Raw genomic sequence first — 288,358 nt, 5'->3', positions numbered from 1 at the left:
ACCTCTGCCGTCAGCTGGGGATACCTGAGGTATGCAGATGGACTCTCTGTCTGAACCTTCCCTCAGAAATGTCCCCATATTGAACACAATAAATAAATATTCATTAAGAGAGGGAGAGAAAGATAAACAGAAACAAAAGAAAACATGGTGCTACTGCAAGCAAGGGCTGCTGAGCAGGAGAGAGCTGAATGCCCCAAGAGGTCCTGCATGAGCAAATCTGTCATTAAAAAGCAGTGACAGCTCATTAGAGGTTGTGATCACCTCCTGATCTCACAGTTTCCAAGGTTCCCAGAATTCCCCATGAAGACATCTAGCAATGGTATGCAGGAACCCTTGCTTGGGAGTCAAGCACTGTTCACTAAGACACTAGAGAGATGCTGCACTGCAAAACCAACATTTACACCAAGGTTAGAGATGTCTCTCTGTGTGGCTGGCCTGAGGCTCAACTGATCCTGGTATTTTGGTAAGCAGTCCCCCATCTTCAAATTTCCAGTCCAAATGGCCAACACAGGTAGCTGACTGTAAGTGGCTCTTAACTGCAGTCTGCACCCAGGCTTGCACTCACATTTCCGGCCCCTCAGCAAGATGCCTCAACCATTCTGCCATTTAACTGGTAAAAAACAAATTATGTTAACTTCCAAATTATCATCTCCTTAGTGTTGTATGTTTATCTTATGCTTCTCCTTGTTTATGAATGTCAAGTCAAACATATGTGGTATTGCAGGATCAAGGCAATGCTGGATTCTCCCACTGTGTCCTCAGTTTGCAATTGCTTCTAGCGTTAGCACAGCGTAAATTAAAGCTCTCTGTCATACCGTCTGTGCACTTTTCATCCTTCTATGTGGCAAGAAAAATATTTGACCCCTGTATTGTAAAAGCCTTTTCTATGCTGTCAGTCTGCCCACCTTAGACACATACTACCTTAAAGGAAGGAAGCTTCATAGGGAAATCACAGATGCAAAATCTGCCTTAAGGAAATAAGTGGGTGGCAGCATGTAATTAATAGAAGAAACCCTCCAGAAAATACTTGCTACAGACAGAATCAGTCTTTGCAGGAGACAGCCGTGACAAAATCCAAACCATAATCTAATTTTTGTGGTATGCGCATCTGAAAATAAATAAACAAAAGCAGTCTTACGAATACCTCTCCCATTCAAGTCAGACTAGAACCTGATACAGCCATGGAACAAAGAGACTGCAAATTGCTTAGTTTTGATATGACAGATCTAGCTGAAAGTCCCAGCTGTCCTTGGCTGTACTAGCCAAAGGAGTATGAAGGATTTGGGATTGTTAGGTTTAGGCTGACTCGGACGTGGTATGTGACCTGGGCTGTTTCATGGTGTTTTGTGTTGGTCAGCTTGTAGACTTCAATAGCTCCATCAACTTTCATACACACATCAAAGGAGCCAAGGAACCACCAAGAGAATACGAAGTGTAAGAAGACCGAATGCAAGGAGCTAGGGGAGAGGTGCACTGGGGGAAGGCAAAATACAGAACTGGGAATGATAAAACTCCACAAAGAGAATGGGACAGCAGTTGACCCTCAGCAAACATCAGCCATTTGGCAGGTCGCTGAGAGGTGTGTATGTGCGGAACTGCTCTGAGCTCCTGGGTCTGGGCACACTCTCCAGCCACATCCTGATTCCAAAAGCGTTAAAACATGGGTGCACACTGGCTCCTGGCTGCTCATGCAGCCCCAGGGGCAACCTAGCAGAGCTCAGTGTGAGAGACCACACAGTCTGAACTGTAACTGCCCCCCAGCAGGGAGAGTTAAGTATTGAGGATCAGACCCCAGTGACTTTACTGAATGCACAGCTAGTGATCCTGAGAGCTTTGCCCTCGAGCTGTCCGTTAAAGGCCATGACCAGGTGAGATCAATATTTAAAGAACTCTACTAAATGTATCTTACATATATGGAAAGCTGAGTACTTCCAATGAGCACCCTGTCCCACAGAGTGATCCTATGCTGAGAGGCAAAGCCCTTGTGTCTTAGGTTCATGAAAATACACAGCAACAGGCACTCATGTCTTTAAGTGGAGCCTGAACCCAGCTAGTAATAGTATAGACAGTGGTCATCCTTGGATTAATAGTAGCTGTGTTGCAGCCACAGATCCAGTGGGCAGCTCAGAAGCCTGGTGGTGAGGGCACATGGGCTGCCTTCTCCAGCTTCTTCAAGGAGGACAAAGTGTAAGACTGGTGACAGAAGATGGCTGGTGCTTGGGTCTGTCCCTGCAACAACAAAAGATCAGAGCACAGAACGGTACAAGTCCCACAAAGCGCTGCCCTTCTGAAATGTCTGGGCACTGCTTTATCCACCCTGTCCTTTGTCTTCTGTCTTCTTCTCCCACTCATTTAGAGCCCTCAAGAGCGCAAATGTAGGCATTTTCCGGATGAGGTAGGATTGTTTATAACCTAACAAAATGTAACAATATGGCCTGAAATGTTACAGATGTCTATCAATATCCTGCAGGGTATTCTTTTTATTGCGCTGCTATTTCTGAAATGATTTTTGTGCATTTTGGCATGTAAAACAATTCTTAAGCTTCTTGCTGTTAAACAGCCCTGGGTTCCCATGTTTTCTAGTCAGTCCTTAGAAGCCCAGCAATGATGGCAAACCTAGTTCTGTGCCTTTCCCTGCCCCTATGAAAATCTACCCAAATTCAGGAAATCAAAAAAAATTGAAAATGTAAGGTCTGCACCTGCTCAGAGGTTTGTCTGAGCAGGTGTTTTAGCCTGCTTACACTAAAATCCTACAGCGTCACTGAACATACTTGAGTTTCCTACAAGTTCCTACATGTGACTGTGCTGCACAAACATGGTCCCAGGCACAGCATGCAAGTCTGGGCAGGTATCTGCTTCTAGATCACCTGTGCAGGACGCTGGTCTCACTGTGGATGTAAAATCGAGTTCTTGGCTCACACTCTGGTCAACACTATGTCCAAGGCATTTGGCATCAGACCTTAAAAGACCAGGCTATAAGATCCTTTTCAGACCAGAGGTGGAAGCATGGCCCATGTAGACCCAAGCACTAAGTGTCCCCACAAAGCAACTGAGTTAAAGGATAGCAGGCTTTCTTTGTGACTTGGGGGCTGATATCAATGTTTTAGAGTGGAAAAGGATCATGTACAAGAACCAAGAGCAAGAAACTTGTCTCTCCTGCAACCTGTAGGAGATCGCTGCTGGAACCAAGGCAGCGGGAAAAAGAAGCAGGGATGTGGTTTGACAAGTGAGATGATAAAAGTCAGATCAGAGGGTGAGAATGGGATCCTCTGGGAAGAGAAGTTTGTGAGATGGTCCCAAAGCAGGGAACAGAAACCGAGGCTGGCTGGGTGTGGAGACAGGGAGTGATGACTGAATATGGAAAATTGGACTGGGGCCTCGGACTAGAGAGCCAGCTAGCTGAGAAAGAGCGGCTACATCTGTACTTACTTGCTCTGCAGCATATCTTAGGGCTCCCATTTCCTGGTCATCTGAATTGTCAGGCCTGTTGGGGCACGCTGCAGCTCTCATCCAGCACATATGTCCAGGTTTCCATCCCAGCATGGAGCTGGGGCATGACTACACATCCAAACACGGAAACTGGGAAGAATTCTTGAGTCCAATGGTGTAAACACAGACAGCAAGTCTAGATAAGGAGCTTGAGAAAGAGGAATAAAATAACTACACGATCATGGTTTGCTAATGGATATGAGCAGTTTGGGCATGAGGGAAGACTGGGCAGGATATGAAAAGACAATGAGATGAAGTGTTGGAGCTGGAGAATTCTTGAAGCAAAACCTTGGTAATGGGAAGCAGGCCTGGGGGGACCATGGGGGTGGAGTGGACATGGCGTAGTGGGCTGGAAAGACCATGGGCTGGGCTTCAGGGCAGACCATCTGACAAGGCCAAGAAGTTGGAGCAGTGTGACCAGGCTGGGTTGTAGCAAGTTCTGGCAAAGGGCTGGGACCAGCTATGCAGGGAATCAGACATCAAGTGAGAGGCTGGATGCAACTGGTGCCTACTTCTGACATTATCCACTGCCTGTTTAATCCTGTTGTTTAATCCTTGCCCAACTTGTGACACACATTTGGATGCACCCTGTCCAGTAAAAAGATACTTGACATGCTTGATGATCTGCCTGGTTGTGATACCTTCTAAGAAGAACTTTGTTGCTAAATTAATGTATGCCTTTGCATCCATCTTAATTATGATTATTGGGGTTAGGGAGCCTGTTTTATTTCTAGTTCTAACCTGAAATACTGAATACAGATTCTCTCACTTCTTTCTTACGTATCAAAAAACACAGGTCAAGTCTTTACAGATTTCTCTATTTGTCTAAAGCCAGTCTCTTGCACCTTTCTTAGATCACTTTCTGCTGCTCACATTATTCTTTAAAACACTTATAACACTTTCAGGCTCATTCTCTTGACCACTTAAACCAAAATCCTATTAGTCCTAAGAGCTTCTTTTAACACTGATAATAGAAACTGGAAATAGACTTTCCCAGAAACATTATGCTGAAAGCCTCGGCTCCTTTTTGTGGAATTACATCCTTATATACAGCAGTCACACTGCATATTTTGTCTCAGACAGATTTTGCAATAAAATTGCAATGTAAATAACCTACCTCTGGACTTTATTCCACCGCATTTTTTCACAGGTGCTCTAGAGAGTCTATCTGCTTCACAAGTCTCATTCAGGCTAGCATCCAGTTTGGAATTCTTATATTTGTAACTGAAAAAAAAATATTGTTTCCCAGCAAGATGCTTGCCAGGCCCCTTTTAGCAGTGGCCATAAGTAGTTTATGATCAGTTTCAACTAGCAAAGATTCCAATAAAGCTTTTTTACACCTCATGGCCTGAGACCAAATCTTTCTTCTCTATTTGAGTGCTGTGACATTTCATTTCTATAAGTACCCATGACACATGATCCACTGTATTGCTATCTGGCTGGTATCCAATCAGCCACACCAGTTTTGCTGTGCGTTGTTAGCTGCTGGTGAAACAATTTAATCCTGGGTATTCCTTATGTGAGGGGATTGAGGTACTAGTGTGGTAGGAGAGAGCAGAGGGAATGCAGTGGGTCTGATGCAGTGAGGAAGAAGAGGCTGAGTCTTTCTTTTGATGTCTTTTTACCTGGAAGCAGGGTGGTGAGATGACGTCAGTTAGGGCAGATATCCCACCATGCCACCAGTCAGACTGTGCCTAGGGACGCTGTGATCACAGCTCCGACTGGTAGGAGAAAGGAAGGAGGAAAAGGCAGGCCATGAATGAACAGGATAATCTGGTGCTAGGAGTGGGAGATAAGGGGGGAGGATGAGGGAAAGAGGGTGATTCAGAGCAAGGGAGGTGATGGTTTTTGAGGTCACTGCGGAGGTGAAGAGAGATCCATCAGGACTAGATAAAGACATCTTTGCTGAAGGCCCAGGAGACTTGAAGTTCTTGGTCATTTTAGCGCTGAGGGGTGCATGGCTCTGAGACAGTCTAGCTTTCAGATAGGGAAACAGGCTTATGCCTCTAGATTGCTAATTTGGTTTTTTTAGTTTTGTTTTTTGGTTTTTTTTTTTCTTCTTTTTTTTTTTATTTCAAAGATTGCAACCTTATCTTCAAATTCAGTCACGTTGTTGGAAGAGGTCTGAGACAGTCCTGTCTGTCCACAGAGATGTCTGTAGACAAATTAATTTTGCATTTAAAGTCAACATCTAGATTTTGGATGTCTACTTTATTTCTATGCACCATAACAGTCACTGGCTTCTGAATTAGTTAGCTGACACAAATTCAGTTTTCCCTTCATACAGTCTTCCTTTCCAAGGACTTCTTGTACCCTTCCTCATATACCTGGGCAAGGCTACTAGGGATGCCATACTAGGATGACCTCAACAGTGACCTAATGTAAAATGTCTTGTGGACTTTTGAGTCCTTGGGAAAGTAGTCCTCCCACGAGCCTTTTTTACAAAAGCTGGCTACCCCACTGTCATTATTGCTAATAATCAAAAAGATCACTGGTTTTAGGCTGATCAAAGCAGAAAATGGAGAAGGTTGAAAACCAGAAGGAACCAAGGCAGTAGAAGGGGTGACCAACTTGGCAGACCCATCAAGAACAAAGGGAAGGGGCTGCCTCTGCCCATGAGACAATGAAGTGCTGAACCACTCTGCCTCAAGCACAGTCAACCAGGAGATTTAGGAGGAAGGACAAAGGTTGGGAAAACACATGGATGCTGCTGGGAAAAGATGCCTTTATCACGGTGTCTTTCTGTACCATGTTGACTATTAAGCTCACCCCTTCTTTGGGGTATTCTTATTTCAAGGGTTGCCAGTAAATGGGCAACAATGTTGCTTGATGGGGCTCCTAAAGGACTGCAAGCCTCAGCATAATCTGAGGGATGTGTTCTGTCATTGTCAGCCTGGTTGGGTGCTAGTCAATGCAAAGGTATCACTATGGCCACACTCAGGTATTAGAAATATCCTCTCATTCCCAAAGAAGCCAGGTTAGTTTTTTTCAGCTCTCACCTGTCCAATGGTTTATAGATTCCCAAGGTCAGGAGCAATAAAATATTAACATCTAATCTGTCACACCACCAATGAAAACTATAATCTGGCCCATGACCTCACGTGAGTACCAGGTTGTTAACTAAAGAAAGGAATCAAATCTTCCTCTAATAAATACTCCAGACTGTGACAGGTAAAATTCAGGTCATACGTCTCCTTTGAAGTTTTAATGGCCACTCCAATTTTATGATAAAGCCACTCACCTTATGTTTGTAGTAATTTTGCAAAGCCCGAAGCGGCTCTAGTCATCTTTGGTGCACAGTTCCCAAGGACAAAGCTCTCATAAAACTGCAAGCTTCAAAGGGATTAGACCTCTTCTTTTCTCTTCTTCTCTCTCGTCTTTTTTCTTTTTTTTTTTTTTTTTTTAAATAAGGAACATTTCTGAACATTTCCTCTCCTGTTTTACACATAGCTTCCTGATGAGCCTCCCAGTTGAGCCCCCCAACTAGACTTCTTCCTCAAGCTCTGCCACTCACTACAATAAAATAAAACAAAAAGCCTTTTCCCTTTTCTTAATAGTAAGGCAATTTTCTGGGTCATTTCTGCTTTTTGTCATTATTCTATTGTCAGTGTGGAGTAATTTGAAGCAAATCAATAGAGCCTGTGTATTTGCATATTTCTCAGGCTCTAAGAAGGACCACATGCAGCAGAACTGCTCCCCTGAATGCCACTTTTTTCTGTTTGTTTGTTTCCCTCCTTTTAAAGTCAGGGGGAAGCCGAGCTGAATCTGCCAAAGCTCGAACTCCAAAGCTAATGTCCATCTTGGTAAATGAAACAGTGTCGGGGAATGTTCCCAGGCACTGGAAGGCAATTGTCTGTGCAGTTTAATTGTTAGCACAGTGCCTGGCACAGTGGAGCCGGGGCCAACTTTCCCAAACAATTCCCAAGCGCGGGCCAACAGCTGGCATGGGCTGGGGCCGCGCTCAACAGGAGGTTTGTGTGCCGGGCACAGAGGGGAGGGGAGACCAGAAGTATAGATGCGGCCGTTTCCACCTCCATCAAACTCAGCACCAGGGAATCGTCCTGATCACGCTTAATTTACTAGTACAGACACAGCCGTGGTTGCTAAAATTTAATGCTTGTACAACTATGCCATTGCAAGGAGAAAGCCGCTTATCCAACTTCCTGGCATAAACATATATATTTGCTTGTAGACTGATTTTATGCATTGCCTTGGCTGTAGGATTGATTTGTTTCCATTAATTGCTAAGGGTGTTTTTTTCAGATGTTTATGCTTAAATGCCAAGGATGAGACACTTGGGGGGAAAAAACCAAACATTTGTCCATTTTGTTAATTCCCCAGGTGGCATTAAGAAGTAAAAGTCTGAGAGGGAGCAGATGGGAACTTTCTGCACTTATACTGGAAAACGATTCAACTCAGGTGTCTGTCCAGGCATGGGCCAAACCATCCCAAACCACAGTTGCGCAAATAGCATACAGTTCAAGTTTACCCAGTTTTATCAGCAAATGCAGCAGTCCCAGATGTTTTTCCAGGCATGGTAAGATGCACCAACCGATGCACCTTATGGCAGTGGTGGCTGGTGGTGTTTGCATGAAAAGAATACTTGCTTGGAATCAAGTTGAAGACTGGTCAGATGGTTCTTCTCCTTTCAGCCATCAAACCTCAACTAACACCCTGTTTCTCACTTGGGGACAAAGTGAGTAACAGTGAGAAGAAACAGCTGGAGGTGCCTCTAAGGGACTATCACAAAACAGCAATGTCAGCCACAAGCAAATGAGGGAACATCTACCAGCCCCTATATGCAAGCTAAATAATGTAAATACACAAAATAATCTCATAAAGATGGTAAAAGAGGAACATGTGGGTCCCCTGAGCCTAATTTTTCTGCAGATGGTACATGTCAGAAATAGCTGGTATTCAGAACTGTCTTTTCAGGGCATGCTTCTTTAAGGTTACTGAAAAGTTCCTTTATTCAAGAAATTAGCCTAAATGTCCTAAGGCACACTATGTACTCTGAAAATACTCACATTTCATTTGATTGCTGTTGTTAATGTTTCAGAAATGAAGTAAGTTTTCCCCTGGGGACATTTAGCCTGGCTTACCCATTTGTCTGAGCTTCTTCAAAGGAGGAATAATTCTTAGTTCTAGCCTGATAACAGCACAGGAGAAAAACCAAATGCAGCATTAGGAAAACAGTAATTTATTAATTTTTGGGGTGGAGGGGAAGCCACGGGTAAATTTAGTAATAGCATGTAAGTATTTGTATAAGAAAACTGCTGCTATTTCATTATTTAGCTGAGAACACTGAGAATAAAAAGCCAAGCCAATACAATTTCACCTTCAAGTGTATCTGAACACATTACTATTGCTTTTTCTTACCAACGCTTTTTGAATTTGAGCGTTCATTTAAGGGATTCAACAGAGATGGGCTGAGGGGAAAGGTTTGGACCATGTAAGGTTCTGACTGATAATGGGCAACAGAGGAAATGGTGTTAATCTGGCAAGAATTCTGTCATCTTCTGCAGCAGAAAGCTTACAAATTTTGCTCTTGGGAGATCACTGTATTTGAACAAAACTGGAAAATAAACCTCTTCTGAAGGATCAAATGTGGACCTGGCCCCAGGAGAGACTGCAGATTAAAAGACTGGAATCCAGAAAATTTGTTGCGAAAACTCCCTGAGAGAATACACTCAGACTTTGGGTCTTCTTTTGTGTCACACTTAAGTACAGCAGTTTTTTGAATTAAATCCTATTTCACTATATCATTTCAATCAGCAATGGAGGTTCCCAGTCCAGCCTGAACTGTACAAGGTGGTGGCAGTGCTCTGTGCCTGCTCTGCACCTTTACTACCAAGGGAGAAGGTTGCTTCTACAAACCCAGACCTCAAGTACGGCTCTGGTGCCAAAGCAGCCTGCAGTAACAGATTTCTCAAGCCTTCTCCAGTCATATGAGTTACTGAAGCTGCACATTGCTGCTTCTCACTGAAGCAAAACATCAAGTTTGATCCACCTAAAAGGGATTTAGCACCTAAGGTGTGGTGTAATGTAAGCACATAATCCAGAAAACCTTCGTACTGCTAGTGTTTAACCCTACAGGTTAAATTCTGTGTGCCAATAAATTTATGAGTGTAAAATTCCTTATGGTCCCAGAGCTGTGCTTGTGCAGATACGCAGCAAAGCCTCAGGCTTCGTGCTGTTAGGGACTCAGGTCATGCTCATCTCTGGTCAAGATTCAGAAACAAGGTATTGCCCTGCCTAAATCCTCTGGGGGTTTTAATGTCAAAGGCACTCTTCTGGCTCACTTTCTGTATGTGTACAGGATGAAGCTTCTCACAAGCCGTCGCTGCTTTGTTTTTGCAAAGCCACTGGCTTGAAGGAATTTGGTGATGGCGTCCCTCTTTGATAGACTAACCTGTGAAGCAGAATAATCCTCCGGTGGCCAGGAGATGCGGTGCCAACTCCTCCTGGGCCTGAGAAAGCCAAAAGCCAATGTCCTCAACTTCCCAAGAGACCCACCAGGCTATGGGCTATTCAGAGGCACAGAGAGGGCTCACTGTGTTCACTTTTGTCCTCCTCAAGGCCAGGCCAGTGAGCAGCCAAGAGTGTTGGATTTGTGGGACTGGAAAAAGAGAGCCATGAGTCTGCAACCTCATAGCACAGGTACTGACCTGGGAGACTGGGACTCTGATCCCTCTGAGGGTGCCTGCATCCTTTTTTTTTGGTCTAGTGATCCATCCCAATGGGTTGGAAATAATGACAAACCACAATAACAATAGCCAGCTAAACAAAACTAGTATAAACAGAAACAACAACTGAGGCTGGGAAGAGAAATGGCCTTTGGGGATATTATTTAGAAGAGACTTCAGACTTTGATTTCCCAGGCAGAAGAGATGGCAAATCAACCAATGTGACTCCTTGGTTCTTGAGAAAGAGGCAAACCACATTTTCCTAAAGCTTCCTGTAGCTGAAGCTGTTGAACTGACTCTACTACAGTAAAAAAACAGTAAGACAGGAAAATGGGGAGGTCAGCACAAAACACAACGTTGGAAACCCTATGACTCCATGCTGAACAGCTAAACGTTTCTGAGTTGCTGCCTCAGAAGTGTGAGAATCCCCCTTGGCATCACGTGCCTTTGCTTGGTCCCATGGGAAGAAGGCTCTATTCAGCCCTGTGAGGAAAACAGATCACACTGGGTGCAAAAGTCATTATGCATATAGCAATAGCATGTCCTATGTATTGACACAAGCACTGTACATAAAGAAAAAAAAGGAAGTTTGCCCCGATAATACAATACAACACAGGGAGACTGGCACAAAGTAAACAAGCCACACTGCTATTCTTTATGCCATGAGTTAAAACCTGAGCTAGGTGAGCCGTGTGCCCCAGCCAGGATCAGCGCAGCAGTAGAGCACATGCAGGATGAAGCAGGGGCAGGGACCTCACTAGCCCAAGCCCATTATCAACAGCTGGCTGGTGGGGTTGGAAGGAGCAACAGCAGTAGCTGGAGCTGTGGGAGCAATGTGAAATAAGAATTAAGTCTGAGACTGATGGGCAGCAGAAGCAGGGCCAGGCAGAGACTGGGAAGGAAAAGCGGAGCTAAGGGAGGAGGAAGTCTGCTTTGACAAGCTAAACCTGAGACCTCATTTCAGGATGCTGTCTGCTGCCACCTGCACAGGTTCTCCTGCAGAAATAACTCATGTTTTTAACTTGCGTAGCTGAAGAGTTACTCTCTTTTTCAGTGTGAATTCGCTTTGTTTCTGCAAGATAATTGCCCTTCCCTCTCCCCACAGCTCTCTCTCTCAAAATTAGAAGACTTGAACATAAAGAAATAAACTACTCCTTGGAAACAGAAATTCATTGTTGCATTTCTTTCTCAGTACAGTACACATAGTAGGGAAAAGAGACCTTTGAATTCCAGTTGTTTGGAAATTTGTGGAAACACAGGAGCACCCATTTTCTCCTCACCCGTCTGCTCCTCAGCTAACCTGTGGAGATCGTTGCCGTGACACGTCGTCAAAAGCAAGTATTTGCCAGGATTTGGAATTTAACTGAATATGCAAATGAACACGCGTGCACATACACACGCGCCAATATATATTTGCATAAATATTTATATATAAACAGTAACTATTTTTAAAAAGCACAATAGCAACATCAAAGAAATCTCAGCAACCACAGCAACCTTCATTTGCCATAGACGGGCCTTTGCTCGCTGTAGACAGACTGGACTCTGCCTGGTCTGCCAGAAGCTTCTCCAGTGGCCTGTGTCAGCTCAGATCCCAAATCCCAAACAAGCAGCATTGGTGAGGGTGCTAGAAATGCAGTAGATGACAAGAACAACCTAATGGTTAGTAGTGGAGGAGAAGAGGAATAAGTAAACACAGCAAAGTATGCGAGTCACTTTATTAAAAGCATACCCATCAGGCTGCTTCTGCTACTTACAGTGGCCAATAAATTCCCTCTGTCCTAATACACTTGAAGTGCCAGGATGCATTATTCAGCATATGAGTAATTCACCACATTCTTTTGGCTAATAGTCAGTTGTTGAGCCGGACTCTCTCTTGTGAAGGTCAACAGCAACACCACTATCTAGTTGTAGAACATGGCAGAGCCTTGTGGCACCGTACCGACCAGATTAAAACAAGGATTCATGCAAGGATCCCGTGTAATGAAGGCCACAAGTTCCCATGTGGGCATAGAGGCACTTCTGTGGAGGATCAGGCCTTAAACTCACATGGAAAACCACAGGAAGGAACTCAGCACCCACTCAAGAGGAGGACTAGGTGATCACATGGCCACCAGAAAAGCCAGTTGGCCAACTGGAGTTTCCCTCTTCGTGTGGAATGATAATTCGGGTGCTGAAGGATAATTGGAGAGTTGAATTTGAGGGTGGCCTCAGTAGCCTGGGGGACTCTGCGCCAACTGCTTTAAACAAACCAAGCAGAGTTTATGGTGACACTCCTTTTTCTTGCAGGTTTTGATAGCAGCCATGCTGTTGAACTACTGTATAAACACCATGCATCGCGGACGTAGTGCTCGCCAGTGAAGAAAGCTCCTCTACTTCGGTTTTGTAATATATACTGGTGCACGGGTCTGCTGCGCCTGTCTCTGTTTGCATTAGGTTAAACGCAGCTGAAGTAGATGGGCCTAATTATGGCCTTTCATTCAAGATTAATGTGAAGCCATTAAGCTGGTTTATGCAACCAGGTAGCTGAGCAATAGAAACATCTAAAACAAGTATGAGGCAATGTTGGAGGCTGAAACCATGCAATCAGCGGGCTTTCGTTGTGAAGGCATGAGAAACGCAGCAGCAAGTGCCGCCTTCATCTACGGACTTGAGACAAAACACAGGATAAGATTCACTGTGAAGGACAAAAAGAGATACCAAACCCACTGCTGGTCCAACTCCAAAATGGCAGACTGAGCTAAACGGGAGTCTTGCAGCTCCGAACGCCCCACGACGCCATTGTGATTCACTTCACCCTGCACTCAGCAAAATAAGCTCTAGTAGCTCTCTTTCGCCGTGACAGCACACGAACGATTGCCCAATTCATTGCCAGCTTCCCCTCCAAGCAGAAACGCTCCAAAGAAACTTGGGCCTTTCTCTAACGGCTGGATGAGAACAGGGTAATTCTACAGCAAGCCTTCTGGGAGTTCTGTCTCCCTGTTCTCCAAAACATCGCTCTTACGTTTTCAGTTGTTCAGTTACGTGAGATGCAGGCACTTTCTTGGTAATGAACCAGGTCTTCAGTGATTTGTTTATGCTATCCTAGGTATTTTTTAAAAGGAGTGATTAGCTGACGTGTGGGAGAGGCTAATTAAAAGAGAAAACTCAATTAAGGAAAAATCAAAGTTACGTTGTAAGGAAAGAACAGAGAAATTCGAGAACGGATTTAGGAGACATAGTTCACGAGACAACAACTGAATTTTGAATAAATTGACAGTTGACTTAATTGGATGATTATAATTTGGGAGCAAATTATATTTAAACTGCCTCTTTTATTGGTTGCAAGATAAATTTCTTTTAAAAAGACGAGTGTGCCTGTTTTCTTTAAGCTTGCAGGAAAGGACGAGACAGACGTACCCCCCACCTCCCAGATCCGGCCATACACATCCACTTGAATTTTTCAATTGATCCATACTTCCATCTCCCAAGGGGAAAATACTGAAAAGGAGACACTGCTGTGGGGGGCACTGTGTAGCACGGCTATGGGACCTTCCTGTCTTTCTAGGGCATGAAAGGACCTTTTGGGGGAGAAACTTCTTTTGGGCAAGGCTGTAGGTGAGTGTGTGAATAGATTATACCAATTTTGAAAGTGGGAGAGAATTCGTATACTTCTTCTATGCACCCAACGGGTACCTTTAATTTACAATCACGCTACTGTGGATGGACAATTGCAACCATTTTCAGGCTACTGCACACTTCCTGTAAAGTTCTGATGGCAGAAAAGCACCATCTCTTATTCCTTCACATTTACTGTTTTCATCAGGGCAGGACGCAGAAGTGCCAGGTACTTTCCAAAGAGACCATCCACGCTATGAAGAACAGACGTTCTTGGCTTAATATTGCTGTGGTTTCCAGCTGCCAGTGCAAAAACACAGAACTGTCATTGTCAGGAGCTACAGAGAGCACACACGTACACACACACACATTAGGCACTTTGTTTTATTTTGCAAAAAAAAAAAAAAAAAAGAGTCTTTATATATAAACCATTTCATTCTCTCTCAAAACATTCTACAACTATACAGCTGTTTGCTCCATCATTTGCATAGGAAATACCACAATACAAAAATAAGGTAGGGGGGAGGCAAAAGAAGCAAAACAGCAACTGATTTATGCATGTTTCCACGTATAAACATTTGAAGCCTTACAAAATTATTTACATCGTTTGTCAACTATTTACAGTAAGAGCAACATTTCTAACTATAACAAACAAAACTATAATTTATCAAGTATATGTAAAATTGTCTTAAAAAAAAAAGAGTCTATCATATACCACAAATAAATAAAGACAAACAACAGTTTTAACAAAGCTAGGTTTTCCTGCAAGACCCTTTTTTTGGTATTTTGATTGTCTATTCTAGCCTTTGGTTGACAGCTTAATGTTACGGCTTGTGAAGTCCAGACACTTAATAGGTTTGTTTGGTTTTTCTCCTGTTGTCTGGCCAAATCCTACACGGTCTAACCTCGTCTTTGGCCCTTCATCTACTATTTCAAGGCTGAACACGGTGGATCAAAGTCATTAGCATAAAAGGGCACCACTTCATTGACTTCAGTGGAGTTTCAGCTACTTTTGTCAGCAGTAAATTTTCCCCGGCGTGTGTCAATCTGAACAGTGGATTAACTAAACTGCACTGTAATTTTAAACAAAATTACTGTATCCTTTACCTTCTAGGAAATTGCATGCAATATCCACATGAAACTAGATCATACTGGTGCTGAACCAGCTTAACATGTCTGCATATGAAAATTGCATCCTAAATCCTTCTTTTTAAAGTGATACTAAGTTTAGCTTATAGTAAGAGGTTTAACATTCTGTGTTCACTGTAACTATCCCCGTTATTTAAGCTTCCAACATTGACTTTACAGTTCATTCTACACGTTTTGCCCTTTTAAGCAATTTGAAAACAAAATCCTGCTTTGACTAGTCAGTGCACACCGTTTGAGTTACCAAAACATCTGAATGCTTAGATCATTTCTCTAAAGAAAAATGAAGCTAAGTTGGTACTGTTTTGAGAGGTATTTAAATAACTTTTTTTGTAAATGTGCCATGTTATCAAATGTAAAACAACTGCTTTTTTCAGATGCTTCTTAGAAAACTTTTGTATTAAACCTAAAAAGCTGATTTGCATATTTACAAAATCTTTGTCATAGCAAACATGCAACATACAGAACAAAATGTTTTGTTCTATGGCTGTTTATGAATTTTTCTATATGTACTTTATCTCCACAGCGACTTAACATTTAAAAAAACCCACAAGTACTAAATATGTCCAGTACAAACCTGACAGGTTACGATTCATGGCTTTTCCACTGTGTTCATTCATCTGCAGCCTCTCATTAACTCATTTACTAAACATAGTCACAATAATGACAGTGCTTTGGTCGAAACACCGCAAGAGAAAAAAAAAAAAAGTATAAAGCTGCAATGTGTCAAGACATAATACTTGTAAGGAGATGAAACCTGCTGACTAAAGCCATATACATCATGAGAGCAAACGAACAACCGAACACTCTGGTATCGTGATACAGTGTCTTCCCTTTTTCTGCATAAATATACAAAATGTACATTTCCAGTTTCTTTTGAGATTTCTTTTAAATGGATAACCCATACTCAAAAATCAAACTAATTTTAGTTGTATGTCGAGAGTCAATAGGAAATTGCATAGGTACAAAATAGCCTCAACAACAAGTCCAGCTTTTAGTTCTGATGCCTCTTCATGTGGAGAGCCAGGTGATCGGAGCGGGAGAAGCTGCGATTGCAGACAGCGCACTGGAAGGGCTTTGCCCCCGTGTGCTTCCTGTAGTGGCGCGTTAATTCATCCGAGCGAGCGAATCTCCAGTCGCAGCCTTCCCACGTGCACTTGTACGGTTTCTCACCTGAAAGAGAGCACAGAGAAATGAGACTGTCAGCTGTCACTCTGAGAGAAAGTTGATGCAAGATCACATTGAATGACATTGCTCTTCAATTTAAAGAAGAAATAAATGACAAAACAGGTGTTGATGTTTCCTAATTATTCACAGCTCTATTCATTAGGCCCCAAACTAACAGCCGCTTTGTTTTTTCAGCGAATTTTGCTCTTGAGTCTGTGATTTAGTACCTTGGTAAAACGTAAGAAACTTTCAGACATACAAATTGGAGACAGCTACGAAACAGAAATGCACAGAGGCAAAAAAAACTGCGTAAGACTGAAATACGCTGCCTTACACTCACCTCAATGTAAGAGGGAGTAGGAAAAAAAAGCAAGTCTCACATGACAATCCGGCCTAGTTTGTAACTTATGCTTGCAGCTCTTACAAATGGGTAAATTAACTTATACAGAGCTTTTTTTAAGAGGTCTGAAATGGGAAGGAAGATTTCTGTAAAGATTCTTTGTAGTGTGCAGATCTGTTCAAGAGCTTCTGATGTGTGAGGAAAGGGGCACAGCATGTTACAGACAGAACAGGGATAGTATTTTCTAAAACGTCAGGGGCAATAAAAACTTGCGGTATCCTGGTTTGGGCTAGCTATATATAGGAGTAAGCACCTAGAAGATCAAAGCACCTGTTTTCAGAATTACATCTACAGTCATGTGCTTAAATAGCCATATTTTAAAGGTGGTAAGTGCTTGCTGTCCCCATCAGTCTGTACTAAAGCAGGGGTAGCATGGTGTCTCTGAAAACTTCCCGTGTTACAGCAGCTCTGAATACAACTTCCAAGTATCCAGCTAGTCTTGAACACACCGGCCCAAGCACCTAAAATATTTGTGTTCATCCATTTTTGAACTATAAATGGGGTATTTTAAGCATGCCTATAATTGATAGGTGCTTGTTGAAATGGGAGAAATATGAAGCCACAAAGCCAAGATGACTTCTGTGTGAAACCAGAACTTTACGCGTGTACATACACCCGCTCAGAAGCTGGTATGGACATGATGTCACCATACAAGCAAGCTTCATATAAATAAAATTACCTATTTATAGGCTATTGCTTGATGTTGGTTGACAAAAACACCTTTCAGTTGGGAGAGTGGATTGCTATCTATATCCTTTATATTAATTCGACTCATTTGGCAAGAAGAGAAAGAAAACTGAGTTTATGAAAGCACTCAGAAGTAGCTTCATCTGGAGAGGAACCAGACCAAGGCTGAGCTTTCTGAAAAGTCCTTTCCAACACATCTTACAGATCTTCTCCCTATCCATTGGTCTCAGACCTTTACCCTCACAGTCTCACTCCTACAGCACTGTGGCGCAACTCCTAATTTTCCCTGTTATACCATCACATGAGCACGTGGAAGAAAGAGAGACGCCAGTATCCTGCAATCGGACTGTTTGTTCTGCACCAGTTACGCAAAGAACACCATTCGAGGAGCTCCAAAACATTATTTCAGAGCCACTAATTTACCAGTCAGATGAAATTATGAAACTGGTTTTGTATGGGAGTTTCTGTTGCTGCTTCTGTTCAACTAACTAGTTGATCAGTAACTTCCCATCTACCACTAAAGGCAGAACCAGCCCTTTGTTCACAATGGGGATGTGACTTCAAGTTGGCAGCACGGTCACAACCAGAACCAGATCTCCACAAGAGAAACTAACCACCCACCCAACCAACCACCTCTGCATAAACAGCAACCGGGATTTATTGAAATCACAGTGGAAACATATAATCCCTTGAGAAAAGCAAACCTAGAGCCTGGCATCACCTCATAGAGTTCAAAATTATTTGGTGGACAGCAAATCAGAACACAAAACGTTACAAATTTATGTCATAGCTGAATTTACTCTGTCTGATACTGATTGAAGACCAGAATGATCTATCACAAAGGACTCTTGTTTTCTCCATGCAACGTATACTGTAGGTTAAAATATAGATTTCATTCAAACCCACTGTGTAAAGCTTTTCTAACGTCAGAGAAGCCAGTTGAGATAACACCTTTGGTCTTCATGGCAGAATGACAGGAAATGTCTCTATCAGTGAGGGACCTTTTGCACTGTATACATCATCCTTAACATATTTCAACAGTCCAAACAAAACTGCTGTCCCCTGTTAAAACTTACTCTAACCTGCAAGCAGTATCAGCAGGCGGTATGAAGGCTCCTGGCACACAAACTGCCAGCAGTCAGGGCAGCAGCGAACCCTGTGCCTTGCTGGGTGCCACAGCTTCCAAGTCAACGCTCAATGCAGTGACCAGACCCCCATCAAACTCCAGGGGACACAGCTTCCCAGAGTCACTGTCTGTCATGGTCACTTCACCGCCTGCCACAGCCACGAATCCTCCTGGGCAACAGCGTTGCTCAGAGGAGAGGCTGGGCAGTGCCATGGAGAACAGCACCACTCCTCCTTGCCGGCTGACTTCTGCAGACCTGAGCTAAACCGAGCTGTGCTCAGGGGATGTGCAGAGGGAACGAGCTGGTGCCTTACACAGATTGTTTTAACAGTGTTACTTTTATGTACTGGGAATTAAAGCCAGAACGCTCCTTTTAACCCCTGCTTTGGCCAACAGTGAGAACTGGAAAATGTATTTTTAGCGCCAATGTAGAGGCCCAGATCATTTTGAATAAATCCTAGGAGTAAAATACTGAATATCTATGTTTGTAATGCTAGTTTCCGTTGGAAAGTTCTATTTAAGAACTGAATCAATTTCAAATGTTTTCCTTTTGGGCAAGGAGGAAGGGGGGCAAGAAAAAGAAGGTGGAGATTATTTTCACTCCTTTAGAGAAAGCAGAAGAACAACTAACTGGTAGTATTTGCTCTCTCTCAACCTATACACATGCTTTTTGTCATTTGGCAGAAATAAGAATTTGGTTTAAGTTCCTGCAGTAAGGGAAAAAGAGCCTCACATTACATATTTTCTGAAGTGATCCTACTTCTTTGCTATGCTGACTTTAAAGTGCTGAGAAATCTGGGGTTGAAGATTTATTTTTAAAAAAAGCAAGTATACACAACAAGGGACACTGAATCCTTTATCCACTGTTTTCATTGGCTACATAGTAATGTAAGATTTGTTTACTTTAATGATTGTGCGAAATACAGTAGCTGTAAAGTTTCAGAAATATTTGGTTTTTCTCCAGCAATTTAGAGCTTCTATAGGGTGTTAAACCAAGAATGCCACTGGTCATCAAATACGAAGGCAGTACAGCTCGGTTACTGGAACACGATCGTGGTATCAAACAGATATTTCACTGTAAAAGCAAGAAAACAGCTAACTCCTCCACTTCAGGGGAGCTTCCACGGGATTTGTTAGAATGTCAACACTGTTCAACTAAAACACCATGGAGGAAGCTGGTACCGATTTCCAGCCAAATAGCACACTCCAACCCTTTCTTCCCAAGCCAGAAATATTATACACAGCACTTCTGGGAAACAGAACTGCTTTCCTTTAAATTATACTTCAACAGGATAGGGATTTCATAAGTTTAATTGGATTTCTGCATAACCTTCTTCCAGTATCACTGATTTAAAATATTTTGCTAGGCTTATACATCACAAAATATATTTTTAAGTTCTTGAGCTGTTAATATGTATCCATTCTCCAGTTTAAAAAAAAATACATTTGTGGAGCATGAGAAACAGGCTTGTACTTGAGCACAGAAATTTTAAGCCCTAATATTTAGTTTGGAAGCTCTTTTACAGAAAGCACCTAGCAAGAGATAAGGGAGTTTAACCCGACAGGAGACTATTTTGCTTGCAATGTGTCTGTCTTTAAAAAAAAAAAAAAATATTTCTAATGTTCCAAGATTGCAAAGATGTCAAAAGATGTCTGGATATCCACATATAACATGCTAACCTAACCAGCCGCTTCAACAGATAAAGGAAGATCCCAAGGCTCAGGATCCTTGTCAACACCACAAGAGAACAGTCTGGACCCAGAGAGGCACACGGTGTTGGCTGCTCTCCCTTTAATTTATCTTCTTGGGATTTAATAGTGTCAAAATGCACTGATCGCTTTCCTAACACTAATTCTAGCCACTGGCTGTGACCATCATGGCCATGTTCATTTGGGTAAGGTACAGTGCCACCAGTGGGGGGGTGACAGTCATTTTGAAGACATCCTCTATCTTCAACACACAGCCTTTGTTCAAGATAATGTTTCTGTTCAAAATTGTTCAGAAAAAATGAGTCACTGAAAATCTATATTAGTGATTAATTTCCCCATTAGTAAGAAAATAAGCTTCCTTATTTCACGAAGGAGTTATGTGACTTTATTTCTGCAATTCACTGCTAGGATGGCTTTCTTTAAATATAAAGCTGCAAACAGCAAGGGCCGGATTTTCAAACCCAAAGTTAGGTAACTCTATTGGTATGCAGAAATCCAAATACAGGTACTCCACCAGCCAACGCCTGCAACTTCTCTTATTTCCTATCAGAAATTTCTGTCAAGAGTGGTGAGTTTGGAGCTTCCTTGAGGATAAAAAAGCAGCACGCTTTTCAAAGACACCAAAAAGACAACACCTGATTACAGTTCGTAAGGGTAAAAAGTATAAAGAAACACCCCCCACCATTCTTTCCATCATTTTAATATTGTGTTTATGATGGAATTATTTCTAGTGGCAAGCGTTTGGCCTTAAAAGACATTCAACTAGGTGTGATAAAAAGGCGGTAGGCAAAGCAGAAGCTTCTGCACCATAATTACACCAGTTATGAACATAACCTATATTATGTCCAGTTTTAAAACAGGTTATTACAAAGATTTACGCTGTCTCAGAGTTTTCTGGTGTTTTCTAATGTTTCACTTCTTAACAGTATTTGTCTTAGTTCCCTGACATGCCATAGCCTCAAATTTATAGAAAAAATAAGAACAAATGAAATGTTTTCCACGACTTTAGTTTGCCTGAAATAGCTTCCCTCTACCACAGTTTTAAACTCTGCTCTTCTCCAGGCTGACTGGAACTGAAAGTAGTTGCTTGGGTGTACATCTGCACTCTCATTCAAAAGAACTTTTTAGCTCCTCACATTTACCTAAAGTTAGACCTTCATTCTGCCATCAACTAAGTGCTGTAGTTGTTGTTAAAAGCAGCTTGTTGGCTGGGGTTTTGCCCTTTTTTAGGACAGGGTTGGTTTTTTTCTAGAGAAAGAGCAGATATCTGACATTTCAAAATAAAAAAATCCCTCAGGTGTTTAAAAGCTGTTTAGTGCACTGAAACTCTTGGTTGTTCAAGACGAGACGGATCAGAGGGCTGACAACACAAAAGGCACGTCCAGCTTATTTTGTGAGTGACAAAATAAATTTAGTCCTTAAAACATCCAGCCCACCAGTGATATGAATGCGTAACATACGCTGCACATTTTTAAATGTGATAAAGCCTCTGCCTAGTACAGTAGTGGCTAGAGGGTGACCATTAAGTAGTACTTCACCACAAAACAGCATTTTAAGGAATCCTGTAACAGAGAGCTGTTGTGCTTCCTAAGTCCGATCACTGATAAATCAAGCAGTATTTGATCTCTCTCTAGCGAAAGCAAGCACAGGAAAAAAAAAAGATAACTGATTGGCAAGCAAAGGGGATGTCAAAACAGTTGTGCATCATTCGCTTTCTGACTATAGAGGTGCAGAAAGCATTATCTCTTCACAACTCCCGCCAGCGCTTGAAGCACTCTTGTTTTGCTAAGTGTTGTCTTACGCAGTTCAAGGATTACTGGGGAATCTTGACCGGCCTGTGCAATGGTTTATTTTCTTTCTGGTGTAACATTCTGTTTTAACAGAGGTGGTCTCTCATCAAGGAGATATGCAAACAAAGAGAAAAGGAATTTTTTTTAAAAGGAGGTTTATAAGAAATCCATGCCATCTGGGGTGCACGGCTGCACCTACACGTCCCGTGCTGAAGTACGCATTTCCTCATTTATGTCTGCCGTGCAAGAACAGCTCTTTACTCTCACACCAAGAACACTGGCTCTCGTACAGTCAGATAAGAGGTGCTCTTAAAATGGAATTCATTAAACACGTACTGTAGACTTCCAGATTTCCATCTACCGTATGCAGTCACACCAAAAAGAAAAAATTGAAAGCAGTACATTAAAGCTATTTTAACTCAAAGCGAAGCACTGTACACTTGCCAAAATCAAAGGTTTTAATATGTCCTTAATCAGAGTTGTTAGAGATCATTGAATATAAATAATGCAGCCTGACAGGACAGGAATGCTGCTACCAAGATACTCAGACTAAACTAGGACATTACTTAAATGTTTCTAATCTTTCACCAATGGGAGGTGTAGGTCATCTAACAAACAACAAACAACTCACTACCCTGAAACCAAGAGTAAATCGTCCCAGTCAAGCTCAGAAATTAATTACAATAAGGAATGCTTAATCAAATAATGGAAAGTTCTAATCACCGGCAATTGCTGTGAATCTTGGGACTATATTAGCCTATGTAGGGCGGTTTCAAAATGAACTATATTTAAAGCCAGTCTCTTAGGTCAACAGTTTCCTTATCAGGAATCAAATATCCTGGAACTGAAGTTTAATCCTCTCAGGGAGCAATTGACAGAAACAACAGGTTTTTTAAGCTTTCATGCTTAGAGGGACTTTCTAGGCTCTTAATCAAAAAGAGAATATTAGGCTTTTCTTTTCAGTATCTAAAAGCTAACGGGAGTACCCCTCACCTGACACTTTGGAGTTTAATTCCTGCTTCATAAAAATTGCATGCTGGACACTGATGTGAATGACCAGTAATATTTAATTAAAATTTAGGTTTATGTTGCTACGATTTCACCCTCTTTTGAGCGACACATTCAAACATGTCTCATTTAGGTTATAACTACAGATAAAGAACCAGATCAATTAATCCCAAGGTCTGCAATCATTCACAAAAGTGTTCGAAAAAAAGTGCATTATTTTCCCTTAAACTGTGGTTTGCACAGGAAAATAATGTACTTCCATTTCTCACACAGGCAACTAATGGATTTAGCAGAATTCATAAATAAAAGATACGAACATATTCTCCAGCAGTGTCTAGCTACACTGCACTCTAATGCACTTTGTCAACAGTCTTATTTAACTCTCCTCCATTTTTCTTATTGTCTCCATCAACGATGGCATTTACTGACACCTCCTTAAAGTATAATCGGTGCAACTGACTCATCTAACAGGTTAAAGAAGCAGAAACTGAACATACTACTTAATAGCTACTTTCATGATGCAAAGATTTTTCCAGGATGAAGTTTGCTACGTACACAGAAGGCTGCAACCATAAGCAAGGCAGAGTCTTTTGGGGCCTCTGTTCCCCACTTGTATGCCATGAGTGAAATCCCTCACCTAAGTCTCAGGATGTGTTTCCAAGGTTTGTTTTTTTTTGGTTTGTTTTTTTTTTTTTTTCCAGCAGGAGTCCAACTACCATTAGTCTTCCCTTCTGAACAATGGGCATCCCGAATTCCCAGGCAATTCTATATGGTACTACCTTTAACAAGCATCTATTTCCAGCTATGGTAAACTCGGGGAGCACCAAGTCCTACGGACTGCTGTACTCTATTACACACTACCAGTTCCAATTCTGGATCTACTGAGGCAGAGATCTAAAATAAAATAAAACGTTTAACACCTTGAGGAACTGCACAAGGGAGCAGCTGTCCCATGCCTACATAAACATTTGGAATAACTAGGGATGGTGGAAGTATTTTGAGTGCATCTCATTTAGAGAAATGCCATTTCTCTTGAGTTATCTCGGCTTCCACTTCCCATCACCAAATACAAACTAGATCTATAGATAGAGATGAAATAGTTCTGCAGTTAATGCTAGAAACTATTAATGGCAAGCCCACCATGTGACCAGAGAACATGCCTGTACAAAGACTCTGTATACGGAAAACCAACGTGCAGCTGGAAAATGTCCTCAATGTGCGTGCCTTGATGTGTTCAAAACAATGACAGATTTTCCTCTTAAAACCACACACAATTCTGAAGTGCGCAGCTGTTCACAGAAATAATAAAAAAAAACCCACCCCGGAGCCAGTAGCTCTTCTGCAGTGTTACAGGTAGGGTGCAGGTAGGGTATTCCAGGTGCCTGTGTATCAAAGGCTCAACATCCACAGTCCAAATCTTTAACATACAAAATCTAACAGGATAAGTTATAGGACCACTGTTTCTAAAAGATTACTTTATGTAATTTTTACTTTAGTTGATGTATATACTCAGATGCCAGAAAAGGAACCAAACGAGGTTTTATCTACAACACACAAGTAAGTGCTTTTCACTGACGTTTGGCATGTTTTTAAGTTGGACATACAGCTGTTATGCCGGAGCCTTAAGGTGGTTTTACTGCTGGACAGCCTGCAATAAATTCATAACCCACTCCCCCATTATATACCATAGTTGCACAATGCCAGTTATGAAACAAAACTTGTTCCATGACTAACAGGTAAACTTATTTTAAAAGAAAATCCCTGCTGCAGAAGGTAAAAAAAAAAAAATCCAATCTGTTTTGAGAGATGTTCCAACAGGTACTTCGGCATACTGACTATCATTTTACCTGTTTCAGGAACAAATAGTATTGAACCAAGATACCATACTGAAGTGTTTTAAGGTATTAAAACGTACCAGACATGTCCTCCAGAACTGCATGGAGATAGATAAAAAAAATGTTCTGTTATCTTTGCAGCACGCAAATCTTTGTTCATGTTCAATTTTGGAGTTACCTGTTTACCAACAACTAAAATTCACTTCATAATTTACAAACACTAAAGCATTACCTAGAAAAAGAACAACGTATGCCTGCTTCTGTGCTTGTACAAATACATTAACGTTGCTTAGCTCTTTAAGTGAATACTGGATTCCTAATCAACAGCAAAAGTCCAGAGTAATTACATTAAATCAGAGTAACTATACCAGCTTATACCACCTGACTTGGTGTAAGGTAAACACCTCGGGAACACCCAAGAAGAAAAATGTGAGGGATTTTCCTCTTGCCCATTTCCTATAGTTTTATTTAAATGTAATTTATAAAGTCTGACAACGTGTTCATATCTGAATTGAAAAAAAGACTACAGTCTCCCTCCCACCTATCAAAAACAACATTTCCCTTAGGTTTGTTCTCAAACAAGGTCTACTAAACCCAGTGAAAGCCTTTCAGAAAGGAAAGGCTGCTAAATAAATACTGTGAAAACACTGAGACTTTCCAATACAAAAGGAAAACCATAAGGTCTGTCTTGACTTTTAATGGCAGACAAACTTTGCTGCAGGCTCTTTTATTTTAAGATGACAGATTTCTGAGAAGGGTGGGGACCAGTTGGGATGAGAGAGAGACTGCAGCCAATTTTAAAAGGTATTGTTAAGAAACTAAGAATAAGGAGAAAACAACTTCAGTGGTCCATGATTACTAAAGAACAGGTTTAGCCAGATAAACAGGTTTGCTATCCCTGAAGGGATTTGAAAGAATATCACACACAACTTTATTAAAATGGATTACGTGACACTTGCTTTAGACTTTGAAGGTAAAAGCTTCACAAAAGTACTTTAAAAAAAAAAAAAAAATCAAAGCTTAATGGTGCTGTATGAATTCAGAGTTCTGGGGGATGGGACACACAGAGGCACACACCCAAATTTAGCCCTCGGCATCAAGCCCTTCTCTTTGGAGATCAATAGCGAGATTCCCCTCCACTTCTGCGGAAGCTGTGCAATTTCACAGGTCTCCCTGAGTTTGCACTCATTTACTTTAACATTTAATTGATTTACGGTACTGGGTTAAGTCAGAGATCTTGCTGTTTTGTTGAAATACACATTTCAACATTTCATGTTAAGGCAGAGATCAGAATCAGTGCTGGAAATCTCAAGTATTAAGTGAATATTCAAGATAGTTAAACTAATGCAAACTCTGAAATAATGCAGGTAACAGGATACAGACTCACATTCTTGCATGTAATGCACGCTTTAGACAGTTTATCTCTTCATTCACCTCCCCAGAAGACCCTTTGTATTACAGACCTGCTTAAGTTCACTAGATTTTTATCTATAACAACATTCTTGTTTCCATGAATACATCAGCTCCTCTGACCTTTGCACATTTAGCCACTTTTCTAAGGTCAAATATCTATAGCTAAAAAAAGTGAAGACAACAGTAAACATTAATAACCCTAAGCAATATGTATTAGCTATGTGGGATTTATTTCTATGCACACAAATATTAACTTTAGAAACCCTGAAGTCATTACTACTCAAGGTACAAAAAAGATAAAATCTTTATTTAAAAAAGAAAAGCGTATGTTTCAAACACTGACTATGTAGTGTTCCATTTTAGACCAAAGCCTTGCTTTTATCTCTCTTCCTACTATACAATAGCGAAAGGGATATTTATTAGAGTAAAGGGATTATACTCTCTGACATTATTCATATTTATAGCCTCATGAAAATATTCCTTTCTTACTAAGTTCACTGCTAATGAGTGATTATATATATCAAAAGTATTTTTACCAGTGTTCTTGTTTAGTCTATTACTAATGCAAAGCAATAATCTTTGTACGGTTGCTTTTAATTTTTTTTCTGCGACTGCAACACAGATAACTCTTTCATTTATCAAAACAAAATTTCCATAGTAACATTTAGCCTGGAGATACTCAATTTCTTTACAATAATCCAACGATCCATTCAAAATAGCTGCTGAATAGAAGGCCTTGTTTCCATAGAGACAGTGAAACATTTTGTTAGATCATAGCTCATGCTAAGTTTTGTTTTGACTTTTGGTTTAAACCTAGGTGAAACCCCATCACTTGAACGGCACAGCCGTAGCGCTGACAGCCTGCTTCAATAAGCAAGTTGCTTGAACTGTGACTTGTGTTTTGCTCTGAATTGATGTCCAGGCACAAAAGAGCTGGGATTCACACTCAAGTTTTAAAAACAAGAGTTGCAGCCCTCTCGTTTTATTTCTTTGCTAAAGCAGTCGTGTGCTTTTCACTGAGGTAGCACGAGCAGTTCTGTATTAAGATCCCAGCAAAGAACTCTCCTAAATAGTTTCAGGCGTGCTGTTGGCGAGCTACATTTTTCTCCCTGTCTCCTTCTCTCCTCCTTCTCCCTGCCTCAGCAGGTGAACACTTAGGAAGAGCACCTAGGGCGGCTCCACCTCCCAGCTGCTGTCCTCAGCGTGCAGGGTTCCTGCGCCCACGCACGAGCACCACTGTCCCCAGCTCCGCTCCACACAGGCCCATGAACGGGGACTGCCTCTGTAGCTGCAGGCAGAATTTCATCAAGGTACAAAAAACAAGCGTGATGCACTGACACTTTTCATTTCCTCCATTTTGACATCATTCACTGACAAAGAACTGAAATTATGCCTTTAAAAAAAAAAAAAAAAGTAGAAACACTTCTCTTAAAAAAAAAAAAAAGCACACTTAAGATTAAGGACAAAGCAAATGGATATATCTCGGGATATTTTTCATGGCATTCCTGAAAAAGTCTAAGATTAAATAATTCTATCAGGTCAAAGAGAAAGCCCAAACCAGAAAATTCTATCCATTTAGATAAATCTTGAAAACTGTAACATGTTTACTATGCTTAATTTATTATTCAAGGGAGAAAAGTCCCTTTTTTTTTTTTCCACTTCACGGCATTTTTAGATTGAAAATGCAAGTTTCCATCTGTTTTATTCTTAGCTATTTTTAGTTCTGTATTATAAAAGGTTTAACAATGCTGCATTAAGAATAAAAGCAATTTTTCTTCTCATTGACCAAACCTTAAATTTTTCTTAACTGAGCTGCCAGCCTGAACCCACAACACTGTACGGAAAACAGGGAGAAGATGGCAGATCAACGTGCTTGCTTTCTCAGAAAACGTGTAAGCCATGAATAAACAAGAGACAGTGAGAGAGCGAGTACATACCGGTGTGAGTTCTCAGGTGCGCTTTTAAGTGAGAAGACTTTGTATAAACTTTCGTGCAGCCTAAAACGAAACAGAACAAGAAAGCAGAGAGGCATTTCAGTAGGGAGAACAGGTATGCTCCGCGTTACCTTTAAACTTCCTCACGCAGTGCTGGGGTACTATCTGGAAACATTTAAGTTTACTAACTTTTGGCACCATCATCATTTAGAAGTAAAATTTGATACAGAAAGCTCCGAGGGATATGTTGCTTTACATAGAAAAGAGAAAAATGCGTACATTTCTGGTAGACTTACCACCTTGTAACGTAGTATAACCACTAGCTGCTGCAATCTATGTAGAGTAACACCTGCTACATACGTTAACAACTCAGAGGAGGCCTTTAGTTTTTAAAAATTTCCTAGAGGATTTGATCAAGCCAGGCGCGGTGTCAACCCAGGGCTGAGCAGAACTCTTCCACTAGGCATTTCGCATACGGCACGCCAAACGAGCGATACACCGCTGAGAGTTATGTTGGCAAAGGGGGCGATCGACCACGAGCAGCAATTTCTCTTGGTGCTCGGATGGGTGTGAGCGTGTTGTATCTGGGATCACGTACTACATGGAGGCACAGTTTATAGTCAGGTCCCTCTTCCCCTTCAGCGTAGCAGAAGAGACTGGAAGGGAACCCATCTGTGGACAATTTTCAGAGGTAGCTTTAATGGACTTATGTGGGCAGCTGAATCCCCTGTTCATAACAGGGAAGATACAGCTACCAGGAGCTGAAATGCTTCTTTCAGTGCTGGTGGATTCAAACTGAGCTGTACTGTGTTGGACAAACTAAGCCTCCGCTCCATCACAGGTACCGCAAAAGTGAGAGCGGGAGCTGCACGGTCACATTGACTTACATTAGAGAAGGCTATCACTTTTTTTTTCCCCTATGGAGTACAAGTTTTGTAACATGACAAAACGAGCTCAGGTGTTTAAGAGAATTACAAGTGACATGAAGAAAAGGGTGTATATTATTTAAAGAATGTGAAAGTGCACAACACAAAATAAAACAATCAAGAAGAGAAATTCTACTTCGACAAGAAATTATTTGGTTCTCCCTAGGCGTAGACTACAGCTAAAGAAAACCACCTATACCCCATTCATGATTATTCTGCCTTTTTTTATCGCAAGAACTGGGATTTTCTGGCACAGATTGCTTACCGGGATAGTCACAGTAGTGGATACGTCTCTTCTCCAAATCTGGGTTACTTCTCCTGTTGTATCTGACTGGTTGGATGTTCTGGGGGGTTATGGGCAGAGTGGCTGGTAAATTCGGATTGTGAATTGCCAGCTTGGAAGCTATAGTTGCGGCGTACGATGGAGGAGGGGTTAAATTCTGTAGCATCTCTGCTTGTCTGTCTGGACTTCCAGGCTCTGAGCTTGGGGGCGAAGGAGGGAAGTAAGTGGCCTGCTGCTGCAGAAACTGGTTTGGCATGGTGTAGGGGCAGGGGGGGATGCCCTGGAACTGTTTCATCGCAGTCTGTGGAACAGCCGAGGAGAGCGTGTTAAGGCCCGCCATGGCTGACGGCACGGACACATTGTTAAGGGAGTCCATCACGGCTGCCTGAGTCGTAGTGTTGGGCATATCTAAATCCGGTGAGCTCAAGAGCTGATACAACTGGCCTTGCTGGGGCGTGACGGAAAGGTGAACATCTGGCGTAGGAAGCTCCTGCTTGATGAAAATGTTGTTCACATCGGGAGTTTGGTGGGAGCTGAAGATGCTGGTAAATTCGGGGAGGGCCTGAGTGGGGGCAGGGGCAGGGGGAGTAGTTTCGCTCTGGTGACTGAAGATGGTGACCGGCTCTGTCTTGATGTGGGTTACACAAGGTCGCTGAGATTTGTACAGGCCAGTTCTCAGGTGGCTGATGTCGGGGAGGAAGACGTTCATGTTGATGCTGTAAGGCAACCCTTCGCTGTCAGTGAAAAACTGGTCTACAACTGAGGCACTGTCTCTTCTGTATTTCTTATGTTCGGGGATGACAGGAACGGGCGGGAGCTGAGGTGCCAGGTATTTCTCCATTTCACATCTCGTCTACAAAAACAAAACAGACCATAATCCACATGATTTGTTATCAACTAAGAAAGATGATGGCATGCACATCGCGTGAGGCTTTGCAAATAAAAGGCAATACTGCTCAGCCAGCTGCAAGCTACCTACGGAGGAAGTTATAAACATTCACACTAATGGAAACCTGTCTTTTATAATTGGTGTGCTCATCGACATCATCAAGGACAAGGCGATAAAAGTCATAGCACAAGCCATTCAAGCAGAGCAAGCATTAAGATCGACTTGATGTTTCAGCGTACGACAAACTTTTCATCTTTTATGCCTACAAGACAGTGCGAGGCGCAGAAATGACAGGCACTGCGCCTAATCTGCAGATCTCCTGCTCTGGAATTCACTGCTCAAGCAGGGTGACTGCCTATCTTTTTCACTTGCTCCTCTTTGAAATGCTAACTCTTAAAAGCCACATCCTCAGCTGGCTTTTTGAATGCTAACACTTCAAATACTGTGTTTATATATATATTTTAAGTATGTATATATATACACATATGTATATATTTTCTCTACTTCCAGGATTTTTCATTCTTAAAAGAAAGGTATTTGACTAGAAATACGACACTGAAGGGTAAAGTTATGAATAATATCGAATAAAGAGAAGAGGGGCTGACTGCACCAGAGTACCCTTTGTGTAAAGTGTGTCCGTGACTACACTTAAAAAAAAAAAATCTATGCCATGCATAATTGGCTAACAGTGTGATAAACATGTCCCTATCCATGCCTCGGTCCTAGGAGAGCGCTTTAATTACTGGGAAATCATTCTCTTAGCGTAGTGGTGCGAGGGAATCCGTGGGTGGCTGGAGCCCGATACATTACTGGTACAGTCATCGGCAAAACATCTATCACGCACTCTCCAGTGGGCAAATGCTACATTCCCCCCTGCCCTGTCAAGAGAGCGCCCATACCAGACCCGTTTAGCACCCCGCAAGAGAAAGCAGCTGACAAACAGCAACTCTGCCCGAAAGTGGATTTTAGGGCCTTTCTTCAAAGACCCCGGTAAACACCACAAACAAACAGAGCCGCCTTCCCGTCCCTTTGATCTGGATCTGCTCCGACATGCCAGGCTACTTTTTCCAGCTCTTGTTTACGAGCCGAGGGCAGCTCGCTTTGAAGGCGGGAGTTATTTATTCGTTGGGGAAGACACCACCGAAACGCAGCGCCCGACAGACCGCTGCCGGGTCCCGGGAGGGCCCCGGGACCCCCCGTCCCACCGACCGCCGGGATTGGGGTCGCGGGCAACTCCCGCGCAGGCGGAGGCCGGTGCCTCACAGTGGCAACCGCCGCGGCACACCGGGCGCTGGGGGCCGCCTCACGCGAACACAGTCCGCGGGCTGAAGCCCGGCTGCGGTCGGCGCCTTCCCGCTTTTAGCTCCTCCAGCTGTTTGCCTGCGGATCCGCTCCCAAACAGCCTCCTGGGACAGGCAAAAAGTCCCGGGAAGTCCCCCCTCGCCCGGTGTGTCGTGTCTTCTCCCCCCCCCCCCCCCTCCCCGAACATGACTCCCTGCGTGGGCGAGGAGGACAGGCGGCCGCTCTAATTCTGCCGCCGGGCAAGTGCAAAGGCAGCAGCTGTAGCTTTCAATACACCCGCGGGGGCAGCCCTGCTCGCCCCCCCCCCCGCCCGCTTCCCGCGCCTCGGGACGGCCCGTCAGCCGCCGCCGGAGCCCGCGCCCCGCCTCAGCTCCAGCCGCCTCAGCCGCGCCCCGCGCCGCCTCACCGCGCTCCGCCGGCGGGAAGGCGGGAGCGCTCCCCGCTCCGCGGCCCTCCGCACGGGCGGGCTGGGCGGCGGGGGCCGCTCCCCCTCACACGCACACACCCCCTCGCCGCCGCCTCAGCCCCGCACCTCGGGGTCGGCTGCCCTCGCCCCGCAGCCCGGCCCCACCCAGTCCCGCCCGCCCGCTCCTCAGCTGCCGCTTTCCGCCCGGGCGGCCCCGCCGCGGGAGAGGGGCGATGGCCGGTGGGCTGTGAGGGGGGTGGCCGCCGCCTACCTGTACCATCTCCTCCGCCGGCAGGGTCGCGCCACCGCCCCCGCCGCCGCCCGCCGGGTGCTGCTGCTGCTGCTGCTGAGGCGGCGGGGGCGGCTGCTGCTGCTGCTGCTTCAGGTCGTCCCCGGGGAAGATCGCTGCCTCCCGGGCCCCCAGCACGGGCTTGAGCTGCGCGAACACCGGCTCCTCGGGCTGCTGTACAGGACCCAGGCGGGCGCTCATGGTCAGCACCCTGGTGGCCATGAGGCAGGCTGGCGGTGGCGGCGGGTGCGGCGCGGACGGGCTGCCCGCCCCGGCGCAGGGGGACTGGTCCGCGGGCGGCTCCGGGCGGGCGGTGGCTACTCGTGCACTCACTCCCCAGCAGCCCCAGCCCGAGAGCGCATCCACTCCAGTGTCGTCAATGCCTCCGCCTGTACCTGGCCACGGGTATCTACCCGGTGACACACGCCCGCCTCTATTTCACCCTACTCCACCCCCGGCCCCCCCTCTACACCCCACCCAGCCCGGCGAAGGGGGCCGGCCCTGCGGGCTGCCCTGCCTACGGGGAGCGCGGACGGCTCCGCCCCGCGGCGCAGCAGCGCTTGCCCTGCCCTGCCCTGCTCTGCCCCGCCGCGGCGTGCTCAGCCCCGCGGAGCGCGGCGGCGCCGGGTGGCGGGATATCGGCCGCAGCGGGACTGTAGCGCGGGGCCAGCAGCCGGGCTGCTCCGGGCGTTGTGCTGCCGGCCCAGCGCCCCGGGGAGAGGTGCCCGGCGCAGGGTCTGGTCGCTGCAGGCGTGCTGCCCGGTGCGCGGGCAGGAGCGGTGCGCGGGCAGGAGCGGTGCGCGGGCAGGGGCGGTGCGCGGGCAGGAGCGGTGCGCGGGCAGGGGCGCCCGGCGCGGTGCTGGCAGCGAAGTGAAAAGAGGGTTTGCAACAAGTGCGGCGGTCTGTTGAGGCCCCTCTCGTGCTTTAGTATTATTTATAGTCTTTTAAAGAAGCGCTGTTAATGTAGGCATTTTAAAACAACCGTCTCTTCTACCTTTCATCTTCAAAAGGGTTTTAAAGGCAGTCATTCACATTTATTATTTTTTGTCCGGAAGGCAACTCATACTCGAAACCTGCTGCTAATAAATTTCAGTGCTGCGATACACGTCTCCACCATACGCTGTGAAAATACTGTTGCAGAACTAGCTCAGAGGAGAAGGAAGAACGGGAGAGAAAAGAGAGAGCGACAATTGTCTCTTCTCTTTTTTCCCCCTCTCGGATGAGGCAAGTTTCTATTTACTTGTTTTGAGGTGTGGTTTCGACGCAAAGCGTATTTCCCCGTAGACACAGGACGGTGAGCTAAGCTGCTGCATGTTTCACTGAAGGAGGAGAAAAAGGAGGGACGCGGTCCTTTTGTGCAACACCAAAGGGCTCACGTTGTGTATTAAAAGCACAGCACATAGTGGAGCCTTGGAAAAAAACAAACTTTCTACCTTTCTCCTGGCCCTGCCAGCCCTGCACTCCCGGTTCACAGAGAGTGAATCTGTGAATCCGCAGACATGTTGGCAACCTCCCCCTCCCTGTATTTGTCCCCTTATCATTTACAGACAAGGCTCTTTTTTTAAACACAAAAAAGCATTTTCTGGTCAACCTGTCACTCCTCCCCTTTGCCTTCCAGTCCACGGCAAGTACGATGTCTCAGAGCCTGCATGCAGAAAGCTAATTACAGAACCAGGAAAGAGTTCAGCATAACATTTCTTTACACAAACTGTCTGTTTAGCAATATGTAGCCGCTTGATGCTTGTTATTACTAACATAGATCCGGCTACTCCCGTCAGCGCAGCATTTAAAGTCACGCAGGCTAATTTCCATCCAACACTAACACGTATTCACATTTATACAACATGCAGCTTCAGTGTCCTTATCTGAAGACTTGTTGCTGGCATTTCTTTCCCCATTCTAGCCTAGAAACAGGCGTTTTAATGAACAGATTTTAAAATCATATTTTGTTTTTGTGTGAATGCCCCTCGCATAACCCTAGTTTAAGCTTATACTTCAAACTACGTTTTTTGAATGCCTTTCATGTACCCTATTTCAACCCAGTTAGACTTTGAACTACACTTTTGACCCTCTGAAATGACAACTTTAGTATAAACTGCTCTGTAACAGCTTTAAAAATGCAATGCTGAACTATGCTGTATGGAAATTAATTTGGCTGTAATTCCGCTAGATAAGGCACAATATAGGGCTGGGCAGCATCTGATGTAGCTCATATAGTAGTAACTTTCAGAGATTTACGTACATTGTATAGCTGTAGTAACTGAAATGTTTCTGAGACTTGTGTAATTTAATTCTGTTTTACCTTCATCGAAATGATACACAGATAATTTCAAAGTTGCTTTTTTGTTTTGCTTTGTTTTATATTATGTACATGTGTAAAGGGCTTGCTCTGGCAAATGCTTTGGCAGGTTAATTAGAACGGTATCGTTGCATAAAGCTCTGTGTATACTTAAACATTTTCAGAAGCAGCTCTGAATGTGTTTTAATTTTTTTTAAAGGATATAATTAAGTCTGCATTGCAGGTAAATAAATCCAATCCCATCGCCATGTTTTTGTGTTTATGATGGGCCCGGTCCTACAGCCTTTTGTCAAGCAACAGCCAATGGAAGATTACTAAAGACTGTATAATTTTTAAAGGGTGATTTTTTTATTTTGGCATTTCTACTGCCACTGCCACAATCAAACAGGCAAGTCAGATCAACTCTTGTTCCTGCTCAGGTTCGCTGCTTATCTATCTGACCTACACAGTGTTGAACTATTTAGGTTACAAATGCATGCTTAGATCCAGACAGAAAAATTATTTGATAGCCAATTTTAAGAATTTCCATTGTTATTAGATTTTATACTTCTTTGAACAAATAATTTTTATTTACAAATTTAAAATCAGTAATACGCTGCCAACTAACAGCATTTCCTAAGTCAAATTGAAATGAGAGTTTGTTTAGAATTAATCATCAGGAAAAAAATATGAGTTTACAGTTATAGTAATTTTGGAACATTTCCGTTTCTTCACTGATTTTGCAGACAGAGTCAGAAGTGAGTTTACACCTTAACGGAAAAATTCACAGCAGAAAGCCAAGTAAACTCTTTTAAACCCAGCACAGTTCTGTTTGTGTAAGTATGACTTTCGGCAGATGCGTTCAGCAGTTACGGTAAGGGATCATTCCTCTGCAACACAGTTCCCTGAGCATCTTATAAAAATGACAACTCAAGACCTTTAGTTACTGTCCTGCAGAGCAAAAAAAGGAGAAATAAAACGTTGAGGTAAGCACCTAGAGCTGGATATGTGAAAGCACCTTTCAGTGTCTTTGGTCACTGATAAGAGAAGTGCAACGCTCTGCACTCGAAAGATCATTACCAGGTTCAATGAAAAAGGGTTAAACTTTCTAAAACTATGTAAATGCTGCAGGTTCTGAACGGGCAAGGATCCAAGCTTTCTGAATGAATGTAGACGCAATTACTTTGAACTCTCTTGTTCTGTGCATTCCTCTTCGCTTAGTAGTGCTGTACCCATTAGGGGAGACAGGAGAAAACAAGAACAAATGTCAAGTTCCAGGAGGTCGGGAGCTTGGCAGTGGTGGAGCACAGCACTGCCTTGTGGGAGAGGGGTTGGGAGCAAAGGTGTTCAGGATGGGTGGGAAAGGGGATGGGATGGAGACAGGCTCCCTGGTTTTCTAACTCATTGGCTCCGCCAGACTTACCTCTTAGGGAAGGTACTTGTGTTCCTCTGTCCTGGTGGATGTGTTGTTTGGAGGGGTAGGGAAGGAGTGAAAAGATGTGGACAAGTTGTTTCATAATGATGAGGTGAGGGAAACCTGGGGACCTCAGCTGAACTGAGCCAGACTGGAAGCCATAGGAGGATGTCTGACGATAATTTCAGGAGCTCTTATCACATTCAGAGGCCTGTTCTAAGTCATCAAATACCCACCTCATTTTTTCATGTAAGCTTACTAGAGAAGTGGAAATAAACTTTCTTCTTGCAAAATCAGTAGCCGTCTGTACTTTTGGCCACCCATTAGTCTCCATCTCCCCAAGGGAAGAAGTGGTTTCTCTTCTTACTTTTGGCTTTCAAAAGAGAGACAGTGTGATCCTTTTACCTCCAGGAGTCATTATTTTTCTCATTCTAACTTTCCACTGAAAACAGCATTGCACTAGCCACGAGGTACCATCTTAACTCATGACAGGCTTTGTGAATGCCACTCATGCTATATAATACAGCACCACCACAATGAGGAATGTAGCAGGGTGACTTTGTGTTAAAGTGAATGTGGAAAATCATGAAACGATAGTCTATTGCTGTGCACCTTTATCTGTTGCCATTTCAGGATTAGCTTACAGAGGTGTTCCCTTTGCTTATGCAAAGGCAAGCCCAGTTCCCGTTTTTCATTTTGCTTTACCAAAAACCCTAGAAAGAAAAGGATATTTTTCCTGAAATAACAAATGGCACTCCCTACTTAGTTCGGCATGGCATTTTGAGTAAAAATACACTTCATCTTGACTTCTTTCCCTTCTTACATTTCAGGAGTCATCTAGTTCCACCTTTCTGCTCTGGCATGCAAAGTCTTACAATCAGGAAAATACCTCTAGTTCCCCTTGGACAAGGCTCTGTTGTGAAGCAGGTACAGAAAGTGAGTTTTCATTTTGCTAACCCCCCTGTATATCTTAGGACAGTTGTGTAAAATCTTCCTGTTCCCAGTGGAATCCCTCAGGATTTCTTTGCCATGGTGCCAGGAGTGAAGGGTGTACCTTCCTGAACCAGCTTGGCATTTCTTCTTACTGGAAGCATCACACAGCATCCTCGCAGCTAAACTGAACGTGTGGTCTGAGTGTGGTCTGGATGATCGGGTAGTGAGGTGGATTGTGAATTGGTTGAAGGAAAGAAGTCAGAGAGTTGTGGTCAATGGGACAGAGTCTAGTTGGAGGCCTGTATCCGGTGGAGTCCCTCAGGGTCGGTACTGGGACGAGCACTATTCTATATATCCATCAATGACCTGGATGAGGGAACAGAGTGCCCTGTCAGCAAGTTTGCTGATGACGCAAAACTGGGAGGAGTGGCTGACACACCAGAGGGCTGTGCTGCCATTCAGCGAGACCTAGACAGGCTGGAGAGCTGAGTGGGGAGAAATTTACTGAAACACAAAGGCAAGTGTAGAGTCTTGCATCTGGGAAAGAACAACCCCATGTACCAGTATAGGTTGGGGACTGAGCTGTTGGAGAGTAGTGTAGGGGAAAGGGACCTGGGGGTCCTGGTGGACAGCAGGATGACCATGAGCCAGCAATGTGCCCTCATGGCCAAGAAGGCCAGTGGCATCCTGGGGTGTATTAGAAGGGGTGTGGTCAGTAGGTCGAGAGACGTTCTCCTCCCCCTCTACTCTGCCCCGGTGAGACCCCATCTGGAATGGTGTGTCCAGGTCTGGGCCCCTCAGTTCAAGAAGGACAGGGAACTGCTTGAAAGAGTCCAGCACAGAGCCATGAAGATGATCAAGGGGGTGGAACATCTCCCTTATGAGGAAAGGCTGAGGGAGCTGGGTCTCTTTAGCTTGGAGAAGGGGAGACTGAGGGGTGACCTCATCAATGTTTATAAATACGTAAAGGGTGAGTGTCAGGGGGATTGAGCCGGGCTCTTCTCGGTGATGGCCAGTGATGGGTCAAGGGGCAACGGGTGCAAGCTGGAGCATAGGAGGTTCCATATTAACATAAGGAAAAACTTTTTCACTGTGAGGGTGACAGAGCACTGGAACAGGCTGCCCAGAGAGGTTGTGGAGTCTCCTTCTCTGGAGACATTCAAAACCCGCCTGGATACATTCCTGTGTGACCTACTCTAGGTGGTCCTGCTCTGGCAGGGGTTTGGACTAGATGATCTTTCAAGGTTCCTTCCAACCCCTAACATTCTGTGATTGATTCTGTGAATTTAATTGGCACATCATGTCAGGCAGAAACCTTCTCAATAGAGTGACTCCAGCATCAGAGAACTGGATTTGACAATTTTTTTAGAGTATAAAGATACAAACACCACAAAACAATTGATTCCTCTATTCTACAGACCAAGGGAGAGCCAATCACCATTGCAAAGCTTGGTACTGACTGTCTACTTTAAAAAAAGTAGTGTATGCAAGCTTCTCTTTTGCACAGTTAAAAATGAGGCAAAACTTTTAAAGTTATGTTTGAAGTTTGCTAACATTATTAAAAGCACCTAGATACAGTTGTACTTATGGTTTGTTTTTATCCTTTAGCTAAACATATTTTTCTTCCACTGTAAGATGAGTAAGTTAGAATAGCAGTGAAGGTCTGTGACAACTAAGTGAAGGTATGTAAACTTACCCACAAATAACCTTTGAAATTATTTTTTGCAGCAACAGGTAGAGATCCTACTATGTCTGCATTTTCTATGTTTTGACCTGACTGAGTCAGTCCACACTGTATAAAGCCTAATTACAGGTTAATTATATAAATCTGTCTATGCAGAGATCTGTTCAAGTATTTTCCCTCAAGTTTAACTTGAGCATGTGTGTATACACTTGCATGCATCAGTCTGATTTGCTATTTATCAAGGCCAGTGCTGACTTGGCGGAACAGATGCTTCAAGATGGAAACTTCAACTGCTCATTACTTGAATTCTTGGATTGAGAATCATCAACCTCTCTGGAGGAAACAAGACATCTTACTCAGTAGCTGAACCCAATCTTTAACCAGACTATAAGGAGTCTTAATAATCTCAGGGAACACCTTCATATTTTTCGGTTTCAGGTACATCTTCAGCCCATCTGAGAAGAGGACGTACAGAAAAATCTTTTATTGTTTCCATTCCCATTATTTGACCTCCATAGGTTTAACGTGTATCTGAACTGGAGGCTGTTTATTACAACAGGCCTTTTTAAGAACGTGTCACTGACTCAGCTTTAGGAGATGAGTGTTTCCTGTATTTTCATGCATTGTCATACAGCTGCTCCGCTCTGACTTGTTGCACGGTAGGGCCAGAAACTACAGCAGCATGCTCCTTAAGCATGTAATTTAATTATTTATGTACTATTAGTGCAGATGAAAATCTGTACACGGGCGTAATTACACAAGATTAATTAAAATGTGTACTTAGAAAATAACATTCACAATTTTTGGAAAGGTGGTTTGCCTGTCACTTGGAAGTTTGGTGGGAGCCACCACCACTCTTTTCTTCCACCTCCCCTGTGCAACACAGGCTGCCCGCTTTATAAAAGCAAATGCTGTTGTCAACGTTTGTTAGCAATGGGTGGTCCTACGCTGATGTTTAACTGCTTGAATATATGAGACAAACCCACATTCTTTACTACTAAAGAAAGTATTTTTGGCTCCAGAGTGTTTATGCTGAAATTTTGTTAACAAACGCTAACTGTAAAACTGCCATACTTGCATGTTTTGGCTGAAATCTCCTGATTAGAGAAATAACGTAGAGTGGTTTGGGTTTTGTGAAACACTGGTCCGCCAGCTGGGAGATGGAGCCTTTATAGGCTCGGATGTGGCAGAGGGGATTTTCTGGCTGGACAAGCTAGGAGGGCATTAAAGCAATGACATGCTACTTGTTTAACAATCCCTAGGAGCATAATGAGGTAGTGCAGCAAATACTCATTTGGACCTAAATCCTGACGTTGAGAGCAAAAATAATTAAGGGATGTGGTCAGAAAAAATTCCTTCACCTCTTATGCTGCGTTTTTTCAAGCAGGGGAAGAAAGGATAAGCTCCTTAATCCACTGCCTACAATGTACAGAAAGAAGATCCTGGGGACTTCAGAGCATAGTATCTGCAGGGTACAGCGTGCTGCTTACTGCGATACTGGGAGCACTGCAGAGACCCTGACAGACCACTTTGCCTTTCCAGAGAAGCTAATGACCCTGTGTGGCTATGTTCCCTGTGATACCTGAACCGTCTTATTCAGAGAAAGGGTAGGAACCTCAATTTCAGTGTGTCCCATAGCTATACCCTTAGTGGTGAAGCAGGAGAGCTCATGCCATTTGTGCCGATGTCTTCATAATTTCTAAAATTAAGCTGTAGTCTCTGTACTCAAACAATCTTGCACCCAGCACAGGAGAATTCTGCACTACATGGGTTTATAATCATCAGACCTGATAACTGGTCGAAAGAGGGAAACTTTTGGTGGACATCCCAAAATCATTATTTAGTCATACTGTCTGTAATCAGCAGAAAGGACTGAAACAAAGAGGTATCAACTTTGTGATTTAAAAGGGCTAATTTGATAAAGCTTAAAAAAATACTAGCCTTAAGTATGGACCAGTGAATAATTAGGCAGAGTCTGAGTGAGGTGAGTACAGTCCTCAAAGTCTACAATCCCACAGAAGCTACTCAAAAAAACCCCAACCCTTCCTCAGAAGAGCAACTTCTTTCCTTCTGCCTCTTTAGAGGACATTTTGTAAAGCAGTTATAATTATAGATACTCAACAGCTGGGAAAAGAACTAGTAACAGCAAATATAACTTTGATGGCAGTGATTATGGAAAAATAACATGGAGGAAGAAAGATGCCTAAGAAGTCAATGACCCGCATTGAAAAGAACATCTAAAAAAGTCCATGAAATGTATTAAGAACTCTAACAATTGTCTGTTTTTAGATTACAGACGTAGAACTGTTGATAAGGTGAAAAAAGATGCTAAATATTCCTGTGCTGTATTTGGGAAAAGAGTAGGAAATGTATTTGTATCATATAATGACAAAATATTTTCCATTTCAACAGTAATTCAAGAGCATATTAAAACAGCTACTATTAATGGTCTTGGATGAGTACGTCTGGATAACTTCACACCAAGAACTTTAAAAGAGTTGGTCAGTGAGCTTTCAGGATTAATATTCAGTAATTGTTAGAATATTAGACATGCTCCAGAAGATTGTTAAGAAAGATAGAGTTAGAACCAATACTTAAAGAAAATGTAAATTAAATGATGCAGGTAATTATAAATTTGCATTGTGGCATCAATTTGAGCAGCTTAATGTGAATAGTCAATGTGAGGATTTATTAAAATAGAAAGATAATACAATTTATGCCACTCAGTATATACTTACGGAAAACATGACCTTGTTGAACTACCTTTGAATAAAGTTGGTCACAAAAAATAACGGGGTTTATGCAAAACACATTTTTGTAAAGTATATCACTTGATGCAGCTCAACATTTTCAACTAAAATTCCTAATTGACAAGTCTTTAACTTTTTTCAAATGGAATATTGCTGGGTTGGTGTATAGGTCTTGCAGTGATTAGTTTTTAACAACAAGCTCTTTACTTTTGTTTAAAGAAAACATAATAATTGATCAGTTTTACTAAGGAGATTAAGTGTGGCAGAGAAATAAATAATGAAGGTGGGAAATCTGTCTACTGAAACAACAAATCCCTATATTCCTTGGTACATTGGATGCTTCCAAACTATACATCTTCCAGTATAGATATATATGAAGACATTAAAAGGTTCTTGGCTTAATAATGGCTAGTTAGATCAAGATGACTCCTCAGGTGGCCAAGAAGGATGTAAATCTTAAATGCCTATACAGGTGAACCTCATGTTGAGCTGTTATACTGTTACTGGCACTGGTGAGGATGTTTTACTGAAATGCTCAATCTTTTTGAGCATCCACAGTTCAAGAGGGAGTGAAATCCACTCTCTCACACTTCGCTGTTGAGCCTGCACCCACCTGTAGTGTCTTAAGGAAACAGTCAGTGTATAGCCAATGGAGAGGGCTAGGCCTCCAGATGGAGGCAGACACTACTTCCCTCTGAAGGCCTTAATTCTGTATTGACCATTCAGTAAACCGAGGTGCTCATTTCAAGAATGCAGTTTTCAGTCTTTCCTACTAATGCCTCCCCGCTTTTTTTTTTTTTTTTTCCATTACAAATAAAAAAGCTTGTATAATGACTTTAAACTTATTACCAACAGGCTTGCTTTTCTCAGTTACCTCCTGAGGAGTCCTAGTAGTTCATGAGCACAAGCTCACAGACTAACAGCTGTTTAGGACCTTTTCAGTACACGCTTAAAACTTATGTGCAATATCAACACCTAAATAGAGCAAAAACTGTGCAAATGGATGCTTTGAGCTGTCATATAAAGATCTACTGAGGTTGGAGGTTGAATGGCTGAAGTTAAATCTAGACAATTTCAATGTTGATCAGTCTCCAAAAGTGAGGTTGCTTGAGTATCATTGTTTATGTTCTGATGGATCTTTCTTAGTATTTAAGCATCACTCTGAAGCAGCTTATAGAGCACTAATGGCATAAGCACTATAGCTCAGGAATTTCCAATTTATGTAAACTGGTGATGTGGTTTTGTTGCTTCATTTTTGCTGTTGCACACCGCACTTCTATGATCTGTTCAGAGAAGCCACCCCAACTTAAAGGAGCACAAAGAATTAGGTAGTGTCTCCTGTCTACCTAAACAGCATGCCCCTAGGGAAAAAAAAGAAAAACACAATAGGAAGGAACCAGCCCTTCTGCAATCAGCAACAGCTGCAGCAGAGCAAAAGGAGGATTTTCAGTCAGTCAGAGGATATTAAAATTACAGCATTCTCTCTTGCTTAATGATAAGGGTAATAACTCAGATGACCATTACATTTTTCAACATATCCTGGTAGCTTGATTGCCATTTTTTGAAAAAAAAGAGGAAGTTTAGGAATGAGCAAGTAATTTAAAAAAATGTCAATAGCAAGTACTGATTTTCCATGCATCTGCCTCAAGACTAAGTGAGGTTTGACCTCTACTGAACACACATTAAACATCTTTCAATAAGTGAACTGAATAACTGGATGTCACTTGTCAGGAGAGATAACAGCAAAGCAGAGATTACAAAAACCTACCTCAGGCTGCAGTAGAAGGATGAGCCAGGAGTCTGAAAGGTGCTTCCCATGAAAGCTTCTGAAGGTGTACTTGATCATCTCATCCAAATCACACCATAGAATAGGAATGCCATTTTGTGATGAGAGTGTTTAAAATCCTAATATTAATAAAAACTCCAGAAGTCAGAGAATGTATTTGGACTCACCGGTGAATCATATAATCACAGAATGGTAGGGGTTGGACAGGACCTCTAGAGATCAGCTAGTGCAACCCCCCTGCTAAAGCAGGTTCACCTAAAGCAGGTCGCACAGGACTGCATCCAGGTGGGTTTTGAGTATCTCCAGGGAAGGAGACTCCACAACCTCCCTGGGCAGCCTGTTCCAGTGCTCTGTCACCCTCACAGGGAAAAAGTTTTTTCTCATGTTCAGGTGGAACTTTATGTGTTCCAGTTTGTGCCTGGGCACCACTGAAGAGTTTCATCCCATCTTCTTGACACCCACCCTTTGGACATTTATAAGCATTGATAAGGTCCCCTCTCAGTCTTCTCTTCTCCAGGCTAAACAGACCCAGGTCTCTCAGCCTCTCCTTGTAAGAGAGATGCTCCAGTCACCTCATCATCTTTGTAGTGCTCTGCTGGACTTTCTCCAGTAGTTCCCTGTCTCTCTTGAGCTGGGGGCCCAGAACTTGACACAGTACTCCAGATGTGGCCTCACCAGGGCAGAGTAGAGGGGGAGGATCACCTCCCTCAACCTGCTGGCCACACTCTTCTTAATGCACCCCAGGATACCATTGGCCTTCTTGGCCACAAGGGCACATTGCTGGCTCATGGTTAACTTGCTTTCCACCAGGACTCCCAGGTCCTTCTCTGCAGAGTTGCTTTCCAGCAGATCAATCCCTAACCTGTACTGATGCATGGGGTTATTCCTCCCCAGGTGCAGGACCCTACACTTGCCCTTGTTGAACCTCATTAGGTTCCTCTCCACCCAGCTCTCCAGCCTGTCCAGATCTCCCTGAATGCCAGTACAGCCTTCCAGCGTGTCAGCCACTCCTCCCAGTTTTGTATCATCAGCGAACTTGCTGAGGGTGCACTCTGTCCCTTCATCCAGGTCATTGATGAATATGCTAAACAAGACTGGACCTAGTACTGATCCCTGGGGAACACTGCTAGCCACAGGCCTCCAATTGGACCCTGTGCCACTGATCACAACCCTCTGAACTCTGTCCTTCAGCCAGTTCTCAATCCACCTCACTGTCCACTCATCTAACCCACGTTTCCTAAGCTTACCTATCCATCACAGAAGACTATCAGATTGGTCAAGTATGTTTTCCCCTGGGTGAATCTATGCTGACTACTCCCGATAACATTATTTTCCTCCACATGCTTAGAGATGACATCCAGAATGAGCTGTTCCATCACCTTTCCAGGGATGGAGGTGAGGCTAGACTGGTCTGTAGTTCCCTGGTTCCTCTTTCTTGCCCTTTTTGAAGACTGACTGACAGTCCTCAGGTACCTCTTTCATAGATGATGGGGAGTGGCTTAGCAACATCTGCCAGCTTCCTCAGCACTCATGGGTACATTGCATTGGGGCCCACGGATTTGTGAGTGTCCAGTTTGCCTCCTAAATGATCTCTAAATCAATCCTCTTCAACCAAGGGAAAGTCTTCAGGGTCTGGGATTCCTGAGGAGCAGCCTTAGCAGTAAAGACTAAGGCAAAGAAGGCATTCAGTAACTCCACCTTCTCTATCCTCCATTACCAGGTTACACACTTCATTCAGCAATGGGCCCTCATTTTCCCTAGTTTTCCTTTTGCTACTGCTGTATTTGAAGAAGCCCTTCTTGTTGTCCTTGACATCCCTCACCAGATTTAACTCCAAGTGGGCCTTAGCCTTCCTCGTTGCATCCCTGCATACACTTGACAACGTTCCTATAGCTTCCAGTGAAGCTAAAAACTCAGCAGAACATCTGCTGCATTTAGTGACCATCACAAGTTGACTGATAAGATGATGAATGAACCAAATGCTACCAACTTTAGAAACTCCAGTCCTCCAGTAAGAAAGCTGCTCAGCTGTGGTGGTTTGGTGTCTGGTGGGGTTATGGCGACGTTTTGGTAGCGGGGGAGGAGGCTACAGAGGTGGCTCCTGTAAGAGGCTTCAAGAAGCTCCCCCGGCTCTAATTTCAGACCTGCCTCTGGCCAAGGCCAGACCAATAGCACCTCTGCGAATAACTAAGAGTGAAAGAAGCAGTTGATTGCGTCTCTTTGTCCTGTTTGTGTTGGTGAGCGAGGGGGGATGTGAGCCAAACAGCCCTGCGGACATCCAGGTCAGTGAGGAAGGAGAGGGGGAGGTGTGCCGGAGCAGAGGTTCCCCTGCGGCCCGTGGTGGGGTGGCGGCTGAGCCCCTGCAGCCCCTGGAGATCAGCGGTGGCCCAGAGGTTGGCCTGCAGCCCGCGGAGGGCCCCGGGCCGGAGGAGCAGGGACCGGGCCCGAAGCAGCCGTGACTCCGAGGCAGCCCGCGCTGGAGCCGCCCGTCGGTGGGAGGGCGGCAGCCCCGGGAGGGACCCGCGCTGGGGCGGTTCTGGGGAGCTGCGGCCCCGCGGGAAGGACTCCCGTTGGAGCAGTGGGTGGAGGGCTGTCTGCCGGGAGAGGGACCCCCCGGTGGGGCAGGGGAGGGCTGCGAGGGCCCCTCTCCCTGAGGAGGAAGGAGCAGCAGAGACACCTTGTGCCGGACGGACTGTAACCCCCATTCCCTGCCCCCTGCGCTGCTGGGGGGGAAGAGGGAGCAGAGCTGAGCCCGGGAAGACGGGAGGGGTGGGGGGAAGGTGTGTTGTATGTAAGACCTGGTTGTATTTCTCATTCTCCTTGATGGTGGTGGTTGTTTTGTATTAAATGTATGTTGTTATCCCCAAGAAGAGTCTGTCTTTTGCCCGTGACCATAACTGGTGAGTGAGCCCTCCCTGTCCTTTGTCTCGACCCTCAAGCCTTTTGGTTGCATTTTTTCCTCCCCATCCCTCAGGGGACAGGGTAGGGGTGAGCGAGCAGCTGTGTGGTGCTTTCGGAGCCAGCTGGGTAGGCTCAAACCATGAGATCAGCCTTGATAAAACGTGGCTGCACGTGAGTCCTATCTCCTGTTCACTTGGGGTCTTACAGAGTCGGTGACAGCATTCATCTTGCTGGATGGGGAAATGTCTGTATTTCTAACCACGTACTGTAATGAAAAGGCACAGGTGCATCCTTCATGGTTTCTATTTGCCTTATGATTAACTCCTCCCATCAAGGAAGCAACAGCGTCCACTCAGTTTGTCTAGTTTTATTTACTTAGGTAAGGCATAGTCAGAAAATGACCAATTTGCCAACACTGGAATAATCTAGAAATAAGAGAAAACTGACAGTGGTTATCAATGATGACTCAAATGTCTGTTCACAATAGGGCTTTAGATCTGACATGTATCAAAATGCATTCACACAGAAATGTCCCTCTTCTCAAATAAGTAACATAAGATGTCCATTAAAAAAAAAAAAAGTCAAATCAAATCTTACAGGAGGTGAAATGTCTAATGACCTAGGACAGTATTACAGATCTCACCTTAGTTTAACTGTGTTATTCTTATGAGCTGCAGAAGTATTCAAAGTCCTTTAGAATGTTTTTAATTTCAGTTCTCAGACATACATTAAGTAGTAGATTATGCTAAATAATATGCAACATATTTAAACAATTAATACAATGTTGCTTTTTTTCTCATTGTTTTCTGCCTTTCTGAAAATATTTAGAGCCTGATCAACAGAAGTAAATAATTTTTCAGTGAGAAAAACACAAAACAATTTGTTAACATATTGGTACTTGCAGCTTCAAGTGTTACATTATTTTCTACAAAACATGCTGGAAAAACATGCAACACAATATTCAGTAAGATATTAAATCCAGCTTTATTCTACACTTATTTTAAGGATGTTAATTTATTCAGGTAATTAAGGATACTATTTTCCAAAAAGAGAGATTTAAATGGCAGTCATCTATTACAACCAGCTTAGCTAGTTTCCACTTGTAATATACTATTGTTTAAAAGTTTTTTTTATAATTTTTTTGAAAATGCTTTTTGAAATATTAAAAAGAAAAGAAGAAACAAGACATTTACTTTCAGAACAAGAGACTAATAAAAAAACTTTTCTCCATTTTAATGATTTTTTTTTTCACTAGAGCAGCTCTAGATAAAAAATACTTATGTATTAGAATGTTCACATTTGACCCATAAGTATTCTTGTCGCTGGGTGACTTAATGAAAGCTTGATGTATGTCTATTGTGTTATGACATGGAAAACTGCAGTTCATGAATGTACAGCACATTTCAAATGCATTTACCTGACCGGTTCATGACATGCTTAGTTAAGCTATGGAGCCTGCTTACGCATGAACTCAGAACTAATGTGGCAAGTTGGATGAAGTAAGACTTTAACAACATGTCTTAATCCCTGTGCTGCTTGAAAGATATAAATAAGATAAAGGAGAGGAAAAGTTGATTCAATCTTTTAACAAAACAAGGCTTCTTTCTCTCTAGATTGCATATTGATAACTTTGTAGAGTAACAAAATACAAAGCTTTTTTTTTAGTGATTAGAAAACCTTGCTTCTGTGCAACTCAAGAGTAAGGCCTAATGGTTCATTAATCTGACACACAGTACTGGGTACAAATTGCCATAAAACACTACATAACTGCATGTAACCTGTGGGGGAAAAAAAAAAAAAAAGTATTTTATTGCACCAGAGAAACAAACTTAATATTAAAACATATATTTTGGCAGGACCAGGATAGAAATCACATCTTGTTCTACATGTTTTAAAGTGTTTCACCATTGGCATTAGTGTTTTTCGTATTTTAAGTTTTGTATTCAGATATGATTTCACTGAAGAGGAAAAGTGGAAGGGACATTGCCAGGTCACATGAACAGAGGTTGCAATTGCAGAAACTGTCTTTCATCAATACCACATCTGCATCCATCCCTGTTATTTTAAATCTTACATTAAAACAATCATTTGAACATACTGAAATTCACCTATGAGATAATTATTAATCACAGTAGGTTAGACCAGCTTGGTCCACTGTGCTCTATCAGCAGAAGCATTTTGCAGTGATCCATTGCAGCACTTCCAATCCAGGTGACATTATTTTTAGTATGAAGCAGTGGCAATAAGCTTTCCTGGTATCTAATTTAAGAACTAAAAAAGCTCTATGTTCTTTATCCCAAGGACATTGAGGTACCATTAAACTAGTCTCATGTCAGTGTTTCTTTCAAAAGTATGACACTGAGAGACAGTGTGATGCAGTGCCTGCTTTTCTCTACTCCAAATGCAGGAGCGAAAACAGTGCTCGTGGAAAGCTAATAGCCAAATAGTCAAAGAAGTTGCCTGTTCACACTGAAGTATGCAACTTAAGGAATTCCCCTCTACAAATACTTTGTTGAACATTAATGCACTATATTTTTAAATATCCACCCTCCATCAAATGCTATGGCCCCATTATTTGCTTTACTGGATGAAATCAACTCTTATTGGCAACCTAAAATTGAAAAATAAGTACTAACCTTTGCAAAGTTGAGTGTTGAAGTAATCATGGTATCCATACTCTCTAAGATTTGTCCAAGGTTCCTTATTATTTCATGAAGTCAGGTGCATAAGAATGGGATAAATAAAAACTAGAAAACTGGTATTTTTAAAGTAGACATCAGAAAATGAAGAAGGAAGAGACATATTAAATTCAGTACCCCGTCAGTACTTAGGAGCTTTAAAGATATGGACCTGCTCAAGTGGGTCCAGAGGAGGGCCACAAAGATGCTCAGATTGCTGAAGTGCCTCCCCTGTGAAGACAAGCTGAGAGAGCTGGTGTTGTTCAGCCTGGAGAAGAGAAGGCTTGGGGGAGACCTTATAGTGGCCTGCCAGTACTTCAAGGGGGCCTACAGGAAAGATGGGGAGGGACTCTTTGTCAGGGAGTGTAGTGATAGGATGAGGGGTAATGGTTTCAAACTGAAAGAGGTGAGATTTAGATTAGATATTAGGAAGAAATTCTGGGGTGGTGAGGCACTGGAACAGGTTGCCCAGAGAAGCTGTGGCTGGCCCCTCCCTGGAAGTGTTCAAGGCCAGGTTGGATGGGGCTTTGAGCAACCTGGTGTAGTGGAAGGTGTCCCTGCCCATGCCATTAGATGATCTTTAAGGTCTCTTCCAAATCATTTAATGATTCTATGTAGTCTGTAGAAGGTACTTCAAGCTAATAGACTGGAAGCTCTGAATTTTGTCTTGGCTGTTTCTTTCCAAAGCTGAAGGGCTGAAGGTCACTCCTTTCTTCAGAAATGCTCCCATCATTATCTTGCCCAAAGTTAACTTCTGTGGACACCCAACAGGGATAATCAGATTCAATCCTATCCACCACCTGAGGAAAACGACAACATACCGTTTCCCACGGAAGCAGTATTAACGACTATAGAGCACTGTGAAGCCTATAACCTTGCCAGTTCTGTTCAGACTGGGTTCCCAGTTTCTGGTCCAATAAATACATATTCAGGATCACACTTGTTCTTATTACCAAACCCAACAATTGGTATTTCATACAGAGTGAAGCACTGTTAGTACTGTCATCTCTCTATGTAGTAGGACTTGGCGTTGTCACGATGAGAACAAGTCTAGGTGGTCACTAAGAATGCTGGCATGACTGTACTTTTGGCACCTCCATGGCTGAGTAGCACCAAAGCAGTTTTAAGAACCTCACAGTTACATCTTTATGTTTTCAGAAATTAGACAGAAGTGATAAGAATAAAGAACACAAAAAAATCTCTTATATGAAAGAATAACAAAAGACATAGCTGAGAAGGTGGATCAGGTATTCCTGTTTCCAGAAACATCCATCGAATCAAAGCTTGCATATTAAATATACTGTATATCTTTATGAAAACTAGGGCTGTCATTCAAATCAGTAAATGTGGTGCTGTCCACTGTTGGCCCACGGGGAGTTTGCACCTTTCTGTCATGAACCTGACAATTCTTGGACAGGACAGTAGATCAGACAAGCTCATGAAGATGAGGCAGTACAGTAACCTTTATATTTTTAAATAAAATTAATTTCAAGATACTTTATTGGAAGTTCATTCATGACAAAAAGCACCTTAAACATGGATGTCCACATAAAAATATTTTGCTTTATATTAAAAATATAATTAAACCCAAATAATTTATGTTAAAAATGTATATGTGTGTATATATATATATAATTATTCAGTTTGCAACTACAAAATAATAATACTGAATTATCAAAGATTCTTAATGTTACCACAGCTGGAAACATAAGAACTTTACATAGTTTGTGTCTTTGTAATTTCACAGTCTAATTGATTGAAAACACTCTGTACTTGTTTTTAAGTCATTCAGCTATCTCAGAATTACCATCATGGTGTCAAACAAAGGTTTCAGTCTGTACAGATTTGAAATGGCACATCAGAACAAAAAAAACGCTGTATTTCATAGGATTGGGTATTTGGTTTTCATTGACAACAGATATAATCAGCTCACTTATGTTTCCCGAAGGGAGGTTTTAGACAGTCTCCATTGTGTAGGAGGGCACCCTAGCTGTGCATTGAGATTAGCCTGCAGAGATCTTACGGGGTTGAGAAAGAAAGGTAAGCTCCCTCCTGCTGTTGGTAAATACTATTATTGTTCTCCATTCCCTGCTGAATGGAACAAATGCAATTCTGCAAAGTTAATTACTGCAATAATGAAAGAAATGACACAAAATGACAAGAAATGCAGTAATTCAGTAAGACTGAAATCATTGACATATTAGTCCCTTTACAGCTTGTTGTTACTTTCAGGCACGTACTCCTTTACTCATAAATACTGAGTGGATTTTGGGGACTTAGTATTTAAGTAATAAATTAGTAAAATAAAGATTAATGTGTAAGAAGTGGTGCCTAATGATCTCTTAGGAATTGTCTGGTCAGTACCTGAGACCTGAACACAGAAGGTCTCTGGTGAAGTAGCTGAAAAAAAGGACTTAGCCATCCTTGCAGGGCTTGCAGCATGTTTCCTTTTCAATGTCCAAGAATGAAGACTCACTAGAATTTTATTTACATGCTGAAATAATTTAACCCCCAAGAAGGAAAAGGTGACAAGTGAATAGACTGCACCAACCAAAATATTTTATTTTTTTCCTTGCTTACACTTCCCACAGTATCACAGAGGACATGAGTGATATTAATTTTTGTGTGAACATCTTACACATAGCTCTGGATGACAACTTGTGAATGTCTGTTTACACGGCTCCACTGGCACTGGGAGCTGTGTGCTTGCAAACCATAGACCTATGAAACATAGAGTGACAAGTCTGTATGTGTGGCACTATACCAGCGACGGGGAGCACAAGAAAGCCTGGGCGTAGAAACGACCCTCTCTCAAGGCCTCGGAGAGAATTCGGTGGGAATATTTCCAACTCTTTCTTTTAGAAAGGACCACTGCACTTAGGGAACAATCCTGTTTAAAATGTATACATTCTAGATGACAACTCCCTTGTAGAAGTCAAGCACTACATTGCCAGGCTCTGACTAATAATACTGCACAAAGAAACAAATTCTTCTAAAGAACTGAATAAGAAAGCAAAGGAGAAAGCCTTGCATGCTGCAATATGTATCTCTAAAATCACGATGAAAAGGAGCGCTGGGAATTGCTAACAATTTCAGCTGCAACACTGAATAATCTAAGTAATCCTTCTTCTATTTAACCAAAAGGAAAAATGAAAAGACTTTCATTGAAATACAGTCATAAATTCCATCCATAAGACTTTTCCTGCAATTAAGTTACATTTACTGATCCACTACTCCTTAAAAGAAGCATTAACACAAAGACTTCAATTATTCATGGTCAAACAAAGTTGATTCTATTGCTTCAATCAAAGCGGCATTCTCTTTTACAGTGGTTATTTCTGTAGTATCTTCAAAAAGGGCACACAGTCTATGAAAACATGTAAGTTTCTGAGTAAAAGCTATTTCCATGATCAATCCTAACTTTTTGCATTTAATATTTCTGCCGTTTCCTGCTTTCATGGGGATGTAATTTGCTGGGGGTTTTTGTCCCCTTCTTTAAAGGGTAAGCTGATTAAAATTCACTGGTTTTTTTTGAACCTGGTTCCAAGGTCCTGAGAAAAAGGAGTCTCTCTCAAAAAGCCCCAAAACAACAACAACAGTTATTTACTGTTATGGAAAACTTAGCAGTGAGGAAAGAAACCCAGGGAACTGGGCAAAATGAATTCTGTGAACAAAGTTGGTGGTTCTTGTGCTGTCAGCAGAGGGCTTAAAGAGCTACAGAGGGTCTAACATCTGTGAAGAGCCATACCTACTTCTCCCACTGCTACAAGCTTCTGCAATACCTGCCACTCACTCACCCACTCATCCGCTAGCGATGCCATCCCCTAAGAGTTAGCACCTTGTACTGCTGCTGATTGCTGCCCAGCTTCAGTCTGAAATACCCTAAGCATAACTGCCTTAATTAAGCTACAGAAGTATGCATTTTAAAGGTCAAGAATTCCCAATCAATCCTAGGAATTTAAGAAGGGGATAATATTGCCCAAAGACACTAAGCAAAACTTGATCTTCTAGAGATACTTGTTTCATTTTCAAAGGTCGAGAATGAATATGGATTCTTGATATTCTTTGGTATAAGAAAATACCAAGGATACATTTCTTTGACTCAGTAAAGTCTGGCATGTGTTCTACTAAATGTAATGTTAACAGGGAGATAAATTCTTTCCTCAGTAGACTTCCCTAATAAGAGCAACCCTGAAAGATAACAGGCTGTTACAGATTGAAACCGTTGTGTATAAATCTGTTTTCATGTAAATCTTCAACAGACTGAGAACTGATTGAGATTTATATACATAGTAATATAAATACTTCTCTAAAAGGTAACAATTTGTTTCTAGAAAGTCATGTTCTTTGAGTTATGTTTTCCAAAGACATGGAAGTTGATGAATGCCTACCAGGAACAAAAGAATTCTACCTAACAGTCTTGAAGATGTCAGAGGTTTAGTAGAGCTAGTGTTCCTTTTTTGCTGGAAGTAGGTATCACACAAAAGGATAACTGAAACAGAAAATAACAGTAAAAGTCTATGAGGTAGCAAAAAGATATGGACAAATACTCAGACAACTAATATATAAATTTACAGTTGTTCCTCTTTTACAAGGTTTCATCACTGTTTTGTACAGAAAGTCTTGAAGGGGAGGAAGACCACAAATTCCAATGACGTATCGTTTCTTTGTATAGCAAAGATTTAGAAATTACAAGGCCAGTGAAGCATGACCACAGGATTCAGCAACAAGCCTTCAAAGTTTAGGTGCTTATTAAAAAAAGCAATTTCATGTTTTCAATTTTTTCCTCAAACAAGAGACTTCCTTGTTAGAGCTTCTTTCCTTGTAGAAAGGGATGGAAAGGTGAGAAAGCAATTACACTGTTAAGAAAATCCTAACCTGCCCTAAACCAACTGTGCTTCCTTCTTTCCTGTTCAACCCATATAGTTACGAAACTTACCACTTAAGCAACGCCAATTTAATGTACCCAGAAATGTCACAGTGGACAGAGATTTTTCTCTCTTTGCTCCCTTTGGTTTGAAAAAGAGGAACTGAGGATGATTATGTGGGTTGGACACTTCAGTCACAAGTTGCTTACATGCATGACTACCCACAGAAATTTATCTTTATTTCATTCTTTTTGACTCACACATCATTGACACAAGGCCTACTACAATGGGAGACTGCAAAGACCATGAAGACGAATTTTGGAATAATTCATTTGACAACTATGTTTGTGGGAACAAACATCAGTAAAAATGCTGTACAGGTAAAGCAACTGAACCTTTTCATTACTTAAAGAGCCAAAAGGTTCATTAATTTTTGCTGTAGGGCATTTCACATTTGAATAGTTATATTTAAGTGACATTCTAGCTTTCACATGAAAAGCTTAGAAGGTCTCCTCCCAGATAATTAATTATAGCCTTGGAGTCTAGTGAAGACACAGGAAAAATACAAAGACATCCCACTGGAAAAAAAAAAAATTACATACTGAGGAGATTTACACAAGGACTATGTGGATTACAAGAACTTACCAACAGCATTATTTGTTATCAGTATATGCTAACAAATAACTTTTAGTTTCGCAAATTTAATGATGGACCTTGTTAGTAATTTTCTAAATAAACCCACTTTGCCAGAATATGTCACTTTGTCATCTGAAGAACTGTTTACATGCCAATAAAATTTCACCACAAGTCAACCTAATTTTCTGTCAGCCTTCCTAGAAAATCAGGCTGCCTGGAGGACACAGAAATTTACAATGCACAGTTCATTCTGGAAACATCAAAATGTTCTGGTGTACTGATTTCCACAGAAGAATTAAACACTGTGTGTTCTTTGGATGGTAAGAAGTAAATTAATGTCACTATCTTATATTAGCGTATTTAGAAATATCACCATAGAGTAATTTAGGTTAGGCATGAATTCTGAAAATCACTCATCTAATCCATCTCAATGTTAGGTCCAACTATACCAGGTTGTCAGGACTTTGTCCAGTTGAGTTCTGAGTATCTCCAAGGATGAAGATTCCACCACACCTCTGAGCAACCTGTTCCAGTATTTGACCACCCTCACAGTAAAAACATTTTTCGTAATAGCTAATTGAGTTTTCTAGTGCTCCATCTTGTGTCCATTGCCTTCTACTCTATTGCTGTGCACCCCTGAGAGGAGCCTGGCTCTGTTGTCTCTGTACCATCCCATCACGTAGTTTGACTCTGCAACAAGTTCCTCCCCAAGTCCTCTATCCTTAAGGCTGAACAAGTTCAGTTCTTTCAGCCTCTTCTGTATTAGGTGCTTTAGCCCCTGACCATCTTGATGCATCTCTGCCGGACTCACTTCGATATGTCAGTGTCTTTCTTGACCAAGCCCAAAACTGGATGCAACACTCCAGATGAAGGGAAGGATCACTTTCCTCCATCTGCTGGCTATACTGTTGTTAATGCCACCCAGGATCATAGAATCATATAATGGTTTGGGTTGGAAGGGACCTCAAAGATCATCTAGTTCCAACCCCACGTCCCACTAGACCAGGTTGCTCAAGGCTCCATCCAACCTGGTCTTGAACACTTCCAGGGATGGAGCCTTCCTTAGGCAACCTGTTCCAGTGTCTCACCACCCTCAGGGTGAAGAACATCTTCCTTGTATCTAGTCTAAACCCGCTCTCTCCCAGCTTCCAACCATTACCCCTCATCCTATCACTGCAGGCCCTTGTAAAAAGCCCCCCCAGCCTTCTTGTAGGCCTCCTTCAGGTACTGGAAAGACACTATAAGGTGTCCCCGGAGCCTTCTCTTTTCCAGGCTGAACAAGCCCAACTCTCTCAGCCTGTCCTCGTAACAAAGGTGTTCCAACCCTCTGACCATCTTGGTAGCCCTCCTCTGGACTTGCTCCAGCAGCTCCATGTCTTTCTCGTGTTGGGGGCTTCAGAGCTGGACACAGTACTCCACATGGGGTCCCACCAGAGCACAGTAGAGGGGCAGAATCACCTCCCTCGACCTGCTGGCCACACATCTTTTGATGCAGCCCAGGATACGGTTGGCTTTCTGTTCTGCAAGCGCACACTGTCGGCTCATGTTCATCTTATCATCCACCAGCACGCCCAAGTCCTTCTCCCCAAGGCTGCTCTCAATCCACTCATTGCCCAGCCTGTATCTGTGCTTGAGATTGCCTTGACCCAGGTGCAGGACCTTACACTTGGCCTTGTTAAACTTCATGAAGTTGGCGTGGGCAGCTGGCTGGCACATTGCTGACTCATGTTCAATTTGTTGGACACTAGGACCTTTAGGTCTGTTTCTGCCAAGCTGCTTTCCAGCCAGTATTAGCACATGGAGTTATTCCATCCTAGATGTGGGACTGCAGTTGCTTTTGTTGGACTTCATAAGGTTCTTGTTGATCCAACTTCAAACCTGTTGAGGTTCCTCCGAGACCCTGCGCTCCTGTGTAGAGACTACTTCCGCAAATTTGGTATTGCCTATGAACTTGCTGAGGGATGCTACTGTTCACCAGTTGGACTTTGCATCGCTGATCACGTTTCCTTGAGCTTGATGTGTCAGCCAATTTTCCACCCACCTTATAGTCCATATCTCACCAATTTGTCTATAAGGATACTATAGGAGAACAAACCGTGAATACTTAAGATTCCAACTAGTATCCTGCCTAAAATAGCTCACAGTCCTTCTAGATAATACAATTTATTAATTATTGGGTGATAACAGATGAATAGAATAGTTTGGGTAGTTAAACTAGGGACTGTGAATCATATAAAATATGTTACAAACTACAAAATTAGTATCTGCATATAGGATTTGTTTCACATGAAAGAGACATTCATGTTTCTATTTACATGAAAATACAAGTTAGATAAAACCCTAGACTTCAGGAAACCAAAGTCTATTCAGGAATTTCTGTACAGATAGGTTTGTGAGCCCAAAAGTTTGTGTACTTTTTCCCCAGTGAACACCAATTAGTCTAATAAAAAATATTACCTCTGTCTACACACTTGGTCTCCCTCACTCACAGAATGATAATTTTAACCCTAAGATGTGCAATTGCTAGCATTTTTACCTCACTCTCTCAGAATTAGAAAAAAAAAATAAAGAAACTGAAGCTTACATGGAGCAGAGGTATTATTGCTGTGCTTCAAACTGCTGTTTGGAAAATGAAGAAAAGTGTATCTACAAATCATAAGCTTGATATAGCTCAGTATTATATAGTAAATAATTATTGTTCCTGTGCACGTAGGCACAATGAATGACTTAAAGAGGTATTGTCAAGGAAAAATGAGGTAAGAAAAAGAAGCTTCCTCTTAAATGAAATCTGAACAATATTTTTAGTATACAGTCACTTAAACAATATCATCTATATTTATGTTAATATGTATTGAAATATACCATATGCAGTCAAAATTGCTTTAAAGTTAAGAGACCTTTTCTATAGTCTGAATAGATGGTGGACTGGAATAATAAGCAGACTGTGTTCTTAGAAGATGGGGCTTATTTTCATACAATTAAATATGGCAAGTTTTCCATTTCACCATTACATGCTACAGTACTAACACATCATAGTTCTATTTTTATTATTACACTGCTATAACTAAACTAGAGCAAGTGTATCTAGCCCATTAAGTATCAGTGCTGATAATTAAGATGTATGTTATTGCTTCTTTGGAATATTTTTAATGCTTGTTTGGTAGAACAAATGACATCAAATGACAAACTATACAAACCAAGGCTGATAAGAAATTAATTTCCTTTCCACCTGACATGAATTTCCTTCATAGAAAGTAGGATATAGTCTGATGCTAACTCATGTATATTTTTTAAATTTCTATGAGCCAAAATAGTTGCAAGGAATGTGGCATGAAACACAGGGTCCAAGAAAAACAATATAAACCCCCTGAAACATGCATTAATTGGAACACTCTGAATAACATGTCCTTTAACTGCCCAGATTATAAAAGTGTACAATATGCTAGTGTTTATTTATCTTTTAAAATTCAAATATATGTTAGTAAAATCATTGCATGCATTATTTCCACACATTTTATTCACATCACAGAGCTTATGAAGCATAAGATCATTTGACAGGTATTTGTTTGCTTTTATGGTAAAAAGAGCATCATTATGGTGAAAATAACTTTCTTCAAAGAAAAGCTCCACAGAGGATTATTTTGAATAATTTTGGAAAAATGCTATGGCGATGCTTTCTTCTGCAGTTTCTTGTACCATACAGGTGCCTCTTTATTTGTCTGTAAAATAAAGAACATTTTAATTGTGAGACAGTGAAAGTCAGAAGAAAAACATGCAATCTTCACTAAATCTATTTTGTTCCTACATAGTTCACAGTGATAATTCAGTTCTTTGCTTAAATGCAAACAAATTAAAAACAAGACTACCCATTTAAGATTATTATTACATATCTGTATTAAACCCTCCCTATTTCTAGGTTACAAAAAGCAGATTATGCAGTAAGAAGTAAATGATTTGTTTTAAAGTATCTATCACAATGAAATCATGCATCGACTGTGCCATAAATAGGTTTCATTTGAAACAGCATCATCTGACCTTCCCAGTTGAGAAGGGGATGGAACTTAGAAAAAAAATCTTAGATGTGCCATAATTGACCAACACTTCATGCAGAAATATAGTTCTTAAAAAAATATAATTAAGAATAAAAGAATTCAGCAGTTCTCTGATAGTGTAGAAAGTTACAGAGAATTACGTGTGAGCAACTTTTCCTTGCCTTCATAATCCTATGGGCTCCTGCAACACGGTCAGGATTGCTTAACATTCTTGTGGCAAATTCAGTGGTGGTTTGTACACAGAAATAAAACTAAAGAAGTGGAGGAGGAACAAGGTAAGGACTATTCTGCTTTCAGGGTTGGGTATAATGTCTTGCATTAGTGAGTACTGTCTCTTTTGTCTATTGTCCCTAAACTTGTCTGTTTCTAGTTCTGTTTTCTGTGTGCTCTCTATTCGTTCTTTCCTCCAAGACTTAACAACCATTCAATTTAAAAATCGACTTTATTCAGCTGGCCTTGTGGTGAGGGTTCTCATCACATTTTAATCTCCATCTTTCTCTCATTTTGAACATTTTAGTTTAAAAAAAAAAAATCTGCTTTATTTGTGCAAGCTTTTAAAATTCTAGAAATTGACCTAAATTGGCAGGATTTTCACGGGACTACTAACTTCTTTCCCCATCTAAGAAGAAACACTGCCATCTGCCCATTTTTGATTCTCTACTCCAAAGTCTGAAAAGACTAGAATTTTTCAAAGAGAAATTGTTCACAATTTCTAAATGTAAAAACATTTTTTTTTTCTAGAATCTTACACCATTTCTATATCCCTAAGTAAGACAGGACAGATGAAACACTGAAACCCTGGATCATCTACACAACCTAATTGTTAGCTCACATTTTGGCTCTGTTTTGGATCACCGAATAGCTCCATCAAAGACAAAGTTTGGGCAGTATGATTTAGCACTACTGAAAGGATTGTGGATGAGACAACACTGGGTATGCCTGTGTTTAGCCTCATAACACTATCCAAGCAAATTTTGAACCCCTAAAATCCCCAAATGCCCTCACATCATGTCCAAGATATGCAATAATTTCCTACATTTTGTATTACAAAAATAGTATCTGATGTGCTGCAATACAATAAAGTCTCCACCAGGAAAAAAAAAAAAAAAGAAAAAAATATAGATGTGTATTTGGATCAAATTAGCACATGTGCAGTGTGGAGACAACCAATCTGCCCTATAGAAAAGTAGCCTCAAGAAGTTTAAATAACGACTGGTGATTCAGCATCCCAACTTGGCTCTCAGATTTATCAGTTCAGACACAGTCATAGAAACTCCTAAACTATTTTCATGAAGCTTTCAAATACTAGAAGTACTAAATCTGAAGCACAACACTTGAAGTATTAAATCCAAGCATTTAGTTTCTAAAGGAATAAAGCAGGGGTTTATAATTTCAGGTATCCTTAGTAACAGAAGTGACATCAATACTGGATATGTATTCTTTTATATATATTTAGATAAATACACACACATTAATGTACATATATACATGACTGTAAGTATACATAAATGCATGCACTTTCTCACTCCTGCTTCTCAATATATATCTATATAAACACACACTCAACTCATACATGATCAGGGTAGATTAAAAATTGTATACATAGCCTGTGGATCCTTTCGGCTACTAAAATTTTGCTAACCACTCTTAATACTGTAATATTATAATGGCATTTAAAAAAAAAAAATCTAGTTTGCTGTGAACTTAAGATGTAGAAACGACTGAATAGCTAAATAACATCATAAACTGTAATTTATCTCAACATCGACCATTCCCAATCAGAGCAGAAAGTATTCAGCTGAATTTATTACACATCTCCTTTAAGTATGAACCCACACTTTTCTTTCTAAAAAGTGAAGAGAATTATCAAAAAAGCTTATGGCATATACTCTTATCATAGTACTTACAAACAATGTTGGCTTAGGTGTAAATACATTTTCTTCTTCAAGTTCAGGCAGCAGTTTTACCGAAGGGTTTGATTTGTTTTTTGCAGTTGCACTTTTTACATCAATATGAGACTGAGCTAAGTTTTGTTCATAGTGTTTACCATGTAGACTAATTAGAATCTGTTTCATTGTGGCTAGTTCCTACAAAACCACAAAAGAACAATGCTAAGTTATTCAGTAAAATTACATTTGAACCAATTAAATAGTTGTTAATAATAAATTTATATTCCCCAAACTAAATGTTTAAGTGGATCAGTAAATCTAACATGCATAAACATATAGTTACCATAACTAATAAGGTTACTAATTGGACACTAGTAGATGTAAGAAAATAAAAAAGGCACATAGCATTTATACAACTCAAATTTTGATTTGCTTAAAGGCTGTAAAAGAGAACATTTAGTGTGTAGTAAGGAATCCACTCTCTCTTTTAACTTAAGCTCCCATTTAATTTAAAAGAATTATTTTGAATTTTTCAGGACAAGGGAGTTTACAAATCTAATTTGATTGATTGCGACAAATTGTACTTTCAAGGGCTAGGTCTTGCACAGAAGTCTTATAAATACATTAATGGAAAAAAATACGTGCCTTTATATCCAGAGCAGAAAAGAAAAAACAATGAAAAACATTAAGAGGGCCTACAACAAAAATGGGATCAGAGTGGAAAAGAAATTTTGTGAAAAATAAAAGTTCCAACATGGGAAAAGAAAAACAAAACCACACAGAAATGCAGTCTTTTTTCGGATGTTCTAAGAATTTGGATTTTTAAACAATTTGGATTAATTAAAAATAACTTTTTCTTACTACTTAGCTAAACAAAACACTATTCAAAATGTACATTAGAGTAAGAAAAAAAAATATATATTTTTTGACTTTAACTGGACATCTTTTGTCATCTTGCATCACCAGTGCCTAACATTCTCTCCCCTGACATGTAATGTGTGTAATTAATATAAAATAAGTTACAGAATTTAAAGCATTTAAAAATTATTATTATTATTAATTGTACTATTATTATTTAAAGCATTCATTATTGCAAACTAGAACAGCAAAGTCAGTAGAAAAGCGTTTCAAAGTAAATTTTAAGACAATTTTACATTTTTTAACTATTAATGTTTTTGTTGGCTTGTTTTTTTACAAATGTCTTCAAAAAGCAATACTATTAATGTACCAGCATTCTATATAATTAACATTTTATCTTATCTCTCAACCAGAACAGGGTAACTTATATTTATAGCTGAATGACAAACCTTTGTTATATCTCACCCATTTCTTACTACTTGCCAGAAAATTACATTGAAACACGTTCTGTTTTAATTGCATTATTAAGAGTTAAAAAATGCCCTTAGCCTTTTAAAACATTACTGCCATATACCTTCTCTGTGTCCACTTCTGCCTTTATTAAAGATACAAACTCAAAAGAATCATGTTGTTATGTTGTTGCCTTTAAATTGTCCAATGCTAACTCAGTTAATATGAATGGATGTTACACTCCACAGACCAGCTTTATTGAGTGTACAAATTGTTCTTGTATCTCAGTCATTTAATATTAACTATTTGCATAATTCAGCCATGTGTGGTGGCATGTTGAAACAGCGTGACTGCAGAGCAGCTGTTTAAAAGGACTGCATAGTTGATGCCAACATGTTTTTCAAAGTTGTAAACTCTGCAAAGATGTTGCCAAAGCGACACATAGACAGAATTTCTTGATGAAAATAACTCAAGCAAGTATACAGCAAATACATACACCATCACAGGAGATTAAATTGTAAATAAACAATGTTTTGACATTAACAAGTGCTGTTCCTATACTTAAACTGCGTTATTCTGTGGACCAAATAGTTCCATGTTTGAACGAGGCAAAATCCAAAAACCGTCACGCAAATTTATTTCAGAAACAGAGTTGAAACCCGTATGTGTAGGGTCAAATTCTCTTGTGACAAGATCCACTCAGCAGTCTAAGGTCTTCCCTACTTCACAAAATCTGTCCTGCACTTGACAGCCCTGTCTGTGTTCAGACTGGGAATAGCTCTGGAGAGTCAGCTCTCACACGAGCTTCCCCTGTGACAGGAGAATTCTCTAATGTGAAGCTATGCGAAGGAATGACAGGGAGTGGGGATGACAAATTAGCCCACAATGAATAAATTATTTTGGCATCACAGCCAAATTTATCATGAGAATTTAGCTAAAGTTGCCTTAATACTTGCTCTAAAATCCTTCCACATTTAGTGAGAAAGACTTTAACAAACTTGGCAAAATAGCACAGGAAACACTGAATCCAGTAGAATCCTTGGTATGTGTACTGCTAAACAAGAAAAGAAAATTGGCCCAACACATTTGCAAGAGATTTGCTGTTTTCAACCAAGGAAATACTGAAAACAAAGTTCTGTCTTGAACTGCAATAATTTTACCCATCTCTTTAGATTTCTCTGCTCCTGAAAACAATCTTAATTCTTAGCTTCACTTTTAAGTTCTCAACAAAAAACCATTAGCACTACCTGCTGCTGTTAGCATGCTATCATGATTCAATAATATTTTCCAATCCTAAAAACTGGCAAGTTGGTCTAGAAAGCTAGTAAGGAAAATAAGGCTCTGAGATTGTGCTTAGCAGAAATATGTGAACTTGTTCCAGTGTGAACAGGATCTTTAGAAAACAGGGGAAAGTAGGTATAGCATTCAAAATGGATGGAAAGAATCTTTTGTGTAAAGGGATATACATTTGTTTCAGGATAAGCTAAGCAAAGGAAGATGTGAAGAGAAATGGATGTTTAAAATTTTCATGCATTTTACTGTGTCAAGTCAACGGTCCTACATCCAGGCAGAGCTGTGGAAATTGTTTACTCACAGTATTCACTTCAGTTACTGACTGCACTGTAGAAACAGTGTTGCTAAAGCTCTGCATGTCCCAGTTTCTCTGTGGAGGAGGTATTTGGTCCTTGCCACGCTGGCTCCTGGATGTGTAAGCAAGTCATCCCATGCAAGCTGTGTGTTACTGTGTTGAGGCTTCCAGGTCTGAGAGCTTTGGCTTTGAAGAGCCAGACAGCAATCCTTCTTGGGAGGACTACGAGTACTAACACCTCTGAGTGGATTCACCTCTGAGTGTTCTGGCTTTACAGCTTTGGTCTCACTGTCCCAGACTTTGGGAACACTTTGGGAACTTTTGGGAACCCATTCCCAGCTTACACAATATTCCGTGGGGAAGTGGCAGTGCAGATACATGGAAAACAATGCAGTTAGCAAGACGATGGGTTAAGACAAAACAAGGGAAAAATTAAAGTATGCAGCTGGCACAAACCCACTGCTTATGTACAATGAGTGTCACCCATACAAGAAGTATCAGGGCAAGACTATTGTTAAATATTTTGAAAGTCTGTCCACAGAAACCTGATGAATTTTTGTTAAGGATGCTATCCTGCTTTGCCTACCAGCACAAATGCCAAAAAACAAAGTACTGAGCTGTGTGACACATTCAACTCAAGCTTGTAACACCTAAATTTATGTCTAAACTTAAGTATCTACAGATGAGCTAGGAATCTAATTTTCCATTACAGACAGCGCAGCTTGGAAAGTGATTCAACCAATTCAGAAGTAGACACCTATTGGCACGTTGGCTGAATTGTGCTGTAACAACACTAGCCGTATTGACTAGGCTGATATTTGCTATAATGCAAAGATGCCTACCTCACCACAGACACCTCCATTTAGATACTTAAATTTAGCTGTCATAAGCTGAATCCATTTCTCACCTTACTCTCCTTATCATTTACTTTTCTCAGCCTCACCTAAAACAGCTTGCATCCTGAGTAGCCAATATGCAATCATAATTCCCCTTGCACACATATTTGAAATATTGAATTGCTGTGTTAAAGAGAACTGCATTTGTAGAACAGACGTTCCCACCACAGATAGTCTATCATGTCAGTTTTCCTCAACATACATAGGTTCATACTTTAGAACAATCTAACATCCTGTATTCCACTTAACATATGCACCTTAATTCACATTTAAGATTACTTGAACTAGAAAAGAATCCTTGAAACTTTTGCATTCATAACCAGAAAATAGCTGGATTTCAAAATAAGTGATTAGAATGAATGGACTGAGAACAACGGGAGCAATGTAGCAGGAGGTGAGGTGAGGTAACATGTATTGCGTTGTAAATAGCATCAGAAGAACTTACTTGCTTATTTCTATTTATTTTTGGTACTGTGATGTCCAACAACCCTAGTTAAAAATAGCAAAAGCAATTTTGTGTGCCAATATACAAACAGAGAAGAAGATATTTAGGTACAAACAAAGGATAGGCACCAATCTTTTCCATGATGTTCATTAATTAAAATGTTTGCTGTTTTGGGATTTTTCCCTAATTCTACCTTGTTACTTTATTAGGCTGAATGCTATCAGTGCTGTTGTTGTGGAACTCTTACAGTCTGCAAAAACTTTATATCATACTAAAATCATTAAGCTTTAAAATAGTGTTAAAGGAACCAAACCAAAGAAGTGTCAATCATTTTTAGAAGGTTAAACCGGCAAAATAGTTGGATGCTATCTGCTCATATTACTTGTATTACAGAAAAATCTGAGATTTTTATGATGATGTTTGATCTTAAAGCAAGTAAAAATAAGTTATATTTTATTTAAAATTGTTTTTACCTGTTTATTATGGATAAGAGAAATAGTACCTAGAAAAATGAAGACTGAAGATCAGTTTGGGAATATGAAGGATAAAATTTGATTCCTTCAACTAGCAATGCAACTAGAAGATAGAGACAGGCAAATGCAGAAATAAGGCATGCAGCAACATAAAATATAAATGTATTTCAAGTTGTAGACACTATAAAGGGCTCTCTATTAACATTATTTCCGTTGTCCTTGATAGACACTCAAACATACATGTACCAGAAAAGCATCTTAAATTTTCCTAATTCAGTACTACAAAAATTAAAAATTAGTATAATATTAAATATATCAAATCATAACTTACATAATCAAAACAAAATGAAAAAGAATTGCCTGATATGGAAAATGATTGAGGCATAAAAAGAAATGCTGTTTTATCAAGTAAATAATTGATGGAGTATTCAAAAAAATTGCCTGCATTAAGCACAATAGATATTTATCAAGATAGCAATTCCATTTCTCTTTAGTGGATTGTCAACAAGTATAAAGATTTTTCTTCTTACTGTCTCTGTCATGTAACTATAATCAAAGAATCCTCTCTGTGCACTTAAAAGCTTGCAAAGGCACTTAACATCATGTATGTGTATCTATAATTATAATAAATAAGTAAATTTATATAAGCAGTTAAAATTATATATATTTATATACCATGCTCTGGAAGTACATGCAAAATAACATTCTCAAGAAAAAGCCACTGGCTTACAGGAATCAATTACATAAATGCCAGTTCTAATGTTCTTATGACAGGGATGTCTTGCACCTTCAAACAATCTCCACACAATGATCTTAAAAAGAAACTTTACATAGATCAAACTGAACAGTTGGAAATGCTCAGCAGGAAGAGACATCTACCTTTCTGGCCTGAAGATAATTAATTCTGATGGTAAATTTAATGTTTTTTTCATATCATCAAAATCATCACAGAAGAAGCCAATGGGTATCAGGTCCACCTGGCTCCTTCCTCGCTCAGTAAAGCCCACAGTTACTGCACTCAGATAAATGCCCTTTAAAGCAAAAGTGACCCAAACAATAGCATGTACAGTTAACTGAACCTTTACCAGGGCAAATGGTATTCTACTTTCAGCTTTACATACAAAATTTATGATTGCAAACTTCACCTTGGATTACAACTCCATTTTGAAGCAGAACTCCATTTTGTATTATGGAAGCTGAACAAGGAATTTCTGTCCTAGAAAATGTATCCGGTTCCAGCAGAACCACTGAATTTTGATGACTGGCAAGAGTTCCCAGAGAAGAAAGCATAAATTCCCAGTAAACGAAAGGAAACACAGAAATGGCACTAAATACTATGATCTTTAAACAAGAAAAACAATTTCACTGACAAAACCAGAAAAATCAGCTGAAGGAGGGATAAAAACAGAGGTTTGTCTCCCTCAAAGTTGCTGATCAAAACGTAAGGTCTCTCAGAATTTGTGAGTCAAACACTAAGATGATGATTTTAGATGTGTGCCCCCACCCCCAATCTGTAAGTCTTCTGTACTGTTTGAGTAAAGCATGTGTGTTCAGGACCTCCTTTGGAAAGCTTGTATTCCTCACTTTAACTGCCATATGGTCCCCATGTAGTTAAATTATAACTCAAAATAAAAGTATGTATTCCGTCTGGAGAAACTTGAGAGATATCAGTACTGTCTTTAGGTTCAAGAAGTAGCTGACTGTACAGCCCCCCTCACATAGAGGGGACCGGACAAAAAATTGCTTCATGAGAGTCTTAGTGCACTACACCTTGCGTCCAGAGACTGGACTCTTCCTGATATGGGAGACAAATAGTAGGTTTGAGTTTAGCAGTCTTGTGACTACTCTGGCTATATTAACTTCTAAAATAACAATAAAAACAATAGCTACAGTAGAACATGCAAGTGAGGAAAGACAGCCGCACTGAGATGAAAAACATGTTCGTGCTAAGTCAATGCAATCTGTCTTCACATGCACATATCCTCCCATTTAGGCAGCTGTTGTAGTCTTCAAACAACAAGTCAGCACAGGGAAAAGCAGAGTTCAGAAAATGAGGTTATGGGTATGTTAGAGAATATTGATTTGAGAAACCTAAACCAGCATTTAAAAATGCTACATCCATTTGGTAGTGTTTTGTAAAGAGCACATTTCAGAAATGATTTCTCAGTCTCTCAAGAATTAAAAGCTCATATTCAATAAAGTTCTTGGGAGGATTCAGACAAAAAAAAAAAATAGTTTTATACTTCCTTTAACTCCTTCTTGAGAGAAAGTGATCCCAATCTGGAAAAGGGTAGGACAGGTTCAGAACGACTGTCTTCACAGTTCTCTGTCTCAGCTGTTCAGTAGGGTCAAGCTTGATGGCCATATAAGGTGACGGTAGAGAAAATACTAAGGATATTGTCCTCTAGGAAGTCTGTGCATATTCTTACTCGGATCCCTCTTAGATTCCTACTGTGATTTTCTGTGAAAGTAAAGGTGTGTTAAAAATGAAGTTGTATCATTTAACAGCTGATACTAAGGTGGAGAGGGATCTTTGTGAGAACTCTGGTTGCAATTCAGCTTTGAAACATATGACTGGATACTTGGTTGGACTTCCTCACACTGACCTTTAAGCATCTTCAGTAATAATACCTAAACCTAGGCAAACTAGCTTGTCTGATTCCTCTATATAGTTGTTGGTGAGAAATCCATACGTTACAATTAATTTTGCTGATTTTAGCTGAGGATATCGTATACCATACCATAATAGTGCCTGTTTTTCCTGACTACAAAATCCTAGACATCTACACTACAAATTTTTAAAATCAGGCAAGATCCATCTCTACTACTTTGTCACTTGACTTGACAAATGACTCCTCAGATCATCTTTACAGTAGTAGTTCTCTTTAGTACCACTGGAGTTCACCAGTTAAAATGGAGGTAAACAGAGCCTTCTGTACAGGTTGTTGGCATAGAACATCAAGTCACTGACACATTTCTGGAGAACAACAGACCAGAGGACTGAAATAGAACCTGATTCCACCTTTCAACATATGCAATGACTTGCACACAGCACTTTGAAGAAAAAGTTCGAGTATGGCACTCTAACTTTGGAGTGCACTTAGAGAAAGGAGACATATATGTGTCATTATCAAGGAATGAGACTCTCGAGCAAAAGTAGTACCTAGAATGTCATCTCTTTAGAAGTACTGACAATTCACACAAAGTATTATTTTAGAACTGTTCTTCACAGGTTTTATTTCTGCCAAACAGCTACAGAGACACTGCAGAAGGGCTACAGCCTATAACCTGGAATGAATTATTTGCCTCCCTTTTTTGGCTGAAAGTGGAAAAAAGATCAACACTGTTAGCACAGAATTAACAACACTGGACATTAATATTAATGATGACAAAGTGTGAAATAGCAGAAAGACGGTACAGAACCTCCATTTTGACGTGACAGCAAAACGAAGCATATGTTAAGTCAGTCCATTCCACTAATTATGACTGCAGATGGACAAGATGCAGTGACATGAATGGTGCAAATTCAGCTTCAACAGAGGAATGCTCTGTGCTTGTGCTTTACTCTATCAAAGTACAACCTACATGCGTAACAGAGCTCAAAGAAGATTTTAACAACCATCTATGCAATTAAGAAAACATCACAAATCATGGTTTAATCCCTCATGTAAGGCAGTGTATTTGACATAGTTGCATCCTCAGTTGCAGCTGTACTGGAAATACGAGCAGTCAGCAAGAATTCTAGGGTGAGATTTCCACATATGGTCATCTTAGGCACATGGATACACATTGTAAAGCTGGAAACTGGAATACAGTATGAAATGTCCTGATCAAACAAATGAACCTGATAACTGGGTGGTGGAAAGATGCCAGACCATATGTAGGATGTTGATAACTTCTCTGCACTACACTTAATTCAAGAGTTCTCTATATCCCAGTGCATATAAAAACTTAAAATGAACTGACAGATCTGTGACTATATGGATCTACAAACTGCTTCCAGTTTTATAAGGCTGAATATATTAGGACTGTGGCAACAATAAAAATGGCCCAGTCATTGCAGTGAAGGGCTTCTGTCTTTTTAGATACATAAAAATCTCTGCTTATTCCAGTTGAATCCTTAATTTGTTCTTAACAGTTAAAGCTTTCTATCTTCTTAAGAAAACTAGGAAATAATTTGCCTCGTAATCCAGAACTTGCATATCAAATTCTGAAAGATTTTTCACTTTTTGTATTGAAAAACAGAAATATAGTTGCAATTATAACTAGGACTAAATCCCCAAATATTTTTTTTTAATCTGAGCCACTGTGACATTCATTTACTCAAATACAAGTTTAATAAAAAGTATGCTTTCTTGAGTAACTTCTACCTACAGGAAAGAGATGTTAAAAATGCTAATATGTCAAAACAGCCTTATTCGCATAAATTATTATGTAGATGTTCCTGTATTTTCTGAGACAGTAACATTTTCGTTTGATTCTCCCTGCCTTTGTTATTTCTTACAGAGTATTTAAATTCCCTTTCCACTTGGTAATATTCAAATGCTGCCATAAAGTGAACAAGAGTAAAATTTCTTACACAGCTGGATGAGCAGCAGACTGTGATGGAAATATTCATAGCCAATACAGGAAAACTGAATATAACAGAACATCAGTTAAATGTGCAGAAAAACTGAACAATTTCAGATTGTTCACAGCCAACAATTTCTTATTTAAATGTTTATCACTTTAACTGATTCTGGTTCCCTCAAAATCATGTAATTTAAAAGACACATGCCAATTCCATCCCATAATCCATAAATAAATTGCATTTTTATTATGAAACTTCCTATTTTTGAGGCAAAAAATGTATTTATATTTGACTTATATTAACTGACATTATTAATCCTGTGTTATTATCATGGTTTCTAAGATTCTAAAAAAAAATTATAAAAATCGCTGAGTAGAAATCACCACTTAGTACATAATTGTGTAGTGTATACCACTGAGAACGGAAAGATAATTCTTTAAAGAATATATATGAAAACTAGTAAGACATTCTAAATAACACAGCTCCAAGAAAAAAAAATGAATGTACCCAGCTGTTAAGTCCTTCCCCTTCCTAAATGCAGTACTATTTGGAATTCAAGTTTTATTAAAGCTTGACAGCAACAGAATAGATAACAAAAATGAGAAATACTGCTTAGGAGCATTTTTTCCTTGTAAAAAATGAGCCAGAACCTTCTCTACACTCGTTTAGCAATGTAAATGTCACTTTGTTTCTCCAAGCTTTAAGCTGAGAATAGCTCCAGGGCTTACTTGTGATGCAGAAATGTCCCTGTAATCTACTTAGAAAACATGCAGAACATTACTAGAAACTAGAATCTTGGAACATAAACGTAGCATAAGAAAAATGATAATTACTCTGTGGCTTAACATTTAAAAAGAGAGCTAAGCATTGTACATCAGCATTTTTTTATATATAAAACAAGTTGCAGCACATAGATGAGCAGGAAGTCTTTCACTTTAGAAACACAAATAATTTTGACATTATCATGTACAATCTTTTACACAGAAAAGGGGAAAGAGGCAGAGCTAGAGATTGCTTGAAGGCACCTGTTACCAATCACTTCTTTTCAGTCGTGTCTTCCCAACCCCTGCAGATACTCCTTCCTTCCCCTCTCCCCCAACAAAGCAGTTTTCTCCTTTTATCCACTAAGCTTCCATCCCTGATTAAACACGTACTGCCCTCCCCCTTATTGACTCCAAAGCTTTTTATGAGCCTCTGAACTTCTCTCTACCTCTGTTTTTTGCAGATGGCAGCTGTTGCTACTCTCCAGGTTCCTAAATCCAACACATTGGCTTTCCGTCCTATGTTACTTCTAGTCAATCTTCTGCACAACTTAATTACAGCTAAGGATAGCAGTATTAGCCATACTTTAAAGTATGACTAATAACGAAATGCTGAAAACTCACCTGGAATCCTCAAGGTCACTGCTGAGATTGTGAAACTGTGGACATCGAGAATTTAGCAGTGAGGGGCATTCCCCGAGGGGAATGCAAAAGTAAGAGAAATAATGGGATAACTACAGAGATAATGGGATAACTATTGAGAAGTAACAGGGATGCTGTGCAGGATACTGACATGATATGGGCATGTGCAAGCACAGAGACTACTAGATTCTCAGACACTGGAAACATTAAAATTTTGAAATAACGTCTCAGAACCACAAATGCTTCTGATAATTCAGGTGGCCATGTTTAAAGTCTACCATTCATCAAAATTTATATAAATCCTCGGGAACCTTAGCCTGATCATTTATAGAAGGTCTTTGAAAAACACTTAGAGCCATTAACAAACTATGCATATCCTAACAGGACTAATTAGTAGCTGTTCCTCCTGCTTGATCGAGGACTCTCTCTAATCTTACACATACTTGGAAAATACATTCAGCAACCATTTATTAAAAATCAATCAAGTCAGGTTTTCTACATTTTAAAGATAATGAAACAACTATTTTCTGTTTTTTAACTTCACCCTTCTCTCATTTGTTCTGTCTTTTTCTCTATTCTTACTTATTACCGATGCAAAGCTGCCTTATGTTTATCCCCTTGTCTTGCACCCCATCAGATCCTCTGAAGTTAATTTGTGTCTAGTTAGGAAAAATAAACACTAAGGAGATTTTCTTTTCCAGCTTTTGAACTGAAATATGTAAGAAGAATGGCTGTGATTAAGATACTGCATTAGGATGCACGAACTCTTAACCTCTACCACAAACTCTGGGGAGTTTTGGGCAAACCACCATTTCTTTCACTGTGGTTGTTGCTTCTGCAAAACGGGTTAATGATACTTTTCTGCTTTAAGATGCAAGGATAGTATTTGTCAGGTGTTCAGCTACTGTGGTGAAGGCCAGAGAAATATTCAGGTACTAAACAGGATTATTTTGACAGATCATTAAGAACCCGTGAAAACCTGGAAAGAGGGAAGAGATACATGGTAGTAAAAGAAATTAGGTTTACTCCTAAATGGTAAGTTATACATCAGATCTGGAAAGCTTCTGACTTGCCAATTGGAAAATAAGTTCAACATAACAGACCCTTAGGCAATTAGCATTTTCATATTAACTTGGCAGACTATTCTCAGCAAGAACAGCTCAATAAAAGTTTTTTATAGTTTAGCATGTTTTAAAAATCATAGGAGCTGGCAATGGCTAACCTAAATAAATTTCAAACTGGTCTAGTTGAAGATTTGTACCAATTCAGGTACACATATTTAGACAGATTTAGCACTCAATTCAATCAGAGTGACACAACCATTTACTGACATAAGCTAACCGGAATTAAGTAAACAAATAGCAATCAAACCCCATGTGTCTGTATCCATTTAACTGATTGATATCAAAGAGGTTTATTTAAACAACTACTACACGTTTTCTACTTTGCCCCACAGCAGATAGCCAGAGCCTGGTTTCTGGTTGCTAACTTCACTTGAAGAGCTTTGGCACAGTAACACATGCACGTGTCAATAAGGCAGGTGACTAGTTCAGCAAGTTTACATTCTATCACTTGTATGCACAGCTGCTAATGTACCACAAGTGCACAGATGTGCAAAGGAGATAAAATATCAGCAGGTTTTCATATCTTTTTTAATATTATATTCATGTGCTGATAACTAATCATGTCTGCATAAACAATTGCGTTATAGGAAATTAATGAGTATTATAAACAGCCTTCATTTGCACCATTTCTGTCATAAATTTCACCCTTTTCCTTCTTACTCCAATAGTTTTACAATATTAGATTTACTTTAATAGATTAAAAATTACCGTATTGCCAAACTGCATTGCACATAGGTGATTTCAAGCAGTTTTAAAAAAAAGGTAGTGTAAATTAACTCCCTTCTATTCATATAAACTGAAGCTGATCTTAGCACTTAGAGGAATACCTATTTAAAGCCTTCTGTTGGTGTCTCTTACGCTATCTCGGTTTTGTTTCTTTTCATGCCTCCTAGAATATTTCTATTTAAAACCTAAAAAGAACTCCTCCATTTGTTACACTTGCTCTGTTTCTTTTTCCCAAAAAAAACCATGGATTATGAACTCCACATTAAAAATCTAAACAATAGTTTGTTAATTTTCAAGATTTTATAAGTCAGTTTCTACACTCTGCACTTTGAATTGGAAAACCTAAAATAAATAGATTCAGTTGTGCACATTACTGGTTTTCCTTACTACGATAGGTCTGCATCTTAAATATCTGAAGAAATAGTACAATGCCATACATCAAAGCATAGCAAATTTATAACCTCTTACATGTAATCTCAGAAAATTATTACTAACACTTCTTGCCAAACATTTGAGTGCTGACAGACTGCCCTTCCAAGTTTTGATCTGAAGACTGAAGCCAATGGATAAAGTCTAAAATTGTACTTCTGATGTTCCAAAATACTAACAACTGCATCAAGCATGAAAGGCAATGGAAGTGCCAAGATCACAGAGCTCACGGTAAATATTTCTTTTAGTCAAAGGCTGACTGTTGGAAGAGAAGGAAAAAAGAAAAAAAAAACAGATAAAAGGAATCATGGATCAAGAGCTTCAGCTAAAAAAGATTTAGTGGATTCATCCCACCTAACTTTAGCACTTAACAGAGACCTGCACTTTGGTGCAGATGATTCCCGTTATATGCACAAAAGCATAAAGTTTGGATGCAGACAAAGGATGGCACAGAGGCTTGGTGTGCCATACTCTACAGTTTTGGACACCAAATGTCCTCTTTTTCACAGGTAAGTAATATTGACATATAAATATTTTTACTTGCTCTTTTCCTTGCTGGACCCTTTCCAGCTGCTAACCCAAAAGACAGCAATTCACTTTTGTGGTTTTCTTTTTTTTTTTGGTCAAGTTAGGTTTCTGAATAGTGATCTGAATGGCCCCAGTGCAGCATCAGAGATGTGCCAGAGCTGGTGCAAGACAAGGACAGAGAAGGAGAATCAGGAGCAAAGTAGTAAGGCAGTGTTGTAACTTTGGGGTCAACACAAGCATAATGTATAATTTCATATTGATTTCATCTTGATTTATGCTTTAAAGGAACAGCCTCCTTACTGGCGCTCCCCTGACTAAACAAAGACACAGGGGCAACAAGGGTTCAAATCTGGGGGTAAGTGCTGAAGTTAGAATGGGAAGTTAGAGTGGGAAGAATCAAGTCTACAAGTCTTTTGTTGCGTGTGGTTATCCACAGCTAAAGATAAAGGGTCAAAAGTGTAAAGTTCAGCTGATTAAAAAGAGAACACAGACTACGAATAATAATGCAAAAAAAATCTGGATTTGACATATCCTTTTTTAAAAAAATGAACACTGTTTACTAGAATGTTATTAACGGGAGACCCCATTGTTCCTCCAAACAATGTTTTATGCTGTTCTGATGGATCTGGAAAAACAATTAAAACCCCTATTGGTTATCTTGACAAAACACAAAATCTCTTATTCTGAAATCAGCCGAAAAATCTGGCTGTACGAACTGTACTTGCTATCATGTACTGAGGGGCTCACAGGTGGCATCACAGTACTGAATACCTCAGGTCCTTCTGACAGCTCAAAGAGGGCAGCAGCAATGTGAAGGCTTTATTATGAATCTCTAAGAACACAGTCTCAGCATGATCCTGGATACTGATCATCCGCGATAATGCCATTGAACTCCTTCTCAAATGGTGAAGTTTGCATTTATCCATATGAAGATCAGTTTTATCATACCAGCTGATTCTCAATGATCTAAATGGGAAGCTAGATTAAAAAGTTTTCCACATCCAATTAGTAATTAATTCAGAAAAAAAAAGGAAAGAGCAGGCCAAGAAACAATTAAGAATTTGGGCCAAGAATATATCCTAAAAAAAAAAGCTTAAATTTTTCTTCTTCATGGGTGGACTCAACCTTTCAAGAATGTGTGTAGTTAAATGACCAATTTTCACTATTTTCCACAGCAAAATATAATAATCATAATCAAATCAGCTGTCTACATAGTTTGAAATAATGAACAATTTTATTACATGAATATCTAGTGTAATGTCTTTTTTCCTGTGATAAAACAGCTCACGTAAGAGCCCTATACAAATTCTTCCAAGATTCAGAGTTTAATATTTAACTTTTTTCTTCCAAAATTAAAATACATGAAAAGGGAAATAAGATTAAGCATGAATGTAAGTTCTTTATTTAAAAAGTGTATACAATGCTGTAATTGCCTCCAAAGCAAGCATGATAAATCCAGCTGATATCTCGAGGAGATAAAAATATAAAAAACTCAACCCCTCAAACTCTAAAATTTCATTAAAAAGAGTTTAATACAGTCTGAGATCACACAGGCTGGAATACCTTAAGTCAAAACTGTATACCTTGAAACACATTGCTGTAAGACAGCATTAACATTGTTTTGGCATTTTGCTTGTACTTTTAACATACCTAAACTTCATTTTATGTTAACTATGAATATCTTGGGTTTATCTGTTCAAGAATTCTAATGTTTTTACTTGCAAACATGAGGGCAACAAGGTAATTCCTAACAAGACATGACAGTTTAGTGTGTGCAATGACTAAACAAGACTGATAGTAATCACATTACATGATAGCATGTACAGAACACAAACCCATAATTCATATTTTTTCAAACTGCATAAATCTGTATTTACAGATTGCATGTTACTTTTATTTAAAAACACATACCTTGTCTAAATGAAGTTAAGTCTTTACTAACCCAAGATTAGAACATTTGCATTGTTTTCTCCTATTAGCAGGGATAGTTACTGTGAAATTGTGATGTTACTGCACATTAACTTTTTTATTAAGATATCCAAAACATTTAATTGAAGACTAACTCACTGTAAACTAGGTTGTCCTATCCCATACAATTATTTCAATACATGAGATAATTTCCTCTTAGAGAAATTCATAAACTGTAAAACTACTGGAAGAGGTCTGCATTAAAAGTAAAAAAATAAAAGCTGCATTAGGAATAAACAGAAATGACAAAAGTTAAACATACACACACAGACACACAAAAGCTACTTGTTATTTTCACACATTTTCCTAAAACAACTTTAACTTATTTTTGTGTTTCTTAGGGTTTTTTTGGTGTGCATACTGACATTTCAGAATTTTCTTCCCCCAAACATACAACTTCAAGTGTTTCTTTTTCAGTATTTATATCCTTTTCTGCATAGGCGACTTGAAAAAAACATTATCACTGTTAGGTAAAACAATATGACTAATACAGCCTCTTTTTAAACAGATAAAAAAAGAAATTTGACAAAACTAATAATTTTGGAAATATTTGCCCAATTTCTTAAAATCCAGGGTATGAGGAACAATCAAGATGAAATCTGTTTCAGACTCAAGTATTTGCTTTCTTTTTTATAAAGCCTGCCTCACTCAGCCTTGCTTGCACTGTTTGCCACAGTTTGAAAATTTTAAGTGGTGAAATGACACAAGGAAGGAAACTGCTGTGTATCAAGAACAGTTTATGAGGGTACTCATAGGGGCTAATGTTTGGATATAAACAATGCTGCATAGCTTTGAGGTAGACATTATATAGTTTTCTTACAAAATGTTGTTAAATTTTACCTTTTATTATCACTTTGTCCTGATTTTAATCAGCTGCAATGCACGCTGGTTGATATGATGCTACTAAAACTAGGCACCCAAGGTGTAACTAACTGCTTTGACAGAATGAGGCACTTGGCAGCAGCACTATTTGGGAGACGAGGAGTTAGGAACAAGGAATTTTGAAAGAAATTAATTTGAAATTAGCCTGCCAAAGGCATATCATATTGGAAATTCAGAAAATTCACTACATGTTTATATAATTAAGTCATGTTTCCTCAGACTATTTTCATCTCATTAATATAATGACATGATAATGCATTAATATAATGATAAGGCTTATCGAGAAATGTTTTACATGTTTTGTTACATTAACAGAGACCAGTGAATTTCATATAAACAAAAAAACACTAAAAAAAAAAAGAAGCAACCCCAAATATAACCCAAACCGAACATATGCCTTCATCTTAGTCTTAAATTTATGATGTGGATACAGACATCAGAAGTAAGAGCTATCGAATTATTACTTCTAATGCACCTACAGATGATCCTTCCAGGTCAATGACACTGACAGTTTGGGCAAGCATGTTCAATTACTCTCTTCTGTAATTAGACTATTTTATTCTCTATGCATGGAACTTCACAAGCACTACGACCAATTCAGAGAGTTAAACGCAAAAACTATTCAGGAAATTACATCAGACAAATATGTAGTACGATTCAGCATAGAAAGTAAACAACTTAACTTGTTTTCTTTTTACTTTTAAGCTGATATTTTTACATTTCAGATCTGCACTCAAGGAACAGAATTAGTAGTTTTCACTTAAGTAGAGGCTCACTTAGACTCAGCTGTCAGTGAAATTGTTTTGGTTTAGTTCTAAGAAAAAAATGGTTTTTTAACGGGTCAGCAGAGACAAAATAGCTTGGACCAATTTATGACATGGGTTTTGGTTTACTGATCGAAGAAGGAAATTTGGAGGAATAACAAGGAAAGGAGACGGAAGAGAAGAATTTTGGAGAGGACTTCAAGAGGTGCATGGATAGTCAGTTTTCTGTGGAAGTAATGGTATTAGAATGAGCGATAATGCAATCTCAGAGTGGGTAATTTAGAGGAGTTGTAGATTCCTTTAAAGCAATCTCCCCATATTCTCCTCTCTTCCCAGAGAATTGAAAGGATATTTTCAGAGAACTATTGATATAATGACTTTATGATGATCTTTCTGAACAGGTAACTGGCTATTTAGGTCCCATCACTGTGTATATATTGTGTTGTTTTTCCCCACATACATAATTTTTGATTCATTAATGTTGTATTTTCTCTGCAAATCCTTGGCAAATGATTCAGCAGCTCTGGGAGATCATTTAACAGCTGCTCATAGTCAGATTTTGGGTTTATACCTTCAGTATTCTGTGGCTTCAGCAAACTTTCCATATTACTATTCAACCTTTTTCAGATTATTTGTGTATGGGACTCCTTCAGTAAACTTCATTTATTTCTAGACTTTGTTTCAGACATTTAATCTGCAGCATGATTTTCTCTCATGCTCCATGACATGTTAGTCTCTTAAGATTGTTTAGAGAGAAATCTTGACAAAAGCCTTTTAGAAATCCCCACTTAGAGCATTTATGTCTAAATGGCAAGATTTTGCATACTTTTAGATCTGAGAGTGTATTCCAGTAGCACCCTGGCTCCTTGCTTGGATGAAACTCAGGGAATTATATGAAGAAGTACCCTGACTCTTGTCTGGATGAAACCTGTGTGACTACTGTCCTGTTTCCTCTCTTGGAGTTGAAAAGAAACTCAGATGTGTGTACTGGAAATTAATTGCAAAATGCTTTGTCCACGTTTTTGGTCTCAATGACTGGGGCAGCAGGGAGAGATCCCGGGGAATACTGTGGCACATGCAGGCCTTGCAGATTACGTGTATCAATTTCAGCACCTTTATCTAAACACTTGTTAAATGCTTGCAAACGCTAAACACTTTGCAAGGTATGCCTGTTGTACCCATAAGAAAAGAAAGAACAGTAAGACTAAGTGATCAGAAAAAATTTAGCAACTGAGAGCCTCCTGAGAGCCTGACAGACATGATCACCTGTGTTTCTGAAAATGACACAGACAAAAAACTCCCCAAAAATCGAACCAAAGTAAACCAATTTTTTTTCTCCATGGTTGAAGACTGAGAAGAGAAAAAACATGCTTATGGTAGTAATGCTAAAACAGGAAGATTACCTCACGGTGATTTAGAAGTCTCTCCAAATCTGCTGCCATTTGATTCTTGACGCGCAGCAAAGCTGTCTTTTCTTTATTTAAAAGACTGGCAGAAAGAGGATAGGAAATGCAGTAATAGCAACAGATAATCACTTTTAATCTTGTATTCTGGCTAAAACATGCATTTTCTAAAGCTAAATATTGGCAACAATGAAAATCTGCTCAATTGTATAAAATGATCCTTCTCTGTGTTCAAGCATTGGAATTTTTATAAATGAGCCTGAATGTACCAATACATACAAAACCTTATTTTAGTCAAACAGAAATACTATTCAAAATCTTCATAAAATATGGGCGCATGTGTGTGTGTGTGATTCTCTGAAGTGTAATTTAAATTATCAGAATCTTCTATTATCTCTTGGTTTCTTCTAGACAAAATGAGCTCATTTTATAAGCAAAGTAAGGCTCCTTATACCTACACTTCTATACAAAAATGTGGATTTTTTTGTTCTACGCATCACTAGTAGGAGCACACACTGTTTTCTCAGTATCATCTCTTTTTTTACTACTGTATTTAGAATTTTGAAAATAACGAATACAAGGAAGAACAACATCTATCTCTTCCTTTTAGCTGTGTAGTTTCTGCAGAAATTGTAAATGTATTTTTGCCATTTTTTATTTTATATTCCAGGATAATGCATGGGATCAAGTTTGTCCTGTGAACCAAGTATGAAAACTTTTAGCATGACAGCATGCTTTTCTAGCACACTGTCAAGTTTAACTTTAATTGTTCTTTGTTTTCTTAGTTACAGAATATGAACATTTGAAAGGTTTAGCATACACATTCTGATTCCAGGCAGAAATCCTAATATAATTAAAAGTATTTTCATATTTAGCCCCAACACCAGTTTCCAACAACAAACTTCAGACTAATCCATGCATAATGCCAGTATATAATCTAGTTTGTTAAAACAGCCACAGATATTTTCTTGGAAGACCAATGTGATATATGCCATTATCATGAGTTAACTATATATATATATGTATATAAACTATAACAATAAATCAACAACTATACAAAGTGCAATTCTGCATATGGAGTGCAAATATGTAATACCAAATACAGGTCAGGAGTTCAAAAGCAAATGTATTAAAATTTTATAAATGGAACGGAGCAATTATGTATGTTGCAAATACAAATTATTTAACACTCCCAGTATTTAATCCAGAAATGATCAACAAACTAAATCAACCTTTTTCGTTAATTGGCTGTGTATCATCCACTTGTTTCAAATAAGCAACATCATCCTTTGCCCCAGAGATTTTCTGGCAGTTCCTTGCAAGCCCTGTACTGTAAATTATGACTGTCAATTCCTTCTAGGCATTCATTAACTCTCAGAAAAATTGTATGCTTTGGCCAAATTGCTTAGTTGTCTGAGTTATTTAAAAGCAAAGTAATAACATTTATGAAAAACTACAAAGATATTGTAATATTTTCAAGTTTTATTTTCTGTGACATTCTTAATCATGATGAAATTGCTGTACTATTTTTCTCCTGGGTTCATGTGTTGTAACTTACTGATATGCCAGTTTTTCTTGGATTTCTGTACTTCCTAACAGCATAACCAATCCTTTCAGAGAATGACTCACAAACTTATTAGAGAAGCAATAATAAAAGTTCTTTTATGCCTTAAATAGTGTACTGAATAAGCATAAACATCAGCATTCATGACTAAACCAGAAGTTCATGTTCAGGGTTCATTTTCATCTCCAGAACAGAACCTATTCTAGCTATAACAGTTATACATTCTTCAACAATACGACACGACTGATCCACGTGGAGCAGTTCTAATTTTCTTTGTTTGTGGTCAGATATAGGAATTAGACTGCTACATTATTCAGTAGTGCTTGATGTGTTTTCTGTCATACATGTGAATATATTTACCAAAGCACATGCAGACTTCAGATTTAGTAGTTTTGCAATAGTTACGCTTTTTCATCATTGCATATAGGAGGAAATAATTCATATACTTCTGAAAGAATACTGAAAAAAAGCATATATATATTTAACAGAGCGAGAAAGCGGTTACCAGACACAGCAACAATAAATTCACACCTGTAATGACAAAGTAAAGCGGAAACACCTTCGAAAGTTCAATTTTGGGAAGACTGATCATTTCAGTCCCTGTTATGAAAATACTCTGAATGGGCATCTTAGATATCAGCAGTCAAGAAGGTTGTAGCTTTAAACTACCCCACACTTCCATTAAACAGTAGTTTAACTTAATCTAGTTTTAATTGGCAGTATAACAAATCAGCAGCTTTAAAGTTTGTTTCAGCTAACCTAAGTGAAACCTGTTGCTGAAAGATCACCCTTCCCTAACCACATACTGGTAACCCGCTCTTTGTGTTGATACTAGAAAATTTGTGACCACATAAGTAGGCCACTTCACTGATCTGGATGGAAGTTGGAGCTTTTTTAAACGTTATTTTTCACCTGGATCACTAAAAAAACTTGATTTACACGTACAGTGGAAACCCACAGCTGAAGGTAAGGATGAGACTGCTCCATTTGGTGACGGAGAGCCTTAACTGTCTTACTGTGATTCTGAAACCACAGTCTATGAGTCTAGAGAAACCAGCTTCTTACACCTGATCTCAAGGGTTATAACATTCATCTGAAGAGACAGGATCTTCTTGACTATCTTTAACTAACCATACTTTTAAGTTTTCATGACACAGAGATGTATTAAAGTACTAGAGTACTAAACATTAAAAGAAATCTTCCAATGACTTGTTCTGGGATGAAAACATGTGAACACTGAGGGAAGTGGACTGTGTCAAAATGATCTAATATGCCTGGAGTTATTTAACAGCACAAACAGCTGTTTCCATATTGCAGGGCAAGTGTAGACCATGCTGTGCTCCACAGTCCTGGTCACTGATTGCTCCATCCTGAGTGTGCAGAAGGTGCCCTTTGTGATACATCACATAACCATAGCCCAGGTTGAAGAATTAACCGAAAAGCAGTGGAGCTCCTGCTTTTTCTGTGTGCCTGGATTTCCAGAAGAAACCAAATGTCTGGGAGGAGATTCAGCTTCATTCCAGCTTTCAAAACCTAGCCAGGTATGAATCCAGGTACCAGGAATGCAGGGCTTTCCATGGAATACATTTGTCATATACATACACATTGCTCATAGCAACCACTGGCTTGTTTTGTTTCACTTTACTCAGGATCTAAAGCCAAGGTAGCTTGGATACACGTAAGACATTTTCAGGTGACTTGATTTTTCTGGAGAACGAAGACTAACATTTCCCAGTCTCAGACTTTTAAAGCCTTTTGAATTTGGGCAATTAAGCCATCTTCTAAATCTCTGGTTTAAATATACTAGCTACTATCCTGTTCAGAAGCGTCTATATTACATGTTCTGGATAATATGCTTAGGTTGGACACACTAAATAAATGTGGTTTTATATATTGCTGTTTTTTATTATTACTTCTATTCATTTTGAAAAAGAATAAGTTTCTTTTTCAGTGAACTGTGACCTCAAATGCTGTGAGAAATACGGATTGTGCCTTTCTGTTAATTTCATGTTACAGCATGATGAAGTTGAAAACTGAAGTCCAATCTCAAGTTATTTTTTTTGCATTTTATGTTCATATATAAATATTACCATGAAAAAAAATCAAACACACTATATGTGAAGGTTTTGTACGTAAAACAATATATAATATAGGCATATAGTGCAGCTATCCCTCCTCTGCAAATTAAAGATGAACAGCTCAGAGCAGACAGCTAATTTCCAAAGTATAAAAGTTTCTTTTTAAGTCATGTAGTTAGAGAGGGACATTTAAAAAATTCTGCAAATAAAAGTTCTTTAGAGGAGAGGAATACATGAATAATTTACGATCTCTCATTGTGTGGCTAAATAAACACAGATCAGTTTTTTTAAAAGGCATTTAGGAGAGTATTGCTTAACGATTTTAATTGGAGTGCTTCACGTGGCTTAAAAAATCATCTGTGTAGTGTCTAAATTAAAAAGAAATTACTTTCTCAAATACTAAAAAAACCCCCAACAAACCTCAGAAAACATTCATTTGTAGAAAAAAAGAAATGTATTTCTACAAATTTTGTTTGGAGCATTTCTCAGGTGAACTACAGTAGTGTTGGAATAAATGATGCATATTTCGTTCTTGTAGAAAGCTCATTGCCCATTCTGTGACGGGAAAAAACCCAGCTAACACTGTATGCTGAGCGTTATAATATTTGGACGGCAATTAGAGAACCCAAAATGTTTTGGTAAGGAACATTTCAGTACATAGCTTCTTAGTGAGCAAAATCCTTGTACTGCTTCTAGATTTGCCACACAGTTAGGCTTTTGAGGAGTGCTTTTGGGTAAGTGAACCACTTAAAACCAGCCATTGGTACAGAGAAATTTGAGTAACTGCATTTAAATAAATACCCTCTTTCTTTATGAATGAAGTCCTGTTTAATGTCTCCAGTTATTCATAAACCTAGATGTCTTTAGTAGAAATTTACGTACTAAAACTACAATTACTTCACTACACACATAAGAACGAAATTCAAACATGTTTTCCCACAGCATGACATAGTTATAAGGCATTTCTTTTCAAAAGGAGTGCTAAATGTGATGTTTTCATTTCTGATTAAAGAACTGTATGCTAGAGAGATTTCTTTATAGTAGGAAGGAGTCACCCTCATACATACCACTGCTCTTATAACTATCCCTATTTAATTTTATTAATGAGAGTGTTATATGGACTAATATAAATGAGTATTTTGAGATATGCAGACCACCTATAAATTCACCCTCCAGATGCCCCGTCAGTCAAGACCAGAGGTTTTTGCATCCAAAGCTTATCTTCAGGCACATGGCTCAGTGCACAAGCACACAAAGTGTTCTGCTCCCGGGGCCACCTTGGTTCTCTCCATGGCCAACTGCTAGCACCGTCCATGGCCTGCCTGGGAGAATTCTAAGGGGTTGAGAAGGAGAGCACCATAGTAGGTAGGAAGTAGCGAACATACATGTGGGCAACATCTGACAGAGCTCTGATTACCCCTAAACAACCTCTCCTTTTATCTTTGAGTGGTAATCCACTTGTGCCTTCACCCTTGAATCTAAGCAGTAATGTCACACACCTGTAATAACCTGGAGATGGTTCCCTAAATTGTTCATGCAAATAACTAACAGCAATGACAGCTGCTCAGCTAAGCATTTACCCCAACCAGGACAGCCCTTGCAGTTCTTAGTGAAGGTATGGCTAAAGATCCAGAGAGCTGTGTGAAAGATGTCCAGAACAGATGCAGTTCTCAGCAAGCCACCAAAGTATCTCCAGCTCTGGTAGGATGTAGTACTTTAAGGCCTTCATTCAGTCTGGTACCTATTTTGACTACTCCTCTCCTTTCAAGGAGAGGCTGGATGGGGCTTTGAGCAAACTGGTCTAGTGGAAGATGTCCTCACCCATGGCACGGGGGCTGGAACTAGATGAACTTTAAAGGCCCCTTCCAACCCAAACCATTCTATGATTCTGAGATTCAGTTCGACAAGAAACTCTGAGTACTATTTGAATAGTCCTTCCAAGTGAGGAAGATATGGAGGGTCTGAAAGACAGCGCTAGCTCTAGAAGTACAATGCTCAAGGATGAAGGCATGCAAGCTGCTCTGGTTAAAGTGAACTTTGAAGACCAGCTTGGAAGGAAACTTAGATGGATCTGCAGGACTTCTCAAGAGTATTATATCAAAATGATCTGCCTGAGTCTGTCCCACTCCTCTTGTGGAAATGACTGCTGCCATAAATGACACTTTCATAGAACGACGCAGTGTGCAGAATCCAGAACACATCTGTCGCCTGTCAAGGGACCACACTGTAAGTCACTTTAGGCCATTTTGTGAAAAATCGGTAAAAATATGGCACAAGAACATCCACAAGGAGATAGCTGTCATAGATAGCCTTCCTCATAGTTGCCTTACTCTTGTGCTGATTCCATCAAGACTGTCCATTTCATCATAGAATCAAAACCACATCCAGTAGCAACCAACAGCCTTCTCAACAGACAAGGAAAGACAAAGCATTGCAAGTTGCTGCAAAACATTTGTAAGGTGGCTAGAAAGTACTGACTCATCATCCTGGAAAATCTGCTGGAACCTAACCACCCTAGGAGTACTTTCTAAAAAGATTATTGGCTGTCATCACTGTGCACAGAAGCCAATTATGGATTAAGTCTAAAAAAATAAATTCACTTGCAAATTAGTCCTTGCTGATCCCTCCACAGTCAAGTTAAGTGAGAGGCGATAGAGAACACTGGCACTGATAACACAGATGTGACTGCTCTGTTTAGGGACTCCATGATTTACATAATGCAGAACCATGCCTCTTGATGAGCAGATGAGATAAAAACACAACACAAGAAGAACACTCTTCCACCATAGATTCTACACGCTAAACACAAAGGAAGGAAAAGCATGGTCAAGTATAGGGCAGCTGTGGGGATAAAACTAAGTATTCAGTCTTGACTGTCAGGTTGTAGGCATATCAACATTACGTCAATCTGTCTATAATCTGGTACTCAAATATGAGAGTTTAAAAAAATTACATTAAAAAAATGACTAGTATTTTTAAACGTCTGTCTGAAAACAAGAATTCTACCATTATTTTTCAGTTAGCTGGTACTTGTGAAATTGCTTTTTAGAAATAAAACTAATGCATGTATTGTATGTAAAATTTTAAAAAATAATAATGTACTTTGTGTAACTGTAGCATAAGTTAAACCTCAAAAAGGTTACTGCTGAACTGCAGTATTAGCTATTATTTATAGATAATGGTTGAAAAAACACATTTCATTTTGAAATGGCTTTACAAATATTAACTTTGTGTCTTACCTCTGAGATACAGAGAAACCAGGCTTCATAAACCATGTTTAGTGTTTTCATTTTTACTTTTCTAACAGCACCAACATTATCTGCAGAATTTAGAGCCTTCCTTGAGGAGCATTAATTCTCTGAACTCATTCTCTCAAAAATATTCCACACACAAACCAGCAAAATGCTGTTTAATAAACTAAGACGGATAGGAACAGTGGTCTAAATCTTTTGATCCAGCAGAGCTTCACTTGGCATATATTTGGTACGGATTATCATTAATTTACTTAAATCCCATTCTGATTCAGTTCTGGAATAGCTGGGAGCTAGACTGGTCCACAAAGTAATCTGAAATCACCTAAGGGATATTTTAATTTAAAACTGTCATCAGCAGATTCCAAAAGGCTATCTAACCTCATGACAAATGATTGCTGGAATGTAATGGTTCTCTGGTTAGAAATCCTTCCTCTAACCTTCCTCTCACTTACAGGAAAGCAAAGGACCAACATTATTAATTTTATACCAGATTACGACTTCTCATGTGCTCCAGGGAATACCAGCTAACAATTTAGGACATTGGTTTTAAATGTGGAGTTATGAACAGCAAAAGTAAGGACGACTAATATGTACCAAAAGCCCTTAGACATTAGGCTGCTTACAAGAATTTCACTGGCCTATGAAAATACAGCAAAATTGAGGGAAACTTGTGACAAGGGGACAACAGTTATTTTTAGTTTACGAGGAATATTGGAAACCATAGGAAAAAACGTCTTACCAAAACATCTGATGTGCAAAGTAAGTGTTACTTCTTTGCTACAAAACCATTAAGGATAAAAATATTTTTTTGTCAGACCACACTTTCATTTACAGAAATACAGACTAGTGGTGAGCACACCCCAGCTCACCACAATAGAGTTCTGCTGGTATGTTCACCATGAATGCTCTCACTGTGGTGCAGATCCATTTTCTTCTGTAACCTCAGGCACTTTAAGATGCCAAAAATTCCCTTTATAGTTAATGGAGAGTAACATGCATCTCTAGCAAATGACTCACTCCTTCCAAAATCTGAATTGTTTTCTGGAGATGCCACTTCCTCCATGAGCTACTAAAGAAGGATGACCTGACTTAAGTTCTTAATTTAGGTGCCTTAATTTGTAGACTAAATTTAGGAAGCATATCTGGGGATACAGATTATTTCTAATGAACCATAAAAACTCAAGAGAATCAATGCTAATAATGCATTTAAATTCTTATATATTTTAAAGGCATGAAACATATACTTTCGGAAATGACCTCACCTACTTACTCCCTCTTTTTCCTAGCTTTTGAGATACTTTTGGACTACCATGTGAATAATGAAAGGCATTTTCATGTTACCATAATCTAAAAACTTAATTTGATAGTGATCAATACTTTGATGCTTTTTTTCACAATTTGAAAGTAAGATCCTGTGTATACAAAGAACATTGTGATTTTTCATCTCCTGGAAAAATGTAATTTACCTTTGAAGTTTTCCTTATATCATGTCTAGGAAAATATTAAAACCACTTGATTCTGGAGTAAAAAAAAAAAGATGTATTCTTACTGAATCAAAGTTAAGCCTAGTGAAAGATATCTTGTCAGGAAGTACAAATGAATATTTCAGTTTATTTTTAAATGTATTGATTTATGTATTGATATACTTAGATAATAAGCATTTTTAGGTATTTGTCAAGGCATAACAAATGCTATCCCAAACCATCAAACTGCTCGGAATAGATACATATGTAAGACGGTATGCGGGATAAAGTATTTAGCTATGGTGAGTCCTACTTTTTCTATTTTCATTGCTTCAGCTGATTTGTTGGAAAAAAATGTATTTGTCATCTACATCATAAAAATCATAATAAATCACATTAATGCTTCATAATTGTTACTGTATGTGTTTCCTAAATCAAGGTACCACATAAACACTTAATAGTTAAAATGCTAATTCTGTAGTGCAGTGGGACACAGCTATTGACTTCCTTGAAAATGGATGGACAGATTATTTTATAACAGCTTGCTTGGGAACAAGGTGTTAAACATAGTTTATAAAAGTATATGATGGTGGCAAGTTGCTCAGCGGTCAGAAAGTTCTGACAGCTGGATATAACACCAAATCAGAGAGTCTCCACTAGAGGAAGTCCGCTCGAGTTATGCCCGAAATACCCTTTGCTGGTGGACAAGTCTATTATTTTTCTCTCATTTTGTTTTTACTTTTGTACATCTGGTGTGTCATTCTTTCCTTTTCCTCTTCTGAACTTTCCTCTCCTTCATGTGAGGTCTTCTCAACTCCAAACTCACTTGAAACCTGACTGTCAGTGCTGCTTTTCCTAACCTAAAGCCTCTTTTTCTGACAGTATGAGAGAAATCACAGATGCTAGAGTTCCAGCACAAAGACTGGACTTAGTCAACGATAGAATGTCAACATCTCCTACTTCATGGCCAATAATGTAATTGTTTTCTAACGATAAACACATAACTGATTTTACTTTTGGTTTACAATAAAGAAACAGTGATTTTAATTACCTGACATCTTTTTCAAGTTGTGTAATACGTTCTTTCTGTAGACTTATTTGAGAGTCTCTCTGTTGCACAGTTTCAATGAGGTATTTGTATGGCTGTTGTACTTGATTCAACAAAGAATTTGCTCTGTCAAGCTGCCAAAAAAAAGAAGTATTACTATTATAAATTTTATAATTTATAAAGCACATGTACTCGATTATTGGATATTATTGATTACTACCAATTGCATAATAATATAACCCCTCCCTGTTATTTCACAAAAAAAAACAAACTATGCTCTAATTACTATCTAGTACATGATCCTCTCACTTTTCTAATTATATGATATTTTCACTGCAATCATGCTAACACTCTCTACACTTCCCTAATCTGCATTTTCAAGAGCTTTAATATAACAGTTTCCATTGATGAAAAAAATCAGTACAGACAAGGCCTCTGTTCACCATATTGACCACAAGTGACTTTTTAAAAACAGTATACCATTACAATGGAATTTTCAGCTCAGAAACTGAATCTAAATAAAAACACAGTAAGAATGGAAGAAAAGTCCCCTTTCCTCTAATCAATTAACTATATATGAACAGTGAAATCCAACAGGATGTTTACAAGAGTAGTATAAAATAACTGTCATACCCATAAGCAGGAAATAAACCACTCTAGCCTTATTCCCTGAACAAATTAGGATCACTGGGTTTAAAAAGCTTGCATGATATGGATTGCATCTTAAGCAATATAACAAGATCATTCACTATAATATGTACAGAATTAAAATCACACATCAAGATTTCACAGTTTCAGCAGGAGTACATATAAGTGAAGAACACCAATTAGATTCTTTAAAAAATAAATTAAAATCTTATAGTTTAGATACAAACAGGTCTAACAGAATGAATTCAATGGAAAATGGTTAAGCTTTCCAGTCACTTTAAAAAATCTCTCAATAGAGTAAACAATCTGCATTTGCCAAATCAGACTCAGGAGGAAGTTGTCCTATTTTGTATTGTTCCAAACATGCAGGGAAAAAAAAAACCAACACCTTCCTATAGAACTAGCCTACTTAAATCATATTCCAGGACTTTCCTAAAATCAGATTTTTCCCTTATTCACAGTTTTCAAATCATGAGACTGTTTCCTTCTTTCTCTGATTCCGTTACATTTTTATTGCAGCTTTACTTCTGCCCTCTATACTCTGGCAAATGTAGTAAGAACTTACAAGGTAATGGCCCATATTTATTAAAAACCAGAATATAGACAAAACTTTTCTTGCTCACCTTACTGGCCTTAATAAAAGGGGTGTTAAGTACACCTTATGTTTTAATAAGTGAAATGACAGATAACAACATAGCACTTCTTCAAATTAATGCAAATCCTTAAGTATTATTTAAATACGTTAGTTCCTTCAGGAAGTACCTATTGTAGTTCATAGTGAAATTCCAAGTTTATTGTAAAGTAGTAAAAGAGGCATCATCTTCTTGAAGAAACTAATTATCTTCAATAAATTGATAAGCAATTAGAAAAGTTATTATTTTTCTAAGAGTATGAGCTATCAAATAAGATCTCTTTCAGGAAGATAGTGGAGAGGTTTTATATGAGAAACAGGTAATTCCAAGACATGGAACATTAGTCTCTAGGATGGTCTAAAAATTGCAGTATAAAACCTTGAGCCTGCTGTTATAGGAGAAAATCAATCCAACTGATCTTGTTTGGAATCCTGTTCTTGAACTTTCAAAGGATGCTGTCATCACAGTGTGAAGTTCCTCATTGTTCTGACTGATAAGAATTAAAGTACCTCAGTGGGAAAGGAGAAGGAGGTGTTGTAAGCTTGGTTTGATGCTGCTAAGACATCTGTTAACTTGCTAACTGTACCAGCTAAAAAGCATGCTGCTGTTATGAAAAAAAGGCTAACCCTTCCCTCTCCATGGTGGTGCTTTGCTTCCTGTTTGATTCTACAAACTTAAAAGAGGTTGTCATTAAACAACTAAGCATTAAATGCATTTAATGGAACAATTTTACTAATATACACACGTGTTTATAAATTAAGCATTAGCCTTTAGCAAAAGCATTATTATTTTTTTTGTAAGCAACTTTGATTTCTTTCTGCCTTAATATACAAGATTTACTTAAGTATTTATGTGTCATTCTTTCAAACGATAAATCTAAAACCTTGCAATTGGACATTTATTATTTATTATTTATGAATGGGCATCTCTATTAAGCTGAAGGATTGCATCATTGTTCAACTTGATCTATACTCTCAGAGTGAGCTGTAAACCTGCTTTCGGTAAAAATGTTTCAATCTAGGCACACAAAAAGCACAAACACAACTTCATGATGAAGGCTTGAAAAAGTCACTCAACAGCAAGCGAAATACATCAGCTTAGCGAATTTCTTTCTTTAGGTTATAATTTTTACCATATACCGACTCGGTATCTGCTTTTTAAGTCACTCAAAGACCATATCAGCCTTCTGGACACAAGAGACTGTCTATCCATCAGTTCTGGTGCTGTTGTTCAAAACCTCTGCAAAGTTAATTCATTCCAAAATTTAGATTGGACACTAAACGTAGAAATCGCAGATCACTACTTTGCAGAAGCTGATACATGGCCTTCCACTTACTTAAACTGAGAGTAACATGAAATGAGTTGCAGAGGCAACAAACTGATTATCACTAGCTGAGGATCTTTCTTGGATCAGGTAATGAGAATTCCTTTATTCTGTTTGTCCTACACACAGTCAACAAATCTTCCGTAGTATGAAATCAGTCTCAATACCTACTTTAACATTGCAGGTCACTGCTATACAAAGCAACAGAAAACAGACTTTAAGGGAAAATTCTTTTCTAATGCTGCATCACAACTTGCGAATAGATGGGACTAACAGAAGACTGACAAGGTTTTTTCAGCAGCTGTACTCTTCCATAACCTTCCAACTTTCAAGCAGGCACATTATATCAGACTTCGATCAAAGGAATAAAATTATGGAGAAGGCAACATTTTCTTCTTGGTAATGCTGGACTTTCCCAGAAGATCAATATGATTCCTTTCTATAAAGCTCAACAGCAATTGGTTGAGAACAGTCCAAAAAACGAATCTTAGAAAGAGGATCCATTATAGTTATTGCAATCTTTCTTTTCCTCCCTCCTTTCAAGAGCTTAAAAAAAAAGTCGTATCATAAATACTGCAGTGAAATACCAGTATTACATCCAAGTTCAGAAGAAAAGTTGGTCCAATCACTTTGGCATCAGTGTTCAATCCATGTTCTAGATTTCATCTAGATGACTGAACAAACTGTCAATCGAAAGAATAATAATGGGCTACTTGAGCATGCTGTAGTCTACAGGATCTCTGTTTTGCTCTTTAACAAACAAATAAAATCAAGAAAGACGACAGCTTGGAATAAAAATCTATCAGCTCAGGGGATGCAGTAAAGACAGCAAACAGAAGTTTATTATCTTTATATAGTTAAAGGTCTCAGAGAGCAATCAGTGTAAAATATGAAATACAGAAAATTTACAAGAGGAGCTACAACATTAAAGGGAAAGTTGATACTAGCAGGCATACAACTCTTAGAATGAAAAAAATGTGAGCAAATAAATCCTAGAAACTACAGTCCATTATGGCAGAGATACAGTAAAACTGTATAGAATGCTGAAGAAAACACAGAAGTTTTCAATAAAATTTTTTGCCCTCTGTTTGAAAAGAAGTCAGGTGATCAGTTTGCATAACATGAGAATGATGAACCGTTTTCCAGTCCATTAACAAGCGTAAACTGTGCACATATTGAAGGATGGCAAGCAGAATGACTTAAGTAATTGTTATCAAACAAAATGGCTTATAATCATATGCAAAATTAAAAAAAAAAGGGGCGGGGGGGGGGGGGAGAAGAAAGAAAGCTGGTAGCATTTAGACCTGAATGCCAGGCATGAGTTTAATAGAAAACAGGTCTCCAAAGATTGTATTTAACCTTATGACTTTGATGTTAATAGGCTTAGTAGCTGTGTGTTAGCTATCTGCAAGACATTTAAGTTCGTACTGGAAGACATTCTGATTTAAACTATACAATTATATGATAAAAGATCAAGAAAGGGCTACATGACTTCTCATGGGAGACTAAAAATGAGGTGAAGTTCCAGTGGAATTTTGGAGGAATTTGAACTAAGGTGACCAGTACTGAATCTTTCATCAGTGATCTAGAAGCAAATATAAAACCAAGGTGGGTAAGAAGAAATGTACTGAAGTGGAAACAAGACAGATTTAAATTTGAAATAAAGCATAGATTTTATTAATAATAGTGAAGAACAGTGATGGAGGATACATTGGATTCACAAATTTCTTGATGGCTTCAAGTCAAGAAGATTTGAAAGATACGTTTTAGTCAAATACAAATTACTAGGATTACTAAGAAGAATCCATAATAAATTGCAGTATTGTACAAAAACTTCACTGTTCATTTATCTTTCATTGAAATAATATATATATAATAATATATAGACATATAAAATACATAAAATTAACGTAATTTTAAAATACGTGGGAAACGCAAGTATTTGCACTGTGAAGTACTTGGGTGTAGTTATCCTGATTTATAATCACCATGGTTTTAAAAATCAAACTGTTAACCACATTCCTGAAACAGCCAGCCTAGAAATTCCATATGGTGGAAAATCTAATAGCAAATCTAGAAGTTCTTTGGTTCCTATGAGAAACTTAAAAGACAATCTTTAAAATATTTAAAAAAAATTAGTTAGCACTAATTCTGAGAGATTTCAGTCTGAGTTTTGTGTAGTGTTTGTTCTCCATGTCAATATAATATGTGATTTCAGGTAATATATACAGAATTCGAAAAGATCATTAAATTAAACTTATTGTAACAAACTAAAAGTAACTAATTTTAGCTTTTTTTAAAGAAGCAGCTTATGTTAAATATTCCTTAGATTTATATATTCAAAAGACTCAAGAACTGGACAATGTAGAAAAGGATTTACAGAAATATCTTCAAAAGTGATTTAAGAGAAGAGGTGTGTAAAAAGTAACGAGGTATTCAATGAACAATTAATTATCAAACAGAACAAACTAGTTTGGCCAGCTGGTCTTCTGTTCAGAAATTAGAACACTGTCTGGCTTACATTCTTTTTTAGCTTGTAAAGTAACCCTCTTTCGATCTTTGTTGCAAAATACAATATAAAATTATTTGAAAACATTTAACACAGTTTTGTTTAATTATGAGGCCATTTTTTGACACAGAATCATAGAATCATTAGGTTGGAAAAGACCTCTAAGATCATCAAGTCCAACCGACATCAAATAGATAATAAACACTGTTTAGAAAATATTTCATTTTATGAACAGCTGTTCTGCAATGTTTACAGTCTCTATAGATTCGATTTTTTTGTAGCAGTAATTTACCTCTTGTGAAATCTGTGTTACTTGTTCCTTCTGATGTTCCAGATCTTCCACAAGCAATGAGTTTTGCTTTTCTAGCTGCAGTAACCTCCTTGCCAAGTGAACACTGTGCCAATAAAAAGCAAGCTCAAGTTGAATTTTTTCCAAAATATGCAAAAGAAATTCTCACATTTACACTTCAGACTTTGCTTGCCTTAATTTTTCACCGAAGGTTAAATACTAATATATATAAACTACATAGTGAAACATGCAGAATGGTCAAAGTTAGAAAAACAATGAAAATATTACAAAATGTAACAGCACTGAAGTAGCATTCCCACAGTTATGCTATTGTAATATTTTTTACGAAGTAATTACCTATATGATTTGTACAATATTATACAATTGCAGTAATTGTCAAAATGTTTCAACTAATTATGAGTATTTGCTTATTCGTATAACTTTAGAGAATCACTGTCATTGGCTTCTTAAATATTTTTAAATGCACATTAATATACATTTTGTAGTTGAACACTAAAAAATGTTGTATTTTATCATTTTCTAAACAGAGGCAAAATTGTTTTGTCTGACATTTAATATGCCAATTAATTAAATGTTAGTGCCACTTTTTTTTAAAGACACTCTTACGCAGAACATTTATCACTGTACCTCTCTCTGTTTCTCTTTCACAACATGACATGTGAAATTCAGAGTTCTAAAAATGAGGAAGATATACAGGGCTAATACCACTTTTTAGTGTGCCTTCATCACTAGACTAATGGCTCTCCACAACAATCCATCCTTCCAGTCAAATGTGTGCCATTTTTCAGAAACTTGTATATTGAAGAAAGGGAGAAGTCACTCCAGTTCAGATCTTAGATTCTCAATGCATACTGTCCATAAACTGAAAATGCAAGACTGCCAGTCTCCAAACAGCGCATACCAATGTGTTATTCAGTTCTTGATGATACTGAATCTATAAAAGTGTAAGTGGTCTAAAGCAGACTGACAGGGAGATTGTATTTACCTTTAAGCTGAAGCTTAGAGTGTGTAAAGCTAGATGAGTGTATAAACTTTCTTTGAAAATTTGAGCTGTCATAACCCCCACCTTCTCCTCAGTAAAAGGGAATACACTTTCAGATTTGTCAGAAGTCTTAATATTCTTCACCTGTGTCATAAACCTACACTTTCATACAGACAATCTTTTACTTTCGCCTTGTATGAGAGGAATTACCTGAAATTCTCAATTGCATTCACTAAGAGGTTGGTCCTCTCTCAGTTCTTCCTACAAGGAGCACTAGACTGTGTAAACAATAACTGAGAAACAGAGAAATTAATTCTCCAAACTAGTTATGTGGATTTTTATTTAGGAGATACATAAGATCCCATCTAGTACAAAAGAAAAATGAACCACTTCTCTGACTAATTAGGGATCTTATACACTAGCTATTAGAGTGCAAGGGGAAACTTGGGATACCTTCCATAGCAACTATGGGAATCTAGCTCATCATAATTTTCCCAGCTACAGCTATTTGGTAAACTTGACCTGAACCTGCAAGTATTTAAGGATAAACACAAGTACATCTTTCAAGGATGCTTGCCAATATGGTTTTTGACTAGTTTAAATTAAAGCAAAGGGACAAAGTGACTGATCTGCAAAGATCTCATCTGGAAAACTTTGATTCCAACTATCCTAGAAAATTATGCAGTGCTCAAGAATGGGATAATTTATTGTTAGCAAACCACCAGAGTGTTCCTGGTAGTATTCTGGCTTTTACTTAATAACACTCTCCCAAGCAGTTCCTAGGTATAGCTGAAGAGTTAGTGCAGGCAAGAAATCACTGCCAATACATAGTCACATGCAGCTAACCTACATTGAGAGTTTAGTTTTATGGAAGTGGGCTACTACATGCCGTTTGGCCTCGATGCCTCAGAATGTTCCCAGGCATGTTTAATTTACTACTATGGGTCTATGGTGCCTACATCTGAAGCAATAAAACAGTTGTTTCTGGCAAGAGGTAAGGAGCTATAGACTCCACAATGCACTATGCTTGAATAGGTGGTTTTGTACAAAGTTACAGAGAGACTGAAGCACACACTGTGAACTTGCAAGAGCTCTTCATCTAGGATCCAATATGTCTGGAATTAAAGAGCAGGTAGTGGATTCCAAAAAGAAGATTATTCACATTTGTAACAGATTCTCCTTCCTTAAGCAATCTCAGAGAGCAGAAAACTTATCTGTGCTACTTTAATAGCTCTAAACATAGAAGCTGGTGTCACAGAGACCTTGCTTTAAAGCTTAGGGAGCCAAAGGCATCACACACATTTTCTCCGTGGCAGTTTTCCTTGAGTCAGAACAGCAGCAGGTAAACCACACACAGACTTTTATGGCCTTTTTAATCTTCTTAATTTTAAAAGATAAAGGAACTCTATGAAGTCTCCAACACATTTATGAAGGATTGAATCAGCTTTATCTGCCAATGCCTTTTGGAATAAAAGAAGAGTATATGAGGCATTCTGATAGAGCCACTTCTAAGCTCAGAAAGTGTCTTCCAAGTACATCTGAAATCCTGGCTTATTGATCATCAGTTTCAGCATTCAAAGGTGTTTTAGCAGAATTCTTTCATATGTAAATGATCTAAACTGAATCTAATAAGGTCGGAAAAAAGAAGGATCTAAGCTAAAACTCAGAAAAGTTCCCAAACTATTGACAGAGGAGGAAGGAACTGAAGTTTTAGGAAACGATGCTATAGAACTCTCAACACTCTCCTAATACAGACAATAGGGTTATGGAGTTTTTTTGCCCCCTCATTCCCCTCCCTTTTTCTTTCCTTCTTGAATTTTATGCAATATAAAAAGGAATCTTACAAGAAAACAATCTGAAGGCTCTTAAAAACATGAAAGAGCAAATTAAGCCATGCCAAAGTTAAGTACTAAATAAAATCTTTATGTACGAACTTGGTGCACAACAGGTGTAATCTGATTGACAATTATATTGAGAACACTTACTTGAAAAGCAAATATAAGGACAGAAGAAATAGTACGTGGCCCATAAATCTTTGTTGCAAACATAAACAGATCATCATTTGCCCTTAATTCTCATCAGTAACTTTCAATGTTAAATATTCTTTGCCATGGAGAAGGTGGGGGTTAAGAGGACAAAAACAAATAAACAAATACTTGTAGTAAAAAACAGCTATACATGACAAAATCTGCACTTCCAGCTCCTGAATGCTAGAAATGTACACTGGGAAGCTATGGTACATGTTTGCCCTGTCTTTATACTCTTCTTTGTGTGTCCATCAATGATGGTGGAGTTTCTCATTTTAGTAGAAGACAGCATGGTTAAAGCCTATCACTAACATAAATTATGCAGCTGACTTTACTGCATTTGAGCAAATTGTAGGCACACTCAAAGTGCAAGGAATGAGTCTAATCTTGGGAGAACCACCATCCTAATTGTGGTGTCTCCTCTGCCAGGCTGGAGACAGCATTCTGGACAAAAAAAACCCAAAAACCAAACCCAAGCATACTACTCTAACCTGATATTGTGAAGGATGTGGAAGAAAATCAAAACTTAGGCGGACAAGGTCTTGAACAATTTGATTTGCTCTGAGCATGATGTTGGACCCCGCTGACCTCCAGATGTTCATTCCAACCTAAATCATCCCACTATTCCATGATCCCAATCTTAGGTTCTCTTTTCTTTTTATACTATCTATACATATGTCAAACAACAGCAAAAGTTTTGCTGTGGTCACAGTTTAAAAATATTTTACATAAATCCACATTCCCTACACTTCACTATGAGTTGTAGCCTTTATGCTCACAATGAGCCATTCAAATGTCACTATTATTTCTTTAAAACAATGCATAATATAAATTTATTATTTTAAAATTACTATGATCAAGAGGTATGTTATTCAGCTTGCAATCATTTTTATCTATTGATCAAATGGTATCAGAGCAAACTGAAATACAGCTGGAATCAGATCCTGTATTTGTAAAGAAGAAATAGTGATGCTCTGAAACCTTGGCCTTCTGACTTTCCTGACAGATGTGTTTTTGTAACAATTACATACAACCATTTTTAGGGTATTAAAAACGTATTACGTATTATATAAATGTAAACAATGTAACTGGTCTGATTTTACAGCTGTTTAGTTTTATACAATTAAAATTCATCTTTATGAAAGACAAAGAAAAAAGATCATACCATGACCTAGAAAAATATGTATATGCTCATGCATCAACCTCATTAACAGGTCCTAGTCTTCATTTTATTCCTATATACTTAAGTCACTAAAAAAACCTCTTTATGTCAATAAAATGGCTGGATTCTAAGACAAAACAGAATGCACATATCTTCATTTACTTTACCTTGAACAAGTAAATTTAGGAGGCGCTTTTTTACCTTTGCTTCAGTCGTCTTTTGGCCGTTGTAGGTACATTAGCACCATACCCATACGAGAAGAGAACCCTTTCAGCTTCAACTTCATCTTCCACTGCAAAAAATTGCAGAAAGGTACTGCTGAAGAACATAATAACTGTGCAAGAACTTACAAACTTCTTAGCAATTCTATTGATAATTATATGCATGCACAAACATTTTTCTAGAAGCTAGATTTTCAGTTGGTGTAACCTTCTGGACTTGAGTGGAACGATTTTGTTCACAATTAGCATTAATACAGTGCCATACATTAATTTCTTACAACACTGGTAGGCTTTTAACTTTTTATTTTTCTGATTAACATAAGGCCTATGCAATATGAAAATAAAGGAAAAGAGTTCAGTGTCCTCAAATATTCAAATTACTGGTATAGTCACAAACCACACACTAATAGTGTTGAGTTTAATTCAGCAGTACAGGGTTAACTGGCTTAGTTTTTGTTTCAAAAGAATTAATTTTCTGTGTATACTTGAGGAAGTACAGGAAGACAAAATTAAGGAGTGCTTAAGCTGACTGGACATAAACAAGTCCATAGGACCAGAAGGGACATATTCAAGGTTGTTGAGGGACCTGATGTCACTCTGAGGCTGCTCACTATCATTTTTTAAATTAGTCAGAAATTTCTGATAACCTGAGGAAAATAAATGCCATACCCATCTTCAGAGAAGGGCAAGTAGGAGACTCTTATGTTTATGTAAAGCAGAAATATTCAAAATAATCTCTGCCTCCATAGATGACTGATTTCTGAAAATTTATTTCTAAGGATTTAAAACACATTGGAATTGTTTTGAAAAGAAATCCCAACAGAAGCAAGATTAAAATGTGTACAGATTTTAATATTTCAGCTCGTGTAATGCAGGTTTCCTTTCTCCTGTAAGATAAAGTGGGACAAAAAAATAAATAAATAAAAGAAATGTGTGTGTGGGATGTAGGCAGTGGCAGAGAGAGAGGGACAGAGAGGAGGAGTAAAGGGGGACAAAGAGAAAGGGGGAGCAGCAGGAGTGTGAGAGAGGGAGGGGAGCCCAAGTGAACACCAGACCAGGCACCACAAAACAGCTTTGATGAATCAAGTAGTTGGGAACAGCAGAAATAAATTTAGGAAATGACATGACAATTCTATCTAACTCACCTTTCCTAATGCTCAAGTGCCTCAAAATCAGAAATACCTTCTCCTTTCAACAACTTGCACAATGCTACACCATCTTTCTGCACTTTTCTAATACACTTTTAATGCTATTGCAAACAAGGATTCTTAAAACACATTTAGAAAGAGAAGAGCCTCTAGTAGAACACTTGTGATAAGTCACACATCTAGTGATATAAGGCACTAGAACTTCAGATTTTCAAAGCTGTCTTAGTTATCACGTGGAATTCTCCAGTGCCTTAAATACATCTGGTTCAGAAAAACATAAAAAATAATTTACCCTGCCTTTGTCATAATCCTTCTTTTTGGTTGAAAATTCAGTGTTGTATGTCTCAGAAACATGTCGGTAAGATCCTGCCCTATAAACTCCTATCTGTCAGTAGTGTCCATGTAAATGTCAGATTGTAAAGACAAACAAAAAAATGTGGAAATGTTGAAGATAACGAGCCAAAGAAATGTTATGGATCAGTGTGTGCTTTTCTTATCTTCTTTCATGTCTTTTCAGGCTCTTCTCCTGACTTTGTGGTGTAAAAGACACATTTCACAAGGCAGGGGACGCTTATTAACAACAGTGTTCACATTACTTAGCAACAAAAAGTGCCATTGTGAGGTTACAGGTAGGTTCAACTTTTTTCTTAAAAAGATGCTAACCAATGGAAGCAGGAAAAATCAAAGAACTAGTCTACCACAAAAATACCCCAAAGTGAAGATCTTACCCTGAAAAGGAAAAATAGACAAATGCCAAGAAAGTTTACTCTTATTATTCATGTGGAAACCACTCTGTAAGGAGTGGCTACATAAATTCTTGATAGTTTCCTGAATAGGCTGTTTCATGTTATTTCAATATTAATAAAGTGAGGCATAATGATGAGGGAATAACAGTCACAATTCAGTGATCTCTTCCACATGCACATTCTCCAAAGGAAAAAATAAGAAGCTTGTATGATTATATGACAGAAGCCACCTCACATGTGCAAATATACAGTTTATTACAAAGTCCAGAGAACTCAACCCCTAGTAGCACCCCCAAATATTGTAAAGCAGCAGAGGCTTCATAACTCAAGGAGAAGAAAAAAATGTTACATTCTATTGAAATACAAAGAAGTGACCACGGGACTGAAGAGTCAAATCTTATTCTCACTCAAGTCCATAGAAATCTCTAATTGTCTTCCACACAATGCTCCAGCCTAAATTATATTCACTGAAAGACAGACTGGTGTACATCCAGAACACATTAAATTTGAAAAGTAATTATATTTCCTTTCTTTCAACTATTTTTCTACCTTAAGCTATTTAGAATATGTAAATACCAGGACATAATTTGAGACACAAGAAGAATAATGCCTGTGTTCTCCTTCAAAGTGTTTTTAAAAAAGAAATACATTTATTTATTTTGATTTTCCTCAGAAGTTCACCTTGGCGCTGGAATTCCCTCTTAGTTAGTATTAATCCTAACTTTCAAAATCAAATACACTATAATAATAGTAAGAAAAAACAGTTGGTTATTAAAAAGAAAGTATATTGAAATACTATTGAACTATAACTCTTTTTCTTCTCCAACAAAATCAGAAAATAAAGGCATTATATTTTAACAGAACAGTCCATTTGGACTCTTTAATTTCTTTAAGTCATATACTGTAGCGCAGAATAGAAATTGTAATTAAAATACATACTTAAGAAGTTGTTCATAATTCAGTTCTGTAAAAAACTTTACTGACATCTCAAGATGCATGAGAAAATGTAAAGCAGTGTAAACAAAAACCCCAGCATTCTGAAATCTATCTTCTCCTTGGAAAAAACAGAGGTAAGATTCAAAAATTCTGTATTAATACATAATTACTCCTCAGGCAAGTGTATATTTATATACAGTTCAAAAAACATGTTACTGACTAAAACATAAGCATGTATATAGCGAACATGCTTACAGTCAGCCTGGAACCTTTGGGTAGTCATGCCATTCTAACAAGTACAAGCTGCAGTGTACAAAATTAATAAAGTATGTACAGCCTAAAGATACCCAGACATCACTGCATCCCTGTAATAGGTACTTTGCTCTACACTATTGCTTATATATAAAGCTTATGCAATGATCTTCTACCTGGAAAAGATTATTTATAGATTGTCATTATTTTTTCGAGGAGCAAAGAAAGAGAAAAGGACAAAAAGACATATGAATTAGTTTGAAATCTTAAAATGTCCTACTCTGTTTACACGTAGGCTAAAAGACTTCAAGATTAGAGTCTAAGTTTCAAATTAGAAATTACTTCCTCTGTGGATTCATTTAGGCTGAGAATCAAATCAATGGAGATTTCACGGAAATTTTGCTGTGTTGGGGAACAGATACTGTTATTTTTGCCAACTAGAGACAAAAATTTTCAAGAGTAATCAGGCCTGAATTTAATCCAGGGTTCAGTACTTGAACAGACTGATCTGCCACAAGCAGCTACTTAATGTCTAATTATTATTAATTCAACACAAGGAAGAGCTTTTTTTCCCTCAATTCATTAAAAAGTTCACATTAATCACTGCACTGAATTATGAAACCCGTAATTGTCTGTCAACAAAGAGTTTTTCCTGGTATTCAAAATATACTTAAAAATAGTAGAATCCTAAAACCCATATCTAATTATAACGGATTATTAGAATAATGAAAAAAGAAATGAGGGAAAAAAAACACTGAGAAGATTTTTAACATCCATATGTCTAAGTTCACGTTTATTTGTTTCATATTTACAAATACATTTAGAAACATATCATTAATATTTTCTATCAAAATAATTACTGCATCTTAATTGTCAGGCATAAGGAGGGAGAATGACAGGCACTGTAATATTTTGCAAGTGCCATGAGAAACAAGAGATCTTGTCATAATGCCAGAAACACCTACAGATACAATATAATTGGTGACAGAACTTACTTTCTGCTGTTTGCAGTATTATCTCATCAAGCTCTTTTTCAAGCTTTTCGTAAGTATCTAGCCTTGCTTGAAACTCAGAATTCTGCGTTTGAAGTTCAATAATGCGTGTTTCACTGGAAGACTGAAGACTATAAAATTCTTTAGTAAGCACCTGTGAGAATGAATAATAGAAAAATTAGGGATTTGGCATTACAGCTATTTATGAAAGAGGCAAAATACAACACACATAAAATGCTTAGCAGTATGATACTAAATAAGTAACTTTGGCACAGGAAAGATTAAAATACTTTAAAAAAACATTATTTTTTCAATTATATTATCTTGCACAGATCACACTCAGGTCATATCACTTATGCCTATCTCCTAAGGCCTTAGTAATTCTACGAATTACTCTCTCTGAAAAAGCTACAAGAATTTTAAAGGAGAGTTAGAAAAACCAAGGTAAAAGCTAAAGAAATTAATGCACAGCAGTCAAAACAGTGTAAATGCATTTATTTTCATTGCTTTAACTGGATTCAGATTTCAGTTACCAATTTTAAAGAAGGTTCCTTTACAGAATGGTAAATGCACAAATATCAAATTTTGGTATTTAAGATATATCAGATCCTTCTTTTTTTTTACTCATTACTGAAAGGTTATATGCCATTAATATTCAGGACTAATGTAAATAATTAATTCACTAAGCTTAAATAAAAAAGCACATATTCAAAAGTAGAAGTTCTGAGGGTCTGTATAAGAACTAAAGCTTGATATAGTGCTTGAAAATAGAAGACAACATTAACAACATAAATATTATAAAACCAACTGCAATCAGAAAATTCTTGGCAAGTAAAGTACTAATCCACATGCTTTGCCAAAAAATTCCCACCAAAACAGGTAAAGTAATAACCAAGTACTGTAGCTATGAAAAACATCCAGGATGACAACTGAATATAGATCTTGAGATACAGAAATATATGCATAGTGTATACATCAGTAATATCAGATTCACTGTCAAAAACACTAAAGAATGCACAATGCTCAGAGAAACAAGCCAATTGAATATAAAAAGATTGTTCCAATGTCATAGACGAATAAATATATAGGTTAAACTCTGGCAACATACAAACCATCTTTTTCCTAGTTTTAGCATGCATAAGAAGAGAAAGTACTCTATGCTGAAATCCAAATAAAAACAAGCGTTGGTTCACAAAGCAGCTGTAGCTGAGCCACAAGATAGCAGTGACTACACTATTAATTAAGATCAATATCCTATAAGAAGGGTAAAAAAACCCTTAGCACGTTGACACTATATATAAGAAAGGAAATTAAAAAATTAAGAATTCAACCAAAGGGAACAAAAGTAAAAGCTTCAGACGTCAAATATTTAAATTCTGCAGGAACATTTCTTCATGAAAGAGCACTGGTTTCAAGGCGTTTCTCTAAAGAGAAAGGAAGTGCCAAAAGTGTTAGTAGCATTGAATGCTAAATATTCAAGATGTTATCAAATCAAACAAATATCTACAAAGAAAATGGAAATATAACCTAAATATATCTTCTTAAAGTTTAGACATGTCTGTGTAATTGAAAATCTGGTTAGCAACCTCAAAATCTAGCAAAATTGGCACTCCCAGTGCTCATGACCATAACTAACCTCATCAGCCCAGATCTTAATGTCCCAATACAGACAAAACAAGAATTACATTTTATCCAAAACTCTTGGTTTCAACTCTATAGTTCTTTTTCATAAACATGCTAGGCAGACTCAGCATTAGAAACGCAGGGCCTTGAAGAACAGCATCCTCCTCCAAAAAATGAAGGCTGCCATAGCTGGCACTTGGAAAAAAAGGTTTTTATGACGTCTGTTCATGACGTTGTATCCTGACCTTTTTTTTTAGACATACACTGCCAATCTCATTTAAGTCCCATAAGCTGGACTCAGTGATATGATTTTGGGACTAACTTTGCACAGGTGAAGAAATTTTGTGTTAAAGTAAGTTTGCTCTGCTGAATACTGGACACCTTTCCAATACTAAAATAGGTGAACGGGGTACGATACATTTTTGAAAGCACATGTTTGAAAGATAATAAATTCTAAGCTTGTAGAGATAAAAAAGTCCAAGTCATTCAACTCTATGTAAATAGGTGCATTGGGTGCAGGTGCCCAGGCGCTGGCATAGTGGCTGTAGGGGAGGCCTCTGTGAGGAGCGGCCGGGGCTGCCCTGTGCCAGACACAGACTGTTCCAGGCAGCTCCAACACACCCACCGCGGGCTGTGGCTGAGCCCCGCAGCCACAGTGGTGGTGCCTCAAGGAAAATGTATTTGAGAAAGGACAAAAATGCTGCATGGTAGTGAGGAGTAAGGGGACAAAGTGTGAGAAGTAGCCTTGGTGCAGAGATCAAGGTGAGAGGAGGGAAGGAGGTGCTCCAGGTGCCAAAGCAGAGATTCCCTTGCGGCCCATGGAGAAGACCATGGTGAAGTAGGTTGTCTTCCTGCAGACCACGAAAGACCATGCCAGAGCAGATATCCACAGTGCAACCCATGCAGAACCCTATGCTGGAGCAGACAGACATGCTCTGAAGGAACTGCAACCTGTGGAGAGCCCAAATAGGAACAGATTTTCTCATGAAGGAACCTGCAGCCCAAGGAGGATCCACACTGGAGCAGTATAAAAGTGTAAGGAGGAAGGAAGGACAAAGAGGAGATGTTCTGGACTGACTCCAACCCCCATTCCCCATCTATCCCTGCACTTCTCAGGGAGGGGGAGGTCGAGGAGTCAGAAATGAAGGGGGGGAATTTAAACCCAGAAGAGAAAGGGGTGGGGGAAAGATGTTTCAGTTTTTGTCTTTGTTTCTCATCATCCAAATCTACTTCAGTTGGTAATAAGTTGTAATGGGTCTGCATGGCAAGGTTTTGGTTACGGGGGTGGCTTCTGTAAGAATCTGCTAGAAGTTTCCCCTATGTCAGACACAGCTAGTGCCAGCCGGCTCCAAGATGGACCTGCCACTGGCCGAGGCCGAGCCCACCAGCAATGGTGGTAGTGCCTGTGATCACGTATTTAAGAAAGGGAAAAATGCTATTGCACAGCAGCAACTGCAGGCAGAGAGAGGACTGAGAATATGTGCTTGCCGAGAGGAGCTGCTCTGAGGCCGGCCTAGCCTGCACCGGAGCGGCAGATCTCAGCACACAGCGGCTTTTCCTGAGGGAAGGAGATGCCAGGGCAGCGGAGAGGCCCGTCTGGAGCCGGCAGCTCTCATGGGAGACATAGGCAAGACCTGGGCATTGCCAGAGCAATGCTGCCCCCTCTGACACCCACAAAAAGCGGCCTGGGGAGTGCTAGTGACCAGAGAGGGCAAACAGAGTGTGGCGCGTCAGCCCGAGTGTGGTGCGGCAGTTCACACAGGAAGGGCGCTGAAGCTACCAGTTAGAGAAGCCAAGGGTGCCTCTTGGAAAGATCTCAGAGCTCTGCTAGGGCAAGAGATGAACTCGGTAAGTTCAGTAGGTGGTAACTGCCACGGCAGCCTGAGCAGTTGGTGGTGTGGGTAGCTATGGTGGCAACCCAGGCAAAATCTGTCGTCCAAAGAAATGTGGCGACCCAGACAGAGGTCCCACACAAGCATGCAGCTGTGCAGGTCACAGGCTACAGGGAGTGCTTCGCCTGTCACTTGTACCAGAGGGCGGCACAGACAACAGTTGTGTTCGATGAGACCAGGTGAATGATCTGCTCAGCCTGGCAGCAGAGCTGAAGGAGGAAGTGGAGAGGTTAAGGAGTATGAGGGAGTGTGAGAGGGAGAGAGATGGGTGGAGCCACTCCCTGAGGCAAAGGCAGCAGGTGGAGGCTCCACAAGATGCAGAGGATCCCCTCCCGTCTTGCCACCAGGCAGAAGAAGGGGACCAAGAGATGGAGGAGAATGGAAACACGTCCCTGCTCGGAGAGGCAGGCAAATCCCCTCCCAGCCTCCCTCACCTTCCCAGTTCCCCTTGCAGAAGAGCTATAGGGCCCTGCAGGAGGAACTGACTGATGGAGACATGGGTAGTTCACCCAGGCCAGAAGTGCCATCAAGAACAAGTCGCCCTAGATCAAGCATCAAAACTAGCTCTAAAAATAAAACCAGACACGTGACTGTTGTGGGTGACTCCCTCCTGAAGGGGACCGAGGGCCCAATATGCTGTCCGGATCTGTTTCATAGGGATGTCTGCTGTCTCCCTGGGGCATAGGTTAAGGCCATTTTAGGCAAGCTATCCACCCTGGTAAAGTTTTCAGATTACTATCTGCTTTTGGTATTGCAGGTGGGTAGTGATGAAGTGACCACCAGAAGCCTAAAATCAATTAAGAGAGATTTTAGGGCCTTGGGGCAACTGCTTAAGGGATCAGGAGAGCAAGCTGTGTTCTCTTCTATCCCTCCAGTGGCAGGGATGAACGAGGGAATTAACAGGAAGAGCCATCAGATTAATTAATGGCTCTGGGACTGGTGTTATCGGCAGGGGTTTGGGTTCTTGGATTATGGACTGATATACAGGACACCTGGCTTGCTGGCAACAAATGGGATGCACCCATCCCAGAGGGGAAAAAGGATTCTGGGGCAGGAGTTAGAAGGGCTCATTGAGAGAGCTTTAAACTACTTTTGAAGGGGGAAGGGGATATAACTGGGCCTGTTATGAATAAGCCCATGGGAAGCATGCCAGGGCCCGTACGATGGTGTGCTAGTGCCCAAACTAGGACAGCTAGCAAGGTCTCTCACTCTGACTTCTCAGTGGAGACAAGGGATAAAATGAGGAAGGAAGAGGAGGCAAGTGCTGTTGTTGATGTTTTAGAAGTCATGGAAACACCTGAGAAGGGACTGGTAGGAAACGGGGCCCACACCCACAAAAAGGTGTTGGGATCATTAGCTCATCTGAAGTGCATCTATACCAATGCTTGGAGTATGAGCAACAAACAGGGGGAGCTTGAAGCCATGATGCAATAGGAAAACTATGACATAGTGCCTATAACAGAAACGTGGTGGGATGTCTCGCACAACTGGAGTGCCACAATCGATAGCTACAAGCTCTTCAGGAGAGATAGAGAAGGAAGGAGAGGTGGTGGGACTGCCCTGTATGTTAGGGACTGTTATGAACGCTCAGAACTTAAGTATAGTGACGATGGGGTTCAGAATGTTTGGATTAGGTTAAGGGGAAAGGCCAATAAAGCTGATATTGCTGTAGGAGTTTGCTATAGACCTCTCACTATATAGATAGTGAGGTAGACAAAACATTCTATAAGCACTTGGGAGAAATCTCATGGTCACTTGCCGTTGTTCTTGTGGGGGACTTCAACTTCCCAGATATCTGCTAGAAATACAACACAGCAGAGAGGGAACAATCCAGGAGGTTCCTAGAATGTGTGGAGGATAACTTCCTCACACAGCTGCGAAGTGAACTGACCAGGGAAGGCATCCTGCTGGACTTCCTGTTTGTGAACAGAGAAGGTCTTGTTGGAGGCAGTCTAGGGAAGAGTAACCATGAAATTATTAAGTTCTCTATTCTTAGAGGTGTTAGGAGAGGGGAGGCAGGAAAACTGCCACTTTGGACTTTTGAAGAGTAGACTTTGACTTGTTTAGGAGGTTACTTGATAGAATCCCTTGGGAGTCAGTTTTGAAAGGTATAGGAGTCCAGGAAGACTGGACACTTTTTAAGAAGGAAATCTTAAAGGCACAGGAACAGGCCATCCTCACGTGCCGTAAGATGAGCCAGCAGCAAAGAAGACAGGACTGGCTGAATAGGTAGATTTGCCTTAAAATCAGGGAAAAAAGGAGAGTTTATGGCCTCTGGAAGAAGGGACAGACCACTCATAATGAGTACAAGAATTTTGTTAGGTTATAGAGGGAGACAATTAGAAGGTCCAAAGCCCAGCTAGAAGTTAATCTAGCTTTGGAGGTAAAGGGCAACAATAAAAGTTTCTATAAATACATTAACAACAAAAAAGACCAGGGAGAGCCTCCATCCCCTACTAGATCCAGGAGGAGATATAGTAATAAAAGATGAGGATAAGGCTGATGTGCTTAATGCCTTCTATGCCTCAGTCTTTAGTAATAGGAACACTTGTACCAGGGAAAGTCAGCCCCGCCAAGATAAGAGACAGGGGCCAGGAGCAAAATGCCCCCCCCCCCCCCCCCCCCCATCCAAAATGTTTCCACCACCACCACCTGGTCAGTGACCTGCTGCTCCACATCGACGCGCATAAATCTATGGAGCCGGATGGGGTATATCCTAGAGTGCTGAGAAAACTGGCAGGGGTGCTCACCAAGCCTCTGTCCATCATTTATCAGCAGTCCTGGTTGACTGGGGACGTCCCAGCAGATTGGAAGTCAGCCAATATAATACTCATACATAAGAAGGGACAGAAGGATGATCCAGGAAATTAAAGGCCTGTCAGTTTGACTTCAATGTCAGGGAAGCTGATGGAGCAGATCATCCTCAGTTCCATTATGCAGCACATGCGGGACAACCAAGTGATCAGGCCCAGTCAGCATGGGTTTATGAAGGGTAGGTCCTGTTTAACAAACTCTATCTCTTTCTACGACAGGGTGATCCGCTTGTTGGATGACGGAAAGGCTGTGGATGTCATCCACCTTGACTTTAGTAAGGCATTTGACACTGTTTCCCAGAGCATTCTCCTAGAGAAATTGACTGCTCTTGGCTTGGATGGGCATACACTTTGCTGGGTGAAAAACTGGTTGGATGGCCGAGTCCAGAGAGTTATGGTCAATGGAGTTAAATCCCGTTGGCGGCCGGTCACGAGTGGTGTCCCCCAGGGCTCAGTACTGGGGCCACTCCTGTTTAACATCTTTGTCAATGATTGGACAAGGGGATGGAGTGCACCCTTCGTAAGATTGCAGATGATACCAAGCTGGGTAGAAGTGTCGAGCTGCTTGAGGGTAGGGCAGCTCTGCAGAGGGATCTAGGTGGGCTGGATCGCTGGGCCAAGGCCAATTCCACGAGTTTCAATAAGGCCAAGTGCTGGGTCCTGCACTTCAGCCACAACAACCCCCAGTAGCACTACAGGCTTCGGGAGGAGTAGTTGGAGAGCTGCCAGGCAGAGAGGGACCTGGGAGTGTTCACTGACAGCCAGCTGAACATGAGCCAGCAGTGTGCTCAGGTGGCCAAGGTCAATGGCATCCTGGCCTGTATCAGGAATAGTGTGGCCAGCAGGAGTAGGGAGGTGATCATTTCCCTGTACTCAGCTTTGGTGAGGCCACACCTCGAGTACTGTGTCCAGTTTTGGGCCCCTCTCTACAAGAAGGGCATTGAGGTGCTGGAGAGGGTACAGAGGTGGGCTACCAAGCTAGTAAAGGATTTGGAGCATGTCTCATGGGAGGAACAACTGAGGGATCTGAGGCTGTTTAGCCTGGAGAAGAGAAGGCTGAGGGGAGACCATATTGCTCTCTACAACTACCTGAAAGGAAGTTGTAGCAAGGTGGGGGTCGGTCTGTTCTCCCTAGTAACAAGCAACAGAATAAGAGGAGACGGCCTTAAGCTGCACCAGGGGAGGTTCAGGCTGGATATTAGGAAGAATTTCTTTACTGAAAGGGTTGTCAGACATTGGAACAGCCTGCCCAGGGAGGTGATGGAGTCACCATCCCTGGAGGCGTTTAAGAGACGAGTAGATGTTTTACTTAGGGACATGGTTTAGTGGTGTTGATAGAGCTAGGACAAATGCTGGACTCGATCTTGAAGGTCTCTTCCAACTGAAACTGTTCTATGATACTATGACACCAAGATCAGTGAAGAAGGACAGGGGCGGAGGCGCACCAGGCAACAGAGCAAAGATTCCCCTACAGTCTGTGGTGAAGACCATGGTGAGGCAGGCTGTCCCCCTGCAACCCATGGATGTTAACAGCGGAGCACACATCTGCCTACACCCCATGGAGGACCCAATGCTGGAGAAGTAGGATGCCCGAAGGAAGCTGTGACCACATGGGAAGCCTGAACCAGAGCAGGCTCCTGGCAAGACCTGTGGACATGTGGAAAGAGAGAAGCCTACGCTGGAGCAGGTTTGCTGCTAGTGACCCCACGGGGGGAGCTCATGCTGGAGCAGTCAGTTCCTGAAGGACTGCACCCCATGAAGGAGACCCACGCTGGAGTAGTTCGTGAAGAGCTGTAGCCCGTGGGAAGGACTCACACTGGAGAAGTCATGGAGGACTGTCTCCTGTGAGAGGGACCCCACATTGGAGCAGGGGAAGAGTGTGAGGAGTCCTCACCCTGAGGAGGAAGAAGCAGCAGAAACAACAGTGTGATGAACCGACCACAACCCCCATTCCCTGTCCCTCTGTGCTGCTTGGGGGGAGGAGGGAGAGAAATCGGGAATAAAGTTAAGGCCGGGAAAGAAGGGAGGGGTTGGGGGAAAGTGTTTTAAGATTCGGTTTTATTTCTCATCACTCTTCTCTGATTTGATTGGTAATAAATTACGTTTTTCCCCAAGTTGAGTCTGTTTTGCCCATGATGGTCATTGCTGAACGATCTCCCTGTCCTTATCTCGACCCATGAGCCTTTTGTTATATTTTCTCTCCCCTGTCCAGCTGAAGGGGGGGAGCTGATAGATTGGCTTTAGTGGGCAGCTGGCATCCAGCCAGGGTCAACCTACCAAAGTGAAATTAATTTTCCCTAAAAACTTTTTCAGCTGATTTACTACCCTATACTCTTCAGGAGAGGGAGTGAGAGAGTGACTGGGTGGGTGTCTGACAGCCAGCCAAGGTCAACCCACCGTGACAGGATTAACAATGTTAGGTCCTTTAAACGCTGTATACACCATGCTCTCCTTGACTTCTTTAGCTGTAAAAATTTGTTCGAGAATTGTTTATCAATAAAAAGTATTTTTATTATGTGACATTTCTATTACAAATCCTAGTTTTTAATAATGATACTGAATTCACCATTCTGGTAAAACTGTCGTCTTTCCCTACAATAATCACATAGACTGACATAAGCAGCTTTGTGATACAAGCATATATATAGCTCACATAAATGACTTACTGTCTTCAGCATCTCTCCATGAGAGATTGTTTTGCCTTCTTCCTCTCCTCTAAGTCTTGTTTTCCATTGAACTGGTCAAACTTACTAAGTTTTTCATTAGATTCTGCTTCAGCAGAATCTGGTGGAGATATTAATTCAGCCATGTATGTTCTTTGCTGCTTTCCCCCCAAGCTTTTCCATTATACATTCTAATTAAAAACAACTGTGTAATGCCCTATAAAGTGTCTCTTTACATAACATACCTCCAGCTTTCTCTGATACTTCTCACATTCCATTTGGCACTGTGAAAGATTCTTAGCTGTTTCTTGTTGCATGAGTTGAACATGTTCACTTTCAAAGGACTTTAACTTACTTTGGTGAAGAAGTTCAGCTACTTTGCTTTCTGTGCCAAGCTGCATTTGTCTATACCTAAAAGAAAAAAAGAGAAAAAGAAAAAAAAGAAAAAAAACTTTTGGGTTTTGATGATTCAAAAATAAACAGGCTTGGAATATATGCCAGTTCTGTTCATTAGAGGTATAAATTTCAGAAATTAATACAGTATTCCTAAGAGTTTAGTAAGTATTATTATGGTTATCAATGTAACTATTGTAACCTGTATTTGAAACATCATTAGGTAAATTTAATACTATAATGACCACAAAACACAGTACATGGAAAGCTCAGTCCATGGCTGTAACAGGTTTGAGTGGCAAGGTTTTGGTAGTGGTAGGTTACAGAGGTGGCTTCTGTGAGAAGCTGCTAGGAGTTTCCTCTATGTCCTAATACAGCAATGCCAGCCAGCTCCAAGATGGACCTGACGATGGCCAAGGCCGAGCCCATCAGTGACAGTGGTAGCACCTCTGCAACAACATATTTAAGAAAGAGAAAAAGTTACTGCACAGCAGCAATTGCAGGCAGATAGAGGAGTGAGAATATGTGAGAGAAACAACTCTGTAGACACCCTTGGGACATCATGGATAACAACTACACAGTTTTTTCCCCATACCCAAAGATATGGAGAAACATCAGACTGCAACAGTGTATTAATTTCCACCATCATTCAGAATCACAGGTCCTTCTCAAAAAAGCATAAATTAAGCATATTTTTGAGACTATCACTACAAGGTAATTATAGGTGACAGATATATAATATTCCACTTAGAAGTGGACTTATTCATTCTACTCATTATACGTCGCAGGCACTCTCAAAAAAGAAGAATAAAAAAGTCTGCTGAGAGAATACTAAATTACCGGACTGTAGAAAATGATGGTAATATGAAGAACAGTAGAAAACCTTATGAATCTTAGAATTAAATAGCATATGAAATTCAAAGGAGATATATGGAAAGTAAATCACAGGTTGTAAAAATGATCCTAACCATATACATAAAATTATGAACTTCTAGCTGACTGTTTTCATTCAAAAGTGAGATCTTGGGGTTATACTAGATAAATCCATGAAAACTTTGGCTCTGTTTTAAACAATGGTCAAAACCAACATTTTGGGAATTACTGTGAGAGCAACAGAAATCACCACATCACTTTACAATTTCATGCTGTTGCCTGCATACTGAATGCTGAGCACCGTTCTAGTGCCTCACCTCACAAGGAATCTAACAGAACTGGTAAAGCACCAGAGAAGGGCAATAAGGATTACCTTTGACAACCAGCGACATCATGCACTTACACAGTTGCACTGTGTAGAAGAAATTACTTAAGCAAGCTAGGACCCTACAGCTTGTAAAAGAGATGGTGTAAGGAAAAGAAAGAAATAAGAGAGGCCTGTAGCATCATGAGTGGCATAGAGAATGAGAATAGGAATCAACTCTATTTTCCAACAGATGAATGAGAAGGCATCCAATAAAGCTAGCAGACACAGAATAAAAACAAATAGAAGTCATTCTTCACACATGAAAGTTGTGAAATTCCTTACCTTAAGATGCTGTGGATGCTAAAATTTAACACTTACTCAAGAGTATACTTAACAACTCGCAGCAGAGAAATCCTTTGACAACTATTAAATGCAAGATGGTACTTCTCTCATAAAAGTCACTTAACAAGGAATCGTTAGAATGCCAGATAAACCTTTACTCTAACCCAGCATGGCTGTTATGCTAGCTGTCATTTGTCAAATAGCAGTTGCAACACAATTCCATCCTATTTAGCACCTGATCTTTAGGTGGGATTGAGTGTTTAACAAAAACAAGGGGATTACTTCAAATATTTTCCCTGAGGACTTCAGATGTAGGAATGTTTCTAAGGCACAAAGAGGAAGCAATTTTCACTGGAATTAACTTGAACAGAACAAACAGGTGTTATTATGATGCCCTTTGTAGACATCCATGTACGAGTAAACAGTCCAATGCATGAATGAGATTGTTCCCACACAGGCTGCCGTGAGCACAGATTGGATGTTCTGCCTACTGAGCTCACGAAAAGGTCGTTCTTTTAGGAACAATTTTCTTTTTCAATAGTATGACATGCGTTCTCAGTTACTGCACTTAAACTGCTAAATGCCAATTATCTATCTGATTATTGACTACTGCTGTCAATTTTGCTTTGAGGATGCTTTTAAAGTGCTGATACTTTAAGTATCTCATCACTGCTCTCTGCCTGCATGTTCCTATTTTCATTTTACTGCACAAAAATAGTTTCAGCACTTGTACATTCTCCACACTTTGTACATGATTGGCTGCAGACATGACACTAAATCTGTTCTGCTATACACATTATTTACAATCCTGGGAAGACTGTTCTGTTCCAAAATGAGTAAGTCTTGACAAAGATAAATGTCATCCATCCAATTGATGTACAATGCAACACACATATGAAATTTCCTACAAGTCATATTTATTGACTTTCAACAACAAATCCGTATCCTCCCATTTACAAAATAAATGGCAATGCCTTCCTGTACACAGCTCCAGACTTTAAATTAGTCTGAGGTTCAATGATTTGTTCTGTACAGAGCTTGTACACTGGAAACATGCATAAACAAGCTATGCATACTTCTCTGTACCTAGTTTTTATACTTTCCAGAGAAGGTTGCAGTTGTCTGATGATTTTGCAAGTCTATTCCATTAGCTGGGTGCTTCCAGAGCATGCTTATCAACACAATCATGAAGTAACTTCAGAAAAAAAATTTTGTACTTTGGTTTGGAAATTTGAAGACGCTTACATTGCATGATCTGTTTTGTACTGGTAAGGTTATGAAAGGTCATTTTTATTTTGATTTATTACTACACTCTTGAGCTCACTAGTAATTCCTCCACTGTAGCACCATTCATAGTTTCTTTCGTCATATTTGCTTTTACTTGGTCAGACAGTATCTCTGGTACTATTTCAGCACAAGCATGTGTGCATGTGTGTACAGAGTCATGTAACACAATGTCAAAATACGTTCCTTAATCTGCCTAGATGCTCTTTAAGGGAAAATAAAAGAAAACAAACCCACCCTATACTACAATACTACTATTATGGAAAAAAATAGTGGAATGTGGGTGTGCAGGATATTTGTCCATCAAGAAATTTTAGCAAACTTGACATAGTGAAAGAGTAGAGGTTTTTGTCTCACAGAAGAATGAGGCGTGAGAATGAAAGAGAAATTACAGACTGAGCTAATGAAAAAAATGGGAAAAACCTCACATATAAGAATCATCTGGAACGAGGTCTCAACTTTGTTATGCCTCTGTGCCACTAGGATGACCAGTCAATACTGCTTGAAGTTTGCTAAAGCAGAGTGACACAATGGTTATCAAAAAGGTTACTTCTAGAGTAAAGTAGAAGAGAGAATATTCAGAGAGGGACTTCAACTCTGGTTTGTAAGGATGGTTTTAAGATTTTTCAATCAGAGGAGTCTGGTTTTGCAAATGGTGGATAATAACATAGTAACTTTTCAAAATCTACATACAATGAGAGTACACTGAAAGATCTCATGGTAAAATCATGTAGTCTGTATAATGAAGAAAGTATTTTGGTTTTTGAATGGAGGAACTACAAAACACATCCAGCACAGCCTAATCTAATATCGATATTCAAAGATTTCTATCACGTACGTATGTGAAGTGAGACGCACTTAATACTTCCAACTTCTTATAAGCATCCCGTAAGAACCGAGATAGAACTCTCGTCTGTTTTACCTAACAGAGATAGACTCTTTTTACCATTGTCTATTCCAATGACAAAACCTGAAGTTTTGTGTAACTGAACAATGAATTACATTAGAAAACAATAAATTTGTAAAATTAGACATTCAAGAAGCAGCAAATCCTACTATTAAGCTTGTTAATAGGAAAGAATGCCAAAGAAGTAAATACAAACAATACATCTTCCAAAGGAAGTCCTACCAAAATTATACAAAACCCCAAACCTTTCTAATTTTGCAAATTTGATTATACCAACCTAAAACTCTTTGGGATATAATCTAGATATTATTTTCAAGTTTAAAAATAAAAACCCCACCCTGTAAGTTGTGAAATCATCCCGACTCCACAGATGGGTCAGTTCCAGATCTAAGATCTTTAGAGTAATTAGAATATACTCTCCTATTTGTACAAATGTCTGTACTTTGGTTCAGTGCCAAATTTGCAGAGAAATCTAAATGCTACAGACATTTCCTCCCTAACCTGTCCTATTGCAAACCTCCCACTTCCAGCCCCAACATGTCCTCTAATGTTCCTGCCCTCCTCCCTCTCCGTCCCAGCACCAGCCCAGATTTCTCCTGATTTCCAATTCTATTTTCATTCTTCCTAATCAGGGCATCTGTTTTTCTTCTCACCTGTGTTCCTAGCCTATTCAGCTTCCTTTTCTACCTTATAGCCCTACTCTCCATTTGCTAGTTTTCTTTCTCTCTATTCCTATAGCACCCTCATAGTTCAGCATTCTTTCATCAAATCCTACCCATACTTCTTTCAATATGACGTTCCCAGTTTAACTTCCTCACCTTTTGCAACTGAGGCTGGCTGTTAAGGCTTTCTCACTTCCAAAGAGCCCAAAGCTAAGTATAAAAGTACAGAACAGAATTTTTCTAACTCTTCATTGTGCCTCTTGAGAGTCACAGAAGGAATAACAGCAGTCTAGATAGGCCTAGATTAAATTCAGTCATATTACAGACTGCACATACGCTGTCCATACACGTAGCAAACTGTGAGACTCCACTTCAAACATGGGCACTCAAAGAATCCTGTTTTCACTGGTTCTCTTTTTGATCCTTGGTACTAAAAACTGGTTGGCTTGTTTCCGAGCAATCAAAAATTTCCCATGAATTGAGTTCACATGCTACCCACCAAGTAACTGAAAACATAGGAACTCTGATCCTTAGTTTCAAATGCTTTCATTGCTCAGCTTCTGAAGCAGTGAACCTAAGTCTGATGTGTCATGTATCTGGCTGGTTTAATAAACTGAAAGCCTGTTTTAATATTTACTACAAAATGGGTAAGAAAACTGTCATTCTTCATTTAAATACATATATTTTATGGAGAATGTTACATTAATGTTACAGGCATTTTCAGTCTTTTGTACCATTTAATGCTTCATTAAGGTCAATCAAATATGTTAAATTATTTCTATTTTGGACTAAAATAACAAAGCTCTTATTAACGACAAATCTAAATACCTCCAACAAAAGAAAAGAGCTCTAAGTATAATGATTAAACAGAAAATGAAGCATGCCATCTAAAAAGTGTTTAAACAATGAAAAATGTTTGCTGAAATATTCTTCATGTAAAATTTGTTTTTCCCCAATAAGACACTGAGAATTTTTTCAGCACAGTATTCCTGTTTTAGACTGTTATTAAAAAAAATAAATCCAGAAACATATAGCTTAAATGCTAAAGGGTAAACATGACTTAACATGCAAGTTCTCGCCAGATGTTACATTTGCTTCGTATCAAGTAATTAAACATACAGTACTTTTGTATGTGGTTTAGTAAAATCTGTTTGAGAGAGAAAGCTTAGAAGCTTTGTTTAAAGCTGCTTGCTTCAAAGCAGATTTTTGTGTTTTGCAGCATTCTAAGCATTTGTTATGTATTGGCCTCTGATCTTCATTCTGTCAAAACAACTTTCTTGAAGACAACACTTCCACATACTATTTTGCAGTTTGTAGGAAGTGCTAGTACCAAATACCCAGATTCAGCATGATAAACAGCTGGTTTACACTACCTCTAGCTTCAGGACACCTAAACCCAAAATCACCTATGCAATAAGTGGAGTTCTTCAGTATGTAGAACCCATGTATTCCTTCTACCCTAACTAGACTAATGCCCAGTGTACACTAGGTTGGACATGTTTCCCTGCCGTGTCCAATGAGAACACACATACTTCCCATGTTTTCTTGTGTCTTATGCCAGAGAAAGAAACAGTTTAGCTGCTGCACAGATCTTCTCGCTAACCCATAACACGACTGGTAAAGAGCAAAGTTAAAGGTGGAGTTGTAGAATATACATATAAAAGGCATATCTTGATGAATTACTATTGCTTATCTGTGTTTATTCCACTAGGACAGCTACAGTGACCTAATTACCACGATGAGTGATCCATCTCCTTTAAGACTTGTAAGAATGAATGTTACAAAAGATGAGTCTGCTCTAGATATATCTGCTAAATCATGCTGACTGGTAGGGATTGAAATACATCTTTGTTTCCTTGTCTCTGGACAAGGCAATTGTGCTTCCTTTTACTTGACTGTTAAGATTCATTCCTGCAGTGACACAGCTTCAAGAGTAATGGTAGAGACTGCTTCAGCCTAGCCTAGCCTAGCCTGTGCTTCAGAGCAGTCATGAGAATTTCATAATAAACCTTCATGAAGGAGTTTTCTCTCAATCCTGGACCTCTGATGGATGCTGAATCAGTCTTCCACTTCCTGAAAGTGCGTGCTGGCTTCTGGGCCATCTAAAAAAGATGAGCAATTCCTGTTGTGCTTTTTTAAAAAAATAAAACAGGATGTGGTTGCTACTCTGTGTTAATTCAATGCTGCTGATGCATGTTTAGGTTGCTCAGAGTCACTTGCCTAGACTGTTATTACGTGGTTTAAGTAATCAGCAACTTGACTGAGTTAACTCTTCTGTTATTTGATTCAATGAAATAAACACAAAATCTATTCAAACAACCTAACTGAACTTTACCAGTATAGAGATATTCATAACAGCATCCATAATAAAGATAAATGATCTGAAGAAACTGATAAGCATATAAGGAATGGGATATATTGTTTTCTCCTCAAAAACTGGTTTTTAGATGCATAAATAGGAGAACAGAGTCATCCCAGTAATTTTTAGTAGTCTAACGTAGTTGCTTTCCTCTTTGCCCACATACCTTTGTCCAGATGTATATCCTTGTGTTCTCATTTATGTTTCTGGGGATGATTAATTCTAAATCTAAGAAAAACCGTACAAACACGAAACACAGAAATCATCAGTATACATGGTTGGTCAGAGAATACCTACCAGATCAGGTATTTCAGGAGAACTAGACACTGAGATATCTAGTTTGTGAATCCAAAAATGGAAATTATCACGTCACAAGATCCATTGAATAAAACTTCAAAATTACCACAAAGAGAAAAGATTTCTCTTTTTCAAACAGGAAGGCTATTAAATGAGTTCCCTGAAGCTTAGTGAAGAGATACGAAAGGAAATAGCTTCATAGAATTCTCCTATGTACAAGACAACAATCTAAAAGGGAGACATAGCCAACCTAAAGGATGCAGACACAAGCAGCTCTACCTCAAGCCAAAAGCAGTCAGAAGAAGATGAACAGTTCTATTGTTTCTGGCACAGCCTCGATACACTGCACAAAGCTATCTTTCGCATCTGTGTGCACTAGCACATAAAACAGCAAAAGTCTCCAATCTTGAAAGTATGAGAAACATGCTGAACTGAGGTGGAACACACATCTGGACAACCAGCGGAATAAGCACGATTAGATTTCTCATTGCTTAAATGACATCTTTGCTCAAACAGATGAATAATTCATTTTTTTTAAAAAAAAAATCACTTTGAAGTGAGAGATTGAAAAGGCTCCCTGCTCTGCAATATGGTTTTGTCTAACGTACAATTGAGGTAAACAATCAGTCAATATTCCCAGTATGCTGTAGATCCTCTCCAGGGGAAAGACATTTTTCTTTTTCTTTAATTAATCAATCTACACTAGTGCTGTCACCATGAAAAAAAGAATACTGTATCCAAATATACATGTGCATACATAAATATACACTCATACACAAAAAAAAACGATCTCTGAAAGAAATCATAAAACTTTCCTTGCTAAAGCCAGTAGACATTTTGACTAATTTTTTTTTTTTTAAAAAATATCTTAAGTCGCAAACTTTAAACCTCTGCAGATACTGAGAAGCTACTGAAAACTTCTGATACATGCATATTGGTCAAATCTAAACCACAAACGAACAAGGGGAAGGTGATTCAAGGAAATAATCTCTCTGGATGTTCATGTTGTCAAAGGTTGTACCTTTCCTACTAACTTACATGATTTACATACGCAAACACATTGATCTATATGTAAACTGCATATACTTTTCTCTCCAGTCCTTTCCCTTTGCTACTCTTTCTACAAATTAGGTTGCATAAACAGTTTATTAAAATTAAAAGCCAGAAAATAAAATTGGATTGCAAAGATATTTAGAAAGAATATTATGGGTCATGCAATGGGTACATAGATATGTTGTAGTCCTATACACAAACTACCACTGAGAAAAGGCAACCATCTCATAGAACTTTGACAAACTTCTGCAGTAAACTCAGAGACTGAAAGAGTAACAAAGATAGCAGTCCGACTCATGAAATTCAAGTCACATTTTACACATTAGAAACACAAAATTTCCACACTCTTTAAGAAGAAACTTAAATATGTATCACCAATCTTATCTTCTATCTTCCACAATAGCATTTATTTTCTGTTGTTGTATATGCTGCTGTTCCTCTGATTTAATAGAAAATTCATTAAGATATTTTAGATGTAAATATATACTTAATAAAGGTAATTACTGCATGATTTTTAATTCCATTAATGTAAAATGACTGACAGAACAGCAGTTATACAAGTGACAACAGCAATACTGAAATGTCTCTCTCTTTTTAACAAATAAAATATAAAAAGCACTAAAAACAGAGCTACAAACAGAAGAATGTTTGGAATGCCAGACACCTCCTTAAAAAAGTCAGAAATGAACATACATATTTTTAAGTTCTTAATTCCACAAATATAACTTATATGTAATTAATAATATCAAAACTCAAATTCTATCCTATACAGTGATGATCAGTAAGCAAAAAATAAGAAAAGGAAATTTCATGATGGAAGCTTCACAGAAAAGGACAGGGAGAGAAATGAGAAAGTAGGGACAAATCTTTTGAGATAGGGCTAACAGAGACCATCAGACAAAGCTCCTCAGACACCTAAAAAAGAAGATACATGTAACTACTGTATCAGCAGAAAGACTGCTTCCCTGCCATCTTCCCCACTGAAAGTCTGGCAGAGTAGGTCAGAAGGTTAGGGTTCAAACTGCCGCAATTTAGCAAATGATTGGTATGCCCTTTATATCACACATAACAGGTTTGATTTTCCGATAAGCAGAGTTCAAAGTACAGGCATACCTTGCTATCTGTCAAGGATAACTTCTCCTCTAAGAATTAATGTAATGGAGGGTCTTGGTGTTTGGAGTAACTTAAGAAATAAGCAAAATCTAAATATGAGAGGCCAGCATATTGCTGCATAATTTTCCACTTATTCCCCAGTAAAATTACCCCTTAAAAACAAGATCTCAACCATGCAAATGCAAAACAGAATTATTGAATAATTCAGGCTGGAAGGGATTTCAGGGGGTATCAAGTCCAACATCCTGCTCAGAGCAAGGTCAGCTACAAAATCAGACATGGTTCCTCAAAGCTTTAGCCACTTGGGTCTTGAAAACCCCCAAAGGATGGAGACTGCTCATGGTAATGCTTGGCCATAGTGAGTAAGTTTTTCCTTACACCAAGTCGGAATCTCCTGTTTCAACTGATGTTCTCTCATCCTTCTGCCATGCCCTGCTGTGAAGGGCCTGTCTCCACCTTCCTGGTGACCTCCTCATAGGCACCGGGGGCATGGCTGTCAGGTGCCCCATAGGCCAGAGTGAACAAATCCCCTCCTGTGGCAAGTGCTCCAGCCCTGACCATCATAATGGCTGTCCATCAGATTCACTCCAGTTTACGTTACTTATATTGCATGTCCCAAAACTGGTCATCCCTTGATGTCTTGACTATTATCCTGCTAATACAGGCCAGGATGCTGTCAGGGTACAGTGCTGGCTAACAGCTTGCTGTTTACAAAAACCTATTTGTCCCCTTCAAAGACAAGAAGGATGACATGTTGTTACACACAGGATAACTTGCATTTCTGTATTAGCATTTGAAAGCTACATAAAAGCTATTAAAATAGTAAAAATAATGTACCAAAGACTACTATAACCGTACTTCCAGCAGTTGTTTTAAACTAAGCATGATACTGGAAATCTACATGGATTTCCATCTGACTTTCAGAACTGAAAGGAACTTCCATTAAGCTGCTTGCAGGCCATCAGGTATGCTTCAGTGCAACTGGGTAGATCTAGGAAGTTTTTGTTACAAGAGGAAAGGATGGAAAGACACGATAATGGTAACAGCTGGCAGAGATGGTTCTGACATAATCAAAAGATACTACAGTGACTGACAGGCAAGCAACGGGTAGGGAAGCATTACTGGATCTGTCTTCTTTCAAGTCCAAGATATGTGAAACATCCTTTCCTCTGCAGTGATAGTAACTGGAACATTAATATTAGCATTACCAAGGAGAAGTGTGAAGACCACTCTTCATTCATATGACTTAAACAAGCTCATTAACTGCATTTCCGCTTTAGAGACAGCTAACAAATAATAAAGTGCTGTATACTTGCTGGTTTGTCACAAGTCTTAAGATACAGATATCTGTGTGTCATTATCCAGAAATGAAACATACATTGCTTCTAGAAATTATTTTCCTGAACCATACAAGTCCTTCAAATCAGAGAATGTTTTGAAGATATTGTAAGAAAAATAAACACATTTAGCCAACAGCATCAATAGCGTAAGAGAATACGGAAGACATTCTTACAGCCCAAAACCCAAGTAAGGAGCTATAGTCTCATTCTGCACGCTTTTAAAAGTTTCAAGCAGAGTAATAAATGAATCTTGAACAGATATATCACCAAGCTGTTTATGACACTAAGGAAACAATCTGATTTCATTTCTAAGAAGGAAAAAGTCCAGTGTATCTAAGTTTTCTCTAAAGTAGCCTATCCCAATACATTCTTCAGTTATGAAATTATCCTGTATTACCTGCTGAGGCATGTAAAAAATGAAAATACTTCAAAAACGCAGTAGCTATTTTGGAAAATAATCGGTTAACTCCAAGCTGTCTCCACTGATGAGCATATTTGCTTTCACAACATACTTTTCTATATTTTATCAGTTGTCTGACAAGTTTAACAAAATTTTTATAGACAGACACAACTTTGCCTTTATGCAGCTTTTCTGCCTTTTTCTACTACTAAAGTTATTAATTTGAGAAGAGTACTATTGTGGGAAGCAGCTAAGAAAGAGAAAATAAAATCCAGGTTTGAAAAGAAAAGAAAGTCAGAACACACAAATTATGGGGACACTAACAGGATTTGCAATGAAAGTTTCAAGCATCCCTTCTAAGAAGAGTCTTAAATGTGATATAACTATTACCTGGTTCCTGAGAGACCACAGCAAAAAGTATTTATTTATTTTAGTGCATATATTTCTTAGACTAACCAGGTTCTCTGTCTCTCTGCTTCCTCTAGTTATGTCCAGCTCTCTCCTCCCTTCCCACATATCTTTGTCTTAATTCTTGGATTTTGCTCACATTTTCTTTTCTCTCTCACCAATTAAATAGTTCTGTCTTCATCTGAATTATCACATTCCCTGCAATAACCACATCTGAGAAATATAATTTTCCTTCTTCAAGTGGACTTGAAAACAAACATTTGTTCTTTTGGGTCTTTTCCCCTAATGGGACTTGTAGACAAGACACTCCTGATGTCCAGATATCCCGTCTCAACTAAGCACCTCGAAACTATAACCTTTTCTTTTTAACTTTTAGACTGTAGCATATCAAAGTTGATATCTTTTTATTGTGGAATAGAAAGAGAAAGCTCCTACTACTCTCTGTCTTCAGTGCTTGTACCATTTCATCTCTGTCATTATCTGTTCTTTCTGCAAGGAGCTCTAGAATATGGCTCAATCTATCACGCAACTAATGAAGTGACTGAAGAGGCAGTTCTTGTACTCATCAAACAGCAGCTAGAAAGTTCCCTCTAACATAGCCATATTGTTAACGTTAACTCCTTGGATAAAAGGAACCATTCACTGAACAGTACGTTAAAACATGGCTTTAACCCTTTGTATTCTTATGGTGTACAAGAAAGACTTCCATTGAATGGGGTCTTAAGAGACAGATAGGAAAAGTTAACTTGCCTTTAAAATTCGAAAAATGAACTGCTGCATTTCAGTCTGACCATGCCAGTTACCAGTTTTGTGTGAATACTTAGGCTATCACCATCTGGAGTAGTGCGTCCAGCTCTGGAGCCCTCAACACAAGAAGGACGTGGACCTGCTCGAGCTGGTCCAGAGGAGAGCCACAAAAATTATCAGAGGGCTGGAGCACCTCTCCTATGAAAACAGGCTGAGAGAGTTGGAATTGTTCAGCCTGGAGAAGAGAAGGCTCTGGGGGGACCTTATAGCGACCTTCCAATACCTGAAAGGGGCCTACAAGAAGGCAGGGGAAGAACTGTTCACAAGGGTTTGTAGCGATAGAACGAGGGGTAATGGTTTTAAGCTAGAAAAGGGTAGATTTAGGTTGGACATTAGGAAAAAGTTCTTTAATATGAGGGTGGCAGATCACTGGAACAGGTTGCCCTGAGAGGGGGCGGAAGCCCCATCCCTGGAGACATTCAAGGTCAGGCTTGATGGGGCTCTGAGCAACTTGACCTAGTTAGAGATGTCCCTGTTTATTGTAGGGGGGTTGGACTAGTTGACCTTTAGAGGTCCCTTCCAACCCAATACATTCGATGATTCTATGAAGTAAAAGGTCTCTGTCATGAGAGAAAGTGAAGATCAAAACCACTTTTACTCAAAACAGGACCTCTATCCAGGTTTCCTGTTTTTGTCAAGGAGCTCACAGACTCTTTCAGAAGAGACTCTTTCTGGCATTTTTAATAACAGCTTTTTTTGGTCAATGTTTTGGACCTTGCATGAAACGTCTTTTTTCACTCTACAGCAAACTAAGCAAAAAACACGACTGTCAAATTTGAGAAAATTATCTTCAATAAGAAAGCTGCCGATGGAGGTGACACCCCTGGAGAAATGAAGAAAAAGCAGAAATCACAGTATAGTTCTGGACCTCATGTTCTGTATCCTCAGCTTCATGTTGAAAGGGACTATGTATGAGAATGGAGGACTGTTGATTATAGGTGACATTCATGAATATTGATAAACAGAGCAAACTGTTCTCAGACTTGAGTGTATGAATGCACATATGTGGAGACAAATACCTAAGGGAATCAGTACTTAATTAAAAAGTTGTTATTTCTGGATGAATGCTGCTAAGATTTGCAACTCTTTTGGCTACAGCAGGTTTTCAAAAAGAGGTCTGGGCTTTCAAAAATGAAGAGCATTTTCCAAGACTCCAATCAATACATAAGCTAAGCAGAACAGTAAATTAGTCTTCACTTAGCTTTGTGCTGAAACTAATAACAGTATATGAACAGACCAGTATAAAGCTAGATCAGATACATTCAAAAACACAATGAACTGTGTATACGTAGTCTTAGTCATAGCCAAAAGTAACCACAGAGATCAGTTTGTTTGACCCACATAAAACACATGACTTTCCTGAATTAATTCTTGTTGGCTTCAAAATATGTTGGTAAGAGTAAAGAATACCTACTTTGAGAGAAAGGGTATTTTAGATAAGTGTCAAATTCTAAAGAGGGATTATTTTGAGATGGACCATGGCTTAAACTGTCTGAACAATTTTCTTTGAACTTTCAAGGGAAATCCCTTCACAGTAATGCTAATTCAACTCTGACTCTAAGACCAACACTGGGAAGAAACAGAATATTTACCATTTTATCCGATCTTAAAATTGCTTCCTCAAAATAGAAGGAATTGTTCTTCATGAATCTCTGTTCCCTAGCCTCAGAAAGCAACGCAATTCAACAGAACTTGCTTGTTTACATAAAATATAATCTCTTTTTAAAGCCAAAAGACTTACTGGTTATTTGTCCCTTACCAACACATATGACATTACAAATTAATCAAAGAATAAAGCTTGTTACAACTGCAGAATCATACCTTTTTCATCCATTATAGATGCTTTGGGGTTTTTTTGTCAGTGACAAGAAATACCTTTCCCAAGTTTCCTTGCTGGACTATAAAGAATGACTTCTAGGTTTGTAAAGTTAATGACTGACAGATTTGAGAAGTGATTACTTCTTGCCATCTTTAGGGGCTTTTTCTTCCAAAAAAAAATTCAGAACAACTATTTTTCTTATTTAGGTAAAGCCAGACACATTTTCAGTATTGCAGGAACTAAAACTGTCATCACTTAAGTGCAAGTGTGTGCCAGTGTAATGGGCTTCTGTGGCAAGATTTTGGTAGTGGGAGGGGTTACAGGGGTGGCTTCTGTGAGAAACTGATAGAAGCTTCCTCTATGTCCAACACAGACAACGCTAGCTGGCTCCAAGATGGACCCACCGCTGGCCAAGGCCAAGCCAATCAGTGACGGTGGTTACAACTCTGTGGTAACGTCTAAGAAAGGGAAAAAGTTATAGTGCAGCAGCAATTTCAGGCAGAGAGAGGAGTGAGAATATGCGAGAGAAACAATTTTGCAAGGTCAGTGAAGAAGGGGGCGAGGAGGCGCTCCAGGCAACAGAGCAAAGATTTCCCTGCAGTCTGTGGTGACGACCATGGTGAGGCAGGCTGTCCCCCTGCAACCCATGGGTGGTGGAGCAGATGACTGCCTACACCCCATGGAGGACCCAATGCTGGAGAAGGTGGATGCCCGAAGGAAGTTGTGACCACATGGGAAGCCTGAACCAGAGCAGGCTCCTGGCAAGACCTGTGGACATGTGGAAAGAGAGAAGCCCACGCTGGAGCAGGTTTGCTGCTAGTGACCCCATGGGGGGGCCCACGCTGGAGCAGTCAGTTCCTGAAGGACTGCACCCCATGAAGGAGACCCACGCTGGAGTAGTTCGTGAAGAGCTGTAGCCCGTGGGAAGGACTCACACTGGAGAAGTCATGGAGGACTGTCTCCTGTGAGAGGGACCCCACATTGGAGCAGGGGAAGAGTGTGAGGAGTCCTCACCCTGAGGAGGAAGGAGCGGCAGGAACAACAGTGTGATGAACCGACCCCAACCCCCATTCCCTGTCCCTCTGTGCTGCTTGAGGGGAGGAGGGAGAGAAACTGGGAAAAAAGTTAAGCCCAGGAAAGAAGGGTGGGGTAGAGGGAAGGTGTTTTAAGAATTGGTTTTATTTCTCATTACTCCTCTCTGAGTTAATTGGTAATAAACTACATTTTTTCTCCCAAGTTCAGTTTGTTTTGCCCGTGACAGTAAAATGCTGAGTGATCTCCCTGTCCCTATCTCAACCCATGAGCTTGTTGTTACATTTTCCTCTCCCCTGTCCAGTTGAGGAGGGGGAGAGTGATAGAGCGGCTTTGGTCAGCACCTGGCATCCAGCCACCGTCAAACCACCACAGCCAGGATTTTTGGTACATTGAGTCTGTGCCATTACCTCTCTGTGTTTGTACAATAGTGTATATTAATGCTAGACACACCATTATTATACACAATGCTATATAATTCAGTACTTCTGACTTATTAATTCTTCCCTTTACTTTTAAAATTTCCATTTACTCTATTTTACTTATATTCTTGCTAATAATGACAAACAATCTCTCATGTGAATTATTCTCTATAGCACATGGAATGAATTTAAAGACTCTAGCTGATCATGTCAATATTAAAATAGGACAAATATGTTGCTTTGGCACAGTAAAGTCAAATCCAGACCACAAAAGTTTGGATTATGTACAGAGAACTCCCCTCTTCACCATTCCTTGGTATGCTATCATTTACACATACTCTACAATATGAAAATACTAACAATAAAAAAAGTTCTTGCAAATACTTTTACTTAAAGTGAGGAATACAGGAAATTAGGCACATTTGAAATTAATAAAAGCAGAGACAGAACTACTTCTTCCATTCAGATACTGCAGATTTACTGAATTAGAACGTCCTCCTTGACAGTCTGTACAACCAACATCTACACCTCAAGTACCTTTAACTCCAGTCTAGATTAAGGCATCTTAAATTCCTTTTTTCTGTTTTGACCTAAGTCAACTACTGTTTTGTTTTCCTAAAACACTAAACTTCTCAGCTGTAACAGCATCTGTCATTCTTGGCTTGGAAGCAAGCTCTTGTATGAATGTGAGCAATCTTTTTTTGCTTCTTTAGAAATGCAGGGTATGTTCAACAACTGTACTATGGATCTATAGGAATCTAAAGCATGCGTTTAAAGTAATTCAATGCATCTTTCAGATCATGATCAAATACGGCATGCAATATGATTAATAAAATAAACAGCATACTGCAGTACTCAGTACCCTTATTAAGACAGAAAATAAGACCACAAACTTTGCGGAGAGGAAAGCAATTAAAATATACACTAGAAGGAGAATTATAACTCGCATATTAATTTATTTTTATGGATTTAACAAAGAAAGGTCTAGTGCTATTGCAAATATTTTTGTTAGATTTTATACTTTAAATTACAACAACAAAACTAGCAATACTTAGTGCTCTGGTACTATTCTCCTATGAACTCCAGTTTCCACAGCTCTAACGTCATGCGCAGTTCCCATTCCACATTCAAGAAGTGGAAAAACCCCCTTTCTACAGCGCTATTTAAAATATGTTTCTTTCACTCTTTATGAATGAGAAACTCTGCTGCCGTTTTTTGCCACTGAGCTTCAATAGCAAAATTGTGTATGTGTTCTATGGATTGTATTAAAAAATACCTTTTTCTCAAGGCTTTCTCAAGTATTATTACTTCTGTAAGTATTACTAGTTCTTAAAGTATTATTATTACTAGCATGTGAGAAAGATGACATTTCTGAAATTGTGAAAACAATGACAAAAATAGCAAAAGGAAGGGCTCTTGAGCACAATTCAAGTTGGTAAGGCTAGAACTCAGATACTCATAAAGATCTAGAAAATGATTTATATGCATCAGTGCCATATTGGCAAAACTATTCTTTCACTTGGCACAATCACATTTCAGTTACCTTTTAAATTTTTATTATTATTATTTTAGGAGATTCTCCTTCATTATATTCCCTCCACAGACACACAAACTTGATTTTGGAAAATATATCGTGATTCAAATTTTCGAACAAATTTACTTTAGTATTTCAGAAGATTGTTTTTAAATGGTTCATTTACTATTTTAGCATTAATGTGACTATTTTCTAACTGTATTTAAAGATCATTGAATTGATATGAAATGTGCACACAAAGAAGATCAACAAAGAATCTTTTTCAGTGATCATACATTTACATATATAAATTTATCTGACTGTCATTTCATAGGAATGTACTAGTGCACCAATAAATGCTCTAAGAGTTTGTAATATGAATCATACATTATAATTTGTACTGCTGGCATCTTGGCATCAATTTGAATATACAAAGACTTATTTTGTAGGGTGGTAAGCAGAGTAGAAAGGCCAAGGCAAGTAAGTACAAAAACTGCTGGAACTGCAAACGTTATGGAAAATAATAAATACTAATAATGTAAGATTTAAGAATTTAAGAAGTGATGCTTAAATACATCTAATCATTTCACAGATAAGCTGTAACACATAGGTAAAATATTAAAATGTAGCAGGCAAGTGAAAAGTAAACCTATTGTTTGAACTGTAACATAATTTATACCACTCTCTTCCTAAAACCCAAAGTGTATTAAAAAGGAATTCTTACAGAATATTTTCTATTTAATAGGACACAGAAGGATAGTCCATATGACTAGTATTTAGCAAAACAAATGTGATTAAAAGCTACATATTTTTAAAACCAAAAAAATAACATTAGTCAATATTTTATAAAAATTAAACCTGGTAGCTGCTAAATAAAATGTACAGAAGAATTAAAACTTACACAAGTACAAAAATTACAGAAAAAAGGGTGTAATTTGTTTTATGATTTTTCATAACTAGCTAATACAGAAAAAAAACATGCCTTGAAAGGTTTGTACAAACTCTTAAATAAAACAAGGAAACAACTTACAAGTATTTGCACTTTTCACAAATGTAATTTTTGCTGCACAATTCAGTAAGGCAAGTTCACATTGATTAGTGTCATACACCAGAGATAAAATTACAATTTCTGAAAGCTACTTCATTTCTGGTTTTTAGCAATTCAATTTTTGTATGCTACTGACACATCATTGAACAGCCTAAGATTTGGAAAAAAAATAGATTAAAAACAAGTTTCAAGAACTGTATCTTGAATCGGTCTAGGCAATACTGTACAAAAGGAAAATAGGATACGAAAATAGAAATAAAATCTACTCACAGCCAATCTACTCTTATCTCACTAACATAAGATTGGTTTGTATTTCACGGTAACTGAATTTTGCTAAACCCAATTCTAAAATGCCTCAAATGCTTCTCTCATAAAAGTACTGTAGGGGTTGTTTGTAGGCATTCCTTGACATTCATGTAACATTGTCTTTTATTGTATCATCATACTACTACTTAAAGCTTCTACATTAAAGACTTAGATGATACAGTTCATAAATGTACACAGCTGACTTAATAAAGACCACCAAGGTGCAAAGAGGACGGAGCCGGGCTCTTTTCAGTGGTGCCCAGTGACAGGACCAGAGGCAGTGGGCACAACCTGAAACACAGGAGGTTCCCTCTGAACATCAGGAAACACTTTTTTTTTTTTTTACTGTGAGGGTAACTAAGCACCGGAACAGGTTGCCCAGAAAGCTTGTGGAGTCTTCATCCCTGGAGATACTCAAAAGTCTGACTCTAGGTGGCCCTGCTTGAGTGGGTTGGTTGGACCACATGGCCTGCAGACATCCCTTCCAACCTCAAGCATTTTTCAAATCTAAGTTTAGAAAGGCTTAGATATCTACTTGTCAGTTAGGTCCTCAGTACAACTGACAGAAATCTAGTCACTGCAAAGGGTTTTAAAGAGAACTCTTTGCAGCCCTGAAGCAACCTTTACTTGGTCAGCTGAATGGCTCCCCAAACCCCTTACTAAGCTTCTACTTACTATAATGATATCTTAGGAGTCTGCAATTCTTTTGTAGCACCCATGCTGAGTACTTACATTTATGTGAGTTGCATCTCATGGCAAGTACTTGGAGCAAAAAGTTTGGGCATCTTCCTGAGTGATGTGCCTCTTTGATGTGGTGGAGAGTGTGATTCTTACAGTAGTAGCATAATCACAAAACCAAATTAGAATGCGTATACAAAGCCAGGATTCAGAGTAGGGCTAGAAAACTTAAGGTGGTGGCCCTTTTCATCCAGACACTTAGAAGTCAGAACAGACTGAGGAAAAGGATCTAGATTCATTACATGGTATCAGGATAACTAAACTGCAAATATAATCCAGCTATGCGAAAGATATACAGTTCCAGGAATCACTGAGGTACATCTAGTGGAAATGACGGTATCATGCAAGATAGAGCAGGAAATTATCTGAAATATTGTTCAGAATTCCAGTTATCTGTGTTGAAGGAAGGTCAAGATTAGAAGAAATGGCACTCAGATGTTCAAGAGAACAAGGAATCTGTCCCATGAGAAGTCAAATAAACTACAATCTAAAGTCTGACTAAGATTTTAAGAGGACAAAACAACAGATATTTAAGGACTAATGCTGGCATCAGACCTCCTTGTTAGAAACCAGGAGAAAATAATCTTAGCACAGAAATTAAAACTCCTTCTGAACATGACAACTAGAAGAGCTTCCACTAAGAATGACGGAGATCAGAGTTTAATTTATGAAAAGACGGTTACATGCAATGACCAAACAATAAATGATTCAAAGGGCTCACTCTCAAAATTATGTTTATAAACCTTATAGGTAATATCCACATCTGTAGGTTGGCTTGTTTTGCTTTGTTTTTAATAATGGAAAAAGAAATACAAAAAGGCAATTAATATAGCTAAAAAAGTCTCAGAGTTACATTTTAAATGCGTGTTTATATTTTTCTGAGGATTTCTATGATGGACTTTCATGAAAAAATCCCCCAAATTTGTTTATTTTTCTTCTTTTGTGGCATTTTGCCTAACTCATGCATTATGTATATCAAGACTTGTTCCCAATAATTCTGGACAAATTGACATAACCTCCAGGTAACACCAAAACCTGTTTAAATAACTAGGGAGACTGAGATGGAAAGGACCAAGGTCTTGAACTTCCTGGGCGAGTGCTCAAAGCACATTACAGAAGAGGCAAGCTTAGCCATTACCTCCTCTTCTAAGAGTGCTCTGGAGTGAACTCAATGCTTTTGAAGGAGTTTGCCATGATCTAATAAAAACAGGCCCTTCAGGGACTCAAACAGAGTTCAAGCACCTCCCTACCCATATCAAAATAAGCACTTAGCTTTCCAAACCAGGAGACTTCCGAGCATGCACAGGGACCTCTACCTAGATGTGCTCCAACTTGGAACACAGACTGATTTTAAGTGCCTCTGAGGTTAGGTGGTGCTTGAGAACAGGACGTATTGGTAAGAGTTCAGTGGAATCCAGTCAAGGAAAATCTGCCCCCAGATATCACTATGACAAACTGCTGGAAAGCCATTAGCATGTGCAAAACCTGTACTTATCAACCATATATTACATTTTAAGTGCAGTTATTACATATTTTGTTTAATGGTGCTATCACATTTAGACCCCAAGAGACTTACATGCATTTCATATTACAGAAACGGTATGGTATATTATCCAATTTTTTTCTGTCCTTTCTCCCCTTTTCTCTAAAAAGACAAATGCAAGCTTCCTCTTCATTTGGATGTGGTAACTCTTGTAAGAGTTACTTAAGATAGCTAAGATCAAAAATTTTGAAGGAGCATGTCATCTTCCTGCCTTCTGCAGTTTCATTAACCAGATCTAATCCTTTATATAATCACAACTTTAACCCTACATAATCTCAATGAACTCCTGTAAATCAAAATCTTTTCAATCATGGAAGATAGCAGAGTCCATTTAAACAAAAAAAAAAGGGGGGGAGGAAAAAAAAAGACAGCTTATATCATACTTCATAATGAAAAAGTTAAACTCTATGACTAGAATTTGACAAATGCTTAAAGATTTTGCATTGGAAGAGGACTCAGTAAGAACAATGGTAAAGCATAAAAGCCCCCAAACTCATGAATTTGTGAAAAGAGTCTATGCTGAACTCATTTAACTGAGAAAAGACAGGTGAACTTGCCTCACCTAGCTTCAGATGTTTACAACATGGGTATCTACATCTGAGCCTGTTGTGTAGATTCCCTCTATAAGTCAATGGAAAGAAACAAGTACCTTATAGACATGATTTCATCCTGACACAGGCATTTAAAGTTAGACAAGACTGACACCAGCCACAGTAAAAGCTGAACTGAAATCCATGTTGCATCTACTTACTGTTCTCAGAAACTAATGTTTGAACTCATCCAAAGTCTAACAATACATTACATTAAAAAAATGCTTCAAAAAGATCACATTCTGAAACAGTGCTATGAAGAAAACAATCTCTGAAAACAGATGTTCAAGGGTTTTCAGCGTAGAACTGGAAGACAATGTTCACCTTGTACTGAACAAAATGCACATCAAATAAGTCACCATCAACAAGATTTACAGTTTCCACCTCTGCAAATAGCTACATGAAAGTAACTGGATGGGCAGAATGGAAGAAACGGACTCTGCCACCATTCTCAACACACTGCCTTCCACTCAGCCAGTCCCTTCATGCAACTGTTTTGTCTTTGCCCGGCTCTTTCAAAGACAAAGACTGGCAAACTGCACTATATATTCTACACTCAGATGAATCCCACTCAGTAAAGTTTTCATGACTGCTATTTCTTTTGGTTTATCTCTTCTTAATTTACGTTATGCCTTTCCCCAGCCTTCATCTTTACCACCTTTCCACTTTTGCCTATCATCAATCTTCTGCAAGTTTCACAACTTAGGCATAATGGAAGGAGAAGAATGTATTTGTCTGACAAAATAATTAAGACTCTCAATCCCCTAAACTAACTTCTCCCCCTCCTTTTTTTGACTTCTCCTTGATGAAAAGTTAATATACTTAAGACCAGGTTGGGGGTGGGAAGAAGAAGGGTTTTGAAATAGCTTTCCTTTACATGTTATACCACACGACTAAGGGACAAGGGAATCCAAGAAATCTTTAAATAAAAGACTTAGTAATCCAAGTTTAAAATGTGTTCCCCATCTTCTTCTGAGTCTAATAAAAAGCTAGAGACATTTTTTAAGGGTGGTAATTACAGTAAGAACTTACTGATAATGTGGTCTTGCATCATGGACGACATACAGATGGTTAAAGCTGGAACAGAGAATAATCACAGACTTGCAAAGTTATCCCTACCATGCATATTAAACTGACAAGACAAATGCTGCCCACAACTGGAAAAAATTGAGGGCGATATTCAAATCCAGACTGCAGAAACATAAGTCTAAGTATAGGTATCGACATGCGAGCAAAGTATCTAAGCTCCCATTATAAGAAATGATCCAGATACCAGGAAACCAGGGAAAGTAAGTTAAAATAAGAAATATTCTTTAAGCAACAGATAAATGAAAATAAACTTTCTCACAAACGGAACAACAGTGAGTTTGAGTTGGTTTTTTTTTGTTTGGTTGGTTTTCGATTTTTTTTTTAAATCTCAGTATGCCTGGTCTGCCTCCCCCATTTTCCTCCCACTCCACAACCATTACTTGTAAGTCCCTTTTAATTATACAAACTATTTAGTCTTGAGGTTTTTTCTAATATTTGAACTGTCAAGGAAACACATTAGGAAACAGATTAAAGTGTGGAATGGCATATACAACTTTAAACAATATCATATTAAGACAGAGATGGCATGATATTTATTTTGAAAAATTTGTAAAATTGAAAGATTGTAAAAAAAAGTAGCATGAAATTTTGCAAAGTTCCGTTCATATATGTAAAGAAAGTGATCACTTGCCTAGCTAAAATACTCCATTTACAACACTGCCTGTAAACCTTAAGGTTCACAGAAGTACTCTCCCTATTTTACAGGACAGTTAAACCAAAACATGCTAAAGGTAGGAAAAAAAATAACAAAACAAAAAAGATCTCTGCAAATGCTTTTAGGCTTATCACAAAGGATATTTATGCATTCTGAAAGGGCTATTCACAGTCATCATGTTAGTAAAATATTATTTGGAAGCAGTTTCTAAAACTGGATATAACGTTCATTTATATGTATCTGCCAAGTTTCTAAATGTTTTAGAAGCTAAACTAAAACATGTTGAAAATGACTCATTGTGGTACCAGAATATGTACTGTAGGAAATAAGAACTCATTTACAAGTGGGAGAAATACACTCACACTTCATCTGTGGGAATTCACTAGACTTCCCTTCCAGTAAACATTATATTTTAAAATAATAATGGAAAATATGTTTCTTTTAACTGAAGTTTATGAAAAGATTTAGACAGCTGGCGTAACAAAAGGGACTTACAAAGATAAATGTAAAAACTATCTTTAAAAATAATTCACAAACAATTCTGCCAAAAGATATCAATTTAGCAATAAAAAAAGGTTGCAATTATTTTTGCTTATTTTAATGGATAATCTAAAACTGTTTAATACAGTTGTTCTGTACAAACAGATAAGCATTCGAGAAAAAGGTCAAAAGGAAGATTTGATTATTTTACAAAGTAAAAAACGCAGGGCTGGGGGCAGGAGGGCAGCCTTGGCAGGCAAATTACCATAAGGTAGCTCTTTTCTAACTTGTAACTTGTCAACTACTTTATGTTCATTTGCCCAATTTAATAATGCAACTACCTTCCAGCAAATGCACTACTTCAAAAAGTTTTTTCTTTCTTTGAAAAGACGCATTCATCTGGCAGTAAGAAAATAAACCTGAGATGTACCCTATTTATCTATGTGTATAGAATACTTTGAAAAAAGCCCAGAACTTTGACATAGGATAGAAATTAGACCCAGACTGCACAACTTGTGACTGGGAACAGAGTGTCATAAGGGACAAATCTAAAACCAAAAAACCCTGCCCCACCAGCTTCTAAAAAGTACACTGCCTGTAAAAATTAAAATGTCCTAGATGCTCATGCAATAGACAAAAAAGATACAGATTTCCTCACATGGTTTTAGATCAACAGTCTGTATTGAGAATACTCAGGGATTCAAGAGTCAGTTAATTGCCTGAAGTGAGTGGCATACGAAGACAAGAGAAGGACTAGGGTTTCTAATTAGTTTACTTACGGTTCCATTTTGCACAAACAAAACTTTCTCCCCTTCTCATAGGGTTTTGAATGGGACAAATTCTTCCCCTCTCTACCACTCGTAACCAGTTCTAGTGACCCCAGCAATGTACGCAGGGTAAAATGGGAAGATGTAACCTTTTGAAGAGTCTTGAAACTTATGATCTAGATTATATTTCTGGAAAGGAAAAGGTTAAGTCTCAGAGAAATCAAAGCAAACATGAAGTAAAATTTCAGAAGGGATGAATCAGTGCACTTCTATATCTGTTTACCCATGGCAACAAACACTTTCCATGAAACAATTAGAATATCCATGAAAACTATTCCAGATGACAAGTTCCACATCAAAGCTTAAACTAGTTTATATACACATGCATGCAGTAGTATTTATGTTAAAATATCAGCCAAGAGTTGCAGCATTTTGACAACAGATCCAGTATTTAAATTTTAGAAGAGATATACAAACAGTCTTGTTAAGTGCAAGTATATACACTTACATTTTACATGTATATTACAAAATCTAACATTTTATGAAAAGACTGAATGACTGACAGTATAAGCATTTTAACATAATGCCCAAGCTTCATCTCAAAATAAACCAAAATTATATTTCTAGTACACTTATTTCCACAACTACACTGCCGCTTCATGGAAAAAGTTTACTTCTTTTTAAGAGAAAGCTTCTCAAGTTATGCTGCCTATATGAGTATTTACTCTGTGGGTGAGAAGCTGGCATAAGCTATGACAATTTTTTTGCTTCTGGAGTACCTAAAGGGGTGGGTGGACACACACACACACACTCCCTACCCTCTCCATGCCTCATACAAGGAGTTTGTGGGGTGGTCTGTGCGACATATCTTCAGTCGTCAACATTAGCTTCCTTTCAAGTACAAAAACCTGCTAATAAACAGGGCTTATAAGGAAGGGTTGGGCAGTATATGTTCATATGAGCAGCATCTTTATGAATTCTACCTAGTGCTAAGAACTACAGAAGCCCTTTATTGCTTGTAGTAAAGCCCCTTGATTTACTCTCTCATATGCACCCTTTCATTCCATCTCTGTTGGGTTTCTTCAGTTTCCAGGTTCTCTATCTTTACTGCTTCTGTACCACAGAATTACAAATCCTCTCATTACTTATTGCCAGCTACCATCAGCAGCACTCCAGTATATCTACTTTCATGCAGTGCTCCCCTCAGAGGCCCATCCAGAACAAATGGCGTTTGGTAAAAATGCTGCTAACATGTTACATTACCACTCTACAGCTATCCAGGATCAAGGTATTCCTTAGCAAGCTCTTGAACTCTGGTTAACTATGCATTGAACATTAATTGCATGTTCATTTCGCTGGTTTCACAGAATATTCTTACAGAGTTACCCAAACAGTCATATAAGTAGACACAATTGTGCCTTTAACTCATTTAGCTAGAAACACAAACAGCTGTAAAAATTATCTAAATAGCTTTGCACTGAGTAAACCAAAGGACACGGCCTTCCCACTATCCCATATGTGATGCAATACTTCAGTGCTGAAGCCATGTAGCATGTAGTTTCAAAAAAAAAAAAAATATTTACTGGTCTCCCTGAAAATAAACAACTCTCTGAGCCAACCCTGACAAAGTCTGGGATACATTCTTGAGGAAATCTTATCTACAAACAAGACCATACAACAGTCAGCCCTCTAACTCTGGTCTTCCCATTCTCTCTTCATCGAGGCACCAGTCACCAGACAAGCCAATCTCATGAAGAGAGAAAGCAGCAAGAGGCTGCCAAGGACTCACATTGTTGTTCCATTGGTTGTGAACGGCAGTTTCATCAGTTGTGAGCACTACATGTAAATATTATACATCCCTTTCTTTTGGGAAGTCCTCAATGTGATTAAGATGAATTAGGCATATGCAATGCTGGATGGACTAATGCCCAAGGCAAACAGATCCCTGTGGCTTACTGCCTGAAAGTACCTTGGCTCACTGATGTACACAGTTTCGGTAGCGTGTTCATGAACACAGTATGATGATCCTTCATTTACTCATAGCCCTTCATTTGTTTACAGATGGACTAGCTACCCTTGATTCCAGAACAATATGCTACCATTTTCCTTATGCATGAGAGTTACTCACATGAAACTCGTATCACTACCATGAAGTGAGGACCAGGCTAAGAGCAGTAAAGTTATGCTTCCAGTTATATCTAACATTTTCTTAACACTTTGAATGTGATTCTGCAGAAGACAAGCTCTGGCCAAAACTCAGCCCAAAGCGCTCTCTCATAACTGTTGGTCTTCATTGGACTACCATTTCAGAGTTTCCCATGAGTTTACTATGAGGTCCATCATATTACAAAGCTATAACTTTCTTCTCAAACCACATAAACACCTATTTGGACAGACTGTTCTTCAGCAGTTTGTTATCCAGATATGAGTATAGCATCACATCCTCTTCCAGAGGGTAATCAGAATGTAACCACAGACTCAGAATGTAATTCCTGAAGATAATTACTATTAAAAGAAAACTTTTATGGTTTTATTAGGTTGAAATACAATCTTAAATAAATAGCCATCATTTGAATATCAAAATTTTTGTACAGCCATACAGAAAATACAATATCCCTGCTTTGAAGAATTTAGCTTTTGAATAGGCATTACAATACACAGTTTTGGTAGACATAAGCAACTAACAATCACTGCATGTATATATGGTCGTGTTATTTGTGAGTTGTTTTTCTTCCGTATCCTAAAACACATGTACTTGGAGTTTCCTATAAATAGGCTCTTTTCTCATCTGCCATTGAAGTGTTAATGTTTTGGGCTACCTAATGCTGCTAGGGACTTCGCACACAAATTCAATCCTTCAAGCTCTGATGGTTAGGAAGATTCCAGAAATAAATATTATTTGCATAGACAACCTGATATATGCAACAGTATTTAAAAAAAAAATAAAAATAAAATGACATTACTTCATCTTCAGATTTTTCTGAATGAATCTTTCATTCATACCTTGTCATTACACCCAGCCCAGGCTTTTCAAAGGGACACAAAGCGCACATAGTAAACAGGTTGAGAAGTTTCCCAATGTTTCATAGCTTCTGTTCTGTTCTACATAGAATAAGCTGTACATAGAATAGCTGTAGTGTATCAGACAGAAGGCCCATGTAGCCTGACAATCCTGTCTCCAACTGTAGCCAAAAGTGTGTGTTTTGAGAAGAGCAAGAAAAACTTCTGCGTAGATTGTATTTCTCCCTAATCCTCTGCCACCAGTATTCAACTATTTCAAGCTCAAGGATTTCCTGAATTGGATGTCGTTTCAACCGGTTAAGTAATTCTCAAATTTATCTCTGAGCTTTTTCAGTTTCCTTTTGAACCCATGTAAACTTTTAGTACCTGAAACATCATTTGGTAATGAGTTCCAAGGGACCCCTCTATTTGCTCATCCTGTCAGTGCTCATCATTAATGAGAAGCTGTGCACAGCGAATCACAAAAGTGTGTATATGTGAGGGACACTAACAATCATAGCAAAATCATGGACTGCAGTGGAAGTTCCAACCCTGTAATTTAAGAAATATATGAAGTCTAAGCAGCAGCACCCTTATATCACATAATGATTCTTTGAAGGAATTTATAACTGCTTTCAAAGTTGTTCCCAAAGCTGTTTTCAACCTTTCCAGGCTAACAAAAAACCTAAGGACTTAAAAGAGTAAGTACTTTCTTAGGTACTTAGTGTAATAGCTATCACAGAATTTTAACATTTTGCCTTTACTAATCCTAATGTTTTCAGATTAAGGCATTTTGGCTAGCAGGAAATGAACAGGTAAACTGAAAATGTCAAGGCTTAAGGAAAATCTTTACGACATGAGGATATGTTCACATTACAGCCTTCCTAAAGCATCCTTCAGAGGCTAATAATATTTTGTGAGAATTATTTCTTAGGAGCTAGGGTGAGAGGAACTAAAATAAAAAGATTTCTAGAGCTATAAATACAATCATTGCACATTCCTCACACAGTAAGAGAACAAACTTCAAAGCCTGCGTTGCAGATGTAATAAAGCTCGGAAAGGTCAGCCATCAGACTAACTTATCATTCCTATGAGTCTTGACATTGATAATTCTACAACAGCAAGACAGTTACAGTTATGAGGTGACTTTACAGGGCTCAAAGCATTCATTCTGGAAGAACAGTATCTTAGCTAAGAATGTAACATTTTGAGATCCTTATTAGGGAACAACCAAAGACAATAGGCATGCCTTAGCAAGTGTGCAGTCTTCCTAATACATCTACTCATCTGTTTGATCAAATCAGTTAATTAGGTTTTCTCCTTCTCTATTAAAAAGCAGCTTAGAATCATCCATTGAGATGTAAACTCCAAATAAACATATCTTCAGAAGAAAAGGGAAAAAGAGTAGGAGCCTCCCTAGTCATTTCAGTAGAAATACAGGATGCATAGCATTGTTCTTGTTACGGATTCCAGTGCCGCTTCGACAGCTTGGAAACAAACTAGAGCCAGTCACCTGTGAAATGGACTTTCTCTCTGCTTCTCCATTATACTATCAATCCTTGTCCTTTCACTGCCTTCTTTGCATTGATTTTGAACTTCCAAGAGGGCATCTTCCAGCAATTTCTATAACATTCATGGAATTTTACCCTTCTAGCTGGACCTCACACTTAACTTTCTCATCAGAAGAACAAGATGATGGCAGTTTTTATGGGAAATGCGTAGTAGCTACTTTGGCTACCGCTGAAATCTAGACAAGGTCTAACAATGAGGGCTCAACTTTATTCTAATACAAATCCTAAGTGTCTTGAAAATTACATATAGACACCATACTACAGAAGTCATAAATGAACACAGTAGCAGCAAATTATTATTACCAAAGAAGTATTTTAGCAAACACTAATGAAGTTAATTGAAATTGAAGATTTAAAGTGGTAGCAATTTTCAAGACCTGCACAGCTCTTCAACTCAGGAGATTACAAAGCTCTTCACATGCAAGTCATGTCTAGGGAGTAAAAGGCTACGACAGCAGTTTTTAATACAGGGTTATGGAAGCTTTGGCAAACAAATATTTTGGCCAGAAGTTTTCAGCACAGATCTTTCTTTTATTCATTATTTAAATCCCCTTTATACAAATATTCTTGAAGAGATAATAGGCCCTAATTTAAATATTAGCAATAAGTCCAGCACACATTGACTTAATAATTTTAAGATTAGAATCCTATCATTGCAGTCAGCCACATCCGGATTATAAAACATGTTAATAGACAGGGCAAATAATTAATTTTAATGTTTCTATTAACAATGAATGTATAATGTAATAAATGCTAATCTAATAATGAGATTCCTGGATACTCAGCAGAGATTCTAAATGCAAAGTAGAATATTTATTTATTCAGTAAATTCATCCAATTATCTTCTCATCTAAGATAGCCCTCTAGGCTTGTGCGCAATTAATAAGAAGGTATAGGGATCTTAATTTCATCTAATTTAAACACTCATTTTATGAACAGGATTGATCACCTCTCTCCATCACCTACAAAGTTTAAGACAGATGACTAAAATCAGATACCATTAATCTCACCTCGAAATGAATTATAAAAAGTACCACAATTATGAAAAACAAAGAAAACAGAAGTTAAAAAAAAATTTGAATTATAAAGATTAATGGATAGACTAAAAGAAGTCTCCAGAATGTATACATGGCTTGCAGATGATTGGAAAGAAAAGCATTAAATAGGTAAACACAAATATACAGAGAACTTTTTACATACTTTTTTAGCCTGTGAAGTATAGACAATTGCTATCAAGAAATGCGACTTTTACTCTATTTTGCTTTTTATTTGAGAAAGGCATTTCTAAACAGAAACACTAAAAATACTCAAACACTCCTAAAGTTTTTTTTTTACCTGTAGCAGATTTGCCATTGAAATCTAATAGTATTAAATAGCTGAGGTAAATACATCAATCCAGAAATGCTTAAATAATAATCCAAAATCCTTTGAAACCTTTATAGAAGAAAGCTAAAGCTCTACACTATTTTTTGTAGCCATCATTCTGACTTTACTCGACCCAACTATGAAAATATTGTTTAAAAATGCCCTTTGATCATCTGTGCATATTCAAACAAACAAAAAAGTACATACTTAAAAATATCCTATGACCTCATAGACAGAGGCAGGAATTAAAACCTCCCATTAGCTTTTACAAAACGAAACTTTTTTTATAAATGGTACCCACTGCAAAGTTGAAGAAATAGTATTGCCATAACACAATTTTCTTGAATATTCTTTTTCTCTTTATTGCATACTTATTTTGTTTCTCTTCATTTTTCTACACTTCTCATTTTCCCATTATAAACACAGGAAAAGCACAATCGCTTTGAATCCATCACGTGAGCAGCAATCCACTGTAACAGAGTACAGATTCTTTTTGTCACTAAGAAAAATAAGATTTTGTAAAATCACACCATCTATGGATTACCCTTGTGCTCCCAGGAATTCTTGACTTTTTAAACCAGTTTCCACTGATAGCACTGAGCTGTACAGTCCTAGAAAATGCCATTATACTCCTTAAAGTTTAAAGGAAGTGAACGATCAAAGGCAAGAGGTAGCTGTTGCAGGCATCCCCTGAGGTGAAGTGCTCTTGTAGGAGTTCATCCCATATTTGACACTTTGAACAAAGGAACCATTTCAGTTTGATGTTGCACCTCACATGAAACTAGAAAATTTACTAGGATGCATTTGTTCTACTTTTTGGTGCTGTTTTTTGGTTGTTGTTTCGTTGGGTTGGGGGTTTTTTGGGGCGCAAGAAGTGAGTAACAGATAAACAGTCATTAGTTTGAAAATAACACTCCAGGAATATTCAAGAGAAGAAAAAGTTGGAACATATTTAGCATCTACACTTTACTATGTAGTAGATGATGGAGCTATTATATAACTGCTCTCCACACTCAACCCCTAGACACTTTTGATTGAGGTAATACAGCTTTAAAATACGAAAAAAGTCTTAGTCACACTACCAGCAATTTAAAACAAAGTGAAAATGTTTTGTTAAGAACATGCGTGACATTGATCACAGTTTAATCCAAAACATCAAACCAGTTAAGTTTTTTTTCATTGTCACAGGTAAATAAAACATGAATTCTCACACAGAATTTACATCTGTATAATATTAGAGAGCACAACAAAACTTAGATCCTAACATCACCTTACTTTGAGGCTGAAACAGCAGATTCTTTCTCAATATAATTCTTTCATTAATATCACTTTGGTATTTTCTTGGCATTTGTAAACAAATGTTTATAAAAAGCTATCACAAACATCAATAAGAAAAATGAAAATAACTGCACTTGACTAGAAAATTGGGTATTAGTTACACTTCTGATCACAAGATTTGCCAGGGGCTTTATTTAACTACCATTCAGGCCAGTCAACATTCCACATACTTCTGAAGCTTTCAATCATGTTTGTTTATACAGATTGATACCAGTGGTAACTAGGATGAGTCACCTTGTTTTCACTGAAGTAGAACTAGCTGTTATAATCACTTAAATATAGAATTGAATAACACAGATACTCCTTTTTTATCTTTGAGGTTTCTGGTGATACTAGAAAATGTCTTTGTTATACAGAACTGCCACAGGTCAGTCCACAGTAAATTCAGAATTTGGGGTCTTTTAAGTTAAGGCATGTATTCCATCTCATCATGCCAGTTTGTGACTTTGCAGTTCATTTAGGCAGATGATTTGGAACGTGGAAGAAGTCATGGTCTTGACACCTGAACTGTGGTTAGAAGTGAGGTAGTTTAAAAGAGCGACACCTACGGTTTAAAGAAGGGAAGCGTGCGTTTTCCATTTTCCCAAGCACAAGTTTTTTCTCTGAAAAGCATACTCTTCTGAGGAATAATCTACTTCTTTGAACTCCAAAACCCAGTATTAATCAACTTATGAACTTATTTAAATCGAGCAAAGGAGAGTTTTATTTAATTGGAGAACTTAGCACTAGAAAAAGCTACAGGAGGACAGAAGCATGAGTGTATCAAACGATGACAGCAAATGGCATATTACTAACTTTTTTTTTCCCCTCTAAAGCTTGCATTTTAAAATATTCTTGTGTTTCTGATTGCAGGGGAACTTCTCTCCTCAAAAAAGCAACAATATGAAAAAAATGACACATTATATGAGTGGGAATACAGCAGAACAGAAAAGAATTTTCTCTATGGCTCTTAAGTTTAAAAATAAATATAGTAAGAATTATAAAGTTGATAGTTTCATTAGAAACAAGAAAGTGCATACTCAAATTATCATACGCCAGACCTATCTTCCAGAAGAGTTTCCAGTTACCTAAGAACTCCCCACATGTCATAGGAACACTTATCACAGTGAAAGGTAGGAGTCTCATTAGAAAGAAACACACAGTTGACTCACATTAGCATTTTAATTTTGACTCAGGAGAATACTTTTGAACCAAGTTTCCTGGTTGTCCCCACTTAAGCAGCTTTGATTTCCACATTTTGATTTGCACTCTGGAGCCATCGTCTCAGAGTCTGCTAATCAAAATCCTTTTCGAGAATCCAAGAACACCTACACCACTAAAAGGCATTCAGCACCCTTGGGCCCATTCAGCCTGAACAAGAATTAATCTCAAGCCAAACCCCCTTAAAACTCAGAACGGATATCAAGTCCTCTGACCCATCTTGTTTACTCTAGAACTACCCCTATTGTTTCACATCACTAGTTAACAATAACATTTTTTCAGTCCTTAGGCAATGCCATTTCTTCAGTAATACCACCACTGCAATTTAAGAGTTATACATAAAAATTAAAAACTTTAACTATTTTGTGCCTATGCTTAAGTTAACAACATTTTAATGGATTACTTCATGCATCTAAAAATAATTCCAAGCAAGAACCGTTCACATCTAGTACTTTCTTTGAGTAGATGACTAGATAGCACAGTTGGTTAATGAACAGACCTTTTCATTTTAGAGAAAAAGATTTGGATTAAACAACGAATCAAGTTCAAAATTAAGGACACTTGACAAACCCTGAATAGCTTTGATTACTGTCCATAGTTTTATATTGCCCCATAATTTAGCATAGCTAAATCCTAAATTCACAAAATGTGAAGACAAGGTGCGGCAGAACAGGATAGTAAGACTGCTTGCAACCAGGGAGAAAAATCGACCATGGTTTCTTCTCCATATAAACAGAACTGTATGTTTGCATAGACACTTTATTTTATACATGGAATATGAAAGACTGAGAAGAGACAGCAGTAAAAAAAGAAGCATGTAGCAAGCATAACTGCTCATGATTACTGCTCTCTATCCACACTTTACAAAAGCTATTAATTGAAGTAATCATACGAGATCATTTTCTACTTTCAACTAAAGAAAAAAAACAACAGAACAGGTTCTGAGTTTGACCACTGCTACTGTACAGTATGAAATCCACATTCTTACTATGAGACGCATAATTATACTTGCTTGTCTTTATAGGATTGTAGGAGAAGACTCAAACTTTCACATTATTACTGCACTGATAACAAAAAAAACCCCCTTACTACTAGAACTAAATCTGTAACTTCATTTAAACAAAATGCTTGTAATTCAATTTATTCTTTATAAGCAGAAGGCCAAAGCAGTCATTCCTCCTACCTAAAACTCCTTAGATATAAAATTATATCTTTAGATTTTTTAATATGCATTTTAAAAGATACTTACTGTTCTAAGAGTTGATCATATTTTCTTAAAGCATCCTTTTCAGCAATAACTGCTCTTTCTTTTTCAGCAACAGCGTTATCTCTCGCTTCTCTCAAATTTCTGAAAGAAACAAAAGTATTCGGTTAAGAATATTAGGAAGAAGACTGTTTTCCTTCATGAATTACTACTGACCTTAACTTCATTAACACCTTCTTCAACTCCCATAGAATGATAGAGGGATCTATCTAAATGCCTATTCATTACACAGGCTTTACTTCCAGTTTTGAAATCCTAAAAACAATGATCAAACCATCTATTTATATGTAGGAATATATGAATAATTCCAGAATACAAGAACAATAAATTACTTAATTTTTATCGGAATTAAATACATTCCAGTAATTTTGCTTGGTACTTCACTAGGGCAATACTGTCCTTCTAGCTGAGATGATTCACAACTTTCATCGCAGAGCAGGAGAAGATTAGCTAGGCATAGAAATCCTACTTCCACATAAAACTAATTGGCTAGTTAATCCAATATATAGGTTATTCAATATCGTTTGTGTCTCCTTCTGGCTTCTATTGCTGGCATCATTTTTGATCTGTACAGAACCATAAAAAACACAAGCATTTTACTGCAATCAATCTACACTTTTTTCAATTTTTTGACCAAGAATCAGTCAAGACTTGCAAACTACCTCATTATTATTTCACTGACACAAATGAAAATAGTATGATACGAAGAATACCACATACAGCATTTGTGTTAAATAATTATTAATAGTCTGTTAATCTGTAGCCTGCCTGTAGCCTAACACTGTGATAAACTGTACTAAGTGGAAGTACTGCTCAGATAGTGCTTATAGGCCGTATCTCCATTATTTAGTGCAGCAGTGTAACAGCCAATCTGCAGAGCAAACTGGTTGTTGAGCACCAGACACCTACATTATGACCATTTTCGAGGATTTGACTTTACTCCTGGTTTACTTCTGTGACTTAAACACTCACTAGCATTTGGAATATACAGACGATCTTAAGAGTTTCCTTTCAACTTTGTTTAATCTAAAAGGAATCCTGTTGATGTGCTATAAATGTGAGCACAACACTGCAAATCCGAGCACAAAACTGTGAGGCAAGCAGCAACGACTAGGGGGTTTCACTTCAAAACCAATTTAGTTCTTCATCTGAACTAAAATGTTAATGTAGATGCAACCAAGCTCTTCCCACTGAAGTTGTTTCTTCCCCCCCCCACAAGAAACTTTTTTGACTTAAAGCGAAGTGAAATTATAGTCTCAGGCAAATTTTGAAGTAAAAAGTCAAGATATAGAAGTGAATGGAAAATTATTAAGCCCACATAAATGATCTTACGTCATTGTAGCCACACTAAAGGTCTGGTTTTTGGATGAAAAACTATTTTCTAGACTAAGGAAATGTTATCAATGATACTTTTCTGAACTCAGAGTAACTCATATGAATAGGAAATAGTTACTTATGAAGAATCAACATCAGAATTATATAACAGTTAACTAGCTATGAGAGAAAGATAACATTTTCTTTAAAAATTGAGTTACTGAGCTATAGAATTTACCAACGAAATTCAGGGATTGATCTTGAGAGTAGATTCTTTAAAACTGACTTATAACTAAATATAAGAACATGGTAATTAATTTTGTTAATAGCATTAAGATCAAGCACATTATGTCTCGAGTACGAGTGCAATGTTGTATGCCTAGGACTAGAGTAATGGAAGCAGGATAAAAATTACATGGTAGAAGATACACAGCAACTCATTTAGGGAGTAAACTATTTTGCTTAACTGAACAGCTCATCAACTGAAAATGCAATACAAGGAAAAAGGAAACAAGTGAGCTACTACTCAACCAACAAGACGACAATCACAGATGTGATGCAACGTCTGTTGAAATATTTTCAACAGAGGTAGGAAACACACTAGCAACACTGCCAGTTTTCAGATTGTGTGACGGTGATTTTAAAAGAGGTAAAGCTCCTATCTGATGGCTGCACACTCAGGCCATATGGACCTTCAGGTATCTAGCAAGGATATCATACAAGTGAAAGTACCCTTCTAAAATGTGACAGAAATACTACCTACAGATTCATGAACAGGTATAGGAAAAAAGGTGGGATGAGGCAGGGAGGGGAAGCAGAAGCACAAGGGCATCTATATTAACTTTTGAAAGAAACCTCTTAGCAATTGCCATTTATTGCACTTCAGTTCGCATTCCCAAACTATGCTAGAGTGCACAGATTGGATTCCAGTCAGATTAAACCAAATCAGAAGATGTGCTCAAGGAAAGCATCTAACGTGCTCAAAACTACTAAACTGTGTTTGATCTATGGAAACAGACTACAGCTAATCCGAAGTCAAACCTTATGCAGACATTCACGTGCCCTGTGAATTCACTCCTGGTTACTAATGCAAACACAGCCAATGCTTACTACAACCAAACAAGTGAAACTGATCCCAAATAAATTAAGAAAGAAAGCACCACCCTTCCACCGGTGCCATGTTGTCATTCCCCTCCATCCCCATCTCTGCCTTTTAACTTCTTGAACCGACTCATCCAAGTGTAAAATAAGAGCCAATAAATTGAAGGCCCATCAAGCTTGGCAAAGTGGTAAGAAGTAAGAGTAACTGAATATTAGATTAGCTTAGCTGTAATACCATTCCATGCTTTAAGCCTGAACACAAAATCTTAGCTTTACATTCAGTCACAATCAACATCTCACCACATCACACAGATTTATTGCAAACTGCTTTGCTTGCGGTTTGGGGTTCCATTTGTCTCACCATTGAGGGGCACCTCAGATTGGGAAGCACTGTCTTATGGTGGAATTTTTTTGTATTTTATAGAAAAGGCATATGTTAAAAATCTTTTTTGCAAAATATGAAGTCAAATCTAAGGGATTTACATTACAGAAGTAATTACTTCAAAATGAGGAACAAAACGTCTGTAAATTGGTTCCAGATATAAATGAAATATCTCTCAGTAGCTTTCTCAACGATATACAGACCCTTGTCAAATCTCCACGAACAGTGGAGGTTTAAATTCATACTTTGTAATTCAAAATAGATTTGCATACAGGAAGTGGTGTCGATGTATGCGTGTGAGTATATATATATGTTTTGCTCACACTGGCAAAACTACACAATGATGTAATTTTTTCTAATTAGAACCTTCCAGTTGACTGGAGGACAGACAGCAGGAGTCATGTTCTTTTTTCACTCTTCCGAGCAGTAACAAAACTACCTATTAGAGGAACAGATGCTGATGCCACAAATATCTTTTTCCTACAGTCATTTCCTACTGCACACAAGACATTTTCAGGACATCTACAATAAAGTTATAATGAATTATTAAGCACTCCTCCTATTTTAAAGGAATAAAAGGGGCAAAAAACAATCTCAAAAAGAAATCCAGTGCCAAAAGTCCAAATCCTTAGATCCCTAAAGGCTTATGTATGTGCCTAACTCTGCATGTAATTCCACGGAATTCAACAAGATGACACACATACAAAATTTAATATGCAGGTCTTTGCAGGACTATGACCTTCTTCAAAAGAGGATTTTATACTGTTAGAGAAAATCAATGCTTTTTTGAATCATAATGCTGTAAACAATCTCAAATATATTTATTTTAGAAAGGCATAATAAGTCTTGCTGTTTTCCTTCATTTTTTCTGCTTCACTTTCTGCATCAACACCTTCTCTTCTGGCTTGCTGGCACAGTTTCAAGATTGCCCATATAGCATGACAGGTAAATCAACACATTTTGTATTAATTAACTAACATTATACATCTGACCAAACTTCAAACCACTAGTTTATCTAGAACACGATTTTTAATAATAATTTTCATTGACAATGTTGGATGTCCATCATTTAATAATAAATATAACAGCATATATTTATTGTACAAGTATAATTTCATTTTAGTTTTTACAAGATTCTCATCAGTTTTATAATTGAGCTAAAATTCTCACATTTTGATCACCTCCCAAAAAGCCAGTATTATACCTAAGCAAAAAACCGTACTTGGTTATTTTTGCCCTAATTAGGTTATTGCCTGCATCTTATCTACCTGTTTTCACGTTCATACATCTCTTTTGAAGTGCTTCTTAGTTGCTCGATTTCTTGATTTGTTTTCAACCTTAGTTGTTCCAACTCTTCATGCAGTCTCTTTTCATATTCCGTTTTACAGTGGTCTCTGTAAATATACAAATACACAACATGGGAATTTAATATTAATTGAACTGGCCAAAATATCAAAACTTCAGGTACAGCTGTGCAAGTACAGCAGAGCACTTCTTGATTTTACATTTTATTTTAATCCTTATCCATCTTCCTCCCAAATTGCTTGAAATAAATATTAGCCTATGTTATTATGCAAACTGAGTGAAAACTCAATCAGGAATAAGTAATATTTAAATGGGAATAAATAAAAGCTTTCTGCATACTGTTTAAATTTTTTTAAATTAATTTGACATTGATTAATCATGCAACATTATGCTTAACATTCTTCCAGAAATTCTTTGTCAGCCTCTACATGACTGTTGATATTAATTAACCATTTAAAAAACCAAATTCCTCACTTTCTAAAGTTTTCTGCCTTCTTCATCACTTGGGTAAGGGCTGATTAGCTTGCTAACTTACAATACTTCAACACTACTACAAGAGTTTGTTGTGTACTTTGCACCTCACATGAGGAAAAAAATATCACAAGAAATATTGAAGATTACATGCTGTGGAGATTCGTGAAGTCAAAAAATCCGAAGATCTGGGAATTTATCCTGTCAATGTGACATATAAATTAATTAAAAAACATACGTAAGTTTTTAAGCAGCAGATATCAGAAGATTCCAGGATAAAAGAATTTCATTTCAGAGTAATATTGATATCTTTTTGTAAATTTTGAAGCCCAGGACAGATTGTAGGGAATTCCATAAAGAATTCATCCTACAAAACTACAAAAAAAGGCTTATGTTGCAAGCACTTAACAGCTAAGGAATATTAAATTTTATAGCATCTAGTTAATGTTCAAGAATAATCAATCAGCAACTGGTAGAAATTACAGGCTTGGAAATAAAAGCATGTTTATGAACAAATGAGCATCTACAACCATAAAAGGTTTTAGATCTCTTCCAATTTCCAACTGTGTGATAGCCCATAATTTTTATAAATCAGTACTCGAGCTGGCCAAAAACTCCTTCACATTAACTAAAAGCTCCAAAATATTTAAATGTCAGAATGTTTGGTGTCCAAGTTTTCCTGTTTTCTTTTTATTGAGACACTGAATTTCATCTGACCCTTCAAGGTAAAAGCAAATTTATCTCCTCTCCTTCCTCAATTGTGCCACAATACAACAAAATACTTTATGAAGATCTTTGATACAATGAAGGAGTTTGTAATAAAAAACCCAAAACCAAAAAACCCCAAAACCACACTGTACTGGAATGTAAGGTCCCCATTAGGAACTTTTTGCGTTCTTTATGTGTTATATGGCTCAACATGCATGAAAAAAAAAAAAAAAGAGAACACTGAAGATCAGGACCTCAAGATACAATTCTTCTGTGCAGAATCAACAAGCATCACCATTTTCTTGGTACTCAGGCAATTTGCCACTACCATTACTACTTGCCAAAAAAAAATTTCTGTCATTGCAGAAATTACATCTCCCCTCCCATGGCAAGACTGCTAAAAGTCAAGAAAGTTCACTGAAAAAATTAGAAGAATCTGGAAAACTCCTGAACACCCACAGTGATGTCACCAGAAGACAGTTCAAAGTGACACTTATCTTTACAATGACTAAAACAAATACATGACATAGTAAAGGGCATATTCCAAGTATATAGCCTGACTGCTCTGACAATGCCTTTTAATAAACACTGAGCTGCTGCTGTGATTTTTATTCCCAACCTGCTGTTACCATCTTTTGCTTGAGCAGTAATTAAAAATGTTTTCGTGTTACCAAGTTGTTTCATCTTCTTCAGGCTGCAGGCTTTAATGAGCTTTTTCCAGGCCTATTATTCATAAGGCTTTATACTGCGAATAAACTAAACGTGATCTGAGCAACCCAAGGCAACTATGGGTTGTGTTTTAAGATTAAACATATAAACGTAAATCTTTTCTGTTGGCCTGTGCTTACGCATAGATTGCCAAGAACGGTAGCTATAAGCTGCTGCCATGTGTCTTGCCACAATCTCAACCTATTTTGAAGTGTGTCTTTTTTAAAATTTGGCAGGTTAATCCCTCAGGTTCCTAAAGTCTGTAATTTTCAAACTACAGTACCTCAATGCCAGCAGTTCATACGGCGACCAGAAGGTGAATTATTCTTTATTCCTAAAAATACATACTTTTCTCCTGCTCTACTTGTCTACCTCTCTAATTTATCCAAAAAATAAATAGGATTTTGTAGAGCTCTCTTAAGAAACCTAATACCGTACATACTCGACCTGAGAGACGGATGGTTTAAATTGCTGAATAGTCAGTAATCCCCACTACGGGACACAGTCTCAGAAGATGCACACAAAGTGTGTACATGTGCATAAGAAAATGTAAAGGGACAGCTTCTACAATACTGTAGATCATATGCAGGTTTTAAAGCACTTTACAAAAGGATACTACTACCCGCAGTTTACAAAAGAAATCTTACATTAACATTTTTACATTTTACACTATAAAATGGCTTATTCAAAGTTCATCAGCAGGTCAGCTGTGGAACCTTGAATAAAACCTAGGCTGCCCAAGCTGCAGTGCAGTCCTACACATGCTGCTCAATACACTACACTGTCTTCTCTGCTATGCTATATTGTCCCTGCAAAAGACAATTAACAGTCACTAGAGGACAGCAGACATACCTGCAATATTCATTACAGTTAACATCTGTCCTGTGAAAACTAGCATCACGAAGAGTCACCAATACCAATGACATCAAGAGAAAGATTTGCTAACAGTACAGAATCCCAATGACAGTATCGAGATCGCTGAAGGCAAGGAGCCACAGAATTTCTCTGTAGTTGGTATTAAAATGCAGGAGACAGAGACCTCTGATATTCCAGAGACCAGTGAAGCAGGCTTGCACAATATCCCAAACTGTAGTAGATGCAAGCTACGTATCACCCTTTCTAGGTTCCTCAAATGGAGACAGCTCTGTAAAAGTGCCTCTACATCATTACTACAGGATAAGGATTTCACAATGGTTTTCTAGAAATAGAAATCTAGCTACAAGAGTCACTGCTTACAAGCACATTTCTAGAGGAAGATTGCTCAGACCTGCGTGATTTTTTAAAACCCCATTTAAGAAGCAAGTCTTAAAAATTTATTTAAAATGCAAAGTTCCAGGTGAATATAGTTCTGAGATACACACATGTAAAACAAATCAAAAAAAAAAGTTTAAGCAACTGCATTGAAAAGAAAAATAGTACTAAAACCACTTCTGATATGGGCTGAAACTCCATAGCTGGCAATTTCAATAGAGTGCTCTTCTATCTCCATTTAGATAACAATTTCTCTTTTAGTTGTGTTATAGGAGAGTCATATTAGCACGCTTCATCTTAGTTATACAAAGACACAAGATTTATAGATGCTGTTTGCAGTTCCATCTTCTTGATTCAAACAGAAGGAAGCAGCTGAACAGAAGCTGAACCTACTTATTCATTCAATGCACAAGCATTTTTAAGGACACCAAAAAATGGTTTTATGTTCATTAATGAAGTATGTACAAGCAAATATTTGATGTAATTTTGGGATATATATCAAAAAGATATTTTTTGGCATCTAGATGTAGGAAAATAACATGAACCGGATAACCTTGAATTCTGATTAAGAAAAATCTAACTGTGGTTTGAAACTGGACAATGCTGTTAGTCATATGATTCAGTTTCAGGTAGCCCTGTGAGAAGCAGAGTTGGACCCGACGCTCCTTATGGGTCCCTTCCAACTTGATATATTCTATGAAATCTTGTAGTATAGCATTACATATGTAGCAAGACATGTAGCTGAATAGCGTAGTGTTTCCTGTTCAACATCCCATACATATGTTTATACCAATTCAAATAGCATAAGGATTTGACATGATTTACCATTGTGGCTAGCATACAAGGATCAGTCTATTTCTCAAGGCTACAGTTAGAAAATCTATATTCAAACTTCAGATATGAAAGACTGATAGCTCTAATAGCTGATAAGAAACATGTTATGTCCTATTTAAAACATTTGTGAAAATTAAATCTATTTTATTCTGCAATAATCAAATACTCCTGTTTTCAAAAAAGGCCATTTGGGATGGGGTGGCAAGATGTGTAACATTTGCACTTTAAAGAGTTTTTCTCTCTTTTGTAATTAATTACAGTTATCTCCGTAAATTTCTATATACACCTAAGAGAATAGTTGCCATAATTCAATGCTGACATCTTCACTGCTACAATCTTACATCAAAGGCTAAAAAAAAAAATTCCTGATACACATTAAGACCCAAGAAAAGTGTTCTGTTTCTTGTTACACAAATATGGCCTAGCTTTCTGAAAGTTAAAATTATTTCTAATTAAACAGGATTTGTGCAATAAACAAGGGAAAACAGTTAAATAACTTGTCTACTGAAAGAAGTGAACAGACAATAACTTACCTGGATGCAACATATTTTTCATACATTTCTTCCCTAGCTTTTTTGGCATCCTCTAGCTGAATCTGAAGTCTTTCAAGGCGATCTTCTTCATGTGCACAGCGAACACTAAGCTCCATATTCTGGCGATTAAGATAATCTTTATCTTTTTGCAACAAGTTGAGGGATTGTTGTATGGTTGCCAGCTATAAAAGGCATTAAAAAGAACACTAATATGAACTTCAAGATAAGTATGTACACATATTCACTATTTCATTTTAACTGTAGTCTGTGAAACCACCTGAACCAAAAAACCTCTACTTATACTTACGTTTAACGTAAGTTGGTGAAACTTTATGCTGAAAAAAAGACTTGAATAAAATTACAATTTAATGACTTTTCATTATTTATTTCTGGTAGTTGGCACCTGAAAAAGAGGTAAAGATCTACCTCAGTATCTAAATAGAACTGAAGCATTGAATACTGATACATTAGAAATACTGATGTGGAGTTGTGGTGACAATCTGCCATCATACTGGCTACAACATTCTCAGAAACAGAAGTGAAAAGTTTAAGGGCACCAGAATGATTATCGCTCCGTCAAGAAATGATAAAACTGCTAGTTCTGGGGCTGAAGTGTATCATGTCTTAGTGGTGTTGACAGAGCTAGGACAAAGGTTGGACTCGACGATCTTGAAGGTCTCTTCCAAGTGAAACTGTTCTATGATTCTATGATTGTTGTGGACAAGGTAATGCTCCAGGCCAGCACGCAGGGCAAAGAGGGTTATGCATGCCTGGTCTTGACTTCCATTTAGCATGGTGTGGCTACATAAGGCTGAACTGATGCCAAAGTAGAAACATGAACATCTTTTGAGTGTCAGTAACAGCCTTCTCAATCACCAGATCAGTCATCTTTACTACTTCAGGAAGAAAGTGGTGTGGGAGAGAGTAGTCTCCATCTAGTCGAGGTGAACATTGTCAGAGAACAGCCACAGAGCATAATGGCACTGGTGCAGAATGACCCAACTCCTTACTCATGATAGCAAAACATTTTATCATCTTAAATAATTTTGCCATTTAAGGTCCTGAGGATGTCACATGCCAAGTTCAAAGAATGATAAATTAATAACTTATCAGAAATATGTCCCCCAAAGCTATAAAGACATTCCATCCATTTTAGATAGAATTCACCCTGAGTCATAAAAGGACTAAAGGTTACTTAAGGGAGATACTCAAGTCAAAGACATGGCGCATCTAGTTAAACAGCTGAAAATTCATACCAAAAAAATGCTTAGAGGCATGCTTCTCTCTGTCTGCCCACTTGCTGAGCACCACAGAGGGTGAGGTACAAATGCTGTCCTATACTTTGTTTTATTTAAGAAAAAACCCACAACTGTCCTCTCTCCCTCTCTTCTTCCCCCCTCCTTCTCCCAAGTAACAGGTTATATGTATATCCACAGTGAACAGAGACTTCATGGATTACTACATGAAGAAAGAGGTATAGGAGTTACCATCCCTCCAACTCCTCCTCCCCTGGAATAAATATTGTGTAAACTCTTAGAACTGTATGCTCTTCCAATCCAGAACTCATGATACTGTATCAGTATACACAAGAACCATCACAGATCTTCCAGAAGGTTTAAATAATCACAGTTTGAAATGGTATTTTAGTTTAAAGTACTGCTACTTTTATTCTCTCTCAGATTAATTTAGTGTAAAGTTAATGAAGAAAAGCCATTGTTGCTACTACACTGCAGTACTTTATGCGTACATACAAACTTGACGTACATGAAAATACTTTTTTGGCCACTGTTATATGCTGAGAACAAACCTGCATTTTGATGTCCTCTTACAATGCTATAACACTGATGAATAAACAGTCTAACAAATCCTTCGGACTGATATAAAAGAGAAAAGATATAAAAGGTATTTTCTAATGGAAACTCAGTTTCTTCCCTAGAGTTTCAGAGAATCTCTGTGTCTTCCTGTAAAATTAGGCAGAGGAATACGATCTTTAAAGTGGTAGTTATAGCCACTATTTTATCTGCAACACTTATAGAGACACTAAGGAACACAATCTCCCCTGAATTCTCTCAGGCATAACTGGTCTCATTTACTCAGCTTCCAAAGTGTTCACACACAAAGATCCTCCATTTGATTCTTGTGTGGACCAGTATAGAAGTCAAGAACAACCTTCTCATGCAGTGCACCTTTCATATCACATTAAAAAATAAATTCACAAATTAGTTCAGAACAGCCAATCAATTATTTTTCTGCTCCTTTTGGTGTTTTCTGGAAACATTTCTATATAGAAACACAGCTTAAAAAATGGTTTTATTTTTGCCTTGAAGTTGCACCGAGTTACCAACCCTCTGATAATTAGTCAATGATGATATAAACTGAAAAAGTTTCTTTCTTGAGAGTCAGTAAAAGTTGCAAAGTTAAACCTACATCAGCTGAAGGGAAAAATCCCCTAGTGATTCTGATAGTTTTGGATGATTCTATCCTGACTAGCTTACCCAAGGTGAATAATTAATCCTGGGGATTCAGTGAAACAATCCTCTCTATGAACAACTTAGATGCAGAAATAGTGAAAATGGATACTGAGTAATGGAAGCTTGTACTGGTATAAACCATCAAAAGTCCTATAGATCAAGGCACTGGACTTGGAAACATTCTCTAAGTACGTTTCTCTTTGAGTCCCTCGACCCAAAAGTTATAATGCACGCCCAGTAAGGGAGCCATCACTGAACACAATTTGTGACTCTTGGATGAATGCGTTACTGAACAGAGAAGCAGCAAGGGACATTTCTCTTGACCTGACAGGCCTCTGGCTCTTGGAACATCTTTGAAGAAGCAGAAACACATTCTCCTGTGCAATTCTAGTGCTACCAGAATGGCAATGACCAAGATCTGAAGTGACTGACCTAACTGGATTGGAACTCACTGAAACCCTAAGATGAGAATGAGTCTGTGCCTAAGGAGGCATTTATTCATTTTCCCAGCAGAAAGATTTTCAAAGACTAATGAAGACACATTAGAGAAAAACAGTTCATCACCCTTGTAAATAGTCCTGTCCAAAAGGGAAACAGCACTGGAATTCCTCTTGTCCATATGCAGTATCATAGAAAGCAGAGGTCCAGAATAGCAGTCTCTCTATTCCTGACAAAGAACTAACTCCTGTAAAGACAAACTGAAGGAAACTTCAGGCAACTGAACCATTATTTTACTAGAGAGTCACAAAGAAGAAAAACTAGGTATTCGGTTGATGTCTAGAAAAAACATACACAACAAAACATAAGTTATATAGTAGCTATGCCCCACTGTCACTATTGGTCAGAAAGAGCTAAAGCAAGTTACAACTAGTTCTGCACCTTTTGAGACGTAGAGCACACTAACAGCATTCAGCCTTCACTGGTAAGTTTTTGCCCTTGGGCTTCCCAGGTTACTGACCTTATTGGCAGATTTTGGAACGCTGAAGAAAGGAAGACTAATCTAGAGACGTAGAAAAACGGCATATACATAATGCCTAGGGAAAAACAGAAAGCACTTGACCGATGTTGAGGGAGACAGCCAACGCTGCCATGAGGCTGGCCAGCTATTTGAAAGATCATAGCAAGTGAGCAAGGCTTCTGATGACCAGAAGAAGGACCTGGGGAACTGTGGGTTGATAAAGCTAATCTCAGTCCCTGCAAAGATTATGATGCAAGTCCTCCTGGAAGCCATATCCACTCACATGGAGGAAAAGGTGACTGGAAACAACTAGCATGGATTTACCAAGGCCAACCTGTGCCTAGCAAACCTGACAAGCAAGTTGGGTCTATGGATGGGGAGACAGCTGTCCATGTCATTTACTTGGACTTCTGCATGGCAACTTCTCTATGGGAAAATTGGATGGGCAAATAGCAGTTGAACAAACGAAACATGAGCCAGAAGTGTGCCCTGACAGCAAAGAAGGGCAAGTGCCTACTAGGCTGTATTAGCAACAATGCAGACAATAGGTTGGAGAGAATTATTATTATCCTGCATTCAGTACTTGTGAGACTGTTTGGTGCGCCATGTCCCATTCAGTTCCTCATAAAGACATACATTAACATAGTGGAGCAAGACCAGAAGAGCTCTACCAAGTCGGTTACGGACTGCAGCATGTGATGTACAAGGGGTTGAGAGAAATGGTTTTTTTCAGTCTTCAGAAGAGAAATCTGGGTGGGGAAAAATCTTATTGTTATCTTCACCTATCCAACTGGAATGCATACAAACAGCCAGACTCCTGAAAGTGCATAGTGACAGGACAAGAAGTAACAGAAAAAACCCCAACAATTCTGGTTAGATTTTACAAAAATTTTTTCACAAAGAGGGTGGACAAACACTGGAACAGACTGTCCAGAAAGGCTGTGGAATCTCCATCCTTGGAGATATTCAAAACTTGACAAAGTCCTAAGCCACCTGAACTAAGCTGGCTCTGCACTGCATGGGGGGGTTGGAATAGCTGGTCTGCTGAGGAGCATTCTAACCTAAATTATTCTATGATCCTACAAGTGATCCTGACAGACTGGGTTAGACAAAGAAACAAATTCCCAAGGTGAAAAAACAGACAACTATTGAAACAAGAACTTCACATTTACCTCTTTTGATAAGTCATTTCTTTCTTTAGCTTGTGCTTTGTGCGACACCTCTAGTATTTCATATTTTCTTCTGAGTTCTGACAATTCATGTTCAAATACATCACGTTCACTGTTAAAATAAAGTTAAACTATTAGATACATCAAGTGTAACGAACAAGATTCATGTGCATTTGTAATTTCTCAGCCTTCTTTCAGTTCATGACACTGACTTCTTTCGAGCAGTCCCTCATAGGGCAATTAGTGACAATCTTACATTTTTAGTTATTAACACATGCAACAGTATCTTATCATATGAAAGAATTTTCTTCTTTTCTAAGTATTTAAAAAATAATCCTAAATTATAACACAATCCTGAATTCCCATCCTAAATTATGTCATCCTCCTCTGATTACTCTTCTTTAGTGTAAATTTGGGCTACACATTTCTCCTCTCAGCAATGAATGTAAGTACCCTTGTCGATCGTTTTAGCTTAATCAAGCTTTTGATGCTATTTACCAATCACATTCTCTCCTGATGAAAAAGTAAAGCAACTTCATTCCCATCTTCCTAATCAAACAGAAAGCAATATACACTTGTTCTCAGTTGCTACTCTCCCTTGTATACAGTTCCTTGATACCAGAGGAGATTGTACTACTCTTCTCATGTTTAAAGTACACATGACACAGCTGCAAAAATTATGTTGGTGTCCTGAATAAGAGTGCTTTCCATAAGCACAAAGAAGCAGCTCTAAGTCTCCACTCTATCTGACCCTGTCAGAACAGTGAAATGAATGAGCTAGTATGGGCTTGCAGTTTGGAAAAGAGCTAACCGGTTTTATATCAAGCACAGCATAGCTTTAAAACTGAGATAACTTGTAGTATACCAGAACTAGAAGATTTGACATAGCATTTTTAAAGGCAGAAACGAGCCTGGAAGTGATTAACTCCTGCAATGCTCCCAAATATCCTCATGCAGTCACGCCAACTGTCCTCTCTCTTCCCCTTCGTCTGTGCCTACCCAGATGAATACAACCTACTCTCTCAAATATAGTTTTGGCACGTTCATTCATGCCTTTTTCAACTCAAGACTATTTTAAATGTTCACTGCTAAACACTGGGGCCATTCACATGAACATTACTACAATCCACTTATTAAGATGCAGTTGGGAAGCAAACCATAGCACCAACCCACCCTATTTGCAACAAGCTTCCAGGTAGATTCCAAGGTTGTTTTAGTGCATATAGCTGTGAACAGTTATCCAGAAGACAGACTCTCCTTCAAATGACTTAGTGGCAAAGTCATTTGTGTCAGTAACTGTGCCTGAGTTAATGCAGAACAAATAACTAAGGAGCTGACAGGGTGTTTTGTATTCATAATCCCTACTTTTTAATCCATTCCACAACAAATGTGCCAAAGGCCAGATTTCTTGTACTTGCAAGTACAGTGAAAAAGCCATTTGGGAGCTGGACTGTGAAGTATACATCTATGAGTGTATTTATAAGAAGTCCATTTTCACTATAGTGCAATTGTTGTTTACAAGATGGGCATTCAAAACACAGGCTAGAACTGTAAAATCTGTATTTTAAAAAACAAGAGAGACACTGGGACTTCCCGCAGTTAAACCAATTCACTAAGGTAATCCTAAGATTCTCTGATGAAGAGTTCTCATAACAGCTCTTTCAAATTTACAGTTACAAGGATAATTCACTGTGCAGGCACCACACAGTAGAGCACAAGGCCTTTTGACAGATCATTGCTTTTAAACTATGAAAAAAAGACTACTTGTTCTAAGATGCTTGGCATCCCACTTCTTTAGTTGCAACGAGACTGGTAGGCTCTTCTGAAAACACAGTAAATCCCTAAATATAAACTTTTAGGAAGATAATTTGATGCACCAGATTTCAAAATGTTGCTTATATTTACTACAGGAGATAATTGAACTATTAGTGGATTGAGGTAAGAAAAACTACCTGTGGTGTGCATAAGCCAAAAATCAAATTAAAAACAAGTCAATCAAGGTTGAAATTTTTCTATGAGCATTTGTATGTTAGTAGAACACTTGAACTATAGATACCTACCATTTTACTTTATCATAGTTCTCTTGTCTGTAATCACCTCGCTGAATCATCTGCTTGGTATCAGCCAGTTCCAGTGTTAAACGCTGGCATCTAACCTCAAGCTCTGACCGATTCCTCCTCTCGTCTTCATAGCTCTAGAAGGTAAGACATTTTGAAATGATCATAGGTACACTGATATTCACTTAAAGCAATCACAAATTAAGCTTTGTGAAGAACTCTTATGAACATTCAAGTGGTAGTATTTTCATTTATCTCAGCAAACATCACAAAATAATCAGCTATACTGATACCCATTCTAAATAGTTGACTAACGTACATATTTTTTCTAACATATTTGTCCGTTAGCACAACTTCCAAGACCAGTAACCCTCATATATACAGCCAGTGGTCTACAAACCTATAGTAGGAGCACAAAAGTCACACCACCTTTACAACATTTTCAAACAAGTTTCCTTATGAAGATACTGGCTGGTCCATTCGAAAAAAAAGAAAGAGGATTGGTCACTCAGAAAGTTCAGCAACTTCTGTCATTATATGAAAAATTTCAGCAGTTACTCCCAAATTGTATCTGGTAACTTACATTTGCTGATGCTTATCACCCAAAGCTTTGGTGGAGGAAGTAAGGGAGAAAAAGAAAAGGTGCTTATTTAACGGTCCATCAGCATTAATTTCCATTTGCCCTTCTTTTTCTTCCTCATATACTTTGAGAGACTACTATGGGAACTAGGGAAAAAAAGCAACCAATGCAAGAGAACACACAGAAAGCACTTGTCTTTTAAAACACTGGTTATCCCTCTTGAAGATTATGATTTCCTATTCACTATACTCTCCCCTTCCACCCCCAACAGGAATAGCAGACTTTTATACCTTAATCCCCAATCTAGACTTCATTTATCAGATTTTTCTACAAAGTAGGTATTTGTTTTCACAAACTTACCTTACTTGCTTGTCCTAAACGCTGTACTACTAAGTAATTTCTCTACAAAAACAACCAAAATACAATGCTCATCCACCTATATTAGAGAAAACGGATGGAGAGCAAAAAGAGCTGCCTGTTAAAAATTGAGAATACCTCCTGGGCACCTGTTTTTTTCCCATATTCTGTTTCTCAAAATACTGCTGAGTTCTGTTTTTTCCTGCTATGGCTGACACATGGCAAGCTCGACAATGGATGCTTGATAAACAGTAACTCCATCTGGTTATACTGAATGGACACCACAACATTATTCACTGAAAGTGAACATAAAACCAAATTACTGCCTTAAGATGTGATTACTGAACTAACTATTTAGCTACTGCAAATTAAATTTATTTTGCAGCGAGGGATGTTGTAGGAGTGCATAATTTTTCAAAAAAACCCTGAAAGCTATGCTTTATACAGTTATAAGAGAAGGTAGTAACTGTGTCTAGCTAGTTTTTAATAGACAAAAAAGTTTAGGATAGCAGCATATACGGAGTGGATAACTCCTAAATACAGCTTCCTAGGAGGAATGAACACAAGGATAATACTCTAGGATAGGAATGGAAAGACAGAAAGAACACTGATCAAATTCACAGGCACCATAAACTGAAAGACTGACAGAATGCCTTCTTGAAAAAACAACACCTACATACTTGTAAGACACTATAAAAAAGCTTCCTGAGCAACTAAACATACTGTAAGCATTCTGTTGATAGATAAGAATTTTTTGGTTTATATTTCACAAGTCTAGTAATTTTCACTTTCACTAAAATCACATCAGATCACAATCACAAAATCACAACACTGAGAAAGGTTTCATGAGGATTTTGGATGGCATATCATTAAAATCACATAATCTAAAGACACAATTGTTATTCATCCTAACATACTGGTATATATGGCTTATTTTTATGTTTAACCTAATTAATGGGTGTACATTAAGCAAATTAACGCTACAGAACACTTTCTTCTTAAACTAATTAACATGCCATCATTTATATACAAAGACGGTATTGGCATAACAGTAAAGCCTCTGTCAGATGTTTTTAAAGGTGTTGTCTAGAAGTTAGCTAGTTTCAAATGTGTAACATATCAATGCAAGTACCCTGTTATACAGTGCAAACATGACTCATCTTGCAATAGGAAATGGTGGTAATGGCACTTAAAAGTTAAGTGCAAATTGAAAGATTAAGTTTGGATACAATTCCTCTGTGGATATCGTGTGCCATTCTGCTGTTAAAACCATGCTGGAATTCATACGCCCTTCACAGAGTGGGCTAGTGAAGCTCCTACAGTATTAACACATTTAGCAGCTAGAAGACAATCACCAAAAGTATAAAATTAAATTGATAAACCTCTGGACAAATTTCTCATAAACAGCTCTAAAGCATCACTTAACAGAACAGTTAAATGTCTACAAAATTAGTTTCTTCTAATTCCTGAGACTTAAACTAGGTTTTGAATTTTATTTAACAAACCATTTGTTAATGTCATGTAACAACATACCACCTCCAGGGAAGGTGACCATACTTAAATTCTACTATTGAAAAGCGATATTAAGGCATACCTAAAGTATTACACTGTTAAACAGATAATTAAATAAAGGGGGTTTGTTTTGTTTTGTTTGTTTTTTAAAGTTTTACTATAATTCTTGAAGAAATACTAATTCTACTGCATAGGCCACTGGTTTTCAACTACCTAATCTTTTAGGTGTCAAATTTGTATTTTAATCACAGGAAGAAATGTGACAAGGCAAGCTAATAAACAGTCTATAGGCTAACACACAAAAAACCCCTGTATGGTATGCATATCTCCAAGCAGCAGATACACAAGCTTCCGGACTTCTATAGCAATACATCTTAAAGATGTGCAAACAAGCTGCCTATGCTTAGGAAGAATAAGCCTTGCTTTGCATGTGATGAAGTTAATTTAGTTTATAACAATGTCCACATACCCTGGCCTGATTTTAAGATCTGTGCAATAGAACAGCTTTATCTTTCAATTTATCTTCAAGAGATAGCTTGGAAGCCTTGAAGAACAGCTTTGTCCTGCTGAAGCAAAAAGGAGGCTTTTAAAAGGATCAAGAAATGGAGCACTTTCAAGGACATGAATGAGGTCCTGGAAATAACAGCAATAAATAAAAATAACATAAGCCCACAAACCTTAAAAGAATTAAAGGACAAACAGTACTTCCTCACACGGAATGTGATTATGGTGGTCTTGCCAACAATGCATAGCTTTTCTTCAGCTTCTTATTAATTTTCGCTACTGCAGAGAGTAGCAACTCAGATGAGGTTGTTAAAACAAACAAATCTGTCCTGTGCGAGATGGGTAGGCAAACATTGCTTAGAGAAAGGAGCTGTCCAAGAGACCCAGTATTAACCAGCACAGGTAGTTTGTACAGAGCACATGAAGCGGTCATGACCAAGAAGCACTTCCATTTATTTACAACCACTGTCAACAGATGGATGTTTCAAGCAAGGAGATTCTGAACTTGCCTGATCTGCACCATTTAAAACCCAAACTGGTACAGAAACTAAAGATCTAATGACAGACCTCAGTTTTATGACATTACTGTTATCCTCCCTCTGGAATGAATAGCAGCTTATAGCAGTGACCAAAATTAAAACCTATCTAAGTTTCAAGTACAAAAACTGTGCGACATACTTTTTGAACAAAGTCAGTGACACATAAACACGGTAGAGATTAGCTGATCTTTGAAAAAGCCTTTGGGGATACGAAGATAAACAAGAAATGCAGGGAAAAGATCCACCAGCCAATCAAGCAAAAGTAGCATGGCTTCTTCACACTGTTACAGATAGGCCTGTGGAAGAAAGCGATCCTGCTTTTCAAAAGCTTATTTAAAAGAACTTCATCTTTGAAGGATCATTTACACAAGCCAGCACTTTCTGTTCATATCCCAAGGAACCTGAAGGCCCTAGGCAAATGTAAAGCCACTATACTATTGAGATGTGAAAACCAATTTCCTCAAGGTATTTAGATGAGGTGCTGCTACTTAGTAAAGATGACATTTGTTTCAATCTGTTTACATAGTATGCATTCAAAATTTACTGGTCAATACACTATTTATTTGAATACAACTGCCCAAATGTCAGGAAGAAATTATACATAACTGGATGAGTAAGACACCTCTTCTAGTACGTTGATATGAAATTGGTAATCTGCCAAGGACCGTAGATGGGGCACTATCCGCCTCTAAAAATTCTAAACAAAAATGCTGAGCTAATTCCAAAGTAGGGAAGCTCTTCAAGAAAGGTAAGAAAGAAGAGCTTTGGCATAAGTGCCTCTATTGCAAAGAGATAGCGGAGGGAATAAAAAGCTCTTTCTCTCTGGACCTGAACTGACTGGAATCTTCAGTGAAATACTGTCAGGTGAAAAGGATTCTTGAGATCATTGCGTCAGAGACTAGAATTAAGCCATTTGGCACTTCTGAACAACAAATAGCAGTCTATACGAGCCACAGCTATATATCAAAAGAGGTAAAAGGACATTGGATAGAAAAAGGAACTTCCATAGCTACATAAGTTTTCTTAAGTCTTGGAAATGTTAACCTGCTGCCCCAAGCTAATAGTTATTGGTAGAATATTTTTCTTTCAGGTTTTTTCATAAACAAGACAAATATTAATCCCTTCTAGAGTGATATGTGAAGACCAATTAATCAAAGCACTGCTTGAAAGAATTGGTGCCAGGAGGCTGGGCAAGGGTTCTAGAGCGCAGTCTTCAATTCCAGATGTGCGAACTTCAGAAGAAATCTTAGGGAACACAGTCCTTCTGGAGTAGCAACAGTAGCCTCAATTTTACAACATCCAGATACATCTAGTGCCAACTGATCTTTTGAGTGCAAAGGCTTAGTTCATTCTTTGAAGACTATAGAAATGTTTTTCCTCCAGCTGGGATACATTATCACAGAAAAAATTGTTAGGTATGTCTAGCAAAACCTGACAGCTACTAATCCCGGATTCAGAGATGAAGTCTTAGAAGACATCTTTGTCCTACATACACCCAGCTTTGTCTTTAGGCTAACCATAGCTTTTAGATAACTGTTATATTATAAATTTGATTGAAAGTCCTGAAGGCAACTTTATGGAAAAAAAATAACTAAAGAAAGGAAGTCCTGATAAAACTGTATCAAGACTGAATTCCAGGAAAACATTGCCAAGAAACTCATAGCCAGAAGAAAGCAATACTTAATCTCCCAGAGCTACAAAGAAAAGCAGAATTTACTTCTCAGGCTCTCTCCCAGCCTTGAGAGAAACATGTGAGCAGTAAATTACATCTGTTTGAGGGAAGGTTCTAACTACTTTGTAAGCAAACAACTCTGAAAATAGTACACTTTTCAGTATGGGAACACACACATCAGAAGCTGGTTTTGTTTCTGTGAAGCCCCTGGTAATACAACACTATAGCTGGACTTTCTTCTCTATCTGTACCTCCAAAGGTGGTGCAGCCAACATTACTTGTACTTGAAGTACTGAGCACTGTAAAAGGAGAAATGAAACACGTCTGCACTATATGTTTGGTAACAGATCAGTCAGCACTGCCATACAAGAACATCGCTTGTATGCATCAACAGTCTGTGGCTGCTGCATCTAGAATCAGAGGAACGTGCTGGTCTAAATCACAGATGCAACAATTGCGTACAGAGCCATGAACTTAGTGGTAGTGCTGCAGAACTACTTATACCGACCACTTTAAAAACAGAAAGCAGTGACAAAGATCTTTTGACACTAGCTGTGTTTATTGGATTATGTTCCAGTGCTAGAAATCAGTCTTCACACACTGGTTTCTGCTACCAGTTGTCAGAAGCAGCTCCCCACCCTACTCGGTCTGTGTTGCAGATTCAGCAGGCTTTGATTAAGTGCTAACTCAGAGCAGCAACAGACAACTGACAGGAGAACTTTGTTACAGAGTTGTCGAGTTTTAGTGGTCATCTTACTCCTCAGCATACTAAGTATTAAATGAGTGCTAACAGAGGCCGATAGACACTTAGGATCTTCTGTCCCTTCTGAGCATACAAAATCTATTTTCATACACCTAGAGCACAGATACAGCTGATAAACATTTGAAAGATGCCTTTTATGCCTTGAAGTCAGAAATAAAAATTTTTCTAACACAAATTAATTAATGAATTGCCTAGAGATAAAGAACACGTGGATTTGTCAAGTCTTAGAAAATCAGTATCTACAAGGCTACAATGACAATTCCATTTTTACAGAACCAAACTTCCAAGCCAGTACAGCTGGATGCTTATAAATTCAGTTGGCCGAGAGGCCACAATACCAGCCCACTGCACTCACTGTTGTGCCAGGCTAGGTCTGTTGTGCCAACAACAAGTTTTGTTCGGTTTCTGTTTGGTGGGTTGCTCGCTGCCCCAACAAAAAAAAAAAAAAAAAAAAAGTGGCAGCATGTAGCAAAGAAGGATTTAGTGGATTTGAAGACCTGATTTTACATAACTGATACTCAGCCGTATCACCTCATTGTAATAGCATTCAGAGAACAGATCTGTGCGGCTTTGCCTTCTCACAAAACAGTATACAAAGGCCCATGAGCAGAGAAAACAAAATAGTCTTAGGGTCTTACACTCACACTCTAAAACAAGAACAGTAAAATTTGAACTCATTTCCTTTGACCAAATTAAAGGACTACAGTCACCCTGTCACAAATACCATAGCTAATGTTAGGCAATGGTTGTCTTACTTGAATTCACTTCACATTTAAATTTTCCTAGAGTTGGCTTAACATATTAGACAAGTCTGGATCTTCCTTTAAACTTTTCCAATTCTTTATTGGCTACATAGACTTCCCTATGAGTCTATACCTAATCCTCTCATACTTCTCACAACTTTTATTTCTAGGTGAGTATCTACATGTATAGTAGTGCCTAGATGACAACTTCTTAAGGCGAGATATAGACATCCCTAACTGAGGGGATGTGATATCGGACCTGATGGTCACAAATGCAAGTGAACTCATCAGGGATGTCAAGACTGGAGGCAGCCTGGGCTGCAGTGATCATGCACTAGTGCAGTTCACTGTCCTAAGGGTTATGAGGCAGACGAAAAGCATAGTCCCGACCTTAAATTTTAGGAAAGCAAACTTCCAGCTCTTCAAGGAGTTAGTCAATAGGACTAACTGGGAAACTGCCCTCAGGGACAAGGGAGCAGAGCAGAGCTGGCAGACTTTAAGGATACTTTCCATAGAGCGCAAGAGCTCTTGATCTCCAGGTGCAAGAAATAGGGCAAGGAGGGCAAGAGACTAGCATGGCTGAGTTGAGACCTGTTGGTCAAACTAAAAGGCAAGATAGAACAGCACAGGCAATAAAAGCAGGGACAGGTATCCTGGGAAGAGCACAGGGATGTTGCCCAGTTGTATTGGGATGAGGTCAGGAAGGCCAAGGCGTGGCTGGAGCTGAACTTGGAGAAGGATGCAAAGAAAAACAAGGGCTTCTACAGGTATGCAAATCAGAAAAGGAAGGTCAAAGAAAGTGTACCCCCCCATAAGCAGCAAAGGTGAACTAGTAACAACAGACGAGGAGAAGGCTGAGGTTCTCTAACTTTTTTGCCTCAGTCTTCACTAGCAACCTCTCTCCTCACAGCTCTCAAGTTAATGGCCCACAAGATGGGGCCCAGGGAGACAAAGTCCCTCCTACCCTGAGGACAAGGTTCGTGACCATCTGAGGAACCTGAACATACACAAGTCCATGGGACCTGATGAGATGCATTCCAGACTTCTGAGGGAATTGACTGATGCAGTTGCCAAGCCACTCTCCATGATATTTGAAAAGTCATGGCAGTCAGGTGAAGTCCCAGGTGACTGGAAGAAAAATACTACGCCCATTTTTAAAAAAGGTAGGAAGGAGGACCCTAGGAACTACCGACCTGTCAGCATCACCTCTGTGCCTGGGAAGATCATGGACCAGATCCTCGTAGAAGATATGCTAAGGCACATGGAAGACAGGGAGGTAATTCAAGACAGTCAGCATGATCTTACTAGGGGCAAGTCGTGCCTGACCAACCTAGTGGCTTTCTACAACGGAGTGACTACATCAGTGGACATGAGAAGAGCTATATATGTCATCTATCTGGACTTCTGCAAGGCCTTTGACACTTTCCCCCACAACATCCTTCTCTGTAAGTTGGAGAGATACTGGTTTGATGGGTGGACTGTTCAGTGGATAAGGAATTGGATGGATGGTCACATCCAGAGAGTAGTGGTCAATAGCTCAATGTCCAGATGGAAAACAGTGACAAGTGGTGTCCCTCAGGGGTCTGTACTGGGACCAGTGTTGTTTAATATCTTCATTAATGATATTGACAGTGGCATTGAGCACACCCTCAGCAAGTTTGCTGGTGACACCAAGCTGAGTGGTGCAGTCGACACGCCTGAAGGACAGGGTGCCATTCAGAGCGACCTGGACAAGCTGGAGAGGTGGGCCCAGGTGAACACCATAAGGTTCAAAGAGGCCAAGTGTAGGGTCCTGCACACGGGCTGGGGCAACTGCCAATACCAATACAGGCTGGGAGAAGACAGGCTAAAGAGCAGCCCTGTGGAAAAAGACTGGGGGGGCACTGGTGGGTGAAAAGCTGGACATGAGCCACCAGTGGGCAACTGCAGCCCAGAAGGCCAATCGCATCCTGGGCTGCATCAAAAGAAGTGTGGCCAGCAGATCGAAGGAGGTGATTCTGCCCCTCTATTCTGCCTTGGTAAGACCTTACCTGGAGTATTGCATCCAGGTCTGGAGCCCCCAACACAAGAAGGATGTGGACCTGCGTGAGCTGGTCCACAGGAGGGCCACGAAAATGATCAGGGGCCTGGAGCACCTCCCCTATGAGGACAGGCTGAGAGAGTTGGGGTTGTTCAGCCTGGAGAAGAGAGGGCTCTGGGGAGACCTTATAGCGGCCTTCCAGTGCCTGAAAGGGGCCTATAAGAAGGCAGGGGAAGAACTGTTCACAAGGGTTTGTAGCGATAGGACAAGGCGTAATGGCTTTAAACTAGAAAAGGGTAGATTTAAGTTGGACATTAGGAAAAAGTTCTTTAATATGAGGGTGGTAGATCACTGGAACAGGTTGCCCAGAGAGGGGGCGGAAACCCCATCCCTAGAGACATTCAAGGTCAGGCTTGATGGGGCTCTGAGCAACTTGACCTAGTTAGAGATGTCCCTGTTTATTGTAGGGGAGTTGGACTAGTTGACCTTTAGAGGTCCCTTCCAACCCACTACATTCTATGATTCTATGTATAAAACTTACTCAAACCTAGTCTGTCAGACATGAACAATGAGAAAAGCCAGCAAAATCCTCCTCCCAAAAGCCATTAGTAGTTAATAGAAAGATCTGGGCTAAGCATGTATTTTAGTTCCATTCCATGTTCCACAAAAAGGAAAGAAAACATGTTGAAACCAAGGAAGAGCCTTAAATATCTGCAATAATAAGAAAAGGAATACTTTTCGTAGGAAATGGTCTATTCTCGGGGGGGGGGGGTGGGGAAGATTGTCTTAACTTCATTGACGTCTGTATTAGTACTTTCCTAAAGAAGTTTTAAACCCAGAAGAGACATTTTGTTGACAGAGAATAGAAATATTGCAACTGTTGGGGAAAACTTAAATTTTAAGGACTATTGGACGGGAAACCAGAGGAAGGATTTGAAGAGCGTAAGTTATTAAATAACAGGCAAGAAGCTTCAGCAATTATCTTTCATGTAGCTGGAAACAAAGAATGATTGGAATACCACAAAACCAATAAAAGAAGAGTATAAGAACTTAAGTAAGACTCTGAATGAAACTGTGCTTTAGTTCCTACCGATAAATTTCGTTGCAATAAAGCCTGACGTCACTGAAGGAGCTCAAATAAATGTTACTCCAACACTACACCCTGAAACCACTTCTTAGTACACTGAATCGAACATACCTATGCAGTTTACAAAGTACATTAGAGATTCTAAAGTACCCTCATGTATTGATGATGCTTCTCTTACCTTATTGTTTGAAACAGCCTGAGGTACCCCACTACAGTGACACTCATCAAGTCACTAGGTCAAATCTGAACTTGCCAGAAGCAAAATACAGAGACTCTTAAGTCTCCCCGTACATAAAATACCTTGTATCAGGTCACATTTCATTAAATACCCAAAGCACGTCATTTCAATGTATAACAGATAGGGCGAAGACTTGTGTTTGGTTGGTTTTTTTGTACATATGGAGGAACTGTAGCAAGAGATCTTATCTGAAACCTGAGAATGCTAAGGAATGATTTTTATTAACAACTGTAAGCTTTTTTTTTCTTGTAACATTTCAACATCTGTATCTCTTTTTTTAAACGAGGTATTAATTCTCGCTAATTGTCTCATTTTAACCATGATTATGCAAACAGGATATAAGCATTCAAAGAACCACGTCAGTTCAACATCGGCAACATTCTAGTGCTTTCTCATCAGCACCAAAAGAAAAGCACAGTAAACTTTACAAAATAAATCAGTGGGAAGGTGGATACTGCCACCATGTGGCATAAAAAGAACAAAATTAGAAGTTTCTATATTAAAGAAAGGACAATGTACCAAGCAACTTTTTCCTAGAACAACTTTGATTATTGTCATCTACTACCCTGTTAAATTGCTGCAGCAAAAATTAACACAGATGTCAGTCAAATCTCAGAAGGCTGAAATCCTCCTGTAGTATTTTGTTAGATCAGAGCACATTAAATGTACAATGAAGGAAAATTCTCATGTAAATCAAAGTTAACATGATGAATTTAATCAGAACTATGACTAGAGATGATGACAGAAAATAATGCCAAAGCACATATATGCACAAAATTTTATTGATTACTTTTTCTAATTTAATGTTGCATGGTGCTCCCCTGCCCTGTTTCCTGTAACTCTCCTCAAGAGATAACTACCTGTGGTGCCCATGATGGATGTGTCTGCTCACGATGGCTGCATGTGGCTCAAATTGGATTCAGGGAAGACAGGTAACAGTACAACGTCCAAGGGCTATTGTGAACAATGTGCCCACCTAATCACAGTGCTGGCCAATGTCCAACTCAAACCAAATTCGGAAGAGACAAACTTCTGTAGTCAGTATGTAAATATGACTATAAGTCAATTATCTTACTCCACAAATAGTGGACACCCCAGGGCCCCATTGAGCTCTCCTGTACTGCAGCAGGCTACATGCCAGGATCTCCCCTTGAGTAGGGACACCTCTGAAGGTTACTCCTCAAGGCCGAGAGATTCCTTGACACAATAGATTCTCGGTAAGTAATAAATAGTATGCTAAACTTTGAAATCTTGGCTACGTGATATAAAGGATTGATTGTGCATAATCATAGAATGGTTTGGGTTGGGCAGGACCTCAAAGATCATCTAGTTCCAACCCCCTGCTATGGCAGGGACACCTCCCACTAGACCAGGTTGCTCAAGACCAACCTGGTCTTGAACACTTCCAGGGATGAAGCATCCACAACTTCCTTGGGCAACCTCTTCCAATGTCTCACCAACCTCAGGGTGAAGAACTTCCTCCTTGTATCTAGTCTAAACCCGCCATCTCCCAGCTTCCAACCATTATCCCTCATCCTATCGCTGCAGGCCCTTGTAAAAAGCCCCTCCCCAGCCTTCTTGTAGGCCCCCTTCAGGAGCTGGAAGGCCACTAGAAGGTCTCACCAAAGTCTTCTCTTTTCTGGGCTAAACAAGCCCAACTCTCTCAGCCTGTCCTTGTAGGAAAGGTGTTCCAACCCTCTGACCATTTTGGTAGCCCTCCTCTGGACTCACTCCAGAAGCTCCATGTCTTTCATGTGTTGGGGGCTTCAGAGCTGGACGCAGTATTCCAGACGGGGTCTCACGAGGGCAGAGTAGAGTGGCAGAATCACCTCCTTCGACCTGCTGGCCACACTTCTTTTGATGCAGCCCAGGATACGGTTGGCTGTCTGGGCTGCAAGCACACACTGTTGGCTCATGTTCATGAGGGTGAAAATGCTTCATCATGTTTAAACATGTCTAACACTTTAGACATAAACCGATGAACAAATCTGGGACTAGGATTGGATCTAGCCGCACCTAGACTCCTCTCTGAGAAGGAGTTTAGAAAGCAAGGGGGTCCCTTCTGAACCTCGTGACTCAACAGGAGGGTCTCCCTGACAGTTTTGTCTGACTCTGTCCTCTATGCAGTAAATATTGTTAAGCGTACCTTGACATCAAATCTTGCTAAACCACTGTGGCATTTAACAGTAACTTCGTTAAAGCATCGTTTTACGTCACCAAACATATTACTACTACTTTCTTACTAATGAAGTATGTCACTCCATCTGTGACATTCACTCAAAAAGAGAGACGAAAATAGTTTGAATTTCACAAAATAATCCTGTATAATTAACATCTCTTTACACCTGATTATTCCATAAGTAAATTTTGAGGGGGAGAAAAAGGTGGTAACTAAAGAATACTTTCAGAATTAGTAAAATGACAGTGGTGGTTAAGTGCCTGCTAGCCATGACTTTGATAAATACACTCTGGGTACCTGAAACTGTCTTATCACAACTCCAGATTAATGTGTAACTAAGCTAAAATACAAAGCATCCCAGCTGTACACAAACTAAGAATACTATAAATATTCCTAAATACCTTAAAGACAACATTCTCCTTATACTGTTTTAGCTCTTACTCTTTGAGAATAAAAACTAAATATATTTCGATAATTTGTTTCTCTACTTCAGGTAAAAAAATCAAATTATCTTTTCAAAGATAATTTTAAAGATTTTCTTAAATCAAATTATCTTTTTCTCTAGTATAGAAAAACACAAAAATTAAAATATAATAAGTTGAAAAGCGTAACAGAGAAGATGCAACTCCAAAGAATTCTTAAAAAAATGCATTTTTATATCATTAAAACAAAAGGTGAAGCAAATTATTACCAAGATATCACCATTTTGAAAACTATACACTGAACCATCATTTGTCTTCAGCTACTGCAGGATGGATCTCCTGTCTCAGCTTCCCTGCCTTGCACCTTGGCCCTCAGAAAGCACAACATCGCTGGTAAGAGCCTATCCTGAACAGTCTCATGTGGAAATCTTGCTGGGTAGCCATAATGCAAAATTAGCTGTTAACGCAAGGACGTATATAGCACGTTTCCCCTTTCCCTCCCTCCACTCCCCCTCTTCCCTCCCGTAATTTTTATACAGCAAAAAAGCTTTTAAATCTTATACGCAAATAACGGAGAATGAGTTTTTTGCAATATATATATATATATATTCACACAGTTTCTTAATTGAGAACATTAAGGTGCACAGACCTCTGTCAGACACTTCAGCTGGGATTTGTACCCACTTAGTTCTTCTGTTAAGCTCTCCTTTTTCATCTGTAGATCACTTAGCTCTTTTCTTAACGGATGGACTACTTCATAGAATCGGATCTAGAAGAACGAGATACAGATTCAAAATTGAGACTAGCAAAACTGCAATCCCAAAACCAAATCAGCTCAATGTTTTATGGCACTAGTCCACCAAATGATTTCTAGTGCATACCAGGAAAGTGGTGAGGACAGGGGTGGGTGGAGAAACGTTAAAGCAAAGACAGTGTCTGTCTTTAGCCTTTGACAGCAGCAGCTAAGAAATAATCAGTTTGTGTTTGGCATGGAATAAAAAGAAAAAAAGAGGAATAAAGGTAAAGATATAAGTTTCTGCTCAACTAAGGCAGCTCCCAGTCAGGCCACCAGGTTAAAAAAAATACACCTGCTAATGGACCACATGGTCCCACCCTCTTACTTGTGCAAACTCTAGAACCTATTTGATTAACAGTGTAAAAAGAAGAAAAAACAAAACAAAAATTATTTAGCAATAAACCAACTTAACTCACTAACTTCCCCCATGCCAATATAAATTTTTATGGGACGTGTAAAAATGGAGAGAGATTAGTTTCATTTTCTGCCAGTTCGGTGTGCTGAATCTGCACCAAGAAAAATGCCAGAGCAAGCCCAGGAAGCGGGAACAGCAAACAACCAGGAAGAATGGTGACACGCCCCACACAAACACTTTCAGAAGTAACATGTTCCTATATGGGTTCAGCTGCATCATGCAACTAAGCCTCTGAAACACCCTACTAAATTACCACTAAAAAAAAAAAGCCTTGTAAAAGGATTAAAAAAAATTTTTAAAAAAAATAATCTAAAACATATACTCATCTCTCTTCCCCCACTCCATTACAGGCATAGTCTCAGACAAACAAGCCTCAGATCATTTCTACTGAACGACAACAAAAAAAAACCCACAACAGAAAGCACAGGAGTACACAAAGTTAAAAACAAAAACTAAAAAAACAAAAAGAGACAAAACAAAGAGGACCTTTTTTGAGATACACCCACACACACCCCGTATACAGAGGCTGTTACTCCCAGATTAACTTAATACGTTAAAATGTTTGGTTTAGGGGATGAAAAGAAAAGAGATAATTTAGCACTATTTCCATGCAAAAGCTACCCCATACACCCCATCATTAAAGCTTTGTTTGATATACGATCAAAGAAGAAATACAAGCAAGAAAGCACAGATAAAGTAACCATTCAAGAGCAAGCTGTACTACACTTCCATGCAGAAGGAACACAGGTCTCTGTTTTGCTACCTGTAAATAGCAGAAGACAAAGAAAAGTTCCAGGAATATTCCACATAATTGACAGCATACAATTCTAAAAAATACAGAAGCCATGGAAGTTTGCAATGTAAACATAGGTGTAGTTTGCTTTATACAATAAAGAAAGTGTGTAACATGATTGGAAGATTAGTAGTAACCCAGAAAAGTGAAATTTTCTAAGAAGTTAGATTTTTTTGTTTTGTTTTCAAGTTTTTCCAAATAGTGTGCTTGTTCAAAGTTGCAACTTGAATTTGTTGTACTTAGAGAGCTCCACTTTTCATCCTTACCTTTAGATGCAAAACAAACATGATCTAAAATAGGACATATAAATTTAAAGTTACTTTTTACTGAAAAAAATAGAAGCGTTCCCCCCCCAAAAAATTAAAATAGCAACTATATAAGACAGTAACAAGAGCTTCTCAATTCACTATGGCTAAGTTTATACATAAAATATACAACATTCAGGATGTTTAAAACTATAATTCAAATAAACCCAAAATAAGGTCTGATAACTTTTTTGTTCACATTCTGAAAATTCCAGACAACAAATTGAACTATCAGATGCTAAACTTAAAACTATAAATTGTCTTTCTATTCTGAGAAGCAAACTAACTGCATATTATTGCCTTATTTTACTGTTTCATTACTATTTTTTTTTCCTTGCTATTCTATTTCTTCAATATTTAAGGGTTTTTTCATGTCCATCTGTGAATTCACATTGCTTCTGAATGGGTTTGTATGAAGTCAGTGAAGTTAGTTTTGTGGGCTCTTTCTAACTTCTGAACTACCACTACTTCCTTAGGGGGAAAAAAAAAAAAAAAACCACACAACCACTTTTGAAATGTGCCTGCAAAACAGTGACTAAGTAAATTTTAGTCTCCTAATTATAGCTTCCGCTGACTACAATTTTCATCTATCTGGATTTTTTAAGAACTTGTCATTACATTTGAAACCGGACAACTGAATTTCAATCAAATCCTCTTTTTTCCCAAGAAAAAGCAAGTATGAATTTTTTTTTTTCTTAAAAAAGAACCATGATGGTCACTAATTGGTAACCACTTAAAGCACAGTGGGACTTTTATAAACCACACCTACCTTTTCCTTTAATGTCTTGTATTTTTACTGCCATTTCCCTAGGAAACCTAACCTAGGCCATCATGCCACATTTACTTCCCAAACCACAACAACCTTAAAATAAGTTACCCAGTATCAAACCAAGACAACATAGGCTAGAGGTATCAAGGATAAACGCATCTGCACAGCCTTCCCAAGAAAAGTCAATCCATGGTGATAAGAAAGTGCAAACGAATGCAGCAAATAAGGGAAAGGCTGTAGCATAAGTGCAACTGCTATTGCCATTTAGCTTGCTTGATGGCCAATAAACTCTGATGAAACTCTGCAGTCAAAGCACACATTGCCTCTTGCCAAGTCAATACAGCAGAAACTAAAATTACTGTAATGGCATTTCAGAAACAACTGCATATCTCAAAAATTACAAATTTATATAGATGTGCTGTAAGGAAAAAGTTACCACTTCCTAGGCAATTTTAAAAAAAAACTTAGTAAGTGCCCAACACTTTTTATGGAAAACTAGAGTTAAGCTAAGAATGGGTGGGTGCAAAGGATGAGAAAGTTGTCTTCTGTTAAATAAAGTTAGGTGAAAGTAGTTGCACTAGTTAACTGCCTTCTTAAAGATCAGCTGAGCTGTAGTTAGGAAAATGATACAACTAAAAGACACAGCAAATAAAATAGGATCAAACAGAATTCGCAGATACCATTTTTAAACATCTTAGTGAAAAATTCTTACAGGACAGTATGCAAGAGGCTCACTTTATCAAACAAATTAAGTGATTCAGCTGCCAAGCACCAGTTCAATGACCTGAAGTGCTTTAAAATTTTGCATATACTGTTTCTAAAAATCATTCTTATAAATGGTCAAAAAAAAATATCTAAATTTTAACATAAGTTCAAAACAAAACCATATGATTTTAAGAGAAAGATGCTTAAAACATCTTTTCTCATTTATCATCATTAACATCAAACCTCACCTAGTCTTTGCTCTAACATGTCACTATTGCACCCCTTTGTGGAAGAACAGTGAAAAACAGATCACATTTATTTTAATTCTAGTATTTTAAACTTGCAATATCTCTATACACAAAACCTGTATTTAAGCACTTTCTGCTGTTTGTCCAGCATACCAGGTTTCAAATAAAGTGTAAGCATTACATATACAGACTTAGTTCTAGCCTGAAGAATTGTAAGGCAGTATTTTATAATTGATAAATAGAAACAAGAAAAAAGAAAAGAAATTTCTTGCTCAAGTTTTCACTAAGGAGAACTCTTTCTCACCAAGGAGAATTTTACCTTAATATCAGTAAACAACGCTAATAGTCTGCACATAGATCTGGACCTAGATCTGCCTGACAAATGCACAATATCTCCTTAGGTAAGCAAAGCAGAAAACCGTATCAGAAAAGTTACTTTTTCCCTTCAACATCCTTTTCCTAGCCTTCAGAAGCCAAATGGATGCACAGACAGGATATGCAAAACAGCTCTGTAGCCTCCCAGCACCTGTATCACCTGAATAACTCAAAGTAATAATAAACTACTACTGAGCTTAACTGATAGATACTCTCAGGTTCACACTGATCTTGTTCCCAAAAGAAGCTGAGAGAAGAAAATAGCATCTTACTACAGTATATCAGTAGAATGCCTTCTCCAGAAAAAATAAAATAATCTGGCCAAAAAAGGACTTCTTCAAATGAAAAAAGGTGAAGTGTAAAGATGAAAGGGGCTTCACTGAACACATAAGAAGTGGAGCTTGAGTCACAAACAGAAAGTAGCATTTACTGGTTGAACACAATAGGAAAAGAAAAAAGTAGATTAGGGAGAAGGTGGCTGTTGCTCACCTCTCCCACTTCACATCTCTTTTAGAGCCTCTTTCTAACTCACAAATACAATCTAAGCACTCTAATTGTGCTGTGACAGCTTCACTTAAAGCAGCTGGCAAGGTTACTAACTCCTGTTATCTGTCCTGCCTGGCTACACAGGCTTTTGTACTGACTGTCAATCAACTCCTGAAGTCCTAGAGCTTCCTGCACACCAATGTCAAGCAAGCTGACATGGATTTCAGTTTGTGTTAAAAATCTGGTTTTTTGACCATGGTGATGCAGGAATCAACAAAACCGCCTCAAATACTTCTATAGTGGGCAGTGGGTACAGCAGACAGCTAGGGGGTAATAAGCCAACAGGCCCGAAGCTAAGTGTTCTTGTGTATCACTCAGAGCCTTAAGATTTTCCTAATACTTTCAAAGTCCAAGTTTCAGAACTTTTGAAAAGATGTTCCCAAGAACATCCTTTCAGTAAAACCGACAAGTTTTACTTCTCTGTACATATCTAGACCACAGCATACCATGACTTTCATCCAGCAAGAGAACTTGTTCACGCAGCATTTATACCTCAATGAATGCACTACACTTTTTAACATTATATTATTTACAGCTTCCTTAATAAATAGCTCTACAGATAAGTACAATGTTAATATTTTGGTGAATTAAGGTTTACATGTCTAAGTCCTCCTCATTCTCAGAAGCAATCCTGGATGCTCCAGACATGTCCAACAGTCTGTGAAGGCACCGGCTTTTTATTGCAAGCAGAGTACCCCCCTTCCCCTCCATCTACCTATAAGCTACAATTAACAAACTTCTTAAATCAAGAAAATGAGTCTTAAAGTATACTTTAAGGTACACTATCTCCTGCATTTAGTCAGATAGGAAAGGGCCAGATGGAACGCATGAGGGAAAGACATTTGCAAGAGCCATCTCAACTTGTGGTTCTGGCAAGCCGAGTTTCAAATTCCTATTTTCCGCCTGCTGTATTTCATATCATCAATGTGTGCCCACCACTTAATTGTAACACCACTCCTGCTTAACCTTCTTAAAACACATCAGCAGTTCTACTCTCTTTAAGACATCAGAGTCTGGGATGAAAAGGTAATAACAGACTGATCCAGAAGCACATCTGGCTGGGAAGGTCCTACATTTCTAGTTGGTGAAGAACAAGAATTCTAGAGTATAGACTGGCTTCCACTATATGCATATCCCTTTAATTCTAAACAAAAGTAATTTACAGCTTGTGATGGGTTGACTCTGGCCAGCAGCCAAGCACCCATACAGCTGCTCACTCATTTACTGCCTCCAGCAGGAGCAGGACAGAGGAGAGACTGAGAGGAACAAAAGCAAGAAAACTCAGGTGTTAAGTTTTCTCCGCAGTTTAATCAGTGAAGGAAAAGGAGAGGTGAATTAAAAACAAACAAAAATTCTCCAGACAAAGACAATCACTCCCCACCTCCACAAGCAGGCCACTGCCCAGGCAGTCTGAGCAATAACCACCTTGGAAGCCACGTCCCCACCTCCTCTTTTCTTCCTCTACTTCCACTTCATGTTGCTGAGCATGACATTAGATGATATGGAATAGGCCTTTGGCCAAGTCAGGTCAGCTGTCCAGCTGTGTCCCCTCTCAAATCTCATGACCACCCCTAGCTCACTGGGGACAGGGGAAGGCAGAATGGGGAAGAGAGTAAGCCTTGATGCTGTGCAAGCACTGTCCTGCAATAGCCAAAAACTGGTGTGCTACCAACACTGTTTTAGCCACAACTGTGCAAAACACAGCAAGATTCAGGCTGCTATGAAGGAAGTTAACTCCATCCCAGCCAGACCGAGGATACATCTATACTTTAAACCAATACAAAACGGAATACTCACAGAAACATATTCAGGGATAGAAAGCTGATCTTCAGGAAGAGACTTTAGCTGCTCATAGCAATCGTCGGATAATTCCAAGTCTCGCAAGCTACGACGGATATCTCCAGCCCTCTCCCTTAATTGATGATTTGTTTCCTCCAGTTGCTTCTGTCTCAATAAAATAGTTTCCATTTCTTGTTTCATTAGAGCTTGATGTTTTCTTCAAGATTGATTTCAAAAGAGAAGACATTAAGTAGGTAACACACATAACGAACCTTCACAATACCCTGTCAAGGTAGTGAGTTATGCTCATTTTGTGGAGGGGACAATTTACAGAGAGATTAGGTAATGAGCACAAGAGTGTATACCACCATGGTTACACAATCATGTCAAAGTACATATAAAAAGCTAGGAATTTTTTAGTCATTGACAATACAAAGCTCAATCTAAGAAGTGACAATCTCCACATGTGCTGTCTTGAATTCATAAATCAGTCTTAATTTACCAATTAAAGGGTTAAAACCATGGAAAATCGGAATATATTTCCACACAAAACCCAAGGAACTTGTAAATCACCAAATAAAGCAATTGTAACTTCAATTTGTGTCTTACCATGTTTCAGCACATACATGCTTATGGCCTATTCCACACACAACTCTTCATTTTCTACCCAGCGTAACATACAAAATTGGGCTCCTTTTAAAAACGATTCCACCACAAACACCACCACACTTAAACTAGGAACCTTACTTCCAGCCTTCAAACACTATTATTACTATTATCACTAGCAACAAGGTATTACACAGCAAGAGAAACTGCATATCGCTTCCAGATGTGTTTAGCTTATTTTATTTAAATCAAAGGCAATTGACCTACTTTTTCGGAGGTTTTTAGCTGTAACTCTTGAAAAAATATTCAAATTAAATAATTCTTCAAAATGCAATAATTCCTACGTTATTTTAGAAGTAAGATTAAAAATACCAGCTAGTACTACAAAGTGATGTCTGCCCCATTGGTTTCAAAAGACAAAAGAAAGTCCCAGGTCAGCAAAGCAGTCACACAACGACATATTCCACACATAGTGTATGATCCTGTTAAACAGGAATGAAAAGCAAGGTAAAAGACAGACAGGAAAACTAATGAAAAGGCTGGGAAAAGGAAAGTAGTTCAATTTTTTTATGCCTATTAATAACAATTTGCACGGAAGTACTTTTTTACTGAGCACTCCTCAGACAACTCCAGCATGGCCAACATAAAAATATTCCCCTCTGGTACAAATAAGCATACAGAATGACAGGCATTTTTCTGACAGTCAGCTCCTCTTAGTTGAAAGACTTTGCTGTAACTAATCTCAGGTCTGGCTTCACATCCCTAAATCTGTTCTAGGCTTCCTACAGAATATGACTTTGAATTAGTCACATCCTGTAAGCCGCTGCATGCTCTGCTGTAACACAAGACTATTAAATAATCATCTTCCTTTACAGGTGTTAAAACACTTAATTGACAAAGTAATTTGAAGAAGCTTGCTAGGCAAGCTTTTGTCAGCTACAGGTTAACTCAAAACACTTCAGAACAGCAAGATGAAACATAAGTTTCTACATTATCAACTGAAAACACTTCTGACCAACAAGCAATCCTAACTGGAAATGCTAAACATTATCCCCTTACCTTTCCCAAGTCACCTAGGCTGCAGAGTTATCAAAAATTCAGTTTAAATTGATGGAGAGCCTGCCCCCTCTACCTACTCCTTTTGCTCTTTACCGGTTTTAAGAACATATTGACTCCCAGTTCCTATTATATTTTGAACCTAGGTAACAATAAAACCAAAACCACAAACTTCAGCCAGTGAGAGCTGAATTCAAATTTACTTAGATATAAATTAAATACATAAATTCCATTTTTAGAATGGAAATACTAATATAATCTGCCAAAGAAATCCTATTCCTGCAAATTCATAATCATCTGTTTCCACTAACTGTCCATAAATTAATTTGAATTCATATAAGTTATTAAAGATGAAGTTCTTAGTTTTACTTCCATCATACCTAGCATCTTCTTGCTGTAATGCCAGCTGACTATCCAGTCGTAAAGACAACAGCTGCTTTTGATGGATTGCATCATTAAGCTTCTCTTCCAGCTCTTCAATCTAAAGAAATACATATAAAATTCAGAAAAGAAGTTACCTTTGTAATTTTAAAACAATATTTTACAAAAAGAACAACTTGAAGAAAAAGTGGAGAGCCCAATGCCCTGAGAAGTGCAATAATGATTGTCTAAGAAGACCTCTAAATATGCTCAGGGTTCATAAAATACAGTATGGATTTTGCCCTACTGAACTAAAAATAAGACGACTTAGTTCTAAAATGGATCTTTTTCAGCCTAATAGCTACTTGTTCAGCTAATCACAAACTAGGCTTCAACTCAAGAGCAGCAAGCTAGTGAAAGCCATGGGCAGTATATTGCCGGTCACAACCGTGGACTGAAAGTAAATGTAGCAAAGCTTTTACACCTTTCTTAGTTTCATACATCTTCATGGAAACTACAAAACGAAATCATAGAATGCATTGGGCTGGAAGGGACCCCTAAAGGTCAACTAGTCCAACCGCCCTGCAGTGAGCAGGGACACCCTTTAGCTAGATCAGGTTGCCCAGAGCCCCATCAAGCCTGATCCTGAATGTCTCCAGGGATGGGGCTTTCATTACCTCTCTGGGCAAACTGTTCCAGTGATTCACCACCCTCATGTTAAAGAACTTCTTCCTAATATCCAATCTAAATCTATCCTTTTCTTGTTTAAAGCCATTATCCCTTGTCCTATCGCTACAAACCCTTGTGAACAGTTCTTCCCCTGCCTTCTTATAGGCCCCTTTCAGGCACTGGAAGGCCGCTATAAGGTCTCCCCAGAGCCCTCTCTTCTCCAGGCTGAACAACCCCAACTCTTTCAGCCTGTCCTCAAAGGGGAGGTGCTCCAGGCCCCTGATCATTTTCGTGGCCCTCCTCTGGACCAGCTCACGCAGGTCCACATCCTTCTTGTGTTGGGGGCTCCAGACCTGGACACAGTACTCCAGGTGGGGTCTCACCAGAGCAGAGTAGAGGGGGAAGAATCACCTCTCTTGATCTGCTGGCCACAATTCTCTTGATGCAGCCCAGGATGCAATTTGCCTTCTGGGATGCAAGTACTCATTGCTGGCTCATATCCAGGTTTTCATCCACCAGTACCACCAAGTCCTTCTCTGCAGGGCTGCTCTCTTATCACATCATCCCCTAGCTTGTATTGTTTACATGGACTTCCCCGGCCCAGGTGCAGGACCCTGCACTTGGCCTTGTTGAACCTCATAAGGTTCACCTGGGCCCACCTCTCCAGCTTGTCCAGGTCCCTCTGGATGGCATCCCGTCCCTCAGGTGTGTTGACTGCACCACTCAGCTTGGAGTCATCTGCAAACTTGCTGAGGGTGCACTCAATCCCACAGTCTATATCATTGATGAAGATATTAAACAGCACTGGTCCCAGCACAGACCCCCGAGGGACACCACTCACCACCCATCTCCATCTGGGCATCGAGCCACTGACCACTACTCTCTGGATGCCACTATCCAGCCAATTCCTTATCCACCAATAGGATCCGCCTACTATTATCCTGTTGGTATATTCTAGCCACATCTTCATTTAATAAATCACTGAATAGAATTCAGATTACTTTTTCTAGTATTCCACAAGTTCAGTTTAAAAGCCCTATTAAGCTGCTTACATCAGTGACAAAATTATTCTTCATTTCTGAAAGAAAACAGGTCTTTTTCCTTTGTTTTTCAGAAAATGAAAAACTAATTCAATCCTGCCTCCTTCATTTATAAGTATAATGACCTGGACAAATCAGCTAAGTTTTCCATATCTTTGCTTTCTCCTTTTCACATTAAAAACCAACCAACCAAACAAAAAAAACCCACCAAAACACACCCAAAAAACAATTAAGTAGGCTTCCAGCATGCAATTCACAGAAATTCTTTTCAGAAGAGAAGTTTCTACCATACTCAAAGTGCCAGAAACAAGAAAAGATTATAGAACGAAAGGAACAACACTTCTTACCTTGGTCAAATATTCTACTTTCAAGTTGTCAATCATCAAGTTTTTTTGAGATAATTCTATTTTAAGCAGCTGAAGGTTATGGAGCAACTCTTTCCGTTCAATCAGCTGCTTGGTGATTTTAACAGTACCTTCTCTTTCTTCAGAGGAAGAAACATCATCAGTTGGTATTGTGGTTTCTAAGCTAATATCTTCAGACTCCAAGGAGCTAGAAATGTTTCCTTTCCTGATTTCCTTAGAGATCTTACGTGACATTTTCTTCCACTATTTGCAAAGTTTTTTTAAGTTATTCTTTGAGATGAGCCCCCTGAAGAATCAACTGCAAGAATCAAAACAATTAAGTGAAAGGCATTGTGTCATTATGAAAAATTAACCAGTTAAGTAAGATGACTACTAACACTTCTCAGCATCACATAAATATATTTTTTGTTCACCCAAGGAAAACATTTTAAGAAGCTCTGAAGAGGGCAGTTGCTCGAGGACTCTCTTCCTAAATTACCAACAAGGGCTTTGACTGCAATAAGCTCAATACTAGTGTGTATCAAGCTTACTAGTAAGACAGAACAGGTTGCCCAGAGAAGCTGCGGCTGGCCCCTCCCTGGAAGTGTTCAAGGCCAAGTTGGATAGGGCTTTGAGCAACCTGGTCTGGTGGAAAGTGTCCCTGCACATGGCAGGGGGTTGGAATTAGACGATCTTTAAGGTCCCTTCCAACCCAAACCAGACCATGATTCTAGGTTATAGCTAAATCAAGACGTGCACCTCTCATTCCCACAGTCAGAGGAGCACGCACCGAAAATTCAAGGCATACAGTTGCAAAGAACATCCAAGGAGGGGCATAACAAAACTTGCTAGAGAAAACAGTCAAGGAATACTATCATGGTCCCCTTTGTCTTCTCTGAAGAAGTATCTCCATTGCTCCTACCCGGCTGACTTACTGAACAGTCACACGTACTTTTACAGCCACCTGCTACAGACCCCAGCTTTTACTGAAGGGGCGCACAGCCCACCGCTGCTGCTCGACCCCCTGCAGAGAACGGGGATGCTCCACCCGGAGCCCAGCGCCAGCCGAGCTGCCCGTGGCGAGGGGCGCGGAACCCGCCGGACACCAGCTCACCCGGGCCGCCGCCGCCGCCGCCTCCAAAAGGCAGCACTACCCCCCGCTCCCCACGGCGGAGCAGCTCGGTGGCGGAGACGCCGCACCACCGCCAGACACCCAGCTCTGCGGAAGGCAACAGGCAACTGCCCGACCAGCACCGCCGCACCGGCCCGGGCGCGGGGCAGCCGCCCCAGCCCGCTGATGCCCGCGCACACCAGGGAGGAGAAGGAAAGGCGCCGGCCCCGCCGCCAGCCAAGCACTTACCTCCGCCGCCGGCCGCGGGCCCGCTGGCGCATGCGCGCCTTTCCGCCCTCCCTCAGGCCGGCCGAGGCGGGGCTGCGCGCCGCCATCACCACGGCGACCAAGGGGCCGCCGCGCGCCGCTTCCCGCGCGGCACGTTGGGAGGGGGGGAGGGGGCGGAGCCTTCCCTCCATCCCACCCCATCCTCCTCTTTCCGCTGTGCGCGGCGGGAGGCAGGGCGGCGCGCGCGCCCGCCATGCTGACCTCGCGGACGTTCCTGAAGCGCACGCGGGCGGGCGCCGTGGTGAAGGTGGTGCGCGAGCACTACCTGCGCGAGGACATCCCCTGCGGCGCCGCCGCGTGCCGCCTCTGCCCTCCCCGCCCCGCCGGGCCCGGCCGCGGCCTCCAGGCGCGGCCCAGCGGCGCCGCCAGCAGCCTCTGCCCGGGCCCGCACTACCTCCTGCCCGACACCAACCTCCTCCTCCACCAGGTAAGCGGCCGCCGGAGGCGACTGTGGGAGGGGGCTGCCTCAGCGCAGCCTCCCTCTGGGCCCGGCCGTGGTCCCTGGGAAGCCTTAAAGCCCCCCTTCAGCCTCGGTTAAATCCGTGCGGGTGTGAATTACCCCGCCGGCGTGGGGTTCAGGCTCCGCTCCGGGAGAGGCGCGTTTAGCAGTGCGTTGTCGGGCTTGGGTCTTCCCGTTATTGCTCCGCTGGATCCCTGAGCGGGTCGTCTTTTTCTTTCCCTGCCAGCTACTGAGGCGGCCTCCAGCATCACCGAGCCTAGTCTGTTTTTAGACTATATTCTGGTTCCGTGTTTTGCTGTCTGAACGGCATTTTTGTTTGTTTGTTGTGGTCTGATAAATGGAAAGTCAGGCAAGGAGAGTGAATAGACGCTGAAGCAGTGATCGGGATCTTCAGGTGGTCACCGAATTTTCTTGTCAGCTTGAGTTTTCTTAAATACCTATTCTGTTTTTCAGAGACTGTTGTAGGCTTAGGTTCTTCATACTGTGATGTTGAGTTCAGGTAGTGAGTAGAGGCTGCAAAATCACCCAACGTACAGCTCTGGAAGCCTGGGATGAACTTTACTCTGCAACCCATCACTAATTTTGCAAAGGCTTGAGTCTGGTCAGTGCTGACAGTAGAATTCCAGGCTAGGATGCAGTGAATTCAGAAGCTTGATGTTTGGCCTTTTTTTATATATTACTTTTCAATACATGTGGAAAGTGGAATAGCCCTGTGCAGACACTGGAGACTGGAAGCAGTTAATGAATCCTGACATAGATGACTCTGGAGAGGGGCACAACACTCGTGTGTTTTATCATTTACCCATCCAAATGTTGTAAGGAAGGATTTTCTTCTCAAAACAGCAAGTCAAGGGATGTTTTCCGCCTATTACCTGTGGGCTTTCTCGTATCTGTTGGCAAAGTTTGTATATACATACCATAGAGCACTCTGAGGATGTGCCGGGGTATGCTGCCATGAACTGGAGCGGCAGCACTTAGGGAATCTTGGTAAAGAGCAGGAAAAGGCTTTACCTGTCAACTGGAACGGGATTTCAACAGTAAGACTTGGTCTGGTAGTTCAGCTGGTGCATGGAATAATACTGGATTTCTTGCCCTGGAACATGGCTATGAATCTTTTAGGTCATCTAAACATCAGGTGCAGGGAGGCTTGGTCTGGCATTGCCTTTAATTCTTTTAGCCATGCCCTCTAGAGCCTTATTGCTGTCTGATTTTGGAGATGGGTTTGTACAGCTCCATGCCACAAGCTTAGGAAGTGAAGCTCACATCCTTTTCTTCTGACAGGGAGTGTGGATTTTTGGTGTGCATTTCTCTCTTGCACACCGTGGCTGTCAGGAGTTGGCAAAGAAAGGTGCTAAAATTTTTTTTTAACAAATTTCCTCAAAAAAATTAAGTCTTTGAAAAGGTGAAGAGCAGCTAACAGAATTCCAGCTGATTTGAATCTGTGAAAAATAAAATTGAGGTGCAACAGTGGGATTGTTTTTGGAGAACTTAAGCCTACACGTGCACAGGCATGTCCACGTTAGCTGTGCAACAGTGATCAGGTACTATTGTATGGTTTACGTTGCTCGCAAAGACGTATGCCAGACAGCCTTTAAGTTATGTTGGATTGCTGTTAGGTTGTGTATAGATGTGTTTTGTTTAGAAAACTTGTCATTTACAAGAACCCATGTTACGTAAACAAAATTTCTAGTGCACACCTGACCTTAAATTTGATTGGAGTTCTGCATACATTGGGGCTGAATTTGGTGGAAGTCATAATAAGGCCTTCACTCCAGCAAAATTCAGGTCACGAAGAGGCTGGAAAATCCTATTTGAACTTTTTGCCCACAAGCAGGAGGAAGCAGCTTAATACTGTGCAGTTTCTCAATGGTGAGAGAAAAAGGCAGAAGTAACACTGTTCGTGTTAGCTTTTTACACATGAACCAAACAAGTATTTCAAGTCCTGTTATTGTATAGAATTAAATAGCAATTTTGGTTAATTTTCATTTTATTCCTCAGATTGATATACTTGAAGATCCTGTTATTAAGAATGTCATTGTGCTACAGACAGTCTTACAAGAAGTCAGGAATCGGAGTGCACCAGTATACAAGCGAATTAGGGACGTGATTCAAAACCCTGAAAAACATTTCTATTCTTTCACCAATGAACATCATAGGTAAGGAACAGGGTATAACAAAGTTGTGCTGATGTCAAGTAAGAGACACTGGGAAACAAAGCTAGAATGTGTAGACTGGGGTGCGTAGAACTGTGTACTTCAAAGGAATCCTATTGGGAAATAGTTGCATGTTCCAGGAGCTTTTCTGGTTTATAATTAGTATAGGCATATATATATTATGAAAAGATGATTGAAATATTGAATAAATTTTACAGACAAGACTGTTAACTTGAGCAATGATTTTCCATTTTAGTGTGCCTTTTAAACATATTCCAATACTCTATTAATGTTGCCAGCTCAGTCTGTAGCAGAATTCAAAAATCTGTTAGTCAGTTAGTGACAGAAAACTCTAAGAAATGAAGATGCCATTAATTTTCCTTTATTTGTGCTCACAAATAGTTTGCAGTACTGCGCTATCACAGTTCTAGGCATCTTGAATCTGTAGTTCTAGCAACTTGAATGCAGTCCTTTTCAACTGTCAGTGAGAAAGTTGTGTTAGAAATTAACACTTCCTTCCTATTTTTCTTTACCCTTCTGTCTCCTGACCCTTCAGTGGCCTATAGCTTGTTACACATATTATAAAAATTGGTACAGCAATGGTTCTTTTGCTCTCACAGTCTTGATCTTGTTTGTCTAAAAAATTTTTGTAAGTATGGATAGATGTTAGGATTTGTTTTGTTTTGTTTCCTCCTTTTTTATTTAGAGAAACATACATCGAGCAAAAGCAAGGAGAAAGTGCTAATGACCGCAATGACAGAGCCATTCGGGTAGCAGCGAAATGGTACAATGAACACTTGAAGGAAATAGAGGATGAGGAGAAGATTCAAGTTATCTTTTTAACAAATGACAGAACTAATAAAGAGAAAGCTCTAGAGGAAGGGATAACTGCTTATACATGTAAGTGAAGTCGCACGTATGTTTAATTTATTGCTCAGATAAACAGTCTCGGCAGTCTCTACATAGCTAAATGCTGTGCCTCTCTTCATAAATATTTCTCTGTGTGCTCTTTTGTAGGCGAGGAGTATATAAAAAGCTTGATCGCTAATCCTGATCTTGTAGATCGTCTTGCTTGTGTATCTGATGAAGGGGTATGATTTTATCTTCTTCCTATAAAATAATCATAAATGGTTTGCAGTACATTATTGGTCCCTGTATGTCAGGCTACTAGTATCACTTTAGAATATGAAGACTCTGGACTTTATTACTGTTTTGGCAATGTAACTTTTTGACAAGTGAAAAGAAAAGAGGAAATTTTGCAGCTGTTTTCACTGCTGCTTATATGCCTATTAGTAGGTGTCTGGTTATTTGTAAGGCGCCAGTTGCTTTAGCTAACTGGTGTGAAGATGAGAATAATACAGTTTGTTAAAGAAAGTGTATAAATATTGGAAATAACGAAACAAAATTAAAACTACAGAAGTGTATTGCAAACCACTTAGATCTTTGTTTTGTGTCTGTTATTTGAAAGCTTATGTTAACGTATTGATCAAAAGCATGTTCTATCAAAGCTCTGATTTTTGTGGTCAGTTAAGTTGATGTAAGTGCAGGCTGCAGCCCAAAGATGAGCTACATCCTCTTCTATTTCCTTGTGCTTTGTGTTTATCAGAATCAAGACTTCTATTTTCACACAAGACTTATATAGCTGAAAACTAACACCACCAAAAAATAGGAAGGTTAGTTTCATCAGGGTTAGTTCTAACAGAATAGAGTGGGATATACAAAAGTGGGAAGAAAGTGGAGGGCTCAGCTGATCTCCTCAGCAGTTAGCTGTAGTGTTCATTCAGCTTGAAGTAACTGTCTGACTGCTCCAAAGTTCAGTCACAGTAATGTATTTTCATGATGTTTTGTATAGCCTACAGTATATGCTCACACCGTGTGCCATACTCTTTACTATGTAGTACTATGCTAGTATTTTCTTTGCTAAGTATATGTTTAGTCAGTGTATCAAATCAACATAAAAGCCTGTCACTTGTGCAGTATCTTTTTAAGTAACTAGGCAAACAGGAAAAGAAAAGGAGGTGTTCCTAAAACTGCCATGTTTCTGTGTTCTTTATGCTTCATTAGAAAAATTATTGCTTAGCGGTAGTTTTTCGTTATTGTGCATATTCAAACCTATACATAGTTACAGTTTTGGAGTGTGTTAGCTTGAGTGCCATGTTCCTGAGATGGTTTTGGAATAATAATAAATACAAAAGACTGAAAATTTCCTTTCTTTTTTTTTTCTTTTTTTTTTTTAAAGAAAGAAATAGAAAGTGGAAAAATAATTTTCCCAGAACACATTCCTCTTAGCAAATTGCAGCAAGGAATAAAATCTGGTATTTACCTCCAAGGAACTTACAGGGCAAGCAGAGATAATTATCTTGAAGCTACTGTTTGGGTTCATGGAGATGCTGAAGAAAACAAAGAGGTGAGTTTTTTTGTGTGAACTTTGTGAGTTTTTCATGCTGTGAAATTTAACTAGGCTCAGTAATGACTTAAAATGTAATTCTTTCATGGTGACATATGTTAAAATGGAGCATTATAGTAATTTTTCCTTACTTGTTTTTTCTGAAGTTTTTTCTTTGTTTTCGTTTGTTTATTTACAAGTATATAGACTACTGAAAGCTGACTGCTCTTTTTGAAAAAAGAATAACATGTTTAAAATGGTACTTTGTCCTTTGATAAAGTATTTGGTAAAACAAAGCTGAATCTTTGTTGTTTCAATTGACTTTAATATAATGCTTTTTTTTTTTTTTTTTTAATTGGTTTGAACTATATGATGAAAGACAGAGAAACCCGTTTGTAGGAGGATTTTCAGAAAAGCTGTGGCGAGCCCTTGTGGAGCGCTCCTGCTTTATTTCCCATGCTAGTTTCGTGCCTGGTGATGAGTAGGTAGGCTGTGTCCCTCCAAGCAGTTAACCTGGCTGTCTGCCCACTGGTTTCTCTGTTGGTGCAGTTGTACAGATGCTGTTTCCAAGCAGCAGCATTTGCCTTCTCCCTCCCTATTTGTGGTGGCAGATGGAGGTGTTTCTCTGGCTCTCTCTTTCTTCTATTCCTATTTTCCAGTAGAACGTGGAGTCCCCTAGTCTGCAAAAATAGGATTGTCTCATGATTTTTTTATTTTTTTTTAAGTCTGGGGAAAACAGTTATTTTTATAGAAGCATTGGAGTCAAAATATCATTGGTACTGAAAGAAACCTAGGCAGAGGGGAAAAAAAAAAGTGTCACAAAGATGCCTTAAAATGTTCTTTAGAGTGCAGAGCCTGTTACACATGTATAATCTTCTGTTGTACTGCTTTGATTTGGGTCTTCTGTTGCTATCATTGTGAATATTTACATTTTCATTTTGTTTTCTAAAAAATCCAGATAATTATACAGGGACTGAAACACTTAAACCGAGCAGTTCATGAAGATATTGTAGCTGTGGAGCTGTTGGCAAAAGATGAATGGGTGGCACCATCCTCAGTGGTGTTGCAAGATGATGGCCAGAATGAAGATGACATTGAAAATGAAGAGGAGAAAGAAAACATTGTATGAAATAAACAGGTTTTTACTTAACTCTTACTTTGAGAGAGATGAAATGTGCAGTACTCTGACAGTGTTAGGCTTTAGATATATACTGACTCCTGAAAGCTATTGTGAATTTGGAAATTAGAAAACTTAATTGTAGTTGCATTAAATATGTGATTATGTAGAAGATGGATACTTTTTAATCAGAAATTCTCACATCTCTCTGTTAAACTTAATAAATCCAAAAGTTACTGAGTGGTGAGTCAGGTAATAATACAAAGCTGTATGTTGATGTGCAGATTAGGATTTGCTAGAATAGGAGCAGGTGCTGTATCGCAATGACAGTCAGCTTTTATAGGCAATGCATATGTTTACAGAGTTGTAAAATACTCTAGCTTCTTGTAGTAATTCTGCTTGATGTGTGTGCAGTGTCCCCATGTCTAGCTGGTCCAACAAGTATTTGCATTTCTTTAAAATCATGATCTTCCTGCTGCAGTCCATGAGAATGTTTTTTAATTACTGTGTTTAGAATTGCTGGAGAATTTTCAAGCAATGTAAAAGGATGACTTAAAATTATAATAATAAATTGGAAAAGAAAGTGGAGATAGTTGTGTAGTGAGCAGAGGCAGTGGAACAAGATAGCGTTTCTTCAGTGTCTTTTTCTTTGTTTTTCTGAAACTATGTCCATTTTTTAAAAAAAAGAACACAACAAAGTAGTCATGTCACATATTAAAATACTAAAAATCATGCAAAGCACAGGGAGGCGCAGTTCTGTTTATGAAGTCATAATAGAATTTATGGTATTATAGTGACACATAAGTTGTTACCACTAAGGTTTGAGATACATACTGCAGTCAGACAGGTTGCCATGAGTTCAGTCAGTTTTATGGTTTTAACCCCTTTGTGTTCTACCAGCTGAAGACTTCTGTTAACAAGGACATGCTGAGACCTACAGGAAAAGTAGTGGGCATTATAAAACGAAACTGGCGACCCTTTTGTGGCATGCTTTCCAAATCACAGATCAAAGAGGTAAGGAAAAAAGTTATTGTAAGTGCAGATTTTTTATTTTTTCTTTAATTTGAAATTATTGGTTCCTTTTTCTGGCTGTTAATAGGCAAGGCGCCATTTGTTTACACCAGCTGATCGCAGAATTCCTCGCATTCGAATAGAAACAAGACAAGCAGATACATTGGAAGGACAAAGGATAATTGTTGCTATTGATGGTTGGCCCAGGAATTCCAGGTATCCTAATGTAAGTTTAAATGATTTTTTTCAGATTTTTTTTTTATCTGTCCAGTTTTTGTGTGTTTACTAGGTATGATGTTTTATTTTTGTCTGCAACAGAGTTAAGTAACTTCAGAAAGTGTTGACGTGATTTGTAAGTTCTTTGAATGCCATTCTTGGATGGTGCAAATTAAGGAAGTCAATAAATTATTTAGCTTATTCTTACCCCCAAAACACAAGTATGGGTTATCACACTTAAAAAGCTTGGTCCTTACGTTCTGCAGTGAACATATATGTGCTAACTAAGGTGCTTTATTTAGGCTAACTAGGAACTGCCTATTTTTTAGTCTGGGTCCCTGAAATGTGAACCTTTTGCTGTGGTTTTGCTTCTCTACACACTGATCACCATCCTGGCAAGCAAGTTTTAAACAGGTTGGCCAAATTCAGTCAAATTGCCAGTGGGGCAGAGTTCCAGGAAAGTTTGTTCTTAGAAGTTCTTTATAAATATACAGGAAGATAAAAGAGAAATTGAGGACACTGGCTTAAACTTGTGTTGAATGTTAGGTTTTGAGGAGGCTTCCATTGGCTTGTGTAGGAATGTATAGCTTGTAATGAATGAAAGCACAGCTGTCTCACGTGTGTTTAGAGAAATGGAGGAAACTTGGACGATATGAAAGGCATGTTAAGACAAAGAGCTAGCGGTGTTCCCCAAGGGTCAGTACTGGGTCCAGTCTTCTTATTCAACATATTCATCAATGACCTGGGTTGAAGGGCAGAGTGCACTCTCAGCAAGTTTGCTGGTGATACAAAACTGGGAGGAGCGACTGACATGCCAGAAGGCTGTGCTGCCACTCTGCGAGACCTGGACAGGCTGGAGAGCTGGGCAGAGAGGAACCTAATGAGGTTCAATAAGGGCAGGTGTAGGGTCCTGCACATGGGGAGGGATAACCCCATGCACCAGTACAGGTTGAGGGCTGACCTGCTGGAGAAAAGCTCTGCAGAGAAGGACCCAGGAGTCTGGGTGGACAGCAAGTTGGCCATGAGCCAGAAATGTGCCCTTGTGGCCAAGAATGCCAGTGGTATCCTAGGGTGTATCAAGAAGAGCGTGGCCAGCAGGTTGAGGGAGGTTCTTCTCCCCTCCTACTCTGCCCTGGTGAGGCCACCTCTGGAGTACTGTGTCCAGTTCTGGGCCTCCCTTCTCAAGAGAGACAGGCAACTACTGGAGAGAGTCCAGCAGAGGGCTACTAAGATGATGAGGGGACTGGAGCATCTCTCCTTTCAAGGAAAGGCTGAGAGACCTGGGTCTGTTTAGCCTGGAGAAGAGAAGACTGAGAGGGGACCTTATCAACACTCATAAATACCTAAAGGGTGGGTGTCAAGAGGATGGGGCCAGGCTCTTTTCAGTGGAGCCCAGTGACAGGACAAGAGGCAATGGGCACAAACTGGAGCACAGGAAGTTCTGCCTCAACATGAGGAAAAACTTCACATCAAGGGTGACAGAGCACTGGAACAGGCTGCCCAGGGAGGTTGTGGAATGTCCTTCCCTGGAGATACTCAAAACCCGCCTGGATGCAGTCCTGTGCAACGTGCTGTAGGTGAACCTGCTTTAGCAGGGGGGTTGCACTAGCTGATCTCCAGAGGTCCCTTCCAACCCCTGCCATTCTGTGATTCTGATTTCTGCAGAGGGTGAGATGTGTGAGAAAGGAAGTAGTTAATGTGTTAGGGAGTGGGATGAGTGGCACATCACAAACCCATAGAGAAATTAGACCTAATTAGTTTTGCCACTTGTACAGCAATGGTTTTTTCTTTACTGCAAAACTGAATTGCCACATTTACAATTTTTGGAGTCTTAAATGTGGAGAATTTAGTGCCATTCTAGGAAAAGAGGGGGAAATACAAAGTTCAGACTTACTGAATCAATTAAAATGTTTGAAATTGAATTTCTCTTTTAAAGATGAGAAAGTTAACTGAAGAAGGAAGGATTATTCCATCTGTGTAGCTTAATATACTAACAACCTATGAGATACTTATTTTTGAATAAACGCTATTGCTTGATGTGTGCGTGTGTATATATTTGTATATATGCATATTGTTTCTCAGGGTCATTTTGTAAAGAACTTGGGAAGTGCTGGAGATAAAGAGACTGAGACAGAAGTTCTTCTGCTTGAACATGATGTTCCTCATCAGCCTTTTTCCCAGTGTGTCCTTAGTTTCCTACCAAAAATGCCATGGAGCATTACAGAACAGGTAATACCTTTTAAATTATTGTAGTAATTACTGTGCCTTCTCCTTCAAATCAAACTGTGACATTCTTGGATATCCCAGTGCACCAAAATTAGAGAAGTGTGGTCCAAAACCATTTTGTCTTAGGGTGGACTTTGAACCAGATTTCCTATGGAAACAATGGCTCTGCAAGTGTTTGGATTTTGGCTAAAACCGTGTTTGTTAGGGATGGACGTTTTAAGGTAAAAAAACACTGTAGGTTTCATTAAAAAATACAAATATTTTTAAAAGGTTTTTTGCATATGAGAGAGACTACGGTAGAAATAATTGCAAAATCATCACTAAGAGTTTTTTCATCTTGCTATATAGCTTTGTAGCCATATGTGGCAGCCTGTGTTATCACTAAAATAATGTGCGGAGAGGAGACTTAATATACCCTGCTATAATCCAGTAAAGTAATTGGAGAAGGAGAAATTGGTGTTTGCAGAACTGCTTGTTTTAAATTATGTAAGTGAATTTCAGGTTCTCTCCAGTAGCATAAATGCGGGAAACGGTTCCTTTAGAATGCATAGAAAAATGTTGTCAGGGAGTAATTTGAGCGTGGTGTGGTTTTGCTTGTGTGTGTTGTGTATTTTAATTTCTTTGAGGTGGGCTACTTTTGTTATAATTTATTACCTATTCCAAATTTCATTTGAACACGGAGACTGAAGGAAGGATCTTTGTGTAAATTAGCTGTCTAAAAGTCAGTTATCTGGTCTAAGATAACTACCTGAGATCTTTTTTGTAACCATTGTACAAAGGTAGATAACTTCCAAAGTGTGCAGTTCCTTTCAACTGTCTAGACATCTAAGCCTTAGGAAGCTGAAGTTAGTTGAGAGCAGTCATATCCTAAACAATTTGTCTAGCTGGATATCAGTCAATTTCACTTAAGAAAACCTTGATTCTTGGTCCTGCTAACTCTGAGATCATTAAAAGATTATGGTTTTGTTCTGTTTCTCTTCCTGTTTTCTGTAAAACAGAAAAATTTTCAGTACTTCATAATCTTCTGGTTTAGCTTCTCTGTCACTGTACTTTCTGTGTATCAGTTTTGATCTTAGAAATAACTATTACTGAAAATCTTGTCCTTAAACAAACAAACAAAAAGCACTCTGAAAATACTGGTTGCTTTGGAAAATCTTACGCAAAGTGCCTTTCTCAAATGATCATTTTTACTTTGGTACACAAGATGTTCTTGAAAACAACTTTTTTTTTTTAATTTCAGGATATGAAGTACAGGGAGGACTTAAGGCATCTGTGTGTTTGTAGTGTTGATCCTCCTGGCTGTACAGATATTGATGATGCATTACACTGTAGAGAAGTAGGAAATGGAAATATAGAGGTATTGTTTCTTTTTTCTGTTTTAATCAAGCCAGTCATTTATTTATTCACCTCTTCCTTTATTTTACAAACGGTGCAGTAGTGGTGATAGTAAGTGACATGAGCAAAGCTCCAGATCTGTTGTAAAAGAAATCAATGGTCTTCGCACAGCTGCGAGATGGTGGTAAAGAAAGGGAGGTGATTTGCATTACATCAGTGTCTGAAGTGGGAATTTAATGTCTTCTAAATCCACCCAGCTTTCAGCTCCTTTGGCAAGGGAAATTAACATAGGACTGACTTACTGCTTTAGCAGTATAAACATCTACAGCCATGATAAGGAACTATTGGTAGCAAAAGTGAAGCTACTTCTGTAATACCTAAGGAATGATTATTTTATTAAAAAAAAAAAAAAAGGCATTAAAAAGCTACAGGCTTAACACCAGCTCTCTACCCCCTTATATCTGATTTAGTCAGGTTTTCTTTCTTATAAATGATTTTGTAATTTAATAGCAGAGTGTGCCAAAATCGAGGGTCTAGCAAACAGAAAAACAAAAACAAATTTGCAGTGAGCCTTGAAGAAAATTAAAGAGATTATTTGAGCCCCCAGGAAAGAAAAGTTGCATTGGTAATTAATATAACTTTCCACTAAAGGTATGCATGCCCTTATTTTGCGTAATTGCTGCAACTATGTTTTTTTTAATATCAACATGATAGGTTTTAACTATTTCTGCTACTAAATATAGGAGCTGCTAAGGGAAACTGGGAATGGGTAAACTGTGTTGTAAATAAACACTTGAGAAAGTTTCTTTCGTGTTCAGAACTATTTCTCTTCTGTAAGATGCATATTGTGATGCTTATTTTTTAGGTTGGTGTACATATTGCAGATGTCAGTCATTTTATTCGCCCAGGAAATGCTTTGGATGAGGAGTCAGCAAAAAGAGGAACAACAGTATATCTGTGTGAAAAAGTAATTGTTTTCTGTATAAAAAGCTTTTTGTACAATTAAGCATTTTGATTTTTCATTGCTTTCCTCTTTCAATTCTTGGGAGTAGAGACATTATCTCTAAACTAAGGAAAGCGGAAAAAAAAAAGTAGACTCCTTTGGACTGCCCTTAATTTGCCTCAGACTATCAAAATGAAGGTGCTGTCTGTCATTCGGCCTGCACAGCAAAAGGGAGAAATATTTTTTTCTTTTTAAATCCATTCTCTGTAGAATATCCCTTTCAAATCCTATTTGGAGAATTAATAATGTGTAGTTGTTAAACTGGACTACTGTTCTAACATTGATCTGAAATTGTTGAAGAGGCCTGGTTTTGCCTTTTCTTTTTAACTTGTGATTGCTAAATCTCTACTGTTTCCTATGATTTGTATTGATTACAACTGTACACTTAGTCCTGTTTATTTTAACTTAGTTCTCACAGACCACAACTTCTTTTCAGAAATAACTGTTACTAAAAAACTGATAATTAAAATGGAACTTGGAATTAATTGCCACTAAAGCAGCTTGCTTTTCTTTCAGAAGTCTGAGCTTTCTTAGCAAAAGAAAAAAATAATTATTATTTCTGAGATTTTAGTATATTAAAAATCAGGGAATTAAAGTACATACTTTTAACTACTCATGATTTTTATTCTTTGCTTTGCAGAGGATTGATATGGTTCCTGAGTTACTTAGTTCCAATTTATGCTCCCTGAGATCTAATGTGGACAGGTATATGTATATGATCCATACTTTGATCCTAAAAGAAACTCCAGATGTTTATATGTGCATTTTAACAGATTTTCTGGCCTTCTCCCTCTCAGGCTTGCATTTTCATGTATCTGGGAGATGAACCATAAGGCTGAAATTCTGAAAACCAGATTTACGAAGAGTATTATTAATTCCAAGGTTAGTAACGTGATTATTATACTTCTGAAACAAAACTGGAGACCTTTATATAAAACCAATGATCAACAGACTTGATAATATAATTTCAGTTCTGTTTACTGATTTGCATTTTCTTAGAATTAGAAAATGATGCTTAAATCCTAAAAATAAAGAAAATATTTGGTTCTGCCCTGTTCTTTTAAACCTCTAAGGCCACAATGTTTTTTGTGCAATTACTTTGTTATGGTGTTTCATTTTAAAAGTATAAATGTATTGAGAGATATACAATGACATGGCTGGTATATACCAGCTAGTCATACTTTTCAGTTAAATTCAGTGGACTCTGTAGTGTTTATATCTTTCTGAAAATTAGATTTCTAATATAGGAAATAGATCTGTGATCAGCATAAAAAAGCCACTGTAAATGCCTTGTATTTCTTAATATCTTGTATAGATCTGGCCTGTTTTGTCCATTATTCTTTGGGAATGACATGCATTTAGGTGTTGAATGTCAGCCTTTGTATAAGTGCAAACCAGCTTTGACAGCAAACTGCACTTTCTGCAAGACAGAACTGTGTTTTTCTTTTCAGTTTTCAATTATGTATCATGATGTTTCTTTAACCTCTTCAAGGCCTCTCTTACATATGCTGAAGCACAGATGAGAATTGATTCAGCAACTATGAATGATGATATTACTACCAGCCTACGTGGACTAAACAAATTAGCAAAAATTCTGAAAAAGAGAAGAATTGATAATGGGTAAATGGTTCGGTGTCCCTGTTACTTTTTATTTTCCCCTGTTTTATTTTTCTGACTATTTTTTTTTCTGTCAAACTGTATCATCATCCTCTGTGTCCATTTTTCCAGTGAAAATCTTTTGAAAGAGAAGCATTTTGCCATTTCAATTTGCATAAAAACACCTATCCTCATTTCCCCAAAAATACAAACTTAGGATGTTAACTTTTTCTTCACAAGATCCATTGGTATGGATCTCTTGCAGTCATTATAAAAGCAGAATCAGAGGAGTAGTATTTGAAATTTTAGGAGCTACTGTTGATGTGCATCAGCATCATAATTTCTGCAAATTTGAACATTAATTCCACAATTTTCTTTTCAAGTTCTGCTAAATTTAAATTACGGGTTCATGATAAACCCAGATGTTTGTACAGGCTTGCAACTCAGCTGCTGTGTCTACTTTACTGTAAGTCGTTAGTACCACTTACTGTTTTCCAGAGCCTTGACACTTTCCTCACCAGAAGTTCGTTTCCACATGGACAGTGAAACTCATGATCCTATCGATCTGCAGACAAAGGAGCTCAAGTATGTGTTTTATTTTCCTCAGTTAGCTATTTTGGGACAGGGATGGATTTGAAGACGTGTTTAAGTAGCAACATTTAGTTAACAGTGTACAAAATTCCTATAATAGTGCAGGACAATCATAGAATTACAAAATTATTTGGGCTGGAAAGGGACCTTTGAAGATCAAAGCCTCCTACCATAGACAGGGACATAGAATCACAGAATGGTTTGAGTTCGAAGGGACCTTAAAGATCATCTAGTTCCAAGCCCCCTGCCATGGGCAGGAACACCTTCCACTAGATCAGGTTGCTCAAGGCTCCATCCAGCCTGGCCTTGAATACTGCCAGGGAGGGGGCAGCCACAGCTTCTCTGGGCAAACTGATCTTAGGAAAGAGAATTCCTCTGTATTTTACAGCGCTATTTATGAAGCAGGTTTTCAACTGCAAGGTCCATATATGAACTTAAGTCTTTACTACTGATTTGACGGAGCACGGAGGTCCAAACTCTCTACATACCACTGGCTTCTCTGTGATGTTCTTCTGCTGGTATTAACAAAGGAGAGAAAGTAGAACTTGGACTTAGGGATTACCGAAACCTTAAGAACAACAGAGCAGTTACTGCACATGTGCAGAGTGATACATGCCATCTTACTGAGGAGTTCTAGAAATGGAGTTACTGATTCAATTTCTGAAGATAGATACCTTCATACTACTACTTAGTTTCTGGGCTAAAACGTGCACTTAACTCATGTATACTGTTATGACTTTATGGTGTGCAACATGGTGCTTTTCAACTTCATATGCACAATATTTGAACAGTAGTCCTAGGAAGAAATCAAGAGGCTTATCTTTTGCTCTTTTGGGGCATTTTATAGAGCATTTTTCTTTAATTTGTTAGTTTAGAATATTTTAGGGTTTTTTTTTAATTCTGACTCAGTATTTGAAACTTAATAAATGTTAGGTTTTTAGTCTTAAAAATGTTTGCCTAATTGTATAAATGTTCAAAGCCACTAGTTAATATTATATAATATTGTTAGACTGGTGGAATGTTTCTTCATTAGGCACTCAACGTAAATATATAACTTAATGTTTTTCTAACAATACGAAATATTTTCTGTTGATAGAGAAACAAATTCAATGGTTGAAGAGTTCATGTTGCTGGCCAATGTCTCTGTAGCACAAAAAATTTACGATGAGTTCCCGGAGTTTGCCTTGCTCCGGAAACATCCTGCTCCTCCCCCGTCAAATTATGACATCCTTGTGAAGGCCGCCAAGTCCAAGGCAAGTTTTTTTACCATATTAATTAAGTGAATTAATTGTAAAAAGCTGCGTTTTCTCTCTGGTTGGATACTTAACCAAGAATAAGGGTGGGAAAGCACTATTTTGAAAGTGTATCAGCTACACTTTGAAATTGCTGGTACTTGTAGCGAGATAACTGTACCTCTAGGTCAAAGGAAGAATCTTGTGCTTTTTAAACCCTTTTTTAGGTAAATGAAGCAAATCACTCTAAGTCTTTTGTGTTGTAATTGTGTGCTGTGAATGTTTCTGCTGTCCAAGCCACGTGTGATTTTTTTGAGCCAGTTTTTTGGCTTCCGATCACATATGTTATACGATGTACTTAAAAACTGGTCAGTCACATCAAATAACATGTGTCTCTCAAAGTGAGGAAGTAAGAAAATGCGTCCATATGTGTTCATAGATTCCATCCTCTCCTTAGATCAGCTAGAGGTTAATTTAGCCTGAACCAAGTTGGATTTAATTAACAAGTCTGAAAAATTACTTTTCCAGTTTCAGGATCTTTTATTTGAGCTAAACTTTTAGCTTTCTAGACATTGTGATGTGCATTCATATTTCCTTTCCCTTCAACTTCCCCCCTTCCCTTCTTTTTTTTTTTTTTTTTTTTTTTTTCCTAGGGGCAAGAGAGAAACTCCCAAATTCTGTTAGTGTAAGATTAATAGATGAGTCCAAATGCGGCCCATTTTGTTTTTCAGTGCTATAAAACTGGAATAATAATTTCATTTCTACTCTGAAAATTATTTTTAAAGTATCGTTTTATTTGGAAAGCTAAATTCCTGTGCATAGACAAACATTCTTTTCATAAACCAGAGTGGCTTTTCACTACTCTGACATAGCCATCACTACTAGTTATTGATATGCTCTATTTTTGTTACACTTTTTTTAATAAATATGCAATGAATTTATCATAATACAGGCATAATTTGATCTCTACATCATACTTTTTGTTGTCAGTGGTGTACATGAATGAAGGAACATTCAACTGATCTTGTGATGCAACTTACTTTGTGTGACTTGAAATTGAAAATGCATTATGTATTTTCACACCACCTGAATTTTTATAGGGAACGCTTGCAAACAGGGAACAAAATGTCATACAGTACTAGTTTTACAAATCACTTGTCCCAGTACAAGTTTTAATAATTTTGTGGAGGACCTGCAACAAGGTTGATTACTGCTTACGTTGTGCTTGGATGAGAATCTATGTGACAGAAATACTTCTTTTTTTTTTTTTTAATATCCCTTTTGATTTATTCAATAAAGGGATCGAAAAATCATACCAAAGAAAATAAAAAACTTGTTAATATTAGCATGAAGTGTTTCTTGGTTCTGAATGGATGTCTTCACTGAATTCTGCCCTGGTTTGAGCTAGACAGAACTAGTCTGCCAGCCCAGCACTAACCCATGACAAATTCCTAGACTACTGACTCAGCATTTCATTTTTTGCACAGAGTGCTAGTGATAATGGAGGAGGGGCCTGTTCATGGGTGGATTTTTTTTTTTTTTTTTTTTTTTTTTTTGTAACAGTGGTATTCCATTATGAGGCGTGATACTTGTGCCAGTTGGTGAGATTAGCATGGACGTAGCTGTTACATTTCTGCTTATACTCCGTTAATATTTGCTAGTAACACCTGACCTTTATTTTTTCTTTCCTCCTTCCAGGATTTAGAAATTAAGACAGATTCAGCAAAGGCTTTAGCTGAATCATTAGACAAAGCTGAATCTCCTACGTTCCCTTACCTAAATACACTGTTGCGAATTTTGACCACTCGCTGCATGATGCAAGCTGTTTATTTCTGCTCTGGAATGGATAATGATTTTCATCACTATGGTTTAGCCTCCCCTATTTATACCCACTTTACCTCACCTATTAGAAGGTACTTTTATTTTATGAAAGTTTCAGAAAACAGTAAATGATTTTTTTGTGAAGAAATTATATTTTAAATTGTGGTGTTGTCCATGTAAAACAAAATACTGTTTCTGTTCAGCGTTAGATTTCAATTGAAACAGCAGTGGCTTTACATGGTGATCAGTCTTCCTGTGAACTCCCAGGTTCGCTGTCTGTGACTCCTAAGGTCTAATAAAATGTTTTAAAACACTCATAAAAATAAGAGAAATACATCCCTAATGCATATCTCTGGTATAGAAATGCACTTTGGGATCAGTTAGCATTATATAAGTCGACCAGAGACTGAGGCAGAGTTTGGCCAGTCATTTTTCAGGTAGAAGCTGTGTTTAAATTTTGAGGAGACTGTGTTTTACATATAAAAACATGGCTACTTTGAAACTTGCTGCTGTAGCTGTTGCATTGTAATGAAATAGTACGTCTCGGGGTTTTTTTTCTTTTAACTAAGTAGTATCCAAGTTTTGAGAAATATAATTGCCATCATATTTTGCTCGTTAGAAACATTTCAAGTGAAATCTCTTACGGGTGGTTTAAAATTTCTGTGCGTTTGTGTGGATAATTTATGGAGCTTCTGAGAGTCCTAATAGTAAATTCTGGTTGCTAACAGTTGTTAAAAAGTTTCTGGCTGAAGTTGTAATGAAAGTTATATACCAAGTTCAAGAGTGATTATGCTTTGCAGATCATTGACACTGAAAAACCATTCTACTCTAAATTTGTCTAGTTCATGGGAGAGGGAAGAGGGAGTGGCTTACGCTGCCATGGTAAAACATTCTTTAGTCCAAAAATAAAACTTTGTTTCTTCGCTGTAAACATTCAACAATACAGGCTGTATTGGTAGAATATAATAAAGAATTCATCTTGGAGAACAGTGTAGTTCATTCTGGCTCTGCAGAGTGTATCTTTGGTGAGCAAAGAGAATGATCTTGAATGAATACAGGGAGTTATCAGCAGGCCATCATTATTACAAAAACTTTTTGATCTGTAAGATACATAAAAAGGAAATTACACTCAGAACCTTTTTTTTTACGTGTGTTTTGATATGTCATTGATCATTTAGTCTCACCTTTGCAGGTATGCTGACATTATAGTGCATCGACTTTTGGCAGTGGCCATTGGAGCAGACAGTACTTACCCAGAACTTACAGACAAACATAAACTAGCAGAGATGTGTAAAAATCTCAATTACCGACATAAAATGGCTCAGTATGCCCAAAGAGCGTCTGTTGCATTCCATACACAGGTAAGGAGTTCTGAGATGTGAGGATTAACTACGGACAATGATTGATTTTAAAGGAAGGGAGGGAACATTTGCATTCTGCTTTGTAGGGCCAAACCAAGCAAGCCTGCAAGAATGATTTAAGAATAAGGGCTTCTGCTTTGAGGAGAAGCTTCAACAGTGCGTTGCTGGTTTTGAAAAATTTAGAACAATGGCATCTTGAGGATTCTTTTTATGCTTTTTATAAATATGATGAATGCTTAATACTACAGTAATGTTATAAACAGTTTATGGGATTTATTAAATCTGCTTTCAATATATGGTGTGCAATTATCACTAAGTATAGATTTGCATTTTAATGCTTTTATTTTTTTAAACCAGTATATTTTTAATCCAGAAGAGAGTATTCTACTGTGCTTTATTCTTATTCATGTATTTTACTTTTGTTACAGCTGTTCTTCAAAAGCAAAGGGGTACTGAATGAAGATGCATATATATTATTTGTAAGAAAAAATGCAGTTGTGGTTCTGATTCCCAAGTATGGGTTAGAAGGAACAGTCTTCTTTGAAGAAAAAGGTAAACCAGTGCCAAGACTGGATTACAATGGTGAGGTATGTTTTATAAGGTTTGTTCTTAAATACAAATTTGGGTTTTGATTTTGTAAGGAGCAGAATGACTAAAGTCTATTCTAGCTGGATTTAGAAGGGTAAGAGAGGCTTTTCTACATGCAAGTTTATTAATCTGTAGTAGTAGTGCTGCTACAGTCTTTATAAGTCTTAAAGAGGTTCTGACAGGAATTGGTTTCTGTAATAGCTACTACTATATCTAACTGTCTGAGTAAATACCACAAAAATGTATATACCATATGTTATGACCCATGTATTATGACACACTGAACATTCAGGGCAATAATTTGTGTTCACTTTTATTGACATGTAACATGAATAATTTTCCTACAAAAAAATTATTTGTATAAAAACATAAGACATGGTAAGCAGTGAGTATTGATAGAAATTTTGAATTTTCAGGTACCATCACTTACTGTGGAAGACACAACATTATATGTATTTGATAAAGTTAAAGTGAACATTATGTTAGATGCTTCCAACATCCAACATCAAAAAATTCGGATGGTGCTGGTAGAACCAAAGGTAAGGCACAAGATTTGTGATTCATAGAATCCTACTACCCTTCAGTAATCTTAAAAAATTGGCATACAGTAAAATTGAAATTTAACCCAGAAGAAAAAAATCATTTAGCAGCAGCAGATTGTAGCCATTGCTTTGTATCTACTCTCAATAAAAGACAGGTCTGCTTTCACTGGCTGTTGAAAAGAATAAAGGGCTGTAAATTAAATTTCCCTTCTGGGCCCATGAGGGGTACTTCCACAGATGGGAAAGACGATGTAGTAATATCTTCCGAATTTCATGGTTCTGTAATCAAATCTCCTTTTTGAAAATCTGCCAAAACTAAATAGGATCTTCTTTTTGCTCCAGTAAAATACAGTGTAACTGTCATGGGTGGCTCAGAAGGAAACTGTAATTGCTGGGTGTAAATGTCAGTCCTTTGTTACAACTTCCACAATATAAAAATGCTCTCTTGATAATGTTGTAAGAACTGTAATGTCCTAATAACTGTGTCTCTGGTCTTAAGACTTTTCAATTCTAGCTTCTTAGCGCCTCTGGGACAGTGGGGTTTTCACCTGGTCTCGCACCTCAGGCCTGCTGAGTATTTTCCATGCCATTACAAGATTTCTTTTGTTAAGTTACATGTGACTTTTCTTGGTAAACAGATGGTTGCTGTAATTGAGTATCTGTAATCACGGAGGAAAAAGAAAACCCGAAATACGCAAGAGGTCCTTGTTGTTTTTACAGTCAAACATTATTACTTCTTTTCTTTGAGAAATCATCTGTTTCCAAACACATGTAAATATTCTGATCTTTGAGCTGTTGTATTAGGTTGAGTTGCAGGCAATCCTCATGATTTCAAAAAGTGGGAGTAGATAATTAAATTTGTAGTAGAAAGAAACCTTGCATCCTGCTTTGCATTCACATGCTGAGCTGTCCACTGCTTGACCTCACCACCGAGTGTTTGTCGGAGCTGCTGCAGTATGCATAACTCAGGAATGCTCATGTTTCAATGACTCCGGTCCCTGAGGGACACACTTTTGTTGATCAAAAATGGGCACAAAGTAAGGCTAATGCAAGCTGATAATTTTTTTTTTCTCTCCCTTCCCCTTTCCTTCTACTACTTGTACTAATTTCTGTGAAGGTCCTTGCTCTACAAGGAAGCGTTTGCTATAATTTTAGTTTATACCTTGATACAGGAATGGCCGTACTGGTAATCCAAAGTACTTTGTCATCCTAAACATCAGTTACTAGTCCTCCTTCCTGGTAAGGAACAAGTATAGGAGAATGAGGCACATAGAGCAATCATTCACTTTGTGTCTGTTCAAAGCTTCCAGCAACTTACAACTTAAATACTGTCTTACGCAGAGATACACATCTTTGTGTCTAGTAGATGGAGTCTTGTTCTGTAAATTTGTTTAATCACTACTTTTCCCAGCTTACACTTTTGACTCCCACAGTGTCTTGTAACAGAGTCCCACAGCTCACGATGTATGAAAAAGTACTTAAGCTTTTGTTTGTTTCAAGCCTGATGCCTAATACTCTTACTTGGTGCCATACTGTACTTCCTACACTATGAAAAATAGACTTTTTATTCCTATTTACCATTCCCACGCTACTCAATTCTCTATACTTCTATAATCCGCTATGTTAGCTCCTGCTTTTCCAGAAGCTGTTTCCCATCTTTGATCTTCCTCATCACCTTTATGTTTTTGTAGTTGTGTTATATGATTTTTTCTTTTTGAGCCAGGAGGAATAGAAGCAAATGCATGCTTCTGAATGTGCGTACACCATAGTTCCATACAGGATCACATACATACGGAGATACATACAGCATTTTCTGTGTTCTGTGAACTTCCTCCTTGAAGAATGTCCAGCCTTCCTGGACCCTCTTGCCCTTCAGGGTTGTCTCCCAAGGGACTCTCTTGACCAGTCTCCTGAACAGCCCAAAGTCAGCCCTCCAGAAGTCCATGGCAGTGCTTTTGCTGACTCTCCTCCTAACTTGACCAAGAACTGAGAACTCTATAATTTCATAGTCACTAAGCCCAAGACAGCCTCTGACCACCACATCTCCCAACAGTCCTTCCTCTTTGTAAACAGCAGGTCAAGCAAGGCACCTCCCCTGGTAGGTTCCCTTACCAGCTGTGTCAGGAAGCTCTCTTCCACACACTCCAGGAACCTCCTGGCCTGTTTCCTCTCTGCTGTGTTGTATTTCCAGCAGACATCTGGTAAGTTGAAGTCCCCCACGAGGACAAGGGACAACGATTGAGAGACTTCTGCCAGCCACTTGTAGAATGCCTCATCTGCCTCTTCATCCTAGTTGGGTGGTCTATAACAGACTCCCAGCAGGATATCTGCCTCGTTGGCCTTCCCCCTCATCCTTACCCATAAGCACTCAGCCTTGTCATCACAATTGTTAAGCTCTACACATTCGCAACACTCCCTAACATATAAAGCCACCCCAGTGCCTCTCCTTCCTTGCCTGTCCCTTCTGAAGAGCTTATAGCCATCCATTGCAGCACTCCAGTCATGAAAGTCATCCCACCATGTTTCTGTGATGGCAAACAAGTCACAACTATCCTGCTGCACAACGGCTTCCAGCTCCTCCTCTTTGTTGCCCATGCTGTGTGCATTGGTGTAGATGCACTTGAGCTGAGCTATCGATTTCACCCCCAACATTGACATGTCACCCCTAGGTTCATCACTAGTGGGCCTTGTTTTCTCCCCTTCCCCCTTCAAACCTAGTTTAAAGCCTTCTCGATGAGCCTGGCCAACTTATGGCGAGAATCCTTTTCCCCCTTCGAGAAAGCTGAACTCCGTCTGTCGCCAGTAGGCCCGGTGCCGTGTAAACCTCCCCATGATCATGGGAATTTCATCAGGAGGGGTGCTGCTGCTTGCGTCGCCCTTAGCTTTTCCCAGCTTGTACTTCAGCCGAGTGTTCTAGCTGTGATTGTTAGATGATGGTAGACTCTCTTTTTAGATGACTACTAACAATTTTCTGATGTTGATACACTGTTTGTAAAAGGTCTGTACAATTAAACTCAAGTTTCATCAGAATAGTAGTAGCTAAAATTGAGTTTAAACTGTTCTAATTTTTCTTTCTTCCTGTAGATACTAGGAAATGATGTGCCTGCAACGCTGTCTACAGAGACGAGCAGCAAGAACGAACCAGAGAAAAAGAAAAAGAAGCTACAAAAATAGCTGGATGTAAAAGTTAATGGGAATTCACACATGAACTATTTGTATTTACATATTTTTTCCCCTATGGGTAAAATGCTAGAAATGGATTTTGTTTACTTTTAAATACACATTTTAAAAATTTGTAAAACTTTTTTTAAAAAATACTTTTAATGAATATATGTATGCAGGAGAATGATAGTTAAAAACCATCTATGTCTACACTTTTGTCTTGTGGCTGAAAATAAATGCTTCTGCAAGGTGAAGGAATAGTTGTAGGGTTTTATTTATTTTTTTTTTTTTTTTAACAGCCAGCCAGCCTTAAGGCCATTCCTGAGCCTCACAAAAGTCAGTGAATTCTCTTTAGTACCTCAAACTGAAAGTTACTGGTCTTAAGTGCCACCAGAATTTACTCTTGAAAGATAAATTCTATGGACTTACACCTCCTGATGGGAAAGTTCTCTCTCACACCAGGTCAGCTCTGTGTGTGCATGCACACGCTATGCAGACAGAGGAACCATACCATAAACTGCATTAGTCTTTGTCCAAGACCTTAAGGCAATTTAAAATCGTTGTTTAGCCTCTGATGAACGGCCTTAAAAAAAGGATGGAAACCATCAGTTACACTTGTGCTTGTTACACAAAAAATCCACACGTAACAATAAATTTTGCAGGGTCTTCTAGCTTGTAGTGCCAAGATGCTGGTGAGTGAGAATTATTGGATAGAATTCTCAAAAAACACCCAAACATATTGTGCCTTGAACTGCATTGTTACAGCCAAGCTATATCAGCTGGCCATGTAGTCAGAAAACGTGTTTTATGTTCTGTTAGGACTGAAGTAAGTGTAAGTGTGCCCCTAGACTTGGTGCTGAACTCCCACCACAGGGAGTTTGAGGTGGTTGGTACCAAATTCTGCATGTTCATTTCAGTAAAACTACCCTACGGTGCGCCTGGGATTAGAGGAGTTTAGACCAGTTCTGCTGCTGCCAGTTCCTAGCCCTCAGCCAAGAACCCCCACTCCCATATACTACAGATATTCCTCAGAGATGTTCGAAGGTACAGCTCATGAACTTCTATACTAGTCATGGAATTATTAAGGGTGGAAAAGACCTTGAAGATCATCAGCCATCAACCCAACACCATCATATCCGCTAAACCATGTCCTGAAGTGCCACATCCATGTGGTTTTTTGAACACCTCCAGGGATGGTGACTCCACCACTTACCTGGGCAGCCTGTTCCAATGTTTGACCACTCTTTCAGCAAAGAAATTTTTCCTAATATCCAATCTAAACCTCCCCTGGTGCAACTTGAGGCCATTTGTTCTCGTCCTATCAAACTTAACTCCTCAGCGGTTTCCTTGGGTAATCAGTGGGTCACAGTTGATCAATTTGTGGTTGTCAATTGGCTCCCTGTATGTTGTCATTGTAAAGGACTTGATCAGATCTGTAAGGTATGTATTTATAAAAGGCATCAAAAGAAGACAATTAACATTTTTGATTATAATAGAAAAATCCCACACCCCATGGATAAGATATTTGAATCCCGTCACTGGTATACTAAAAGACTTCAGAAAATTTTAAATTTACTTTCAAGAAAGAAGTGCAGAGCTCTGGATCTGTAACTGGTACTGCACATTTAATTAATCAGAAACATACTTCATAGTAACTGAACCCATTTTTTAACTAATCCTTCCTTGCCTGTCCCTTCTGAAGAGCTTATAGCCATCCATTGCAGCACTCCAGTCATGAGAGTCATCCCACCATGCTTCTGTGATGGCAACCAAGTCACAGTTATTCTGCTGCACAATGGCTTCCAGCTCCTTCTGTTTGTTGCCCATGCTGTGTGCATTGGTGTAGATGCACTTGAGCTGAGCATTCAATTTCACCCCCAACATTGATATGCCACCCGTAGGCTGATCACTAGTGGGCTTTGTTTTGTCTCCTTCCCCCTATGTAACTAGTTTAAAGACTTCTCAATGAGCCCGGCCAACTCACGGGGAGAATCCGTTTCCCCCTTCTAGAAAGCCAAACTCTATTGCCAGCAGGCCCAGGGCTGTGTAAACCTCCCCATCATAAAAAACAAAATTCCACCGATGGCACCAGCCTCTGAGCCACGTGTTAATCATCAGGTGTGTTTTCCTGTTCCTTTCAGCATTCTTCCCTGCCACTGAAGGCATTGAGGCGAACACTACCTGGGCTCCTGATCCTTCAAGCAATCGCCCCAGTGCCCTGAAGTCCCTTCTGATCACCTTTGCACTCTTCCCTGCACCCTCATCACTACCAGCCTGCATAACCAGTAGCGGGTCATCATCAGAGGGCTGTACCAGACCAGGGAGTTTCCTAGAAACATCTCTAACCTGGGCCCCAGGGAGGCAGGAGACTTCCCCGTGGGATGGGTCTGGTCAGCATATTGGGCCCTCTGTTCCCCTCAGAATGGAATTGCCTACGACAATTACCCTCCTTCTTTAACAGTGGCAGTCACAGTGTGGGGGGCTGACTGAGTCTCCCTAGGCAACTCCCTGGAGGGACCTTCATCTACACTCTCATTTGCCTGCCCCTCAACTTCTAGAGCCCCATATCTGTGGTGTAGGGGCAACTGGGAAGGTGAGGGAGGCCCAGAGGGGATTTGCCTGCCAGCCCGAGCACGGACCTGTTTCCATTCCCCTCCCTACCCCTTATGTCCCCTCCTTGTGCCTGGTGGCAGGAGGGCAGGGATCCTCTGCTTCTTGGGGAGCCTCCACCTGCTGCCTTTGCCTCAGGGATGGCAGGGTGGGGCTCCACCCATCTCTCTCCCTCTCACACTCCCTCATGCTCCTTAACCTTTCCACTGCCTCTCTCAGCTCTGCCACCAGGCTGAGCACATCGGCCACCTGCTCACACCGCACACAGCTGCTGTCCCTGCTGCCCTCTGGCACAGTGACAGGCTCAGGCACTCCCTGCAGCCAGAGACCTGCACAGCTGCCGGGTTGTGCGGGAGCTCCGCCTGGGTCGCCACATTCCTTCTGGCGGTGGCTTTCGGCCGGGTGGAAACCGCAGCTGGGTCCTTTTCTGGGAAGGCGATGGCCACCGGTGGAGTTGGCCTCTAGAGCCGGGAGAGGGACCGCGCCCCGCCCGCCCCGCCTGCCCCAACCGCCGCCCCAACGGCCGCCCCGCGCCCCCTTTGCCCGCCCTGGTGGCCGCGCTCTGCTCGCTCGCGCTCCCTGGGGCTGCTCTCGCCCGGCGGGGGTTGGCCGCCGTCAGTCACGCCGACATGGCGGCCACACTGGCTGTTCAACTGCCGCCGCCACTCCTGTCCCGCCCACGGCGGGTCCCAGCTGACCCCGTCAGGCGCTCGCTCTGCCCTCTCGGGGCGCTGGGGCACCCTCTCGCTCCCGGCGCTTTTGCCGCCTCGCTCTTGCCGCGGTTTTGGTGCTTCAGGAAGGGTCCCCCGGCGCGATCCTCCGCTCCGGAGCCCTTCTCACCTCTGTGACTACTAGTTCCCTGCCTCTCACTTACTTGAAGGGAATTTCTCTAACTGTTCCTCAGTCTTTTGGGCTTGTCTGTTTATTGTAACTTAATTTTGCACTTAGGTCTTCATTTGGACAAGATTTTCACTTCTTAAAGCCTGTTGACTTGTAATACCAGTCACTCTACTGATTTTTTAACTGTTCTTTTGAAATTCTTTTGATAAATGGCATATTCTTACTCCAAGTCTTCCTTTAAATTCCATCTCACCCCTGAAAGCATTTTGCCTTTTAGCAGTCCCCTTTAATACAATCTTCATTAAATGCCTTATTACTGCTCATGTAATGCATTTTAAGCTTTGAGGTTTTTTCGTTCTGCCATGGTGATGCATTCTGAGTCAGTACACTTATTTCATCAGTATTACAGGGATGATTCTGTGGGTGACTTCTTAAGCAGGGCCTCAGGCAAGAGTTGCTTCTCCCTTTTTATGCGTTCTCTATCTAGTTGCTCCAAGAAAACAGACAGGCCTTTGCGGCACCTGGAAACCTAGACTCTCTTTTGAGCCTTTCTGTGACAGGTACTTCTTGTTACCATGTAATCTCTTCTCAGCCTCTCCACTGCTCCCTAGCATGTTACAGCCATTGCCATCCAAACTAGTCGACCAGAACCAGAACCTTCAGCTTATAGGGGTGGGTTTAATTCCAGCATATGTGCCTGGGTTACTCTAATACAATTAAGTGACTCTTCTACTGGTATATGCTATTGTTGCTTTTACATCATTTGTAACCTGGTAGTAAAGTCCTAGTGATCAGCTTCCTTGCATTGAGCTTGTGAAGCACCTGTTACCTTCTCTAATCAGACTCTGTGGTTTGCCCGTAGACTCAGGTGCAGAGGAGCAGATGTGTATCCAGTCTTGGTCCAACTCTTTTAGGGACACTACCTAAATGAACTGTGTTTCACCATAGCCTGCAGGCTTCACTCTGCTGCAGTGCTGCGCATTTCCCTATTCTCAAAGAAAGGACTGCACACTTCTTGATGACCTCTTTCCTTGAGGACAAGTCATTCTCTGTAAGCATCCAGGCCCATCTTTTAACTCTATGTATGAAAGCATGTGGTTTGTTGGCCCTGCCTGGATGCCAGGTGCACACCAAAGCAGCTCTATCACTCCCCCTCCTCAGCTGGACAGGGGAGAGAAAAATAAAACTAGAGGCTTGTGCATAGAGATGAGGACAGGGAGATCACTCAGCATTTACCACCACGGGCAAAACAGACTGGACTTGGGAGAAAATATGTAGTTTATTACCAATCAAGTCAGACAGGAGTAATGAGAAATAAAACCAAATCCTAAAACACCTTCCTCCCGCCCTCACCTTCTTTCCCTGGCTTAACTTTATTCTCGATTTCTCTCCGTCCCCCCTAGAGCAGTGCAGTGGGACAGGGAATGGGGGTTGCAGTCAGTTCATCACACTTGTTTCTGTTGCTCCTTCCTTCTCAGGGGGAGGACTCCTCACACACTTCCCCTGCTCCAATATGGAGTCCCTTCTCACAGGAGACAGGCCTCCGTGACTTCTCCAGCGTGATTCCTTCCCATGGGCTACAGTTCTTCACGAACTGCTCCAGCATGGGTTGTCTCCATGGGGTGCAGTCCTTCAGGAACTGACTGCTCCAGCGTGGGCCCCCCCCATGGGGTCACTAGCAGCAAACCTGCTCCAGCGTGGACTTTGCTCTCTCCATGGGTCCAGAGGTCCTGCCAGGAGCCTGCTCTGGTTCAGGCTTCCCATGTGGTCACATGTTCCCTTCAGGCATCCACCTACTCCAGCGTGGGGCCCTCCATGGGGTCTAGGCAGATATCTGCTCCACTGCCCAGGGGCTGCAGGGGGACAGGCTGCCCCATCATGGTCTTCTCTGCAGGTTGCAGGGGAATCGCTGCTCTGGCACCTGGAGCACCTCCTCCCCCGCTTCTTCACTGACCTTGGTGTCTGCAGAGTTGTTTCTCTCACATATTCTCACTCTTCTCTCCAGCCGCAATTGTGCAGTTTTTTTTTCCCCTCCTTAATACATTATCCCAGAGGTGCTACCACTGTTGCTGATGGGCTCAGCCTTGGACAGCAGCGGGTCCATCTTAGAGCTGGCTGGCATTGGCTGTATCAGACATAAGGGAAGCTTCTAGTAGTTTCTCTCAGAAGCCACCCCTGTAACCCCCCCCCACTACCAAACCCTTGCCATGCAAACCCATTACAGAGGAAAAGCTTGCCAAGCTCCTTGCCTGATCTTCCTCCGTTCCCCAAGGCCCCCCAACCAAACACCACGCACATACATGCGTTACAGGCAGCAGCACTCCAATCAAGGGAGCTGCAAATTGTAGTAAAAAGATAATGCAAACAATGTAGGTATGTCAGAGATGTCTTTATTCTGTTTCACTACTCGATTTACAGTTATACATCTTCAAGGGCTCTCACTAAAACCACCAAAGTTAATGTAAACAATGACCGTTTTGTGCAATGTGTGCCAACCAATGCATTCAGTACAAACAAAGACACAGAAAGGCCAAATGATTTCCACGACAATAGGCACAGTAGGTTTCTTCTACAAAACAATGATACAAACATAATTAAAAATATGCACGTTTTCATAAAATAAATAATTCCCATCTAACTGAAGACTGTCAAACAGGACAGAAAATACAGGCAATTTATTGGGGGGGGATCCTAAATTACTTCTCACATTTACCCATTTCTGCTGTTACTGTTCCCTTACCTTTAAGAAAACACTTATACAGGGTGCAATTAAGTATTTTAGTGACTGCTTGTTTTATTTGTGAATACTTTGAAAGCCTCTGATCATTGATCATGATAAAGAATAAAAAATTTAGTTAAAAAAATAAACCCAAATCTTAATTATACATACCATGCCGAACAGTTCAGAAACAAATCATAATTTGGACTGCCCTGCTTCTCATCTTTCCCTTTACACTAACATTGCTACTATTTTTTAGTAATCATACTTGCAAAAATAAATGCTTTGTACAATCCAGAAATCTGAAATTCACCCTTTCAATTGGTTATTGTTAAAGAGAATTATCATGAGAAAGAGACGCACGATCATAAATAACTTTTAAATCTCAGACAAGCTATGTCTTGCTTTTGAGCTATGAACTGTACACGCTAAAGCTAAGACCATTCTGAAGACCCTATTCAATCAATTAATTTTCCAGAAGTCTAAGTTCATCGTCTACTTTAACAAAATTCATCTCTTAAAAGTTACCAATTCAGTGTCTTTCCAGCTTTTAGCTGGGCACTGTTTCAAGACCATGATAATTCAGGATGTTAGGTTCAATTACTGTCAATCCGATATGCATTACAGAAACATTGATTAAATTGCCGTGGAAGTAAAAGTACTGCATGTCATGATGTTTGCTCGTTAGAAATCTAAAGTAATTTTTTAAATTTTTGCAACGTGAGAATAAAACCAAATGATGCTTTTATGGATGGAACAGAAGTTTCCCTTTTTCTCTAAGTAACCTGCAGAAAGCCTTCACTGGTGAATTATTAATGAAAATATTTCAAGGACTGTTCTATTCATACAACGCTTGCACACAGGTCTGGGGTCTGACGTGTTGCTTCTTAACGCTATGCGGTTCTGTTTGCACCTTCCCTTTTGAGATTTTAAAAAAATGTTTCAGGTGCCTTCAAATTTAGGTCTGACCAACTGTTTCAGGCTTAGTGTGCTGAGAGCTACTCAGCAGCCACAGTCTGTTGCTTTGGTACAAGCTTTTCTGTGGGCTACGGAACAGAACAGGAAGCAGAACTTCCCTCCAGTGTCCTGGGACTGGATATCCTTGAGATCAAAGGAGAGAAAGGCTGCTTCACCTGGAGAACGTACCAGAATGGACCTTCCTTTTTGAGTAACCCAACAAAGTTTACTTCAGAGCTCTACAAACACAGAGCCCTGAAATCTCCTTGTTTCCCTTACCTCCTCTTCCCCTCTTAGTCACTAGGGCTAGAAGATTACCGTATGGATTCCTCCCCGCCCTCCCCCCCCCTTCACATTTATAAATCCCAGAAGGTTCTTTTGAACAACTCCACTCAAATTTATACAAATTGGATTTGATTAGGCAGAGGGAGTTCTGGGCTTCCAGACCCTCATTCCATTACTTTTGTTCATTGATGGTTTTCTTGAAACTTGTATCAAGAGTTTGTTTATATTAATACTCTTTGCAGTAAGTGCCATGCAAAAGTTAATTGTATTTCTAAATGTTTACCTAAATATTTTGGTAATTTCTGTAAGCCACACAGTAGTATTTGGAGTTAAACATAAGAAGGAAGTAAAAGTGTCATGGTTTGCTTTAATAGAAGAAAGGCCGCACCATTCTCTTAAGGATGTACTGAGACCAGTTAACCTTATTGCACCTTTTTAGGTTCCTTCAGAAGGAAACCAGAGCATCAATTTGGACACAAGTGTTCTTAGGAGACACTGGTGGAGTCAGGTGATCAACTTCAAGATTAGTAGTAATGCAATTAACTAAAGTACCACCAGTATCATTTAATTTTCAAGTAACCAATAGGACATTTTACTGAAGTACATGGTAAAGCTAACTGACAGATACACAGTTTTCTGTCAAACCAAGGAAAAAGCTGTTCAAAGAATTTCTAAAAGGCTTCTTTTGACATAAAGCTTATTTTATTACTAAGAAATTAAACTTTTTTTTTTTTTTTTAACGTGGAAGAGTACATTATTTCCATAACTAGAATGGAGTTTTCATGCAGCTGGTTCACAAGGAATACTTAAAAGCACTAACCTGGTATTAAAATCAAAGCACCCATTTCTAACAGTTTGCAGCATACTATAAAACATACGCACATTCCAGGGACCCATTTCTGGAACACTAGTTTTGTTCTTTCTTCATGAAAGTTGCAGCTGAGTTTCATCACTGTTACTGGAGACCGATGCTGACAGACACTCACCCCTCTCCCGCTTCCTCAGCCCTGCTCTCATCACACCCCCAGCAGTTCATTTCTGCCCAGGGACTCTCTCTTGGTACCAGCACTAGTATTCCTGAAGCCACACAATAAAACTGATCAGGGGAAAAGCAATCCGAACCAAAACTAATGCTCCTTTCCTTCTTCTCTCCCCCAGAGAAAAATTTCCCTCATGCCTTTAAGAGTCGTGTCTTAAAAAGTAGGTGTTATTGCAGTTACATTGGCTCCTATGCAAGTTACCCTGGGTTTGCTCAGTCTATCTGAAATAGTCCTATTGAAGCTGAAGTTATGCCCAAACTTTCAAAAGGAAGTTCCTCATGGAATCTACTGTAATCCCAGAAGGAACACAATTCTGGAAAAACACAATGGTTTCTTTGTACCAAGTCTAGTTGCCTTAATTTTCAAAAGGATTGCCTAATGATAGCAATAAATTTGTTAATAAGATCTGAAAAACCCCACATTATTCAAAAACTCCCTTAAAATATACCAGACGATTTATTACATTTACATTGAAAATCAAAAATAGTATGTATAATCCAAGTTATTGAGGTCATACATATAGAAATTTATTAGTCAACATAACTGAAGTTCTCCATCAGAAAACTACATACCATTTTTGTGAAATCCCTGAATTTGATTTTCATTTTTATGTTTCCAAGCAGAAGTGTTGGAAGTTGCATTTTGACCAAATACTGTACTATGTGGTTTTGCTTTTTGGAAACAGGATTGCTTCTCTGGAGATTTTGCTCTCAGCAACTGATTGTCCTTATGGGTTAAAACGGAGCACTCCTAGGTTAACAAGGAAAAGTTTATTTTAGAACCATTTCCACAAAAATTCCCCAAAAGAAACAAGATCCAAACTTACTATCTGAAAATTTCAAGTTACAATTAGTACCTTAACCTCCCATCTCTCCCCTTCTGAAAGGAAAACGAAATCAAAGATCCATGTTTTCTGTGCACAATCTTTGTGACTTGCTGTCGGCCAGAACCTCCCTTCAGAGCTCACATGCTCTGAATGAGCCAGACCAGATTCTTTCAGCCAGCAATGTCCGTGCTTTTTTCTTTTCATTCTCTGTTGTGAGAGTTGAATGAAGCACTTAACGATTCCATGCTTAAATCCTAATCCAAAACGCAAAGTTGGGCTTAGTCAGGATCTAGCAATTGAAAGCCCAGCAGTGCCAGAAGACAGCTGCATGACGTTAGTGACATGGACAGGTTTGATATCAGACAACTGGACTCTGAGGAGTACATTCACATGTATAACCCATGTCCAACGAGGTGAGCAGGGCAAGACCTGAGTAGATGGGTATTTTTAGAAGCTTATAATAAAATATCCATCTTTTCTTCCTGTAAGGGCACAATTATCCTAATCTTACATCATAGAATGAGCAGAGTTCAAAATCTGATGTCAGTGGACACATCAATCTGCTCTTTACCTTGGCAGAGAAGTGGCTACTAGCATGTCAGATACCGAAGTGAAGTCAGGGCTGAATGGGCTTGAGTTTTTTATAATCTGGTACTACTGCTCAGTACTGTCTCCCCTTCAAGGACTGTAAATGACACTAAGTAGTAGACCATAAGCTACTACATTAGTAAGACCACAGGCTACTACATAAGACCATAATTACTAAGTGAGAGGAGATGACCTTGGCGCTCTCCTCCAAAGAAACTCGCCTTGCTTCCCATTCTCTGGAAGAAGTAGAACTCGTTCCCATCAGTCACAAGATTAAAAGCTTGGGAGTCTTGCTTGATATTTATTGTCTTTTGTAACTTGTTTTGTTTTTAAGATAGTTCAAAGGGCTTGTAATCAAAAGACTCTATCCAAGTTCCCCACCAAGTCAGCATGCCAGGTATGGTCTAGGAAACTTAAGGCTAGTTTATGAAAAGGAGCAGCGGACAATTTTTCCCCAAAAATGTGCTTCTCCACAAGCACATTTAAAAACCTAGCAATAAAAAAGGCAGCAAGAACAACAGAAAAAAAAAAAAACACAAAACCCAAACAAGAGAAAGACTACAATTCATCAGAAGCCATGATCAGCCTCACAACTACCCTTCATGGATATAGAATCATTAGGTTGGAAAAGACTTCTAAGATCATCAAGTCCAACCATCAACCCAACACCACCATGCCCACTAAACCATGTCTAGAAGCGCTACATCTACACATTTTTTGAACACCTCCAGGGATGGTGACTCCACCACTTCCCTGGGCAGCCTGTTCCAATGCTTGACAACAGTTTCGGTGAAAAATTTTTCCTAATGTCCACTCTAAACCTCCCCTGGTGCAACTTGAGGCTATTTACTCTTATCCTATCACTTGTTACTTGGGAGAAGAGACCAACCCCCACCTCATTACAACCTCCTCTCATGTAATTGTAGAAAGCAGTAAGGTCTCCCCTCAGCCTCCTCTTCTCCAGGCTAAACAACCCCAGTTTCCTCAGCCTCTCCTCATAAGACTTGTGCTCTAGACCCTTCACCAGCTTTGTCGCCCTTCTCTGGACACACTCCAGCACCTCAATGTCTTTTCTGTAGTGAGGGGCCCAAAACTGCACACAGTGTTCGAGGTGCGGCCTCAACAGTGCCGAGTACAGGGGCACAATCATCTCCCTACTCCTGCTGGCCACGATATTTCTGATACAGGCCAGGAGGCTGTTGGCCTTCTTGGCCACCTGGGCACACTGCTGGCTCATGTTCAGCCAGCTGTCGACCAGCACCCCCAGGTCCTTTTCTGACGGGCAGCTTTCCAGCCACTCATCCCCAAGCCTGTAGCGCTGCATGGGGTTGTTGTGACCCAAGTGCAGGACCCGGCACTTGGCCTTATTGAACCTCATACAATTGGCCTCGGCCCATTGATCCAGCCTGTCCAGATCCCTCTGCCTTGATAAAAGGCAATCGCCCCAGTGCCCTCAAGTCCCCTTTGATCGCCTTTGGACTTCTCTCCGCAACCTCATCACTACCAACCTGCATAACCACTATCGGGTAGTAATCAGAGGGCCGTACCGGACCAGGGAGTTTCCCAGTAACATCTCTAACCCAGGTCCCAGGAAGGCAGCAGACTTCCCTGTGGGATGGGTCTGGTCGGCCATATACGTCAGTCTCCTCTGAAACTATGTCTACATTTGTCATAGAACACATTAATTTTATTGCCAGCTTATGGTATTTGTCCCACATTTATTCCTTGTTTTCAACATAATACTTGAAATAATTCTACAACACGCTCTTTATTACCACCTGACAGTCTCTCCCCTCAGGCTCCCTGAAACTGAATAAAATAGGGAACGGATGCTTTAGATGAGAAGGCTGTCATTTTTGTATCACAATTTAACTCCTACCTTTGTTCTAAACAGCTGAGATTTATTCTGAAACACATTAGTATTCACATCATTTTCTCTGCAACTGTTTTCAGTCCCCGCAGTATCCATAATGCTGCTTCCACAAGTCTGTGTATTATAACCACTGTCGACCTGGAATCAAGAAGCAGGGCTTTAAAAATGTACTGCAACTGAACACAAATAAACCCCTCAGATTCTCATACCTGATATAACTTGCAGTTGATTAACAGTACTTAATCAAACAAGCCAACTACCATCAGTTAATAACAAAAGTAAATTATAAATGGGTCTGTTAGAATTCGTTTGGATGAAGTTAAATGTATTACTGTACATAATAACACAAAAATAATTTATAATTGCTATGCTAACTCCACTGAGAGAAGAAAAAGGAATAAAAGTCACAATACCTCCTGCATGCCACATCCAATAAGAGAAAACAGACAATTACTTCCAGAATGGTCTACATATTAAAAGTTAGTATGTTGAGCTCAGTTTTACAGGGAAGCAGAAAAAGATTTTAGTTTTTACCTGAATACTACTGTTGTCACAAGGAATTGCACTGCTTTCTGCAAGAGGTGACATGCACATGCGAGAGTTTTCAATACTGAAAGTAATTCCTGTCACAAAGCTGGTCATCGGTGCGTTGCTATTGCCAATTGTTTCTTTTATCCAAGTGTTTTCCTCTGACACTTCAGCTGCATCAGCCATATCTACAGTATTATTTTCCTTTGAGCCTTCTATATCCTGAAATGCTGACAGCCTTTGATGACAAGCTTCTGAGCGATCAGGTGCAATAGACACAGTTGCTACCACAAGATGTGCACCATGTGCAAAAGTATCACTGTCTTGCTGACACAAGTTTATTCCATTATCCATTTCTTGGAACAGAGCTTCTGCTGGAGCAGCATTTTCCTTGTCTTCCTCATCCTCACTGTGATTCTCAACCGTAATCGGTATTCTAATGACAGAAGTCTGATACTGGGCAGTTCCTCTACATGCTCCAAGCCTCATAGGAGAACAATTTTTAATTGGAGAACAACCATCTATATAAGGACTTCTTGTACTTGGGGGTGTCATTCTATTTGAGGAAGAAGGAATATCTGGAGAACGAAATGTAAGTTTTCTTTGGTCTGTAAAAACCAACAAAATTGTATTGGGTGTCAGGTGGAGTTAAAGGCATCATCCTCAAAGCCCCACAATCCTTTGAATAATTAGAGAAAACTACATAGTATTTCACTGACCACTGTCTCCCAGCTCCAAGGTCTGCTTAAAAAAAAACAACCAACCAACCAACCAATCAACCAACCAACCAACCAACACCAAGCCACCAGCCCTTTTAAACTATCACGGTCAAGGCAAATTTTTATCCCGTTTCCACCACTAGATTTGTTTCCTATAACATGGTTTGCTGTATTGGAGGCCTTGCATTTTCAAATGTCAATACTACGCAGTGTTCAGAGGAAAATGTGTGAAGGTGGGTTCTGCGGCTTCTTTCCAAAGAAGTATCAATACACAAATTCCACAGATGTTTTAAAAATTTGGGGCAGCAATAAAGTTTTCAAGAAAATCAAGTAAGTGAGACAGCACCTATGCAATCTCCGCATATAATGGTGCTGAAATACCACAAGGCTCATCAGAGCAAAATCATGTATAAACCTGGTGTGAAGTCCTACAAGGTAATGGACAAAACATGAAATACTGACATTTTGTAGAACAACAGGGACACAAAATGTTTGTGATTTCTTCACTAGTCAGTTTCATTTCAAATAATCTTCATGACGACATGATTTAAAAACTCAAGCTAAACATTCTTTGTCCAATTCAATAGCTTCAGCTTGAGCCAAATCAGAATCGTGAACTGACTTAGTTCAGGTACATGGCTTTAAACCCCGTCCTCACACTGGATTAATCCTTTAATTTTTTTTCATTCCTATTAGGTCTCAATTCCTTCATCTAAAATATTTTCCCTAGTTGATTTTTTTTGCAAGCAAATACACTTCACCGTTTCGCATCATTAAGATATTTTACTGGTAAACAGTAAATGTGTCATACAGGAGGAGACCGCTAGTCTGCCAAGCAGAGTAACTTGTCTCCAAACAGCAAAAAGTTCCAGTAAGAATCCAGCAGTTTTTATAATAAAAATATATAAATCAATAAAGAATAATACATATACAAATAAAACATACCTGACAGTGGTGTCTTTCTTATGTGAAAAGCAATTGGTGAAAAAGTAGGAGAACCATTATGTGCAGGAGACTCCTCTGGAAACGTGGGACTGGTTATACTTCCCAGGCTATAAGCCCTCGCTCCTCCCTGAATAGGACTTGACGAAAACTGACCCTTCAGAAAAAAAAGAAAAAAAAAGAAAAAAAAAGTATATTTTCATAATGTAAACTGTGACTAATATGTGTATGTAAGAAGTGTTCTAATTAAAAACCTTAATATGGCAGCACTAAGGAAAGTTAATCCTGTTCAATGACAATCTCTCTCATTAGTTTAGCTTAAATATTCCAGTTGCAGCTCTTCACTTGGACTCTATGCCTCTGCATAAGGAAAAGAGCAATGGACTGAAAATGTCACATAATGCCAGCTAAGATTATAATATCAGCTATATTTAAGAACTATGAGAAGCCTAGAATTAATGCTATCTGTGTACATAGTCAAGCATTTAATTTCAATTTCTTGCTCATACCAATGCAGATGAACGCCAGCCACTATTTATCTTTTAATGGAATCCATATTATCTGAATCATTTAACTCAAAAGATGACAAAATACTTCCCCTTAAGAAAAGAGAACAGTGGGTGTGATCTTGCTTAGGAGTATGGTACAAAAAAGAAGTCACTTCTACCAGTATAATTATGTTCCAGGAATTCTTTACTAGGTTACCAAAGTGAAGACTTGCTCTTTTTAAGCCACCCTCTTGCTGGGGTAGTTTCTTTTCATGAAATTCAGCTGCCAAACAGATGAAACCATACCACTTAAACCAGTTTAGCTGTGCTATGTCCACCTGGGAATAAGATTATTCTCGCTTAATTTAAAAAACCCAACACTATATTCTGTGTTCAAATAAGTGTCTATTCACCTGAAATCTCTGCTCAATGGAAAAGAAAAAAAGCGTATTTAGCACTGCATTCAAAGATCCACAAGTAATTTCTTCCACCATAAATGACTTTATGAGCTATAAGGGAAATAATTATATCACCTGTTCATATCAACTAGTATTTTAGACAGCAGTTCATGGATTTAAACAGGTCTTTTTTTGTATACGTGTTCTACAAAAAATGGTTTCAACATGCCTTCAGCAAGTCTTGTGTATCTATCAATTCCTACTTCTTTTTTATAACATAAAATTAAAGCATAATTCCTTCTATACACATACATACTAATTTGATATAAAATGTCAGCAATATAGTCTTTCAAGACTTTTTTTGTTCACATTTCTTTTTTTTCTGAACTTGGAATTTAACAACAACCAAACCCACCCTTTGGTCTAACACCTCTTCTCTCATAAAGCCGTTGTAGCTTACTAAAATCATGGTGGTTCATCTTGTGAAGTCTGTTAGAACACAAAATCCCTACAGCCTGCTCTAAGAACTACTCTTGCGCCGGGTAAGCTACATTGCATCCAGCCCCCTAAACAGGCTACTTACTGAGCTAGATGTTTCCAGAGGGCTTCTGCACCGGACTGGAGATATGTCTATTGAACACAGCACTCCAAGTGGCTGACTACCGAGTGGACTATGCAGAGAAGTGGACAAACACTCAGATACACTTCCATTTTCTTCTAAAAACAGCTTTCTTCTGAGTGATGAAGAGCTCAGATTTTCCTGAGACTGATCTGCAAATTCATCAGTTCTAAAATATTCACCTAGAAATGTGGGGAAGAAGTCATTTCCAGTAAGAATGCAAGAAAAAAAAATCTTCCACTACAGAGACATATATAACTAAATTAAAACATTTAGTCCAATTTAGGTACCTATCCCAAAGGCTCACTTGTTACCATTACAAGAAGTCAACTTTGTCTACTAAGGTTCCACTTCTGCCTATCATGCCTTAATAGTAAAGTCTGCATTTTAAAAAAAGGTAAATAGTGGCTAGCATCTACTTACTGGCCTTTTCCCAAAATTGTATTATTCTTCACATCTGAGTTCTGAAAAGGGGTTATTCTCCTACCCAAGCAAAACTAGACCCTTTTTCAGGTCTCCCATATGCTTTGATGGTCATCGTGATACATCCAAAGGCAAACCAGATTAAACTCAAAGTCAAAGCAGTTAGTTACAGTAGAAAAGCATACAGATGTTAACAGAGACCATCAAAATATGTGGAGACTTATCCGATTACTTCAGTTTTTTGCTCTTGCTTTATTCTAACTGGATATTCCTTGTAGAACAAATTTTTCATGAATTCACAAACTATGCATCAATAGAAGCATTTGTTAAGATGAAACACAAAAGCAATACATAAGGTTCTGGTTTTTGTTTTAATTTTGATGGCCCACAATCAAGGTTGCGAACTTCAATACTGGGATAGAAGCATGCAGCCGAAAAAAAAAAACCTCTGAGCTGGCCATACGCACTATTCCCACATATGAGCTGTAAGAACAGGCCTTTCCAGCCCCCTTGCCTGAGAAGCTGGCAGCAATTGCTTGATACAGCAGTTATAATCAGACTGGACTCTTATCTCCCCACTCAGCGGTCACAGCTTTTTTGCCACCACACAACTTCTAGTCACCACCACGGCTTCAGTTAAATTAAAGGCACAGAATTATAGCATAGCTTTGCTCAAGGCAAGGTTGGGCTACGAGCCTTATGGCCAGAAATCTGCAAGCCAAACAGCTCTGCCAAGTTAAATAACTGCTCTGTTTGGGGGAGGCACAGGGTGTCTTCTGCCTACTACCTTTTATGCACTCAGAATTGTTAATCAATTTCCAACTGACCTCCATATCCTTCCTCTTTTATCTTTGTGTTCACACTCAAATATCATCACTTAAGTCAGGTGTCCCATGCAACATACCGTAACTGTCTATTTAGAACATACTTAAAACTTTCATTCACACATTAGGTTTTCAGTATTTCATAAACCAAAAAAAAACCAGCAGACAATACAAAACCAAGTTTTCTATTTAGACACGCATAATTAAATTTAGATGTTACATGACATACCTAGTATTTTCTCTAAATTAAAATCCACTGGCAAAGACAGTACTGTCTGACAAGCAGCTGCAACGAATAAAACCAACAAAATTAGCTTGCAGTGACCTTTTACTAAAACTGTAGAAACAAAAATTCACTTTCAAATTGCCTTGCAATTGAGCTATTTAAGTTACAGTTGCAATAAGGAAAAGTGTTAATTAAAGCCAGGATTCTGATTTGACAACACTATATGCAGCACGCTCAGGCCTAGAGATAAAAAAACAAGGGCTGTAACAGAAAAGCCTCTAGAGAGGCATTCTTCACTGAGGAGAGAGGTCTCTGAAGAAAGGAAGGATTCAAAAGAAAATGGGAGAAAGATCATCAGAATACCCTAGGGAAAAACACTACCTATTTATCTAAAATGAAACAGCTTAAAAGATGTCTTAAGATTTCTGCTACTTATATGGCAGAGAAAATAATCAAGATTCTCTAACCCAAAATGATCCAACACTTTAAAGGTTTCTTGAAACAGTAATTTACCCATAAACCTGGGCTTATATTCACTTTGTAATTCAGGAAAAGTGCGTACATTGAGTTGGAAAAAATGCACTTCACAGAGGATTTCAATTTTTACTTCAGAAAAAATATGAAAGCATATAATAGAATTAAATTACTATGAGAAATGTATGTTAAAATTAATAGTACCATACGACTCAAGAAAAATATTTCTACAGGAGTATTAACAAAAAAAAAACCTTTTGAAATTAAATAGCCATTAAAAAAAGGTTATTTTGCTTCAACGAAAGCCTGTAATTTCAGGCATTGCCTTTTACCCACCATTGCTTTTCCCAGGCTGCAAAGTTAGCTGTCTTCCAATTGGAGAAATGTTATTTAGATCTATGGCTGCAAAACAGATAAGAACTTAAATTTAAGCATGCATTACATATAGTTTTGAAACCTAGAAGCAGTAAGTTAGAATATTAAATACAACTAAACAAAATTTTTGCAAAGTGTGGAAGAGATTAGAAGGGAATACTGAAGAAAGTTTACTATTATAGCTGCTGAAGAGAATTTCAGCACCTTTCTATTCAAAAAAAGCTTAGTGAAGTAGCATCAACTTTGCCCAAATCTGTGTCTCCTGCAGCCTCATCTACATTACAGAGATTTAAAACAAAATTGATTTATGCTTAGCCAAACAGGCTGTCTTCACATAAATCACACTCCCAGAGAATCATGCAGTCTGGACTTGAAGACAAATATGAAGAATTTACCACTCTGCCCTTTTTATACAGCTTAGGAACACATTAGACCATTTCCTCTCACCATTCACTTTCCCAGGTCTAAGACTGTGGCTTATATTCTCTGCCTAAGAAGTGACAAACTTAGAATTGACAATTAAAATACACTATCCACAAGCTGCATCTCCTTGATAAAAAAATTTAACCTCTTCCAAATCTCGCAAAAATCTCCAAACACTTATTCAAGAATTTCCTACCAAACAACACTGAATGTAAACAATACTTTATAGCTGACATTTGTCTGGCTTGTAATCCATTTACTATGCATTCTGTTGGTTATAAATAAACTTTAATAACAACAACATTAATAACAAAATCTGATAATGGCGTAAACAAAATAAACTTAGAAACCCCACAAACCTACGTACAGTGACAGTGAGCTAGCAGGACACTAAGAGGACAACAGGAACTTAGGCAAGTAAGGGTAGGAAAAAAAGGTAGATAATCAGTTTTCCATATACCAACACTGGCAGGGTAGCAGTCATAATAAGTCAGACATGCAGATATCAGAAGAAAAGAGTGAAGTAGGAGACTTTGGCTATTACCAGTATTGACAGAGCAAAGTGGTGTGTGCAAATTAAACTAGTTGAAGTCAGGCTATGAAAGAATCAAAAATAACAAAATAGAAACATTATGTAAAATTCTGGATTAATTAATCATTTTTAAACACAGAAAGCACTTGGAGAGAACAGCTAAAAATCTACCAGTTGTGCAATCTTTTATCATTGGTTCTTAAAATTTAAATTGAGGTTGAAAAAAATTACGCTTGGTCATTTCCCCAAAAGCTACATAATTTTGGGTGGACACACAAAAGCAACTTACATTTAGTTGAATTAAGCTGAGAAACTTGCTTGCCTTCATGTTCAGTCCAAGGAGAAGGTACTATGAGTGTTTTTGTGAAAAACTAGAGTAAAATAGAAACAAGCCATTGTAGCGCTTTTAAAAATTGGAGATTCTCAACTTAAATTTAGACTAGTACCCTGAACAAGAAAAAAATTAAGTCATATCTTTTGCTAATCACAGATCTATATTTTAAGAATTTTAACTATAGGTTTTGGGGAAGAAAGAGTTATCATGTATACCCAAAATATATTTCATTATTTCAGGCCCAGAGAGGTTAAAAAAAAAATAATTTGATTTGTTCTTTGTGACACACACCACCTCGGATCTTTCAAGTCTGCAGCATGAAAATTGTACAAGTTTCATTTAACACTAATTACTCATTTAAAAACTTGAATTGTCCCTATGATACTTACTGCACAGTAGTTTAACATAGTCCTTCTCAAATTTTCAGTTTGTTAAATTGTTGTATTTTGACAATTGAGCTATTTTGCAGAAGTGCAAAAGAGACACTATAGTAACAGTAAAAGAAGTGGGCAACTAAGGCTTTTTGGCAGTATTTTAGTGTATTTGGCTAAACTGGTTAGCAGTGAAACGTTTGTGAGTACTGGCACTTCAGTCCTTGTCTTTGAACCAGAAACACTATCTGCTGTCACAGCTGCACTCTAGAACATGCTGATGCTGAGGAGATGAACGCTATGATAGCTTCAAGAAACACATCACAAATCCTGTTCTCACAATAAAAGCAAAACTCAAAGCAATGGAAAAAAACTCAGATTGAAACTCTCAACTATTAAAGGCATAATTTTTACCAGAGACATGGTTTCAAGCTGTTCAGCTGCATAATCCATTAGCTTATGCCTCACAAAGAAGAAACATCCTTTTTAATGCAGATTTAGAACAACAGAGTATCTTAGCTCCAGGTCAACTTCACTGCACCATTATGGAATCATAAAACATTTTTTTGTTTAGAGACAGAAACTGATAACCGCATGCTACAATATAAAATGGTCAATAACACTAAGGAAGACTTGCCTATCAGAGCCTTATTTTATTCTCCTTTTTTAAATTGAAATTGAAATAACATTGAAGATTTCTATAGTGAAGATTTGAAACACTTTACTTTTCCTTCTCTGCTAGATAAATGGAGAGTGAAAAATAAAATGAAAATGGACAGAGAGAATTACAAGCTACCAGAAGAGTCTTGCCTCCAACTAAACAGACTTTGGAAGAAAAACAGAAAAAAAAAATAAATCACCAAGGTTCTGCTTTTTTTAAAAATGCAATAAAAGAAACTAAGCTACCTAACACTAACAGTTACTGTAAACCCACAAATACTCAATCATTATTTTTAACCTTAAATTAACTATTAAGTGTTACCTTACAGCTACATTCCCTCTAGCCAAGCAACATGAAAGAAAAAAAAAAATCTGTTCTTTTGACCTACAGGTTTGTGAAAGAAGATGGGAAGAGAAAGACCATGTGTATTCCAACTACAACTGCAAGGAAAAAGGACACAAAATTACTTTCTGACTGACCAGTAATATATAACAGGCTTCTGGGTTTTGAAATTCTATGATAGACATGGATCTTTTTTGTAGGTACGCAGCTAAAACAAATTAATTCTTGATAGCATAGAAAGTTTTATTACCTCCTCAATGGCTTTTTGCCTTCTGTCTTCTGTCTCCTTATCAATTCTAAGTAACAAAAGAAAAACAACTCAATAATCAAAACCATCACATAATTGAAAAAAATAAAATAAAGTCCACGTAATCTTTTAGAGATGCTTAAACAGAAACATTATAAACGAAATTGTACTAAACCCTAAATCTTATGCTGTTTTTACTGTTATGTGCAATAATCTCATACTATAAATTTAGAAATATAAATGTACTTCTCGGTTACTTCAGTTCATTTGAAAAAGATCTGTACCATTCATAAATACATATTTGCAAATCTTCTATTTACTCCTTGTATCAGCAAGTATTTTTATCCGGACAAAAACTCAATCATAACTGATCTTCCAAAATAATCCATTTAGTTATGTTGAACTTGTCATATGAATAGATTTTACTGTTAAAGTTGCCATGAGATTAGGCTTACAAAGAATCTCAATAAAAAAATCAAGCAGAATAAAAAACTGAGCTATAAGGAACAAAAGGGCAACAGAAGATACTTGTGGAATGTTTGTGTACTCAAATTCCTGACAAAGACCACTTTCGCAGCACACAGTTCCCCCCCGTCATCGAATAGCTAGTCTTCCGTATTTTCTTCAGTTCAGCATTCAACATTGTATTTCAGTTTGAATCAATTAACACATTCCCTTTTCCAGCTTTTAACCTAGTTTTTACAAAAATTAATTTTAACCTAGCCATCTTCGAATGATATCTGAGAATCTACATTTATACTTCCTTGAACGGTCACCTTCAAGTCTCACTTTCACTTACTACTATGTAATTTATAAAAGAAATTTACAATGAATATTCATCTTAACTGAATCACATAATACTTCTATACACAGAATCACATAATACTTCTATACACAGTCAGTATACCTGAATTACCCTTGAATAATTTTAGAAATCAGTCAGATAACAGACATAACTAGCTACACAAACACATGTAGATGTAACATACATACATAAACTTTTCCTCACAGCCCTCTTTCCTTGATGCTACTCAGACTTTGAATAGATCTGCAATACTTGGACACGCCATCTTCAACTATGCCTGCCTAGGTGATGCTAAAGTGACAGTTCTATGAAGACACTAGCACAAAATTCAGTTATTGTAACCAAAAAGAAATAAGCATGCAATCATTGTATATTTATGCACAAGTAATAAGGATCTTTACAGGCCAGATTCCAAAGGAGAAACAGTAGCTCTCACTTTTTAGCTCCCACTAAAAGTGCTGGTTAGTGCAGAATAGCATGTTATTTCTTTAGTGCTTAACTCCAGTAAAATAACAAAGAGAAAATGCCATGTGTATTTAATAAGAATAAAACCAAGCCAGTCTCATATGCAACTTCAAGCAACATAGCACTTGCAACTCTGACACACAATATGCAAGATGCAGTACAGATTGTTTTAATATTTAACATATATTAGCATAGCATCCAATTTAGAAACCTCCAATTTCTACCAGTAGAAATAAAAAAGGAATAGGAAAGTTTCTGGACAAGACTGCAGCACTATGCCTGCTCAGTTACTGGCAGACTATTTTTCATTAATACAGTCTGCCAGAAAAAAATTCTCCAAATCATTTTATAAGCAGTGCAATAAACACACAGCACACAGATGATGCCCAGTTTATGGAAACAGTAAGACTGCACAAAAATCAAGTCTACGCATGATACACACTTAGACTTCGCAAAGTGCTCATCAGCTTTTACACTGTGCTGTTACCCAAACTGTTTTCACCACATAACAGAGAATAAAGAGTTTGAAATATTTATACACCATATTTCTTATGCTTGTGGTTCTCTGCAACTAATTGAGAAAATGACCTGTTAACAAGCATTATTAAAATATAGAGTTATATTATTAAAGTATATGTTTTGTGTAACATTGTACACAGGCTTCAAAAACTCAATTTTTTATAGGGAACTTTTAATGTCAAAAGCTGCATTTACCACACTTTAGTTTCCATAAAGCAGTATTTATGAAATGTAAATTAAAACCAGTTGCCATAGAAAATCTTACACACACATATATATACATTCATATGTACACACACATATATATATATGCACTTAATCACGTACAGTTTGCAGCCACGAGAAATAACCACCTCAGTCTGTACTAACACTGAAACTTTCAAGCATGGACACAGCAAATCTACACATAGACAAACTAGCCTCTTTCTAGTCATATCAGATTTTTTAAAAAAAAAAAAAAAAAAATCACAGTATGAAACAGTGGGACAGCCTGTAAGCACCCACTGAGACAACGCATGTTTATATCTATAGGCCATGCCACTAATCATCACTGGAGATGTCACTCAAGCAATTCGCATTAAAGATAGTTTGTATGTGCCCTAATAGGCTTCCAGAAACAATGTAATCAACTCCCTAAAGTCTGTAAGGCTTAAGGCTTTATAGCATATAAAATGCAATAAAGTCTGAAACCTACTGGCTGCTAAAGGAAGGCCAGGAAACACACAGATGTTAAGAAAAATTATGTTGACATTAAGACACGGTGATTCAGAGACAGCTGAGGACAGTTATATTCTTTCTACATCTCTACTGTAGCAAGAAATTCGTATTCCTTCTTATACCCCTTCCTGTTCAAAAAGAATAGTAGGTTCAGTCACACACTAAGAACAATAGGTCTAATTCACAATATTTTTTGTGATAAGGGTGGTAAAACACTGCAACACATTGCCCAGAGAGGTGGCAGATGCCCACCATTCAAGGTCAGGTTGGATCAGGCTCTGAGCAACCTGACCTGGCTGAAGATGTCCCTGCTCACTGCAGGGGGGCTGGACTAGATGACCTTTAAAGGTCCCTTACAACCCAAACCATTCTATGATTCTATGAATATTCAGAGGACTCTTGCCCTAAGCAGCCCTCTGTTTTCACTAACAGGACTTGAACGTCCTATAGGCATAAACACGATGGACGATTGTGTTATTAGTCTGTTACTGTGGTGCACTATGCCATGACGTGCAATTCTTTGTGCAAGTTCATACCTGAGAAATGTATGGGAGTATCTATAGGATTCACCATTGGGGCCTTCCCTTGACTACCTTCACTTGGCATGTTCTGTACTATTAGAGTGTAAGACTACCCCTCAAGACGAGCTGTGAATACCAAGCCTGTTTTCACATGGTCATTTGTTTTCCTCATGGAAGTTATTTTCAGAAAAAGGAAAAAGTTGAGATCCAAGATCCCCAAATTATTTCAAGTAACTAGCAATCTCTTTCTCCTCAAAGACAACAAGCTTACTGGTCTTCCCTCCTTCACATTAAGTCAAATCTATAACTTTCAAAAAGGGTACTGGCTTCCCAGCCAGCTTTCTCAGCCTTACCCTTCTGCAGGAGTCCCAAAAAACAAAGAAGCCTGCACTTCATAGGTCTCAGTATGGAACACTGATAAATGTGTTGTGACAAGAAGCAGGAGAGGTAGCTTGGTAACAATCCCAGGCAAGATATTTTCTTGCTTCCATTGACTGCTTTTATCTGGCTGTTTTCCAAACTGCAGTCAGAGTGGATCAGCAGTTCTTAACATTGAAAGACAGTGACACAGAGGCAGCCTCACCTAAATATTATATCCACATCAGGGACATAAAAATCTATGTTAAAAGATTTGAAGAAAATGTCCTTAATGCCATGTTGAAAGGTCAAGAAAGCAAAAGGAACACTGTTGGAGTATTCAAGCTAAGTTAACTGCAAAAAAACAGATGGGAAGTTACCTAGCATGACTCAAATACATTGCTTGGCGTCGAACATCTTCTGAGTCAATTTCCACAGGATTTATTAGAGCAAGCTGATCAATAGACCATCTAAATTTTCCTGGTGTCTAAAAAAAGAAATAGACATCTTAATGCTTGCTAGTCTAAAAAGATAAAAATAAAACCACAGGAAAAATATCAACGGAACAATGCAATCATAACTTTCAAACAGAAGAGTTTCTATCTAAGCGATCTACTTTAAATGACTAAGTCAATCAGGCTTCTTTATCCTGGTAGTGGTATTACAACAATTTACAAGATAATATAAAGTGGATGCTATAGCTAATATTTACAAACTCAGGTGTCAATTTCTTCACAATTTCTGAGGAAAGATCCAACAGATATATAGAACCTGAGATAAAATTCAGTTGCTTCTAGATTGCCATAATCAAAATTGCAGTTTCATGAAAACCCAAGTTATCCAAATAATACGACAGCCTTCCTTTCATTTCACACTTCCAAGAAGACTTAGGAGTCGCAACCCCATATGCATCCTGCGAAGTCTCCCTCATAATACCATGCATAATTCACAACAAAACCCAGTTCAGGTGTAAAGCAGCTTCACCCCTTTATTTAACAATTAATTACAAAACACTGTTCAAATATCTGCTTGAAAACTGATCTACCAAATGAGTCTCTTTAGTTTCATTAGCAAAGCATTATCGCTGCTTATAATAATTTCAACTGCAAACCAAAATGCAATTTGCAATTAAAAAATGTTATACGTACACAAAACCATTAACTTGATTCTGTATGTAAACAGTTCATAATAGAATTGCAATTAAGTTTTACTTGCATCCAGTCTGCTTAGCATGCAAGTAGGAACTAGGTTTTTTCTACTTTAAGTGGGACAAGAACACCACATCCAACAGACATCCTTTATCTACTTTCAACTGGTTTTGGCACTTAGCAGGTATATGCTAATCTAACCATATACCTAATAGCTAAAGAAAAAAAAAAATCAGGAAAGTATGAAGACTAAGTGACAATGTTAGTTTTAAAAGCAGCATACTCCTGTAACCAGAAAAAACACCAAATGCCATCAAAATTCTTTGGCTTAACATACACATTAAAAAGTGCATTCTATTTAGCGTACTTTAATGCATTTCAGACTATTAACACTACATCTGTATAGTTACACTACTGAAGACTAGATCTTACAGATGAGGATTTTGTTGATTTAAAGACCGAAGGACTGGAGACAATCTGCTCCTGAAGAGTATAATAATCATTGGGACTTTCAAAAGGATTCAGCACTGTGACTCGTCCTGGAGTTTCTGGTGCTATCTGCATTTTAGCTTCTTTTGTCTCACCCATAACACTAAGCTATACCTGGAAAAGACAGGGAGAGGAAAAATTAAGGAAAAAAAAAATTACATTTATAACTTTTTTAAGGTCATTCTGAAGGTTTTGGGAAGAGAGGATCTATCATTTTTAAGGAGTCAGAAACATTTAAAAAACTAACAAAACCGAAGTTAGTTTTGGCTTGGACCTATTCACATGTGAAGACCTGATAAATAAGGCTGATACAAACGACAACTAAAAATAAGTAGAACCTAAGAAAACGAGGCAAAAAAGGGCACTGAAAAGGCGATTAAAAAACCCCACAAAAAACAAAAAACAAAACACCCCAGCAACCAACCAACCAACAACAAGCTACCAGAAGAAACAAAACGGCGATGAAACCACATGCATTCCCGCAGAGGAGCTCACATACCAAACGCTGGCACTCAAGGGCTTCAGAAATAGAGGCATCACCGGAATACAGGTGGCACAGGGACGATCTCCCCGGGTGCCCCCCAGCCCTGCGTCACTAAGCAGCAAGCACCGAGGGGCACGGAGAGACACAGCCACACCGGCCGGGGGGGGAAGGGGTGCTGCCGGCAGGGCTGCCGTCGCCCGCGCAGGACAACCCCATAACCTTCTGGCTGCAGGCAACTAACCCCGGGCGGCGGGAAGCTGCCGTGCCAGCCCCGGAGGAGGCGGCCGGGAGAGCCGCGGGGACAATAACGCCCTCAGAAAGGTCCCGCTTCGCTCGGGCTCTAAAACTGCCCACACGCGCCCCCCCCCCGTCCTTAACGGGCCGAGACCAGTGCCAGCCCCCCAAGGGCTCCGGGAAGCGATACCGCTCCCTCCCACAATGGAAAGGGGGAGAAAGGCCGGCGGGTCTGCTGCCCCCACCTTCCCCCCATCAGGCTGTGCCCCGGCGGCTCCTTCACCTACCGCGGCAAAGGGGATGGGAGCTCCGGGGCGATGCCCCCGCGCACCCGCCCTGAGGGCAGCCCGCTTCCCCCCAGGCCGGTGTCACCGCACCCCGCCCCGGGTCGCCCTCCTCAGACCCCAGAGACCGGTACGACGCCGAGGCCCATGCAGCAGGTACCTGCCGCCGTTACGGGGACGCCGCGGCGCCTGCTCATGCTCGCCCCAGATCACAGCTCCCGCCTCCGCCGCGCCGGGCGGCTCTTTAACTAGCCCCGCCCCATCCCGCTATCTGACCAATCACGACGCGCGGTCTCCGCTGTCAGGCCAATGGCAGTGCTCCCCCGCTCTCGAATAGGCCAATCGCCAGGGGAGCCGCTACACAAATTCGAAAGAAATCCCGCCCTTTGCTTTCGTGCTGTTAGGCGAGCGAGTTCCGTGTGGGGCGAGTAGGGGCGGCCGTATTTGAACGACGTTGGTGAGCGGCGCGGTAGGTGGGGAGAGTGCTCGTTCCGCTTCCGGGTAGGAGGTGAGGGGCGGCGCGGGGTCGCCATGGCGAGCAACGCCGCCAGCCTCAACGCGGTGCGAGAGACGATGGACGGTGGGTGGCGGGGGCGGGGGCAGCCCCGGGTCGGCCGCTGGCCTCTCCGAGCCGGTCCTGCCCTCACCCCCTCTCCGCGGGCTGCGGGGTCGTGAGGCGGCTCGTGGTTCGCACCAGCGCCCCTCCCGTGAGGGGGGTGACGGTTCGCAGTCGCTTGAGGATTTGGGGCGTAGCAGTTTATTTTTGCTTCATGTTACGCGTGATGTCCGAAACACTTCAAACGTCTTGTAGCGCTAGTGTCTGTGAAGCTCGTGTGACTTTTCTTAATTCCTTTTAATTAGCTGTTAAGTATTTTAATTTAGAGTAACGTTGTTTTTTAATATTTCTAAGTATATGCATTTGCTCTTCTTTTTCATTGTTTGAAATGGTTAACGCAAGTTAATGGTACCTGGCTCCGTGCATCTTGGATTTAAACTGGGGGGAAGGAACTGCGTGGAAGGGAGGGGAAGGACCAGCCCTGTAGTGCTGTGAGTGGCAGCACCTGAATCCCAGTATCTTGTTCCTGTGGACTGCTCTTGTCAGAAAACCAAAGTAAATTACCAAAAAAAAAAAAAAAAATTGAGAAGGGTGGTCAGTGTTACAGAACTAGAATATTTTCTGATACGAAAAACTAGATGCTGTTGTGGAATGGGAAAAGTGGCACTGGGAGTAGTGGGAAATATTTTGGAGATTTGTAAGCCATGAGAAATGTGAGCAGAGTGAGTGAAGATCAGGTGTTCACTTCCTCTGCCAGCCTGACTATGAGGACTCAAAGCTGGCACGTTCAGGAGGTGTTTCTTAGCAATGTGTAGCATGAAACTCTGGAATTCCATGGGGTGACTGCCAAAAGCATATATGGATTTCAGGCAGAGTGGAAAGTTGCCAAGAAATCCTTTGAGGGTTGTTAAATATGAAGATTTGCCCCTAATGAGGGACTAAAGAGTGTTCAGGGGGATATTGCTTTGCATTTGCTATTTTCTCATGATATTCCCTTCCCTTGTATTATAGTTATGGCTACTGTTATATAAGGATTCCTTAGTGAAGACCTTCATGAGTTGAACTGGTGGAAAAATTAGTGTCTCAGCGGTTGAGCTACCTGCTCTGAACTGCTGCTGGAGGCAAGGCAGGACTAGTGAGATTATTGTGGCTGCTGTGATGCTTCAAGAGGATAAGACTATTCTGTGAAATTAGATGTTTGGGAAGGGCAGTGATACTAAGTTCTTGTAACTGTACTTGACAGCTACCTTCTCTGCTTCTGCAGGAATGTTTTAGATGCAAGGGACAATGTCCAGAATTAAAGATAAAGTAAGGCTTTTGAGAACTGCTCAGATGTAGCAGCCCAGACTTCCTGTGTAACAATCTGTATATTTTATTTAGGATAGACATTCATAATTTAATCTGTTCCTGAGGTCCAGTGTTTTTAGAAGAAAACAAATTTCCTTTAACTTAAATATACACTTGGTCTTCAAAGATTTACTTAAACTGAGTCTCAGAAATACCTTCTTGTTTGAACTTTTACTGCACTCAATACTGCCACAGTTTTGAGGGTTCTTCTAATGTTCAAAATAACATTACTCTTTTGAAATTTCCATTATATGAATATTTATTTAAAGTGCTTTGGTGAAGTAACTGAAAGTGTAACACACTGATAGCTATGCTCATGTAATTAGGTTTTTCTTGATGAGGGAACATCATAATGAGCAGAAAAATATTTGTAGGATAATTTTTTTAGACTTTTTAAAATAGAACATGAAATCGTGTTGTATCTTCACTTAATGCATAAGAAACAGGCACCTAATGGAAGTAAATGGGTTGATATTAAAAAAGTGGAGGTTGATGTTTTAAAGTAGTTTAGCGAAACAAAATGCTTAATCTAGGCTGTCAGATACAAATATTTAGCAGCTGTTCTCTGCAGAATTGTTAAGAGCTCAATTTTTTTTTGTGGAGAAACTGCTGTGTTTGTCTGCCAACGATGCTGCTTCAACACCTAAAGGTGTTTTCTGTTAGAAACTAGCAAGCACAGCTCTTGCTGACATAGGAAACTAGAATGTACCTTTAGTTGGATTTACTGCTCAGCCTTCAAATACATCACATGCTTAGTAAATTTTTATGATAAACTTTAAATGGTTAAAGAAGATAAGAATGTTTATTTCTGGGAACCCGTCAGTCTTAGTCATCTGTGTAGCTCTTAATATTCAATGGCATTTTGTTGCAAATGCATCCGTTTGTGAAGATGCTTTTGTGTGGGTGTGCACGTGTAATCGGTTTGGAATGGTTTGCTTTCAAGCCAGTGGGAACAGAAAGCCTTGCTGTGGAGAAAGAAGCTCCCCTTGTGACTTCTGGCTGGGGCTTTGGTCTGTCAAACTGCTTTCGTATCTTAAACTTGGGCATATTCTTAATCCAGCTTCCTTGTGTGGGCTTCAAGAGTGTTATCACACCTAGAGGGTTTTTTTTCGTAGCATCTGACATTTCCTTGTGACTTCAGTGGAATTGACTGGGTGCATCAGGTCTTTAATGTCTTGGCCTGGGTAAATGTGACTCTGAGGGTGTGCTGCAGTATGTCTTTGGTGTACCAAAGCAGAATATTTTCATAGCTGTCAAGTGGATGGTAGTCATTTGCCTTCCAGGGAAGTGTTTGGAAGAGAGAGAGATCCTTGTTTCTACACAAAACTGACTGGAATCTCCTCCAAAAGGTTTCACTGACATGTGGTGCTGCTCTTGATTCAGATCATGTAAAAATCAAGTAGTAGTGCTTATCCTTAAACCAGTGTTAATGTTAGACCTAAAGGTAATTTTAGTTACGGAAGGAGGTGGCTACAAAACTCCTGATATTCTCTGTAAAAGCTTTTAAGAATGTGTTTCCAGTCCATTTTAGTAGGACTTCATCAGTATGTGGAGTTCAAAATCATGGTTATTCTTACAGCCTACCTTTTATGTAATTGGCAAGCATGTTAATTATTGAATTCTTCATTTATTTTTTTATTTTTCAAACCCCATTATCCGGTATTGTTTGCTGAACCAGAAAACCATGAACTTTAGAACCTGAGGCTTCTAGCTTATGTTGGAAAGCTGAGCACTAATGCTGTTGTTGAGGTTCAAAGTGCAAGACCTTTGCACAGCTGCTGTGTTCACAAACTCTACTGTAGATATTAAATGGTGATGAATAACATTTTCAATCACTGAAATGTCATAGTCTGTAGGGACTAAAGTGCTTTCATTTTCTTCTGTTGCAGTTCTGTTTGAGATTTCAAGAATATTAAACACTGGCTTGGATATGGAGACGTTGTCTATTTGTGTGCGGCTTTGTGAACAGGGGATAAATCCAGAAGCATTATCGTCTGTTATTAAAGAACTACGTAAGGCTACGGAAGCACTAAAGGTAATATTTTTACTTAAAAAGCTTATAAATTTGAGTCAGACTTCATGTTCAACTTGCTATACTTCAATTTGTAAATTGTACTTTAAGATATGACTTGCTTTTAAATTGAGGAAATGAATTGTTCCATAGAAAAGGCAATGAATATAACTGAATGGCAGATGAAGCAAAATATGGTACGAACAAAATCTTTTCAGAAATAATTGGATTAACTCTTTTGAAGGAAAAAACCCAGCCAAAACGCATGGATTTTTACCGTGGGCATTTGTAGCCACCATTTGCCCCCTTATGTGCATCATATCACAAACGGATTGCTAATTTCTCCTTGAACACCTATCACTGTATTTCTACAACCTCAGGCCTAATAGCATGCGGCAGTTATTTGTAAAAAGGTGCATGTAGCTTTCTAATGTAATCTTTATATATTGCTTTTACCATGTTAACCTGTGCTTTGAATCCCTCTGAAGACAAGCAAGAGGTGATCTCATGGTGTGTGTATATATAGGGCTTTTCATAATTGGGCATTTACCTGTTTAGCTAGTAGAGAGGTTACCTATGGTTTAAAAAAAACCAACCAAACAAACAAATAAACCCAACCAAACAAAAAAAAACCAACAAAAAAACCCCCAAACCTCTTCACTTGCCTTTTAAAGGATTTTTGTTCTTTACTGTCTACCTAAACATCATGATTCCTTTTCCACTATTGTATTGTATTTGTTTTTCTGGGGAGGTGCAGGGGAAACCTATATCTAGCCTGCCTATCTCTGTTCCGGAATGCTGCGTTCTGATTCTTAGAAAATTCAATTTACAGATTTTTGACTAGATGGACGCTAGTCAGGTCTATTTTTCACTGGTTTTAATTTTTTTTACTTCGTTTTTAACTTAACATTTTTTATGCTCATGCACATTTTGTATTTGTGTACATGCTTAAATGCATGCATGTATATATGTTTAACTATGCATATATAAGTAATTGAGGGCTGGTTTACTTCCTCCTTTGCTGTTACTGGATTATCATTCCTGTTGCTGTACTTTGTCTGTTTGTCCCATAACTGGCTTAAAATCTACCAATATCAGTCTCCAACAACTGTACCTTGTTGGCTGGCATGAGTTTATTCAGTAATAAGAATACTTACCAATGACCTTAAATAATGTGCAGTGCCATTTATGCAGTTATGACTAGTGTCATTCTTCTAAGTTTTGTGTCAGTAATTTATCTGAATAAGTGGGAGTAATAATTACTGTAAATCGTGTAACGAAGTAAACTCCAAAGGAAAAAAATATGCATTTGAGCACTTCTTGAAATCATTAGTGTAAAATGTACAGGATACAAGCTGCTTAAATACAGGATATATAGTTTAACACAAACAGTAATGGCTATGTTTATAAAGGCTAATGGCAGTTGACAGCATTATCTTCAAAAAAAATCATTAGACAACAGCACTACACATCTTAAAATTGTCATAAGTAGCCTACTTTTTAGACTTATAAATTCTCTAGGTAAATTAAAATAGTTACAAGAAAAGATTAAATTTTATCTACGTGGTGTCTACTTTTGGTGACTTGCAATAAATGTTTTTTCTGTTTCTAGGCCGCTGAAAATATGACAGGCTGACACAGGAGGAGATTTCTGTGTGAGAAGAATGCCAAGTTAAAGTTAACAGAGGCTTTGAAGATTGCCAGTATTCAGCAAAAAAAAGTGAAATGAGTGTGTATGAAGGTTTCAGGATATTTCTGTAATCTTCTTGAAAAGTATGATATATAGAATAGCTTTGAAAAGTTTTTTAATAAGTTTGCCGATAATCTCATTAATTGGTATTTTTGTGAATTTTTGTGAACTATTTGTGAATATAGTGCAATTGCTGCTCTTTGGCATCTGGTATTTTTTAAATTATGTCAGATACTGCACACTTGCTGAACTTACTGGTGTGTAGAAACGAATATTGTTATAATGAGAGTAGCTTGTTAATGCATCCTTTAGAAGTGCTAATATAGCCTGCTTTTTATCTCTTGCTTTGAAAGCCTACATGTACAATTTTAGTTTTGCTTTATGGACCAGATTGGAATAAGCGCATCCTGACTTTAATTAGAGTAAGGGTAGTGACTTAAGTCTCAATCTGGAAGTAAGAAATAAACCGCTTCTGATAATGTAGATAGTGAGTTGTCCTTTTGATTCAAGTTGCTGGAAAAAATGTTTTTCAACTTGGATAACAATAGAACTTCAGTTAGCCATGCAGAAATGCATGTAAACTTCTAGATGACATGGAATATTTTATGGAGTTCAGATGCTACATTTGTTACATTTGTTCTTACTACTAGACCTAAAAATATTAAGTCTCTATTGTTACTGCCTAGTCAAAGCATGTATGGGAAGCATCAGATTTGGCTGATGGGAATCAGTGAGTCTTTGTTAAAGGAATGGTTCCTCATTCAGCACCGAGAATCTTCACTGATGCCAAAACAAGATAGTGTTTATATAAGCTGTTATGTTACTTTCCAATAAATCTCCTTGCACCCAGGAATTCTGCTTCGTAAGAAAACAGTTTCTTGGGTGTTCTTCATCTGCTGCTGTTTAAGCTTTTTTTATTTTTTCTTAGCATGGTTTCAAGGTGTTGTGTTAATGGGACCTAAAGTAATCTCCAAGGTTAATACGGTGGAGCACATTTGGAAATGAACCTGGAATCTTAGTTAAGCCAAACATTATATTTGTGCAGAGGAAAAAAAGTTCTTTCTACTTTGAGTTTACATCGTTTGTGCTCTAGGTCATAGCTCTACAAAAAGTAATTGAGGAGGCTAAATATTTCACGTTGCTGGCAGAGAAAATAGAAAACTATTTATATTACACTGAATCACTTACCATTATTTCCAGTTGTCCTGGCCAAAAAAGCATTCCAGGAGAATGCTGGGAAAAATCTGGGTAACCAAGCTGAGGGCCTTCTAAGTGATACCGTCTTGCTCACTCATGAACAGTTAAAATCCTTTGTAAATTGGTGGTGTAACTTCAGATTTCTAACTTTGGAATACTGGGTGTAATGTTTTTTGAAAACATTAAGAATGAAAAGATACTGACTGAAATTTCTGAGGAAATCTGAAAAGTCAGTAAAGCATCATGAAAACACCAGGTCAGATCAATGCAAATTACCAATTAGGTCTTTTACTTAATTTTATCTAGACTCAGTGCTAGATGTCAAAAATCAGAAAAGGCTGGGGAGCATTCTTGCTGTTTTCAGGAGTCATGTCTCAGTCTGAGTTCTCACTTGTAAAACTTAAACTTGGAAAGTTTTCCGTAAAGGATAGCAGATTGCCCAAAGTAATTAAGAAATCTTATTAGAGTGCATGTTTCTGCTGGTGCTTTTTCTTTTCCTCCATTGCCAGATCTTTGGGCAATACAGGAATTCTGATTACTTCCCTTAAATGCCACTCTGATTACTTTGCATTTATGTATTTCCAGGGCTTTTTCTAACTTTAGCTTGATTTCCATTTTGGTTCTGTGTCCTTGAAATGCGTGAAACCAACTTGCAAATGCAATATGAAAACAGTTTTACATATAATTCTTCATTTGTCCAGAAAGTTGCACCGACCATTGTACCATCAATAGGCTAACTGGTTTTATGTGCTTATACATTTGCTCATAGGCCACTGGTCATGCAGAAGTACAGAAGCAGGGCATGTGTTTGACGTTCATACCCCCAATTTGACAGGTATATAAAACTAAAAATGCATAATTTTCATTATTACACAGAACTAAATACTAATATTGCTTATACTTACTAGTTCATAGTTACAAAATTAAATGCAAACCTTAAGGTTGAATATTTAACATATTCGTTCTGAAAGCAGGGAGGCTGTGTTGTTTCTTAAAACTGGCAGATCGGTGGTTGCCTAGAAAGTCTATGTACTTTTCCTCAGTGTGCTTGGCAAAGTTTCTTTCAAAATACCGTGTGGAACAAATGTTCGTAGAAGTTGGTGTAACAGAACTCCTGATTGCTTTTGATTTGGGTTACCATCCAGAACAAATACAAGAAGTATTTTTTTTATTCCTGATAAGAAAATTAAAATCCCTCTAGTAGAAAGCTTCTCATTGGAAGTGTTCAAGGTCAGGTTGGATGGGGCTTTGAGCAACCTGGTCTAGTTGGAGGTGTCCCTGCCATGGCAGGGGGGTTTGAACTAGATGACCTTTGAGGTCACTTCCGACCCAAACCATTCTGTGATTTGTACTGGAAGTGTTTCTGTGCTGTAAAATAAGTCTGTCATGTTATTAGCATCCCCACTATGTGAGTGTGAGCACTGAGGCTTAGCATTGATGGCTGAGAAGCCTTGGCTGCATTTGTAACACACACCACCTTCTACTACATTTCACTGAGAAGCCAAGCAAACAGCGTGTGCTTTTTCCTTTGGGCTCCTTACTTGCTCCTGGAACTCTTGGAAAGATAAACATGGGAATAACTATACAGGTCCTGACCAGAGGTTTTTCTAACACAATAGCCTCTTTTGTAGTCAAAAGCAGCTGCCTGAGGAAGGATTAGAACAATGGAAGCACATTTGGTTCTTTTCCTTCTGTGTTCTCCTAGCTTCTAAGTGTCTTCTGTTCCAGGCTTTCCTGAACATCATATGGTTTGTCTATTTAGTAATCTCTAATGCTTCTTTTTCCAGTACTTGTCCAGTTTCCCTTGGACTATATATGCTTCCTGAATAACAGCAGCCTTTATCAGTTGATGCCTGTTGCATAGAGAATTGCCACTTGTTTATTTTGAACCTGATTTTTACTAGCTTAATTAAATGTGCCCTGTATAGTAAACTTTCACCTACTGTGCTTGTGCCAGTCATGGTTCTGCAGGTATATGTCACCTTTAAATTTCCTCTTGTAAACTCATGCATTAGTTAAAATATTCCTTGGCTGACCAAAGGCATGGAATAACTTCTGTATTTATTGTCCTTTGAAACTTTTCTGGGCCTTATATTTTCTGAGAAGGGAACCAAAACTGCACATAGCATTAGCCATGTAATTAAGTACTGGCCTGTTTACTTTCTTGTTCTTTATTCGTTTCCTAGTAATTCCTAACACTTGACTTGCTTTTTTTTTTTAAATTTGAACTGAGCACTGAGCTGTTTCCATCGCATTATCTAGTCTAACCACAGAATCTCTCAGTGATAATAAGCTCAGAGGCTGTTGTTTCATATGCAAAATTGGTGTTGTTTATCTCCATTATCTCTAATTTTTTATTTACTATGCTGAATTATATCTGCCATTTTTATTTACTAATCTTGCATGTCTTTCTGCAGTTCTTCAGTTTGCCAGTAGTCTTACTACCTTCTTAACATTATTGTTGTCAAATTAATTAATAGGTGGTCAAACTGCCCTGCTCCACCCTTAGGTCCAGTCCCTTTAACAGACTTTTTTTAATCTGGTGGGATGGTTTGTTAACTGCTCTCAGCAATGCTGAAGCTGTGCCGGGGTACTGCACAGGCCAAGGGCTCTCAGAGGATGGCAGGGCCCCCCAAGGTCCATCAGGGCAGGGCCTGGCAGCCTGGGCCTCTCTCACCACCCCAGCCAGGGAGATGTGGCCAGGCCCAGTGAGGGGAACCAGGGTCAGAGGCAAGCTTGGGGTGGCCATGCTAAAACACATTGGACTGTTCCAGTGGTTTTTTTTGGCCTTGAAGCTGTCAATGGTAAGACAATGAGGCCACCAGTACCCACTGCCATCACTGCCCCTTGGCACACCTTGGGAGGACACTACTTGAAGGAGCCAAGTCATCAGCTATCACTCCATCCTGTCTCATCAGCTATTGTTCCATCCCACTTCCCTAGGCTCCCAGAAAAGCTCCTAGTGACATTTGTTCTTCCCTTCTTGGAAAGCTGCTTGGTACACCCCCTGGTTTTGTTCCCAAGCCAGTTCATAGGGGCAGATGATTTTGAATGGGATGAATTAAAATTTTGGGAGGGAACAGCTAATCAAGGACAGAAATAGTCTCATTCCTGTGACTAGTGAACTTGTGTTGAAGAGTATCATGAGCAGCAAGTGTTTTTTTACTGTTTGTGATTTACAGTGGTGAAAAACAGGGTATTAAAATAATATGCACCTTACACATAAAGGTCAAGACTTTAAGATACAAATGCTGTAAAAGCAATTTTAAAGAAAAAATATTGATCACTTGCAAATACAGTACTCTAGTATACATAAGATTTAATGAGGGATTTAAAGGAGAGTCATACACTGGTCTTAGACATTTTGAAGTAAACAACCAACAATATCCTAGGACATATAAAAAGAAACCTCACTATTTTCTTAGGAAGAATTCAGGCTACAGTCTGGGTTGTATAGGATATTGTGCATGCAGGGTTACAGACTGAAGTAAAACTTGGGCTCTTTTCAGATCAAGTGCTTTTCTAATTCAAAAATGAATGTTTTATTTAGCATCACTCTTCAGGTGAAATCAATCTCAGACCCAGGAACAACTCGGCAAGGTACATGCACAGCTATTTATTCCAATGTGCTGTGATGATTGTATTCACACTGAAGGCAGAAAAATATCTATGGCACATACACAGATTTATAATCTGGCCTATGTTTTTAGCATGGTATCTTGGGCTATGCATTTTGCTGTTAAGAATTACATCAGTAATAAAGCTGCCAGTCTTTGTCACTCAGCAGCTGTCTTTCTGCTCTGGTTAGATGACTTTGCAGCAGCTGTTCCATTTTCCATTTTTAGACCTGTTGGCCCAAATTCAGCATTGACTTGCACCCTGTGAAGTTTTATTGAAGTTAGTGAAATAGCAGTACAGGACATGAACTGACAGTGGATATGGGCATTGTTCTTCATAACTATGACAGAATGGAGGACATACAGACATGATTTTGTTTGGGCAGATCCTTTAGGTTTCCCATGGGAGGGCACTCTAGTTAAAATAGCTTCTTTTCCTTCATGAAAATATTTTAAAATAGCAATAATTAAAATTGAAAATTAAAACAATTTTACTGAAGCTCCAAAGATTTTCATTCATTAGTGTTATAATTCATTGTTCTATCTCTTCTGATCCCATTTCCTCTTATGTGAGTTGGGTTTTCTGCCAACTACATCTGCCACAATTCACTGTTTACCTGTCTTTCCCCCCTCAGTTTTAATTCTGTCATTAGAGGGCGTTGGGCTTCAATGTTTTCTAGCAGTTATTTCTACAGTATTTCCTCAAGATAATCAGGTGCTATTCCATAAAGAGTTTTACTGAGGACTCATTATTTCTCCTGAAAAAAGTTTTGATAGAATTATTCTGATTGGCTCTATTATGTGCACAGCCATCAGAGAGACTGGAGTTGCACTTATTCTACAGGGCCAGATCTGCTCTGTGTCCTGGTACAGAAACTTCTGTATTTATGTAACCTTGAAATACCTTAAGAGTGTTGTAGTATGCAGTGTAGGTATCCAATACATTGGCATTGTATGCTAATCTTGTCTGTACAGGTATCACATAAATATGTGATATTTACCTCGTGGTCATCGAGGTGAGAAGGGCTCTGGGGCGGAGGATCGCGCCGGGGGACCCTTCCTGAAGCGCCAAAACCGCGGCAAGAGCGAGGCGGCAAAAGCGCCGGGAGCGAGAGGGTGCCCCAGCGCCCCGAGAGGGCAGAGCGAGCGCCTGACGGGGTCAGCTGGGACCCGCCGTGGGCGGGACAGGAGTGGCGGCGGCAGTTGAACAGCCAGTGTGGCCGCCATGTCGGCGTGACTGACGGCGGCCAACCCCCGCCCAGGCGAGAGCAGCCCCAGGGAGCGCGAGCGAGCAGAGCGCGGCCACCAGGGCGGGCAAAGGGGGCGCGGGGCGGCCGTTGGGGCGGCGGTTGGGGCGGGCGGGGCGCGGTCCCTCTCCCGGCTCTAGAGGCCAACTCCACCGGTGGCCATCGCCCTCCCAGAAAAGGACCCAGCTGCGGTTTCCACCCGGCCGAAAGCCACCGCCAGAAGGAATGTGGCGACCCAGGCGGAGCTCCCGCACAACCCGGCAGCTGTGCAGGTCTCTGGCTGCCGGGAATGCCTGAGCCTGTCACTGTGCCAGAGGGCAGCAGGGACAGCAGCTGTGTGCGATGTGAGCAGGTGGCCGATGTGCTCAGCCTGGTGGCAGAGCTGAGAGGCAGTGGAAAGGTTAAGGAGCATGAGGGAGTGTGAGAGGGAGAGAGCTGGGTGGAGCCCCACCCTGCCATCCCTGAGGCAAAGGCAGCAGGTGGAGGCTCCCCAAGAAGCAGAGGATCCCTGCCCTCCTGCCACCAGGCACAAGGAGGGGACCTAAGAGCCGGGGATGGGGTGGGGTTTGGGGGGGAAGGGAAACAGGTCCCTGCTCCGGACGGCAGGCAAATTCCCTCTGGACCTCTCTCACCTTCCCAGTTGCCCCTACACAACAGATATGGGGCTCTAGAAGTTGAGGGCCAGGCAAATGAGGAGGTAGGTGAAGGCCCCTCCAGGAAGTTGCCTAGGGAGAGTCAGTCAGCCCCACACACTGTGACTGCCTCTGTTAAGAAAAAGGAGGAGAGGAGGGTAATTGTTGTAGGCGATTCCCTTCTGAGGGGAACAGAGGGCCAAATTTGCCAACCAGACTCATCCCACAAGGAAGTCTGCTGCCTCCCTGGGGCCCTGGTTAGATGTTTCTAGGAAAGTCCCTGGTCTGGTACAGCCCTCTGATAATGACCCGCTACTGGTTATGCAGGCTGGTAGTGATGAGGGTGCAGAGAAGTGTGCAGAGGTGATCAGAAGGGACTTCAGGGCGCTGGGGCGATTGCTTGAAGGATCAGGAGCACAGGTAGCGTTCGCCTCAATGCCTTCAGTGGCAGGGAAGAATGCTGAAAGGAACAGGAAAACACACCTGATTATTAACACGTGGCTCAGAGGCTGGTGCCATCGGTGGAATTTTGTTTTTTATGATGATGGGGATGTTTACACGGCACTGGGCCTGCTGGCGACAGATGGAGTTTGGCTTTCTAGAAGGGGGAAACGGATTCTCGCCATGAGTTGGCCAGGCTCATCGAGAAGGCTTTAAACTAGGTTTGAAGGGGAAGGGGAGAAAACAAGGCCCACCAGTGATGAACTTGGGGGTGACATGTCAATGTTAGTGGTGAAATCAAAAGCTCAGCTCAAGTGCATCTACACCAATGCACTTGTAGCATGGGTAACAAACAGAAGGAGCTGGAAGCCATTGTGCAGCAGGATAGCTGTGACTTGGTTGCCATCACAGAAACATGGTGGGATGACTTTCATGACTGGAGTGCTGCAATGGATGGTTATAAGCTCTTCAGAAGGGACAGTCAAGGAAGGAGAGGCGGTGGGGTGGCTTTGTATGTTAGTGAGTGTTTTGATTGTGTAGAGCTTAACAATTGTGATGACAAGGCTGAGTGCTTATGGGTAAGGATGAGGAGGAAGGCCAACGAGGCAGATATCCTGCTGGGAGTCTGTTATAGACCACCCAACCACGAGGAAGAGGCAGATGAAGCATTCTACAAGTGGCTGGCAGAAGTCTCTCAATCGTTGTCCCTTGTCCTCGTGGGGGACTTCAACTTACCAGATGTCTGCTGGAAATACAACACAGCAGAGAAGAAACAGTCCAGGAGATTCCTGGAGTGTGTGGAAGAGAGCTTCCTGACACAGCTGGTAAAGGAGCCTACAAAGGGAGGTGCCTCTCTTGACCTGCTGTTTACGAACAGAGAAGGACTGTTGGGAGATGTGGTGGTCAGAGGCTGTCTTGGGCTTAGTGACCATGAAATGACAGAGTTCTCAATTCTCAGTCAAGTTAGGAGGAGAGTCAGCCAAACCACAACCATGGACTTCCGGAGGTCAGACTTTGGCTTGTCAGGAGACTGGTTGAGAGAGTCCCTTGGGAGACAATCCTGAAGGGCAAGGGGGTCCAGGAAGCCTGGACATTCTTCAAGGAGGAAGTCTTAAAGGTGCAGGAGCAGGCTGTCCCTGTGTGCCAGAGGATGAACCAGCAGGGAAGACAAGTGGCCTGGCTGAACAGGGAGCTTTTGCTAGAACTCAGGGAAAAAAGGAGGTTTTACCACATTTGGAAGAAGGGGCAGGTAACTCAAGAAGAGTACAGGGATCTTATTAGGTCATGCAGAGGGAAAATTAGAGAGGCAAAAGCCCATCTAGAACTCAGGCTGGCCACAGTTGTGAGAGACCACAAAAAATGTTTTTACAAATACAGTAACATCAAAAAGAGAGCCGAGGAGAATCTCCATCCTGTATTGGATGCAGAGCAGAACATTGCCAGCAAGGATGAGGAAAAGGCTGAGGTACATAATGCCTTCTTTGCCTCAGTCTTTAGTAGTCAGACAAGCCATCCTCAAGGTAACCAGACCCCTGAGCTGGAAGATGGGGATGGAGAACAGAATAAACCCTGCATAATTCAGCAGGAAGCAGTGACCTACTTTGCCACCTGGACATCCGCAAGTCTATAGGGCTGGATGAGATCCACCCAAGAGTACTGAGGGAGCTGGCGGAGGAGCTGGCCAAACCACTCTCCATCATTTATCGGAAGTTCCTGTAAACAGGGAAGGTCCCAGATGACTGGAGGCTTGCCAATGTGATGCTGATCTACAAGAAGGACTGGAAGGAGGATCTGGGGAATGACAGGCCTGTCAGCCTGACCTTGGTACCAGGGCAGGTTATGGAGCGGTTCGTCTTCAGGGTGCTCATAGGGTATGTGCAGGACAACCACGGCCTCAGGCCCAGCCAGCATGGGCTCATGAAGGGCAAGTCCTGCTTGACCAACCTGATTTCCTTCTGTGACCAGGTGACCTGCCCAGTCTATGAGGGGAAGGCTGTGGATGTCATCCACCTGGACTTTAGTAAAGCCTTTGACACTATCTCTCACAGCATTCTCCTAGGGAAGCTGGTGGCTCATGGCCCAGACAGGTGTACACTAAGCTGGGTAAAAAACTGTCTGGACAGCCGAGCACAGAGAGTGGTGGTGGATGGAGTGAAATCCAGCTGGTGGCCAGTCACAAGCAGTGTTCCCCGGGGCTCAGTATTTGGGCTAGTCTTGTTTAACATATTTATTGATGATCTGGGTGAGGGGATTGAGTGCTCCCTCAGTGAGTTTGCAGATGATGCTGAAATGGGTGGGAGTGTTGATCTGCTTGAGTGTAGGAAGGCTCTGCAGAGGGATCTGGACAGGCTGGATCGATGGGCCGAGGTCAGTTGTATGAGGTTCAACAAGGCCAAGTGCCAGTTCCTGAACTGGGGTCACACAAACCCCCTACAGCACTACAGGCTTGGGGATGAGTGGCTGGAAAGCTGCCTGGCAGAAAAGGACCTGGGGGTGCTGGTCGACAGCCAGCTGAACATGAACCAGCAGTGTGCCCAGGTGGCCAAGAAGGCCAACAGCCTCCTGGCCTGTATCAGAAATAGTGTGGCCAGCAGGAGTAGGGAAGTGATTGTGCCCCTGTACTCAGCACTGGTGAGGCTGCACCTCAAATACTGTGTGCAGTTTTGGGCCCCTCACTACAAGAAGGACATTGAGGTGCTGGAGTATGTCCAGAGAAGGGCAATGAAGCTGGTGAAGGGCCCGGAGAACAGGTCTTATGAAGAGCGGCTGAGGGAACTGGGGTTGTTTAGTCTGGAGAAGAGGAGGCTGAGGGGAGACCTTATTGCTCTCTACAACTACCTGAAAGGAGGTTGTAGTAAGGTGGGAGTTGGTCTCTTCTCCCAAGTAACAAGTGATAGGACAAGAGGAAATGGCTTCAAGTTGCACCAGGGGAGGTTTAGAGTGGACATTAGGAAAAATTTCTTCACAGAAAGGGTTGTCAAGCACTGGAACAGGCTGCCCAGGGAAGTGGTGGAGTCATTGTCCCTGGAGGTGTTAAAAAAACATGTCCATGTGGCACTTTGGGACATGGTTCAGTGGGCGTGGTGGCATTGGTACGATGGTTGGACTTGATGATCTTAGAAGTCTTTTCCAACCTAATGCTTCTATGATTCTATGATTCTATAAATATCAGGAATATCCTTCATTCTTCTGAAATACAACTTTTATTTGCTTTTTATTGTTACTGTTACTGTCTTATGCTGTGTCAAATACTAGTTGTCTGTCTCACATTTGGTGTCTGTTTATAGGTTTAGGTTTAACAAAGTCTCTAGGAAAAGTATCTCAGGAAGAAGAAAGAACAGAGCTTTGCCGTGCTTTGAAAATATTCGTCTTTTTCTATCCCAGCTTCTCTAATAATCAGCTCACACCACCTGATTTGTGTTACAGACTTTTGTATCCACAAATGTGACTATTTTGTCTTTTCAGCAATTGGAGTTTGTTGTTTGGAAGGTACCGTTATCCTTCATGCTTTTCATGCTTACTTCTGTAATTTTTTTTTTTTTTAAGAACTTCCAATATTTGTAAAACACAAAGCAGGAGGATAAATATAATGACTGCATATTCCACTAGATGGCAGACAAACATTTGCAATCACTGCTGCAGCTTTATAAAATACCCCTATGTTAGTTTTGCATGGATTCGAGTAGAATTTTAGGATCAATTTCCAGTTTAATGAAGGATTAGTGCAATTTAACCTTTTGATTTATTTTTAAAAACATTTTAAAACTAGAAGGAAGAATAAAAAATCATGCTATTGATTGCATGACTTTGGCTCGCAAAAGAGGGAACTGAGGTTTAAGCACTTAACATTTTGTATTTTGTGCATTTAACTTTTACTCTGATGGGATATATCAGTAGTAAAATAGCCACAACAGAGAGAGTTTTTGGCATAGCAAATCTGTAGTGGCATCTTCTTCCTTTCATTCAGAATAATAAAATGTACACAAACTGTCTTAGAAATTGCACCGAAGGAAGTTCTGCAAGCCTCTGTAGTTCATTGCCACTTTAGCTTTTCCCTTTTGGTGTTTATGTACTTTCTGGCAGTTAGTCAGTAACCTGCAACGTTGAAGACAAGAAGGCACAATCAAGATAAGGGTGTCACATAGGCTGACTGTAGCATAGGAAGACATGCCTCCTTTGTGAGGATATAGCGGTGGATGTGCCAATACTACAGTAGCATCACAGTTTAAAACAAATACCAAATAAATAGCCATATTTATTAGATGTGGTAGATTAGGTAAGAGTTAAGACAAGGCCTACTATTTCCAGTAGTGAAAAGAGAGGCAGGATGAATTCTCCCACCTGCCCTCCGGCCAGGAGGTCATTTCTGTCCACCAAATATGTTTCTAGATCTGTTGCTTGTCTGTGGTCTTCAAAATGAGAGGTGAATGGAGGAAGGATGGAGGTTTCCTGAAGCAGGATATTCAAGGGGGTGGGTTAATCTTCAGCCTTTTGCCATAAAAAACAATCTTTCAGGTACAAGCTGTAGCTCCCAGCATAATCAGAATAGGTTATCAAGGGTTAATTAGTGCAAATAGAGCTTTCTCTATCCCCGTCCTGTCCTTCCCACAGGTCACCTGCTAAGCTCTTCCCCAAACATTTAATAATACTGTAATTTTATACTTCAGAGTGGTTGTGTTTTAGTGAAAAACCCAGACGATTTCAGCTATGCTTAAACCTCTGGTTTTCTCTGCAGTCAGTAGAGAGAGGCAAGCTCTTGGTGGAGAGGGGCAAATCGGAGCACTAAAGTTATTCTTCATCTCTGAATTGCTCTCTAAAGGAAATTCTCTATTGACTGAAGAGGTAACCCAAGGAGACTAGTATCCTGAGGCTAGGATTAGTCTTTGCAAATATTCCCATTAGATCATCTACTCTGACTTCCTGTATTTCACAAGCCTTTGAATTTCACCCAACAGCCTCTCTATTGAGTTCAATAACTTGTGTTTAGATAAAGCATATCCAAAAAGACATTTATTCTTGAGTTGAAGACATTGATAGAGATACTGTATCTAATGCTTCCTTTGTTGGTTTGTTCCATAGTTAATCATCTCCACTGTTAAACTTTGTGTGCCTTATTTCTTGTTTTAATTTATCTGGCTTGAGCTCAGTACGCAGCTGCTTGTTATGTTTTTTCCTTCTTAACTAAAGAACCCTTTGGTCTGTGGGATTTTTCTCCTGAGGGAGCTTTTGTAATCAAGTCACCACTCTATCTTCTTTTTGATAAGCAGAAAGGATTTTCCTTTCTGTAAAGCATTTTTCTTCTTCTCTCCAGTGCTCATTCTGGTCTTCTCTACAGCCTGTGGTTTTGCCTTCCCTTCTGTCTGATAGCAATCTCACCTGTGCTGAGTGTGGAGATAAGATCGGCCTACCCTGTTCACTGTTTCTCTCCAGTATCACACTCACGGCTCCCTTTGAATTATGCTTTCTCAGTGATCCCTTAAGTCCTTTCTGGAGTTACTGTTTTGCAGAACGTGGTCTTCCACTTTTCAAGTATGGCCCAACTTGTTCCCTGTAGTTAAGCTTTTCATGTGTCTGCATTAAAATGGATTTCATTTGAATTGGTCCACCTTACTGAACTGGTTAAAATCCCTCTTTCTCTCTGTCTTGTCCTTACATTTACCACTCTGCCAGCTTTTGTGCAATCTGCAAACTGTATCAGCAACGATTTTTTCATTTAGTTCCAGGTTATCAATGACAAAGTGTCAGCTACTGAACCTTGCAACACCCTGCTAAAATCAGGACGGGTGCTCCTGCTTCTGTGTGCTCTTGCACTATATAATATGGCCATAGTGTGTGCCTATGTGTATGTCCTGCCCTTGTTTAAATCAAGTCTCAATAATGTCTTTGCTTTTGGAAACAGAATTTTGGAAGATTTAACCATTTCTGAATCCTGTGAAAGGAGTTTTTGCTGTGATTGTTTAGGCCATTAAAAAAAAAAGGCGTCTGTCAGGCTTTCTGAAGTCAAAACTCCCTTCAAAAGTCCAAAAGTATGCAGTTACAGACAGAGTAGTGACTTGATTATAAATCAAATTAATAATCCCATCAAAGAATGAAGTAAGTTTTAATTTAACAAAACCTACGTTCTAAAAAACCATGTTGACCATCATTAATTACATTCATTCCTTTAATTTTGTATTAATTGAATCCCACATGAGCTTATTAGCTTTTCCATTAATTTTCCCTGGGGTTTTTGTGATGCTTACTGGCCTTAAGTTACCTGGGTCATCACAGTTGCCCTTTCAAAAGCGTGGTACAATATTGGTGCTAATTCAAGATTTTTCTTATTTCTCTGGATTTTAAAATATTAAAGATTAAAGATTTTCTGCTCAGATTTTCCTTCATTCCACTATTTCCCTTAACCATACATACCTAGCTCCTCTGTAGTTCCAAGTAGGTGTGTATTAACATATGATGTAATATTTTAATATTTATATTTTCTATAATTTTGTATGTCTTACTCTTTTGACTGCTGTTTATAAATACAGAAAGTAATCAGAGCACTTCCCTGACCCCAGACAGTATCCAAGTATGGAAATTCATTTGTTTTTTACTGGTTAAAATGATAATGAAGACATTCCTAGTTATTATGGGTATCTATCGTGCTACAAACTTAACAACTGCTGAAAATTAATCCTGTTATTAGGGCTGACTGTATGGGAGTCACCAGATGGCACTGTTGCAAGTGTCTTGTTGATTCTTTTGTCTAGGGGAGACTATGTAAAGATAGGCCTTGAAAGATATACTTAGTTGTTATTTGTTTATTTTTCCCTTACAGTAGAATAGCCCAAATCTTTCTCAAGCTAAATTTTTTCTCAGAGGCATTGTAGTAGTCCAAAGTTTTGCCTATGAACAAGCTAACATATGCTCAGAATACAAACCTCACAAGAACCAGGCGGCCTAAGTGATGACCAGGCCTGTGACGTTCTTCAATTGTCCAAAATGTTTTTGGAAAGCAAGAGTTATTCTTCAGAAGGCGAGGAGTTTAAGCAGCTTCTACACAGCTTAGCAACATTTAAAGCATCTTGAACTACAAAAATATAAGGGAAAACGTTCTGTTATTTGCTGCTCTGGGTCAGACGGAAAGGCAGGGACGTTTATAGTGTTTTGTTATCTAAATCAAGACGAAAAAGGGGGATTGATAAAGTTTTAATGTAATGCAGCTTCTGATGCAGTTATGAAAAAGTTCACAAGCCAGTTTCAAATCTGACACACAGAGAACAGTAGTAAGACAGAGGACTGAAAAAGACAGTGACGGTAAGAGTATGTGGCTGTGTAATGAAGCTCATATAGCTCTTACACTGATTTACTTATCAAACTGCTCATTGTTGTAAATTAATATAAAGCATAAAATTTGGAGGAATATATGGAATGCTGTTGCAACTATGCATGCTACTTTGGTGGGGGTTGCATTGCATGTTTCCTATAACGTTATTTTCATGTGTTAGTAAAGCTCTGAGTCTAGCTCTACTTGTTTAAATCCTGTACACTTAAGCCTTATTTATTTATCTATTTGCTACTCAGTACAAATGAGTTATGTACTGTGAAATATACTAGCTTAATCTTTATTTTGCAACATACATATTAGAAGTGTGGAGCTTAGTATTTGACACTTATTTAGCACCTGGTTAAAACACCATTAAACTACTTGACACTGAATGTGTGATAATATTTTCTTGACTAAAATGCTGGTTGGCATTCAATAGAATAAGGATAATCAATTTCATGGGGAATGTCCCCATAAAACATCTGTCCAGGTGTAACCTAACTCAGTGAAGCAAAAAGAAATTAAACCCGTATTTATTGAAATGCATAATATTTGTATTTTATATGTTATGTTTCTATAATGGTTTAAATTAGACTCACACCATGTCCAGCATAATTCCCTGAGGAAATATTATTTGGTACATCAGCACTCGTCAAATCCTTGTTCATACAAAATGAAGCACAGGAATGTTAGTATATACATTTAACATAAGCTTCGGGTTTTAAAGTCATGTCCAGAATAATTGCGCTGTAAGAAGCATAGAGTACCATTTCTCTCACTAGAAGATGGAGGCCTAACCAATGCTGCCAGACTTGTGTGTTTCCTAGAGTGCAAATGTTTAAGATGGAATGTTAAACAAATATTTTAATTGCTTCTGTAAGCTTATTCATAGCCACTTCAAACCCAAGTTTGCTGACTTACTATACTCTCAGTGCGACTTTCCATTTTTAAGTAGGCAGCCATGTTACACACCAGTGATTTTGTAGATGGTAATCTACACCATCTCCTTTTTTAGATGGCAATTTTTATGCAAAGAAGTAGGAACTGTTATTAGAACACAGTATCAAACTAGATACGAAGAAGAAAAAACCCTGATTATTCATGTCAGGAGCAAAGGTAGGGGGAATAATTCCTTTTGGGGCCACAGCAACTACCTAGGCATTCAGGAGCATCTCGGGAGTTAACATCTCTTGCAGCCCTGTGCTGCTAGTAGTAGGAGTCACTCCCTCTCTCACTAGGCACTGGCTAGAGTTTTCTAGCTCTCCTGGATGTATCTCAAATTGCCAGTTTAAATGCATTGATGAATAAGGGCCTTCAGATAAAGGTACAAAGGTGTTTCAGATACTATGGAGATAAAAGCCATCTATAAGTACTTAAATTGATTCCTCGTGTTGTTTGTCTGTAGCTGCATTTTTCCCTGTATGCCTGACCGGAGATAATCATAGTCATCTTGCTCTTTGTGTTCTTTAGTGGTCGTCTACATGCCATCCTCACTACACTTTTTACTCATTTGTGTGCTTGCTGTTGCTGGGTTGAGGATAGTATTTTCTCAGGCCACAGCTGAAATGCTAATCCGTATAGTACTTCTGTCACCTCCAAGGTGGATTATTGTAATTCCTTTCTGGTGTCTACCTGATTGTAAAACTTCACAAGTTCTGTTTTACATAAAATGCTGCAGCTGACATGCTTATTCATCTTAAACCAAATTAGCATATCACTCTAGTCTTTTGATCCATGCTATGGCTGCCAGTTAGAGTAGTGCTTCCTTCCTATACGACCTGCCATGCGCTGATGCATGATGATGGATTCCGACCACAAGTATTAACACAAGCATATAGTTTAGGCAGTAAATTATTGCCTTGCTCCTTTTGCACACTTTTAATTGCCTTTTTTTTTGCTTTATACTGATGTGCTAACACTTCTAATAGCAATGTTTAAGAATAAGTAATGCATTCCTAGATATTAGGCATGGGAACGGACTCCTCAGGCATTGTAGTTGAAGTAATGTGTCCTCTAGCTGCAGAAAATCATGTTGTAAAGTGCTCTTCTGAATGAGGCTTTCACTGGACAAATAGGACTCCGCTGTTTGTTGTTTCCACTTTCAATATGGAATATGGAAATACTTAAGCCTGTGTCTGCATGACTTCATAGGGAATAGAACGGTAAGGAAAGGAATTCGCAAGCAGCTTTCCCCGGACTCTGTCCAGGGTTTGGAAGTCTTTAGCAATACAGGGAATGAGGCCCAAATGTAATTTTCCCTGCAACTGGAACATTTCCATGATGAATAATGCCGCTGAAGCACAACACTGTTTCTATTTTATATCTACAGGAAAACAATATGAATTTTGATGATGAGAATATAATCAATAAACAACTATTATTCGAAGTGAACCTATTTAAGAAAGGTTGATGGTAAGGAACGAATGGCTCAAAAGAGTGTTAGTGGATACTTTCATAACTATATAGCCCGTGAAAGCGTGCATCTTGTTCCTGCTTTGGATTACAATCCTGTCTTGAATGTATTTATTTTTCCCTTGTGAGTTAAAGAAAAATTCCTATGCACTTGAATACTTTGGGATGGAGACCTGCTTCTCTCATGCTAGAACCTGACTTTGCAGATATATAGCTTGGAGATTCACCTTGTCTAACTTCACGTTTGCCATAGTGAGGTCTGCTACTGAGCTAGTTACCTTAGGCATGTTTGTTTGCTGGTGGAGAGATGCAATTTAAGGCACAGTCTGACTTGTTTTAGGCTACTGTTATGGATAAATCAAATTATATTAATCTTCTAATTATCTAGATTAAATTAGACACAGCCTTTTATTATTGATCAGATGAATTCCATTCTCAGAGACACAACTACCATTATTCATGTGGTGTTTTTACTGAGCGCAGTGGAACTGGTCATATGTATAAATGTTCATAGGCTGAGGATCTTATACCACAAATATCTGAAAGTTATCTGATTTGGAAGGTGTCAATAAATCACATATGGTAACTAAAAGACACCAGACGAAATTCTCAATTCTTATAATCTGATAGCTATTCAATACTTTCGCCTACTTACTAATAAATTACACCTATATCAGCCAAGCAACAGAATAAAGCCCTGTAGCACAGTCCATATATACATATGCTTGTACACAATAAAAAATACTTATTACCTGCGCACATAGTGCTATGTATTTTTAATTCTAGTCTATAGATTGAAAAAACCTACAACACAGTGGGGTGTAGTAACTTGGTATACAACTTGGGTCACGTTCTCCTTGTCTTACATGAATATGAACATGAATAATGAGACCCTTTTTTGGCCTTCTCTAGTAGCAGAACTAAAACTAGAGAAGAGCTTCCTGAATTTCTTCCACTATAACGCTGTTCATCTCAGCAAACTTTAGAAACTTGTGTGATACTGAAGCCAGCATTTTTAGACTTGTTTTAAGTATAATTGTTTGAAAAATTAAATTGAAATATAACTTGGAAAACTAGTAAAATAGACTTGTTATTTAGTAAAATGGTTACATATATTTGGTTAGATTGCCCATGCCTCATACATAGTGCGTATGTAATATTTAATTTTTGCAAAGAAAATTAAGCAATTGTATTTTCTAAACAAGTACGACATTTCACGTTACTTGGCTATTAAGTTTTCTCATATACATTTAGTGATGAAAACAGAGGAAGATCAGAAAAAAAGACTTGTACATGTAGTAAATCATAGGTTGAAATTCCTGAAATGTCTAACATAAACAAGTATCTCTGGAAAGTTATTCTGTGTTTTTTCTTAGATAAGCAGACACACATATATACTTAAATATACACCAGATAATTAGATTCTTTGTGCTATTGCATAAAGACTGTAGTGCACTGAAACATCTAATATTTAGCCTGTTTGCCATAAATATTAAATCTTGATTTATTCATAGAGCTTCAGTGAAATACAAACATGTATGCACACATATGTACCACCAATTATAAAAACTGATATACACAGTGGAATATTCTAATGGGTTGGTCCTCTGTTTATTCTCAAAATTCTTTCCCTCAGGCTCCATTTCTGCTACTGTACCGTCTCAAGTGGATTTGAATTTGAAAGCGTTCTCTAGTTTTGAATGTTAATGGATGTCATTGCACTATGGCTTTACAAGAAGGAAGAATATTACTATCAAATAAAAGCACTACAAGTTTTGAAGAAGATGTTTTTTAAGTCATAACTCTGATAAAAATAAGGATGCTTTTATTTTTGCACATGAAAACAAATTAATCTTGCTGTATAAATAAAGGAAATTTATTTATTTATGCAGAAAGCATACTAAGGCATGTTTAAATGTGCAAAGTAAAGTAATGGGATGAAATTATTATTGATAAGAAATGATAATTCATATTATGTTAACACCCTGTACAAGGTCAAGACCTATTCTGGGCTCTGCGTAGAATGAAAGAAAATCATTCCGGTGTTTCTTAAAATTTGACTTATGCTAGTAATGAATATTAAAACCATGAATACCTAGCCAATAATCCATCCTCAGTGAAGATTCAGCTAAACATGGTAATAGAAATTGCTTTTTGGTTCAGCCTATTTATTTTAAATCTATGACTCTCTTATTTGAGATTTTTAGAAGAAAGTAATTTTTTAGGGAGATTGCAGTGTAATAAATGAAATGGTATCAGTATTTGTTTACATAAGATTTGATAGAAGGAAGAAATCTGAATTCATACTAAAAATATCAGCTGGTTGTGTGCTATACCGTAAATCATGCTGTATGCATTAGAAGTTCTCACATATCCAAATGAAATTTGCCTAAAATAGTTATTTTCAGAAACCAGACACTGGGAGGATAGCATGTAGGTCGTTAATTTGGTTTTGATTTTCTTTTCTTTCAACCTTTCTTTCTTTCTTAGCACTTTTCTTCGGTTTTTCTTGATATTAAAAGGTAATATAAGTTATTAACCACCTTGCATTTCAAGAGTTTGGGGTCTGGATATTTTAGCCCTTACTTTTATGAAAACTTTTTATTCTCACAAACAGGCCTACTAGCATCTGTGAAATTATGCATGTCAGTATTGCTCGTTGTAGAAAAGATGTAAGAATTGTGCCTTTGGACTTCGCAAATATGAAAAGAGCTGTATGGGAAATCTATATAAATCAGATTTTCTGAAATTTTTTTCAAAGCATGGTAGGGAAAAACTAGTAAGATTCAGCATGGTGCTCCCTGAGATGAGAGAAGTAACAGTGATATGAGAACTTTGTATGCACCTTGACATTCATATGTAGCGAATTAATGCTAGAATGCATAAAATCTTTTGTTCTGATTATTTACTAGTAAAAGCCCGGGCAGCCGATGGTTCAGTTATTCAACATATTAAATAAGAAGTTACGTAAGTACGGTTTTCGAGCTCTCTCTCTCTCCTTGATCTTTGAAGTGTGTCACTCTTTCATTTTGCCATTCAACAGCCTGACATGCAAAAGCTTTGTTCAGACAGTTTAATTTAATCACTGCCACTGGTTCAACAAGATGATAAAATCCCCTGTGCTGTACAACATCCAACATCCAGCTCACTGTTATCTGATACTGTTTGAAGCTCCTCTCATGAATGTATGCTGATAACACAAGAACTCCAAACATGTCATAAACAATATATTAATACCCTTGATTGAATTCCATTAGAATAAGAACGAGATGAAGTTTAGGCTGGCCAAGCAGGCCAATGTAATAAAATGTAATTTGGACTAATCTTTCCAAAGAATGCCTTCTGTTTGAAGCTGACAGTCTCCCATCACAAGCAGAAGTAATTGCTTGTTGAATACACCAGGAACTCCTTTGAATTCTGGCCTTTGTACTTTGTGCACCTTCCAGGTGTCTCCTGCAGCAGACAATCTACCCTTTTGTTTCAGTGGAGAGATGGCAGGACTGCAAATAATAACATAGGCAGTGTTTGTTTTAACGAACAGTGGAGGGCCGGATGGAATTTCTAGGAGCTTAAGACTGGAAGCGGGGCAAAAACAAAGTGAAGGACTTATTAGGTAATGTTAATTCAAGTAATCGGTTTCCTTAAATTGAATCAGGAAGAGGCAGGAAGGTATTTCAGGCAATGCATACCTACAGATATCAACATATAGGTTAATCCGTCTCTGGAATAGATCTTTTGACAATGGAGGAGCAGCACCAAAAACTTGTTTAGCCAGAGAATTTAACTGGTTTAAACTGGAATTTTGAGGGTGTATAATTTCTTAAATTGATATGGTTTACATATAAAACATTTTTTCTTTGCTTTTGTTAATTAGAAAGAATTTCTTAGATGATTTCAGAAGTAGTAAACTAAAAAAATGGCAGCACTAGGAATTTATTATGAATTTGTTATTAATTTATTATTAAATTGTTATTAATGTATTTGTTTGCATTTATTTGCATTACTTTTTATTAAAAAATTGCCAGGCATTGGCAATATTCTTCTTGCCATAGAAAACCCATGAAGGCAGGAATTTTTCTTAGAAAATAAATGTTTAAAGAAAAAAAAATAAGTGGAGGCTCTGTTTAGAAGGGGAAATAGCTTTGCTTTGTTTTGCTTGTTTTCTGTTTAGTACTGCTTGGTCGCTATCCAATAAGCCTCAGGAACTGTGGAATAAGGACAGCCCAAATACAAGTCGTAGGAAACTGGGTGTCTGGACAGTAGTCAGTGCAAAAGGGTAGCAAGTTTATTCTTAGATCATGTCTGTGAACATTTCTGCTGAACTCAACAGCGCTTTACAGTCTGGTCCAGTAAATGCTTTTTTATTCCTATTTCTCTAAAAAAATCAGAATTGCATCACCATGGTTATATATGGACGCTGTTTGTCCCCTGTTCACAACACATTTAAGTTCAGATGAGGAGGAGTGTGTTCCCTCTGTGGAAAGCTGAACTTTTCAGTTTCAGTGTGGACTTTTCCCTATTAGAAATCAGACTGCTGCCACAGGAGCTCTGCCTTTTAGCCCGAATACAGAATTTTGGTTCTGCTGCTTGCAGAACTGTTTCATACCTGGTGAACACTGTTCCAAATCCACCTCTACTCTGAAAAGATAGGTTTGTACCATTTCCTCGTTCAGACTTTATTTTTTCTACTGTTTACTGAGCTCTTAGTTCCGTTATGTAAACACCAAAATATCAACTGAGACCACTGAGGTTGCTCTTGTGAAAATACTTGACCTAACCAACAAAATTCAAAAGCATCTCAACACCTTGAAAGCCTACTTCCTCTCAGCAGTTTGTACAGTTGGAGTAAATTGTCTTATTTTTCTCTGTCCCATAACTAAGGAGATGCAATATTGTCTTTGTCAGAAGAATAGTTTCAAGGTTGTTCTGTTCGTCTCAGTAAATACATGTAGTTCTTAGTGCTATTGTGACAGCGCTTTCACCATTTCCTATTCTCTTTCGAAGAGGTTGCAAGATACATCTACTTGAAGAAGGGTAATAGCTGCAATCTTAATTTGGGGCAATTTGAAATAAATACAGCTGGCATTACACACAGATAAACTCTAACTACGACAGAATTGTTTTCTGTAATATCTCAGCTTCTTTTGGGCTAGAATCTGCAAACACATATGCTTAACTTAAAATCTGTGAAATCAGCTGCGCCTTGCTGGAGCTACTTATATCTGAGGAAGAATCAAACGCTTGGGGGAAGCAAGTGTAAGGTGTTCACTGGATTAAGACCTTCAGCGCTGCATTTTGGGTGTTTGAGATATGCACAACATACATCAACAACCATTAAAATATGTTTCAGGAAAGAATTCTAGAGATTGATTGTTTCTTCAAAAATGACTCCAAAAATCAATCAGAACTGCTTTAGAAATATGCCTACTATGCACCAAGATCTAGTTTTCTTTTTTTTTAACAAAATTTATCAATCCATTAAAGAGGAGACAAGTAAACAAAAATGAATTGTCATTTGTGTTATTTTATTAGTGTCACATGAAATTACAGCACATTATTGACTTTAAGAATATTTTACCCAAGGAGACTTGTTTTAACATGCACAAATCAGGATCAATACTGGGTATGCGTTAATTTTCGTAAAAAGCTACAAGGCAATTTTTTTACAAATCCCATGATTATACTTATAGTTCTATATAAAAATTATCATTGTGACCAAATGAGGACCTAGCTAAGATTTAATTATTAAAAAATGGATTATTATTTGCATTGTTGCTTACTTTCCCAGGTGTATTATTTACTGACCAAATGTAATTTATGTGCTCACCCGGTTATAGAGTGAAGTTAGATCGCTTGTGCAATTTTTGCTGACTTTGCTGCTTTAGCTTGCTTTATCAATTCCCTTTTTTCCCCCTTTTTTCATTAGAGATCACATATAGTTTAAGAGCTGTAATCTGAAACCTTACAGCTCTAGTGGATACTTAAAAGACTCATTGATACACTTTGAAACCTAGTCAATTGAACAGCATTAGCAACAGCAGCATCTAGCCATTAGGCTATTAGGATCATTTGCCGAGGCACTAAAATTAAATATAGGGACTCTGGCAATTCCCCAATTATATTGTGTTAGTATAATGGCAGTGAAAAGGATATTATTTTAGTCAGCTTGGTGCCACTATTGCAAGAATCAAGATGTTTTCCATTTTGTGGATGTAGATATGTATTGGCCAGGAGACTTTGACATTAATTCAATTCCCTTTGCAGGCAGAATAGATCAACACCATGGACAAGATTCAAATCCTGCTACTCCGTACAGCTTTTCACAGACCCCATATTTAATAATATTTTGGGGTTGGTTTTTTTCAACATTTAAAATGGTACATGCAGGTTAAAATACCGTCTAGAAAAATATTAATATTGAAGAGGCGTAGTAAAGGGTGCAGTCAAGGGAAGGAAATCCTTTGTCTCTGTTAGCTGGCTCCTACAGCTGTGACCCTTCTGGTTCAGCCTCCCACCTGAAGCTTATGTCTTCACAGATCCCTGGAGAGCGAGCTTCCAGGGAAAAGAGATAATCTGATCCAGAATCATAAAAAAGAGAGACAAGGGAAGTTCTGGTATAGGGCTGGGAGCTGGCTATAAACACATTATTTCTGTTTTGAATTGTGTGCCACCCTCTATTGCAGTAAGAGAGAAGGAAACTATTAGAAGTCCAGTCATTATGAGTTACTTTTGTTTCCCAATATACAGCGAAGACACGTTGTACTAAAATGGAATGGTACTAATAGCAATATAAGAATGGCTGTACCGCACTGAAGCAGAAATCCCATTAGCCCAGTTCCAGTGCAGCCAACAGCAAGTGCCAAGAGAATTGCATGTAGTCACACGTGCCCAGCACACCTTTCACTGATTTGGATATAATGGTCATATTTTTGTACTTGCTAGACTTTGAATTTTTTCTTCATTAGTTTGTCCATTTGCTTTTTGAACCCATGTAGCCATTAAGCATCCACACAATTCTTGTGGTTAAGTGTTCTGCAGTTTAACTATGAATTATGAGAAAAAAAAAGTCTCCTTTGTTTGACAGTGTGATCTGCTAATTTAATGTAAGGCTCTTTCTGTCTTTTATTAAGTAGAACAATGAGGGACTGCTTTATTTCTCTGTGCCACTCAGGATTTATAGGCCCTGTTGCATATCTTTTCAGTGCTGAAGGATCCTAGCTTATTTATCTGTTCTTTGCATGGAACCTTTCTATACCTTCTTTTTGTCATTCTTTGTTTTCTAGTGCTACTGTATCCTTTTTGACACTGGGTTCCAGAACTACATGTACTATTCAGGATACGCATCCATCAGTGTCTTAGCAATGTTTCAGTTTTGTTCTTTCTACAACTCGTAAGTCAGAAGCTTATGCATTTTTTCCAGCTGTACTAGTTAGACTATCAATTTTTTTACCTCTGTACAGAACCAGATCAGGACCACAACAGTGCTATTAGTAACGTCTAACATATATTTATCTGAGCATAATGTGTTTGTATGTGTGATACTGGATTTAGATACTTACTGCTATACCATCAGATTTTTTTCATCAACTATTCCTGAACTAAGAGATAGTGCTAGTTTAGACTTCCTTTCAGTGAAACATAAAAACATTATAGAAGTGCTGTCTTGGATCAGCAATCACAATTTGAATCAAACTGAATTCATTGGGAAGGAAAAGCTGAAGTATATCTGTAGCTGGGTATCTTCAAAAAAAGATGAACTTGAATAATTTCAAGTAAGATACTGAAGTCAGCTACATTTGGATTCAGGCAGTCAAATCTACAGGAGACCTGGAATTTCCTTTAGTTAAAAATAGAAATTGGAGTTTGTATGCAAGATCATGAGTAGACATGTAGGAAAATATCCCAATCTGACAGGAAATATTAGCTATCTTGAAAAGAATTTTAGGAACAAGCAGAAAATGCAAGTGAAATGTAAAAGAAATTTTCAAGGAAAGAAGCACAGAACGAAAGTGAACTCTGAAAGCATATGAGCCATATTCCCAGTACCAAGTACCTACACCTGGGATAGCAGAAGGCTGGACTTAACTCATGTCATTGCTTCTAGTTCTGTTTTCCTTACTAGTGCTGTTATTCCTATTATTCCTAATTCTCTGACGCTGCTGCTTCGCTGTACTGCTTTACATCTCTGTGGCACTCTTTCTGTGTTGTTTATGTTCAACACTCATCCAGGTTGGGCACCTCTACTGAATTTTGGCGAGGATTAACTTTCTTCTTTCAATCCAAAATTATTTCTTTGCTGTTCTTGTAGTTCTGCATCTTTTCACCCTTCCTCCTATCCTTTGTCACTACCTTAATTCAATAGCTTCAGAAAATGTCCTCTTCTTTTGTCCCACTTCAGTTTCTGTCATGTAGTCCTGTTGGTTACAATTGCTTTCTATATTATTACTGTAGTTAACAATTATTTTGATTCTGGCATTTTTGATTTTTGGATCAAAAAAATCCCTTACCTCTTTCGTCAAACAGATTTGCCCCGAAGACTATGCTCTCTAAATGCTACTTTCATTTCTAACCTTCCCTTCCTCAAAATACTTGAGAAAATATAATTTTCTCACTTGAGCAGTTATCTCTCAAAACAGCATTAAAAAAAAAGAAAAATAAAAGGCAGCTTTCAGCTGGGGTTCATTCTGACTAAATGAATTGTTTATAGAAAGAGCCTCCAAGAGACTGTGTTGAATTGGGAAGCTCCTGGAGAAAGAGCAAGCAGAAAGGGCAGGCCTGAGATAGTGAGATGACCCGCTGTAAGAAGACACCCTTCTCCCCAGTATACCTGCACAGGCTGAGTAGCTGAAAGTGATGAGGTATGAGAGTTATACCAGGGACTAAACTTAGTCTGATGCTTTTTAAAGGCAACTGATATTCAAGCAAATGCAACAAAAAAAAAAATCCAGATTTTGACCTTGGTTCTTTCAGCACATTTTTGTCACATTTTGCTGCACTTTGTGAAAGAGGGCTCTTCTAATTATTAAAATAACAAGTTGCTTGACATTTGAGAGCAAGGCATTAATTTTAATTTGTATTTACATTGCATTACAGTTTGACATTACTTAATATTTTAATCTGTCCTGAGATTGTGAATGGAAATGGTGGGTGGGAAAGCTATAAGGCAAGCTGAAATGCCATTCTGCTGCGGTGTGGATAAGCGGTATGCTTTCTCTTGTTTGAAAATTTACAACAGCTCTGAGTTTTCATGAAGTATGTAATCAACCTATGGAGCAAGGAAGCAATAGAAATGTCTGGATCAATGTTTCTGAGTTTAGTAAGGGGTTTTGGAAAAAGAACATGGAGCTTTTCTGTCAGGAGAGAAATATTGCCCTTGTAGCAGACAGCTTTTCATGGTACTTTACAGCTTTATTTTTCTTTTCTTCTCCTTCACACTGTAAAAATAATATTTCTGGCTACAAACACAACTCAAGCATGTTCTCTAGACAAAAGCTAAATTAAAAACCCTAAAAAGCAAAATGAAAATAAAGTTTCATTGCTAATGTTGATATGTAATGTACAAATTGTTTCTATCTGCCCTTAATGGGCTTACCAAATCTTCAAGAGCAAACAATGCAAGCCTTGGGATTATGAAATTAATTCAGAATAAATCAATGTACTGTGGTAACAGCAGTGGATTTTTCTTCATCAGCAGCTGAATCGCATTGCCCATAGCATTTGCTGGACACAGTGCTCATGAACTAGTTTGCTGCTTCACAATCATGCACTATTAATTTTTGCCGTGAATGTGTTTTTGCCACTTGGTGATTGGATTAAAAAAAAAGACAGCAAACCTTTATTGAGTTTTTTGAACCCTGTAGAGAACAGTGACATTCCCTTCCACTAACTTGTACTATGGCATACACTGGAATTGGTTAAGTGTGCATGGCTACAGCTAAAATAGCTTCGTAATGAGGTGCAAAGCAATCTACAAGAGATATTTTGATTCCATCTTGCCCCTAAATAAACTGGTACTGAGTCCCAGCCAATCATGTCATCTATTGATAATATTACAACTGCACCAACCATCAAGCTAAAGGCATATTATATGGCAAAGGATCAGTGGGATGTTGGTAATTTCTGCACTTGGATTTGTATACATTTTGTTCTATTGTGAGATAGTTAGCATGACATATATATATTTAACAGAAACCAATAATGTTATTGTGAAATCGGTTTGCCAATTGATTTTTGCAGAAGATATTGAAAGAGATTTTACTGTTCAATCATGGATAGCAGAAATAGGTGCACACACACAAAAGACATCTTAGACAAAAAAAAGAAACATTTCAGTGAAATGTTTGTGACGTTTTCCTACTCTTGCATTTTGACTAGGTTTGTAAAGTGTGGGGAAGGCAATACAGAGTAGTGGCTGCAGTATTAGGTTAAAATGCCAGAATTACCTGTATTTTAATCCAGATTTCCTACTAAGTAACAGCAGTCAAGGTTTACTTCTCTGACAAACATATGGAAAATGAAAACTCTTTTTGTGTTTTCTGAGTCTTAGCAAGCAAACAACAGGCTTTTGAATGTAATCTTGTAAAAGGTATTGTCTAACAGTGCTTTATCTGAATCAAAGTCTCCCTTTTTTATTCTTTTTGGTAAATAGCCTAGTACATAGCCTATACGAACCTGGGCTATGACAGAGTTTCTATGTATTGTAGTAATAGAAACCATAAAAATTTAGTGATAGCCTGTTTTCCAGGTATGCAACATAACTTAATAAAGTACACCAGTGAAAAGGTGTCCCTATCCTTAAAAATTCAATCTTCATCAATCTTCCGTGTTATGTGGAATTGTATTGAGAATTAAATACACATTAAGGAGGAACCTAGAATATTCTTATCTCTTTCTCTACCTGCACCCTTTGACTGTATCTGCACAAGTAAACTAAACAGGTTTGGGGCCCTGGCTTAAGCGTAGTCCAAAATCACTCATCTTGTCCACTTGTGTGAACAACGAACCATACCAACTAGTTCTCTATCTCTGTCTCTAATGATAGCTGGGTAGCCAAGGGTGCTTCTCAGTAAGAAGTAGAGACAAGGATATTTGGGTTGGAGACAAAGGGATTTTAGCTGTGTAGATGCAAACAGTAGCATGCCTCTTGCCTACAGGGCCAAAGAATTAGTCCTATCCTATGTTATTTACTTTTATGGATGCAATCACGGGTGTTTCTCTTGACTGCTGACAGCATAAGGAGAATAGTTGCAAGCTCCTGCATGGGCACAGTCTGCTACTGCACTAATCTCTTGACTGGCTGCTGTCGGGTTGAAGTGGTGCAAAGGCCAAGATACCTCTTATGTACCAATATATACATCTACACCTGACCTAGTCATCCTAGCTGCTTTTGTATTCAGTGGAGAGAAACAGGCATTTCTAATAGTGTAAGATACTGATTTCAGGATGGGATTAGTCACACCCTTTTTCTTTCTGTTGATTGTATAGATAGCTTGCTCAGATACAGCAAGACAGGCAGCTGCAAATGTCCAGGTCAACCAAAACCTAGGTTTAGTCACTGTCATGCCTCCCTAAGTCCTTGTCCTTGGGCCAATGGAACTGAACTGCTTTTCAGGACATATGTGATTATCCAAAGTACCTGTGCAGAGATGGATTCAGGGAGGCTGAGACTGCAGTTCCTTCCTCCATTAGTAGTCCCTAACGTGGTATATGTACCTCAGATCACTTGGTGTGCTGGTGAAACCGCTCCAACCTGGTCATGTCTGTGTTTGGCTGGGAGCATATCATGTACAATTGTTGTCTAGCAGCAGACCCACCCACAGAAGGGTCCAGAAAATGTGTGACACTACTCCTGTGGAGAGTCCGGAAAATCTGCTGAGCTGGGAGAGTGGTCTATGTGTGAATAATTGGCTTTGTTTAGCTGTTATAAGGTTTAAGAACCTGTTCCTCTGCTGGTCCCAACAGCACAAGCTTCTTCACCCCTATGTAAATAATGGTATAACTGGTTTCATCTCTCTTTATTTGGAGTATGTATCAGTGCTGGTTCTGTATTCAGTCAACTAAATCACGTGCCCAATTGTTGTAGCACACTATTAAATATTAAGAGAAAGGGAAATTAAGTAACACTTCACCCTTCTTAATAATTTATAAGCCCACCTAACCTTAATGATGAATTTGAGTAGGATGCGATGTGTTAGGCAGATTTAATGCAGTGCAGGATTTACACTTGGCTGCTGCTAAAGCAAGTTCGTGCTAACCAGACGTGGGCAGGGTGGGGCAGATTATGTGAACCCTTCATGGCCAGGAGAAACTCATCTAAAGAGAGAGCTGAGGCAGTTCCAGCCTGATTCTTTTTAATGTCACAGTTCATTTGCAGAACCATAACTGGAATCAAGAATTAAAAAGCCTTGTATAAAAGTCAGTAACATTAAACCTTTAAGACTCATGTTTCATGTGTCATAAAAAGTCTATGAAAGGATTTTATATTCTGTACAGTGTTTTAGCACTTTCAATCATTTTTTTTCCAACATAACTTTTGTGAACACTTTTATAGCCTCTAAATGAAAAACTAAACTATGTGTCATTCAAAAAAAGGTTTTATGGATCACAGAATTTAATATAAGTTCTGCACCATAACAAGGAACTGATAAACCTGTATTAGAATTAATTTAAAATGTTGGAAACTGTTTTAGAAGATTGTGCATCACACATTGTGGTAAACAACATTAGTAAGTAAAAAAATTTGTTGTACACACACACTCACTGAACTGCAATGACTTAAAATAACAGAAATATTGGTGGTTAAAAGATTATGTTTATGTCATGTATATTAAAATCACAAATTTTCAAGTAAATTCCATAAGTGGAATGGAATCAACTCTAAAAAAATTGCTCAAATGTACATGGTAATAAAAACCAGGTTGAAACTGTGTCCAAGAAGATACAATACGATATAAGGTCTAATCTTTCTCCAGGGAAAAGACTGTTACTCCCCAGTGTCATTAACATTTATGAATTAAGGCTTCTTTATGAAATGGCAAAATTAAAATTATATTCTTCAGGTTCTAACCCTGTATTATACATCTGTTTTACACTAATGGGTAATCTCTTCTTCCTTAATACATGATGGCTATATGCTGGTATCAAAGGAAGAAGATATCATAGGAAATATGTTTAAAAGTAACAATTTGCACATTTCACCCCCTGTAAAATGCTGCATAGACTTAAACAGTAATTTTCTGAAGACTTGCAGGGTAGGTAAGTATAATCTGCCCAATATACAGACTGTAAAATCTCATTGATTCTCCTTGTTTCTCATGCTGTTTCTGTTCAGCCCTATCTGTTCCTGCTGCAAGAGGGCCAAAGGGAACCTCTTTTCTATGCTTTCTGTTCAGAGGGGCTTTCTTTTCTGAGACTTATTTTTCTGCTGTTGACCATCACTATAACTCCACAGAACCAGACCAGTAATATGAACTATAACAATACATTGAGTGACAACAAAGTGCATAAAATTAAGCATCATGTTCATTCCTCCTAGCTTTAGCTGTTTAAGAACTAGTCATTTGGGCTTCGTTTGTGATTAATGAGGAGGCAGTTGTTCATTTTGGCTGAAATTGAGCCTGTTCTTTCACCATTCCTGCCTGGGGTGTGGAGTTCTGTATGTTCCCAGCAGCAGACAGTCTATTTGGGGGCCAGTATTTATAAGAGATGGACAGTTTGGTCTTGGCTAGCTAGATCTTGCCAAAGAAATAGAAGGTGCGGGAGTCACATTTAAACTCTGTTGTCTAGATGTATATGCCTACATTGCAGCCATCTGTACATGAGCTAGGTGTTTAAGCTCACAGTATAGTCAGTTGCCCCGTTCATGCCTCATGCATACGTGCCCAGCTCCATTTCAGGTGAGAACTTCTGAAGTAGTGGTTTGAGGTCCACTGGGATGCTCCAGAGTGACTCAGATAACACTGGAAGCTGCCACATATACAATTGAATCGAGCCCTGGATCTTTCTGTTGACTGTAACTTGAACCTGGACACCTAGCTCTCAGGTAGATACCTACATTGGATGTGACTAAATTTAAGTGAGTGAATCTGAAGCATATTCTACTCAATCCTACCCTGTGTCAGTGAGAGGAAGATCAGCCATACAAGGAGGAGCATACCAGAAGACCAGGAACATGTGCCCCATTGTTAGCACCGCATGATGGTGGTCATAGTATGACAACAAACCATTTATTGACTTAAGAAGTTCCCTTTAGTTAAGTGTCAAAACCTTATCGGTGGTGTTGCCTACGGTTTTCTTAGGGTGACATGATCTGCCCCATTCCTGAGTTTCCTTTTGGTATCTTTGAGAAGGTCAGGGACCCTTCCTATTTATTATTTTTTCTATAAAGTACAGTTTTGTGATTTTTCCACTCACATAGCTTGTAACTGGTTCACTGCCTTCACATTTTGAAGACAGGAATGGTAGGCGCAAATTGGCTGAGAGAAGAAAGCAGTGAGTATACGTACTGCTTGTCCTTGGCTTTGCTGTCTACCTGTGCAGACTGTGAAGAAGCAGTACATTAGGTCACATGTTATCTTTGTCAAACTTTGCCAGGGAGCCACATACTTTTTTGTACTCGTCCTTTTCCTTTTGACACTGCGGTGTGCCTGAGGATCCTTGCGTACAGTCATCACAGCATGCAAATTCTGGTGTATATTTCACATTTTTGTCCTCTTCTCCCGTTTGCCTTAATATTGCTAGGAGTTATTTCTGCTAAGGAAATACCTATTGAATTTAATCGCTCAGTACCTCTTACATGAAATATTTAAGCAGGTGCTTAAATTGAAACATATGTCTATGACTTCCCTGTTCAGTGAGGTATTTAAACATATGTTTAACTTTTGGGCCTAAAGAGTGCTCTTAAATGCTTTACTGAATTTGTGCCTAAATGAACTGTTTTTCTAGTTACAGCTTCTTGTTTTGTTTACTCCACATCAATAGCAATAATTTCAATTTGCCATGTGTCTAGCTTCTGCCAGCTAGTTTTAATTCACAGGCATTTTATTAGATGTGAGTTGACTTTAAAAGAAATAGCCTTGTGGCTTTATGAATCTTCTAGGGAATTTAAGCAACAGGCTCGTTGGCAATGTTTTACTTCCCTCAAAAGTCAACCTTGTAACTTGTATAACTATGCCTAACCTTAGCAATACTTTCAGAATTACTTGTACACACGTCAGCTTCCCTACATGTTTTGACAAATGACACATTTCCTTTGGTGCTTCTTTGTGGGTAACAGTGTGTGAGGATATGGTAGTGGCAAAATTTATTACGGTTATTTTGTAGTTGATATTAAAGAACATGATGTATTATATCAGGTGTCTGACCTTTAAAGATCTTAGGACCCAATTCATTACAACATAAAATTTACATATTATTCAACATTCTATGGTCCTTTTATGAAGAAGTCATGATGCATACGTACATGAGATTTAAGGCAGACAGCTATCCCTGCACATTGAAGATGTAGAGATTGAAGACAATGTGAAATAAAAATTATTTTAGGTTGGAAAAGATTCACTTTTTTAACACACAAAATGGATAACTCTGGCTGCACCTTTTTGTACAAAGTCTTAGGAAAAATAAACGGAGCACACAGAGGCAATGGTGTATTGGATAGGAGCTGTATTCCTATGTCTTTTGTAAATCCTGACAAGACCTACCTGTCTCTGTTGCTGCATTTGATGAAGTTTTCTGCTGATCTGATATATGAAGAGTCAGCCTGGGGGATTTCATCAGCCAGAAACTGATAGGTTTTTCTGTGCGTTGTGTTTGCACACACTCAGCTGGAACCCACTCTGAACACTACACCAGCATTCCTATCTTTTGTGCTCTGCTCTATTATTCTGATTTTGGTGGTATGAACATGCATTCTTTGCCACAGGAGACAGCAGCAGCTGCAGTCTACCACTTTCCATAGCTGATACACCTCAGGTGTGTAGCTGATGTTGTGCACCTGGCTGTGTGCAGTCACTTGTGGATATCTGGAGATGTATGGGGTGTTCAGACCAGCATAACTGAGCTAGCTTTTATGCTACATCTGTGCCAGGGTTCTAAGATCTTGCTGTTGGAAAGCACCCTATCATTTTATAACTGTAAAAATACAAAGGCAACATATGGAGTTGGCAGACACTTGATACAGCAACTGTATATTGTCCAAGGTGCAAATTCCATGTAGAGCAGTGGTAATGTCAAACAAGCAGTACACATTTACTTTTGTTTGAAGTTGGATAGCTCTTTTATTCCAAACATTCAGGTGTAATTTCTTCTCAAGGCTGTGCTGGTTTCTCTACTGATTTTTGTGACTTTCTTGATATTTATAACATCTTGAGACAGCCTTTTCCAAAGCACCAGAATTTATTGACAGATTTCAGTGTTATACGGTCAACATGATTTTCATTTGGAGAAGGCTGGGTCAAGCACTTTGATTTTTTGTTATTCAAAGGGTCAGACTGCAGGTGTGGAGTGAGATCCAGATGCCTAGATTCGGGTAGGCAGAGTTGCCTCCTGGAGCTCTTTAAAACCATCTACTTCTCTCCTTCAGTTAAATAGGGAACACAGGCATTTATGATAGGATTGATTTACTAGATCCTCCAAAGTTTGGATTCAAGCTTGATGATCTATCCATATTGTGGACTGTCTTATCTAAAGGTCACTGATCATACATACAGTCTTTAGCAAAGAGTTGGACCTGGGCTTTGAATTTGGACTGATTCTCTGTGGAATGAAAATTCCACCCTCTGTTATGATATGTAACGTGGGTTCCTTTATTATTATCACAAAATGTGACAATACAGGCAGCAATGTGCATAAGAGATGACAAGGACAGCTGAGACAAGGACATGCCCTGCCTGAGTTAAACACAGTTTTACTGGCAAAACCAGTGTTGAAAGAAAGTGACTAAACTACTTTCAGAAGCTATATAGACTGCTGTGAGGTTTAATTTACCCACACTGTACATATGCATTATAAGACTATTTTTATTTATATGCTCCACATATGTAACTCTTGCTGTATTTAGTTAAGAGAGTGAACATGGACACTGGGCATTTATCAGACTTTTGTGAAGGATGCTGCTTTCTGTTTATTTTCTTACAGAAAAGAAAGTTCTACTGGGAAGGATTTATTTTACCGTAAGTTAGCCTTCTAAATGCTGGGTGTAACTAAGCTTGTCTGGGTTCACTCTGTAGTCAGTGGGAAAAAATGGGCACCTGCTCTCCTACCCCATTTATCCTTACAGAGGTTTAGTGATTCAGCCAATCTCCTTATTGTCAACAGAGAGGTATGGTGACCAGCTCAGGGCTAACTTCTAGGTGGTTCAAGTTTGATGAAATAATCCCATGCATAGTGGCCAAGATAAGAGACTGCAAAAAAGGAAAAGAAGGTGTCATGGTTAAGGGAGCTGAATGCAACCGTAGGGAATTTTACTCTATCTGTGCATCTGTCAGGGAATTCCTGTGGGATGCTTGGCAAGTCACTGAACAGGTGGTCAATAATTGTGTGTTTCTTGTGTTATGGGTGTCTGGAGCCTGATTTACAGAAGCAATAAGCACTCACAACTGAAATTGAAGTAAATTGTAATTTTATTGTGGAATGCTACATGGTCGTAAATACTTGGTCCTGTTGTTCTTAAACTGAACATCCCAAACTAGTGAATACTTTGGGCCTCACATTCTTTGTGCCATTATTCCCAACTGTAAAATGGGAACAATGACACATTTCCCAGAGGTGTTATGAAAATGAACTCACTACTGTCTAGGAAATATTTAGGAAAGTTTTAGAAAGAAGGCCTGGGGGAAATTAATAATTCTGTATTCAAATCAGGATTTGAATGATGTGCAGTAAGACCTTGGCCCATACACTGAACAATGAGGAGGCAACAATATTGAATGTCTGTTTGTTAACTGAGCATCAGCCTTAGTATGAATTGAATGACGTAAGGGAAAAAACATAGACTGTGATGATGCCAGTTTAAAGACTCCTTAAAATACAGGTGCAGGCCAAATTAGAATTCTCAGAGATAACCTTAATTTTGATGTTTCACAGTCTTTGAGTGGCAGACTTTTGTAAAGTTCTTTTACCACATTTTGGTTTATTTCTAAGACAGTAAGCTGAAAAAAAATCCCACACAGAAATGTCATTTTATGTTGTATGAACAGCCATTGGTAGTGCTTTCTGAATGGTGGACATCAATCACAAAAACATTAGCCACTTGAGTTAATGGGTAGGAATACTAGATTACTGTGTTTGTCTTGTTAGCTCAGCAGGTTCATCCCCTTCACTGAATTCATCAAGAGCTATGTGGGGCATACAAATAAAGATAGTTTCACAATGCAGATTTCTTGTGGGGGCAATGTGGTGGATTTCATAGGTATTGGCTTTCAGCAGACCTAGGAGTATTTGGTTTCCTTCCACTCTCTAGGGAGGGGTGTACTTCTGGGCACAAACCGTGCATGCCTTCACCCCTAGTCTGGATTTACATTACCCTTTCCCTCCATGCGGCACCTTTCTACATAGTTTTAACACCTGGTCCCCATCCAGCTCCCCATTTTCTCACCAAATCATGCTCAGTCTCTTCCCCTCAAGCTTTTCAGCAAGTTGAATGAATCCCGTTTTCCCACCTTCCAGCTTCTTGTCCAAACTGCCTGCACACCTATCTCCAGCTCCATTCACTCCACCTCCCAATATCTTTTCGCATATTCCTTATCCCATTTGCCTCCTCTTTTCCATCCAACAGACTTACACATGTATATCTGCAGTGCAGACAATTACGTTTAGATAATGTGAATTCCAATTTCAGTGGCAAGGAAAGTCCTTTTCAGCTGTGATGGAGCATGTCTGCATGGATAGAATCTCAGGAATTAATCTGACAAGTCTCACTCTCTTATAAGTATTTTTGGCATAGTTTCAGAGATTTGTAATTTACTCAGATTGAGGTAGGCTTAGGGGGGGTGAAAGTTCCTGCTCCAACAGTAAACTGGAATTTAATTGTAATCAAGTGCCCCTGCCTCTGTAAACATCCCCAGAAATATCTGCTTGGGATTGGGCTGGAAACAGTCCTTTCTCCATGCCACTGCAAAATTGCCATGCCATGTCCCAGCCGGCTGTGTCTTACAGTCACAAACAACTTCCCCAGCCAGCGAAGAACAATGAGAAAGGCCCTGGTGCCATTCACGTTCCACACAGTCCTCCTGTCCAGCGCAGGCATGGATTTCTGGTGTTCTTTAAGAACCTTTGTTTCATGTCAAAGACAATGAGTTTCCTCACAGCCCCCCAGGGTTATGCTTCTGCAAGTGGAGTATGTGAGCTGAAAGGAGAGGGATAAAATGCAGTGGAGGCCAGAAGCAGATGCTTGGCACAAACCATTTTACCCTTAAATAGTAATTTTGTTCTTGTAAGCAACACAGTGTCTTGAACAGAGAAATTCTGGATAGCCTTCTTGACAGAGAGAGCCACCATGCCAAGTCCTCATCTCCTCAGGAAGTTGTGCTCATAATCAATACTTCAACAATTATTTCATATCCTTCAGTGAAAGATGCTAAATATGTTTTATGAAAATGATCAATATCTTTGTTTAAAAATATGATCACTAAGCCTATGGAAATAATCCTAAACAACAAATATATGTGCCCTCTATACTTTAGCTGATCTTTGCAACCAGAGCATTTGACACACTTTTTCTTTTTTCTGCTATTTATTTTTTTTTTTAAGTTTGAGAGAAATAAAGTGAACACCTAATCAAGGAAATTAAATAAATGACCATTTAAACACAAGAAAATACAAAATACTGTAACAGGTTTTATTGAAATACTATAAACAGATAATAAAGATCACACAAATTTGCAAGATCTCTTAGCAGAACATATAAGTGCTATAGAAAATCTACTGATAATACAACACATTATTTTCTGTAACCAGGGGAATAAATTGTCACACAGAACCCATTTCACATTTTGATGCATTAGCTGTGATGTGAGGACAGTATATGAGCAGGAATTTTATAGTTGAAATGTCCATTTACGTCCTATTACAGACTGTCATGATCTAAAGAACTTTGCTTTTAAGACCTATGCACAACTTGCAATTCGGTAACCTTCATCTGAGCCAGGAAGGTGTTTCTCGGCACTGAGCTGGTAGCCGTGTTGTGAGCACAAAGAAGGGTCAGCCAAGAAGCTTTATCTCCCTAGAAAATGTTGGCCGTTATTCTGGTTTCCCTTCTGTCAGATTAGCACCAGTGTAACTGTATGATTTCAGAGCATTGGCTCTGACTGGATAGAAATGTAAAAAATCTTCACACCCGTGAAACCAAGGCAGGGAAAATGAAGGAAACTGCTATGAAAAATAAATGGAAAAAAAGGTTATTTTTTGAGAAAAGGATTGATGAAATGACGTGAATGTGAATCCGTTATTCAGCCACTGACTACACCTGACTAGAACAGAAACCTAGAAATTTGTGTGCCTTTGTAAGTAATGAAAATACTTCTTATCATTCTAGTACCCCATCAGCTTGGGATACTACATGGATTTCCAAGGATATCCTTTGATCTGGATTCTCCTCATCAACATGCTGCTCATCTGTGTGCCACCGAGAGTATGTCTTTCCTTGACTGAATGACATTTCTTCAGTGCTGGCCCTGGAATCTGGGTCTTTTTGTCAGTGAAATTTTCTTGTTGCATAGATCTAACCACAGGATTTGGCCTGGATGAATATGCACAAAAGTCACAAAATTTCACTGAACTTCAGCTAAGTGCTGAACCAGAATCCTTGGCTATGAACAGGTTTAACTTGTGTGTCCTAAAAGGAAATGATTAAATAAATACAGAAAAAGGGCTGTGCTGTGCAAAATTAACACAAAGGCAAAAATTAAAAAGGTGTTTCTCAGCCATGGCAGCTGCTGGAATCTTTAATCATTGTTTTATCGCAGCAGTTTTTAAGGAAAACCTCTTTCACTGAATTACTTTTAAATTCTGTGTGTACAGAGGAAATGATAGTAGCCCTTCTGAGACACTGGTTCCTTTTTTTTCTCCACTATCAGGAAAAGAAAAAAGTCAATTTGTGTGTTGTGTGTGTATGCATGTGTGTGTGAAAAGTGGAGTCCTCAAGAAAAAAAAAAATCACTCATTACTTTAGCCTTGGTTAAAAAAAAAGTTTAAAGGTATTAACAATTACTGTTCCAGCTGATAATTGCAGTAAAGATCTCTTCTCCAGAAACGAAAGAAGAGACTAGCACTGGCCTACACGGTACAGGATATCAGTCCCGCAAACTGTGAGAAAAGAAGACTATTAGAGAGGAAAGAAAAACTGAATAAAATTTAACAGAAATCCGTAAAAAGAAGTTGGAGGAGAGAGAACTAGTCTGGAAAGCAATTTTTTATGAGAATGTCTTTGAAAGCTGCTAACAGTGAGATGTAAAGCGTGCTCCAGCTGCAGGTATCTTGGGGTCCGTTAGCAGAAGCAGAGCACACTGTGGAAGTGGCAGGGCAGCCGGAGCTGGATCTGGCTGCTCGCAGGCTGCCCTTGCCTGGATCTGCACGGCCACCAAGGCTGCCCTCCGCTTTGCTGGGTGCAGGGTGGCTGTATGGAGTGGGGGGGACACAGGAAGGTCACATGCCGGAGAAGACCCAGCACAGGCTGATGTTCTGAAAGTTCAAAACCTCTGCTGGGATCAGCTGCCACTGGGAAGTCGGTGAGTTGGAGAGGAGAGTGGTGCTCCTAGCTGGTGCGCTGGGTGGAAGGAGGGCCAGCGTCTTGCAGAGGGCAAGTGCGTTGCGTGAAACAACCCGAGCGCTTGTTTAGTCCCAGAAGTTCAACAAAGCAGTACGACTTCGTGGGAGTGATTGTGTGAGAACATCTGAGATAAAATACAGCTGTAAAAATGGGAGCTATAGAATAAATGTGAATAATGTGGGAATTATCTGGTACAAGATAGCTATCACGTTTCAAACCCGCGTCACAGATTGGCCTTGTCTCGCAGCCACTGTGTTTCCACGTCCCATTGTCTAATTACAGCAAGTTTGTTTTGACCGAGTACCAGTGATTGATTCACTTACTGCTTTCCCTTTTGTTAGAAAGCCTGTGAATTTGTATTGCAGTTGATATTTTTTTTTTTTCCCAAGCGTTCCCAGCTAAGAGTTCGAGACTTGATAAAAATAAAACAAAGGCAGAAAAAGAAAAAGAAAAAAAATAAGGCGAATATTATTTTAGATTCCTGTTCTTGCTGGCAGGTGGTGGGTGGGTGCTGGGAACGGTGGCCGTGCGGCGGAGGCAGGCTGCCCGCAGCAGAGGGTGCTGTCTTCTCACGCTAGCGCCGCTGAGCGAGAAGGTCACTCAGCCTATTGATAAATCACTGTGCCGTGATTCCTAACTGACAGCTCAAACTAACATCAAGCTGGATGAGAGAGAACAAAAGGCCATCAAGCAGCCATTTTCTTGACACTTTTATTCAATCACCAGCAGATTGCTTACGACAGCAATAGCAGCTGTTTTGTCTTCATCTTTCCACATTTGATAAAAGGTGTCAACTCAAATTTTTGTAAATAATTCACTTACCCCTACTGCACACACCAGCACTGTTCAGCATATGTATTCTGTGAGAGCAGATCACTGAGGCAGGTCAGGGCTCAATGATATCGGCTGAAGGTCATCTGTGATCTAAACGGAAGCACTGATAAAGCTACAGTCCCTCAAGGTCAAAGATAAGAACTACACTGAGATATTTGTAATGTGGACAAAAGGTTAAACAATAGAGAGAAAAGTATGGTATTGTTTCAGTTAACACACTAATGATTTTTCTATTGTTCTTTAGGAAACACTGTTCCAGCGGATTCAGATGGTTAACCCTTTCTGAGTACAGCATATATTTAAGTGCTGGATGTGAGCAATTAGAGAATAGCACTTGCCAAAGTTGGTAATGTAGTAGCTTGCAGTCTTAATATGCTGCTGCTTAATACATCTAAACTGCAAAAGGGAGCAACAGCAATTTTGATTGCAAGCATTGAAAAGAAAGGAATACCTGGATAGTGTATCAAAACACAATAGTTAAAAAGATTAATGCATTTAAGTAAAATGCAGTTTACCTGTAATTTCTTCTTAAAATAAATTTAGGTCCCAGACCTGAGAAGAATTAGACAATGTGCCTAACGTTTCCTGTTGTAACAGCTTCATTTACTTTAAAGGCTTAGAGAAACTAATAGAGAGATCTTTGAATTATTGCAATATGACACTCTATCTGATGTTGGCAGTAGCCAAAGCACTGAGATTAAAAATGATACATCCTTCAATACTAGCTTGGGTTTTTTTTCACCCAGTTATATTACTCAGAAAATAAATCTAAACAACAAATAGTCACTGTTTATCACTATTTGGTTTATACTTTCTAATAGCCAAAGTATATGTGCATTTGAGATTCTGTCTGTGCTCAAACAGCAGGGAATTTATTGCATGTAATTGATGTACACGAAGACTGGAGAACAGTTGCCTTACATTTTCATATTCTTTCTGCCTCAGTGCTATGGTAAAAGCAACTTTCCTTATTCCAGTGTACTTGTGATAGAGAAATAACAAGATCTGAATAAAAGAAGGTTTCTTTTATTTTTAGCTAAGCAAGGCAGTACCGAAATACCTTCTTACTGAAAGCAATAAGACTGTCTTCTGCGTTATTATCATTCCCAGTTGTCTACAAACTAAGAGAAACAGTCTTAATTAGAATTAAGCAAATGATTTTCAGCAACTCATTTTATTTGTGGACATTGCCTCATTTTCTTCTTGTGGAATATTTACATTGCAGTTTCTTCAAAGATGCTTTTTTCAACTTCCTCGGTCCTCTCAGTGATTTGAAAGGTCTTAGTGAACCAATTAGGAAAGGTTTTTGCTAAGTTTATACCTAAAAAACAAATTGTGTTTTATGGCACAGACTGGCTAAGGAGTTCACATGGCATTATTTCCCTCTGTAGGCTACTGTGTCCTAGAAACAAAAGGATGGCTTGAAAAAAACACTAGGATTTTGAATCTGTCGTCAAGTATGCAAGATTAGAAACTTAGAAAACTTCCCATTTTTGGTCTTGCTACTACCTTGTTCAGAGTGTCATTCTTATAAGAAAGCAGACTTCTAAAAATTAGCATCTGTCTGAAGAATTAAAATGTGATGTTCTTTAATCACAAAGCCATTGCTCATGAATGCACGCTTGTAGCAGTGAAGGGTGCTGTTATATTATTTAATTGTCATTGTGGAAAAGCACTAGTAAAGATTTATGGGGACACATCATTTGTTTTAAGTTGTATTATGTTATGTAAAAGCAATCAATGTATTCCATTTACCAGTTTACTAATTCTGCATTTACCAGTCTATGGCTCCTGACACATAATGACTCTAGAGAACAATCTGTGTGCTTTAGGTGTTTGCATCCTTAATACTAGCTTAAACCTCTTCTTCCTCGAGCATTAACACAGGCAAACTTGCTTTAGTCTTGTTAACTCATGTTTGCTTTCCATGAACATATAAGAAGTATGTGTCTATATGAAGTAAATTCATGCTATAAATAATTTTGCAAATCATCACAGAATTATTTTTCTGACATTTGCTTCTGGAGCTAGCTATGTATTATAAAACTACAGTCAGTATGAGTAACTATGTCAGAAATTATCTTCCTGTCTGAGACCTGCGTACACCTCATCTTGACCAGTACCTGCCAGTCTCCCTGGAATTTCACATGCCGTGTGTTATACATAGTATCTGAGAAAAAAATTACAGGGACAATCTTGAAGTTCTGAGGCTAGTTTCTTAGTTTGTATAAATCAATGTATGTTGTTTCAAGGTAAAAGAAGGAAGAGGGTGAATATCTGTTGTTGAATCTTGGACTTAAGTACGAGGAGGGATAATTGAAAAGATAGCATGTAGAGAACTGGCAAGGGAACACAAGAGTGCTGAAGAGTGAAGGCAAAAAACATGTAAGGAGCAGAGGCATCAAAATCGGCATGGAAGGTGCTATGGGACATGGAGCACGGACACAGGAGACTGAGGCTCTGACCAAAAGAGAGTAAGGGCATGGCAGAGGACGTAGTAAGATGGAATCTTCCTTGCTTGTATTGCACTTTAACTCTTCCTTTTTTTCTAAATCTAAAACTATAGGCACTTAAAAAGAATTGCCAGGTGTTGTTAATTTATTGTGAATAATGTGATTTTGGCCATGACTGTAAGAGCATTTCTGATAATTGATTCTAGATGAAAAAGCCTCTTTCTCATCCCTTAACTTGCACCCAAGGTTAAGACTTGCACTGAGCTCCAAGCCAAGAGATTTTTTTACTCAATTCTATGTCCTCTATAGTCTTTATTATTAAGTATCTTTCTAGGTAACTATTGCTCACCCGTTTGCCAAATAAGAAAAATAAAAGCTTGACAATGTCACTAAATAAATCTATAAACAGAATGTGTCTTGTAGTATAGCAGATCCAAATGCCAATTATTCTAATGCAATTAATATCAAAAAGAATAAACCAAATGATGTGCTTATATAGCACATAATGTTTGCATAGTTTTTTGTTAATAGTGTGGGTCATGATGCCTAGCAATAAAGCACCGTGGGCACTTATGATTTTAAATCCAAAACTCCAGGTTTTATCCTTACAGATGGTCAAGCTTGCCTATGATGTCTGCAACCCTCAGTCCTCATTTTGCTTCCAAAAGAAAACAAAAATGTCCCATATTCGTTTTGTTGCCTTTTAAATACACTTGCAGCCTTCAAAGAGAAGCCTGTGTTGTGTCTTTCCAAGTCCAGATCTAAAATGGTAAATTTTAACTATTTTTAGTTAAATTCTACCGCTTTTTAAATACTCTTGCAAACTTAAAATAGAAGTCTGTGTTGTCTCTTTCCAAGTCCAGATCGAAATGGTAAATTTTGACTATTTTTAGGGCTAGTCTCTGGCACCAAGGCTAATTGACACAGCATGACTGGCATCTATGCTGTTAAAATCCGTATCCTCCAAACCACAAGTAAATTGCTGCCAGTTAATCATGGTCCTTGGTGCTTGCTAGCTCCTAAATTATGCCTGGGAATGTCTGGGAGAAAGTTGTTTGGCCTGAGCCAAAACCACAGCAAAATCTGTTCTGATGGTTCAGCAATGTGAAGAACCAAGATCCAGAGTCTGGGAACATGTCTCGGTAGTGATGGTTCCTGAGAAAGCACAGCAGACTTCTGCTCTCCTTCCTCGCTCTCCATGCAGTTACAGTGTCCTCAACATTGAAAATGTAAAGTCTTCTATGACTACAAAAATGGTTTGGTGTACCCGTGTACAAAAAAAGACAGAAGTTAATACAAAGTCCTTGCAAAATCGGCTGAATTTGTCATACATGCTGAGGAAGCAATCTAGGCTAATATTTTTTGCAATGCTTGTTTACTACTTAATGGGAGTGGATCCTTTAGGAAGGGGTTGAAATATTTAATTGTAGAATGCGTCTGGGATTGAGAGCAATGTATGCAGGAGATATTACCTTTGTGTCCAGGGGGTGGACAACCTTGCCTGAGCGCTCAATAAAGGTCAAAAATTGAATTAATAAGCTTATCTTTCCAGAAAACAAGCTTCATTCTAGAAGGCATAACATTAGTGCTTACCAGGCTGCCCTAGGGAATCACTAATGATGTACAAAGCTTTCTACCTATAGGTCACTGATTTTAATCCAACCCAGCTCAGCAAAGACTAATTTTTCTTATGAATGTCTCGTGGCTTATGTGTAAATTGAGTGGGTTTTCCAGATAGTGAGACATACTTATAAACATAAACTACTAATCTGAAGCGTGCTTGTCTTGCATAATAGAGGCTTTAAAATTTTTCCAAGTGGCTTCTACATCAAACCTGTAACTTTTGGATAGCTAATGATTTTTTTCAGAAGCTGTCTAATTTAAATGTAAAGCTTTCAAGTGATAGTGTGTCAGCACCATCTCTGAAGAAATGGTGCTATTAGTTAATTAATCTCATTTTTAAAAATACCACATTTCTAATTAGAATCGGTTGTGAGAAGGAGGGTTATAAGTTCAAGTCCCAAATCACAAACTCAAATTCTGTCTTTGGTCTATGCTGTTAGGTGGGACACTAGTTGCCTCATCTCCAATGTTTCTATAAAATGCCCAATGGAAAACCTGTATCAGGAACCCTAATTGTTTAACATATAGAAACTCGTAAGTAGGAGAGGAGCAATCCAGGACATTTCTTGAACACAACAGAGGCGCTAGGTAAGGTGACGCCGTGCTGGAAGAACAGGTTGGGGATGTGACAATCAGTGCTAGTCTTGGGTGTAGCTACCAGTAAGCAATGCTTTTCAACATCCTAAAGGGAGTGAGGAAGGCAAGTAGCAGAGTACAAACCATAGGCTTAAGGTCTCCAGACTTCCACTTAGGAAAGTGATAAGTGAGATCTTTGGGATGCAGCTCTAAAAGGCAAAGGAGATTAGGAAAGCCAACAGATCTTTAAGGGCAACCACCTTCAAGCTCAAGAAGGTCCACCCTGGTGCTTAGGTAAGCTGGTGAGTGTGTCAGGAGGCTGGCTTGGCTGAGCTTGGAACTCATGATTGAATTCTTGCACAAAAGGCAGTATAACTGGAGATGTTAGTGAGGACAGGGTGCAAATAAGACCATAGAAACATTGTGCAGAAACATTGTCGATCTGAAACTGGCAAAGGGCATCAACAACAACAATTAGAGCTTCCACCATCACCTACCCTGCTCCTGGTGTTCCTGGTGAACAAGGGGATAGACTCGAGTCCACATTGTGCCCTGGCAGTGATGGAGGGTAACAGTATTCTGGGCTGTAGCAGCGGGAGTGTAGACAGCTGATCAAGGGAAATGATTATTCTCTGATTTTTCAGCAATAGTTAACCTGCATCTGGAGTGCTGCAGCCAGGTTTGGGCCCTCCAGTACAGGAAAAATATTGATAAGCTGAGGCGAGCTCGGTGAAGGGCCACCAAGATTGTTGGGGCTGGAGCCTTGTGAGTAGAGCCTGATGACTGGGGCTTGTTCAGCCTGGATAAGAGACAGCTGCAGGGACATCTAACAGCCCACCAGTGCCTATGGGGAGGTTTTAGAGGGGAAGGAGCCAGACCCTTCACAGAGGGGTACAGTGGAAAAAGGGCGTAAATTGAATCAGAGGAAGTTCCAGCTAGGTGTGAGGAAAGAAATTTCACTCTGAGGAGAGCCAAGCATTTGAGCAGGTTGCCTTGAGAAGCCATGTAGTCTGCAGGCCTGGAGCTTTTTGAGATTTGACTGGATAAATCCCTGAGTAACCTGGGATGACCTCAGAGCTGGTTCTGCTCTGAGCAGGATGTTGGACTAGAGACCTTCCAAGATCCCTTCATGCCTGAATGGTTCTGTGATAGTGCCCGTAAAGCTGGCATTACTTGAATTCTGTGTTGTGGTAGAGTTCAAAGCTTTAAAGATAGAAGAAAACCCCACAGTCCAATTTCTTAAGAATACTAGTGGGTTTTGAGGCATCTGAAACGGTTTTTGTTGTTCTGAAAAAAATCTACCCTGGTAAATGTGGGCTGGACAGTGTACCAATATGAACCAATATGACCATCTTGGTCCTTAGTTTTAATAACAAATATTATTTGTCACCATTATTATTACTTGCTCACATTAGAACAAGCTCCACCTGATACGTTGTTCAGTAATCTCTATTGAGAAATTTGAGAGCTGAATGGCCAGGATGCAAAAAGAGCAGCCCACAATCTCCAAAAAAATGCATTTGACGCTTATTATTGCGACAGCGTGGGAAAAATGTGCGCAGCCAGTGCTGGCGATGTACCTGTACTGTACTTTAATAGAGCACTCCAGTCTTTGGGGCTGTCAGTTTCATAAGGACTAAATTTACTTAAAAAAATAACTGACAGATGAATTTAGAGAGCGTTTTGTTACTGCAGCCCTGGAGTGGGGACCGGGAGACCTGGGTTCTATTCCCACGTCTGTCACAGACTTCCTGGACCATCATCTTACATCTTTGTTTCTCAGTTTCCCCTTGGGCATAATATGGATAATACTTACCCACTTTACAGGGCTTAATTCATTAATGTCTGTGAGGTGTCTTGAGATCTGTGTGCACAAGGCACATTAGCACTGCAAAGCATTTAGTATATTATTTTATTATTTAAGACATCTGGGACCATTTTCACTGATGTGCTCTATCCATTTTGCACTGCTTTGGTGTTGCAAAGCAGCCATATCCCTCTTTAACAGGCCAGCGAGGCTGAGTTTATGACTGGCTTAAAATACTAGCCATCCAGAGCATCTGAAGCTTACTAGCAAATACGGCTCTTCTTTTTCTATCCGATTGCTAAAATGATGACTACTGATTTTTTTCTTTGGGGGAGTGGGATCTGTGGGGAATTTTGCTTCTTTCATGATGGACATTATTCCAATAGTGTTAGAATATTTTGGCAAAGTGAAACACAGGAATGGCATCAATGCAAAAATGACTCCTCTGTGCGTATGCTAGGTAACTAGCCTGAAACTCTGACATGGACAAGAATGTGACATCTTCTGGCAACCTGGGTTTGGCCTAAGAAACCTGTGGAGGCACACTGGTATAAACTCTAAGTTCAATGCACCATTATTCAATATCTTCCTACTTTTTCCTTGAGGTGTTGATTTTATTCTACATTGCCTTCATAAATATGGTCACTGAAATTTCGTAAAAAAACTAGTACACAGCAGTTGTCATTTCTGTAGAATAGCAATTGTACACTGCGGGGATTATTCTCATTAAAACAATAAATAGTGATTCAAGTTTATACGCGTTTAGTCACACAAACACACACATGTGTGCACGTATTTAAATGTTCAGTGTGAGACACAAAACAAGAGACCTAAATATCAATTAGTGTATTGGGTTTGCATGGCAAGGTCTATTGGGGGTCTACAGGAGTGGCTTCTGTAAGAAGCTGCTAGAAGCTTCCCCTATTTCCAGTAGAGCTAATGCCAGCTAGCTCCAAGATGGACCCACCACTGGCCAAGGCTGAGCCCATCTGCAACGGTGGTAGCGCATCTGGGATAACATATTTAAGAGAGGGCAAAATACTGCTGCACAACAGCAGCTGGCTGAGAGGAGTGAGAATATGTGAAAGAAACAACTCTGCAGACACCAGGGTCAGGAAGGGGATGAGGTGCTCCAGACGCTGAAGCAGAGATTCCCCTGCAGCCTGTGGTGAAGACCATGGTGAGGAAGGTTGTCCCCCTGCAGCCCATGGGGGTTAACTGTGGAGCAGATCCACCTGCAGCCCATGGAGAATCCCACGCTGGAGTAGGTGGATGCTTGAAGGAGGCTGTGACCCTGTGGGAAGCCCGTGCTGGAGTAGGCTCCTGGCAGGACCTGTGGACCTGGAGAGACAGAGGAGCCCATGCTGGAGGAGGTTTCCTGGCAGGACTTGTGGCTCCGTGGGGAACTCACATGGGAGCAGTCTGTTCCTGAAGGACTACACCCCATGGAAGGGACCCATGCTGGAGCAGTTCATGAAGAACTGCAGCCCATGGGAACGACTCACATTGGAGAAGTTTGTGAAGCACTGTTTCCCGTTAGAGGGACCCCATGCTGGAGCAGGGGAAGAGTGTGAGGAGTCCTCCCCCTGAGGAGGAAGGAGCGGCAGAAACAAGTGTGATGAACTGACAACAATCCCCATTCCCTGTCCCCCTGCACCACTGCAGGGGAGGAGGTAGAGAAGATCCCAGGACGAAGGGAGGGGTGGGGGAAAGGTGTTTAAAGATTTGGTTTTATTTCTTATTACCCTACTCTGATTTTGATTGGTAATTAACTAATTTCCTCAAGTCGAGTTGTTTTGCTCGTGATGGTCATTGCTGAGCGATCTCCCTGTCCTTGTCTCGACTCATGAGCCTTTCGTTATATTTTCTCTCCCCTGTCCAGCTGAGGAGGGGGAGTGATAGAGTGGCTTTGGTGGGCACCTGGCATCCAGCCAGGGTCAACCCACCACAATTAGCCACTCCTAAGTCCTCTGAATGATAAAATTGTCGTTCATTTATTTAAAATGACAATAAAAAGGAATGGTTTAGCAGGGTTTTTACCCTTTTGTGGGACACATGGAATGGAGCCCAAGTTGCAACACAATCTTGATATTGATCTCTCAGAGAGAGTTAATTTGTCAATGACTGTAATTTGCCAAGCTTTATGAATCCATTCTTCTTCCTTTGGAGGAATATTTCTCTTCCAGATCTGTGCTATTACATTCTTTCTTTCTTTTTTTTTTTTTTTTTTTTAATGCAGCAAAGATAA

General features: G+C 39.2%; 5 protein-coding genes across 5 annotated transcripts; 2 read left to right on the top strand and 3 right to left on the bottom strand.

The window, feature by feature from the left end:
• Positions 1-15,912: 15,912 nt before the first annotated feature.
• KLF5 (KLF transcription factor 5) lies at positions 15,913-32,305 on the bottom strand. The gene is made up of 4 exons (XM_086481996.1): positions 32,066-32,305; positions 29,180-30,050; positions 27,992-28,051; positions 15,913-16,091 (listed from the first exon to the last, which is right to left on the bottom strand). Exons 1-4 carry the CDS (start codon positions 32,303-32,305, stop codon positions 15,913-15,915), a joined length of 1,350 nt encoding a protein of 449 aa, XP_086338122.1.
• A 25,368-nt stretch (positions 32,306-57,673) lies between these two features.
• On the bottom strand, positions 57,674-183,970 carry PIBF1 (progesterone immunomodulatory binding factor 1). The gene is made up of 17 exons (XM_086481994.1): positions 183,719-183,970; positions 181,683-181,783; positions 179,659-179,857; positions 173,559-173,678; positions 160,297-160,430; positions 158,240-158,348; positions 153,639-153,820; positions 149,097-149,222; positions 145,017-145,115; positions 110,992-111,157; positions 101,759-101,909; positions 97,662-97,752; positions 93,272-93,374; positions 87,870-88,000; positions 78,460-78,544; positions 59,971-60,150; positions 57,674-57,730 (listed from the first exon to the last, which is right to left on the bottom strand). Exons 1-17 carry the CDS (start codon positions 183,968-183,970, stop codon positions 57,674-57,676), a joined length of 2,286 nt encoding a protein of 761 aa, XP_086338120.1.
• Positions 183,971-185,307: 1,337 nt separating this feature from the next.
• Positions 185,308-208,018, top strand: DIS3 (DIS3 exosome endoribonuclease and 3'-5' exoribonuclease). The gene is made up of 21 exons (XM_086481993.1): positions 185,308-185,541; positions 187,573-187,730; positions 188,434-188,627; positions 188,745-188,818; positions 189,967-190,134; positions 191,072-191,236; positions 192,131-192,244; positions 192,330-192,467; positions 194,540-194,686; positions 195,924-196,040; positions 196,884-196,985; positions 197,662-197,726; positions 197,819-197,903; positions 198,514-198,641; positions 199,116-199,202; positions 200,305-200,461; positions 202,139-202,353; positions 203,454-203,622; positions 204,051-204,209; positions 204,627-204,749; positions 207,837-208,018. Exons 1-21 carry the CDS (start codon positions 185,308-185,310, stop codon positions 207,924-207,926), a joined length of 2,889 nt encoding a protein of 962 aa, XP_086338119.1. The 3' UTR covers positions 207,927-208,018.
• Positions 208,019-216,929: 8,911 nt separating this feature from the next.
• Positions 216,930-233,698, bottom strand: BORA (BORA aurora kinase A activator). Its single transcript, XM_086481992.1, has 11 exons — positions 233,543-233,698; positions 232,343-232,449; positions 228,582-228,627; positions 226,913-226,994; positions 225,630-225,695; positions 224,823-224,879; positions 223,311-223,528; positions 221,845-221,998; positions 220,187-220,788; positions 219,659-219,790; positions 216,930-217,115 (listed from the first exon to the last, which is right to left on the bottom strand). The coding sequence occupies exons 1-11, from the start codon at positions 233,696-233,698 to the stop codon at positions 216,930-216,932; spliced, it is 1,806 nt and encodes a 601-aa protein (XP_086338118.1).
• A 1,434-nt stretch (positions 233,699-235,132) lies between these two features.
• On the top strand, positions 235,133-241,097 carry MZT1 (mitotic spindle organizing protein 1). Its single transcript, XM_086481991.1, has 3 exons — positions 235,133-235,181; positions 238,394-238,539; positions 240,128-241,097. The coding sequence occupies exons 1-3, from the start codon at positions 235,133-235,135 to the stop codon at positions 240,149-240,151; spliced, it is 219 nt and encodes a 72-aa protein (XP_086338117.1). The 3' UTR covers positions 240,152-241,097.
• The last annotated feature ends 47,261 nt before the right edge of the window (positions 241,098-288,358 follow it).

Source organism: Leptosomus discolor, chromosome 1, assembly GCF_034619465.1.
Source record: "Leptosomus discolor isolate bLepDis1 chromosome 1, bLepDis1.hap2, whole genome shotgun sequence".
NCBI lineage: Eukaryota > Metazoa > Chordata > Aves > Leptosomiformes > Leptosomidae > Leptosomus > Leptosomus discolor.
The sequence above is the reverse complement of the archived record's forward strand: the minus strand, read 5'-3'. Positions and strand labels throughout refer to the sequence as shown.

Bases quoted from the DNA above. Each gene is read 5' to 3' on its own strand.
- KLF5 (XM_086481996.1), bottom strand. From the start codon at position 32,305: ATGGCCACCAGGGTGCTGACCATGAGCGCCCGCCTGGGTCCTGTACAG. The intron at 30,051-32,065 runs GTAGGCGGCGGC...TTGTTTTTGTAG, and splicing joins CGGCGGAGGAGATGGTACAG to ACGAGATGTGAAATGGAGAA. The intron at 16,092-27,991 runs GTATGTACTCGC...GCTCTCTTTCAG, and splicing joins GCACCTGAGAACTCACACCG to GTGAGAAACCGTACAAGTGC.
- PIBF1 (XM_086481994.1), bottom strand. From the start codon at position 183,970: ATGTCACGTAAGATCTCTAAGGAAATCAGGAAAGGAAACATTTCTAGC. The intron at 173,679-179,658 runs GTGAGTATTCCG...TCGTTCTTCTAG, and splicing joins CTATCCCTGAATATGTTTCT to ATCCGATTCTATGAAGTAGT. The intron at 60,151-78,459 runs GTAATCTTCCTG...GTGGTTTTGTAG, and splicing joins GACTTCTAAATCACCGTGAG to GAACTAGCCACAATGAAACA.
- BORA (XM_086481992.1), bottom strand. From the start codon at position 233,698: ATGGGTGAGACAAAAGAAGCTAAAATGCAGATAGCACCAGAAACTCCA. The intron at 219,791-220,186 runs GTAAAAACTAAA...TCTTGATTCCAG, and splicing joins GTGACAACAGTAGTATTCAG to GTCGACAGTGGTTATAATAC. The intron at 217,116-219,658 runs GTAGGAGTTAAA...TTGTTAACCTAG, and splicing joins CTCAGCTGTTTAGAACAAAG to GAGTGCTCCGTTTTAACCCA.
- MZT1 (XM_086481991.1), top strand. From the start codon at position 235,133: ATGGCGAGCAACGCCGCCAGCCTCAACGCGGTGCGAGAGACGATGGAC. The intron at 235,182-238,393 runs GTGGGTGGCGGG...CTTCTGTTGCAG, and splicing joins GGTGCGAGAGACGATGGACG to TTCTGTTTGAGATTTCAAGA. The intron at 238,540-240,127 runs GTAATATTTTTA...TTCTGTTTCTAG, and splicing joins AGGCTACGGAAGCACTAAAG to GCCGCTGAAAATATGACAGG.
- DIS3 (XM_086481993.1), top strand. From the start codon at position 185,308: ATGCTGACCTCGCGGACGTTCCTGAAGCGCACGCGGGCGGGCGCCGTG. The intron at 185,542-187,572 runs GTAAGCGGCCGC...TTTATTCCTCAG, and splicing joins CCAACCTCCTCCTCCACCAG to ATTGATATACTTGAAGATCC. The intron at 191,237-192,130 runs GTATGAAATAAA...GTGTTCTACCAG, and splicing joins AAGAGGAGAAAGAAAACATT to CTGAAGACTTCTGTTAACAA.